Source organism: Rhinoderma darwinii, chromosome 4 (genome assembly GCF_050947455.1).
Source record: "Rhinoderma darwinii isolate aRhiDar2 chromosome 4, aRhiDar2.hap1, whole genome shotgun sequence".
Classification (NCBI taxonomy): domain Eukaryota; kingdom Metazoa; phylum Chordata; class Amphibia; order Anura; family Rhinodermatidae; genus Rhinoderma; species Rhinoderma darwinii.
The window spans coordinates 358,267,111-358,508,017 of NC_134690.1; the positions used below are offsets into that span (position 1 = coordinate 358,267,111).

At 42.4% G+C, this 240,907-nt stretch overlaps 3 protein-coding genes across 7 annotated transcripts; 2 read left to right on the top strand and 1 right to left on the bottom strand.

The window, feature by feature from the left end:
- The first annotated feature begins 20,136 nt into the window (after positions 1-20,136).
- On the top strand, positions 20,137-51,783 carry PAPOLG (poly(A) polymerase gamma). The gene is made up of 22 exons (XM_075862997.1): positions 20,137-20,352; positions 26,701-26,859; positions 28,125-28,191; positions 29,785-29,866; positions 29,961-30,070; positions 30,470-30,523; positions 35,179-35,290; positions 35,812-35,901; positions 36,954-37,092; positions 37,203-37,275; positions 38,257-38,377; positions 38,530-38,614; positions 39,042-39,095; positions 40,749-40,868; positions 41,159-41,268; positions 43,198-43,319; positions 43,403-43,563; positions 44,857-44,972; positions 47,197-47,411; positions 48,551-48,619; positions 48,933-48,992; positions 49,649-51,783. The coding sequence occupies exons 1-22, from the start codon at positions 20,336-20,338 to the stop codon at positions 49,745-49,747; spliced, it is 2,235 nt and encodes a 744-aa protein (XP_075719112.1). The 5' UTR covers positions 20,137-20,335; the 3' UTR covers positions 49,748-51,783.
- Positions 51,784-105,547: 53,764 nt separating this feature from the next.
- Positions 105,548-143,053, top strand: REL (REL proto-oncogene, NF-kB subunit). The gene is made up of 11 exons (XM_075864504.1): positions 105,548-105,800; positions 118,467-118,499; positions 119,627-119,763; positions 122,125-122,279; positions 123,914-124,005; positions 138,275-138,415; positions 138,854-138,958; positions 139,522-139,734; positions 140,013-140,066; positions 140,431-140,520; positions 141,820-143,053. The coding sequence occupies exons 1-11, from the start codon at positions 105,794-105,796 to the stop codon at positions 142,506-142,508; spliced, it is 1,716 nt and encodes a 571-aa protein (XP_075720619.1). The 5' UTR covers positions 105,548-105,793; the 3' UTR covers positions 142,509-143,053.
- Positions 143,054-153,291: 10,238 nt separating this feature from the next.
- On the bottom strand, positions 153,292-235,347 carry PUS10 (pseudouridine synthase 10). 5 transcript variants are annotated; one of them, XM_075864506.1, is made up of 18 exons: positions 235,233-235,347; positions 232,015-232,150; positions 230,393-230,605; positions 225,812-225,898; positions 195,476-195,510; positions 186,511-186,622; positions 181,558-181,619; positions 178,583-178,628; positions 168,725-168,789; positions 166,738-166,823; positions 165,193-165,318; positions 163,423-163,479; positions 163,259-163,335; positions 160,655-160,707; positions 159,766-159,883; positions 158,533-158,675; positions 155,239-155,338; positions 153,292-153,772 (listed from the first exon to the last, which is right to left on the bottom strand). In XM_075864506.1, exons 2-18 carry the CDS (start codon positions 232,138-232,140, stop codon positions 153,734-153,736), a joined length of 1,545 nt encoding a protein of 514 aa, XP_075720621.1. In that variant the 5' UTR covers positions 232,141-232,150; positions 235,233-235,347; the 3' UTR covers positions 153,292-153,733. The 5 variants fall into 5 exon arrangements, with proteins under 5 accessions (XP_075720621.1, XP_075720620.1, XP_075720623.1 ...); XM_075864505.1 differs by lacking the exon at positions 235,233-235,347 and adding an exon at positions 234,270-234,456; XM_075864508.1 differs by lacking the exon at positions 235,233-235,347 and adding an exon at positions 234,034-234,185.
- Between the last annotated feature and the right edge of the window lie 5,560 nt (positions 235,348-240,907).

Sequence of the window (240,907 nt, forward strand, 5' to 3'; positions counted from 1 at the left end):
CCGTCAGGTTCTACTGCGATTAAGTGAGAATCGTTTATATGCCAAGTTGGAGAAGTGGGTCTTTGAAAAGAATTCTCTGCCCTTCCTGGGCTACATCTCGGATCAAGGTCTTAAGATGGGAAACTAAAGTCTGTCCTGGAATGGCCACGTCCTCAAGGCCTAAGGGCCATACAGCGTTTCCTGGGATTCGCCAATTTCTACCGGCCGTATATCCCGAATTTCTCATCACTGACTGCTCTCATCTCTACCCTTACCAAGAAGTGTGTGAACGCCAAGGTGTGGACTCCAGAGGCAGTATCTGCATTTATTAGCCTCAAGAAAGCCTTCACTTCAGCCTCGATCCCCCATCATCCTAACGTGTCTCGGCAGTTCTCATTGGAGGTGGACACTTCTTCTGTTGGTGCAGGTGCACTTCTGTTCCAGAGGAACTACAAAGGAAAGGCAGTAGTATGTGGCTATTACTAGAGAGTTTTTTTCTTCTGCAGAGCGCAACTACTCTATTGGGGATTGGGTGCTACTGGACATAAAATTGGCTCTGGAGGAGTGGAGACATCTGCTAGAAGGCGTAGCTCAACCCACCCTGATCTACAACGACCACAGGAACCTTACCTATCTTCAGTCGGCCCAACGGCCAAACCCCCGTCAAGCCAGGTGGTCGCTGTTCTTCACCCGTTTCCAATTTGTGCTCCACTACCGTCCCGCTGACAAGAATGCGAGGGCCGATGCCCTGTCCAGGTCATTTGAGATGGTTGATATGGTGGAGTCCCTTCAAAGTATCATAGTCCCGTCCTGCATCCTCACTGCCAATCCTTTACAGGTTCGAGACATCCCTCCGGGGAAGACTTTTGTTCGGTTGGCAGACAGGAGAAGAATTCTTAGCTGGGGTCACAGCTCTAAACTGGCTGGGCACTCTGGTGTTCGTAAGAACCGAGACTTGATTACTCGTCACTTCTGGTGGCCCACGCTACCCAAAGATGTTGTGGACTTTGTCTCTTCCTGCACAGTGTGTGCTTCCAACAACGTTGCTCACTCCAAGCCTGCCGGCCTGCTCCAACCTATGCCTGTACCCAATGTCCCCTGGCAGCACATTGCGATGGACTTTGTTACTGACCTTCCTCCCTCAGCAGGATGCAATACTGTCTGGGTGGTGTTGGACCGGTTTTTGAAGATGGCACATTTTATCCCGCTGACCGGCCTACCATCTGCTCCCCGACTGGCGAGTCTCTTCATTCAGTACATCTTCTGTTTGCATGGCTTGCCCCTTCACATCGTGTCTGATCGGGGGGTTCAATTTACCTCAAAATTCTGGAGAGCCCGCTGTAAGCTCCTGGATGTGAGATTGGACTTTTCCTCAGCCTATCACCCCCAGTCCAATAGGCAAGTCGAGAGGATTAACCAGATCATGGAGAATTATATCCGCCACTTCATCTCCTTGCAGCATGATAACTGGAATACAGTTTCTTCCTTGGGCTTCTCGTATAACAACCAGACAAGTGACTCCACCACTTCCACACCATTCTACATTGTGTACAGTCAACATCCTAGAGTCCCTCTTCCTGTGTCGGCTACATCTCAGGTGCCCGCTGCTGACTCTGCATTTGGGGACTTTCTGAAAATCTTGCAACAGACCCGGACCTCTATTTTGCTGGCAGTCGATCGCATGAAGCGAAAAGCGGTTATAAAGAGAAGAGAGGGGGCGTGGCCTAGCAGCAGATGTAAGAGGACGTGTGTGGCTGGAGCTCCTGCTGTATTCATCCTGAAAGTACAGATTTTCCCTGAATTACCCGGTAATATTCACCGATCTGGAGGCTGGGAGGCTGGAGGAGTCGGTACCGCTTAATACAGCTACAATGACCCGTTCTAAGAAGCAAAAAACGCCGCCGGCGAGTCCGGGGCCGAGGAGGCAAGATGGCGCCGAGGAGACTGAATGCAGGAGCAGGCACATGCGGTCTGAGGCGGCAGACAGGCTGGAGAGATTTGCAAGAACCCCTCGTGCGAGCGGATCTGCAGCAGGCAAGACGCCGGTGGCTGGCAGTGGGAAGGCAGACAACTTGGCCTCCGGTTCCAGATACTCCGTGCTGGGAGAGGACACGGTGAGTGAGGAGGAGGAAGAGCTGGGGAGTCAGCGGCGGGACAGGCATGTGGAGGAAGATGGCGGCAGAACGCATAGCAGGAGAGACCAGGTGAAGGAGCCTTCCCTTGCGGATATATTCGCTGCGGTAAAGCAGAACTCCTCAATTTTATCTGTGCTGACCGGGCAGGTGGGAAGCCTGAAGGAAGATATACTGCTGTTACGTAATGACTTACAGAAAGTGGCAGAAAGAACCACAGTTATTGAGGGGAGAGTGTCTGAAGTGGAGGATGTTCTGCCGGAGCTCAGGCGGGATGTGCAGTCTTAGTCCTTGGCGGTGGTGGCCCTGCAGGCTAAGGCGGATGATTTAGAGAATCGGCTACGCAGAAACAACGTGCGTTTGGTTGGAGTGCCGGAAAAAACGGAGGGCAATAACTCGGATGAGTTCTTTGAAAAATGGCTGCTGGAGCAGTTTGGCCGGGATGAATTGTCTCCTTTATATGCTGTGGAAAGAGCGCACAGAGTGCCTACCAGACCGGGACCACCGGGGAGGCCCCCGAGGCCGGTCTTAGTGAAGCTGTTGCACTACAAGGACAGAGATAAGATCCTGAGGAAGGCAAGGGAACGGCAGGATATCTCCATCAATGGCGCCAAAATATCCTTTTATCCGGATTTCTCTGCGGAGGTACAGAAGAAGCGGCTGCAATATTGGGATGTAAAGAAACGTCTGAGGAACTTGTCCATACCATATTCCATGATGTATCCGGCCAAATTGCGGGTGGTTGCTTTTGGGACTGCTTCATTCTTTGAGAACCCCAGAGAGGCTGCAAGATGGCTGGATAGCAATGAGGCACGGTTGCGGAGACCAGCTGGAGAAGAAGATGCGTGAAAGCCCGCCTGGGCGGTGAAGTCTGGAGCCATGTTGGCGTTTATGGGACTGTAGCATATTATATGTTATTATGCAGTTCTCCGGTGTGTGAACACCCTTGTCTGAAACACCGCAGGGTGGTATCCTTTTAACAAAAATGGCCGCACCTGACGGCAATGTTATTGAGGGAATGTTACTGGGTACCTAATGTATCTGTAAACTCTGCTGATTGTGTGGGATTGTTTAATACATGCGAATAGCAGTGGGAGCCAGCGCTCACTGGAAGTGGTGAGAAAGTTAAACGGTTCAAAGAGAAGATGCCAGTAGGGCATGTTAAAAGTTCGCACTATGGTGCGTTTCTGCTGGATAGGAGAGACAGTACATGTCGCTCTGACCCTTTTCGGAGGGGAGGTTTTGTTGGGGGGGGAGGGGAGGGAACGCACGGCCTAATATCTTGACTGGAGCAGGCTGGAGGAGTAACAGATTTCTTAAAAATATGACGCCTGATGGGATCGGTTAAATGTCTATCCTGGAACGTCCGGGGAATACGGGAAGCTAGGAAACGGCAGGCAATCTTTAACTGGGTTAAACAACAAAATGCCCTGATAGTGGGGCTGCAAGAAACGCATCTGACTAGAGAGTCTGTATCCTTATTGCAGAGAGTGTGGATCGCACATGGGTTTCACTCTTTTCATACGACTTATTCCAGGGGGGTGAGTTTGCTGATACACAGGAGTCTCCCCTTTGTCTGTCATTCATCCTTTTCTGATGAGGAGGGGAGGTATGTGGGAGTGCATTGTACTATATATCACTGGGAGTGTATTCTGGTAGTGCTGTATATCCCTCCGCCATATTCTAGCACTGTACTGAAACGAGTTACGGAGAAACTCTCCAGGTGGCCTGAGGTACCGCTAATTGTGATGGAGGATTTTAATGCAGTGATGTCTGAAGGGCTGGATAGGTTTCATAGAGGAGGAGGAGGGCAAAGGGGAGATCTGACCGCCTTTGGAAGATTAATGGAGGAATTGGGTCTGCGGGATATTTGGAGAGATAAACATCCAGGGGTGAGGCAGTACTCGTGTGCATCATCCACATTTCAGTCACTTTCCCAAATAGACATGGTAGCATGCTCAGCATCAGCGGTGCCGTACATAGCGCAAATAGAGTACCTACAGAGGGCATTGTCAGACCACTCTCCGATGGCGGTGACGCTGGAAGTGGGTGTAAGGCATACCAGGAACCCCGGGAATTGGAAGCTGAATGCGTTTTGGTTAAGATTAATGGATGGTGAGGAAATACGGAACCTGATAAAAGAATATTTTAATTTTAATACTGAGTCGGTGCCGCGGGGAGTGTTGTGGGATGCCATGAAAGCCTGGCTGAGAGGAGTATTCATTCAAAATATTAAAAGAATTAAAACTAAATCCAGGCAGTTGGGAGAAAGTTTAGAGGAGCGGGTGACAGAAACAGAAGGGAGACATGTAGAAGAGGGATCCGAGGAGACACTTAGACATTGGGTAGAGGCACAGACGCTGTTAAAAAATCACCAACTAACAATGGCGGATAATAAACGACTATTCCTTAAACAGCAATATTATGAAGAAGGGGAAATGGCGGGGAGATTACTTGCTAGGATGGCAAAACCGCATGGGGGCAATAATTTCATTCATGGCCTTAGGGGGGAGGGGGGGAGGGTGGAGACAGACACGGGGCAAATCCTGCAAATATTCCAGCGGTTTTATACTGACCTATATACATCCAAAGTGCATTACAACACACAGCAATTGGACGAGTACTTGGGAAACATTAATTTGCCTACCTTGGGCCGGGAGGACCGTGACAGTTTGGAGACCCCTATTTCACTAGAGGAGTTGGAACAGGCGATAAGAGATATGGCAAATGAGAAAGCTCCGGGTCCAGATGGGTTACCGGGGGAAATCTATAAAGAATATGGGTCGGAACTAGCGCCAGAATATTTGAGTACTTTGCAGGATAGTTTTGACAGAGGTAAATTACCAGACTCCCTATGTGAGGCTACGATAGTGGTTCTCCCAAAAGAGGGGAAAGACAGCCAATTACCGGAGTCCTACAGACCAATATCCTTGTTGACATCGGATGTCAAGATCTTGGCAAAGATATTGGCACTGAGGCTGAACAGGGTGGTACAGCATGTTGTGCATGAAGACCAATCGGGGTTCATGCCCTCCAAATCGACAGCGGTCAACCTCAGGCGGCTGTTTTTAAATCTTCAGGTGGCACCGGATGAGCAAGGAGGAAGGGCGGTGCTAATGTTAGATGCTGCAAAAGCGTTCGACTGCGTAGAATGGGGGTATTTATGGCGGGTAATAGAAAAGATGGGATTCGGCCCTAACTTCTTAAAGTGGGTACAGTTGCTGTATGTGGCCCCTACAGCCCGCATATGGGTGAATGGTACAATGTCTGAGAAATTTTCACTGGCCCGGGGTACACGACAGGGGTGCCCACTGTCACCATTACTGTTCGCCTTGGCGGTGGAGCCACTGGCGTGCCTCATAAGACAGGAGGAACGTATAAGAGGCTTGCAATATGGGGAAATGGAGGAAAAAATTTCATTATATGCAGACGACATTTTAATATACATGACGGACACGGAGAATACACTGCAGGTAGTAATGGATACGATCACAAGGTTTGGGGAGTTCTCGGGATTAAATATTAACTGGACCAAGTCTGCTTTGATGCCACTTGATACAGTGAATATTGTAGATACTGGAGGGGGGATCCAGATTCCGATAGTTTCTGAATTTACGTATCTAGGGGTTAAGGTGACAGCTAGGGTCCAAGACTATATGTCTTTGAATGTCTCACCACTGCTACTTAAGGTGAAACAAAAGGTGGATGCCTGGAACAGGCTCCCGCTCTCTGCTCTGGGGAGGACTAACTTAATCAAGATGATCCTTATGCCTCAAGTTTTATACATTCTTCATAACTCCCCAGTATGGATACCTAAGCACTGGTTCAGACGCTTGCACAATCTCTTTCGGGATCTGGTATGGAAAAAAGGGGTTCCAAGGATTAAATTGGAGAAATTGCAATTGCCCAAAGATGAAGGGGGGGTCGCGCTGCCAAATGCCTGGATATATTACCTGGCTGCCCAGAGCCAACAATTTAAGGGATGGGAGGACACAGAGACTTGGGGTGCCAGTGCACGTTTATTGTCATACATGGGGGGAGGACATAACCCACTAGAGAGTCTGGAAGCGCATACCTTTAAGAGATTGGCGAGTGCTAAACCAACGCTACTCCTGATACATAAAGTATGGTGGCAATGCAAACAGATCCTGGGAGTGGGAATGTGCACCAAATATACTCCCCTATGGCATAATCCGGTCCTGTGGGAATTATACCAATTAGAGGGCATGCAAAAATGGGAGTTGGCAGGGGTTAGACGAATACAACACTTATATGATGATAACGGGCTGAGATCATTTCAGCAGTTGAAGGACCTATTTCAACTAGAGCACAATATGTTTTATCAATATTTGCAGATCCGTCATGCCCTACAGGCGCAGGCGCAGGTAGTGGACCTGACGGTCTGTGCTCTTGGGGTACTGGAGTATGCGGGAAGGGCTGACACGACCAAAGGCCTGATCTCAATGGCGTACAGGAGCTTACTGTCCAAACACCTGGGAAACCCAATGATGCTGGTAAAAGCGAAATGGGAACGGGATGTTGGTCCATTGGCTGAGGAGGAGTGGGAGGAGATACTAGCATCCACATGTCACTTATCGCTCAGTCTGGCGCAGAGGAGATCACAACTCTTCCTGATACACAGAGTGTACCGCACCCCGTGGGTATTAAAGCAGATGGGTATTAGAGCGGATGCTAAATGTCCTAGGTGCACGGAAGAGAAAGCGGATATACTACATATGTTTTGGTCATGTGAGGCTCTGAGGACCCTATGGGGGGAAATACTGGATCTGATAAAGCAGGTGTATGGTCGGGAATTGGCGGCAGACCCTAAAGTTATGTTGTTGGGAGTAGTGGGAGAATTGGAGAGTGACAGAATGGCAAACCTGGCAATTGCCAAGATATTATATCAAACAAGGAAATGCATTGCTAAACACTGGCTGGATGAGGAGCCACCAGGGATGAGGGAAATTGTAGGAATGGTGAACTATAATATCCTGATGGAGCATAAGATATTTTCTAAAAGGGGCACAGAAAAAAAATTTGAGAAACAATGGAGCAGATGGATGGCCTGTCCTGAGGTGCTGTCACCTGAACTAAACAGAATAAGGGCGAGAGTTGTCTGAGGAACTGGAGATGGTAGAGTCTGGAACAAAAAGGGGTGGTGGGGAAACTTGATAAGAGAAATGTGCTCTGGCCAGGAATGGTACTAGAAACAAAGGGCAGAGATATAGTGGGGGGCCGTGCGGGGAGGGGGGTAAGGGGGGAAGTTGGGGATTTTCTGATATGCTGTCATTATTGTATACGATGCTGGAAAATTGTAATGTGAATGTTACTATGTTATTTCTTTTATGTGTTCGTATCAATAAAATTGGTTTGATTTAAAAAATAAAGAGAAGAGAGCCGCCTCAATATCTTCCAGGTACCAAAGTCCGGCTGTCCTCACGGAACATTCATTTAAAGGTGCCTTCATACAGGTTTGCTCCCAGGTTCCTCTGACTTTTTGAGATATTGCAACAGATATACCCTGTCTCCTATAAGCTTCAGCTGCCTCGTACCCTCAGAATCCCCAACTCCTTTCATGTGTCCCTCCTGAAGCCTGTGGTCCTGAACCGCTACAGTAAGACTCCCAATCCCGCAATTGCTCCCAGAGGTTCATCTGATGTGTTTGAGGTGAGGGAGATCCTGGACTGCAAAAGGGTAGGAGGAAGGACTTTCTATTTGGTGGACTGGAGAGGGTTTGGTCCTGAGGAGAGGTCCTGGGAGCAGGAAGAGAACCTCAGTGCTCCTGCTCTCATTAAGAAGTTCCTCTCTCACTCTGGTCCCAAGAAGAGGGGCATAAGAGGGGGGATACTGTAGCGTCCATGGCCGCAGACCACCGGGTTTACTCACACCCGGGCGGCCGCCGTCATGGGTCTGTGAGCGCTGGCTTGCATCTCCTTCCTAGGAGACGCCAGCGCTCACTTCCACTCCGGTCCGCTGTGTCCCATAGGCTGCCCACGCAAGCTTGTGCCCGGTCTTAAAGGGCTAGCGCGCACACAAATGGAATTATCATTATCAACTGCCCATGATTTCCTGGCCTATAAAAAGGGCCATGCCCTTCTGATCCTTGCCTGAGCATTGTTAGTGTATCCCATGTCAGTCTTGCAAATGGTCCCTTAGTGTTTTCCCGTTCCAGTTGTTACCAGTGCCCTGCTACCTCTATCCTGTATCCCGTGCTGTGTTCTTGTTTCTGAGCCTATTAGTGTTGGAGTCGTGTCCTACTGTACCTGCTGTCGTTTGCCACGTCCAGTGTCGTCTGCCACGTCCAGTGTTGTCTGCCATGACCAGTGTCCTCTGGCACGTCTAGTGTTATCCGACTCATCTGGCGCAACCTGCTGCACCCTCCTCCATCCGTGCTGAAGCCTCGGCCACTGTCTGGACTATCTCAGGTACTCTTGTGTTACGAACTGCTAGAGACTCTTGTATAGACTGTGACTAGGCCAGCTGCCTCTCCGCTACGGCAGAGCGGCCTAGTGGGTCCACATACCCTGTTACCGTGACAGCCACAACTGACAATTTCCTTCTTCATGTCTTAAGCATATATATTACAGAGAAGTAGCATATTAAGCCCCTCAGAGGTAGTAACACACTTAGGGGGGAATTTATGAGGGACTTTCTGCCAGGCTTTCTGGCGTTAAAAAGCCGCAAATTATGGCGCACACCATATTTGCATAATAATTTGCGACTTTGTTTTCCGTCGTTAACGGCACTACAAAAAATGGGGTGGTGTTTAGTGGAAGTAGGCGGGGCCACTAACGGCCTGACAAATTTACTTTCATTTACATAATCGCATAAGTTTAAAAAGGATATAGGTCCATCAAGTTCAAACTTTCTTGCTCAATTATATATCATTTGTTGCTAGATTAGTTATAATCCTCTGTTATTCCTCATTCGATAAGCATCTAGCCCATTTTTAAATGCTGACATATTATCCGCCATTACTACCTCTTGTGGTAGGGCTTTTTATCGTTTACTACTAAGTTTTCTTTTGTACATTTAAAAGACGTTCTAATAGTTAGCTCATTAAATATTTCATGTTTTTTTTTTTTTGCTCCATACAGATTTTGTTGTATACCATGCATAGGTCTTAGGGTATGTGCACACGAGAACTGTCTTTTACGTCTGAAAAGACAGACTGTTTTCAGGAGAAAACAGCTGCGTCGTTTCAGACGTAAAAGCTCCTCCTCGCATTATGACTTCAATGAAGAACGGCTCAAATTACGTTGCAAAGAAGTGTCCTGCACTTCTTTGCCGAGGCAGTCGATTTACGCGTCGTCGTTTTACAGCTGTCAAACGACGACGCGTAAATGACAGGTCGTCGGCACAGTACGTCGGCAAACCCATTCAAATGAATGGGCAGATGTTTGCCGACGTATTGGAGCCCTATTTTCAGACGTAAAACGAGGCATAATACGCCTCGTTTACGCCTGAAAATAGGTCGTGTGAACCCAGCCTTACACTCAGTTCCACCCTTTTGATGAAGCAAGTTTAGTGGACTATACAGTGCTAACTGACAGGCTCTCCACCAATCAGCAACGCTCTTCATCAAAACGGAAGCGTTAAATGTCTATGTCTGTTATAAACCAACACAGAGCAGCCTCTGAGCAGTTGAATATGCACATCCTTGGTAATATCTTGCTTATCATTGCATGCAAGGTGCACCCTACCTCTTCTCCCATCAGTAAACAGATGTTTATGCATTTAAAAGTGCCATGGCAACACTAGATGGCGCAATCACACTCATTATTCTCCCTAAATCCACCACTGTTCCTTGCATTGTTACGCGACATTAAACACTCTCCTGACACCTGATAGGAAATGTTATCATTAAAATCTCTCAGTTGTGCAGATTTAGGCCCTGTCCACACGGAGTATTTTGCAGGCAGAAAAATGTTTGTAATTTCTTCGGTTTTTGCTGCATTTTTCGGCTTCAGCCATTGAGTGTCGCAGGCAAAAAACGCTGCGAAAAACGCTTTCTCTGCCTTCCATTGACTTCAATGGTAGGTCAGAGACGGAATCGTGGGAAGAAAGAGCATGTTGCTTTTTTTCCCGTGAGTTCCGCTATAAGTGTGCGAGCGGGAAAAAAGGAGGTGGTTTTTGGGCGTCTTTTGACGCTGTTGTCGTCAAAATCAGCGCCAAAAAACTCCATGTGAACATGGCCTAGGGCTTTGGGCCTGTAACTTCAAGCAGTCATATCTCAGATTGAAATAAGATATTATAGAACTTTTTTCACATTTTCAGTGCACACTAATTTAAGCTTTTGCTTTTAATAAGTCTCTGTTAAGGTCAGTGTACAAAATATTGGATAACTTTTGCACAAAAAGAACAATAATTTGCATCACTTTTATCATCCATTTTACAATATGAAAATGTCAACTAATCAATGCACTTTTACCCTATAGATAATAGGAAAAAATATGTTTTCTGGTTGTATTTTATTTTATAACCAATTAAAACATAAATTGAAAAACCAAAAAAACAAACAAACAATTATTATCTAAGGATAATAGACTTATAGAAATAAAATTTGTTTATAAGAATTTTTGCAAAGCCTGCAGATGACTTGAACACACAATGCATTCTAGCATCTATAGAGGACATTATCTGATCCTAAACAGATTACCATAAGGAATATTCCCGCATAGTGATTAAAAGAGAATGGGTGGCAACTTTAAACACTCCTTTTATTCATTAATCTCCAGCAGCTAAAGACAAACAAAAAGCTAAATTAATGTGAGTGCAAACGAAGCACTTGTGTCCTGTGGCGATCTACTTGGCCTGCTGAGAGAGAATGAGCCGATCAAAGGAGGGGGCCTGATTGAAGGCTGTGAAATTAGTCCAGCTTCACTAAATTCACAGCTACGTTCCATTACTGGACCCGCTTCAGAGGCAGGTGAGTCACTTAATTAATGTTGCCTACAATTTAAAATTTAATGGGGAACCGGACTAGAAATTTGTAGCAATCCGGCAACAGGTGCAAGGTGATATTTAGAAAAAAGATGTTATTCTTCCTTCCACTGCGAAATAGTCCCCTAATACTAACAAAGCTATCTCGTCATCATTGACTGCAGGAAAGATATCACACGTGTATATTTTTTATGCATCAAACAAATTATAAATATGAATGGGAATGTTCTAAGTAAATTTTTTAATTGATTTGTAATATTACTCATTGCTTTAGCTTATATTACATAGCATCCACCAATTCCTACTTTATTTAGGGATCCACAAATGACCTCAATAAACTACTGTGTTATATTTATGTAGACTAAAAATAATAACCCAGATTTGGCCTGAGATCTGACCTGCCAATATGTAAAAGTTCACTTTAAATTGCATGATTCATAATACAGTGGGGTACAAATTATTTCATATCACTGGAAGATAGATACCAAAAGGATAGACGGCAGGTGAGAATACATGTTCCCAGCAGGATACAGACAAGCCATAATGTTATATAGGGAAGAGCGCACAGTTTCAAAATACTGACTCACACAGGCACCATTCAGGAGGGGGACAACTGAGGCCTTATTAACAAGACAGTGAAAAAGAACGGTTGTTAAAAAACGGGTCAACCGTCCATTTTTCTTGGCCATTTACATCAGTGAGAGACTGCATTAAAATCAGTTCATTTAAATGTTGCTATTCATGTGGCTGTTTTATTGACGGCCCCATTGACTTCTATAGTAGCCGTAAAATTTGCCCGAAATTAGGACATCCTATTTTTTGACGGACTGGTAAAATGGGTCATCAAAAAACCGCCTGTGTGAAAACTGTAGCACTACATAAATTAACTAATTTTGATGTAGCCGTTTGATGGCCATTAAAAAAAAACGGCTGTCACACAACTGATTAAAACTCTTGTGTGAATAGCCACTTCGTTTTAAGATTGCATACAGCGTCTTTAGGGTCAGTTCACACCTTGTGTAAATACTGTGGATTTTCCGCAATGGAATTAATTGCGGAAAATCCGCAGCATAATACAGTAGCTGCAAAGTGGATGAAATAAAACAAATCTCATCCACACGCAGCGTAAATACTGAGCGGAAAAAAATACTCAGAAATTGACATGCGGCGGAACATTTTATTCTGCAGTATGTCAATTGAATTTGCGTAAACGCTGCTTATTTGTTGCAGGATTTCCCCATTGAAATCTCAGTGATTCCGCTGCAAAAAACGCAGCTCAGGAAAAAAATAAATCTTATACTTACCTAGAAGTCCGTGTTTCTTCCTCCAGGCCGGCCTCCTGGGATGACGCTTCATCCCATGTGACCACCGCTGCAGACAATCACAGGCTACAGTGGTCTCCTGGGATAAATCCTTGCTAGCAGGCCGGCTAAATGCTGCAGTATTCCGTAGCGGACATTCCGGGCAGAAAACTGCCCCACAGTTTGTTGCGGTTTTTCGCACGGAATTCCCTACGGCCACCGGGGCAGATACAAAGTGTAACTTTACGCAGGATATCCGCCCCATGTGAACTCAGCCTTAATGAGAGTTCTGTGCTCGGATGTATCCGGAGCGAGAAATCACACTACAGAAAAAGTCAGTAGTAAATCCAGCAACAGGAATCAACTCATGAAACTGAAATGAAAACTTGACTTTTATTCTTCAATCCATTTAAAACCACGGCAACAACACATAGCAGATCAAGGTGGTAGCTTACGAATTTCAGACAATGTCCATAAACATAGCAACCATAGTTAAGGACATTTTCTGAAATGCGTAAGCTAACCTTGATCTGCTATGTGTTGTTGCCGTGGTTTTAAATGGATTGAAGAATAAAAGTCAAGTTTTAATTTCAGTTTTATGTGTTGGTTACTGTTGCTGGATTTGTTACTGACTTCTTGCTTCTTTGCACATTCTCACTCTGGACCGAACGCAGTGCAGGATCTGCAGCTTATTTAAAGGGGTTTTCCAGAAGCAAAAAAATCACATTTAGTTAAACTAAACAATGGAAAACAAGTAACTTTGCAATATACTTACGTTTGATCAGATGAATGTAGCGGCATATCCCATCTTCAGTCACGTGACCGCTCGGTAATCCAAAATTGGCACTTCCTCTGCAGACCCGTCCATTCGCTCCGCTAGCTAACTTCCTGTTTCCGGTTTTCAGTGTGTACGGTTACATCACAAATGACCTAACTGTACAACGTGTTTCTCCATCTGCTTAGAGCATGTATGGTTGACACACACTCCACCACGCATGCTCTGTTAAATGATATGGCTGCATCTTCAATTTGAACTATTTGGTGTCGGTGTGTAGCGTGACGGCCGTGTCTTCCGTCGCTCGCTCTCTCCTTCTCCTCCTCGCAGTGCGAAGTACATGTGAGGAGGTGGAGGGTGTTTTTTTGCTCCCTGTAGGAGTGGAATCCCCGGCCACAGCTTCGGCAACGCTGTGGCCGGGGATTGGGGATTCCGCTCCAGGAGAAGTCCCTGACTTCATTGTGTCCATATATGGACACAGTGACATCAGGGGCTTCTGAAGCGGAATCTCTGGTGATGTGGCCGGGGATTCCGCTCTAGGAGAAGTCCCTGCCTTCACTGTCCATATATATACACAGTGACGTCAGGGACTTCTGAAGCGGAATCCCCACAGCTGTGGCCGGGGATTCCGATCCAGTGAAGTGAGGGACTTCTCCTGGAGCCGTCCCCTACACGAAAGTAGGGGGGTATCTATGGGGGGGTGACTATGTACAAGGGGGCTGTGTAGCACTACCTACAGGGGGGCTGTGTGACATTACCTACAGGGAGGCTGTGTGGCATTGCTTACACGGGGGCTGTGTGGCATTGCTTACAGGGGGGGGCTTTGTAGCAGTACCTACAGGGGGCTGTGTGGCACTACCTACAAGGGGATCTGTGTGCCACTACCTACAAGGGGGTCTGTGTGGCACTACCTACAAGGGGGGCTGTGTGGCATTGCTTACAGGGGGGCTGTGTGGCATTACCTACAGGGGGGCTGTGGCAGTATCTATAGAGGGTAGTGTGCGGCATTATGTACAGAGGGCAATGTGTGGCAGAAAATGTACTAATGAAATTCATCCGTTTTTAAAACGGACAAGGAAAAATATGAATGCAAAACGGGTCAAAATCCACCGTTAAAAACGGAAACATGGCCCGTGAAAAATGGACCAAAACCGCAATTTTTATCATTATTATAGAGCCTAAAGGTAGTTGATGCCGCACCGTGTCTCTACACAGTTGGAAGTGCTGTCTTAGCAAAGATACAGAGCGTGATTAATCATAGAACACGCCCCCCTCCTCCTATCTCGTCGTCCACATGTCCTCTTCCTTCACTCAAGGATTTTCTGCGCTGCCTGGCCGCCTTGTCTCTCCTCTAACACGCCCCCTCATATATATATATATATATATATATATATATATACACATATATAAACATACACACACACACAAAGAATATATATATATATATATATATATATATATACATATCAATAACAGGATGTGGTTGTAATGCTTGCTCTACATGTATATCAAAGAAATAAAAGTTTTACCATTGTTTGGAGTAGTGCTTGGTGTTTTCTTCACTGTAAGGCCCTGTGCACACTGAGTTTTTTGCAGGCAGAAAATTCTGCCTCAAAATTCCGCTTGAATTTTTTTCTTTTCTTTATCAAAGTTTAAAATTCCGCTTGAATTTTGCATCAGATTTTGATCTGCCTGCACGCTGTTTGCCATGTTTTTCGTGGCGTTTTTCGCCCGCGCCCATTGAGCACCGCGGGCAAAAACGCTGGGTGGGGGTTCCAGCAGTCGGACACCAACTGGTCTAACCGTGGGTAGGTAATAACTTGTTACAACTGGAATACTCCTTACGTGAATAAAATTTAAGTTATACTGAATCTTTTGTACCCTAAAACTATATATCAATCTGCCCAGTTTCTCCTGCTCTATAACATACTGTCCGCAGATCTGACAGCATGTTCAATATGACAGATTCCTTTAAAGGGTTATCTGGGTTTTTTAAATTAATGGCCTATCCTTAAGATAGGCCATCAATATTAGATCGGTAAAGGTCCGACTCTCAGCACCCAAGCCGATAAGCTGTTTGAATGTACCATGGCGCCTATAGGAGTGCCGCAGCCGCTTCATTGTTTACATGGATTTCCTCTTCGTTCGTACTTGCACGCGCCGTCATATTGCTGCAATACCTTGCACAACTGCTACAAATGTAACGCCACATGCAAGTACAAGTGAAAAATGAAAATCATGTAAATAATGTAGAGGCTGCTGCACTCGCATTATGGCCCCTTCAAAAAGCTGATCGGCGGGGGTGCCGAAAGTTGCCCCCCCCACCGATCTAATATTGATGGCCTATCCTAAGGATAGGCTATAAATTTTAAAAACTTGGAGAACCCCTTTAAAGTCATTTGCAAAATACATTTTAAATATGAAATTGTTATACTAGTACTCGTCATATAGGCACTGACTACACTAATAGCTTTATTAACCCCTTCTAGTCTCCATATTCTCATCCCAGCAATACATATTCCATGCTGCTTGACTATACATGTGTTCTGTGTGTAATGGCAGATCATGCTGTATAGTCACAGTGGCAGCCTGGTCTTACTAATGTGACAGGGAGCTGTATTAATCAGTTCATTGTCATTGAACCCACTAAATTCAGCGCTCAAATTGGCTGGTTGCTATGGAAATATTTGACGTTGTAATGATGTCACAGATTACTCAGTGTCATTGAGCGGGGGACTCTTTACATACAGATAAGTCATATTTGTTGCCTGTAATCATTAGAAGCTGTAATCTGCATAAAAGACAATACTGAGAAGACCTTGATCATGTTCTCTCTGATACGTTGAGACCGCTATACTCATAATCATTTTGATGATCACTCTTATATACCACTATTGATTGATGGATTGATTAAATAAATTACTACAGTAGTGTAGTAGTGTCCATCTTCTAGTATGTCAAGCACAATAGTTTTCCATAAGTAAAGTACATGAGCCAATGATTGGGCAAACGAGCGTTCGTGATCATTGAACTGTGTAAACAGAGCAACGATCAGCCGATGAACGAGCAAACGCAATAAGTATTATCGTTGTCGGCAGCACATCTCACTGTGTAAAGAGGGAGATGTGCTGCCGACACGGTGGAAATGTATGGGGACGAGCGATCGTAGTAACGATCACTCGTCCCCATACATGATCAAGAATTGCTCCTTGTGAAAGGAACAAACGAGCGCCGATCAACGAGGTGCATCGTTGGTCGGCGCTTGTTGTCACGGCCCATATCAGGCAATGTACAGTATAAGGACCTTAAAGAGGTTTTCCGAGCATCAAGAAATGTATAAAAATACCTGCAATGCATTTCTTATATGTTCTTTATTCTCCCCCTCCAGTTTGAGCAGTTCATTTTTTTTATTTCTACCTTCAAGTCAGTTACCGTCCCTGGACTGTAAACTATTGTTTGTTCTGGGCAGTGGGCGGTCCTTGAAGCGGGCGCGCGCCAGTGAAAATCCTCCTGAAATGACTCCTGTGTCAGATGCTCCCTCCCTCCTGGTATATGACTGAAGTCCCGGGTCTGAGGCATCCTATTGGTCCACTGCCTCCTCAATGCCCGCTCCGTTAATTCTTTGCTTATGCCTCAATGCCCACCCCATTTTCTTTGCATTCATGTTATCTACAGTGATGATGGGGATTACACATATTCAGGGATGATGGGGAACACATATATACAGGGACGATGAGGAACACATATATACAGGGATGATGGGGATTACACATATTCAGGGATGATGGGGAACACATATATACAGGGACGATGAGGAACACATATATACAGGGATGATGGGGATTACCATATCTAGCTGAGGTGCGGTCAAGTGATTCTATGACCACGCGCAGAGGAAGCTGGTGGGTGGGATAAGAAACTCAAGGGGAAGGGAGAACTAGTGGGGAGGGCGAATAGACAGATAGAGGGGGCGGAATAATTACTAGAGACCATCCCACTAGCATGACGTAAGTAAGGGAGGTATCGACACAGGACTGTGTGCGTACTATTGCTCGTGCCCGAGCCTGTGTCGAAAGAAAAAAAAGACTTTCATTAAAGGCAGAACCTACGGTCGGGCAGAGGTAGTGTCAATAGTAAGAAAAGTGTCCCGATTTTTATACAGGCTATATATTAGGACATTCAGTCAATATTTAGATATACATTTTCTTTTAATGGGAAGTCAATGTCAAACATAAGCATACAGTTACATACATCTATGGAAATAAATTCAGATTGAAAGGGCTCTTTGAAGTGCCTAGAGGCATTTACTTCTTTGGGAGGTACAGAAACAGTTGAGCACAGCGAGTCCAGCTTCCGCAATGCCCGGCCATCTCTTCATTAATTTTCCTCCTGGATGTGGCGGCCTAACCAGGGGGGCCCCATTCTGGAGTTAGGTGCGTCTCCCAGAGGTGGGACCCGTATTTATCAGACATTTATGGCCTATCCTGTAGTTATGCCATAAATGTCTAAGAGGGGAAAACACCTTCAAACCCCTTTGCCACTACTCGGTTACTGAAAATCTGACACGACAATCTAAGATCTATTCACATCAATGCCAGTTACTTAGAATCTTGTGTTAGCTTTACCATAACAGATCTCTGATCACCAAAGTGACATATTCACCTGAGGGCCAATTCTAGAAAATTTTGTTAAAGAGGCTCTGTCACCACATTATAAGTGCATTATTATAATGTAGATAACAGCAGTGTTTTTTATTTTGAAAAACGATCATTTTTGAGCAAGTTATGACCTATTTTAGATTTATACTAATGACATTCTAAATGCCCAACTGGGCATTTTTTTGCTTTTGACCAAGTAGGCGTTGTGGAGAGAAGTGTATGATGATGACCAATCAGCGTCATAAACTTCTCTCCATTCACTCAGCACCTAGTGATCTTGCGAGATCACGCTGTGCTGTCACTAACTCACACATTAACGTTACTGAAGTGTCTTGAGAGTGAATAGACATCGCTTCCAGCCAGGACGCGATGTCTATTCACACTCCCGACACTTCGGTAACGTTTGTGTGGGACTTAATGACAGCAAGCATGATCTCGCGAGATCACGCTGTAAGCTGTCATTTACAGCATTATCTCGCGAGATCACGCTTGCTGTCATTATCTCCCACACAAACGTTACCGAAGTGTCAGGAGTGTGAATAGACATCGCGTCCTGGCTGGAGGTGATGTCTATTCACTCTCAAGACACTTCAGTACAGTTCATGTTTCAATATGTGACTGCACATCATGATCTAGCAAGATCACTATGTGCTGAGTACATGAATGGAGAGGAGTGTACGTCAGCATCATACACTTCTCTTTACAATGCCCACTTGGTCAAAAGCTAAAAAACGCCCATTTGGGCATTAAGAAAGTCATTAGCATAAATCTAAAATAGGTCATAACTCCGTCAATATTGATCGTTTTTCTAAATTAAAAACACTGCTGTTATCTACATTACAGCGCCGATCACATTATGTAGGAGACAGGGCACTTATAATCTGGTGACAGAGCCTCTTTAACAGGGCATTAACAAAAAGATAAGGGCAGGAATACAGAGCACTGTGATAAAACAGTTCTCTATGATCAGGCAAAGTACTTCATATGCACTCTGCTCAATCCCTATTTACACAGACTAAATTTATTGCAGAAATCCGTTCCACACATCGGAGTTTGCTTGTTTATGCAGCATGTGAATGGATTTTTACAAACCCCATTCAAAGTTATTGAGTTAATTATAAATGCTCTCCATTCTGGTGGCAAAAGATGAGAACACTAAACAGCAGAGCCCCCTCTATTAACTCAAAATTTCCCAAAAAGGTACAAAACTGGGCTCCTTTGCTTGGCCTCGGGCTTTCAGTATAAACTGTGCTATTGCCGGGGCTGACAGGGACCTGACAAAGGAAGCTCCGATAGGAGTTACATGGCGGGGATTTGAAACGTACAGGAGGGCAGCTATCAATCACAGCTGCGCTAGGGCACATCTCATGTGCGCCTATAATAAATTGGGCCGTGCGCCTCTTAATAAATTAGGCACATCTTACTCCAAGCTTCATTCGATTAAGACTGGCATATGAAACGCCCGTCTTAATAAATCGCCCCACAGTGGTTAATTCATTGTACAGGTTTTTCCAGTTATATGATGACAATTTTTTTTCTAAAACGATTCATTTTATTTATTTTTTGTTACCTTTTTAAATCACATTGCATGTAGAAGTACACGTGCGGCTGTGCAGACAGCATGAACATGGACAAACGCCTGCCCTTGCTGCCAACAATGTCGCAATTGGTTTCCACTTTTATGGGTACCCTAGGCCCGGCACTGTTATGGGGCCCTGTGGGTAGCACTGTTATGGGGACACTACGACTGGAACTGTTATGATGGCACTGTGGCCGATATTGTTATGGGAACGCTATAGATGGCACTGTTATGTGTTTTCTGGGGATCAGCGCTATTGTCTGTGGGACCATTAGAACCAGGGAGGGCTTATCTGATATAATAAGGAGCATGTTCTCAGATTTTGATGAGGTTACATTATTAGGCTAGGTTCGGAGCTTCCAGCATATTTAACGGTAAAAATAGTGCTGCATGCATGGTTCTCCCATCAAAATCATGGACACCACACCGAAACCAACGGACCCCATAAGTCAATGTGGTTCATTGGGCACTGGTGTCATTCTTCACAACAGTGCAAACAAAGAGTGCAGTATTTGCCGATGCAACCAATCAGATCGCAGCCCCATTTCTACTGTCCAACAAAATTGTTGTCATTTTGAACCTCCGCGGACAAACTCGCCATTCCTTAGCCACTAAGCGTTCTTCTCCTACCTGAACGTTAATAAAGAAGCTTCCACCAACTTTACCGCTATTCGTGCAAGATCCTCCTGGCGCCGCTAGAGGGCGCTAGAAGTTCAGAAACCTTGTTTGGCAGAGCCTATAACTCTTATTTCTGTGAGCTGGGCATGCTGGGAAGTGTAGGGAGCTGCCGGAGAGATTGTAGGCGCTGGCCGCCATGTTGAGCGCTTTGTGTAGTTATAAATAAAGATCGGCGGACGTCCGGGCGGTGTATTGGATGGTATCCTGGACGGTTTGAATTTTTTTGGGAGGGTGGTGAACGGCTTGGCGGCTTGTTGCAGGTTTCACCCGAGACTCAACCGGGAGCCATGAGAGAAATGTTCACGTAAGTTTGTAAGAAGCCGGTCATTCCTGCGCGTGTCACCTGTGCAGGAGCCTCAGGAGTTCTGGGCATTCTTCGCTCATGTCCGTGATGTCTAGACTCAATCTCTGTGGGAAAACTTCGTGTTTTTTGCTGTTCGGGGGGCTTACATGTGCGGGGGAAATGGCCTGATCCCCCCCTCATCCGGGGTTTGTGTATGTAAATGACTGGAGCTTGTATGTATTGTGCATCATTACTATTACGTGATCGGTTCCGCTTTAAGGGCTAGTTCACACGGAGTTTTTTGCAGGAGGAAAATTCCTCCTACAAAATCTGCTCCAGGCGTTTTTTGCACAGTGGTTTGACAAAAATGTCAAAACACTCGTCGAGGCGTTTTTTTTTTCCCGTCTCCCACTGATTGAAATGGGGTTTTGGAGGCCGAAACCGCCTCAGTGTGAACAGGGCATTAAGCCACCCTGTGCTGGTCTTTCCATGTTTTAGTGGGCTTTTTATACCCCCCCCAGCCCTGAAGGATGTGGCCCCATATGTTGACTGAGCCCAGGCTTCATTTTGCCAGTATTGTTAAAACGTCACTGTGGCCCGTTACTTTTGGATGGTGTCACATCACCATGGACGTAGCATCACTTTTTTTTGTGGCAATGTCTACGTTATAAGTGTCAAAACTTATCTGTTTAGGCGACATTCAGAAGAGCGTCGGCAGCCTTGGATGCGAAAAACGAAAGTTTTTCACATCTGAGGTGCACCCGTGCGGGATGTGTTGTCACGGATCCCCCGTAGACTAGAGTCTCTGGAGGGATTTGTGACACGCAGTAAAATAGGTCATGTTCTATCTCTTTCACGAATGCTTAAATTGGCTCTGTCACCAGATTATAAGTGGCCTATCTTGTACATGATGTGATCGGCGCTGCAATGTAGATTACAGCAGTGCTTTTTTATTTAGAAAAATGATCATTTTTGACGGAGTTATGACCTATTTTAGCTTTATGCTAATGAGTTTCTTAATGGACAACTGGGCGTGTTTTACTATATGGCCAAGTGGGTGTTGTGGAGAGAAGTGTATGACGCTGACCAATCAGTGACCAATCAGCGTCATACACTTCTCTCCCTTCATTTACACTGCACTAGCGATATAGCTATATCGTTATGTGCAGCTACATAAAGACACTATAACATTACTGAAGTGTCCTGACAATGAATATACATTACCTCCAGCCAGGACGTGACGTGTATTCATTCTCCTGACCACTTCTGTAGCGTCTGAGTTACAGCATAGCAGGCGTAGTCTCGCGAGATTACGCTGTAAACTGTCATAGAAGTGGTCAGGATTCTGAATACACGTCACGTCCTGGCTGGAGGTAATGTATATTCATTGTCAGGACACTGCAGTAACGTTATAGTGTATTTATGTGGCTGTACATAGCGATATAGCTATATCGCTATCTGCAGTGTAAATGAATGGAGAGAAGTGTATGATGCTGATTGGTCACTGATTGGTCAGCGTCATAAACTTCTCTCCACAACGCCCACTTGGCCATATAGTAAAACACGCCCAGTTGTCAATGTAGAAACTCATTAGCATAAAGCTAATATAGGTCATAACTCCGTCAAAAATGATCGTTCGTTTTTCTAAATAAAAAACACTGCTGTAATCTACATTACAGCGCCGATCATATTATGTACAAGATAGGCCACTTATAATGTGGTGACAGAGCCTCTTTAACACGCTCCAGTGAAACGGTCGTGTGAACGGCCCCATTGAAATACACGAGGATGTGTGACTGCTGTTTTAATGGCCGTCACACGGACGTCATGCACGCTCCCTCAGGGCTCATTCAGACCAGCGTGAATCTCGTCCGTGTGCTGTGCGCTAAAACAATGCACAGCACACGGCCCCATTTGTTTTCAATGGGGCTATTCACACGTGAGTTTTCACACAGCGTGTCCCTGTTGTGTGAAACTCCCTGCGTGTCCTATAATGGGTGTGTGAAAACCACGGATGCACATATAGGGACCGAGCAAAATACAGATTTGCAGACCGCTTACATCACGCTGCCCCTATATACCCCTGTGTCCCTTTTGATAGACCTTGCCATACAACCACCTTGGTCTGTATCGATAGTCAGTAGAGCAAATTTATCAAAACTGGTGCAAAGGAAAAGTGTAGTAGCTCATGGCAACCAATCGGATTCCACCTAATTTTTCAGAGCCCCCTTGGAAAATGAAAGTGCCGACCTGATTGGTTGCTATGAGTAACTACGCCACTTTTCCTTTGCACCAGTTTTGATAAATCTCGACTGTTTTAATAATTTTTTTGCATGTGGCTGTAAGTACTTAATCACACTGATTTTTGTTAGAAAAATACAATCTATATCTATGGAATCTCTACCACACTCCCGTGGTACCCCATATGTGGTTTTTCTATATGAACATTTCTGTCTTGCATTAATACATCATTGCTATACATAGCAGGATTGTATATAGATATATAGCAGAGGTGCGAGGCGTTGACCCTGGAGCTATTTATAAAGTGTCCGGTTGCATACATGGCAGAGGAGCTATTTTAACACTTTGATTACTAGATTTGTTCACCCCTGTCTACCAGTCTGGGAGCTTTGTAGGGATGACGGCTTCTCCTATAGACGTTACACTGCCCCTGATTTTATAATTGTAGAAGCCGAGTGGCTGAGACAAGTGCCATCCGGCATCAAGTGTCCCTGTACATTCGATGCATTACAGTACAAGTGAATGAGGATCGAGACGTGTGACTTTCCCATTCACTTCTCTTGGAGAGGGGGAGTTTTCACAGCTGAAGACATGAACTGTTAGGCTGGATTCACAGAGTTTTTTTTTTTTGCCCGCGGCTGTTGAGCGTCGTGGGAATAAACGCCACGAAATACACTTTCTCTGCCTCCCACTGATGTCAGTGGGAGGTCAGAGACGTAAACGCCCGAAGATAGGGCATGTCCCTTTTTCCCGCCAGCTGTTTTTTCCCCTTGTGGGAAAAAGAACGCCTCCGCCTCCCATTGAAATCAATGGGAGGCATTTTCGTGAGTTTTTTTGCGCGTTTTCCGCGTCAAACATGTAAAAAAAACTCTGTGTGAACTGAGATGTATTGTATACATTTAGATCTGTGGAGGATCCTTCAAATGGGTCTGATCACAGAACTTCATGTACAGAAAATCCTGCGTTGTACTCCATTTTGTTCCTCCGTGAAGGAATATTTCTTCCCACTGAATCTTACATTGTGCTGTATTCACTTTTAGTAATCTATGACGCGAGGAGTCCCTGCCTCACTGCGGAAAACTGTCCCGTACTGAACACATGATTACAGTACGGGCCAGATTTGCCGCAGCGAGGCAGGGACTCCACACGTCATACATAACTATGACGATAGGAGCCGGGCTCCCAGCAGTGTGTTCGGTCCGGGGAAATACAGCTGGCATACGATCCGTATATCACAGACCAAACACGACCGTGTGAATCCAGCCTTACAGCGGGGGATGTGGTTTTGACGAGAAAAATCTCACAGCGTGCAGAGCTATTTTTACCAACAAATTTGATGGAATCTGCGATGGAGGCTCCTAACAAAGCCTCCGACGCAGATGAACATATAGCCTAACAGATGACGACTGTATAGACTATACTGCCTATAGTGACCTTGGAGACACAATGTTTTACCACAGGTTTCCGTTTGCATCACCAGTGATTTCAGTGCTGACTGACCCGGTGTCAATGGTTTCCGTCCGTCTGTTATGCAAGGGTTCCGTCGTTTTGACAGAAAGTATAGATTCCGTCAAAACCACGGAACCCTTGCACATCTGAGACAAGCGTTTGTTTTAGTCCGTCCCTTTCTGACGGGAATCTCAGACGGAACGTCAGAACAGGGCCCTGACGCAGATGTGAACAAAGTTGTCTATATAGCGGCTAGATGGGCTTTTCTCGACATACCCATGTGTGCCACCAATAGGTGCACAGCAAATTTTAGAAGAAGTTTTTAAAAAGTAAGTGTCCCGTGATCTTGGAGGCAACCCCTCAAATCCAGGCTTGACTGTCGGGGTCGCTGTCCCGATCACAGGAAACTTTGCTGCTGAAGAAATGCCCAGTGGACAACTGATGTGATTTGCTTATGGTGTGGGAGTCACTAAAATGTATTTTTCTAAAGTATGCTTTATTGTTGCTGGCACACATAGATATGGTGAATAAAGCCTATCTAGCTGCTATATAGAGGTGATCGAGGTTTAGGGGTGTCAAAATTAACAGGTTGTCTCTTAACCTACGTGGAGAAACTGCATCAAAATGTAAAGTCTGAACCTGGCCTTTCACTGCTGACAAAAGTGTTTACAGCAATCGGTTATACACATGGCAAACATCTGTAAAAATATTGTATGCGGCTAATTTAAAGGAAAATCAATCAAGACCCTCTGTTCCCTAATTATTCTAAATGATAGGAGTCACTCATACTGTCTTAGGGTAGGTTTACGCGGAAACCGTGCTGCAAAACCGTCCGAAAATGCCTCCCATTGATTTCAATGGGAGGTGGGGGCGGTTTTCTCCCGCGAGCGGTAAAACCGTCTCGCGGGAGAAAGAAGGGCCTATCTTTGCGCGATTACGCCTCTGACCTCCCATTGACATCAATGGCAGGCAGAGGAAGTGTATTTCGCTGAGTTTTATGCCCGCAGCGCTCAATGGCCTCAAGCGATAAACGCTGCGTAAATCGGCGTGCAGGCAGAGGAAAATCTGCCTCAAACTTCCAAACGGAATTTGCAGGCAGATTTTCCGCCTGCAAAAAACTGTGTGAACCCGGGCTTAGGGCTTGTCCACAAGTAACAGAATTGCTGCAGAAATTCTATTGAAAGTAGCAGACATTCCGCGGAAAAAACTCACAATTTCCTGCGGTTTTTTTACTACAGAAAATGGTGCGTATTTTGCGGCATTTTGCACAATGCTGGGAGATGGTGACGACATCTCTGGAAAACGCAGCAATTCAGTCCTCATTCCGCAGCAGGAATTTACATGCTGCACTACGAAAAATACGAACCGCAGGTCAATTTCTGGCCTGATTTTTTATGTAGCGTGTGGATGAGATTTGTTAAATCTCATCTACTTTGCTGCTGCATATATTCCGTCCGCAATTCTGGACGGAAAATGCGTATCAATTCCGCTATGTGAGGCAAAGCCCTCACGCGTGCTGTTTTAATGCAGTTTTTGAAGCCATTGCCAGGTGTGGCTAAAGGGTGGGGAGAGTGTGTGTGTTTTAATCCATTCCTGGTTGTTTTCAAAATCTGTACTGTCGTGGAAATCCATCGCTGAAAATATTAGACTGAAATTTATACGAATACAAACAGACTCTCAAGGCCAGACTCCATTAGTCAGTATCCTAATTGGGATATTTCACCGATATATATCGAGAGAGGAGAAGAAAACACACAGACACGCTGAAATGTTCAAAATGCTCCTCTGAAGGATTTATTACCAAACTCAAACTGTTAAACTGAAATTCAGAAGGGGTGTAGGCTTGAGGTAAACCAATCAGAGACAATGTAACAATATTTGTTATTCAGTAAAAAGCATACAATAAAATACATCCCAGATACATCATTATAATTCTTCACACATTACGTTTTTGCAGGTGTCTTATCTCTTTTGGACACGATATTCTCGTGGAGATGGGAGAGACCTTCCCTCACGCATACTTGCCACCCTCCCATCTCCCGCCCTGTCCATCTTCGCATGGGAACCAAGGTCAAAGATAAAACATACAAAATCAACATTACTTGTTCTAAAGGAACAATGACTTTCCTATTCACTACAATAAAACCAAGATGGGAACTCCAGACAAGATGGCTGCTGCACGAAACTAAATCATTTAAACATTATCATCACTTTCACATATACATGTCTTAGTAATTCGGCCTCCTGCTTGATAATTCACAATGTAATTTCATACAGAGAATATAAGCAAATAAATCATCCTTCACAGTACCACATAACTGTATGAAAACGTACCCTCATGGATCACTTTCACTAGGCATCAGGTCCTGAATAGGTTTAGGGAAGGTTTCCTAGCGAGAAGCTGCCACTTTCAAAATGGTGTACTGGAATGCACTCGCTTCAATTGTGCATGAGAATTTGGTGCACGTTTTTTATATATATATATATATATATATATATATATATATATATATATATATATAGCTCATGTTTACGGTTATGTAACTTGTACAATAGTTGTCCTGATGGGGGTGTATTCTATAACCACAAAATAATTTACTGCAGTGACCCTATGTTAGACCTCTGTAGCTTTATGTGCCTAAAGGCTGTTCATTTATTTTCCCACTCTTTGTCTGACAGGAATGGCCATCTGGAGGTCCAGTCTCAAAAAAACTATGGCATTACCTCCCCAATTAGTTGGGCTGGTCCCAAAGACATAGATCACCTCTACACCCAGAAGCTGACTGACGCCATGAGACCTTTTGGAGTTTTTGAAGATGATGCTGAGCTCCGCCACAGGTTGGTAATCTTGGAGTTTGACTTGATCTTTCTCTTTAAGGGAGCATGTCAAAACCGCTGACAGCGCTATATACAGGGTGAGGAGTGCAGCGTAACGATACGTGTTTTCAGTCATGCAAGTTGCCTGACCATGAAATCTCTCTATTTTGATGGCACAAAGTAAGTGTTACCTTGCTCTGAGTAACAGCTCTTGCGATCTCCTGATTGGACCTTGGAGCCATCACTCAGAGGGGAGGGGCTAGCAGCATTTATTGCAGAGACCGCATCCGTTGCACTTGCAATCTCAGCACAGGTGACATCCAAATGGCGACTCTTCAGACATGCAACTTACATGGCTGGTAGTATTGGTAGCGTTATACTGCGTTCCCCACCCTGTTAATCCAATCTGCTGATAGGTTGTCTATAAAGAGTACCCCTGAGCTTGAATGTTGGGGTATGACGTTATCCCCAATTACATTGCATACACTAAATTGCAGCTCAAGTGATCCAAACCTTGAGGGAAGCAGCAGGATTATGCGTTGGCAAATAATGCTACGCAGCAGACTTTATTGTAACACTATAAAGTGCCGGGAGTGTCTCTAACTTGCGGAAACTTCAGTGAGAACTTTCCAAATTATGCCTAATGCACATGGCAAAGACTTGCCTGTATGGCGGCACCCACAGCCGCGTGCCTCCGGGATTTTCCTAATTCTCCCCTAACCTAAATCTAGGGGAGAATACTTCCTTAATATCACATTTGATGGAGCCTGACACAATTTTGTTATAATTTTTATTTTATTTTTTAATGTGGTCCGTATGACTACATGAGATCTGAGGAACTGTATGGGCACCATATTATGGATCCGTACAACCGTCCCCTGCAATTTGTATGAGGGCTGCTTTTGAGTTGTGAAAGAAATGAAATAGTTAATGCTTACAGAAGCAAAATAATGTGAAATTAGGTAGCTATTGCTATATGAGAGCTCTGCCTCCTAGTGTCTGGAGTTACCTGGCACAACCTCCAAAAACATTAGATAACATTCTCTGGCAAGAACCGGAATATCCTGCAAGGACTATCAAAATTGTTTAATTTTTGGGACAACCTCTTTAATTAATGAAGCAGGAATATCTACTTGCATGTTATTTTCTTTGGGGAGGCCAATGGTTGCACTTACTAGCAGTCATACAAAGCCATTCTTTTAGTACTGCTGACGAACTACATATGAGAATTATTTTGCAAAGTTGTCATTACGCTTGAATACCTATTTCCTCCCCTTTCTTTTAAGGATGTTTGTCTTGGGGAAACTAAACAATTTTGTCAAAGAATGGATTATTGAAATTGGGGAATGTAAGGTAAGTGCGAGTGTTAGTTGATGTCACAGTCAGACGAATCTCTGGAGACTGGTTCTCAAGCCTGGCATCGAAGGTGGTGATCTCATCAAAGATATTGGTGACAAATCGCTAGGATTGGACACTGGTATTTTGCCACCAATGTCTTTGAAACTACTTTAACATTGATTTGAGTGCCATGTAATACTGTGTTTACATTACAGATGATGCAGGGGAGATATTTAACCGCCCACATTGTCTGTTTCTGCTGCCAGGCCTGTGATGTCCAGTTGATCGTTGCCAGTTCTACCGTTAGAGAAGGGGTTGTCCTGCTGGGACAAACCCTTTGAGATCAAATTGTACAGTTTAATAAAAAAAAATAGATGGCAGCGCTTGCTGTTTGCCATTAAATGTAGGGTTTTTAGTTTATTTATTGGGGATTTTTGTTAGGACTGTTAAAGAGGCTCTGTCACCACATTATAAGTGGCCTATATTGTACATAATGTGATCGGCGCTATAATGTAGATTACAGCAGTGTTTTTTATGTAGAAAAACTATCTATTTTCACCAAGTTATGACCTATTTTAGCTTTATGCTAATGACTTTCTTAATAGATAACTGGGTTTTTTCTTTTGACCAAGTGGGCGTTGTGGAGAGAAGTGTATGACACTGACCAATCAGTGTGTTACACTTCTCCCCATTCATTTACTCTGCACATAGTGATCCTGCGTTGTTCACTATGTGCAGTCACTTACTCAACATTACTGAAGTGTCTTGACCGTAAATAGACATCACTTCCAGCCAGGACGCGATGTCTATTCACAATCCCGACACTTCGGTAACGTTTGTGTGTGACTTACTCACACAGCACATTGAGATCACGCTGTGCTGTCATTTACAGCAAGATCTCGTGAGATTACGCTTTGCTCTGCTGTAAGTCCCACACAAACGTTACCGAAGTGTCGGGATTGTGAATAGACATCCCGTCCTGGTTGGACGTGATGTCTATTTACTGTCAAGACACTTCAGTAACATTGTGTGAGTATGTGACTGCACATAGTGAACAACGCATGATCACTATGTGCAGAGTAAATGAATGGAGAGAAGTGTATGACACGGATTGGTCAGCGTTATACACTCCTCTGTACAACGCCCACTTGGTCAAAAGTAAAAACACGCCCAGTTGTGTATTAAGAAAGTCATTAGCATAAATCTAATATGGGTCATAACTTGGTGAAAATAGATTGTTTATCTAAATAAAAACCACCGCTATAATCTACATTACAACGCCGATCACATGTACAATATAGGCCATTTATAATGTGATGGCAGAGCCTCTTTAAGGTGGAATGGCAGGATGCCCTTTATTCAGATTGAATTGCTTTAATTAGATTTGTGGCAATCTGTATTTTTATCTTTTTTTTTTCCTCATCCTTACTTTGTGTATTGGGAATCTGCATTCTCTGTACTGACTTCCTGATAGATATTACAACATCCTCTTTAACGTTCTACAGCAAGAACATGCATGTGTGTTTAGTGGCTTTGCGTGAAATAAAATTTTACACCTGTGCACCTTTCTATTGCTTTGCAAATTGTATTTCTGTAACTTTATTTTAGAGTCTTCCATCTACCACTATATCCGCAGCTGGGGGAAAGGTCTTTACTTTTGGTTCATATCGGCTCGGTGTCCATACTAAAGGTTTGTCACCTTTTCTGACTAACTGGTTATTCTGTGGCTGTTGTCCTAGGAAATTTATATGTGGTTTGTTTTTTTTTCCCCCCTCCTTTTCCAGGTGCTGATATCGATTCCCTTTGCGTTGCTCCCAGACATGTTGAGCGTTCAGATTTTTTTCAGTCATTTGTTGAAAAGCTAAAACTTCAGGATGGGATAAGAAATGTTCGGGTAAGTGGTTACTATTAGTCTATGCTTGTTGCATAGCAAGCGAGCACAGCTTTTCTCAGTCGGTCCCATGGACATTAAATGGAGCGGCAGAGCGTATGTATGCGTGTCCTCCGCAAAGATCTTCCTCATTGCAATTGTGTTTTGTTTTTTTTGATATATGTTAAAGTAGCTCTGAACTGGTGCTTCACGATAACCTATCTACAACTGTCTAACAACTGCGTTTGCTTATTCCTGTTCTCATAAGGGTATCCTGGGTAGCAAATGTATAGATTAGGCCACTTTACATATAAGCCGTTGTCCATTATCCCATGTAATGTATTTAAGCAACACTCTGGGCAAAACTGATGCACTAGTGATAAACGAGACTTGCTGAAGGTTTTCTTTTTAATTTTGTGTTAGGCTGTCGAGGATGCTTTTGTTCCTGTAATAAAGTTTGAATTCCTTAACATTGAGGTAAGCAGAAAAATTCTCACACTGGCTACCATTTGGCACTGTACGATTATGAAATGCTTAACGAGACCTTGCTTATATTGCTTGGTTACTAGCTGACCTTAAAGTGATTTTCTGCCCTCAACTCCATTGTGGTGTTTTTTTAGTTTTTTATGCTAAATAGGTTAAAAATTCTGTGCTGATTTCTTAACGCCCTGTGACGTACTATTACGTCACGGGCGTTGGCCTATAATCGCTCGCTGACGTAATAGTACGTCCTAGGCTACTGTGTCTGCAGACTGTTTTCAAAACTGTGATGGCTTAACGCGATCACTGCTTCAAGGCCAGGAGAGGAGCTAGCCTCCGATCCGGCTGATTAACCCCTTAGATGCAGCGCTCAAAAGCGAGCACTGCATATATGGTGTTTACAAGCAGATCAGTACCCCACAATGAAATCGTGGGGTTCCGATGACTGCTCCGGCAGACCGGATGCCTAGCAATGGCCTCCTGTCTGCCAAGTACGGAGGCCTGTTGGTTTCCGCCCGGAGGCAGGGCCTAAAAGCCTTCCAGCCTCATGCGGAAGATGGCTCAGGAGCTGAGCCTTCGACATTAGCGGCTGGTGTTATTACGCAAACGCTGCGAAACATAAGAACCAATATACGAATGGTATCGCCGTAATCTTATCGACCTGCAGAATAGTAAAAATTTTCATCTATAGTGCACGGTGAACACTGTAAAAAAAAATAATAATAATCAGCATTGCCGGTTCTTTGTTAACTTGCTTGCCAAAAAATTTAATAAAAAGTGATAAAAAGAAATCGCATGTACCCCAAAATGGTATCAATGAAAACTACAGGTTGTCGCGAAACAAATAAGCCCTCACACAGCTCCGGTAGAGAAAAAATAAAGTTCTGGCACTCAGAATATGGCGACACAAAATGTGCAGTGTGTCCCAAAGCGGATAAGATCGGGCACCAATTATCAGGGCGACACTGGCCATATATCTAATTAATTATTTATTTAATGCATTATTGTACCCCCTTATTATGCCCCTCATGTACTCTGCACAGATTGCATATGTCCCCATGTTATAAACTGAAATGCCAGCAAAACCCCAAACAGAACTGTTACCAAAAAGATAAATGGCGCTCCCTCCCTTCTGAATCCTACAGCGTGCCCAAACAGAAGTTTGTCCACATATATGGCATAGCCATACCCGGGAGTACCCACTTAGCAGTTTGAGGTATTTTTCTTCAGTGGCACAAACTGGGCATAACCTATTGTGCACTAAAATGGCAAATCGGCGTAAAATTGCAATTTTCACTTTTCACCATCCAATGTTAATTACTATTGAAAAAACACCTGTGGGGGCAAAATGCCTTAATGTGTGTAGTTTCCAAAATAGGGGTCACTATTTGGGGGTTTGTTTTACTATTCGACCTCAGCCCATATGGGCCAATGCTGCGAAAATCACCAAAATAGACCTCAAATGCGCATGGTGCTCTTTACTTCTGATCCCTGTCGTATGTCCAGGCAAATGATAAATGCATTGAGGGGTGTAATTTTCAAAATGGGGTCACTTCTTGGGGGCTTCCACTGTACTCTGGTACCTCCGGGTTTTGCAAATGCGACATGGCGCCCAAAAACCAATCCAACAAAATCTGCATGCCAAATAGCGCTCCTGCCCTTCTGAGCCCTGCCGTGTGTGCAAACAGCTGTTTGACTACATGTGGGGTATTGCCGTACTTGGGAGAAATTGCTTTACAAATGTTGGGGTGCTATTTCTTTATGCCTTGTGAAAATTTGAAAATTCAACTTTTCAGTGGAAAAAATGTTGATATTCATTTTTTACGCCTAAATCCAACACATTCTGTGAAAGACCAGTGGCGTCTAAATGCTTACTATACCGCTAGATAGATTCCTTAAGGGGTGTAGTTTCCTAATTGGGGTAACTTTTGTGGGTTCCTACTGTTTTGGCCCCGCATGCGCTTTGCAAATGTGACATGGCACCCGAAAACCATTCCAGCCAAATTTGAGCTCCAAATGGTGCTCCTTCCCTTTTAAGGCCTGCAGTCTGTCTAAACAGCAGTTTGACCACATTGGGGTGTTGACGTAATTGGGAGAAATTGATTCTGAAATGTTGGGGTGCTTTTTCTCCTTTTATTCCTTGTAAAAATGTAATGTCAATGTTTTATCAGAAAAAAAATTAGCTTTTCAATTTAATGGCTTAAATTCAGCAAAACTGTGCGGTAAAAATGCCTTCTATACCCCTCGATAAACTCCTTCATGGGGTGTAGTTTTCCAAATGGGGTCACTTTTGGGGGTTTCCACTGATTTGGTATCACAGGAGCTTTGCAGATGTGACATGGCGCTGCAAACCATTCCAGCAAAATTTGAGCTCCAAAAGCCAAATAGTGCTCCTTCCCTTCTAAGCCCTGCCGTGGGTACAATACCAGTGTATTACCACATATGGGGTATTGCTGTGCTCAGAAGAGATTGCTTTACAAATGTTGGTGCTTCAGTCCATTAGCACACTAGGGATATTTCTAAACTGTAGCATCTGGGCAATAAATATTGAGTTGTGTTTCTCTGGTAAAGCCTTCTGTGTTAGAGAAAAAAGGAATAAATATGAATTTCTGCAATACAAATGACATTCGTAAATTGCACCCCTACTTTGCTTTAATTCTTGTGAAACGCCTAAAGGGTTAATACAATTTCTAAATGCTGTTTTGAATACTTTGAGTGGTGCAGTTTTTTAAATGGGGTGAATGGCCCCTGTAAAAATAGCCTTTTGAAAATGTGAGAAATTGCTGCTAAAGTTCTAAACCTTGTAATGTCATAGAAAAATAAAGGGATGTTCAAAAAAACGATGCCAATCAAAAGTAGACGTATGGGAAGTGTTAATTAGCAACTATTTTGTGTGGTATAACTGCCTGTCTTACAAACAGAAACGTTTAAATTTAGAAAAATGCAAATTTAAGGAATTTTTCTCTAAATTTGGGGAATTTTTCACAATTAAATGCTGAATGTATCGACCAAGTTTTACCAGTAACATAAAGTCCAATGTGTCACGAGAAAACAATCTCCGAATCGCTTGGATCAATGAAAGCATTCCAAAGTTATTACCACATAAAGTGACACATGTCAGATTTGAAAAATGGGGCAGTGTCCTGAATGTGACAACTAGTCCTTCACAGCGTTTGGCACTCCAAATCCCCCGCATTAATGAAGATTTAAACATAACATGCTCTGTCTAGACTAAGCTGACTGCATACTTTTATCCATTGAATCCAATGATTACACTATATTCAATAACCTTTCATGCTGCCTCTAGTGGTGGCTACAGGAAGCCAACCAGGAGTACTGCATAAAAAAAATCACCTATGAAGATATAAAGCATTTTAATGGGCACAGATTTTTAGACTCAAAAATGACTTGATTTAACATGGAGATTGGCGTTAAATGAGATTCACCACAGAAAATATTTTAAACAATCTATTTCCCCAAATTAAGACAAACTTCTGACACGATCCCACACCAAAATATACTTCTTTCCGTTCCTTGCGTTCACGTCACGCACTGTTTATTGACATGGTTTACAAAACATCCTGTTACATAGAGAAAACCGCTAATCTGAGATCCTTTATCACATTGGGGGCTTATGAAGCGAGAGATGTTGCCCCATTGAGACATTTTATTCTATAGCCATGTTCAGTTTTCATACCCTTAGGATATATGGACCTTTTTGTCGGCTGTAATCCCTGGACCGACCACAGTTTAGGGAGCCTGGCTTCTCGCATTACCGTGATCTATGATGCTAGGAGTTGCCTGCCTCGCTGCGGGAAAACGGACCTGTACTGAAAACCTGATTACAGCGCGGGACAGTATTCCCGCACAGACGTAGGGACTTCTAGCATCATAGATCACATAGACACATGGCCCGTATATTACAGACCGAACACGGCTGTCTGAATAAAGCCTTAAAGGGGTTTTTCCACGAGGCATTTATTATATATCCACAGGATGTCCTAAATGTCAGATGCGGGGCCCACCTCTTGGACACTCGCCTATCTCCGGAGCAGGGCCCCCTAGACCCTGTTCAGCCGCTCTGCGAATGGAGCTTACGGAAAAGGCGTAGCTCGCTTACTACGCTGCTACCATAACTGCCATTCGCTACTATCGGAGCTACGGAAACAGTCACCTCATTCAGCCGCAACACATAGCGGCGGAACGGGGTTTAGGGTGCCCTGTTCTGGAGATAGGTGTGCGACCCGCATCTATCAGACATTTGATGTATCCTGTGGATATGTCAGAAGTCTCTTATGAGAAAATACCTTTAATCTTTGTTCTTTCATATGCAACCCCTCACCATCCCAGTGATGGCACATGATTCATACATTTCAACTGGTACAGAAGGTCTACAATGCAGAATGAGGTTTTTGTGCAGACAAGTTTACATATGCAGACCTCCTCCATCAATGGAGTCCATGCGAATCCGCTGTGCTCTAAAGTATCAGAATGTTCCGAGAAGAATATTCTGACTTCAGCACTACATTATTATTCAACCCACAAACAGGACCTAAATTAAGAGGACCTTTCATTGACTATGTTCATATTAAATGTCTATTAATGTAAGAAATATGGCATATAACCCTTTTGAGTTTTATTTTTCTCAATAGATTGATTTGGTTTTTGCAAGATTGCCCCTACAATGTATTCCTGATAATTTGGACTTGCGTGACGATTCACGGTTGAGAAGCTTAGACATAAGGTGCATAAGAAGCTTAAATGGTAAGTCTGGTCTTGTTTCAAAGTTACCGGTTAATGTTTTGCAGGGGCACGACTTGCTTTTAAGAATATAAAATTGTAACACTCGCCTCCCCAGTAATCCGTGCTCTATAATTGCCAATCAGTCCTGGCGTACCTCAGAACCTAGTCAGGGGTTACCCAGAAGACGGGAGCAGGAGGAGCTCTCTTTAATGGCATAGAGACTTGGGCATGGGTACAAGCAAAGCGGCTAACAAATTTTGGCCAAAATATAATCTGAAATTCATTATCCCTGTCCTCCTCACCATGAAGTTTACTGGTGGTAGTTATAGGATGAGGGAATTCCCAAGTGTGAGGAATCTTCTTTTTTTTTTTTTTTTTTTTCTTCCCCCCCCCCCCTAAGGTTCTGCTCTAGTAAGTTTGTATGCATTACTATACGTTCTATGTAATTGGGCATAACAAATTTGGTTTATTTGGCTGCCTGGAGACCACTAACCACCCGTACTGGTGTGGTGCTAAAAAAAATATTTGTGTTCTCTTTACAGGTTGCAGAGTTACAGATGAAATACTGCATTTAGTACCAAATACAGAAAATTTCAGGTTAACTTTGAGAGCCATCAAGCTGTGGGCAAAGAGTAAGTATCAGGGCTTTTATTGGTAATAAAACCACGCGGGTTATAGAGGCAGATACAAGGTGTTTTTTTTTGTTTTTTTTTATCCTTTTTAGTTCGTTTTACTGACTGCTGTTATTCTTTAATGGCCTGTCCATAGTTTTTGTTTTTTTTTGTTTTGTTTTTTTTTGCTCACAGTGGAGTTATACATCGGGAGAAATCCTGACGTGTACCTCCGACGGAAGGCACTGACGTGTCCCACAGTATAGGTATACAGCGGGATGTCGTCCGAACTCTCCAGGCACAGTGCTACTTTAAGCGCTGGGCCCGAAAAAAAAACAAACCCTGATGTCACTGTCCATACATCAGTGACGTTAGGGGCTTTGTAAAGTGAGAATACCCTGCCAGGGATTCCAGTCTCGGAGGAGCCCCAGACATTACTGTACATTTATGGGCAGTAACGTCAGGGGCTACTCCAGTCTGAGTCCTTGGCCAGAGCACTATCAATGCTTGGGCCGGGGACTCCGTAGTTGAAAGCCCTTGACATCACTGTCCATAAATGGACTGTGACGTCAGGGGCTATCCAGGGCCCGAATACCCGGGCCGAGCGCTGCCTATCGCTCTTCCTGAGGATTCCAGCCCTGGGAAAGTTCCCCAAAGTATTCTGCCACACACAGGCTCCCATGTAAAAAAAAAAAACCTTTACTTTGGTATATTTTTATTTTAGGTTTTTTGCGGAATCCCTCAGGATAGAATTGCGTAGTATATTACGTTATTCCATCCTCCAAACAAAAAGGTATACCTGCCCAACAGAGGCCAAAAGGAGACTGTTTTGGACTCCGGCCTAATGGAGCCCTATTGACACATTTCGCGTGTACGTAGGGAGCTTTCTAAACTTGCATGCTAAACGTAGGGCCAAAACGTGGTGTGAACAGGCCCTAGCTTGTAACTTTGGGCTTCAGTAGCCTGTAGGTGTCAATGTTACATCTGTAATTTCTAGCTTTGTTTCTGTATCTTTTGCCATCTTTTGATTTCTCTGATAAAATATTGTAATAAAATCATTTATTTTGTTTTAGGACGTGGCATTTATTCAAACATGTTGGGCTTTCTCGGTGGTGTTTCGTGGGCCATGTTGGTAGCAAGGACCTGTCAGTTGTACCCAAATGCAATTGCAGCTACTCTTGTGCATAAGTTCTTCCTTGTTTTTTCTAAGTGGTGAGTATTCGTTTTTATGATGAATGATTTGATAAGGGTTCTAAGCATCATGTTTTGAGTGCAGATAATGATTTTTACTATACCTAATGGTCCGCTTCTGCTCTCCACAGGGAATGGCCTAACCCAGTATTACTAAAACAGCCTGAAGAGAGCAACCTAAATCTACCAGTTTGGGACCCAAGAGTAAGTAAAATACAATGTTGTTTACTAGCTTTAGGGCTGGGTTATAATTTCTAGCTAGGCTTAAAGTTATAAATTCTTGGCGTTTAGAAGAAAACTAGGTATTTAATGTTGTAATACATTTCAACCTTGTTAGATGGATTTAATTTGAGTATTGTTCACAGTGCAGTTTTTGTGCAGAGGAGGAGTTTTAGATCTCGCCCCAGTGCTGGATTCTCTGCTACACTGCTTATTACTGCTATATAATAGACATGATAGCGGTCAGGCTCCACCTACTTGCTCAGGGGAAACTGAGAAATAGGACGAGACTCTGCAGAGGGAAAAACTGCTAGATAATTCAGAATAAAGTTATATAATGGCCAAAAATTGTGTACATGAGAAATAACATTAACACACGACAGCTTATTCTGAGAAGTCACCTGAATAGTTAGGTATGCTTTAAAAACTTGATACACCTAACAAATTGGGCCCATGAACAGTGTTAACGGCTATTTTAACGCCAAACCGCATTTCTTTGGGACCATTGTATGTAGAGTAGGACATCTTCTTGCAAACACCTGACAGGTTTAGGCCTGGATGTGTTTTGAGAGGTGCAGATTACATATGCAAGCCTAAAAATGTATGTGTGTACATCCTAAGGCCCCATGCACACGAACTTGCTTTTGCGGCTGCATTTCCCCCGAAAATCCACGGGAGAATTGCGGCCCCATTCATTCCTATGGGGCCATGCACACGACCATGGTTTCCATGGTCCGTGCATGGCCCCGGAGCCTCCGGGATCATTGAAAATAATGGGCGTGGCCATGTGCACAGCCTGCTATTTGCGGGCGGTTTGCGGCTGACACTCCGTGGTCGGCCGACCCGAAAATCACGGGCGTGCACAAGTAGTACTCGGACATAACCACTTTTCTTTGAACTTCTATATTCTATTCATGTGTTCAATGAGTTTATATACAAGTCCTCCTTGCCCTTCTATTTCTTCAGGTAAACCCAGCTGACCGATATCACCTCATGCCTATAATTACTCCAGCATATCCTCAGCAGAACTCTACATACAACGCCTCAACCTCAACTCGCACAATTATGATAGAAGAATTTAGACACGGTATGGGCATATGTTGTCTTCACGTTCAAGATTTTTTTTTATTTATTTTTAGGTTTTTCTACTTTTATAAAAAAAAACTGCCATTGGGTTTAAGAACAGTGGTGTTGACAGACGTGTTAGTTTAGTTATTTACATGCCTTGTTCTCCTCAAGGTCTTGCTATCACAGATGAAATCCTCCAAGGCAAAGTGGACTGGTCTAAATTGTTTGAACCACCAAGCTTTTTTCAGAAGTACAAGTAAGTTTGTGTGAAAGTTCCTGACATTAACTAGTTGTTTCAGAACTTAAAATGAATATATAAAAAAAAATAATAATTATTGATGTCCGTTTAGTTTGAAACATGAGCTCCAAAATGTCATCCTTACATAAGTTGCCAGGATAGATATTTTTAGAAAACGTATTCCCTTTTTGGTTGGAAAGAAACACAAAACGACCCTACTAGCTTTATTACTTTGGTCATTTATGGCTCTGTTCACATGTGCGTCATAGGTACTGTGTACCATGGTGCAGTGTCTGATGGATACATACCACCGTCTATTCTTATCGAATCGACTTTGTGACACAGGTTTGAGTAAGACTGTGAAAACCGCCTTACTCAGAACAAAACACACTGCAATATATACTTAGTTTGTTTTTTGGTTTTTTTTCCACCTTCTCAATTTTAGGCATTATATTGTGTTGACTGCTAGTGCATTCACAGAAGAACACCATCTGGAATGGTAAATACTTATACAGTACTTCTATTTATTTAGATGCAAAAACCTATTGTGAATGATTTGTATTTTCTACGCCAGGCATCGTATTCTCCTACACGATCACACAATCTCCTGTCTGCTGTCTTCTCTTATCGTTTGGTGTAATTGCTAAATACATACATTACAGGAGTAATTGTCTTCAATCTGTAGAATAAATGTTTTATAAGCTGTTAAACTGCTTTTGGATGTATATTCTTACCTCTGACATTAGTGCCGTTTAAAATGCGTCCTAGCAAATGTCCATAAAGAGCTAAAACCTGTAAAGGACATGTAGAGAGAACCCTTAGGGTATGTGCACACGACCACTGTTCAGACCTAATGGAGGCGTTTTACGCCTCGAATTACGCTTGAAAAGACTGCTCCAATACATCGGCAAACATCTGCCCATTGCTTACAATGGGTCTTACGATGTTCTGGTCAGACGAGCTGTCGTTTTACGCATCGCTGTCAAAATATGGCGCGTAAAATGACGGCTCGTCAAAAGAAGTGCAGGACACTTCTTGGGATGTTTCTGGAGCAGTTTTCTCAGACTATTGAAAACCGCTCCAAAAACAGCCATAGAAAAAGCTGTGAAAAACGCGAGTTGCTCAAAAAACGTCTGAAAATCAGGAGACGGTTTCCCTTGAAAACAGCTCCATAATTTCAAACGTTTATTGTTAAGCGTGTGAACATACCCTTAGATGCCCTTATTTAAAGCGCTACTCTGACAGTGACAGTTTAAAGAGGCTCGGTCATCACATAAGTGGCCAATATTGTACATGATGTGATCGGCGCTGTAATGCAGATTACAGCAGTGTTTTTTATTTAGAAAAACTATCATTTTGGACGGAGTTATGACATATTAGCTTTATACTAATGAGTTTCTCAACAACGGGGCGTGTTTTACTTTTTGGCCAAGTGGGCGTTGTGAAATGACAGTTTACAGCGTAATCTCGCGAGATTACGCTTGCTGTGCTGTAGTGTGGGGATTGTATTAGCCAAGTTTCAGGATTCTGAATACACATCACATCCTGGCTGGAGGTAATGTATATTCATTGTCATGACACTGCAGTAATGTTATAGTGTGTTTATGTGGATGCACATAGCGATATCGCTATTTGCTGTATAAATGAATGGGGAGAAGTGTGTGACGCTGATTGTTCACTGATTGGTCAGCGTCATAAACTTCTCTCCACAACGCCCACTTGGCCATATAGTAAATCACGCCCAGTTGTCCATTGAGAAACTCATTAGCATAAAGCTAATATAGGTCATAACTCTGTCAAAAATGATCGTTTTTCTAAATAAAAAAACACTGCTGTAATCTACATTACAGCGCCGATCACATCATGTACAAGATAGGGCACGTATAATCTGGTGACAGAGACTCTTTAAAGTGGAATGGCAGGATCCCCTTTATTTAGATTGAATTGCTTTGATTAGATTTGTGGCAATCTGTATTTTTATCTTTTCCTCATCCTTACTTTGTGTATTGGAAATCTGCTTTCTCTGTACTGACTTCCTGATAGCTATGCCTCTTACAACATCCGTATTCCTAGCAGTATCTTACAAATTAATCGTTATAAAATAATGGACATGTGAGATATATGAACCGTAAGGAATATTTTCTCTCTGTAGGGTCGGGTTAGTTGAATCAAAAATCCGTGTTCTTGTCGGAAACTTGGAGAGGAATGAGTTCATTACACTTGCACATGTAAATCCTCAGTCTTTTCCTGGAGGTCGGGACCACTGTAAAGAGTAAGAATTTCTATATTGAAGAACTTTATTTAGGTGTCGTGTGTACATTTACAGGTATTGGTACATAAGGATCAATATGTTCTGTACCTGTTCTATACAACTACTTACGATCGCTACATAGGCTGAAACATACAATGACGGGAGACTTCAATGGTTTTTTTCTTTTAAGGGCTAGCAAGTCAGCTGGGACAAAAGCTGCCCATACAGTTAAGATTGCTGACCGCCTTTCCTCCCTATTCCCGCATACCCATGAATGCTTGCCAATTGTACACTTGCAATTTCTTTTTCAGTAATGAGTATATATCGATGTGGTTTCTTGGGATCATTTTCAAGAAAGTAGAGAATGCTGAAAGTGTGAACATTGACTTGACACATGATATACAGTTATTCACAGACACAGGTGAGTTGTTCTTCATTTTCCTCTGTGTACAAAATAGTTGCGTGATTGATATGAGTTAGTTGGTAGAAAATCTTTCTTTTGGTACAGACCCGGGGGGGAAAAAAAATATTATCCCCTTCCCGCCGCAGCCATTTCTCAGATTTTCATCCCCCCCCTTTCCAAAAGCTATAACTTTTCTTTTATTTTACCATCGACATAGTCCCGTGAGGTCTGGATTTTTGCGGGACGAGTTGTAGGTTTTCGTAGCTCCATTTAATGTGCCATATAATGTACTAGGAAACTGGAAACCTTATTTGTGGGCTAGAAAATAAAAAAAAACAGCGATTCCTCCATTGTTATTTGCGCTTCGTTTTTACTGAATTCTCGGTGCAATTAAAACATGTTTGGTCTGCGGGTCGATACGATTACGGCAATACCAAATATATAGTGTTTTTTTTTCTATATTTGACTGCTTTTACAAGTAAATAACGAAATGCAAAAAATGTATTTTGTGTTACAAAATTCTGAGAGCCGTAACTTTTTTTATTTTTCCGTCGATTTAAGTGGTTTGAGGGCTTATTTTTTGCGTGTTAAGCTGTAGTTTTTTTAACGCCACCATTTTGGGGTACATGCAATGTTTTGATCATTTTTTTTGTTGGAGATGAGGTGACCAAAAAAATATTGATTCTGTCATTTACAATTTTTTAATAAAAAAAAATAATTACAGCGTACACCGCGTGGGTTAAATAATGATTTATTGTTTGTAATCGTTCAGACTCTTATGGATGCGGCGATACCAATTATGTGAACTTTTTTTTTTTTTCTTACTATGCTCTAGGGGGATAATGGGAAAACGTTGTTTTTTTGTTTTGTTTTTTTACTTTTAAAGATTTTTTTTTTTTTTATTAGTCCCCCCAAGGGGACTACAATCAGCGATCTTTGGATCTCTTGCACTATATAGTGCAATACTAATGTATTGAAGTATATCGTCTTTCTGACAGGCTTCTATGAGATGCAGGGCTTAGTAGGAGCACGAAGATGGCGGACCTGGGGGCCTTCATTAGGTCCCCAGGCAGCAATCGCCACCCTGCAATTGCATTGCACAGCAAGCATGATCTCGCTGTAATTTACAGCGAGATTACGCTTGCTGTGCTGTAAGTCCCACACAAACGTTACCGACGTGTCAGGATTGTGAATAGACATCCCATCCTGGCTGGAAGCGATGTCTATTTACTGTAAAGACACTTCAGTAACGTTAATGTGAGTATGTGACTGCACATCATGATCTAGCAAGACCACTATGTGCGGAGTAAATGAATGGAGAGGAGTATATGACGCTGATTGGTCAGCGTCATACACTTCTCTCCAACGCCAACTTGGTCAAAAGTAAAAACACGCCCAGTTGGGCATTAAAGTCATTAGCATAAAGCTAAAATAGGTCATAACTTGGTAAAAAATATGATCGTTTTTCTAAATAAAAACCACTGCTGTACCTCAATTATAGCGCCAATCACATTATGTAGGAGACAGGGCACTAATGTGGTGACAGAGCCTCTTTAATGTTGATGGACGAATCTTCTTTTCTTTTTTTCCAGACCACTAACTGTGTAATGATGTAGGATCTTTCCTAGACTGAGCACTCCTTATATACTGCTATAGCGACAACATATTCTTCAGTGCTGTACACAGATTGTAGTCAACGGTATCCATCTCTACCCCTAGTCGGCACACACTCTAAATACCTGATCTCTGAAACACACATTAAGTTAGTGCCAATTTCTTAGGAAGCCAGCTATCCGAATGTTTTTGGGGATGAGAGGAAACCAGAGTATTTAGAGGAGTTTAATTGTGCTTTAGATTTGGATCTATGCTTGTATTTCCTAGAAATATATATATATATATTTATTTTTTTGAGTACTCTGTAGAACTTTTGTGCTTCTGCTCTTTCAGTTTACAGACAAGCTAATAATATTAACATGCTGAAAAAGGGAATGAGGATTGAAGCTACTCATGTGAGGAGGAAACAACTTCATCAGTATCTTCCTCCGGAAGCTCTACAGAAGAGAAAAAAGGTAATGTAGCATTTTTATTCTGTGATTTGCATGTTTGTCAGTGCCCATTGAATTTTTACTAAATCTTCGCACAACCTTTTCAGCAAAGTTTCCCGGAAATCACCAGGTCATCTTCAGGTATTTTATCCAAGAGATCTTCCTTGGATGGTAACTGTCTGGACAGTTCTAGAGATACAGACACAGGGACACCGTGTCAGTCTCCAACATCTAGATCGAACAGTCCTACTCTGCCAGAGGCACACAGGTGAGATGAACCCCCCCTCCCCATATGACATCCTACATTGTAACGTCTGCTATTAATATGACCTAAGGGGGTAAAAATGGAAGGATCAGAGTTTTTTCTAATTCCTGGCGATACAGTGGGAACTCTAGTATTGTACCCGCATGATCACCAAGTATGTACCGTTACGTTGCATTTATGACGTGATAGTACAACTATTTGCGGAAAGTGGTTACTATCCCTATACAGAGGATGTAGTTGTAAAATACTTGATATGAGTAGATGTTGCTGATAGAATGTGCTTACCCTGAGAGAGCACTCCTTACTAGCGGTTTCCTGACTAACAAACACATTTAGGTCTCCGGTACATCCTGAGGGCTTATTCAGACGAACGGGATATACGTCCGTGCAACACGCGTGATTTTCACGCACGTCGCACGGACCTATATTAGTCTCTGGGGCAGTGCAGACAGGTGCGTGATTTTTACGCAGCGCGAGTCCGCTGCGAAAAACTCGCAACATGTCCGTTCTTTGTGCGTATTTCGCGCATCACGCACCCATTGAAGTCAATGGGTGCGTGAAAATCACGCGCACCACACAGAAGCACTTCCGTGGGACGCGCGTGATTCACGCAACCGCAGTGAAAAGGATGAATGAAAACAGAAAAGCACCACGTGCTTTTCTGTTTACAAACATCCAAACGGAGTCACAATGATGGCGGCTGCGCGAAAATCACGCAGCCACGCATCATACAGGGCTGACACACGGAGCTGCTAAGTGCCTTTTGCGCACGCAAAAAGCCGCTTTTTTTGCGCGCGCAAAACGCACACGCTCGTGTGAATCCGGCCTAAGTCTCAATAAGTTTAGTCATGGCTATGGCACCACGACACTTTGAATGACTATGGAAGTAGCCATGGCACAATAATGGCGTGAGCCGCCTGTGTTTGTTTTTTTTAATGCGATGTAGGTTTAGATAGCAGTGGGTAATTCAGTATACGGGTGCATGAATTGGGCCCAGCCCTCTATAGACTGTGGAAAGGATTACGCACACCAATGGGGGTAATTTTGCATGTAAAATCTTTATTCTCTCATACCAGGGTGCAATTTCTTTTTTTTTTTAATGTACACCTACATATTTCTAGAAAAAATAGTGGTAAGAATAGTCTTTCTACTTGCACGGTCACAGATTTGTGGTACTTCATCGTTTTAAACTGATAAAAATGATCATGGCACAATTATTCCCTCTGTCTTTTCTAGTTTTTCTTTTCACTGTAATCCTTTTTATATTCTAGTAACCTGAAACATTATGTCATTTAGGAAGCCTGTATCCGAGTACACTCCAGCAAACCTTTTCCCTTCTATCCAGAAACATGTGACTCCATTTGTGCCTTCAGAAACTACTTGGGGACAAGCCATTCCTGTTATTGGATCAAGTGAGGATTTTTATTGTTTTGTGGGCAGATTAATGTATGGGTGTGTATATATTTTTAGGATGTATATTCAAATACACATTTCGCGTCCTTACTTTGGCTTGTTCATTAACTCCGAGACCTCCCCTTTCCCACCAGTGAGTAATCTTCTCTTTAAAGCTGGGGTCCCACGTAGCGTAAACGCTATGGAATTTTCGTAACGTAATTGTGTGGAAATTCCGCAGCATTTACAGTAGTGGCAAAGTGGGTGAGATTCAGAGAATCTCATGCCCACTCTTCGGGGGAAAAATGCAGCGCAAACGTTCATTGACCTGCGATGCAGAATCTAATTCTGTGCTGCGTTCTTTGTTTTTATGTTGTGGGTTTTCCCCGTTTGAATAAATTCAATGGGGATGCAAAACCCACAACAAAGCCCAGTGTTACAACTTTTGCGGCATATTCGCAGTGATTACGTTGCAAAAAATGCAACAACGGAAAAAAAAAAAAACCTTGATTACCCATAACACCCTCATCCTTCCTGCAGTCCGGCCTCCTGGGATGACGTTACATCCAATGTGACCACCGCTGCAGCCAATCAACGACTTGCAGCAGTCACAGGGGCTGTAGCGTCATCAAGGGAGACCGGACTGCGATGGAGGGACGTGTCGCCGTAACGACCTATGTAAGTATGAGTGGTTTTTACAGCTGTGGTACGGTTTTTGGACGGAATGTACTTCGGGTTCCAGGTCTGATGCGTAGCTTGATTTTTACGCAGCATATCCGTCCCGTGGTAACCCGGCCTAAGGGTTCATGTCTTATTTGGAATCCTTAAAGGGGTTGTCCACATTTTTTTTTAAATTCCACTATTTATTTTTAGAATAGGAAATCACAGATTTCTAATATACGCGTATTCGAGTTTCTGCTCGCATACGTTTCTTATATCCCTGCAGTTGTTTGTCTAAAAATAAATATTAGCCCACAGATTTGTCCATAAAAAATCATCCATAGGATAACTGAATGGACAGTCATGTGACCACTGGCATTTAGGTAACACTGTCCAGGTATCTAACCGGTAAATGGTGTATTATTGAGGCGCAGGAGTTAGGCCCTGTTCACTCTGAGTTTTTGGGCGCTGATCCTGACGCAGAAGCCATGTCTGAATCGGCACCATAAAATTGCACTCCATTTATTTCAATGGGAGGCAGAGGCGTTTTTTTTTTTTCTTTCAGTTTTTGTTTTTCCCGCGTGGCTTTTGGCTGCCCGCTGGTGAAAAAAAGCTGCATGTCCTTTCTTGCCGCGGTTTGTGTCTGACCTTCCATTGAATCAATGGGAGGTAGAAAAAATCTGCAGCACTCGTTTCCGAGCATTTTTTGCCCGCAGTCTTTGCATTCGCTTTAATGGCCCCAGGTGAAAACCACGAGGGGGAAAAAAAATAAACAGGCATTTTCATATCTGCCTAAAAATTCCTGAAGGAATTCTGAGGATTGTTTTTTCTACCTGCAGAAAACTGAACAGGGCATTACAGTATTTCTACCAACAGCAACTTTAGTCCTATTTACATAGCCCATGTTGCCCCAACACATTGTGTATGTGTATATATGTGTGTCTAAGTAACATGACTGACGCCATGTCTAGTCATATTCAGTTAGCCTGTGGATGCATTACACAGGACTAATCTATGGGCTGTACCATTCCACTGTGATAGGGGCCTCATGCACTATAAGAAATGTATGTGAGCAGAATTTCTAATACATGTATATTAGTAAACAGTATGATTTCCTATTCTACATTTAAAGAGGCTTTGTCACCACATTATAAGTGCCCTATATTGTACATGATGTGATCGGCGCTGTAATGTAGATTACAGCAGTGTTTTTTATTTAGAAAAAAGATTATTTATGACTGAGTTCACCCAATACAAGTTCTTCCTGCAATTTGGTACTTCCCTGCATTCTGCATGAACAACCTAGAAAATTACCTTACTCCTAATAACTCCTGTTGCTGCTATTTACGTGGAGTGTGCAAATATTTATAGCTCTTGATAGTCTAGGTAGAAGAGTATACATTGCTTTTATTTTAAAACAAAGAACCAAAGTCCCAAACTCTGACACGTTTACTGGAAATAGAGCCACATTTTGGACCTGACTGAGGTGTTTTGTTTTTTTTGTTTGTTTTTTTTTAATGTCTGTGAAACAACTATTTTCTTGGTAGATGGTTTTTGTGACACTTTTATGTCCTTGTTTTTCAGAATCCGATCATGCCATAGCAGTGAAGACCCCAAGTGGCTGCATTATCCCCACCGTAATAGGACTTAATGTTCTTCCACCCCTTTCATCTCCACCTAACCTTCCCCAGGAACATCACAATGAATTGATAGATAAAAGCCCTAAAAATCCTGCAGCTAAGCGGACTCATCCTCCAACCCTGGAAATGTCTCCAAAGCGAATGAAGGATACAGAAAAGGTTTGAATGCACTTCTTTTATTATTGAAGATGTGAAAGGACCATCAAAGATAGAGATCCATATGATAAAATACTATTTGTAGGCTTCCATGTTGGGTATTCTCAACAAGCATGTGATCAAATTCCCAGTAGCCTAATTTATGAATGTTAAGCAAACTATTTTTATATAGAACAAGAAAATTATTTATATTTTGAATCATTAAGATCGGTAAGTTCATATTTTGATGATTTTCCATCTTAATGTACATTGCAAATTAGCGTTTTTCTTTTTTTTGTGTTAGCCAGAATTATGAAAATCTCAAACAGAATAGACTTTATTTAAGAAGGCTTTTATATTGACAATCTCCAAATGCTGAGACCCCCACCGTTGCTGATACGAAGATGCAGAATCACTCAGCTGAGTGCTTTGCACCTTCGATTGATCGGCACTCCTCGTCGGGCTGAAGCTGGCTTTCATAGGCTGGGGATGACTCTCACAGACCACCTAACAGGGAGCGCTGATCAAAGTCAAAGGTGCAAATCGCACAGCTGAGCGCTTCTGCACCTTCGTCCTAGTGACCGATCCGATCTTTTGATAAGTGCAGTCACTCTAAGGCCTTATTCAGACGAACGGGATATACGTCCGTGCAATGCGCGTGATTTTCACGCGCGTCGCACGGACCTAGATTAGTCTATGGGGCCGTGCAGACGTGCGTGGTTTTTACTCTGCGTGAGTCCGCTGGAAAAAAGTCACGACATGTCTGTTCTTTGGGCGTTTTTCACGCATCACGCACACTTTGAAGTCAATGGGTGCGTGAAAACCATGCATGCCACACGGAAGCACTTCCGTGCGACCAGCGTGATTCGCGCAACAGCTGTGAAAAGGATGAATGAAAACAAAAGCACCACGTACTTTTCTGTTTACAAACATCCAAACGGAGTGTCATAATGATGGCGGCTGCGCGAAAATCACACAGCCGCGCATCATATGCTGATGCCCCACGGAGCTGTTAAGTGCCTCCACCTCCAGCCCTTGGAGTTAGGTAGATAGAGAAAATAATGAGCAGAGAATGTTTCAACTTATTTTAGATTTAAAAAAAAAAAATAAAAGCTGTTCAATGCTGCACATTCATTTTAAAGAAACTAATAGTGTATTTTTAGCTTCCAGGGTTTCCTGACTCTGCATTTGTACAGCCTTCTATTCCTGAAAAAGAGGAGAGGACAACTGTGGTAAGCCAGGAATTATAATCCGTAAATATCTGGATTTATAAGGGTTATCTATTGTATGAAAAAAGGGATTATATACAATGGATCTACAAACATGTGTATTATACATTTTATATTCATCCATCCACATACATGGTGTGTGTAATTACAGTATATCTTGAGTGCTGAGATTTCAGTATTGGTAGAAATTTCAGGAGTACACTAGTTATAGGATAAGCTAAGAATGACAGGGTCTCTTTGTTGCCCCTTCCCCCCCCCCCCTCCCCCACCCCTCCTCCCCCACCCCTCCTCCTCCCTTCAACCTCTTGTTTTACAGGAAAGAATAATTGCTGGAGAAGTTATGCCCATTCCTACTATTGACCGCATTAGATCACAGGTACTATCCATGAAATCTATATATTCACTTTGGTGAAAGTTCCCGTGACTCTTCAGAAGGGGTGACCTAAAGGTGCTTCTATTTACTCGACTGCTATGTGCACTATTCTCTATATAGAACTCCTTAATGGCTTGATTTTAAACTTACCGCTTTTATCTTTGTGCATATTTTATTGGATAAAATACAGCTGAAGCTTGCACCATTATGGTAAAGGCGTTGTCCCACCACAACAACTTATCACCTATTAACAGAATAGGCGATAAGTGTATGTATGCTGGGGGTCCCAACGCTGGGACCACACTGATCAGGAGAACAGAGGTCCTGAGTCCGCTTATGAACGGAGCTGCAGGTCACTCATGCGCGCTGCTTCTATTTATTTTCTATGGGACTGCTGGAGAAGGCCAATGCTCCAGCAGTTATCTCCAGCAGTCCCATAGAGAATGAATGGAGCGGCAGCGCACATGTGTTACCTTCCGCTCCGTTCGTAAGGGGATTCGGGACCTCCGTTCTCGATCGCTGGGACCCCAGCATTTAAACACATCACCTATCCTGTGGATAGGTTACAAGTTGTTGTGGTGGGACAACCCCTTCAGTGTGTTGTTAAAATCCATGTTAAGAGTTTTCAATATCAACCTGATGTTTTAATCTGTTTATAGAGGCTACCCAGTAAAGAGCTACCAGATGCATCCTCTCCTGTGCCAACCGGTAATATTCGGGTCATTAAAAATTCTATCAGACTAACTCTTAACCGGTAACTACACTGTGTAATATGTAAAGCAATATCTGAGTGGTATTGTGCGGTCTGTGATCGTGTAGAAAGCTGAATCATGAATTCTGTATATTAGGCCTCATGAACATGGGCTATTTTTGGGGGGTGATCACTTTGAGCCGCTCATGGGTGGTGCTAAAGACTTGCTGGAAAAGCCCTATTCTTTCTTTGTTCTCTTTGGGAGTCTGTACATCAATCAAGATCAATAATCCCTGATGCTTTCTGTTTCGCTGTCAAACAATGCAATGTACTGAACATCCTAAAGAAAAATGTCGATTACGGGTTTCCCTCTTATGCCACATACTGCCATGATACTCTACATACAATTTTATATCCCTTTTTAGAGTGGTTACTTCTCCTCTCCTGTGTATTATTTTTATTTTTTTTTTAGTTTTTTTTTGTATGTAAAAAAAAAAAAATCTATAAAAAAAAAAATACTTATTGGGTTTTACAGCTGTAAGGCCCTGTAAATGTTTGTCTGTTTTTCGTATGTTATTTCAGTCTTTATACTTTTGAAAACTTTAAAATATTTAAAAATGGGAAAAAAAAATGTCTTTGTACTCTGATTTTGTAATGATACTTCATGTTCTGTTTTGTATCACCTTTTTTGTCTTTTGTCTCTAATTGTTTAATCACAGAAAAAAAAACTGCCACGTATTGCTTTACATTACCTCATTTATTGTCTGGGGAAGCAGATCTTCCTAGTATTGGTAGACAAAGCCTCACTTTTCGCAGGCTCTGAGATTCACAGTTCGGCTTTCAATACAGTTACAGTTTTAGTTTATCTGAAAAACGAGGTACTGAAATGTCTCCTGTGGAGACTGGTTACGTAAATGTAACATTTATTTCAAGGTTATATTTAGAAATGTCCCTAATCTCCCCTAATTTATCTGATTAATTTGAATATAACCTTTTATTGTACAGTTCATAAAACTCTATACCTTGATGCCTCCGTTCTGTAGAAATCCTTGGCTGATGATGGAAGCTGCATTAAAGAAGATTTCCACCCAAACCCTAAAAATGGCATTATATTAGAGAATCGGAAAAAAGAGCAGTAACTAAAGTTTGGGAATTTCATTTTTATTTTATTTTTTCTATTTGCGCTAAACGTTTTTCCAAAATGTGACACTGACCGCAAGTGCAGCCATTTCAAATTCACTTGCCGTACTTCCTGTCGTCACTTTTGGAAAAATGGCTGCAGCAACTGAATAGGGAAATGACCAGATCTCTTAACCATTATTACCAAAGTTTATTTACTGCTGTAATGTCTGATTTCCCAGTATATGGTCATTTATGCTTAAACTCTCTTTAAGGCATTGTTTTTTCGTTTGCTTTTTTATTTCTCCTAGTCTTCGTATACTGGGATCTTTTCCCGTTTTGTCTTTTAAAAGGAAATAAAAAAGCAAGGGAAAGCTGTCATGTAAAGGGTTTTTCCCACAATAAATTTTTCTTTACCTATCCATAGTTTGTATGAAAACATGACCACCGGTCCATATAATTTTCTCCTCACTATGGTCATTCTGATGAGGGGAAAACACAGGACCCCCCCCCCCCCCTGTATCAGTGATCAGCACTCCTATTATTTATTACCTGTACTGTGGATAAGTGATGAATGTTCATTGTAGGACATGGCATGTGGTGATTTCAGAGATATATATTATTCCCAATAAACACAAACTCTATGGCCGCAGTGCAACTGTGACCAACAAACTCTCAATAGTTTCGCTGCAGCAGCAGAGACTGACACGCAGTTCTTGGTCGTATGACACTTGCCAGCAGTTGAAGCCTCTTCTCAGGAACTCTGTATCATCAAGGTTTATACTACATTTTCCCCATCAGCATTTTATTTCCGTGTTTTTTTACAGAGCATGCATAGACTCGTACAGGCTTATTATCCACACCGCTATTGTACTGTTACTTGCACTGTTTTGTAATATTAAAAACCATTGTATGCAAACTATTTTTGTATGTAAAACAGCATCACCTTTTCAAATACAAATAAAAAAGCAATACTGTCCCCTAGCTCTTATTCTGTCTCTCTTGTGTTTCATTGAGTTAAATTTGGGAGGTTTTAAACCCCCTTCCCTTGTTGGAATCCAATCCTGGTTTGACCAAAAAAATAAATTGTGGGGTGTCATTCAAACAAGCAAGAAGTTCTGGTTTATTTGGGTCTTTGAGGTAAATGGGTGTATACACACTGGTAATTGATGGGCACCACCTAGTTATAACAAAATGCATATAAACAGAGGGCGCCAAGCGTATACCTCAAGGAGTATTCGAAAGCAAAGGAAGAGAAAAGCGGGTATATAAAAGATCTTCACACCTTCAGTATCAAAATATTCCTTTATTACACCACATGATACAGAAATAAAAAAAACAGTTGTAATCGTGTCCAGCCTACGATAAGGATGTCCCTATGCACAATTGACCGTGATGAGACTGGAATAGAGGGACTGGTTAATAATGGTTTGCACTAGATGGGAGTTTCAGCATGGCCTCTAACCAGGTGATTGTAAAAAGTGTATCAAAAGTATAAATGCAACATGAAAGATGATATAAAGAGCTCCAATCAAAAATGAGTATTAAAGAGTAACTGATATAAATAGGAATATGTGCAGACCTTGTATATTAGATTCTCAATAATGATCAAATTAAAGTTTTTTGTTTCTGAAAAGCTAAATAAAGTGACAAGCGCTAGGTCTGTACTTCCTGTTGTCACATTTTTCAAAAAATGCCCCCAACATTTCTAGGTAAAATAATTCACAAACTGTAGCTACTGCTTCAAGTAGAGATTTACTAATCGAATTTTTACATTTTGGATGGAAATACCCTTCAAAGAACTGATCTGATTGGTTGCTGTGGGCAACAGTGACTGTCAAAGATATTTTAATATTGCTCCATTATTGCTATCGACAGTTGTAACTAAAACCGCTTACAGAACAGAATGTGTGTTCTATTTCTAAGACTTCTGGTATATGACCCAATGACCTTTGTTTTCTGCTGCTACAAAGGCTGACATGACTAAAAACCTAATGACTTTAGTATATCTTTAGCCTAACAGAGATGGGCTTGGACGATTCTGTATTATACCATATGTGTAAGTTTGAGGGCAATGCCTACTCTCATATTACGTTAAATAAAGGAACGTCCTGCCATTCATGGCAGAGGCTTATTTGAACACCAACGCCGCGTGTCATGGTCTCTTCGGTCGGCCTCTCTCAACCCTCCAGTGAGAGATTTAATTTGGAACTCTTAAACCATTGCAGATAGTCCTGTTTAAAGGGAACCTGTCACCAGCATTTCACCTATTAAACCGACTATACCTGGTGGTAGAGGGTGAAAAACCATTTCTATATAACCTATAATTGTCTTCTTAGTCGGCTCTGTAGCTTTAGTATTCAGCTTTTTAGTGTTCCCACACCGTATGCTAATGAGCAGAAAAGAGTCAGATCTTCATTTGAAAAGAGTCAAATCTTCGTTTTGAAAAGAGTCAAATCTTCATTCCTCAAGTCTTTCCGAGTTTACCTCACCTTCTTACTTTTGATTGACAGCTCCTCGCCTTCCCCCAGCACACAACATCCCGCGCTTGTGCATTGATGTCCTATTCTGGTGTTTGCGCACAAAGGGACACCGGATTATTACGATAAAAGGCGCGAAACGTTTGCAGACCGTTATTTACAGTCGGAGGAGGAGTTTAGGAGAGGGGATAACGGCAATGAACTTTTTATAGCAGCAGCTAGTGAGGGAGAAGTAAAGTTCAATAGGTGAAATGCTGGTGACAGGTTCCCTTTAAGGGACAAAGTACATTTTGCAGTGACACTGTTAAAGAGGCTCTGTCACCATGTTTTCAAACCCCTATCTCCTATTGCAGCAGATCGGCGCTGCAATGTAGATAAGAGTAACGTTTTTATCTTTTTCAAAAACGAGCATTTTTATATTTATGCAAATGAGCCTTTAAGTACAACTGGGCGTGTTTAAAGTTATGTCCAAGTGGACGTGTATTGTGTGTGTACATCTGGGCGTGTTTACTTGTTTTACTAGCTGGGCGTTGTGAATAGAAGTGTATGATGCTGACGAATCAGCATCATCCACTTCTCTTCGTTACCACCCAGCTTCTGGCAGTGCACAGACACACAGCGTGTCCTCGCGAGATCACACTGTGACGTCCCTTCCTCCCACAGGAACGTCATCGCGTCGGATGAGCGAGGACACGCTGTGTGTCTGTGCACTGCCAGAAGCTGGGTGGTAACGAAGAGAAGTGGATGATGCTGATTCGTCAGCATCATACACTTCTATTCACAACGCCCAGCTAGTAAAACAAGTAAACACGCCTAGATGTACACACACAATACACGCCCAGTTGGACATAACTTTAAACACGCCCAGTTGTACTTAAGAGGCTCATTTGCATAAATATAAAAATGGTCATAACTTGGCCAAAAATGCTCATTTTTTAAAAAGAAAAGTTACTGTTATCTACATTGCAGCGCCTATCTGCTGCAATAGGAGATAGGGGTTTGAAAATCTGGTGACAGAGCCTCTTTGAAATAGTTTTTATCATGATGTCAGCTTGTCCCTTCCTGCACAATGACCTCTGCACAGGTAAGGGCACGCCTCAAGAACTACCATGTAAGTCGGCGGGTCCCCACCAGTTCCTGCTGGCCATGTAGCTGTTGTACAGCATATCTCTAAATGCTGTTAAGAGCAGCTCAGGCAAGGTGCTGCCCCTATAATCATGTACAGAAAATAGAATATAAAAATCTATCAAAAAATAGGTTTGAAAAAATTGTTTCACTGGTTTTAATAAGGAAAAAAAAAAATAGGTGATAAATTTATTTTATAAGGAGGCAAGTTATACTGAATCTATTCCCACAAATCTATCCATCTGCTCAGCTCCTCTTTAACATGCTGCCCACAGATCAGACTGCATGGTCCATGTGATAGACTCCCTATAAAAACCGTTTGTAATAAAGCTCTGGAGCTACTGAAGATCTTTATAAGGGGGGAGGTGAAGGGCAAGTGAATCTCTTGGTTCATAGTCAGAAAGCATCCTAATGCAGGCTTGTATGTGCAACAATAATTAATAAAGTGTGAAAATGAGGTTTATATTGCAACGAAGACCATAATGGTGGCAATGACTGTTTTCCTGAAATATCAGGAGTAAAAAAAAAAAAAATGTCCCTTTTATGGAGGACAGAGATGGGACATATGGTCATAAAGGAAGTATATTGGAAAATTGTATACATTTTAATTATACAAAAAATAACATCAATTTGAGAACTGGACAACCCATGTCACCAATTTTACCATCTGAAATAAGCGGCACTGGCACGTCACAATGGTATGCTGCTCGCTATATTGGCAGAAAATTCTATTTTACTTTGTTTTTGTAATGCAAGTGAACCTGAAGCAATGCTGTATTTCCCTTCTAATGTAACATTCCGAAATCCTGGTATTTGTCCACTAGGTGGCAGCATGCTCCTGCATTACATGTCAAAGAAATTGTAGTGTCAGCAATTTTAATCCACAGAAGTGCTTTTGTCAATTTTAGCGAATACTATAAGAAATGTGGCTAAGCATTATTTAAAGGGTACCCCCAGTAATGTTGCCGATTTCCATCTTCCGCTACGGAATAGCAGTTTTCTGCACCGCACCAATTTCATTCTGGCACTATCTTGCTGCATTTAGTTGAGTAGAATTACGGGGCTTCTGAGTGTTCTATCTGGAATACAGACTAATCATGGTAATAGTGTGCCACTCTGAATGAGACCTAAATGTAAAATGTGTTAGAAATTAATGTTTGTTAGAGATTTTTTCGATTGGGGAATTCTTTTGCAAAGCTTACTCTGTCATATGTTATAGCCATGATCACTGTATATAACCATATGGGTAAGGCGAATGGAGTGCATTGTTATAGATGACCCATGTTACCTTCATACTCCTTAGGCCTTATTCACACGGACGTGTCTGTTTTGTGTGCGAAAAAAACGCTGCGGTTTGCGCGTGAAAAAGGTCCGTGTGGTATCAGCATATGGTGCGTGGCTGCTTGATTTTCGCGCAGCCGGCATGATGACACTGGTTTTATGTTTACAAACAAAAGCACGAGGTGCTTTTCTGTTTGCATTCATTTATTTTACTACTGTATCGGGCAATTTGCACCCACCCATTGACTTCAATGGGTGCTTGCTGCGCGTAACACTGGCAAGTATAGAACATGTCGTGAGTTTCACGCAGCGCACATACGCTGAGTGAAATTCTCTGACAGTCTGAACGGCCACGTTCACTAACATAGGTCCGTGCAGCGCGCGTGAAAAATCACGCACGTAGCACAGACGTGTATAACGTTTGTGTGAATAAGGCCGTAGGCTGAGGAGTTTTTATCTATAACCTATGAATTCAAGTTGCCCTGTGACATGGAGATTGTTGGATTATCAAAACGGATAATATGGAATGAGTACAACAAATAGGTCACTGAATAAAAGGCAGAAACGATGGCAGTCACAAACCGTGGATCTGTACACACATGTTTGTATTCCCATAGTGGGAAGAAGGAATACCTTTCATGTAGAACTGGATTTATTTCTACCGCCTGCTGGGATCGCTTTTGGAAAGAAAAAAAATATGGAAGAAGATATGGACATTAGAGGCTCTGTCACCACATAAGTGCCCTATCTCCTACATAAGGAGATCGGCGCTGTAATGTAGCTGACGACAGTGCTTTTTATTTAGAAAAATGATCAATTTTCACCAAGTTATATTTATGCTAATTACTTTCTTAATGCACAACTGGGCGTGTTTTACGTTTGACCAAGTGGGCGTTGTGGAGAGAAGTGTATGACGCTGACCAATTGGTGACCAATCGGTGTCATACACTTCTCTCCATTCGTTTACTCTGCACATAGTGATCCTGCGTTGTTCACTATGTGCAGTCACATACTCACACATTAACGTTACTGAAGTGCCTTGAGAGTTCATAGACATCGCGTCCAACCAGGACGCGATGTCTATTCACAATCTCGACACTTCGCTAGTGTTTGTTTGGGAGATCACGATGTAAGATGTCATTTACAGCGAGATCACACCGTCTTGCACAGAAATGGCATGGTGGGAACTTCGCAAAGGAGAGCCCACTATTACATTGTGTTTGCATGTGACCTCTGAAGGGAGAAAAGGGTTAGCCAGCGAAGAGAACAAGATTGGAGGTAGGTTCCAGATATTGCAAAAAATATTACAAAAAAAAGCATTTTCCCTTAGGGTAATATTGAAAAACATAATTAGTATCACCGCGTCCATAAAAAGTCCAAAACATTACAATATATCATTATTAATGCTGCACATGAAGGCCATTGGAAGAAAACACAGCCAGAATTGCTGTTTTTCTTTTTCTTTGGCATTTTACCTCCCAAATAAAATGGAATAAAACAAAGTGATCAAAAAGTTGTATGTTCTCAAAAATGGTACTAATAAAAACTGCAGCTCGCCCCACAAAAAACCAAGCCTTCGTACTGCTTCATCGACAGAAAAAAAAAAAAAGTATGGCTCTCAGAATACAGTGACACACACCATTTTTTTGTTACAAATAGATTTTCCTTTGTAATAGTACATATTCATTTTTATTTTTTTATTTATATTTTATCTCCTCTTCCACGGAAGTACCAAGGGATTTTGATCCCGATCCAACCTAGGACAGAACATACTAAAAGCAGCAAGAGTTAATAGGAGATACCTCTTCCCCGTATAAAACCCCGCCTCAAACCACAATCCTGTATGAAAGTTTGTTTTGTACTACTCTACTGGGCATGCATAGTCAAATAGGGTGATCCCTATCTGACCAAGGTAAGCAGCAGGTTTTAGTTATTTTTTGATTTTAATATTTCTATGCCATTTTTCTTTTTTTTTTTTCTTTAAGGAGAGCTCCAACTCAGCTGGGGGTGTCCAGCCTGGTTTATGGCCAAGTCCATGATCCTGGTATGTGGATATACCAGTTTTCTGGCCATAGAGCATTGTTTCTAAGACCACTTTTACTCACCAAGGATGTACGGTGAGGGTTGCTGGGCTGGAGCTGCTTTCTACACTCCCTTTCCTGGTGAGTGCACAGCTTCAGTGAGGTTAAAGATGGCCGCTGCAACTACTTCCTGTTCAGGGGTGGATGCCTTACTGCTTGTGTACAGGTGGTGTTATAGGAGGGTGAGCATGTAATTCTCTCAGACAGATTAGCCCCTTTTTCTGGCCCCTTCTCCTGTGGGAATATATTGATGACTTTCTTGCAGATTTCCAGCCCACCATCTGAAGGATCTGAGAGAAGTGCTTCAAAGCGGAAAAGAAAGTCAAGATGCAATAACTGCAGCAATTGTCATCGGCCCATTCTGGATCCGTATCTGGATGATATTTGTGCTGAATGCATGCCTATGAAAGAATCTCCATTAGCAACAGAGGGAAAGCGTTTTTTTCTCCTGGTGTGTAAGGGCCAGTTATTGAGACTTTTAAGGAATGCTCTGCTTCTGCTGGCCAGACCTGTCCAAAATTGTACGACGGGTAGAGATCCGTCAATTTCTGAAGAGGGACTTGCTGGCCCTGCTATGGGTTTTCGTCAGGTGACTCTTCAGACTCTGAGCTAGACGAGGACAATTTTTTGTTTAAAAAGGAGCTTATCACTAAGCTTATCAAATCTGTCAAAGCGGCTGTTTGAGCGGGATGATGAGGAAAAAAAATACCTCTCATTTTCTTAGAATGAAGTATAGGGTGTTTCCCTCCCATTGAGTCCGTATTAGAGAAGGAATAGTCTGTGCCAGAAAATAAAACTGACCTGGCTGTCAAATTCAGATCCGTTTATAGAATTGATGACCAGGATACTGAGGTTGAGGCTTCCCGGGCGACAGTGGATTTGGCCGTGGCCAAATTAACCAAGTGTTCGGTTTGTTTAGCCGAGGACTCCTCTCACCTTCAGTACCCCTTAGATAGGAAGGCAGATCGTGCCTTGAAGAGGATTTACTCCCCCTTAATCCAGAGGTACGGTGTAATCGTATTGACCTGTAGAATAAAGTTAACATGTTGTTTTTTTTTAGCATGGTGAATGCCCAAAAAAACTGCAGGAATCGTAATTTATTTTCCAATTCCACCCACACAAGAATCATTTTTTTTATTTATATGGTACATTAAACGGTGCCATAAAAAGCTACAACGCCTCTAAAAAAAAAACCCTCATATCGCAATGTTGATGGAAAAAATAAAAAGTTATGGCTTTTGGAAGGTTGGGAGGAAGAACTGAAAATGAAATAAAGAAAATTGGCTCTAGCAGCAAGGGGTTAAAGTCAAACTCCAGACAAAGTCTCAAAATTAGGCTTTTAGGGTCATGCAACAGCTCACGGATGTGTAATGGTTTCACTCTGGAGCCCCAAATGTAAGCTTCCAAGGTGCTCTGTAGACTATAGATCCTTCCATTATGTCCTATCAGCAGCACAATAATGGGATATTTCTGCCCCTGTGTACTAGTAGGACAGACAGAATTTTAGATTTTATCAAATTAAACATGAACTAGAGCCCTCTCCCTGCAAAAGGACAGGTAGCACCTTCCACCTTGTGTTTTTCTGTCCTGTGTGGATAAATGGTTTGCTCTGCTTGTTGCGTTGCATTGTTTTTCTCTTCATTTATTATGCTGGGCTTCCTAGATTGAACTGGAAGGTCTACAAAGGATGTTTCTTAACCCTATTCATTCTGTGAAGCTGCTGCTTGCAGCCTGATATTGAATGTTTTAGCTTGTTACACTAATGCACCTTAACCATTTCCTCCTGCTAGGCAGTCAGAGTTGGCGTCCCTTGGGGCGTTCCATGTGTTGGGACAAAGGCGCCCTGACTTTTCTGCATTTCTCAGGTAAGTTTTCCTGAGAATTAGTATTTGTACAAAGCGGAAGCCTCGTCTTTTGTTTTATGACTACATCCTATTCTTTAAAATATTGTCTGGGAACTAGGTTCCTTTAGAGCAGTAGGTGAAGCTTCACCTCACTTTTGCTCCAGTTTTCGCTATTTAAACTGGACATAGTCTTGCACTGCCTCATTGTGCGCAGCTATCACTTGGTTTTATACTTCTTTTCTGTGAAACCAGATATGTATTTTTTCTCTCTTGGTATAAATTTCTAATCTATTTCTTAGATGTCTTCAGCAGGTTCTGGTGACAGAGGTTGGAAGGAAGCTTCTTAGCAGAAGCAGCCGCCTGCTGGGGAAGGAACAATATACTCAAGACATGTTGGAGCGTGTTCTGTTTAAGAATGATCTGTGTACAGCCACAGCTGTGGTTTTTAAAAGAAAAACAACCTCTAATTGAACGCTTAGCTGTAGGGATTGTGATATCCACGTGCCTGTTCGCTATGATCTTGGTGCCAAGATTGTCGTCCTTGTGGGTGAACCATCCCTACAAGATGAGCTAATGTCCAAAAATCCATGCTGAGATGACGGTCTTCCTTCTATCTGGAAAGTCTAAGCCAGGGGTCTCAAGCACGCGGCCCGGGGGCCGCATGCGGCCCCTGGGGCTGTCATCTGCGGGACACAGAGCCGCTAGTATCGGCTCTGCTCCGAGACTCTGGAATTCCCTGACATCGCTGCCCATATATGGACAGTGTGTCAGGGTCTTACCCAGAGCGGAGTCCCGGGCAGAGCGCTAGTATCGGCTCTGCTCCGGGACTCTGGAATTCCCTGACATCGCTGTCCACATATGAACAGCGATGTCTGGGGCTTCCCCAGAGCGGAGTCCCGGGCAGAGCGCTAGTATAGGCTCTGCTCTGGGGAAGCCTCTGACATCGCTATCCATACATCGACAATGATGTCAGGGGCTTCCCCAGAGCAGGAGTCCCAGTGATGTCAGGAGCACAGCTGGAGTCCCAGGAAGAGCCTACTAGCGCTCTGCCCGGGACTCCAGCTCTGGGGTTGCCCCTGACATCTCTGTCCATATATGGACAGTGATGTCAGGAGCAGAGCTGGAATCCCAGGCTGCACTCACAACTCTACTATATCATGTACTTTACTCCAGTCACATCCAGAGCTGCAGTCACCACTCTACTGTAACATGTTACACTCCAGTCACATCCAGAGCTGCACTCACAACTCTACTGTAACATCATGTACTATACTCCAGAGACATCCACAGCTACACTCACAACTCTACTGCAAGATCAGTAGATGCAGATGCAAACATCTTGTCTTATACTCCAAACAAATCTAGAGCTCCAGTCACAGCTCTACTATTATATAATGTGCTATACTCCAGTCACATCCAGAGCTGCAGTCACAACTCTACTGTAACATCATGTCTTATATTCCAGCCACATCCAGAGCTGCAGTCATAACTCTACTGTAACATCATGTCCTATACTCCAGTCACATACAGTGCTGCAGTCACAACTGTACTGTAACATCAGGTCCCATACTCCAAACAAATCCAGAGCTGCAGTCACAAATCTACTGTAGTTCGAGTGCTAGAAGCGGCTCTGCTCCGGGACTCCAGCTCTGGGCAAGACCCTGACATCACTGTGGTAGCATCTGCGGAGGGCACGGTGGCCTTATCTAGGGGTGTGTTGCATTATCTACAGAGGGCACTGTGGCAGCATCTACAGAGGGCACTGTGGCAGCATCTACAGAGGGCACTGTGGCAGCATCTACAGAGGGCACTGTGGCAGCATCCACCGAGGGCACTGCGGCACGATCTAAAAAGGGGCTGCCCAATCTTGACGTGTGTCTGCCAAACGCTGCTAACTGAGCCTCTGGACTGCATTTAGCGACACTTAAACTGGAAAACTGGATTGTTGAAATAAGCACGTGGAGAAATAGCTTACATTTTAAACCTAGCGCTATTATTATAGTAATGTAGTATTATTATTATAGTAATGTAGTGTTATAGTAGTTCAAATAACTAATTGATTAATAATCATTTTGTATTGTATCAAATTTGAAAGTAATGCGGCCCGTCAATTTCCCATTTTTTCTATATGTTCCCACTTACCCGGCCGAGTTTGAGACCCCTGGTCTAAGCCATGGCCAACGCCCCAGTCCATTTATAATTTTAATGGAAATTGTTGAAGTATATCCGGTCGAGGAACCAGGATATTGACTTTGGGAAGCTCAAGCTTCAACCTCTAGAGAGTCCAGGGCCTTCAAAGTGGCTGAAGCTTTGAAAAAAAAGCTATAATGGCAAAAGTGGAAACCACCTGAGTCCAGTCCATGTTTCCTATGGATGAGGCACACTTAAAGAGGCTCTGTCACCAGTTGATTGATTTCCTATCTAATATAATAGGTGCTTTGCTGCTGATCACTGCAGTGTGATTTGTTTTAAAAAAAAACTTTATTATTTGCAAAGTTATGAGCACTTTTCTAAATATGCTAATTTGGCTCTAAAACCCAAATAGGAGGTGACTTTGTTTTCACTCTGGGTGTGTAATGTTTTCTGTATGACGCTGTACAATCCGCATACAGCTTCTCCCCCTTCCCTGCCCATCAACACAGCTGATCTTATAGTATACAGCTTCCATTACCAACTGTGTATTCAACTGGCGATATCGCCGTTTGTGTCACAGCGATCCTGGTGTCATATGAAAGATTAATCTCCTCTTTCATATGCAACCAGAACCGCTGTTCTAGGTGTTCCACAGCCTGAGATATGGCTATTTGAAGTGATTCCCCCTTCCTTCCAGGCTCACTCTCGCCTACTGTGTGAAGCAGCTTCATGCTGATAGGACCGTGTCAGGAGAATCGCTGCTGTTGTCTCCCAGTTGTTTAATAAATGCTCATTTACATATTTAGAAAAAAAAGCTCAGAACTTTTAAAATAATAAACGTTTTGGAACATCATTTTCACTAGCATTATCAATGTGACAGTGCCTATTACAGAGTGACAGAGGCTCTTTAAGCAGTGGGGTCCACCTCCAAAGATTTATATAGCTATCCCCGAGATTGTCCTGGTGTGCTATTGTACCTGCTGAGGTCAGGTCAAATCCTTAAGTGTGTGCTTTGAAGGGCCTACTCTGCTGAGCAGGGCCAGTGGCGCAGTGGATTATGCGCCTGGCTACAAATAACATGATTGTGGGTTTGGCTCCTACCTGGCTTGATAACATTGCTTTATTCTGTGGCTAAACTGAGTGCAAACGTTGCACAGCTATGGATCTGGTGGGTGTCGGCATGAAAGACTGGCTAGGAATCAATGGTCCCATTGACTTCTGGAAATCTCCAAGGCTCAACAGAAATGGATCCTTCGGATCCAAGTAGATATAGAAGCCAGAGTTACACATGATATCATCAATTTGGTGCCCGACTAGCTGGGTGATGCTAGATCCCAACAGGTAAAGTTGTCAGATAAGACTATGGCCCGATCTGCCACTGCTAGACATTCTCTCTGGCTTAAACTCTGAGTTGCAGATAATGCTTCCAAGTACAACCTCTGAGTAAGTGTCTCAAGTAGACTCTTTGGCTCCGAGCTGATTAAAATCATGCAGAGCTTCTCTGACAAGAAGGGGTAATCGTTACCGCAGTTCTTTGAGGTCGACATAGACCTTTCAAACGTGGAAAAACTTCCATTGACGCCACAAAGTATAACCTTTCCTGGGGTTCAAGATCATGCAGTCCGGCCATTCAATAGATTTCTGCTTCCTCCAGAAAGATTTTTTTGTACTGCTCCTTTACATCAGGTCATCCTAGATGTCTCCTTTCTACAATTCCTAGAAAGGAAGATCCTAGAGGAGGCCCCTACTACAGGGAGAGGAACTCAAGTTTATTTACCTGTAGTTCTAGCTCCTTTAGCCTTTGGGAAAATGAAGGAAAGGTATCGACATCTGATTCTTCAGGAAGAAGAAATTCAGATAGGAGACCATCAGATCAATGAAAAGGAGATTTCATGGCCTCTCTGGTCTTGAGCCCAAAGGAAAGAAAGAAAAACACGGCGCCACATGGTGCAGGTTACCCAAGGTAACGGAGCAAAAGATAACAGTGAGATGAATAATATTCATATATTGAGGTTGTGCAAAAGCAGGCACAACACTGGTGTAGGTAAGTAAATGAATGTGATGAAGCTGCAGCTGGGTCCCAATCCGGTCAGCATAAAGGTAACCGCTAGGAATAAATTGTAAGATAAAGAAAAATATTGACCATAGAATAGCTCTGCTAACATCAAAGAGGCATCCAAGTAAAATTGACCGCTTTACTGGTAAAAGCAAGAGACTACGCGTTTCAACGATGGAAAAGAAAAATTCAGAGGGCCCCCCACCTACCATAACCTTAGATGTGACTTTTACCTTTGCAGCCCCTATATCTAGGTCTCTATGCATGATGCAAGAGGACTATATAAGTACATGCTGATGCAACCCAGTCCAGCGTATGCCAAGAGGACACATTTGTAGCATATATCACCGGTAAATGGGACCCTATAGGTACATTCAGCATATGCGTCAGGAGCTTTATCCCAGCACAATCGCTAAATGTAGACCACAAACATGATGTGAACACAGCCTTATACTTCTCCTACCTTTTGTATCCACTTTTGTGTTTGGCTGAAAAAATACATGTGTGAATCCTGCCTTGCACAGATAGATAGGAGTGTGTTTCTAGTGCTAATATGAACGCTCGTTTCCGATACTTGCCCTGTGTAAACAGGGAAAAGATCAGCCGATGAACGAGCATTGTCATTTATGCAGTCGATAAAATGGTCGCTAGTTGGTAGCACATCTCCCTGTGTAAAGAGGGAGATATGTTGCTGACATTAGAAATGTATGGGTACGACTGATCGTAGTAACGATCCTTTGTCCCCATACATTACTAATTACAGCTCCTTTAGAGCTGTTTCGTCAATCCGTGCTTGTTTTCACAGCCTCTATTGGGCTGTGTAAAAGGACTCCTAGGCTAAGGTTACACTTTTGGGATTTATCTATGGTCCTTAACCACCTTACAGGTCCACGCTTTGAACCTCTTCCCTAGGTCCATTTAAAATTCCTCTCCTGGAAGACCTTACTTTTAGTCGCCATCTTTTCAGTGAAGAGGGTGGCAGAAATTCAATCCCCATCATGTAGAGAACCGTATTTGAGAATTCTACCACATTGTCTCATTATCCGAACTGTGCCATACTTCTTACCAAAGGTCTCTTCTGATAGTAACATCAATCAGGAAATTCAGTTACCCACATTTTTTCCAGATACACAAAGTGAAGAGCAGGAAAGATTACACATTTTAGACGTAAAAAGAGCTGTTACTACTTACCTAGAAAGAACACAGGAAATTCATGGATTCCAATGTTATTCATTCAATTCCAAGGCAAAAATAGAGGTAAAAAGGGCAGTAAATCCTCGCTGACTAGATGGGTTAAGGACACTATTTCCCAATGCTATTCCTCTGATGGTCGCCCGCTTCCAGCAAACATCAGTGCTCACTCTACTCGTTCTACCGCTACCTCATGGGCAGAAAGGAATTATGTATGTTTTGACCAGATTTGCAGAACTGCAACATGGGCCTCTTCATCAATGTTTGCAAACCACTATAGACTGGACATCCCTGCCTCTAGAGATGCAGCCTTTGGCAGACATGTGCGTGAAGCAGTTGTTTCACCTCCCCCCCCCCCCCCTTGATATTGCTTCTCAAATTCCATTTGCATTGTGCTGCCGATTACCCTAATGAAGAATTTGCTTTCGTAGACTGAGAGGAACAAAAGCCTTTCTGGGAGGAATGTGGATAACTTCTACAGGTGCCACTGACAAAATACGACTAGGATCAATGATAAACTGAGGTTCAGGTTCTTGATCATCAGAATCAAAAGAACGAGATAAAGGATCTGCCTTCGCGTTTTTGTCAGCAGGACAATAGTGGAGGAAGAAGTTGAATCGTTAGAAGAACAAGTCCCAACGAACTTGACGAGGATTTAGACAATATTCCCTCTGTAAATACAAGTCCTTGTGGTCTGTATAAATTGTGATGGTATGATATGCTTCTTCCAATAAATGTCTCAATTCTTCCAGGGCCAACTAATAGCCAAACATTTGCGGTCTCTGATTCCATAGTTTTTCTTGGCTGGAGAGAAGGCCTTGAAGAAGGTTTTTCCATTATCTTTTTTTCTGATCTATAACTGTGCCTATTCCTACAGACGAAGCATCCACTTCTAAGCTGAATGGTTTACTTGGATCCAGCCTATGCAATACAGAGACTGAGGAGAAGGCCTGTTTGAGAAATGCTGATTCATCTTCAGATGTCCAAGTTTTTGCTTTGACCCTCTTTTTGGTGAGGGCTGAGAGAGGCGCCACTAAGGAAGAGAAATGTGGTATGAACTGTCGAGTAGTAACTGGCAAATCAAGAACTGCAGACAACTTGGCAGAATCCATTTGGAGTCGCTGATCTGAGAATATGTATCCAAGGAAAGGTAGTCTGGACCTCTCAAAGAGGCATTTTTCAAGCTTTCTCAAGCATAGAGCTGATTCTCTCTTAGGCGTTGCAGAACAGGATGTACTTGCTAACGATGGGTATAACAACCTGGAGAAAAAACTAAAATATAATCAAGATGTGCAATAAGAACAGCTCTTTGGAGTATTACTAAGGCCAGAGGGCATAATCAGATACTCTAAATGTCTATTTCATTATAAATGCGGTTTTCCACTCATCACTCTCACGTATGCGGAACAGGCTGTAAGCACCCCATAAGTTTAACTCTGTAAAAATTTTAGCCCCTTGTAAACAGTCAAAGAGCTCAGAAATCAATGGCAGTGGATATTTGTTTTTTACCGTGATTTAATTTAGGCCAGGATAATCTATACAAGGCTTTAGTGTTACGTCTTTCTTCTGCTCCAGCATGAAGATTATTTGCGGATGACTCCCTTCTCCAGATTTTCCTTAATGTAAGGAGACATAGCTTCTGTTTTCTGGAACAGACAAGGGCTATACCCTACCCCGAGGAGGAGTAGAATTGGGTAACAAGTCGATGGCACAATGGTACGCTCTATGAGGTGTCCTTGAGGTTAGCAAAGTACACCGCATAACTAGCATAAGGTTTAAGTAATCCCTCCAGGTGATGCTCCATAACTCGAGGCGTGGGAGGATGAATGACAGACATTGAGAGTGACAGGAGTCACCCCAATGGGTTATCTGAGCTGTAGTCCAGTTAATGACAGGAGAATGTTTCTGAAGCCAGGGCAGACCCAGGAGAAGAGGACTGATGGAACTTTTCATCACAAAGAACAAAATGGTTTCACGGTGGAGTGCTCCTACTTGCATGGAAACAGGTGCTTGGTGTTGATATGATATTCATTTCCCATCCACAGAAGAAATTGAAAGTGGCTTGTCCAATCGGAGTACTGTAGTCTTATATTGCGTAACCAGGGATTAACAGAGATCTTCCGCAGAGCCACAGTTCAGAAATGCTGGTACAGTGAAGCATCGTAGCAATTTGTCAGGGCAGGCAGCAGAGGTTTGTCACGGGTAACAGGGCAAAAGGTAAGGGAAGTCGGCAGGCTCGGGTGGTCAAAGGTACAGGCTGCAGTCAAAACACAAGAATTTAATAGACTGAATAGCTGGAAAGCTTGAAGAACCAAATTGCTCTGCAATGAATCCAGGAAGGGAAGTCCTTTTGTGCTCAGGGAAACGGGGAACAGAATTGTGGCTCGCGCTAGACCCAGGGCAGTATGCCGGCGGTTAGACAGGCCACCAGACGCAGGCCTTCGAGTAGAAGAGTGCTGCAGACAAAGGTGAATGTGAATCAAAGGTAAATGAATGGCGGGGAGCGGGAACCATTACAATGGGTACATTTAAAAAGTGATGCTATCTGATCTCATCTGCCACAAGCACTAACTTTATAACTGTTCATAACGATATTATTTACACTTTATTATATTATCCCGTACATACAATTATAATGTAGTAAAATAACTGAAGCAGCAAACATGTTTTATTTCTTATGTACCACAAAAGGTCAAGAGACAACGATGTCATTCGTTTAGGTAATGATAGGAAGCTCACTTACATCACAATGTGTATGTTTTACCACACATCCTCCTACATATCTTGTACACGCAGCCGAAAGGTGACAGGTTAGACCATTTGTAGCGATCACTATGTATGTATGTATGTGTGTGTGTGTGTGTGTGTGTATGTATGTATGTATGTATGTGTGTATATATATATATATATATATATATACATACACACACTAGTCCTTCTCAATGAATTAGAATATCATCAAAAAGTTAATTAATTTCAGTAATTCAATTCAAAAAGTGAAACTCATATATTATATAGATTCATTACACACAGTCATCTATTTCCAGCATTTTTTTCTTTTAATGCTGAAGATTATGGCTAACCATTAATGAAAACCCCAAATTTTGTCTCTCTTAGAATATTAAATAAACCCAATTTCAAAAATGATTTTTAATACAGAAATGTTGTCCTACTTAAAAGTATGTACAGTATATGACCTCAATACTTGGTCAGGGCTCCTTTTGTATGAATTACTGCATCAATGTGGCGTGGCATGGAGGTGATCAGCCTGTGGCACTGCTGAGGTGTTATGGAAGCCCAGGTTGCTTTGATAGCGGCCTTCAGCTCGTCTGCATTGTTGGGTCTGGTGTCTCTCATCTTCCTCTTGACAATAGATTCTTTATGGGGTTTAGGTCAGGCGAGTTTGCTGGCTTGAGTGATACTGTGTTATTAAACCAGGTGTTGGTACTTTTGGCAGTGTGGGCAGGTGCCAAGTCCTGCTTGAAAATTAAATCAGCATCTCCATAAAGCTTGTCACCAGAGGGAAGCATGAAGTGCTCTAAAATTTCCTGCTAGACGGCTGTGCTGACTCTGGACTTGATATAACACAGTGGGTGTGGACCAACACCAGCAGATGACATGGCTCACTGACTGTGGAAACTTCACACTGGACCGCAAGCAACTTGGATTGACGCCTCTCCACTCTTCCTCCAGACTGTGAGACCTCTATTTCCAAATGAAATGCAAAATTTACTTTCGTCTGAAAACAGGACTTCGGACCACTGAGCAACAGACCAGTCCTTTTTCTCCTTAGCCCAGGTAAAAAGCTTCTGACGTTGTCTTCAAGGAACGCGACAGTTGTAGCCCATGTCCTGGATACGTCTGTGTGTGTTGGCTCTTGAAGCACTGACTCCAGCCGCAGTCCACTTCTTGTGAATTTCCCCCAGATTCTTGAATTGCCTTTTCTTAACATTCCTTTCAAGGCTGGGGTTATCCCTGTTGCTTGTGCACCTTTTTGTACCACACTTTTTTTCCTTCCTCTCAACTTTCCATTAATATACTTGGATACGGCACTCTGTGAACAGCCAGCTTCATTAGCAATGTCCTTTTGTGGCTTCCCCTCCTTGTGGAGAGTGTTAATGACTGTCTTCTGGACAACTGTCAAGTCAGCAGTCTTCCCCATGAATGTGTAGCTTACTGAACCAGACTATTGGACCATTTAAAGGCTTAGGAAACCTTCACAGGTGTTTTGTGTTGATTAGCTGATTAGAGAGTGACACCATGAGTCAGGGGCGTAGCTAAAGGCTCATGGGCCCCGATGCAAAAATTCTTACTGGGTCCCCCCCCCCCCAAATCCCCCCCGGCAAACTTCTCATGGCCGACGGTCCGCAGCTTTCAGCTGCATCGCTGGGTCTCCTAAGTGACCCAACAATGCAGCACTAGCAGCCGGGGCGTCACTAAGGCTGGGTTCACACACCCTATTTACGGGCGTTTTAGCATTGAATTTTACGTCCGAAAATGCGGCTCAAAAGCGTTGGCAAACATCTGCCCATTCATTTGAATGGGTCTTACGATGTTCTGTGCCGACGGTCATTTTTTTTTACATGCCGCTGTCAAAAGGCGGCGCGTAAAAAAGACGCCCGCGTCAAAGAAGTGCCTGTCACTTCTTCAGACGTAAATGGAGCCGTTTTCCATGGACTCCATAGAAAAACAGCTCCAATTACGTCCGTAATGGGCGCAGCGAAAGACGCCTGCACATGCCATTATGGCTGAAATTACGGTGCTGTTTTCTCCTGAAAACAGCACCGTAATTTCAGCCGTAACAGACGCTGCCGTGTGAACATACCCTCAGGGCTTAAAATGTCAGGGAAATAGCCCCAATACATATGTGTCCGCCCGAAAAAAAGTGTGTATATGAGACAGCATAGCATATCTATAGCACTACGACCCTATAAACTATGGATAGGATTAGATACAGTGGCTCAGAAGGCAGTATCACACATGATAGGATTAGATACAGTGGCCCAGCAGACAGTATCACACATGATAGGATTAGATACAGTGGCTCAGCAGACAGTACCACACATGATAGGATTAGATACAGTGGCTCAGAAGGCAGTATCACACATGATAGGATTAGATACAGTGGCCCAGCAGACAGTATCACACATGATAGGATTAGATACAGTGACTCAGCAGACAGTACCACACATGATAGGATTAGATACAGTGGCTCAGCAGACAGTACCACACATGATAGGATTAGATACAGTGGCTCAGAAGGCAGTATCGCACATGATAGGATTAGATACAGTGGCTCAGCAGACAGTATCATACATGATCGGATTAGATATAGGGCCCAGCAGACAGTATCACACAAGATACGATTAGATACAGGGCCCAGCAGACAGTATCACACATGATTGGATTAGATACACAGCTCAGCAGACAGTATCACACATGATTGGATTAGATACACAGCTCAGCAGACAGTATCACACATGATTGGATTAGATACAGGGCCCAGCTCGCTGACATTGCGTCTCCAGCGCTGGACCCAGGATATGTAAGAATAATAATTTAGCTTCTTTATGTGTTACTGATTATTTTTGTGTGTTTGTGTTTTTTTTACAGGTTCGGTAGTTGGACTTCGGATATGAGGACTTCAATGACGGCGTTTTTTTTATTCTCAATAAAATGGTTAATAAGTGTTGTGTTTTTTTATTTCAATAAAATATTTTTTCTATGTGCTTGTATCTTTTTAAACTTTATAATCACCGCCTTAGTAATGGCTGCTGGCTGATTGACAACCTTCATTACTAAGGCAGGGCTTAATGTTAGCCGGTGCAGAGGCTACACTAACCCCCATTATTACCCCGGTACCCACCGCCACCAGGAGTACTGGGAAGAGCCGGGTACTAACCAGTACCCGACCATCTGTGGTGACGGGCAGGCACCGGGGTGGCCGCAGGCTGGTAGTATTAGGCTGGGGAAGGCCAAAAACAGTGGCCCTTCCCACCCTTGTAATGCTGCCTGCTGCTGATGTGTTGTATCTGGCTGGTTATGAAAATCGGGGGGGACCCCACATCGTTCCTTCCAATTATTTTTTATTTTTATTTTTTTTAAATGACGTGGGTTCCCCCCCATTTTTCATAACCAGCCAGATACAATAAAGCAGCAGCAGCCTAGCATCACCAGGGTAGGAAGGGCCACTGTTTTTGGCCTTTCCCCTCCTGATAATACCAGCCTGCGGCCACCCCAGTGGCTGACCATCACTACAGATGGTCAGGAACTGGATCGTACCCGGCTCTTCCCAGCACCCCTGGTGGCGGTGGGTACCGGGGTAATAAAGGGGGTTAGTGTTAGCCTCTGCATCGGCTAACACTAAGCCCCGCCTTAGCAATGGATGCTGTCAATCAGCCGGCGGCCATTACTAAGGCGGTAGTAATATAGTTTAAAAAAAACCACAAAGACATAGAAAAAATATTTTATTGAAATAAAAAATAAACCCACACAGCCCTCATTAACCATTTTATTGATAATAAAAAAAAAGCCGTCATCGAAGTAGTCCTGGAATCCGCCGTAGTCCAACGACCGAACCTGTAAGAAAACACAGAAAAAATTATTAGTAACACGTGTGTTAGGCTTAGATACAGGGCCCATGTGTGATACTGTCTGTGGGACCCTGTATCTAAGCCTACCACAACGTAGGCTTAGATACAGGGTCCAGCAGACAGTAATCTTATACAGTATAAGATTACTGTGTGCTGGGGCCCTGCATCTAAACCTACAGTGTGGTAGGCTTATATACAGGGCCCATCAGACAGGATCACACATGGGCCATGTATCTAAGCCTACCATGTGATTGGCTTAGATACAGGGCCCAGCAGACAGGATCACGCATGGGCCAAGTATCTAAGCCTACCATGTGATTGGCTTAGATACAGGGCCCAGCAGACAGGATCACGCATGGGCCATGTATCTAAGCCTACCATGTGATTGGCTTAGATACAAGGCCCAGCAGACAGGATCACACAATCTGTGATCCTGTCTCATGGGCCCCCTAAGCCTGCTACATCGTAGGCTTAGGGGTTGTACAGTCCCTAAACATTGATGGCCTATCCTCAGGATAGGCCATCAATAGCTGATGTGTCTCTCGGGACCCGCAAATCAGCTGTTTTGAAGGGGCCGCAGCACTCGTACGAGAGCTGCTTCCCCTTCATTTCACTACTCGCCCAATCGCCGACACGGATTCACAGTGTGACCGGAATGAAGTGACCGGAATGAAGGGGAGCAGCTCTCGTACGAGTGCTGCGGCCCCTTCAAAACAGCTGATTGGCGGGTCCCGGGAGTCGGACCCCGCCAGTCAGGGCTAACCTCACCTTCCTCTTCGGCCGCGGCGGGAGTTCTGTCGTCTCGATGCTGTGCGCGGCGCATAGCGCTGTGACATCATGCGCTGCGCACAGCGCTTGACGTCAGGACCTCCGCTGCGATCCGGATCCAGGAAGGTAAGTAAAGTATGTTACCATAGTAACAGGGGCCCGCGGCCCGAGTTACTATAGTAACTTTTTATTGATGTGGTGCGGGGGGCCGTGGGCCCCCCTGGCTTCGGGGCCCGGTCGCAATTGCGACCGCTGCGACCCCTATAGCTACACCAGTGCCATGAGTCTACAATCTTGAACTTTTACCCAATATTAAAATTTTCTGAGAGACAACATTTTGGGTTTTCATTAACTGTTAGCCATAATCTTCAACATTAAAAGAAAAAAATGCTGGAAATAGATCACTCTGTGTTTATGAATCCATATAATATGAGTTTCACTTTTTGAATTGAATTACTGAAATTAACTTTTTGATGATATTCTAATTAATTGAGAAGGACTAGTATGTATGTATGTATGTATGTATGTATGTATGTATGTATGTATACATATATATATATATATATATATATATATATAGTCCAAAAACAGATGAGCACAGCACTCCAACGTACCCATATATTAGGCCATGTGCTCGTTATCAGGGGATGAATCAGTTCCTCAGCTTGTATATAGACCATAGAACAAAATAACAGCACCAGGACGTCAGAGTAGATGCAACGGTGGATTTATTCACCTCAAGTGAGCCACGTTTCAGTTTGCCACAGAACCTTTCTCAAGCTTGAGAAAGGTTCTGTGGCAAACTGAAACGTCACTCACTTGAGGTGAATAAATCCACCCTGCTTCATCTACTCTGAAGTCCTGGTGCCGTTATTTTGTTCTATGGTCTATATGTGGAAAATTTACCTGAACTTTTCATTTCCTGGAGTCCGTAGGCAGCACACTTAAAGAGGCTCTGTCACCAGATTTTGCAACCCCTATCTGCTATTGCAGCAGATAGGCGCTGCAATGTAGATTACAGTAACGTTTTTATTTTTAAAAAACGAGCATTTTTAGCCAAGTTATGACCATTTTTGTAATTATGCAAATGAGGCTTGCAAAAGTCCAAGTGGGTGTGTTTAAAAGTAAAAGTCCAAGTGGGCGTGTATTATGTGCGTACATCGGGGCGTTTTTAATACTTTCACTAGCTGGGCGCTCTGAAGAGAAGTAACATCCTCTTCTCTTCAGAACGCCCAGCTTCTGACAGTGCAGATCTGTGACGTCACTCACAGGTCCTGCATCGTGACGGCCACATCGGCACCAGAGGCTACAGTTGATTCTGCAGCAGCATCAGCGTTTGCAGGTAAGATCGACTTACCTGCAAACGCTGATGCTGCTGCAGAATCAACTGTAGCCTCTGGTGCCGATGTGGCCGTCACGATGCAGGACCTGTGAGTGACGTCACAGATCTGCACTGTCAGAAGCTGGGCGTTCTGAAGAGAAGAGGATGTTACTTCTCTTCAGAGCGCCCAGCTAGTGAAAGTATTAAAAACGCCCCGATGTACGCACATAATACACGCCCACTTGGACTTTTACTTTTAAACACACCCACTTGGACTTTTGCAAGCCTCATTTGCATAATTACAAAAATGGTCATAACTTGGCCAAAAATGCTCGTTTTTTAAAAATAAAAACGTTACTGTAATCTACATTGCAGCGCCTATCTGCTGCAATAGCAGATAGGGGTTGCAAAATCTGGTGACAGAGCCTCTTTAAGGGTTAAGATACTTCATCTGACCGTATAGAAGAGACATATTACTCAGCAGTAATCAATTAAACAATTAGGAGTTCCCAGGTAACTTTAAATAGAGCCCAAATCCCTTCAGAAAGCGTATTTTTTCTCTTCTGTAAACATGGATAGTTGAAGACAGAAGACACCTATACCAAAATGCTTTATACAGAGGGGGTTCCTCTGTCCCTAAGCTGCGACCCATGAGAACAAGGTGGGCTGTATACTGGGGGTTTCCTCGGTCCCTCGGCCTGGCTTTTGAAACTCTTACCTGGAGGTAATGAGAAGCCACGCTGCCAGTCTGGAACGGCATACAGGTCTTACCTGTCCCTCGGCTCCAAGACGTGGATCCCATACACCTCCGGACGGGCGTCCCAAGATGGTAACCGCCAAGGTAAGGTGTACGCTGGATTCCTGAAGTCTCGCAGGATCCTGGCGGTTCAATAAAGGACCGCGAATCCTGGGCTACGGCGCTGGTGCAGCTGCTCGACCCTCGAGATTAATGTAGCAAAAACTTTAATTGTGTAATGTGAGAAGGGTTTTTGCTTCCTTAAAGAGGTTCTGTCATCAGATTATAAGTGCCCTATCTCCTACATAGTCCGATCAGATTATGTAGGAGATAGGGCATTTATAATCTGGTGACAGAGCCTCTTTAAGGCCACTTACAGATAAGATTGTAATTGCATGCCTTTTTTCCAAGATGGCAAGTCCTGCATCTCAAGGGAAACGTAAAAGGAAATCCAAGCACAATATGTGTAAAGGTTGTCAGCAACCGTTGCCAGGGGATTCGGACCAGAGTTTCTGCTCATCTTGCAGACCTCCTGAGCAATCCTTCCATACTGAAGCCGTGGGGTTTCTTTCCTGGTTTAAAGATCAGTTTACAGATACCTTTCAGGAGATTAAGTCTGCTGCTATGCCGAAAAAAACCTAAAGGTAGAAAACAAGTCGAGCCTATAGTGTTTAATGACAGTCTAGGAAGAAGACCAAGTGGCTGCTTTGCAGACCTGGTCTAAGGGGACATGGCATCATTCTGCCCATAATGTGGATGTAGATCTGGTTGAGTGGGCCCGAATATCTAAAGGGGACTCTAGGCCTTCCAGGGAGTAGCAGTCCCTGATAATTTCTTTGAGCCATCTAGCTAGTGAGGCTTTGCTAGCTTTTTTTCCCCTTGTTTGGCCCCTGAAATTGGAGAAACAGCGCTTCGGATTGTCTAAAGGGGGCCGTTATTTCTAGATAAGCACGTAGGGACCTCCTAACGTCTAAGCATTGTGAATCAATAGGGGTATTAGAGGCTGAGTCTACAGATAGGACCGGCAAAACTATCTCTTGATTTAAGTTGGAGCTGGATGGTACTTTTGGTAAGAACCCTGGCATTGTTCTAAGGATAACACACTCGGGTAAGATCCGAAGATAAGGCTCTTTACAGGACAGAGCTTGCAACTCGCCATCCCGCCTTGCGGAAGTAATAGCTATCAAGAATAGGGTTTTATATGAGAGAAGCTTAAAGAGGCTCTGTCACCAGATTTTGCAACCCCTATCTGCTATTGCAGCAGATAGGCGCTGCAATGTAGATTACAGTAACGTTTTTATTTTTAAAAAAACGAGCATTTTTGACCAAGTTATGACCATTTTTGTATTTATGCAAATGAGGCTTGCAAAAGTCCAAGTGGGTGTGTTTAAAAGTAAAAGTCCAAGTGGGCGTGTATTATGTGTGTACATCGGGGCGTTTTTAATACTTTTACTAGCTGGGCTTTCTGACGAGAAGTATCATCCACTTCTCTTCAGAACGCCCAGCTTCTGCCAGATCACGCCGTGACGTCACTCACAGGTCCTGCATCGTGTCAGACGAGCGAGGACACATCGGCACCAGAGGCTACAGTTGATTCTGCAGCAGCATCAGCGTTTGCAGGTAAGTAGCTACATCGACTTACCTGCTAACGCCGATGCTGCTGCAGAATCAACTGAAGCCTCTGGTGACAATGTGTCCTCGCTCGTCTGACACGATGCAGGACCTGTGAGTGATGTCACAGCGTGATCTGGCAGAAGCTGGGCGTTCTGAAGAGAAGTGGATGATACTTCTCGTCAGAAAGCCCAGCTAGTAAAAGTAGTAAAAACGCCCCGATGTACGCACATAATACACGCCCACTTGGACTTTTACTTTTAAACACACCCACTTGGACTTTTGCAAGCCTCATTTGCATAACTACAAAAATGGTCATAACTTGGCCAAAAATGCTCGTTTTTTAAAAATAAAAACGTTACTGTAATCTACATTGCAGCGCCTATCTGCTGCAATAGCAGATAGGGGTTGCAAAATCTGGTGACAGAGCCTCTTTAAGGCTTATACTGTGAAGCGGCTCAAACTGAGCACGGCTGAGGTGCTTCAAAAAAGTGGGCAATTCCCAAGAGGGCAGAAGATTGTGACAGTATGGTCTTAATTTTGAACTGCTTTCTGGAATCTGGTTATCAGTAGATGGTTGGAGAACCTCCCCTCTGAATTAGCATTAATGACTGTTAAATGCACTTTTAATGTATTGGGCTTGAGGCCTTTCTCGTATCCCTCTTGCAGAAACTGTAATACTGTGGACACTGTATCTGGTGACCTGTCATTATCCTGACACCATTTTGAAAATATAAGCCATATTCGAGAATATATTTTTGTCGTACTGGGTTTCCTGGAGGCTAATAGGGTATTAACTACTTCATCAGAGAAGCCCTTATTTTTTAGAGACTGTCGTTCAGTTTCCATGCTGTCAACTATAACCTGTCTAACGTGGGATGAAACCAATCCTCCTGTAGCAGGAGATCTGGACGTAATGGGAGTTTCCACAAGTTTCCGTTCGAGAGTTTCAACATGAGCGGAAACCATGCCCTTCTGGGCCAATGAGGAATGATCGCTATGGCCTTCACTTTCTCATCCCTTATTTTCCTCAACACTCGAGGAATTAAAGGGATGGGTTGAAAGACATATATGAAGGTCTTTTCCAAACTCCATGATAGACTGTCTATGGCATATGGGTGATCCGACCTGTTGAGGGAGCAAAACTTCCTTAATTTACCAATCCTTGCAGTCGCAATGACGTCTAAAGATGGTTTGGCCATCTTCCTGGTGATTTGGAGGAAGATTTCTGGATTTAAGCTCCACTTTCCTGGATGAATCTGTTTCCTGCTCAGCCAATCCGCTTTCAGATTTAACACTCCTCGAATGTGGACTGCGGAGACCGATCTCAGATTGCGTTCTGCCCAGCGCATTATCTGACTGCATTCCTTCCTGAGAGAATTGCTTCTGGTGCCTCCCTGCTTGTTTATGTAAAACACTGCGGGGAGGTTGTCCGACTGAATTTGTACATCGTGATGATGGAATACAGCCTGACAGTGTAACAGGGCTAGTTTGATCGCCCTGAGCTCTTTCATGTTGGATGAAAGGCAGCTGTCGTGTGTGGACCATTTATTTTGCACCGATGATGTTCCCACATGTGCACCCCAGCCTGAGCCTGAGGCATCCGTAGTGAGGAGTATCCGATGAACTGGTTTCAGAGATCTGCCTCAATCGAGATGGTAGGCTACCAGCCACCACTGGAGGTCCCGTTTCACATCCGGAGGTACTGATATTAAGGTGTCGAGTGACACTATTTTCTTGTCCCAGCTTTTTAGTATGTTGGATTGCAACATTCGGATGTGTGCCCTTGCCCAGTGTACCGCCTCGATAGCCGATGTTAGAAGGCCTAACACTCTCATGGCCTAACGGATGGAGCAGTGACTCAATGAAGTTAGTCGCTGAACACCCTGACGGATAGAACATATCCGGTCGCTGGACAAAGTAAGTGACATTTTCTGTGTGTCTACCATGAAGCCTAAGTATTTCAATTTGGTGCATGGTGTTAGATGAGACTTCTGGAGGTTTATGTGGAAACCGTGCTATCTGAGCACGTCTAGATTGACCTTCAGGTGTTATATGAGCATGTCTTCTGACGGGGCTCTCACCAGCCAATCGTCCAGGTATGGACATACGAAGATCCCTTTCATGCATAGTACTGCAGACAGTACCACAGCTACCTTCGTAAACACTCGGGGTATTGATGTTATCCTAAAGGGTAGGCAGGTGAACTGAAGATGTAGGACTTGATGATGAACAAGAACTACTACCCGAAGAAACTTCCTGTGTTTCCTCAGGACTGGGATATGAAGGTATGCATCTTGTAAATCGATAGTGGCTAGAAAATCTCCTTCCTGGATAATATTTGACTGATTGAATAGATTCCATTTTGAACTGTTTCTTTACAAAGAACTGGTTCAGATATGTCAAATCTATCACTAACCTCCACTAGTCTTCCTTTTTTGGAACGGCAAAGATAGGGGAGTACACTCCCCGCCCCCCCCCCTCCCAAATATTTTTGACCCTCAGGGGACCTTTTGGAATGGTTTTAAATGGTTCTAAATGGCGGCCTCATTGGAGGACGTGGGAAAGAAACCCATTTTTCATCATTAATTAAGGATGTCTTCCAGCTCAGGGCCGAAGAGAGAGGAGGGATGGAATGGTAGGGAAGAGAAATTATTTTTAGTTGGCACGTCCCCTGTCCATTGCTTGATTCAGAGGGTTCTACGTGCCATATTAGAGAGAGCCAGGGATCTGGAAGAAAACTTCAAGACATCCAGAGGCTTGTTACACAAAAATTCTGCAGCCGATTTCATGAGCGGGATATTGATATTTTGCAAAATCTTCTCTCTCAGTACGCCTTCCTCCAGATCTTGAGAGAGCTGACTAAACCATGTACGAAGGGCTCTGGCAACCGGAATGGAAGCTGATGCCACTTTGCACGCCGTAGCCGATGAAGAGTAGGCTTTCTTTAATATGGAATCAGCTCTATGATCCATTGGATCCTTTAAGAGTGAAACACAGATTTGTTTGACAATCTGGCAACCGCAAGATCAACTTTGGGCGGAACATCCCAGTTAGAACTGAACTTGGGATCTGTTTTATAGGTGTCTTTAAATCTCGCCCCTTGATAGATGCGTCTCTCCGGCTTATCCCAATCTTTCTGGACCCAGTCTGTAATAACAGGATGGGAGGTAAGGACTCTGTCTTTATTGACTGGAAAATAATAAAGTTGTTCCTTTTTAGGTTTATGAGACACATCCTTATCAGTCTCCACAGTCAGTTTGGCTGCTTTTAGCAAGTGCGGGACCTTGTCTTCATCTAACAGATAAATATTATCTAAGGGTTCCCCATCAGAGTCCTCTGAATCCAGATCCTCCTCCGATAGATCATATTCAGAAGGGGATTGCGGAGAGGGCGACCGCTTTCTACCTTTAGATTTTTTTCGGCATAGCCGACCAATCAGCCTCATACACTTCTCATTGTTCCAGCCCAGCATGATCCACAGCACAGTGTGATTGTGCAGTGAAAGAAGCTGGGCTGGAACAATGAGAAGTGTATGAAGCTGATTGGTCAGCCTCATACACTTCTTTACAACACCCACTTGGTCAAAAGTAAAAACACGCCCAGTTGGTCTTTAAGAAACTAATTAGCATAAATCTAAAATTGCTCATAACTTGCTCAAAAATGAAAGTTTTTCAAAATAAAAACCACTGCTGTTTATCTACATTACAGCGCCGATCAGACTATTTAGGAGATAGGAAATATGTGTATGTATGCATGTATGTATGTATGTATAGGTGTATAAATATATAGATAGATAGAGATATGTATGTATCTATATATATATATATATATATATATATATATATATATACACTACTGTTCAAAAGTTTGGGGTCACCCAGACAATTTTGTGTTTTCGATGTGTTGCAAAATGACTAGAAAATATAGTCGAGACATTGACAAGGTTAGAAATAATGATTTTTATTTGAAATAATAATTTTCTCCTTCAAACTTTGCTTTCGTCAAAGAATGCTCCATTTGCAGCAATTACAGCATTGCAGACTTTTGGCATTCTAGCTGTTAATTTGCTGAGGTAATCGGGAGAAATTTCACCCCATGCTTTCAGAAGCCCCTCCCACAAGTTGGATTGGCTTGATGGCCACTTCTTGCGTACCATACGGTCAAGCTGCTCCCACAACAGCTCTATGGGGTTGAGATCTGGTGACTGCGCTGGCCACTCCATTACAGATAGAATACCAGCTGCCTGCTTCTTCCCTAAATAGTTCTTGCATAATTTGGAGGTGTGCTTTAGGTCATTGTCCTGTTGTAGGATTTAATTGGCTCCAATAAAGCGCTGTCCACAGGGTATGGCATGGCGTTGCAAAATGGAGTGATAGCTTTCCTTATTCAAATCCCTTTTACCTTGTACTAATCTCCCACTTTACCAGCACCAAAGCAACCCCAGACCATCACATTACCTCCACCATGCTTGACAGATGGCGTCAGGCACTCTTCCAGCATCTTTTCAGTTGTTCTGCATCTCACAAATGTTCTTTTATGTGATCCAAACACCTCAAACTTCGATTCGTCTGTCCATAACACTTTTTTCCAATCCTCCTCTGTCCAATGTCTGTGTGCTTTTGCCCATATTAATCTTTTCCTTTTATTAGCCAGTCTCAGATATGGCTTTTTCTTTGCCACTCTGCCCTGAAGGCCAGGATCCCGGAGTCGCCTCTTCACTGTAGACGTTGACACTGGCGTTTTGCGGGTACTATTTAATGAAGCTGCCAGTTGAGGACCTGTGAGGCGTCTATTTCTCAAACTAGAGACTCTAATGTACTTGTCTTGTTGTTCAGTTGTGCAGCGGGGCCTCCCACTTCTCTTTCTACTCTGGTTAGAGCCTGTTTGTGCTGTCCTCTGAAGGGAGTAGTACACACCATTGTAGGAAATCTTTAGTTTCTTGGCAATTTCTCGCATGGCATAGCCTTCATTTCTAAGAACAAGAATAGACTGTCGAGTTTCACATGAAAGCTCTCTTTTTCTAGCCATTTTGAGAGTTTAATCGAACCCACAAATTTAATGCCCCAGATTCTCAACTAGCTCAAAGGAAGGTCAGTTTTATAGCTCCTCTAAACAGCAAAACTCTTTACAGCGGTGCTAACATAATTGCACAAGGGTTCTCAAGTGTTTTCTAATTATCCATTAGCCTTCTTAGGCTGGGTTCACACGAGCACATTAACGTCCGTAATGGACGGACGTATTTCGGCCGGAAGTCCCGGACCGAACTCAGTGCAGGGAGCCGGGCTCCTAGCATCATAGTTATGTACGATGCTAGGAGTCCCTGCCTCTCTGCAGGACAACTGTCCCGTACTGTAATCATGTTTTCAGTACGGGACAGTAGTTCCACGGAGAGGCAGGGACTCCTAGCGTTGTACATAACTACGAATCTAGGAGCCCGGCTCCCTGCACTGAGTTCGGTCCGAGACTTCCGGCCGAAATATGTCCGTCCATTACGGACGTTAATGTGCTCGTGTGAACCCAGCCTAACACAGTTAGCAAGCACAATGTACCATTAGAACACTGGAGTGATGGTTGCTGGAAATGGGCCTCTATACACCTATGTAGATATTGCATTAAAAGCCAGACGTTTGCTGCTAGAATAGTCATTTAGCACATTAACAATGTATAGAGTGTATTTCTGATTAATTTAATGTTTTCTTCATTGAAAAAAACTGTGCTTTTCTTTCAAAAATAAGAACATTTCTAAGTGACCCTAAACTCTTGAACGGTAGTGTGTGTGTGTATATATATATGTGTGTATCAATACACACACTCACACTCACACACACTCTATAACCAAGAGTGGATGGATCAGCAGGGTAGAAAGAAAACCAACAAGGCTGGAGCAAGGCTTCAAAGGAGTGACCCCCTCCTGATAGATACCACCAGTATAGATAAATGTGCTGTAATCACATATCCTCTGCAGAACTCCTGTGTATAACTGGTATCTACCACCATATGGTCACTACATGGTGGTGATATTGGTCTGTGTATAGTGGTTTTTATTCAATAACAGTATGGGGGTATTTCATGTTGTTATGGTGTGGCTGTATTATGCAGTTCAGTCGACTGTGCTATTGTTTCCACCCAAAAAACGGAAACCTTACTGAACGGAGACTAAGGGTAACCATTTGCAACGGAAACATTACCATTCAAATCAGTGGTAAGGGGCGTGGCCAGCAGTCAATGGCGCCGGTCGCATAAGCACAGAGCTCCGTGCCCTGCCACACATCATCCGCAGCCTACAGCATTAATAGGTGCCCACACATGGGGAAAAGAAGACCCCAAGGGTCTGGACTTACCCCTGCAGCGTTGCATCAGGTTGCTCCTGCTCCACCAACGTTGGACGGCTATTTTCTTCGGCGGCAGACCACACCGCTCCCTCAGCTCCAGCGGCGGCCATCTTTACCAGCCTCGTGCCGGCAGACAGGAGAGATGTCCTTGCAGGGGGAAGGCGCAGCTCCCCACCCGCAGGGTAAGTAAGAATAGCCAGACGGCTAGTTTACACCCTCCTAGCTCCCCCATACTGCCCTCTGCCTCGTCCTGCGAACAGCAGAGAGCTGGGCCCTCATGGAATGAGACGACGGCGGCCATGCCACCTGGTGCACACTCGCAGCCAAGGGACCCAGTACTTCAGCCGCTTGACCCACCAATGTCGCAGCCCTCCACACAAACAGCCCCTCAGGTTTGGCCTGCACCCAAGCCCCAAAGGCCCATAATCCAGCAGCCGGGGAGGGGAGATGACCTGGGAGACACACCATCCTTGACGCCATATGCTCAGGCCCCGGTGTATGCCTCAGATTCAGACCTGGAGGACTCTGCCTCACTACCCTCAGATGTGCCTCCTATGTGGAGGGAATGTTTCTCACAATTGCCCACTAAAGAGGACTTTAAGAGTATGATGCAAGAGGTGAAGGCAACTTTTCGTTCAGAATTGGCGGTGGTTTCTCAACATATACAGCAAATGGCTACAAGGGTAGAGACCCTGGAAGATGACCACGATGCTACTAGGCGCCATGTTTCTGTGATACAATCCTCGGTGTCTTCTCAGCTGGCGTCCATTAGAGATATGCAACTGCACCTGGAGGATTTGGATAACCGGGGACGCCGCCACAACATAAGGATAAGGGGTATACCGGAGCCCTCAGGGTCAGAAGATCTTCCCATTGTGTTAGAGACTATCTTTAACGACCTATTGGGTGCACCCCCGTCTAATCGGATACCGCTTGATAGAGCACACCGGGCGCTGAAACCGAAATCTATCACATCTCAACCTAGGGATATCATCTGCTGCGTCCAAGATTTCCGTACTAAAGAGGACATTATGCTTAAGGCCAGACAGCGCAAAAGTTTGGAGTATGATGGTGCTCCGATTCAGATATTTCCGGATCTCTCCTGGATTACGCTGCAGAAACGGCGCCTGCTTCGTCCGCTTCTGGCCACCTTGCGGGATCACAATATTATATATCGATGGGGGTTCCCGTTCTCCCTCACAGCCCGAAGAGATGGCGTCTCTGCCACCCTGAGATACCCAGGGGATTTGCCTCATTTTTGTGACTCCCTTGGTATACCAACGCCCAAGATGCAGAGTTGGGAGACTCCTTTGCCGCCTTCGTCTCTTTCCCCAGTTTGGCAATCCATCAGAAACAAGCGTAGGCTCTCCCCAAGACGACCGCCAAGCCAAAGTTCCTCAAGACCTGACCAGAATTGATGGACGCTGCGCTGTTACACGGCACTTCTGTGATATATGTGAAGGAGCCTGGTCACCTATACCAGATACTCTCCTCACCAGTTAGACTATTTTAGGCTAAAATACATTTAGGAATATATTTCCTGTTTTATATTGCTTTCTTTTGTTTCGCTAAAGTAAATTGTGGCAGGGTGCGACTGACCTGGGTTCACTTAGCTCATTCACCCCTTTATTGTGTTTTTGGCCTTTAAGTATTTATATGTACTTTTGTACAAGGTTCTTTGACTGCTGAGACCCGACCTCCTCTTTTGATATGGGTAATATTTTTGCAGTTCTCCCTCTGTTTTTAGAGAGAGTTGCAAAGGGTAATATTGTATTACCAGCTTTAGTTTGCTTTAATATCACCCGCCCCAGGGTATAGTATTCTCCCTGGTAGTACTTTCTGTTTTTGTTTTGAAGTACACTGATCTCATGCATTTCTCTTTGTTCTCACTGCAGATATGTATTTTGTTCCCCCGGTACGTCTCTATCCCAATGTCTCTCCCTTCCCTCCTACTTTCACCCGAGATAACAACTGAGACGACATTACGTTCTCCACAACCCTCCACGGTAGATGGACACCACGGAACACTGCTTGCTCTGAGACCGGACTGGGACCGGCCCCGACGTAACTGTGAGCTGTATAAATCCGCACTCTTCACATCCTTCTTTGCTCTTTCATACATCTTTGATCATGGTTACATTTGTAACACTTAATGTCAAGGGCCTCAACTCCAATGTGAAGAGACGCTTGCTTCTCAGGGAGCTGAAATCGCTTGGAGCAGAGGTCGCTTTTCTGCAAGAAACGCACTTAGATTCCTCCGGATCTTTCCAATTTGCTCGAGGGGCGTATCCTGCTGTGTACTCCGCCTCGTCAGGTCGTAAGAGGGAGGGGGTGGCCATTTTGATAGCAGCAGCCTGTCCCATCCAGGTTCACACCTCACATTTAGATCCGAGGGGCAGGTATGTTATCTTGGAGGGGACTCTGTTGGGCCAGCCCATTGTTTTATGTAACATTTACTCCCCTAATACTGCACAGATTCCATTCCTACGCAGACTCCTCTCCAAGCTCCAAAAGCTTCCTAAGGGGGCATGGCTGGTGGGGGGAGATTTTAATATCCCGTTCTACACGACTATGGACAGGGTCTCTCTTACACACGAGACTCCGTCCCCCACCCTAGCAGGACTTTCTACTCGCTTCAGGCAACTGATTAGGGAACACCACCTCTATGACCTATGGCGGGTGGATCATCCGGGTGATAGGTCCTATACTTTCTTCTCCCATACGCATAGCACTCACACGCACTTAGATTACTTCTTTGGTAATGTTCCTGCCCTCCGTCTGCTTCAAATGGCGGTTATAGATCCCATCTCCTGGTCAGATCATGCGCCAGTCTCTGTGACTTTGCAGATAGGGAAACCATCCACGAGAGTATGTCATTGGCGCCTAAACTAAACTATGATTAAGTCTCCTGCTCTTAGGGACGGCCTGGCCGGGCACATGCGTGAATTTTATGCACTTAACGAGGGTTCGGTTCCTTCTATATCCACTCTCTGGGAGGCGCATAAGGCGGTGATGAGGGGGCAATGCATCGTTATGGGTTCTAGACTGAAAAGAGACGCTAGGGCCAAGCGGGTGGCTCTCCTTCAGACAATTGCTAAGCGGGAAAGGGAAATGGGGACTAAACTGGCGGTGTCGACATTACGGAAATTAATAGAGGCTAGGGCACAACTTAAGGATTTAGCCATGAAGGGGATAGAAAAATCACTCCTATATACGAAAAGGAAATATTATGACAAAGGCAATAAGGCACACTCGCTCCTGGCCAGGCTATTGCGCGACCAGGCGGCTGCTCGTTCCCCACAGGCGATTAGAGATAACGCGGGCATCCTCCAGCATCATCCAGACACGATAGCCACACTCTTCCACGATTATTATAAATCCCTATATCATTTACCGACCACCTTACCTCCCGACCCAGCCCGCCGGCGGGAAACCCTCCAAGCCTATCTTTCCTCCTGTGCCCTCCCTAGATTGAAAGTCGAGGAGCTTTCCTCTTTGAATGCCCCGATCTCTGCAGATGAATTGTCTGATATATTGAAGGACCTCCCTGGTGGTAAAGCCCCGGGGCCAGACGGCTTCACGTATGAGTATTATAAAACATTTGCGGAGATCCTGGCTCCAAAGATGGCTTCGTTGTTTAACGACTTCCTGCAGGGTTCTCCCATCCCTCAAACGTTTCTACACTCCCACATTACGTTGATCCCTAAACCGGGTAAGGACCACGCAGATTGCTCCAATTACAGGCCCATAGCTCTTTTGAACTCTGATCTCAAAATTTTCACTCGTCTTCTCGCAAATAGACTCAATGTTTGGCTCCCATCTTTGATCCATAAAGATCAAGTAGGCTTTGTGCCTCTTAGACAAGGGGGAGATAATACACGAAGGACCCTTGATCTCATTGATGCCCTACATAAGCAAAAGGAGTCAGCGATCCTTCTTAGCCTGGATGCAGAGAAGGTGTTTGATCGCTTGGGATGGCCATTTATGTTTGAAACTCTAAAATCATTTGGGATATCGGGTCCTTTCTTGACGGCTCTGCGTGGTCTCTACTCCACCCCAACAGCGGCAATTAAACTCCCACACTCCACCTCTCCCCCGTTTCAAATCTGGAATGGTACGCGTCAGTGGTGCCCCCTGTCCCCTCTCCTGTTTGTGCTCTGCATCGAACCCCTAGCAGCTCAAATACGGAAATCCGTCGATATAGCGGGGGTTAAGATACAAGATAAAGAGTTTAAGGTCTCCCTGTTTGCGGATGACGTCCTTCTGACTATTACTAAACCCCATATCTCCCTCCCTACCCTTACTACGGCTCTCCGTAAATATGGGCGGCTCTCAGGGTATAAAACGAATACATCTAAAACAGAAGCGCTCCCTCTTAACGTCCCACAAAGGGAACTCATGCTCCTCAAACAAAACTACACCTACAACTGGAAGGAAACCTCCTTGACTTACCTGGGTGTTCAACTCACTCCCTCTTATGCATCGGCCTACAAGGCTAATTTCCCCTCTCTATTTGTGGATCTACGTCGACTGATGGCCAAGTGGGATCCTCTTCCCATGTCATTTTTTGGGCGCATAGCGGCGGTCAAAATGACCTTGCTACCTAAATTATTATATTTCTTTGAGACCCTGCCAGTGGCAGTACCTATGAGGGAATTGCGGGCTTTGCAGTCTTCCATCCTCAGGTTCATATGGCACTCCGGCAGACATCGAATCCCGAAATCAGTTTTATTGTCTGGACGATCTGCGGGAGGGCTATCAGTTCCTGATGTGGTGAAATACTACTGGGCGACCCATCTCCGCCGCATACCTTGTTGGGTGTCCTTAAGGGCATACAACAAGTGGACCGAAATAGAGAAGCTATGGATGGCTCCGGGTCACCCAAACTCCTTGTTATGGGGCGACCCGCTGGCAATGCCGTCTTCACTTCTGCTGGTTCCCATGAGATTTCAGAGGGAGGTGTGGGAAACCTGTAAAAAACGCTTTCATTTGGCGTCGGGTTGTCCACCCTTGACCTCGGTTCTCTACACTCCCACTATTCCGGGCGGTACTGTCTCCCGAATAGTACGACTGTGGACGGGAATTGAAGTATTCCATTTGGCCGACATGGTTGACCCCCACACACTAGAACTTCACCCGTTCTCATATTTTCAACGACATCATAACGTCCCCTCTTCTGAATTTTTCCATTACCTTCAGATCAGACATCACATGCAACAAACATTTAAAACCACGCGAGTCACTACGCCTACAAGCTTCGAAAGGTTGTGTCGGTATGCTACCACCACTAAGGGGCTTATATCCGCTATCTACAAAATATTGCTGTCCCCGGATGACTCCCCTCCGCCTGGGCATAGATACATGTTGAAATGGGAGACCCTGCTGAATAAAACTATCCCACTCTCATTGTGGCAGATTATCTGGTCACAAGCAGCTAAAACTTCCATCTGCACTGCATATAAAGAAAATCAATACAAAATTCTTATGTTTTGGTACCACACCCCTGCCTTTCTGCATAGCTTCAATCCGGGTATTTTTTCGGAGTGTTGGCGGTGTAGAGATCAGAGAGGAGACCTGTTCCATATTTTTTGGGGTTGCTCACTGGTCCAACAGTATTGGTTGGAGGTGAAGAATTTGGCGATGGCGGTATTACAGCAGGATATTCCTCTAGACCCTCTTCATTATCTCCTGAATGTCCCCCCTAGGTCCTTGGAGAAGCCACTAGCCCGACTTTTTCGACACTTTCTCACCGCCGCTAAGACGTTGATAGCTTGGAAATGGAGACAGACCGCCCCTCCCTCACACATCGAATTAATGACTAGAATTAGGGAAATTCGCACTATGGAGTATATGACGGCCTCTATTGATAACACACTAGACAGGTTTAAAGTGGTGTTGGATCCGTGGGATAAGTATTGGCTTCCGATATCTCAGGACTAGGCCGTAGCTTGATCTCTGATTATCCCCCCCCCCCCTTTTTTGTTCTTTCCCTGGTGTCTTGTTTTGTCTGTTTGAATTTACTGCTATGTCAAGTGGATTGTATGGCTTGCCCATGCATCCTAATGTTATGTGTATATTTTGAAAAATTTTCAATAAAAATACAGTTGAAACCAAATCAGTGGTAATGCAATCGGAAAGCTATGGTTTCAGTTTGGTTTGCGTTCATGGGTATGACGGAAGCCATCAACGGAACCCCGATGCAGATGTGAACATGCCCTAATTCAGTATTTGGGGCCCCGCTTTTAACTTTACCCAGGGCCACTCTTTGTCTAAAACTGGCCCTGCTGACAAAGGAGTACAGTTCACTTCAAAATTTTGGAGGGCACTTTGCAACTCAGTTGAATTTAAGTTGGACTTTTCTTCTGCCTACCATCCTAAATCTAACAGACAAGTGGAAGGATCCAACCAGGTTTTAGCTTTCTCATGAATTTGGTCCAGTCCTCTTGCAGAGGAGAAACAAAATTCCTTCAATGGGCAGAATTTGCATATAATAATCATACTTGGGATTCTATGCAATCTTCCCCTTTTTTTCCTGGGCAATGGGCAACATCCTAGAGTTTCTCTACCAGTTACAACAAAGTCTGAGTTTTCAGCAGCTAATCTTTCTTATGCCCACTTTATATGCAACTGGCAGGAGACTAAAAAGTCGCTTTAATAAAAACGCAGATAGGAAGTGCAGAATTTCACGTAAATTTCTTTCTGGAGACAAAGTCGGACTATCCTCCAAACACATTAATCTGAGGACTCCCATGTTTTAAGATTGTCCCCAGCTTTCTAGGTCCTTATGTCATTTTAAGACAAATCAATCCTGTCTCCTATTGACTCAGTCTTCCTCATTTGTTTGAAAATCCCCAAAAATCTGTCCTGGTCATGTGATAGGCACACATGTACTTAGTTAATTACAGTACAGTTATCAGAGTTCTCACTTGTAACAAGCAGAGCATGTGTGTGCTATGCTCACATGACCAGAGTAGATATTTATCCCCTGGAACTAAACTATGAAGGTTGCTATTTAATGACTATAAATTGGGATCTTAAAAACCAGGCAGAATTGATACCCAAAGTATATTGATTTTTTTTTCCTTTTTCAATGAATAAGCTTTATTTGCTGAAATCATAGCACCCCTTTAACGTGCAAATTCACAACTCTAAAAATACTGAAAAATTATGTTCTTTTCCAGTTACCCAATAGGTAATATACGTATCTACAATGCAAACAAACTTTTTCTTAAAGGGGTTTTCCAGGGACACCAAATTTTTTTAACTAATATTCTATGTAAATATGTAATAAAGTTCCTAATATACATTCTGTATTAAATATGAACACTTTCCTTCCTATTCACCCTACCGGAAGTTCCGCTTTTCATCTGTGTCTTTTTTTCCTCTCGTGCACGAGAGTTAGTATGCACAGTCCTGTGTCGATACCTCACTGACCTACGTAACGACACAGGGCTGTTCTATACTGATTATTCCACCCACTCTGTGTCTATTGGCCCTCCCCACTAGTTCTCCCTTCCCCTTTAGTTTATCCCGCCCACCTACTTTAGCTGGGGTGCGGTCACAGAATCACATGACCGCACCTCAGATATCTAATGTAATCCTGATCATCCCTAAATATATGTACCCTATAATAACTGTAGAAACCATCGGGGCAGGCAGCTTTCGGGCACTGATGAAAATGGTGCCGCAGCCGGGATGCGAGCCAGGTCCCTTTAGCCAACGATGCTCTGCATGCGAGACTCAAGCCCGCCACTACATCATAAACGACCGTTGGAAGACGCTAACTCAACTTACTAACAGTTCAGACCCGGGACACCTTCCGTTCTGGCACGCCTCCCAACTCCGTCACTTTCTATTATCCCCCCCCTACTTGGCCAAATGGGCGACAGACCTAAACTCAACTTTCACAGCAGACCGCCGTAACCGGCTGTATACCATGACTCATCAATCTTCAATATCAAGTAGAATACAGCGAGCAAGCTTTAAGACTCTGATGAGATGGTACAGGGTGCCCTCCAAACTTCACAAATTTTATCCTGAGGACTCCCCCATGTGATGGAGATGTGGTACAGGGGTGGGTGACCTTTTACATACCTTTTGGAGTTGCCCCCGACTGACTAACTTTTTGGGACAATGTCTGGTATGTTGCTTCTAAATTTACTGACTTCACATTGCCCAAGTCACCTGGCTTCTTCTTGCTTCATCTGTGTGACATCCCTATCTCTACATACAAGAAGTCGGTGGTGCGTCACCTAGTCAACATGGCTCGCGCTTGTATTCTGGCCATGTGGAGGCAGGTCGAACCACCCACGATGCGCCTTTGGTTTCAGAAGATCGAAGAAGTGAAACGTATGGAAGCGCTCACAGCCTCCATACAGGACTCTCACGATAAATTCATGCGATCTTGGTCTCCCTGGGTAAGCTTTGAGAACTCATCAGAGTACATCTCCTTGCTGTCTTAACATCATTATCGATATTGGAAGGATGTTTATTAGTTAGATGCTGAGGATCATTTCCTCCCCCTCCCCCCCTTCTTCACCCCCTTTCTTTCCACTTTTCTTCACCCCCTTCTCTTCTCCCCCATATTCCTTCCCATTCTCCCCACCCCCCCTATCTCCTCCTTCTGGAGAACTCTAACTGCTTAGCTGGACTTCTAAGATGATTGGTGTTGACTATTATCCTTGTTACATTTGTGTATCACTAAATCGTGAATCTGTATATGCTTCTTATAACTACTTGTGATAAATAAAAAACTGAATTTAAAAAAGAAAAGAAAATGGTGCCGCTATTGAAGTAGACACAAAGAAGGAACGGAGCAGACATTGAGGCTATGGACCAATAGGAAGCTTCAAACCCGGGACTTCTGACGTACACCTGGGTTTGACGCATCCTATTTGTTCACAGTCTCCTCAATGCCCGCCCCGTTGAATTCTTTGGTTACGCCACAATGCCCACCCCATTTTCCGCTCATTAAAAACTCCTCAATGCTCGTGCACTGCCCGGCATGAAAAAAATTGTGTCCCTAGAAAACTCCTTTAGGAATTCATAAGTGTCACGTAGGGTCTGAGGACCCACTTGGCCGTACCGCCTTGGCGGTAAGGCAGCTGGCCAACAGGTGCAGGACAATGTCTATAGTTCGTATAGGTACCTGTGGCAGCTCAGACAGCAGCAGGGCAGGCCCGGCTTTGACTAGGCAGCAGGTAGACGTCAGGCGAGGTGAAGCAGGTTAGACGTGGAACAGCACGACATGACTTTGGCACAACACAATGCTAGACCAGGGTGGTATGGAAATGCAAGGAACAGGAACTGGAACAGGTACAGGAACAGGAACACACTAGGAGGCCATCACATAGACAAACCACAGGGAACAACAACAATGCTGAGGCATAGAATCAGGGGGCTGGACCCCTCTTATAGTCCAGGGTACTCACGGGTCAAGGGTCATCGGAATGTCCGGTGCGCACTGCCCCTTTAAGAGCGGGAACCGGCTGAGGTGAGTGGACGCGAGCACTGGCGTCTCCTGAGGAGGAGGCTGGGGCCAGCGCTTGCCGACTCGTGGCTGCAGCTGTCATGGGGAGGTTGGAGCTGACGGCCCACAGCCACTGACAGTACAATAAGACAGTAGATTTTAGACAGCACCTTCCCTAAGATAGTGCAGAGTTCTCTGTCTTGGCTTGGAGATATGTGCAAAATGTGTTAGAAGTAGTGAACCATTGTTTCCATTGTGCTCTTTCCACGTTTGGTCGCAATTTTAAATTTTTGAGTTCTCCTCTTCAGTCAAAAAATCTATTCCGCAATTTAACTTGGATAACAACCAATGGTCGCCACTACTGTTTCCCCCAGGAGATGTCACCCAGTTTTCCTAGAATCTAGATTGGTAAACCCGACTATTTATGCAGCAATATAGATAATAGATTATTCTCTGAATAACCAGGCAGATTTGTCATTCAGAAATCTAGGAAAGCCGGGTCACCCACAGTGGCGGATTTATCAGACAATAGGGCCTGGACTGTTCCCCAAACTTGGGCTTCCCTTCACTGCCGCACTGCTGTGCCTTGTCTATAGTTAAAGGGGTTGTCCACGATCGGACAGGTCATCAGTATATTATAAGTGCAAGTCCGACACCGGGACCCCGCACCAATCAGCTGCTCCGGCAGCCTCCAGGAGACGGATGGTTTGAACGGAATGCAGTAGTTGAAGCCGGAAGCGGATGGCACTGACCACTGCATAGCGGCTGTTCTGCAGAACTGCGGCTCAGCTCCTATTCTACTTGAATAGGAGCAGAGCTGCAGCTTGGCTGCTGTTCCGTGACCAGAGCATCCATTTCCATAAATATCGTCCGTAGCCAGCCAGAGCAGCTGATCGGTGACGGGTTCAATGTCAGCGGGTCCTGCGTATTTTTGACCGTTATGAACGCATTTATGAACTTAGATGTGGATTTACCCACCGCCACGGAACCCGTTATGTCTGCGGGACTGACGGATTCAGTGTAAAACTAAAGATACAACTGTTCTGTATAGAGAATACAGAACAGCTGTATCTACAATAGTAAAAGGAATTTTAAAATAATAACTATTTACAAAGTTACATTAATCACACTGACTTAGGCGAAGTTCACACTTGTGTTGTACAATCCGTTGGGCTAAGTTCACACTAGCGTTAATATACGTTTACCCCCCTTTCGTCAGAGGAAGAGAGGATCGAAACATTGAATGGAAAGCAACGGTTCCGTTAGAATTACCATTGATTTCAATGGTAGTTCTTTTGTTTCAGTTGCTTTCCGTTTTGGTTTGTCTCCGTTCGCTAGGTTTCCATTTTTTTAAAGGGAAACAAAAGTGCAGTCCGTCTTCAAAAAATGGAAACTTAGCGAACAAACTAAAGGATTTACATAACAAATGGGCTAGCTGGATGGCCTGGGAACAAATGTATAATGTAAAGTAATAACACGACTATTTCTAAAAAAAATATATATATATAGATTCTTTTTTTCGATTTTCTAAACTCTTTGGAATATACGTATAAGTTATATTAAGTGATTTAAATATGGGTTATGGACATTTTTATGTCGTGTAATAACCTTTAGTTGGGAACTACAGTATATAAGTGGGGAGTACATGTGCTCAGCTGCCCTGAAGGGTACAGTCTGTGTTATCATATACTATCTACAATATTTTATTATGAGTGTTATTGGGGGTTGCCAAAAATGTTGCGGCCAGGCGCTTTTATTGTTTTGGCCATTTTTCTAATTTTTCGTCTAATTTTTAGGTTCATGGCAATTTTTCTTTTTTCTTTTTTTCAAAACACAGTACAGTATCTAATCCTATCCATAGTTTATAGGGTCATAGTGCTATAGATATGCTGTCTCACACACACACACACACACACAGTTTGCAGGGGGGGCCCAATAAGAACTTTTGCATCGGGGCCCATGAGCCTTTAGCTACGCCCCTGGGGCGACGCATGTGCCGAGTACACGGCCACCCAGCCAATAGGATTCATAGATGGTCTGGACAATCAGCTGCCCGATAGGTCAGGAGACCATCGCCCCACTCAGTGAGCTTTAAGCTCTGTTTAATTCCTGCTGGGTCTGCTGGGTCTGTTATTATGGTTAATCCTGGTTGGTGTATTTGTATTGCTATGTTGTATTTGACCCGACTTCCTTTGACTACTCTCTAATTGTCCCTCTACTGCTTGCACTGTAATTAACCCTGTACTACCTCACCCACTGTTTTCCTGCTGATTTGTCACTTGTTGTACTTCTTGGATTTACCCTGACTGTTTCTGAGTTTGGATATCGTTTTGGCTTTGACGTTCTCTCTGGATTTCCCGAATTGACCTTTTGGCATTGTCTGTTTTCCCCTTGCCTGTTAGCTGCACCAGTCAGTGGCTACTCTATGGACGCAACCTAGGGATTCGCAGTAGTGAAGACCAGATTCTTATATTGGGATTAATGGGTTCCTTAGACCCTGCTAACCAGAGCAGACAGCGCAAAGAAACTGTGGATGCACTATTGCTAGACAGGTTGTACCATCACTAGGTGAACTGTACATGAGGGGGTTAAAAGGCACCATGTAGATCATAGAAATCATGTAATACAAAATAAATACATGCAACTTTTATGTGTCCATAACAATGTGAGGTCACTAGACAGCAGCTTAATTTCAGTGTTTCACAGCTGGGGCAGAGAATGCAGTAGGAAGGATTGTGCTTGTTAGGATATGCAGTAGTTTTCAGCACATGGAATGCCCATTGATCTGTATTATGTATGCTGCTGTGTGCATTCTTTCACTTATAAGCCATTGTTTGCTGTAAACTTCTCCTGCCTTTATTTCTGAAGTGTCTGTGTGTAATGGTGTCTTTAAAAGAATTAGCCCTTATTCACACGACAGGGTCACCCGGCTGCATTAGGCACAATAGACCCCTAATGGGGCTATTCACACGACCGTTTTTTTGACGGCCCGGGAAACCTGGCCGTCAAAAAATGGGACATGCCCTATTTTCGGCCATTTACCCGGCCGCCCAGCTCCCATAGAAGTCTATGGGGCCGGGTAATACACGGCCATCACCGGAATGTGTCAAGTGAATGCCATGTATTCCGTCGCTCGCTCCCTCCTCACAGCGCAGAGTGCATGTGAGGAGGAGGAGTTGATGCCATTCGGACGAATGGCTACGCTGGAGATACTGTGTGGCAGGGCCGGGGTGTACAGCAGGTGGAAGGGAGCACGGCACTGGCTCCCTTCCCCTGCTTGTTTTAAAAGTGCCCTGGCCCGGCGTCACCTTCGATGGTGCCGCTAGCAGCTGCTGCTGCTGCGGCTGCTACTACTGTGGCGACGCCACTATAGCAGAGCAAGGAGGTATCTCCCCGCTCTGCTATGTGCTAGCCCCACTTTAGCTCCCTGAAGGAGCGGAATCCCCGTGTGATGTCTCTGTCCATATCTGGGCAGTGACATCAGGGGAAACTCCTGAAGCGGAATCCCCGAACACATGGGGATTCTCCTTCAGGAGTTGCCCCTGATGTCACTATCCAGATTTGCCCGGCCCGGAACGGATACAAAACGAATGCACACCGGCCGGGAAAAATGGCCGATTTTATCGGCCGACACTCGGGCGGGACCCTGTCGTGTGAATAAGGCCTTAATAACGATCATTTGCAAAGATTAGCATTTTGTTAGTGTGCACAAAAACATCAGCAGAGAAAAATCAGAGCGCATATTGTCCGGAAAATTTATTCAAGTATATAACAAATGACTATTCAACGCCACGGGGCGCTGGACTGCAAAGCGGCAGAGAGAGGAGGCATGTAGTTACGAATAAAAAGGTGCAGTTATGAAAGAACAGGCGTGTTAATGAATTATTTTACATAAATTAAACATGACGTGTGTATCTGCGGTTTCAATAGTTTGCAACAGACTACTTATCGCTCCCCGTGCCTTTATGTCCTTACGTGTGAATGTGATTGTTTCAATACTTTAATACCCGTATCTAGCATTAGGCTTCTTCTCCTGACTCCATATGTCAAATCTGCTACATCAGAATACAGGTGCCAAAGTTTTCACATTCCCTTTTTCCAGATGCTGCGGTGTTCCCCATAACATAGCCATCCATACTGCCCCCATAACATTCTCTGCTATTCGACCGCTTTGGCACTTTCATGCACTCCCTTTTAACACACTCAGGCACTGTCATTAGTCCAGTCCTTAAAGGAACAGTGTCATCGCAAATAATTTTTTGATATGTTAAAGATGTTAGTGCTGTAATAAAAACGTTTATATTCATTTGTGTGTTTGTGTTTTACTGTTTCTTATTTTTACACTTTTTCTTCCCTATGGGGGCTGCCATTTTTTGTTCCATTTCTGTGTGTGTCGATTAACGACACACACAGACATGGAGTACGGCAGCCACAGTCCCATAGGGACTGTGAACGGCTCCCGTCCCATTCACGTCCGTGTACGGCGTCTGTGTGGGAACTGCGCATGCGCCGCTCCCACACAGTCCTATTCGAAATTGGCGCCGTCCGGCGCCATTTTCCTGTGGACCGGAAGTCGCGGCCGGACAGTAATATTACTACTTCCGGTCGCGGCTTCCGGACTTGTGCACATGGAACAGCGGCAGCAAAGGGAGCGGACGGGCCGGAGGGAGCCGCGGCGGCAGGAGCAGGTAAGAGATTTCAATGTATGTTAGTGTTTGTGTGTGTTTACTACTGTATGTAAACCTACTACACTGTGGGTTACCTCAAAAAATGGCGACACACAGTGTAGGAGGTTAAACATTTCAAACCCCTCGTTTATCCCGGCACTAGCCAGGATAAAGGAGGGGTGGATGCTGAGAGCTCACTAGAGCGAGGGCTTTTAACCCAATGTTGCAATGCTGCAAATTGGGAACAGCCCCATCTAGTGGCCAAAAATGGGTAGTATTATAAATTAGAAATAATTTATAATATTTCCTGGCTCGGGCCAAAAAAAAAAAAAAAAAATTTGAACAATGTTTAATCAACCACACACTAAATGTTTAAATTTTAAAAAAAAAACATGTTTTTCGGGCAACACCATGCCTTTAACATCTCCCGCTGAATCTTAACCGCCCATGCATGTCCCTGCTCAGTTGTTCTTACTCATCCACCCACTCACTCCCCCACTCACACTCCCACACCTACAAACCCATTCAGAGGAACTCCCACACAAATCCTCTCACTGACTCCCCAACACAGGACCTCACTCTACCTCAGCTAGAGTCTGATCGCCTATAGTAAGCCAAGTTGATAGAGGAGGTGCAAGGAAGATGAGGAGGCAAGGATGGAAATGAGAGAAAGGAAGTTGAACTGCATATGGGGTCATGACCATGCTAGTAGGGGAGGTAACTATTTGTAGGTCACTTATATGTCCTACGTAGGATGTCCTAATAGGATGCTATTAAAATCCAGGTCGGGCTCTACCTACCTCTTCTATTGTTCTGGACCTTGCCGCTGGTGGTTGACTGAGCTGGCTTGCGTGTATTATTTGCCACAGAATAAAAAATACACCTGTGACCTATGGCTTTTACTGTTACTATATCATTTTAATATGGCTTGTACCATTAATGTATCTATTCACTATGGCTGTTTTAGAGGTGTAACCTATGAACTTAGAGGACATGTCTATGGAAAGTTCATAGCTGGGAAAAATGCACTGGCCGATGCAGTTATGTAAAAACATAGGTTCAGCCCTGATACCATTAGGATGAAATGTGTACCTTGTAACAAAGCACACTGGGGGAAATATATTAAGACTGGCGTGTCAAACGCCAGTCTTAGGCCTCATTTACACGAGCGTATGCGTTTTGCGCGCGCAAAAAACGCTGCGTTTTGCGCGCGTATGCATGGCGTATGCACTGCGTATACGCAGCCTTGTTGCGTTTTAAACGCGCAAAAGGCATTTGACAGCTCCGTGTGTCATGATGCGCGGCTGCGTGATTTTCACGCAGCCGCCATCATAGAGATGAGGTAGTCGAGGCCCGTCACTGTCCAAGGTGCTGAAAGAGCTAACTGATCGGCAGTAACTCTTTCAGCACCCTCGACAGTGAATGCCGATCACAATCTACACCAACCTGTGAATAAAAAAAGACTTTCATACTTACCAAGAACTTCCTGCTTCCCCCAGTCCGGGCTCCCGGCCGTTGCCTTGGTGACGCGTCCCTCTCTTGCCATCCGGCCCCACCTCCCAGGATGACGCCGCAGTCCATGAGACCGCTGCAGCCTGTGATTGGCTGCAGCCTGTGCTTGGCCTGTGATTGGCTGCAGCTGTCATTTGGACTGAACTGTCATCCCGGGAGGTCGGACCGGAGTTATCGGTAAGTCAGAACGTCTTTTTTTTTTTACAGGTTCATGGATTTTCGGAGCGGAAGTCACTGTCCATGGTGCTTAACCAGTTTAACGCTTTCAGCACCGTGGACAGTGACTGTCTCCTGACGTCGCGTACCCGAACATTTTTTACCGGTTTCGGTCAAAACGAGTTTGGCCGAACCCGGTGAAGTTCGGGGCGCTCATCTCGAATTTGACACTCCGTTTGGATGTTTGTAAACAGAAAAGCACGTGGTGCTTTTCTGTTTACATTCAGGAGTTTGACAGCTCTTGCGCGAATCACGCAGTTCGCACGGAAGTGCTTCCGTGCGGCATGCGTGGTTTTCACGCACCCATTGACTTCAATGGGTGCGTGAGTGCGCGAAAAACGCACGATTATAGAACATGTCGTGAGTTTTTTTCTGCGCACACGCAATGAGCGCAATTCACGCATCGTCTAAACAGCCCCATTGACTAATATAGGTGCGTACGACATGCGTGCAAAGCACGCGCGTCGCACGCGCGTATAATACGTTCGTGTAAACGAGGCCTTAAACTAATGTACGTCGTCAGAGAGTGTGCCAAATATTAAGAGGTACGACAGAAATGCAAATCTACACCAGCTATGAGCAGGTGTAGATTTGCACCATAACTTACACCAGTTTGTGGCAATAAGTTATGATAAATCTGTCTTTCCAGTGGAGGCACCCGCCCCTTCACCTAAGGCCTGTCCCTTTTTCTTGCCACTTTTGGAAAGTGGCACGAAATGTAAAAAGTCGAAAATTTTAGCGCAACTATGGTGTGTGCCAAAATGAGCAACTGTCATAAACCTGTTGATCTATTTTCCCCACTGTCTCTTAGGAGGCACCATTTGAGTCAGAGAATACAGTTGTCAAGTAAAGGTACTGATGCCCGGTAATAACGTCCAAATGCAGAGTCCTCTTCAAAAACAGTGGGTCAAATGGCCAAGGCTGCCATCAGAAGTATGTGGGCCCTTAAGCTTCTTTCTATGTTTCCCTTTGGGCCCCATTGTGTAATTTGAGTAGATATATTATTTAGAGGGTCACTGGAGATGGGGGAAACAGATAACTAATTGGGGCATGTGCAGTTTCAGTTGCATTAAGAAATTGGCTCAATTTTTGTCTATTAAAAATTATGTGGTATCTCCTCCTTGTACCTGACTGCTTGTTCCACTATTCACCCCTCTGTCATGCACTCTCACACTAAGCACTACACACTCACCATGTAGCGCACAACATCACCTCCTTAAATAGACTTACTTGACCTACCAACACAACCTGTCCAGTGCCAAACATATCCACTGTGTATTTAGAGTAAACATGTATTTACAATTAAAGATATACCATCAACATTACAAACATATCAAAATACACATACAGCACCACCGTAAGGGACGGTTCAAGCACACTTTTCCAAAGCACCTCCTTAGAGGAACTTGACTCTAATGCTCTGATGGAGGCCACGTGAATGGCACCAGCAGACCTAGAGTGTGCCTTTAAAAGCATGACCCACATCATGTCACTAACACTTCATGTGTTATGGGCATCACCCATACTGTGTCCACTGCCTTGTGTGGCTTGTACCAAAGCCTGATCTTGCCATTTGCTATTCGCATCAGAAAACTTGTGCGCCAGTGTCAGGGACTTCAGTTTCATCCGTAGTGACCAGGGCTTTTTGACCACAAGCATGTTGCCCACTCAATGTTTTTGTTTCTTGCACCACTTGTATCCTGTAGCGAAAAAAAAACACACACACACAAAAAAAGGAAATTTGTTGCTTGTGAAATAATGAAACCAGCAAACCTACTTTGAGTTTCATGAAAATGTTGCCATGTTTATACCTATTCTGATGACTTATTAATTGAACCAGCTTCACCCATTCTAAGCACTGTATATACCTACATCTCACCTCTGAGGAGTGTCCTTTATCTGTGCACATGGCAACGATCCTAAAAAAGTAGTACGTGAGTATAACACAGGGTGAATAAACGTCATACGATAATATGTTAATATCTGTACTTAATACACTACACTAAGAAGGTTTCCGACATTTAATATTGATGGTATTTCCAAAGAATCCGGCCGCTGGGAATCCCAAGAACAATAATAGGGGAACCATTTTACTTGGTATTGTGCCCTGGCACCTTTTGTACTTTTTTCAGACACAGCTCCGCTTTCATCCTTTGCAGTTCAGCCTCAATACCAGACATAGCTCCTGGACGATTGTTTTACTATTTTTGATTATTTCTGCTCCTACGTTTTGGCATTATTATTATTAAAGCTCATTACATCTTTATTTCAGACATGCCCATTCCTTAGTTTGTAATGGTTCATGGCAAATTCGGCCATAGAGTAACACAAGCAATTATGCCTCTTTGTAACAATAATTGTTGCCCCTTTGGTAACTAAAACAATTGGATACAAACTGAAATCCTCTAGAACCTTTTCTAGACATTTTTTATATATTTGTGTAAGGGTAAATACATGTGACAGATTCTGATCAAATGTTTACGCAATTGTTGGCACACCTAAGATCAAATGTTTCATATATTGGGCACAGGTTAATTTAAAACAATGGTGCTCTAGATCAGAGGTCTCAAACACGCGGCCCAATTTGTTTTAAAACGTCCATAGTATCACGTACATATGATGTGAGACCTAGTACAAATGGACGCAGCACCTGGTCTATATATGTACTCACATTCTGGGTTAGATTGTTAATACCTGATACAATGGGTCTACCACGTAGGGGAGGATACCCTTTGTGGATTTTTGGCAGGCTATAAAAGCATGCCATGATAGGAAATTGTGGAAATAAAAAATTGAATTCACTAGCACTGATCAAAGACCTGCTCTTTGCATCCCGTAGGATACCTAAAAGCTCCTTCTTGAACACTGCTGTGGGATTATCTTTTAGAATGGTATAACAGTCAGGATTGAGCAAAATGTCCTCACACATTTTCTTATAGTCTTCTCGACTCATAACCACAATGTTCCCACCCTTGTCGGATGCTTTTAAAATGATATTACGTCTTTTTTCCAAAGTGGTAAGAGCTACACGTTCAGACCAGGACAGATTATTATCAATGCCCCTCATATCCTGACTCAAAGCTTTAATCTCTTCACCCACCAATTCTACGAACAGATCTACATTGGTAAAATCTCCCAATGGCGGCAACTTCCTACTTCTAGTTTTCAAATTAGTAAAAGGACCCAGTCCTGGAGCTCTACTCGATTCCTCAAGTAACCCTTCCAGGGCTTCTAGGCCCTCTAAGTCAGATTCCTCTAGACTCATTTCCAAACATTTTTTCCTGTTATGATGTTTAAAAAACTTTTTATCCATTTTAATTTACGAGCAAACAAATTCAAATCCTTAATCCAGGTAAATGAATCAAATTTCACTGTGGGGACAAATGAAAGTCCCTTCTCTAAAAGCATGATCTCAGATGGACTCAGATTGTATTCCGATAAATTCATTATCTGTAACTTATCTGTTCCTATTCCCTTTATAAATCCTTTTGTCCCCTCAGCATGTAGCGGGAAATGGGGGGATTGTTGGATAAAAAATTACTGCCACTGTTGGAAGAAGCTCTAGCCCGGCCTCTATTTCTACTTCTGGCACCTCCCCTATATTTCTGTCTACCACCACCAGTCCCAAAGAATGGGCCTACTCTTTCAGAGTCTGTTGTTTCACTCTCAGATGTAGAGGGGTCAGATTCTCTTTGACCCCTATTTAACTGCTGATGCTGTTGTTGTTGCTGATTAACAAAATCATAAGCTTTTTTCTCCCTAAATTCCTGCAGATCTCTCTGGAACTGGAAGTGCTTACGCTCTTTTAGATGACTAGTAAACCTCTCTAAGGATTGTTGCAAGGTTTTGTCTTTTTTGTCAAAACCTGGGGTATCAACCACAGTCTTGACTGTTTCAATCTCTTTTTTCAATTCAACACTGATATGATCAAACTGGATTATCTCTTCCTCAACCAAAATTTGCATTAATCTCAGTGAACTCCCTGTGATCTCCTGCTCCCACCTTTCTTTTATATTAGATGTCTTTAATCTGGGGGCTGGGGCAATAGGGACTCTCAGGCCTCTAGGCACTATTTTATTCTTGAGATAATTCTCTAGACTCTGAATTTCCCACCAACTTCTTGTATAATCCTTATGTAATCTAGTGAGGTTTTTAAAAGTGGATTTAAGGGACGCACCCTGCGTTGTATACGCAAGTTCACACTCAGAGAAGACGCTTTTTGCCTCACTCATCCATCCTTCTGTATTTAGGTCAGAGAGTGCAAAGGCTGCCATACCCAGATGTATTATGATATGTAATGAACTGTACTAATTCGTAATATTTCACTGTATTTAACGATATATATTGTGCTCCCACAAATATGAAAAATTGTAAATTCACTGAAGTGATAAATGAGTAAAATGTATAACTTTTATTTCATAGCTATCTAAAAACAGGGGTACAATCACCACTGTGAAAAGCCAAACCGTGTATTTAAAAACGTATTAAACAGAATACTCGAAGTCCTAGTTCGTTTGCGAACCCTCTATGACTGGGTATATAAACAGAGATATCAAAATATGGAATCAGCGTTTGAACATTGGTGTAACAGTGGTTTAGACCCTAGTGCACAACGGAGCCTGCGTAGCCCGCACCTAAATCTCCTCATGTACAGATACACAACAATGCCACTGCCCCCTACGCAAAAATCCCTCACTTCACCCGACCCTACGCGTTTCTATACTTATCATCAGGGGTCTGTAGCTTGGTCAGTCTGGCCAGGATGCCAGCGATATTTCTTCAGCAGCAGATATTCTACTGCACAACACGGAAGCATGCACGCATAGATGTCAGCGGCATGCTTCACTACGGGACTCTGAGTTACTATGAACTGAATACTCCTCCCCCTGGCCTCGGCGGCATACTACGAACCAGCCAATCACACCAGCCCAACACATCCGTGACGCTCGACAATGTGACTCCCGGAGGTCAGCTGACATACCCGGGAGCAACACTGTAAACACCACAGAACGTGCAGACTAAATGGAAGGCTGTAGACGTATCTACTTGCCGCACAGAGCCTCCTACTATTCAAGGATGGAGTATAACAATGTTAGGTTGGATACATATTGCGGATCAGCTCAAGACCGCGATTGGACTACCACGATAGGAGCACCTACCCTGGAAATACATATTGTATGAATGGAGAACCGATATTAGTGTCAACCACACTTAGGACATTTGAAACCCTCCTGGACTGAATTACCATGCCTGTCACTATTAAATGGTATACTGCAAGTAACTGTACTTGAACTAGGATAAAGTTGCCATACCCCTACCCAGAGGACCAACAAAACCCTGTAACTTAGTCTGGATTGTATATTAAATAAAACAGGTATAATTTGTTTGCTCGTTTAAACCTTCAGGCTGTACGCAAGCTAGTCTGTAAATCCATTGGGCCTCTTTGCGCAAAATGAGGTTGTCCCAATCCCCTCCCCGTTTAGGAGGACGTACCAATTCAATTGCCTGAAATTTCAAACATTCTGCCCTGCCTTGATGTTTTGCATGTACATGTTTTGATATGGAAGTATCTCTTGAATTTGTAATATCTCCAACATGTTCCCTAATCCGGCGCCGAAACTGCCGTATCGTTTTGCCCACATAATGGACAATTTGGGAGAGAGTTTATTTAGTCCTCTTCCATTTAGGGTTGCCTCTCCAATCAGTCCTAGGCTCTGGGGTTTTTTAGGCTTTTGGGGACACAGGCGCACAAAATGGCCTCCAAGGCCGCAATACAGACAGAGTCCCGAAGTGCGTCTGCACTGTTTCTCCTGGACAGAAAACTTGAGATGGTCTATTTGTGTAGGCTCCTCTGGTTGAACAGCTGATGAGGGCAGCAAGGGTTGCTGGAATGTAGGAGTCAGCCAGGGAAATCTCCTGACCCGGTGAATCTCTTGACACCGTTCCTGGATCCTCATGTCAATCCAGGTAGCTTGCAGGATGAGGTCATCTAGGGTAGATCTCGAGCGGAAAGCAATGGCTGCGGCCGTCGAAGAGGTGAGTAATCCCGACGGTCCGCGGCCCTGTATGTTACAAGAGGGAATGGGGTAGTAGACACAATTGACATCTGATGATGTCAGCACATGGGAAAAGGAAGGCCAGGGCTGGGGTGAAGTTGCATCTTTTTGATGTAGTAGTGAGAGTGGCCTTTCAGAGGCCAAGCAGGGCCCAACCTGCTCTCCGCTGAACAGGGTGGAATGTATGGAGATTGCCTGTGTGTGCCAACAAACTAGGAGTGGCAGAAGAAGAGGCCCCAGGGTAAAAGAGATTGTCCCCTGGGGCAAGGGTTTGTAGAAGCAATAGAACAACTTCTGAATACCGTTCCTCCAAAGTGGAGGACACATTGAGGCATAATATTCCTAGCCACATGGATGAGGTGATGCACATGGGTGCTACAGATGAACACAGTAGGTAACAGGTGTATGATTTTAAAAAAAAAATCCCCATCCATAGCTCTATCTTTCCAGCTAAAGGATTTGCAGGACACTGGCAAGGAATTTTCTTTCTATGCAAAAACAGTTTATGGGCCCTTGCTCTCCAATAGCTTATCATAGAGCAACCTCCTCATGTCTCTCTCACATCCCATCAGTAATTGTGAGCTATGAAATTTATTATCTCATTCCCTGCAATCTGATAGACAGTGGGAAGCTGCTTTTAAGGTGGCAGTGAGCCCCCTTACCTATTGGGCACCTGTGTGCAGGTTGCACCTAAGGTCTGTCCTCCCCTGCCACTCCTGTTCGGTAGCATTATATTGAAGTGCTATTTATGTATTCTCTAGTAGGTTCAGTTTCATATTTTATTCTTTTTCAGAATCTGAACTATACATTAATATTGACATTTTATTGTATATTAAGACACATATTTTGTAAATTGGACTGAAATAACGTGGTTAGGACATGGTGACGGTGATATTTGTTGGGTTACCATAAAATCCATCAATCTAGAGTGAAACTTGAAAGCTGACTTATTATGGTGTAGACCTCCCTAAGTGGAGGTGGCATGGGGGTGTATAGTACACCAGTAACCACTGTACCTCACAGACGTCATTACCTGTGTCACTACAGCCCTCTAACTAGGTATCAGCACACGAGAGCGCTAGTATGTAGAATGGCTATACAACACAAGATATAATGTGGCGCAGGCAGGGTGTAGGGACTTTCCACTGCTCATGTAGATGTCATCACAATGAACACACACCCAGCACTGAGCTCCTCCTCACTAACACACTTCTAATAGACTGCTTCATCTGCACATTGCTCAATACACAACACTGCCCTGAGCAAAAGAACTTGCTTGCTGGAAAACATTCTGTGTCGGCACTGGTTTCTGCACGGCCAAGCTAAAAGGGTGCTCCGTGGGATCACCTATGGGCCTGAAGGACTGGTGACCCTTCTCTGCTGTTGATAGGACTATAGCCTGTATTTAACCCGTACAATATTTAATATAGGAGAACTTTATACAGAGCTGTCACAGGAGCAGCTACAATATATTACTTTCTGATACACATCATAGGACAACTACTTAAACAGATCCACCATGGCAGGTAAGTGTCAAGTTTGTCTTTTTAGTATTTTAAGATGCCTTTAAAAGACCAATAAACTAAAAGTCGTCAGTTTATAAAAGTGCAGATTATGCACACTTATTATTATTTCTGTTACTTATATAGCGCCAACATATTCCGCAGCATTGTACAGAGGCTGTCCTCACTCACTGTCCCTATTGGGGCTCACAATCTGAATTCCCTATCTGTATGTTTTTGGGGTGTGGGAGGAAACCAAAGCACCTCGAGGAAACTCAAGCAAACACAGGGGGAACGTACAAACTCCATGCAGTTGTTGTCGTTGGTGGGATTTGAACCCAGGACCCCAGTGTTACAAGGCACCAGTGCTAAAAGGTTGTCAGAATCGAACGTATATGTGAAATAAAGAAGTGATGAATGGGGAGGGGGAAACATTTTCGGGACTTCCTGTTATTAGTCTCATTGAATAAAGGTGGCCATACACATTAAATAACTGTCGGACAGAAATCTGCGTGTTTAGTTCTGTGTAATGTGTATGGGGTCTTAACACTTTAAGTGTGTGGCAAATATAGATGAGATAGACTTCATATCTATAGCGCCAGTTTAAATCCGTGAGTAAGGCATTACCAATACGTCTAATACTTCCTCTTTTTGGATCCAAATCTGTGTTTTGTGTTGCAACTCACTTGGCATATATGTTTATTGTTATTCTAGGCGTGTGAAGAAAATATAATGTATAAATATTCAAAGGAATTAAAACTTGCGAAAAGAGTAGTGTAGTACAGTGTAGTACTAGCTAATGTGTTTTATTATTGTAATTGTGTCATGACAAATGGGATTTTGTAACTCTTATTATTACTGTAGCATGTTAAATGATTTTTTTTAAATTTAGTTTGAGAGTATCAACAAAATAAATTCAGCAAAACTAAAAAAGGAGAAGTTCAGTCTTCTCGGTATGTGTCACGAGAAAGGAATCGGTCACTTCTCCAAATTCTAGTCACTTTGAATCAAGCTGGATATTCCTCTGATCGAGCAGTCACTGGGATGTACATTTTTATAAAGTCACTTTACTATGGCAATGATAACTGATAAGACAGATGAGGAAATCCTGAATGACATCATAAATTGTAGCTTAAAAATTCAAAATATCGCAAATAACTACCTTCTGATCAATCTTTTGCATTGTGTTGTTTGACAGACATAGCAGAGTTGAGTTTTTCATTTGACACAGCTCATTATGATCTTTTTCATGTGTTTTCTGTGGTTTTATGTGCTTAGCATTGCAGGTAAACCTAGAACCTTATCTTAACTGAAAGTGTTATCATGATGCACCAACAAGGTGACAAACTCAGTTCTGCTACACGTGTTATTGATCACCTACAAACATCTGTCGGTTATTTCTTCCTTAGTCTTTATAAAACTTTATCAGCGGAATGTCTAATCATACTGTGTAATTAGTTTAAAACACCAGAGGGCAGAAAACTATAATTTGAACAGATGTAGCAGAGCTGTATTTTTAGCCCACGTAACACATTTTCAGCATACAGTTTATTAGGTATATGTCACCATTACTATTGGTGACACACACATTCTGTATATACGGTATCACTATATCCGTAATAACTTGTACAATAAATTCAACAATTTAATTAAGGGGTTGATCTAGCTTAATAAAATATTTTTGGGTTTACTTAGTTTTACTCCTTATGGTTGGAGCTGATTTTGGCCTTCAAGATTAAAAATATGTCTCCTTCATTTGCCTCCAGTTTTCTCTGATTTGTTTGTTGCTTTATAGATGATGTTGAAAATAAGAAGCCATTTTTTGAACTCTTGCCTAAAAAAAAATCTAAATTAAAATGGGTTGTCTCATCAAGATAATTACTTTTTAAAATTAAAGCCAGCCCGACCACAAGTCCGACTTCAAATATCCAAGGCGAGCAGTTGTTATAACTGGGTAAAGTTTCATCCATCCATACATGTAATGTAGTATTACATGCAGGCTATTCAAATGAATGGCCGAACATGTAATACATAGACGGGCCGGGTACATCAGAGCGAGAGCTGGGGAAGGGGGTTTCCTCTCTATGACGTCCATATGCCCTAATAGGGCATTGACAGGGGTTGTCTTCATTATATTCAAAAACATAGATGTCACAATGAAAAGCATTTTGTCACATGTATCTTGCACATAAAACTTTCAGATAAAAACAATATAAAAGTCAACAATAGTAAAGTTTACTACAATATTTAATACCCAACGTATTTCAATGTATTGGATTATAACAGATACTTTGGTGTCTAGTTTTATGTGATGTACTAAGCAGAGATTAGAAAGGGGAATTTTACCCAGTAAATAAACTACTTCCTTTTTCCCAAATATATTTAAATCACTTTACATCATATTATCACGAGAACTTTGTGAAGCTGCCGCTGTATTATATGGTTGTATGGGTCCTGCTGCCATCAGCTGATAACAGGGGGTCTCACTGCTGGGACCTACCATAATAAACTGGACATGAAATCATTGGAAGTCAATGATGTTCTATGTACCACTGAAATCCTCCTTAGGCCCCATGTACACGAGGGTGCTTTTGCGACCGCAATTCTCCCGAAAATCCATGGGAGAATTGCATTCATTCCTATGGGCCCATGCACACGACCGTGGTTTCCACGGTCCATGCATGGTCCAGGCTCATAGGAAGTATGAGCGGGCGGCTCGCGGGTGACACTCCGCAGCCGGCAGACCTGAAAATCACAGACGTGCACATGGCTATGGTCGAGTGCATGAGGCCTTACTATTATTACGTCAGGCCCTAATAGGCTGTTCAGGTAGGGGTAACTAAATCCCTCCGTTATTTACTAGGGAAGACCTATATTAGGGCGTGAAGGTACGGAGGAGAACATTAGGTGCGTGCAATAGGCTAACCTGAGAACTAAAATATTTTTTGATTTTTAGTAAATGGGACAGACAAGGCATTATATGAAGAATAAATAGTTAATAGATGCAATAACACCTTTTGTGTCTGTATGTGAACCAGGAACTCCTTGTTCTTCATAAAAGGGATGTGTTTAGTGAATGGGCTGCGGTCAGGGCTACAGTTAGGAAGTTTTGCAGTATTGTCAGCTTATGATGTTACTAGAGCGCCAAGGCAATCTCTTATTCATTACTTACATACACCAACATGTTCTGAAGAGACATACTGAACGTGTAGTAACCCCTTGGAAGAAGCTTGCTGCTGCTGCAGTGGAAGGTTCAGCACCTGTAAGCATATCTGGGATATTCTAGGACAGAGAAGATAAGATGATCCTACGGCCTCCATACGGTTTCCTCAATTTTGTATGAAGGCACACACAGTTTTCTTCTGCATGAATCAGTGAGAGAAAAAAATTGTGGCATGCTCCAATGCGAGTATTCCCCCCTCAAAGTCCGAACACGTTGCCTTAGTACTATATGGCAGTGCCTATGGGTACATAATACAGTGTGAATCCTATTCTTTTGGCAGTGTAGCGTTACCATAATGGATATGACTTGGTTAAAAGCTGCCAAAAACCATACTAATGTCCAGTGGTGTGCAGAAGGGGCATGTTACAGGGTCAAAACCCCTATTAGCCATTGAAACTTCTATGCACTTGGGGTTTGTGTCCTATAACACAGCCTGACTGTCCCAAACCATGACAGCAGGGCACGCACCACTCCCATAACTATTGTCATTACAACATCAAAAGCAGGCAGAATAGTGCAGACCTCCCTGCTACCTGTGACAACTCACTTGCAGGATAGGAAGGGGGCACGCCGCCCGAGGTGGCATCACAGCTTTCAAGTTATAATATGGAGAGGGAGAGCGAGAGAGAATGTTCTTTAACACTTTCTTGAAATACTTGTAACTACAATTCTCATACTAGAGATGTGGTTCTATGCACAAGTTCTTAGACAATGTACCTTTACTACAAGATGGTTTTGCAGGTGAATTGTTGTATGTGTGTCGATATTTTAAGCTATCATTCCCCATAGTGTCAATTTTACTTCACTTAAAAACTTTCACTTGAACATTTGCTGTTGTGGGTTTACCAGTCATAGCAAACACTTAATATAGCGAAACCATCATTTGTTCTTCTCAGTATATACTAAACAGATGACTTATATAAAGTAGCTAATAATGATATTCCTAAATATATGTTTAAATATATATTGCTTGAAAGAATTTGAAAGAAGTTTTACATTTTTTAAAAACCCATAAAACTGCCCTAGTGGCAGAATACATGGATAGCATTGAAAAATAAGGAGTTTAGGACAACAACAGGGCTTCAGAGTCGCACTCCAACTTATTTATCAAGTTTTCCAGCCACTTTTAATTAGAAAAGTAGCAGAACACAATGCTAGATCCGACCTGCCATAGTCTTACTCACAAGCTGCATTGGGAGACACCTCCCCCATTGTTTTAAAGGGGTTTTCTTCACTTTAAAAAAACAAAAACACAGAAAATACCTAATATGTTTTAAGTGGTCACCAGGTGATGCCACCATAGCTCAGGAGTAGTTATTTTTTATTTTCATTAAGTTGCCCAGTTCTGTGCAGCCCTGTAGTTTTCATTTTGCTAGGGCATGCTGTATGTGGGATTACCATGGGATTACCATGTAAAGGACTACAATTCCCAGGATTCCTTTTCCCTCTCATATACATTGCCTATGGTTACAGCTGCCTGTATGCCCCTCTTTTATAAGGTAAGAGCTCTTCTGTTCTGCTGCTAGACTCTGCATGATCTGCTGCCCAGCATTCCTCCAGAGACAGGGAGTGAGGGGGGAGAGCAGGGAGCAAAGCAGACAAGTGGCATGTAATGTGTTACATCCGATACTACAGGGAGGGTATTGTTCATTCACAGTTTGCCCATGGATGAAATATACATGCATAAATCCAAATAGTGCTCCTAACTCAATCAGCTGACAGCTACTTGTTCCGACTCTATCATAACCATTCACACTTGTCTTGGCCAATCATGCATGTTTACTTCAATGGGGAGAGAGTAAAAAAAATTACTGCCAGACCCCTCTGGCAGTGGCCTATCACCTGCAGGAACAAAGGAATGAGAATATTGATATCTAACATGCCCGATCTGTCCTTCACTCTAAGGCTAAGTTCACACGGAGTATTTTGGGGGAGGAATATCTGCCTCAAAGCTCCAAACGGAATTTTGAGGCAGATATTCCTCCCCCAAAATACTCCGTGTGAATAGCAATTATCGCGCCGTTTTTCGCCCGCGGCCATTGAGCGCCGCGGGCATAAAACACGCTTTCTCCTGCCTCCCATTGAAGTCAATGGGAGGTCGGACGCGGAAGCGCCCGAAGATAGGGCATGTTGCTTCTTTTTCCCGCGAGGCAGTTTTACTGCTCGCGGGAAAAAGACGCCGACGCCTCCCATTGAAATCAATGGGAGGCGTTCTCGGGCCGTTTCTGCCGAGTTTTGCGACGCGGTTTCCGCGTCAAAAAACTCGGCAAAAGACCCCGTGTGAACATAGCCTAAGTCCGCCATCAAGAGAGAGTCAAAAGGCCCCATACACATTCGATTGTTGGCAAATTCTGCCGAAATTGGCTCATTTAGCAAACTTTTATCTGATGTATGGTCTGCTTTAGATCATGCAAGTTTTATTTGTGTTGTCTTGGAAAAACCCTTCAGTGAGAGAAGTGTTGACAGTAATAAAAGGGGGAGTTGTATTACACCAAAGTTTAAAAACATTTCCCTTTGAAAATTTCTCAGCTTTGTAGGAAGTATTCACTGTAATTTGTATTATGTCATTAGAATTTTTTTCATTATTCTCATCTATTTCTGTTAAATGTCTGGTCAAAAAATATCCTTGATGATTATGACTAAGAATATGGCTCTTTTTTTTTAGCTGCCGTAGATTTCAGTAGTATGAATATGTGTCAATGACCGACAGATGTTTGTAGGTGATCAAAACATTGTCACGTTACCAAAATGAAAATTGTAATTTACAATACCGAAATTTTTGATTATCTCATCTCTATCAGGGAAAAGTTCTATAACGTCATAGGTATTTATAATCTAGTCTACATATATAATATGCACTCTCAACTATATCCACTTATAGATTCCACTTGTGGCTTTATAGAGGGACAGTCCCGTTTTTTCAACCTCAATTCCCAGACATCTAGTGATATTGATCTTTGTTGTTTTACTTGCTTCCGTTATTTGTCCATAGAAATATTCTGGAAGAATTTGTTAGTGGATATTCTTAATATAGGATGTTTTCATGTCCAACTATAATTCAGAGAAGTATGCTTTAGGCTTCGTTCACATCTGCGTGAGAGTTCAGTTCTGATGTTCCGTTGGAGTTTCCCGTCAGAACGGGACCCTGACTGAAACAAACGGAAACCATAGGTTTCTGTTTGCATCACCATTGATTTCAATGGTGACGGATCCGGTGCCAATGGTTTCTGTTTGTGAGTTGTGCAAGGGTTCCGTCGTTTTGATGGAATCAATACCGTAGTCGACTACGCTATTCAATCCGCCAAAACTACGGAACCCTTGCACAACGGAGACAAACGGAAACCATTGGCACCATTGAAATCAACGGTGATGCAAACAGAAACCTATAGTTTTTGTTTGTTTCAGTCAGGGTCCCGTTTTGACAGGAAGCTCCAACGGAACATCAGAACGGGACTCTCACGCAGATGTGAATGAAGCCTAATATGTTCATGACCAAACAAAGTCCATCATATGTCATGTCATCTTCAGCCACTCCAGAGGTTACTTGTACTCTGGTAAATCCATGGCAGAATGTTGTAAGATATCTTTCACTTGAATGTCTGTTACTATGTATGTAAATGTGAGTTACTGAAGCCTAGATAAGAGGTACCGTGAACACAATAGTTATCTAACAGAGTCATTGTGTTATATTGTTAATAGCCTAGAGAAATGTCTTTCATGGAACAGGGAATATCAGCATAAGATTTAGATAGATCAATTGCAGAATTTGCAGATGTGGGTAGATGTTGGTACACTGGTTGCCAACCTACACCTTGTGGCAGAGTAGCGTGGTCTACATTAACTATTTTCTTTGTGGTTTATATCTGATTATTTCTGAATTGTGTTATAAAGAAGAAGAGTGTCAGCCCTTTTTTATGCATTTTCTAAATGCCATGAACAATTTTGCTCCTTTCACAGTGTCTGACGTCAATATATGGACAAACCAAACCATATTTTTAATAACAGTCTGCAAGAGATTTCTACATGGTAGTTAGGAAAGCTAAAGGGAAACCCAGCCTCCATCATTCAGTAAGTCATATGGGACTTTGACTTCTATGTCAATCCTTTGGAGTAAGGTGTCATTGAATTCGAAATCTCCATCTTCCTTCTCCTCCCCCTATTCCTTCCATGTTTCAGGCAAGGAATTGTAATCTAGAAGTTGGCTTTTCATAGCACAGAGTTGTGGAGGACAGCCAATGTCTTAGAAAGAAGATGTCACCTAGTACAGTGTACCTCAATGTTTCTGAGCCAAGTATCCCCTACGCAAACAAATCACATCAAAGTACCCCAAAGCTATGTGATACACTCCGCTACCTATCAATGCATGAGCACAATGCAAGTACTCCTTAGAGATATGTATCCCCTGGGGTACGCATACTTACCTTGTACATGCAATAACCTGGAAAAATAAATACAATAACACAGGCATGTTGCATATATCGAAGAGCTTTGTAATTTTCAGATAAAGTAGATGTTAAAAAAAAAAGTGTTGGAATTCTACATATTACAAGAGGGCCAATCCAATCATAATGAATCTGCCTTGGGTCCCAATTCTACATGTTTGAGGACTTGTTTGACAGACTACCAAGTTCTCTAATATTGTTTCTACATTACAATCCGATCCAGGTCATCACCATAAACATAGCTCCCTCTACTTCTGAAATGTCCCCTCATCAAACCGAGTGATAGATTTGTATTAATATATTTACTGAATTGCTTCAGAAAGGGATTCTGTTTATTAGGTCCAATCCTGCCCTGGGTAAATAAAAGACTGCTGAAGAGCATGGACCTGTATGAAGAAGTAGTATTTTGATCAATAAACCACGTGTCCTCCGTTAATCATTAAAAATGTTGTGAAGTAGTAGCTCTAAACCCAACTCCTAACACAATAGAGCAACTGTAAAGCAGGTGAAAACCTATTTTAGACGTAGGAAATATTCACAAACAAAATGATTAATTTCCACATGCTGGAAAACCCCCTTCTATTCTGGGAATTCCCCAACATACTTCTTGGAAGTCTATACATTCCAGGTTCTGTGCACTGAAGTCAGGACATGGATCTTGTGTTATTGTCCGCTTCTTATCATGTGATTGGCCGTCACTTGACATGATGATTTCTATCTTATTGCAGGAAATACTAATCTCTTATCGTGCCAGCAAATAGTCAAATATTAAATCCAAACAGATTAGTAGATTTACATACAATGGGTATCAATTATTAGTGGATACATGTAGTAATCGGTATTTGAAGCAGTTCTAGGTGTGATACATGGGGAAGTTCTTACACTTTGCTGTCACTGTCTCAGATAGGGAAAAGTTTGGTTTTTGACCACAATGTGGAAGCTCTTAGAGGGGTTCTCTATTTTAGGCCTCATGCACACGCTCGTGCCCGTAATCACTGCCCGTGATTGCGGGCACGGACGTCTGCGGACAGCCACCCGCATTTTCAGCCCGTGCTCCCATACAAATTATGGGACATGTCCTATCTTATGCGGCGGCTTTCTACGGCCCAGACACCTTCCCGTAAATAAATGGTAATTTTTAACAGTAGTGTTCATGGGCCCTTAGAAAATCCCTTATTGCTGGGTGGATCCTTTAACAATAAGCTGATCAGAAAGGGTCCCCCTGCTGGGACCCCCAGCGATCAGCTGTAATCTGTTAGGGAAACTTTACAGTAAGTGTTTAATTTCCCTTCAGTGCCACCACACGGGAAACCAAGCGTTACAAAAAGCCCTTTCACATCAATGAATTGTCTGTTTAATGCAGGACAGGAGCGAGAGACACACTTTGTGACTGCTGTCCAAACTGGCCAAAAGATGAAGATCTTGAAAAGCTGAAAACATGATTACAGTACGGGACAGTAGTTCCACGGCGAGGCAGGGACTCCTAGCGTCGTACATAACTATGATGCTAGGAGCTCGGCTCCCTGCAGTGTGTTCAGTCCGGGACTTGCGGCCGAAATACGTTCCGTCCTTTACGAACCAAACATGCTCATGTGAATCCAGCCTAACTATTCTATCAATGGTGTAACTAGGCTATCAATAAGCCAAAAGTTTATATAATAGCATAAGACTATGACCATTACTATAGTTATTACATGGTGGCTCAGTTGTCAATACATGGGTGAATATTGCGCAGGTCAATTACAAATTTTGGGGTGTAGTGCTGGAGAATATGTGAAGTTTACATGTTCTCCCTAGGTTTCCTTGTTTCATGCTCAGGATAATCAGCCCCCTATGACCTAAAGTGGGTCCTGAGATAGGGAACGAGCTGCAGAAAGTGTTGGTGCCATATAAATGTAATATGTCCTGTGAAATATTTATAGAGAAAGGGAGGAAACCTCCAGCTCACCGGTTCTACGTCTCCAGAAGTATCGCTCGGATCCCCGCAACGGCCCGCGGTGTATATTGCAAGAAAAAGGAAAGGATGATCCAGCGCTGATGATAGTTTAAAAGGGAAAGACGATTCCCATGTTTATTGGAAAAATCATTAAAATTGGAGAGGAGACGCAGTCTCAAGGCAGGAGTAATCAGGGTATGTACCTAAGCCTACGCGTTTCGAACGCAGACTGCGTTCTTAATCATGGCAAAAGAAGTGATTGCCATGCTTAAGAACGCAGTCTGCGTTCGAAACGCGTAGGCTTGGGTACATACCCTGATTACTCCTGCCTTGAGACTGCGTCTCCTCTCCAATTTTAATGATTTTTCCAATAAACATGGGAATCGTCTTTCCCTTTTAAACTATCATCAGCGCTGGATCATCCTTTCCTTTTTCCTGTGAAATATTTGTCTGATACAAGTCATGGAGGTGGTAAATTAGGAGAATATTTGATCGATAGAAACCATAATCGAACAGTCACTTTCTTATAATGCTCACTTCATGCTAATTCTCTGAGAAGGCTCATGAGAAGATATGCGCAGCTTCGGCTGCAGTCTCTAGTTTTGGTGCCTTTGAAGAACACTTTGTAGCTTGCTTTGTATATACTGACTCGGCGTCTTACGTTTCCTGAAGTTTAATTGATGCACAATTTATGTAAATTATGACACTTGCTTTTTCCTACTTCACACTTCCTACTGTTGCCTTTCTCTTCCTCTCTTTGTCTTTTTTAGTTGTTCACCTACTGAAACCTTGACAATGGAAAAAGTGATATTTCAGAACAGGCAAATCCATATATATAGGTAGTGCAGCAGTGCAAAAGCACAGTATACATGTACTTATATCTGGTCCCATATACAGTCAAATGATCATGGCCCTCTTGACCCCATTTCTACATCACTCAACCACCATCTTCTACTTCATTGTGTACATTTGGTGGGTAAATGACCGTTGTGCGAAATATAGATGATGTTATCCTCATTCTCAGAACCTATGGACTCCTATAGGGCGATAGAAAGGGCTTAATACGATCTTTATGAACTTTTTGGCTCATAATATATATCTGATAAGTCTCTGTGGGCAGGGACAATAGCACTTAATTGAAATGAACAGGCACCATGTTTGCATTTTATTGCCTATTGAATAGGCCCTGTTTATTTGCAGTGACTGGTAGGTGTCACCTGACAAGTGAGTGGGCCCCTCTTTTGGACTTGACTGGGCCGCTGACAGCAGTACTGCCTGTACTACCCTGATGGCATCCCTAAATTACGCGGTAGAGTGTCCGTTTATGCTTAGATTTACATGACATTGCTAGCCTAGTGGCCCCAGTTACTGGCACTGACCAATTTAAGACTTAAGGCATGTCTGATACCCTTCTAAATGGTAAATACTAATACATATATATTATTGGAATTGTTCTAATCTTTGGTACGTCTGAAGTGTAATGATCAGACTCACAGGGAGATTGATGTTTTCTTTTTAATCATTTGCCCAAAACCTTTTCATTGCTAATAAATTTGTTATTTTGCGCTAATTGTGTGGAATACAGGTGACCTGAAACTTGATTTTGACTTATAGTCATCACTGTAAAGTATAGCGCAATGGGCAGAGGTGGGCATAAATTAGTATTGGCAAAAAATAATATGTTTGCCACCAAACGATACAATTTTGGCGACTGATAGAGATCAAATATGTTACTAATACACTATGATCACTGATAAAAATATAAGTACTTTATACAGTTTGATAGTATTGGTGAGCACTGTGTTATAACAGTACATAATCCAATATGCTAGTCACTAATGGGCAGAATGCTTGGCAATGCAAATATACAGTTTATTGAGCATTGGTTTTATTTTATTATTGATAGTTGCTATATGACTGTTTAGAAGATTTAGCACATGACCAACATAGTAAATGAGCTTAGCGTAGAATCCATCACACATATTAACTAGCACTTCAAACCAAATGGTGCCTGTACTTAAATGAAATACACCATGCTTCTGACCTGGTAAAATGTGCCATTGCCAGTCAGACTGCATTCTTTCTTCTCAATTCCCGCAAATACACTAGAGAATAGGTTGGCATGTCTCCAAGTTCACCTCTGTCACAGAACACCTTAACCCATGCAGCTCAAAGTAAAACAGACATAATATAAACTTATGTCATCTTTGATTTCGCTTTATGAAATTATTTTTTTTACCAATCAGATTACTGGGCAGTCTCCTAATATGGCACATAGACTCTGGATTTTTTGCATAGCTACATTTCGAGTAAAAGGACTTTGCATATTGACAAATTACTATAAAAATGTAAACAAATAAAAAAATATATATAAAAATATAGGTCATATTACCAATAGAGACTAAAAGGTTATTTGTGAATCGATCCAGAGTCAGTAAATGTAAAGTAAAACGTTAGCTCACCCTCACAAATCACATACTGGGATATTATGCAGTATCTCCCTCAGTTCAAAACTTCAAACCAGCAGCCATAAATGAATAGAGGAACGCAATGCTATAAATTAGAACTTTTTGCAGGTTCAAAATGCATAAGTGATATGTTTATGCTTCGGCATTCTTAAAAAAGAAGTGGGGCAGAGAGTACTGGTTACAGGTTCCTTTAATTCAGAGTCACCTTCCAATGGGGTTGTCTTCCGCTGAACCGGTTGGCCCTGTTGTATTTTGGAATGTTCAAAAAGTTTTTTGCAAAAATTTTTGCAACGGAAAAATCCTTTTCATACATGCGAATGGGGTTGTTTCTACATTATGTGCATGGATTTCGTCAAATCCCATTCAGATGAATGGGACCGTCACAAAATTGTACATAGGTACTCTGGTGGGTCAGTCTGACCCGGTCTGTAGTTTTGACACAATTGGATGATAAACTTAGTTCAGGCCTTGTTCAAGTTCATCAGGCAGGATACCTTGTAGAAATTATGCTGGAATGTATTTTTTCATAGCAGAAATGTATCTCCTCCTTCAACACCTTGACTAATATTATACTGTAAATCTACAAACCTTTCTAATTCTATTTTCTCTCTGCTCTGATAGGTCATCATATGATGATGCACAACACACTTATGGGTAAGTGAAGTACGATGGCAGTAATATAATGAGGTGATCACCTGCATGGACTAGAAATTTATTTTAAATCTAGGTCCCTTTAAGGAACACTGAATAAATATATTAATCCATGTCAAAACTCACAAGGGCAGAGACAGTGGTTGGATAGAGCTAAACATAGTAATATGCCCCGACAATATACAAAAATTTATAATCTAAGTGGACTCTTACATGTAACCATATTTCCCTAATACAAAAGAAAAAAATGTCACCATGTTATTAGAACCTTAATCAACTTTAATTGTCGCTATGTGAGTTATAATTATGTCAGTAGGTGTCCATGGTTATTTACAGATATTTTTACTCAATATATAATCATTACTATTTATTATATTGTTCAGACAATAGTTCATACCTGTATCGATCATAGATGAGTCGTAAAAAATATACTAATAAAATATTAAGGTGGCAAAACTCCTTTTTGTGTAGGAATTTTGGATAAAAGGGGTTGTCCAGAACTTTACATTGATAACCAACGCTTAGGATAGGCCATCAATATAAGATCGTTGGGATCCGACCCCTGGGACTCTCATTGATCAACAGAATGCATTCAAGTAAGTGGGGCTGAGCTGCAGAATTAAGAACAGCCATCCCCATGTGTATGGGGCTGTGCCTGGATAAACAAAGAAGGAGCCATAGCGCTTCAGCAAGTGCCATGGCCCCTTTGTTCTGCTGATCAGTAGAGGTCCTGTTGGTCAGACCCCCACAATCATGCAATGATGGCCTCTCGAATTTAAGGTCCTGGACAATCCATTTAATATATTGCATGATGCAATGTAATCTTACTGTAAACAGTATTAATAGCTCCAAGGAGTTCAGTGACCTTAAAAACATATGAAGGTTTTGTTGGCACAATTTCTTACAGTTCTCATTGATCCTGGAAACCATGTAAAGATGGCCTCCATACATTCAAATACAATGACATAAAGGAATGAAACACTCAAATTTTCACTTGTTTTACTAGCTACAAGAAGAAAAAAAATATTCGAAATATTAAAAATATATTTCACACAGTTTTGAGAACATGATCTTTTTCATACAGTATGTTCTTCTGCACAGTTTGCTTCATGGTTACTCGTCTGTTTCAGGTGAACCCTACATAGAAATATTTGAGCAGCCCCGTCAGAGAGGAATGAGATTCCGATACAAATGTGAAGGGCGATCAGCTGGCAGTATCCTCGGAGAACGCAGTTCAGAAAATAACCGTACATACCCATCGATCCAGGTACAGGCAAACAGTACATAGTTCTTAACTAAAGCTCTAGTGAATATCTTCTGCTTTGGTATCAATAAGGTGGGCAGCATTTCTGGTCCATAGATTTCAGTAGTTGTGTAATTTGAAGTGTATCAAGTAATAACTTCCTCCATGTCACCAAGTGCTCAACATGCAATATCTGCTCTACATGTATTCATAGCATTGTGTTGACCATTTCTGGACTATCTCTGTATGAAATAAAGCGTAACCACCAGGCATCTCATCATTATGGTCTGAAGTTTGTTTCTGCAGCTGGTTGAACATCTGGTATAGCTTTCCACCTGTGAAGTGTAGGTGTTAGGGTATGTGCACACGATGAGAGGCTTTTACGGCTGAAATGACAGACTGTTTTCAGGAGAAAACAGCTGCCTCGTTTCAGCCGTAATTCCTCCTCCTCGCATTTTGCGAGGCTTCTCTGACAGCCGTAAATTTTGAGCTGTGCTTCATTGAGTTCAATGAAGTACGGCTCAAATTACGTCTGAAAGAAGTGTCCTGCACTTCTTTTGACGAGGCTGTATTTTTACGCGTCGTCGTTTGACAGCTGTCAAACGACGACGCGTAAATGACAGGTCGTCTGCACAGTACGTCGGCAAACCCATTCAAATGAATGGGCAGATGTTTGCCGACGTATTGTAGCCTTATTTTCAGACGTAAAACGAGGCATAATACGCCTCGTTTACGTCTGAAAATGGGTCGTGTGAACCCAGCCTTAGCCATAATAACATATCAGATGATGGCTTCCATTTTTTTACCAGATTTCCGACAAGCAAAATCACTTTTTACTTAACATTTCCTTGAATTAAATTTATACATTAGCTCCTGTATGTCCAACTATAGCCATGGCCTCATTCTGAAGAAGTATCAATGGAGGCATCCAAGGCACAGGACCCATAAAATATCTGCTTTAATAATAAATTGGGGCAAGCCAGGTTTGGGCGCTAGTTAATCTCTCATATCTGGCCAGAAGTTTTACCCAACTTGGATAGCTCGCCAAATGGGTTGCATCATTTGGACAACCACTTCTGGAGATTTGGAGAGGTCAGTAAGTACTAAAGGAGTTGTCTGCTTTTCAACGTCTCTCTCGTCATCCTACTGCTTAATAAACATGCCCTAAGAGGATATTTAGGATAGATTTTGGAAAGCAGACAACTCCTTTAGTACTCACTTACTGACTTCAATATGGTATATTGCTAGATATGCAGGTTTTATCACCGCTTGGGGCTTTGACCGATTGGATTTTAGCCACATTTTGATATTCTGAATGGTCTGTCGGAAAATGTGTTGCCCCTTGATGATTTGCTTACAAACTGTGCCACCGACAGGTTACTTTAGCAACCCACTAGTCAGTTTCTATTTTTACAAGTGAGGGAGGTGTTAATGTTGAACCCAAACCACAGCACACACACGCACTCATGGTTATAAAGGGTTTCGGAAATAAACACACTCTTAAATAGCATTCAAACAAGGTGAACAATACAAACGTTCCACCCCACAGGAAGTCCCCTGTTGGAAGCCAGCCATGCAGAGGAGGGATATTCAGCAGCATCACAGGCCCATTTATTATATATATATATATATATATATATATATATATATATATATATATATATATATATAATCAAGGTTAATATCTTACAATGTGCTGTAACCTGTAGGATCCTATGGGTTTATACATTTCAACATGTCATCTTAATAGCGGATCTATCAGATTGTCAGTTAAGAAGTCATGAATCGCCTAAATATCATCAAGAAGTGAAATGTTGCATTGGTCTCATCATAGCTATTATGTATGAAACCAAACAATGCACTTATGTTGTATGTGAACCCATCTCCCTGGCCCCTTGGAAACCACCATGTTGAATACTGTAGATCTCACTTTCCTCAAATTGTACAGATTTTTTTGATGGTTCCTAAGTTTTTACTCACCTTCTTTCAGCATAAAGTAAACGTCCACCCTTGAACACAATTTTTTTTACCTAGATAGGTCCAAAATTCTATTCTAATATTTTAATATCTTTTTAGTGATTAAAGCTCTATTTTTCTGATAGAGTGCTCCAAATTCCCTGTAGTGAAATGAGTTAAATGATAAAATTTGACCTGCTTGCAGCTACCACTAGGGGGAGCTTAGAACCATACTGTTTATACATTGAACTAATAATAAGAGTATGCAGTAAGCACCTAAGCTCCCCCTAGAGGAGGCTGCAGGCAGGCAGAATTTTAAAAATGAACGCTATGTCTATGCAGGGGATTTGAAGCTCTTTATGAGAAAAACTGAGCTCCTACCACTAATAAGATAAAATATCATGTGTTTCTATTTTATCGTACATGCAGCTGCAGAACATGAATTACAATGGTAAAGGCAAAGTGCGAGTTACCTTAGTCACAAAAAATGAACCATACAGACCGCATCCACATGATCTGGTTGGCAAAGACTGCAGAGATGGGTATTATGAAACTGAATTTGGTGCTGACCGCAGAGTCCTATGGTAAGTACAGTTCCTTGATGCAATAACCCTTTCTATCTCTAAAACTGCAGAGTCATAGGAAGAATTACCCAATATTACTGATTCCCATTTTATACGTAATGACGTGAAATAACGACATGTCATCTTGCACTGCACAGGCTAGTTCCATAGATATTTACTATTATTTTCTCTCCTAATAATATTCTCTTAAATGGAGCTTAGCCCAGGTAAACCATACACAGCCCATGTACAAGAGACTTTTTCTCATCTCAAACAACACCTTGACATATTCCAGTTTTTACACTGTCCACTAGAGCAGACACAATAGGCTGACATCTCCCTTTGCTTACTTGACAACTTTGCTGTGTAGACTGGGACAGAATCAGTAACAACTGTATTGTACTGCTGGAGGTCGAGATAATAAAGAGAGGATAGCAACACTATACACCATATAAACAGATACGGCTCTGTATACATCTCCCCTGTCATTCCCTGGTCTTTGAGAAAAGGGGGCTGTACTCCATCACTTCCTGTAGACTGTAATAATCTATGACATCTCTCTGTCAATTGACTCCCATTCATTTCAGAGACACAGAGACAGAGACACAGAGACAGAGACACAGAGACAGAGACACAGAGACAGAGACACAGAGACAGAGACACAGAGACAGACACAGAGACAGAGACACAGAGACAGAGACACAGAGACAGAGACACAGAGACAGAGACACAGAGACAGAGACACAGAGACAGAGACACAGACAGACAGACAGACAGACAGACAGAGACACAGACAGACAGACAGACAGACAGACAGACAGACAGACACACACACTACAAGAAGTCTGTGTCTCCAATATGACTGCCCCCAGGGAAGTTTTTAAAAATAATGATTTTTGGGGCACTCTCTTTAAATTGGGGAATTTATTAGATGCCTTAGACTACATGTGTAATAAGCTAGTGAGCTGGCTACCTCCAATTGAACAGCCCACCGAGGCCCACAAGGGAAAGAATGGGCTATTTTACATATAGGCCATGCTTCCATCTCGTTGGCCAAGACCTTACCGGCTACATAAATATTTTAGAAGAAAGGTAACCTTGTAGATCCTCTAATTTCGAATTGTCTCTGTGAAAGGTTCTCTTTGAGGGCTATGGAGATCTTTTTAAATACTATTTTCTTCTAAAACAATCTACTTTAGTGTTTGGTACAGCTTTGTAATTTGTTTTTATTGAAAAAATGTTTTACTTTTTGAGATACAGCTTCTATCTATCCTGGAGACAAAGAAGCTGTATCTTGCATGGATACCCAAATCCGTCAGGTCAGCGGGACTGACGGCTTAGGTGACAGCAGGACATGTGTATCTCTAACACACAAGATCTAGCTGTTATCGATCACATCTAAGTTCATAACGCAAGACCCGCTGTCCCCGAAAGATACAGAACTATGTATCGAGGATATAGAGAAGCTGTATCTCAAAAAGTAAAACATTTTTTAAATAAAAACAAATTACAAAGTTGCATTAAAGACTATAATACATTGTTTTAGTAAAAAAAAAAAAAAAAAAAGTCTTCAAAGGTTTCCATATCCTTTAAAACATTTAAAATGGCCCTGACCAGGAATTGCAGGAATGATTTTAATGTTTTTTCTTTTTTAGCTTCCAGAACTTGGGCATTCAGTGTGTTCGAAGAAGAGAAGTAAAAGATGCTATTCATTCCCGGATAATTCGGAAAATCAATCCCTTTGGCGGTAGGTGTCCTATTTATTTTGAAATTTTGCTGATATTTGTTATGTGGTTCATCCAATAGTCAGGATGCAATAGGTTGAAAGTACTTTCTGTGGTCATACCTTGTGCGTTTATATTGCAGTATGTGACGCTACATTGACTACCCACTACATTATATGTGTGCAGATTTATAGCTCTTAAGGGCTATACCACTTTTATAACTAATTCCTTTGTATTGTTTAAATGCATCTAAAATAAAAATTTAAGCAACTTTACAAATAGGTTCAAAACAAGAATCCTATCATTTTGTGTAGTCTTCTCCTGAAGTCATATTGCCATCCATCTGTCCTCTACTACTTGATGATCTACCAAATATATGTTAGGAAGATGGAAGAGAGTACGACTACGATTAGACTACACAGAATTTGTTTGTAGTCTGTAACCCTGGAGACACACGGGTCTGCATAGGAGCTGCAGACACAAAACGATAGATTTTTTTTTCATAAAGATCATTTACAAAATTGCTTATTTTGCATTGGAACAATAAAAATAAATTATTTTGGAAAGTGAACATACACTTTAACCTTTTTTTATAATTTGTATGCTTTTTGGATTACTGACTGTCAGTAACAAAAATTATTGGAAAACAAATTGGAATACAATGCCAATTCGATAGCTATAATGGTACACAAAGGTAACTCTTATTATATACAGCACATATATCCCAATGAAAGGGAAACTAAGGGCAAGAAACCTACGTTGCTTAAGCGATGAGACCCCAGGGAGGGGGCCTTCACATTCTGGTCTGTTACTACAGTTCAGTAGGCAAGGGAGACGGTGTAGCCAATATCATCACAATTATTTATTGAGATAAGATTTTTGTTTTGTAGCAACTCAACAGCACACTTTAGTTGCTGAGGAAATCTGGAATTTGGGTGTGCCTCAGTAATTCACAGAATTGTGAGCGCTATGTAATACATGTAGATTTGTTACTCAATATTCAAGTTTCCCAGCCATTATAATGATTTATATATGATGGCTGCAACCCTAAAGTAGTAATAAAATTAATTTAAGCAATTTCGTTTTATTTATTTTATTTTCTGTTGCTTATGTAGCGCCAACAAATTTCAGAGCGCTGCACAGTGATGGTCACCATCCACAAAAAGACCAAGGCTAAACCACTGGAAATATATTAAAGTAGAGAGAAAATAATATGCACATACATAGGTATGGTACAAAATACAAGGGGGCCACCCTGCCCGCCTAAATGCAAATCACCAGCTCCCTCCATGTCTAGACAACAGCACCCATAGAACACGGCAACATGAGTGCAAATTGCCCCAACAGAGCAAGCCCCCCCCTCCACACTGGCACCTACACCCAGACACAAACTGAAGGGACCAGATAGCCCACGCCAGCCTTCCCGATTTATTAGAATAGACAGGTTAGAGCAATGTGGTGTAACCACAATAAAGCACCTGTTATGCCAAAATTATATTTCCTGCTGCAAAATAAGATCTTCTAATTACCGTCATGTGGCAGAGGACGGGCGCAATATTACGCATTGTTCACATACAACAGATGTTAACAGCTTCATGTAAAGTCAGCTTAGAAAGACACCACATAAAACATCTGGTTAGTATATGCAAAAGAATTAAAAGAGTTTCTGCCATTGATGTTAGCCCTTACCTAGATTCTGATGGCTTACCCTATCGATCTTTATTTTAATATAGATTACTGGCAAATATTCATACAATGTGAAATATTGAAAGATAATCCGTCACCAGTTTATCACTTCCCTAATCTAATAGGCGCTTTGATGCTGATAACTCCAATGTTTTTTGTTGTTTTTTGAAAGAAACAAACCGTTTATTATGTCCAAAGTTATATTCTTTTCTAGACTTATGATAATTTTGTCTTAATGGCCAACTGGGTGGTTACTTTCTATTTACCATGTGGGCGTTGTATAGAAAACTGTCTGACGCTGACCAATCAGCGTCATACAGTTCTTTTCAGTCCAGCCCAGCGTGACTCACAGCCCAGCGTGATCTCGGGTAGAATCTCGAGATCGCGCTGTGACGTGACTTCCTGCCGCAGGTCCGTAGGGGACACGTAAAAAATAAAGTGTATGACGCGGATTGGTCAGCGTCATACAGTTTTCTATACAATGCCTACATGGTAAAAAGAAAATAACCGCCAAGATGGCCATTAAGACAAAATTAGCATAAGTCTAAAAAAGAACATAACTTTGGAAATAATAAAGGTGTTTTTTTTTTGTTTGTTTTTTTAAAAACACAGGAGTTATCAGCATCAAGATACTAGATTAGGGAAGTGATGAACTGGTGACAGAGCCTCATTAATATCTCTTGTAGTTGCCATATCCTAGGTCAGAAGCATCCAAATGGAGAGTGGGGCTCAGTTTGGCCCCATGCCTATTCCCTATGGGCAAGGCTCTCACAGGCACCAAAACATTAATTAACAAGAGTGGAGGCAATAACCCAAATGTCACATCCTTACCTCATGCAAGGTATGGGAAAGACGTAGGGGCAATATCGGATTTAAATCTCAGGAGTCTGTAGGCACAGATTGTCTGGCATCCTAGATCATCAAGAAGGCCACACATTTATTATCAGCAGTGCAGTCACTGCATAATGTGAGTACACTCGCTAATATACATTCTGGTCCCCCATCGCACCGATTCTGACATTTTCATAGATTTTTATAGCACTGCAGAGGGACCAGAAGTCTAGTTCCACAGTCTTCTTTGATGACGATATGACTCTTGACCGGCCCCGCTGTACTCTATGTACAAGCAGTCTATGTACAAGCAGTAGTTCCGCGATTACATAGAGTACAGCGGGACCGGTCACATGACGAAGAGTTGTATTGTCATCAGAGAAGACTGTGCAACTAGACTTCCGGTCCCCCGGCAGCGCTATAAAAATCTCAGAATCGGCGCTACTGGGGACCGGAATGTAGATTAGTGAGTGTACTTACATACTGCAGTGACTACACTGCTAATAATTTTTAGTCCCCACATAACCCCTTTAAAGGCTATGTACACCTTTGAAAATGTGTTGTTGTTTTTTTTTGATAAAAATGTGTATCAGAGTGTTTGGTGCAACTTTGTAATTACTGTTTATTAAAAATAATTTTACTTTTTGAGATACAGCTGCCTTGTATCCTGTATACAGAGCAGTTGTATCTTGCGCTGAATCCGTCAAGTCAGCGGGTCCGAGCTGCTATCAATCACAACATGTAGGCCCATTTGCAGCCCTTCTCTCTTCTTCAGTCTCACAGCATTGTAAGTGCTTATTTCACATATAAATATTCCTCATCTACATCTACTTTTTGTCCATCAGGAAACCTTCCCCCAAGACCACATATTGGCAGAGGCCTACTGGGTAGGGGGCAAATAACCTCCTCTCCTGAGATGGTTGAGTGTAGTGGCATGAACCAAGACCTGGAGGAGAAGACGTTTTGATTTTTGCCTTTTCCTTTCTTTTCTATGTATATTAAAGGCAAAGTCAACCTTTATGTGGCACTTACAAACATTTACCTCTTTCAAAGATTTAAGAGATCCAAAATTTAGTTAAAATGATAAAATACTGGTTCATTATCAATAATATTATAAAATAAAACAAAAAATGAATCTATTGGACATTTTAGCATTTTTGACTACTGCTAGGAATATGGTTGATACTTTATTCAAAGGAACCTTTTTTTTTTTATCAAGTAATATACTATCCTCTCAAAGTAACTGTTGAATTGTCCTTTTGTAAACCACTATTCCTGTCTAAAAGGAAGTGAAAGTGAACATTTGTTAGCGACTAAGAATGGGTGGTCTGTCATAAACCGCTATCGCAGCAGACATGAAGCCATAATAGACCCTTTCTCTGCTGCAGGCAAACAGAGTGTTTCCTTATGCACCTCAGCTAATAATATTATTTACCATTAAGGATCAATTCATACTGCGTGTACGGTGGAGGTATACGTCAGGAAATACTCTCAACATATGGCATTATATAGGCATACAGTGGCATACATCAACCATAGGCTCCCATACTTAAAAAAAAAAGCAGACTATGCTTTACTATACTATTAAAACTAAAAGGTAAACAGACATATACCTGCCTGGCGGATGCCAAAAGCCCACCCGTAGACTGGTCATACACTATCCATCAGAGAATGTAAAAATACTCTACAGTACACAATAGTTTTTGACTTTTCAATGCCATCTCGAAAGTCATATTGAGAATTGTATGTTATGGGTAGTGCACTGTGCTGGCATTTCATTGTTGAATGTGTTGTCAGGATGAGAAAAGGTTTTTTTTCCTCAACTGGGTTCACACAGAGATTTTTGCAGGCAGAAAATCTGCCTCAAAATTCAATTTGGAATTTTGAGGCAGATTTTGCTCTGCCTGCACGTCGATTTTGGCAGCGTTTTTCGCCCACAGGCCATTGAGCGCCGCGGGCAAAAAACGAGGTGACATACGCTTTCTCTGCCTCCCATTGATGTCAATGGGAGGTCAGAGACGTAAACGCCCGAAGATAGGGTAGGTCACTTATTTCTCCCACGAGCCGTTTTTTCCGCTCGCGGGAAAAAACGCCTCGGCCTCCCATTGAAATCAATGGGAGGCATTTTCAGCAGTTTATTGGCACGTTTTCCGACGCTGGTTCCGCGTCAAAAACGTGTAGCAAAAAAACCTGACAGTGTCAAGCTTCTCCGTGGGCTGTGTCTGGTATTGCAGCTCAGACCCATTCAAGTGTGGGAGCTGCTATACCAGACGGAGCCCATGACCAGGAAGAAATGCAGAACGATTTTATAATCCTGAACAAACCCCTTTAATAATTAAAATGGAACAAAATGTATTTCTTTTCATAGGTAACTCATTTTTCGTACTAATTTTTCATTTACATGATATGTTGCAGAGTGCAGTGAGGCCAAAATGTCAGCCACCATTTATGACCCAGGAAATGTATTTTCTGCAGAACTACAAAACAAACAATGAAATTGGTGCAAGTTCTTTTCCCTTTTAAACATCAAACTTCCTGATTTACTGCAGTGAATGTTCTGCCTTTATTCTATTCAATGGCTGACAATTTACTTGATGTTTAACCCTTTCAGGACCAGACTAATTTTCGTTTTTATGCTTTTGTTTTTTCCTCCCTCAGAACGTTTTTTTTATTTTTTTGTTGACAGCCATATGAGGGCTTAATTTTTATGGGACAACTTTTACTTTCTAATGGTACTATTTAGTATTACGTGCGATGTACTGGGAAGCCGGAAAAAAAATTCAGAATGGGGTTCAATTGGAAAAAAACAGCAGTTCCTCTATTTTCTTATGGGTTTTGTTTTTACGGTGTTCACTATACGGTGAAAATGACACGTTACATTTATTCTGTGGGTCAGTACGATCACGGTGATACCAAATTTATATAGTTTTTGTTATGTTTTAGTACCTAGAAACACTTTTTGCATCGCCATGTTGTGACCACCGTAACTTCTTTATATTTCTGTATATAGAGCAGTGTAAGGTGTATTTTTGTATGTGGAAAAACGTAGTTTTTATTAATACTATTTTGGGCAATGTCGAGCATTTCCATCACTTTTTATAAACATTTATTGGGGGTTGAAGTGGCAAAAAAAACTGTGATTCGGCCATTTTGAAATTTTTCCCGCTACGACATTCACCGTATTAGATAAATATTATTATAGTTCAGGCATTTTCGGACGTGGGGATACCTAATATGTATGTGATCTAGGGAAAGAGGGGTGATTTTAATTTTTAAAACTTTTATTTAGCCCCCCTGGGGGGCTTGAACCTGCGATCATTAGATCGCTTATGCCATAGACTGCAATATCACAGTATTGCAGTCTATGGCAAAATCAGTGCATTGCTATTGAGACCTGCCACAGCTGCTAGAGGAGTACACCGGCTCCCGCGATCTCGCCTTGCGGGAGCCGGTGACTGGCCCCTAAGTGGAAGGGGCAGTAAAAACCCCTCAGATGCCGGTAGTCACATCTGACACCGGTATCTGAGGGGTTAAATGCTTGCGATCAGAAATTTTTCTGATTGCAAGCATTGCCGCTGGGTCCCTGCTGTGAAACACAGCAGAGACCCAGCGGCCATTGCGCCCGCTCTAACCGGCGGGCACCATATTTAAATACTCGCCGGTGGAGCGATGGGAAAGGGTTAACAGCTATGTATCAGTGTGTTTTGTATGACTTTGGAAATACTTTTTATTAAAAATGATCTTTACTTTTTTAGCTACAGCTGCTCTGTATAGAGAATACAGAGCAGCTGTATCTAAAAAAAAAAGTAAAACAAATTTTAAAGCAAAAGTATTTATAAAGTTAGACAAAACACACTGATAAACCTTTTTATTTTAAAAAAATAAATAAATTGCCTTTCAAAGGTTTACATAGCCTTTAACACTTACTTACCGGGTTGCCTTTAATTATATTCATTGCTTCTGTTTCTACAGCGGTGTCCCTTAGGATATGTTCACATACACTGTTTTCAGATGTAATTCGGGCGTTTTACGCCTCGAATTACGCCTTTTAAAAACGCCCCTAATACGCCTACAAACATCTGCCCATTGCTTTCAATGGGATTTACGATGTTCTGTTCCCACGAGCCTTTATTTTACGTGTCGCTGTCAAAATAAGGCACATAAAATGACGGCTTGTCAAAAGAAGTGCATGTCCCTTCTTGGTACATTTTTGGAACCGTTTTTCATTGACTCCATTGAAAAACAGCTCCAATAACGGCCGTAAAATATGCAGCAAAAAACACGAGTGGCTACCAAAAACTCCGAAAATCAGGAGCTGTTTTCGCCTGAAAACAGCTCCGTATTTTCAGATGTATTTTGCTAAGCCGTGTGAACATACCCTTATAGCTAAAATGTGATGACAGCAGAAAGTTCATTAGAAGTCACCTGATTCACGTACTGTTTGGAGCTTCAGTACACGTGCAGGTTTTTTTATGCAGTTTTTGAAGCCAAAACCAGGAGTGGATTCAAAATCGAGAAGTAGTATCTGTCCTTTATACTTTTAATATGCACACTTGGCTTTGGTTTCAAAACCTGCACGTGGACTATGAGGCTGCATTCCCATGCCGCGGGTAAAAGTTGCCATTTTGCTGAGATTTTACAAAAATTGCGGAAAAATTGCAGTTTTTACACGGTTAACGGCAAAAACAAAAAGCATTTTGAATGCAACTTGTAAACCAAGCCTAAGGGGGATGGTATGGCAAAGAGCGACAGAACTTTATGTAAATACATCCGTTTTTCCCTACGATTTTGCCGCAACTGTGGTTACTACCCCACTCATGAGTGCTATACTTGCTGATGGAAGTTATGTTGGTGTAAACGCACGCCACAGTGCAAATGTTTTAGCACCTTTACCGACTCTTTTTTTCACCTCTAAATACACCTCTGATGACACTCCGGTGTTTTTCAGTGCAGAAACAGGTCAGGTGGCATGCGGTGTCACATAAGTGAGGCAATTTAATATTGAGATTAGTAAGGGAGGTTTACCTATATCTAATGGTAGGGTATTTACCAGCGCTCTACCTGTCAACCTCTCAGCTACCTTCTATCCCTCCTACCTAGAGCCTGATTCAGGAAAAGCTTAGTGGCTAGTACAGTCCAAGTTTTAAATGTGATACTATTAAAGTTAGTTATTTATTCACGCAGATATTTACTAAAACCTCTTTAATACTATCAAAGACTGTATTACAGCCCTGAGCTCAAATATTTAAGTGTTCCCTGCTGGCTCAATATCTCCATATGGGAAGTGTAGTGCTTGGGGCAGATTTACGAAGAATGGCTGAAGAGTCCTGAGATAAGTCCAACGGCATCCTGCGTATGGGTAATGCTCCGTTGGAGCCAAGATCGGTACACATTACTTCGCATGCGCAGGATGCTGCTGGACTCATCTCAGGACTCTTCCCCGGCAATTTATAACTTATTTTTAGACAAAATGCTAAAACTGACAGCTTTGAGAGGGGCATGTATAGGATGCTAAACCCCAGGAGTGTTTGGCTTCGTTCACATATGCACTAGGGCTCTGTTCCGACGGAGCTTTCCGTCGGAACAGAGCCCTGACAGACACAAACGGAAACTATAGGTTTCCGTTTCCAATATTTCTATGATGACGGATCCGGTGCCAATGGTTTCCGTATTGACAGAATCAATAGCGCAGTCGACTACAGCATTGATTCCATCAAAATGACGGAACCCTTGCACAACGGAGACAAACGGAAACCATTGCCACCGGATCCATCACCATTGAAATCAATGGTGATGGAAACGGAAACCTATTGTTTCCGTTTGTGTCTGTCAGGGCTCCGTTCCTAAGGAAAGCTCCGGTGGAATGTCGGAACGGAGCCCTAGAGCAGATGTGAACGAATCCTAACATGCTGGTGGTTTAGTGCCCTAAAATCTAGTGACCGGTTCCCTTAAAAGGGTGGTATCAAGATGGTAACTCCTTTTTGTCCTGTTAGGGCATATGGACGTCATCGTGAAGGGTTTACGATGTCCCAATGAATGAACGAACGCACAGTCTCTGCACTATTACTAATTGTCATTTCTGATTTAGATGTAACCAATATTGTATGCAGATTTTTCTTATTTGTTAGAAAATCTCTGTGTGATAAAGTCATCAGTGTTATTGATATCATAGCTATTGGTTCATGTGTTATTTGCACCATGCCATTTCATGGTTTCCAAGGTCCCTTGATAAGTAATCGTTCAGAAAAAAAGAACCAGGCTATAGGAAGTGAGTACTGTAGGAACAATGCCGTATGGAAAATAATTTATACAGATATATCAAAAGAGGAAGTGTAATGTGCAGTGATGCATGAGTTCATAGGTTACATGACTACAGTTAGAAAAGATTTTAACTGCGGAGCAGACTCCGTCTCTATGTAAACTCTGCAGAGTCAATTATTAATTAATTTGGGGTTCATTGAAACATACGTGTCCGTGATGCGATCAAAGAGGACAGTTCCCTTTGATCATACCGCGGCGATCAAAGGGTTAAACAGCGGGGGTCCGAATGTTTTCCGACCCCAGCTGTATTTAGCAGTCTGCTCTAAGATCAGGAGCGCTCATCAGCCTCTTCTACAGCGACACCAAAAGACGTCGCTGTAGAGTAAGGACCTGCACTGCCTGCCGTCAAAAGATGGTGGACGGTCGTTAAGGAGTTAAAAGAACACTCCAGGCAAACATCTACACTGTGATATGACTAGTGCAGGGCCTGAGAGGGTGGTGCATGACACAGGGATTAAGTGAATTGGAGCAGAGCTGCAGTAACCCAGTAATGGGCGCTATACGGTGGTTGGAGCCTTCTGCTTCCGGCACCGACTCTGCATAGCTTCTGGCTCCCGAAGGCAACCCCAACAGCTGTTCTGTGTGGAAACCAGGTGTCGAACCCCCACAATCCTATACGGATATCCTATCCCGTGGGTAGGTCATCAGAATAAAATCAGCCCCCAACCTGGCAACACCTTTAAAGGCTATGGAAACCTTTGAATCTGCTTCTGTGTACAGGATAATAGAAGGCGAAGTTCACACTACCGGTAATATACATTTACCTTTCTCCCGTCATAGGAACAGAGGATCGAAAGATTAAACGGAAAGCAATGGTTCCGTTACAATTACCATTAATTTCGCTAGGTTTACGTTTTGTTTTTTTACGGAAGCAAAAGTGCAGTCTGCAGAACTTTTGTTTCCGTGAAAAAAAAACGGAAACCTATTGAACGGAGACAAACGAATAGCAGCTGAAACAAAGAATTACTATTGAAATCAATGGTAGTATATAACGGAACCGTTGCTTTCCGTTTAATCTGATGGAAGAGAGGTAAAAGTATACTAACGCTAGTGTGAACTTAGCCAAAGCTGTATCCTAAAAAGTGAAAAGTAATGAGAGTTAAAAAAGTGCTTAAAATCACAAAACACATTAATTTATTAATAATAATAATAATAAAAACATTCAAAAATGTACATAGCCTTTAAGGCATATGGGAAATGAAGACTGGAATGTGATTGGTATTCACATGCACGAGTTTTATATTTTATACATCTCTTTATGTTGCATTTGTTGAACTTTTACGTTCAAAATGACATCTGCAAATGATTTCCTTCCCTTTACTCAAAGACCAAAATTCACATCTTGAGTAGGATTACTACAGTATCTTGTTATATATGTGGGTATCATCTTCCTCCACCTACTTTTATCTATGGGTGTGAAGGAAGTATTAACTATATGCTTTTACCACCACATGAATTTTAAATACTATCAATAACCTTAGAAGGACTGACAAATGTGATAGAGGAATATTTCGTGGGCTGAATCATCCTGCAAAGCCCACACATTTCATACTTTGGTGACATTACCTTTTTTTCAAGCCACATTAGATACATTTTTAATGTTTTTGTAACAAGTGGTTTAAAGGTAAATAACCTATTGTTGAAATCTCGCATGTAAATGTATCTAAACATAAAAAAAAAAAGTAATATAGAAATTAAAATTGTGGCAGAGCAACACAACAAACTAGTCGTAAAGGGGTTGTCTCATGCAAACAACCCCTGTCCATAAGCTCTATGAAGGCATTTGGACGTCATAGAGGGGGGTCTGAAAACAGGTATGCGCCCTCCGTGTTTTGTATTACGGCGGCAATGGTTGCTGCAGATAAAATGTCTGACTGGCCGAGGTTTCCCGACTTGGTCATGAGGTCCCACTCACATAGCGGGTAGGAATATTACAACGTATCATGTGTAGATATCAGACTGGAGTTCAAGACCGAAGAGAAATAGGTCATTCTAATGTGTTTAGCTCACAGAGAATTGCCTGTATGGATACACTGTAACAAACCCTCAGTCATGGGCAGGACTAGGTCAAGACAAATTTTCAGCTTTTGAATGTAAACAAACAAGAATGGTTCAATTTACTGATAGTAATCAGAGGTCTTGAAAACAGTGAGAATTGAAACAAGCATATTAGAAAGTTGCATAACGTTTCATTATACAGTGATTAAGCTTTAGTTACATGGGATTGGATAACCTTTCAAATGGATTCTAAATGTTTTCTTTTTAACTACAGCCTCATGCACACGACCGTATTTTTTCCCACCCGTAAATACTGGCGTAAATACGGGTCCGGTGTCACACGTATTCAACCCGTTTTGCACCAGTATTTACGGACCCGTGCCCGTAAATATGGGTCCGGTGTCACCCGTATTCCACCCGTATTTACGGGCACGTTTTTGGCGGCAAAATAGCACTGCACTAATCGGCAGCCCCTTCTCTCTATCAGTGCAGGATAGAGAGAAGGGACAGCCCTTTCTGTAATAAAAGTTAAAGAAATTCATACTTACACGGCCGTTGCCTTGGTGACACGTCCCTCTCTTCACATCCAGCCCGACATCCCTGGATGACGCGGCAGTCCATGTGACCGCTGCAGCCTGTGATTGACCTGTGATTGGCTGCAGCGGTCACATGGGCTGAAACGTCATCCAGGGACGGCCAGGACGTCGGGCCGGATGTCGAGAGGGACGCGTCACCAAGGCAACGGCCGGGAGACCGGACTGGAGGAAGCAGGAAGTTCTCGGTAAGTATGAACGTCTTTTGTTTGTATTTTTTACAGGTTGCTCTTTATTCTGATCGGTAGTCACTGTCCAGGGTGCTGAAAGAGTTACTGCCGATCAGTTAACTCTTTCAGCTCCCTGGACAGTGAGCTTAGCAACGCTGCCGTAATGACGGGTGCACACATGTAGCCACCCATCATTACGGGAGCTCCATAGACTTCTATGGACTGTCCGTGCCGTTATTACGGCCTGAAATAGGACATGTTCTATCTTTTTTAATGGCACGGGCACCTTCCCGTAAGAAAACTGTGATTCCAGCAAGGCAAGCGTTATCTCGCGAGATTACGATGTAACCTGTCATTTCAAACAAGATTACGCTTGCCTTGCTGGAATCTCACAGAAAAGATTCAGAAGTGTCAGGATTCTGAATAAACATCACGTCCTGGCTGGTAGTGATGTATATTCATTATCAGGACACTACAGTGATGTTAGTGTTTGTGGCTGCACATAGCGATATAACTATATCGCTAGTCCAGTGTAAATGAATGGAGAGAAGTGCATGACGCTGATTGGCCACTGATTGGTCAGCGTCATACACTCCTCTGTACAACGCCCACTTGGTCGAACGTAAAAACACGCCCACTTGGGCATTTAGAAACGTATTGGCATAAAGCTAAAAATCTGGTTTAAAATAGATCGTTTTTCGAAATAAAAAGCATTACTGTCACCTACATTACAGCGCCCATCTCCTTATGTAGGAGATAGGGCACTTATAATGTGGTGACAGAGTCTCTTTAAGAGAGCATACAGTATATTGTCCTCTCACTTTGCAATATACATTGTGGTAGGGCCTGTTCACGTCACCATTTGGGCTTTCTGTTCATCTGTTCTATAAGAGGAACAGATAAACGGAAAGTATTGTTTCCGTTTGCAATATCATTGATTACAAGCTCAAGTGGAACCCGACGCTGATGTGAACAGGCCCTTACTTCTATGACGTATCTGATAAACACAGAGGAGCCACATGGATAAGTGGAGACAATGGAACTTGTCAACAGTTATTGTGAAATTGATAAATACCTTCAGATTCTGACGAAACACTTCAACATTCTGAGTGTCACAACCCATCCCAGGGTAGCAGCAACATCTCCAAAATCTGATACCATGTGGGAGGAACAATCATTTTATAAAACCTCAATGGAAAGCTGTTTTTCTTCATTTTACCTTTGAGAAATGCCACCTAGTGCTATTCACACAAATTTCAGAAAGTCCTGTTATTGCCATGAATGACTCAGTATTGATTTCCAGCTGCATATTTTCCATTGACTTTTTTGCGCACTTCTAAATCTATTAAACAGTTTTTAAAAGTGAATATTGAATGAAATGGGAGCAGACAGGGAAAGAGAGACTGGACTTGGCTGGTGAGCGACAAGGCCGGTTTATACTGTCCTAAAGAGAGACCGGATAAAACCAGACCAGACAGTTTGAAACTGCACTAAAATTATCACAATGGCGCGCGCTGTATGATAAATTTTATGCAACTTGCTAGACACTCTTCTCATCCTTACGCCACCTCTAGTCTTACGTACTTTACACCAATATTTTGCCATTAATAAATCTGCCACATTTTACGACCCCTCTTAGCCATCCCATTTTCACGACACTTTTCAAAACTGTCAAGGGAGTCTTATAAAGGGTCTGTAACCTTTAAAAAAAATGTGGCCCATGTCCCTTTTTTGCTCCAGAATTCTGATGCAAATTTGCTTTGGAAATATATTCCATTGTGTCCCCTCCCTAACACAAAACATGTCTTATATGTCATAATAATAATGTGGAATATAGCACCAACATATTCCACATCTCTATATAAACCACTGACAAAGAATGTTATTCACTTCTATTCCATTACAACGCTGCCTGTCAAGGGGTGGAATATATTAGGAAGCAAGTGTACCGTTAGTTAAGAATATGAGCGACTTTGACAAGGGCAAATTGTGATGGCTAGAGCATCTCCAAAATGGCAGGCCTTGTGAGGTGTTCCTGGTATGGAGTACCTACCAAAAAACGTTCAAGAAGGGACAACTGGTGAAGCGGCGACAGCGTCATGGCTGCTGAGGGCTCACTGATGCTCTTGGGGAAGCAAAGGCATGCCTGATCCAAGATGTTGAATTAAAAAACGCATGTATGATGATCAATGACAGTCAAATCACTCTGGCGAAAACACTCGGTTTTTTTGTGATTTTATTAACTTTTATAAAATAAATTGAATGCTACATACATCTTCCCTGAAAGTGGTTCTTATACAATCTACAACTTTCTTCTAAGGTACTCATATGGCTACATCAATGAAAAAAATAATAAAAAGTAACGTCCAACCAAATGCAGAGGGTCAAACAATTTTACTGGTCTTTAAGGGACAAAATTACCAACATCATTAAGGGGTTGATATGCACCAAAGGGACCAAAATTATGTGCAAACTATGTTTACAGGAGACATTAAATGTCTACAATAAAAAAGTGAAACTTTTAGGACGAATTTTAATATGAGGTACAGTAAAGGGTGAATTACACGGTATATTTCTTATTAGTCTCCATTAATGATTTGATAATGTATCACCAAGTTGTAAAATATCTGATGAAACCGCAGAAAGCATTGAGACAAAGAGTAATATTACACATTATTTCTCCTTCTCCACAGTGCGAGATGACCAGCTGCTGACTATCGAGGATTATGACCTAAATGTTGTACGATTGTGCTTTCAAGTTTTTCTAGCAGACGAGCATGGGAATTACATCATAGCTTTACCCCCAGTTGTTTCCAACCCAATTTATGACAACCGTAAGTTCACCAGTAAACCAGGCCCATATTCGCTAAGTCGCCCCCATTTAAAAAGTGTCTAGTGAAGTGAAAACATCAAAATTGTACCTAATTTACAAAATTGAGCACATTTTCCGACACATTCTAGACCCAGACTCTGTAGTAAATCTGCCCTATATTGTACATTATGTGTCAGCACTAAAATGATCATAAGCACAAGTTTTCTTCAATACGCCTGACTGAAAGAAAACATAAAAAGTTAGGAGAAATATCTGATCGGTTGATTTAGTGCTGCGACTCATTGTACATTGACGGCTATACCACTTCAGCATTTTGTTTTGAATAACACAATATAATCCAAACGATGAAAAACCACCAATAATCCGGAATACATATTATCAGGATTACTTTGTTAGCATTTTCTTGATATTTATGGATTAAACTAATTTCTCATTCCAGGTGCTCCTAACACTGCTGAACTTCGGATTTGCCGAGTAAATAAGAACTGTGGTAGCGCAGCTGGAGGAGATGAAATATTCTTGTTATGTGATAAAGTTCAAAAAGGTGCAGATTTAAGTTTTAAGATCTCTATCTCATACGTATCTATCTCATATCTATCTCTCATATGTATCTGCCTCATACGTATCTATCCTTCAACTTTGGATATATATATATCTATATAGCTATATATATCTATATATACAGTCCAGAAATAGATGAACACAGCACTCCACGATAGCAGGAAGTCAGGCCAACAGGACAACGATCAGCGGATGAACGCGCAAACGCTCGTGCATCGGCTGATTGTATTGTTTATGCAGCAATACATTTTATTGTTGTTGGCAGCACATCTTCTTGTGTAAACAGCGTAATGATCAGCGGATCGGCACCGATCAGCACCTCTCCGTGTAAACAGGGAGATGTGCTGCTGACATGATGCATGGAGATGAGCGATTGTAGTAACGATTGCTGGTCCCCATATATTATTGATCGTAGCTCCTTGCGGAAGGAGCAAACGAGCTCCGAGCTGTCTCATTGATCGGCGCTTGTTTTTATGGCCAATATTGGCCGGTGTAAAAGGACCTTAACTCTGTTTTTCATGGCTTCTTTTTAACCCCTATACATAGATGACATCGAGGTACGATTTTTTACTAAAGCATGGGAAGATAAAGGACAATTTGGACAAGCAGATGTGCATCGCCAAGTTGCTATAGTATTTAAGACCCCTGCATTTCCCTTTGATATCAATGAAGTCACAACAGTAAAAATGCAGCTTAGAAGGCCATCAGACCGAGAAGTCAGTGAACCTATGGACTTCCGATACATCCCTAGTGAAAAAGGTAAAATGCTGAAAAATAACGATAAAGAAAGCCATAAGTGTGTTATTTCAAGCCTCTCTGTAAACTGCAGTCTAGTAGAATACATTTCAAACCTAGTTGGTCTCCCAAAGGGGACCATGTAGTATACAGTATGTTGTGGTTATTATTTAGAATTATTTTTATAATTATTCCAATATTATATAGCACCATCATTTTCTATTGTGCTGTAAATTGTCAAACATGTCAAAAATGTGTATGTATGATTGATCTAATAATGTTTTCGTTTGTTCTCTGTTTAGACCATTATGCAAAGAAGATGAAAAAAAATGAGGACATGTTGCACAAACTTTATGGTAAATAACACAAATCTCAAAATCCCCCCAAAAAATATTAGTCAAATCGCTCTTATTGTGGGAAAGGAAATACTGTATCTTTACAATGCTCCACGTTTGAACGACTGTATTATTTACCATTAATAACCCCCAAAATTCAGGTACAATAGGTGTTCCAACCAATGGAGCAGATGGATTCTGCTACCAATCATTTTAGTAACAGACATAACAATCTCGGTTAACGGCAATCGAATAGTTTGTAAAGCATATTTGTTGAAGTCTATGGCACATTAATATGGTTGTTTACAATGGTTAACTAGTTCAATGTCTTAGCTTTTGCTTATTACACCTATAGCATTAACAACAAGTCCTATGTCTCTTGTAGGTTCTCTTCGAACTCAACAAGTGGAAAAAGCAACAAAGCCATTGCCAACAATACAACCATTACATGCCATCGATCGGCCCATAAAGCAAGGTATTCAAATGGGAACTTCATATTTTCACGAGTTTTTTTTTAATGTTTTCTTTCGTTTTGATTAATTTTAGTGAGATTTATTAGGAATCAGATAACCATACATGGCACAACCAGTGGTGCACATGGGTCCATTCCAGAAGCTCATGTAAAAAAGGTCTCCTTTAATTTCAGTACTATAATTTGAATGTGGATTTATGTTACAATTCTGCAATTTGCTAAGAATCCGATTATCGGAATTGGTGCAGGAACCCTAAATATAGAAATAAATGAGAAGAAAGCAAAAAGCAAACTGTTGACTATTTGTCAGTCTTCAATAACTTCCACATCCTGAAATAGTCCTGTAGAAATCTCCTAGCCCTCTGCATCTTGCTATGATGTGGGGAAGAAGTGGCCCTTAGTCTTGCCTTCTTCTTCTGAATCTTTTCACTAACTACAGTATGTACTGTATACAGAGATCAATTTGTATGTACTTATTTGTGAGCAATACTCCAGAAGTACACGCACTATGCGGCCTAATAGAGTATATATTCACACTACTGAAGTATATAGTGGACAATTGTCCAGCCAGATATCATAGCATGTACAGGGCGAAAATAACCCACTTGGTCAACAATGATATGTAAACTTTATAGAGAAAAAGATTATTGCTTACATGGACACTCAATTGAAGGACCCATTATCCAGATCTCAACAAAGTTGAGTTCAATGGTTCTAATCAAATTCTTAGGCCTGATTCACACGAGCGTACTTTCCGTCACACAAACGCATGTATTTCAATGGGGCCGTGCACACAGCCGTTGTTTCAATGGACCGTGTGAAGGGTCCGTTGAAAAAGAGAACATGTCCTATTTACCCATGTACCCATAGACTCAACGTCACGTCTTTCACGTCCGAGTTTCCCCACACTCGTGTGAATCTAGCCTTACACTGCAGACCAGTTCGTTAAAAAATATAGACAATTAAGTAAAGGGGACACAACCATGTTAAAGTGTACCTCTAAAAAGAATGAAGGCCCCATCTCTTGCCAGAAAATTACCTGATGCAGGAGAAGATGAAAGACTGGGAGGTTCAGATGTCTAGGGATAATGGAAGCTTCTCTTACAAAGCTCCTTTGAAGGAGCGGCTTCTGGAGTTTTATGGTTGCCTAGGCTTCACCGTGGTGGTAGACGAGGCTGGCAACATTACTGGTGGTACCTTTTAATCATGGTTTCTTAGCCTTTATAAAGTGAATATTCACAGCCAGCGCTATTATGATAAACAAATTAATTAAAACATCACTTTTTCTTCCCCTCCTCACAGAACCAGTTATGAGTAAGACTTGCGTGCCACCTGAAAATGGAATAGAATCAATGTCAAGGCCTAGTCCTGCCTTCTTCCCTTTTAACATCCATACATTGCCAGAAACTGGAAATCTACCCATAGCACCAAGTACTCAGAAGATTGTTTGGCAAGATACAAACACATTGTCCAACCCGAATAATCCCCAGAATTACATTTATATAAACCCGCCACCAACAATAAACACATCTGCACAGAAAGGCTATCAGATGAGGAAGGTTCCAGAGGCTTCTGCTAACTCATTGGATTATAATACTATATTCCACTCAAACACTGATTCCACTTTGCAAAAGGCCACATATGTTTCAGAGAAAAGCCTGATGAATACATTGCATATGCCTAGTGTCTCACAGTCCAGTTATTCAACCATATCTACTGACAATAGCATCTATGGATCACCATATCACCGAGACGCATATGAAACGGATTCCAGTCAGATGATATTGAACCCAATGAATGAATCGTCTTGCTCTAGTATTTCTCAAGCCGGGTTTTTCAGTTCTCAGTTTCATCCTATGCAACCTGATGGCAACATGTCAAACCAGTTATGCGGTGATCTCTTAGAAACATCGGGCGACTTTATTATGAGTGTTGATTCTGAATTCGAAACGATCCTTGAGAATTTATCAAAGAGTATGTCCAACCAGTAGCGCACTTACAAATTGGTCTTGGCATTTGTGATATCACCTCTTCCAGAACATCGACTAAGAAATCCTTTAAAACTAAAATATTAATGCTTTCTTCTATTTTGTGCTCCAATAAATGAGACTGTATGATTTAAGATTGATAATAACATAGTCTTCCGGCCCGTATGGTATTAGTTTCGGTCTATATTCCAAATATCCTTTTTTTTGTCAGAAAAAATAAACAATATGTGGCCTTCACAATTATTCTACAGAACCAGCTCTCTAAGGTCTAGTTCACACAGTGTTTGACAGGCAGATTTTGAATTGCCAGCGTTTGTTTTTTTTGTGGCGTTTATTGCCTGCATTTTTTAAGACGTTGAAGCGAATTCAAACCCGTGGGCAAAAACCACCGCAAAAGAACGCTTCGAACAAGCTCCGCAGGTTAGATCTGCCTCCCATTGATTTTAATAGGGATCAAAGTCGGAAACCGCTCATAGAAAGAGCATGCCGCTAGTAATGCTATAACCATATGCTTGGCCAGTAAAAACATACATATAGGTATGACGTTAAATTTTGGTTTACTTTACTATATAAATGTTTCTTGTGGCAAGATTATGTCTTTATACTTTTTTATTTTAAAGACTATCACAATATTTGCTACTATGCGAATATGTATGAATGGATGAAATGACTATGTCATTGTAACTAGGTCTCGGCTAAATTAGATCATTTTAATATCACTTGTAAACAACTTTGTATTTATTTTTTTTCACGATAAATTTAAGAACAGAACAGCGCTGTTATATCAACCTGAGGGAATGAGGCCTCATACCTGCTCATCGTCTGGCTGGCCGTACTTTCAGCGATGGGGGTCACAGTGTTCAAGATCATTTTTCTATGATGAAAGGAAAGACTGGGTCTTTAAGACATTTTCAACACGGTAGAAAATCTCCTTTCAGATTATCTCCCCGTAGATCAAGTTTGTTACTTAAATGTTTTCTTTGAATTTGCAAAAAAACAAATGCCTTGTGAAAACCGATTTCCCTAAAACATTCCAAAAAGCGCTGAAACACTAATGTAAATTTACAGCGATTGCAGACAAAAAGTAAAAACAAAAAAATGGTGTAAGTGAAATTAGGGTATGTTCACACGGCAAACTAAAAACGTCCGTAAAATACGGAGCTGTTTTCAAGGGAAACCAGCCCCTAATTTTCAGATGTTTTTTATGCGCCAAGCTTTTTTTTACGGCCGTTTTTGGAGCTGTTTTTCTATCGAGACAATGAAAGACGGCTCCAAAAACAACTCAAAAAGTGACATGCACTTCTTTTTTACGGGGCTTTTTTTTCCGCACCATTTTTACAAACGCCCCGTGGGAACGAAGTGCCGTTTTTCCCATTGAAATCAATGGGCAGATGTTTGGAGGCGTTCAGCTTCCGTTTTTTTTCAAGTGTTTTTCGGGGCTTTCTCGGCCCGAAAAACATCTGAAAACACACCGTATGAACATACCCCGAGACAAAAAGGGTTTGCTTTTATTTTTTCCCCAGAAACAGCACCACTATTGTCCATGGGCTGTGTCTGTTATTGCAGATCAACCATGTTTTTTAAAAATGTGTGAAGAAACCGGAGAAACACACGGAGAACATACAAACTCCATGCAGATGTTGCCCTTGGTTGGTTACCAACCCAGGACTCCACCACTGCAAAGGTACACCATAGAGGAGAGGGGCCGCAATAGACAGTACAGCACATGGCAACATACAACCTTGGGCCTGCGTTTATTGGGTCAGGGTATAATACAGCGCTGCGGTGCACTGGTCTTCATCTTTTGTTAATGTTTCCTATGGCACAAGATCAGATGTTGATGAGTGGTTTATAGCTGCCCATTCAATTCAACAAATTATTTTTAGCATGTAAAACAAAACTTTGTTGTTTCAAGTGACTTCTCGTGTTTTGCCACTGAGTGGAGTACTTTATTTTTTTTGCTAAGCAATACATGTGTTACCTTTTATCCCTCATCAATGGGGTGTGATTATAATGATTTCCAAAATGGAAAGTATCTACAATAAGAATAGGAGGATGAGGTGCATCTTAAACTTTGTAATTAGTCGTTCCGTCAGGAATACTGCAGGAAAACTAGTTTCTACCATTTCTAAAGTTTAAAGGGGTAATCGCTTATAAAATGAATAGGTAATGAATGTTTGACTGGTGGGGGTCTGACTGCTGGAGCACCCCTCTGTTCCCCCCAGCAGCAAGACTTCTTGCCAAACGTTGAATGAAGCGAGGATCAAACATGCGCCCTGCCGCTCCATTCAAAGTCTATAGCAGTGACTGAAAATGTTTAGCACAGCGCGCGGCCGTTTCTATCACTGCCATAGACTTTGAATGGAGCAGCAGGATTCATGCTTGACTCCTACTCCATTCAGCTCCTGGCAAGCGGTCTTGCTGCTAGAGGGCTCAGGGGACACCCGTCCTGACGAATGGTGGGGATGCCAACTGTTGGACACCCACCGATAAAACAATTATTACCAATCCAGTGGAATACCCCTTTAAGAAGAAACTGGGCCTATATGCACTGAATCTGCAGTACTCCATATTTAATATACACATAGATGTAGCAGAGTTGAGTTTGTAATTTCATTTTAAGGTCAAGATATGTTGCCTGTAAGTTAATGAATGCACAAAAGAAAGTTAAAATCAGTAAAAAATAATTTCATCTCTGCAACGTCTGTATAACAAAATCATAGCTTTATCTCAGTTTTGGGAGAAAACGCTCATATTGTTTTATAATTATGTGCCAAGTTGGTATTTAGTCATATTTCTGTAAAAAAATGATTCTCTTAAGTCTTTACTGCTTTCTTCGACTTCAAGATTCCATGCTGCGCCTACTTAAAGGGACACTTAGGTCAGAAAGGGGTATTTTTTTTAAACTTAATATTCATGGAAATTTTTTTATTTATTTCGGCAGCACTTTGCAATTAAAGGTGAAATACAAAATATTGTACTTCTATAGCAAACCTCTTGAATAGTAGGGCAGACTAAGGGTCCTTTTACACCAGACAATTTCTGCCGTAAAAACGAGCGGAGATCAACGAGACAGCACGTTGATCAGCGCTCATTTGCTCCTTTCACAAGGAGCCATCATCAGTAATGTATGGGGACAAGGGATCGGTACTATGATCGCTCGTCCCCATGCACTTCCATCATGCCGGCAGCACATCTCACTGTTTACCCAGGGAGATGTGTTGCCGACAACCATAATATTTTCTGCTGCATAAAGAAGCAGATCAGCCGATGAACGGGGATTATGTAGCAGCATGGGTTTGCTCGTACACGGGCTGATGGTTGCGCTGTCTACATATGGTAATTATTGGGAACAAGTGCTCATATGAACGCTCGTTTTCCCGATCACTGGCCCGTGTAAAAGGCCTTTAATCTCACTTTACTGCTGTTGTAAAAAGAAGAGCTCATCTGCTAGATGCTCCTCATTAGAATAGTAAATGGAGAATTGGAATGACAGCTGTATTATTTTTTTTGTTATAAAGGTGGGATAGAGTCAGACAGGGGCAATAACGTGGTAAACAAAGGATAAAAATCTATTGTGGAAAAGTTGTAAAACATATATAGATATACACAAATTCAGTCATCTGAGTGGTTGGCAATAGGTAGTACAGGGAGGGCCACTTGCCCCTATAATGCCCTTCACTTACAGTATGTATGTATGTAGAGTATGCTATCACATACAGAACCTTAAACCGGAATAGAAACATAATGGGCACAATACATTCATCTACCACGTGCTCAGGTAGTGTCTGAAGATCTATTATGCAGAATTTTATGAAATTCTTACAGGAAACAAGTTATTTGTGCAAGGATAAAACCACAAAATAATTCTGTTGTGTATAGTGAGGGGATTCCTCTACATTTGAGGTAGCAGATATGTACTATAGAGCCATAGGTAACACTGTACAGCACTGTATTAAGGAGATATTCTTCCCAAGAAGCAATGCTGATGGAAAATGACACAATTTTTCCTTTACTGTGCAGCATTACAGCTCTGTACAACTTACAGCTTGTGGGGGGGGCATAAAAAAAATTAGCACCAATGTGCAGTCCAGGAGACACCGAATACAATATTTGTAAAAAGTAAGATAGTAAGAGGTACTGTATTTTTTCTTCCAAAAAGTCCACCATTCATTGAGTTATATTACCTAAAAATTAACTCCGCCAGGTTCAAGATTACCACCGTAGATGACTCTTGATTTGTGTATTTTCCTGATAAAGTTCTCATATGCCTGTATATAGCAATGCTGTTCAGTAAAACCTTATTTTTAACTTGTTAAATTTTCTGTAAACCCTATAAATCATCTGTTATGAAGGATTATGCCAATCTCTGAATATACTGTAGTTAAATTTTTTTTTTTTTTACTGTATCACTAAATAAATCAATGACAAAATATCTGCTGCGGTTTGTTTTTTATGTTAAACGAAGTACATTTCCATGAGCCATGCATTATGAACCAACCCGAAGCTCCAACTCATCTGTATGTCATTTAATGGTTCTGTATTTTCAGTGACTCACCTTTATTATTTAACGTCCCCATTGAAAGCTCTCCTATGTGTCATATGGTTAAGTGATTTTAGGGACCCTTCACATCACATTTGTGCTCTACGTTTATCATGTACGTCGCGAAAACTCCCGATGCACACGATAAACATGTCCATAGGGCTACATTAGCCCAAAGGAGATCAAATGGATGTCCTTTTAGTCTCAGTCAGGCTAGTGTATGTCAGCATACCTTTTTTTTTTATTTTTCAAACGGATGGAATATTGTAGTAGACTATTCGGGGGACTCCGGTATTGTAGTTACTGACATCACTGTCCATATATGGATAGTGAGGTCAGGGAGTTCTCCAAGGCTGGAGTCCCCGGCTACAGTGATTGCAATGTACTGACATCACTGTCCGTATATATGCCTATACAGTAGAATACGTTGCAGCTTTCTGTCGGAGGTATACGTCCGGAGTCCTCTCGGCTTATACATACAACAGAAGGCAAAAACGTGATGTGAAGGGGGCCTTCGCAGTGAAAATAGAAAACCCTGTTAAAATTCGCTATAGCCCTTAGCTCCTTGAGCCCATGTGAGTAACATGGAGTGTGAAACTGGTGTTCACTTAAGTCACACCTTAAAGGGGGTTTCCAGGTTTAGATAATGGGACTGTATAGGCATAAAATAAAAAAATGTTAGTAAAGGCTTAAAGGGTAATTAAACATTCAACAAACTTCTGACATGTCATAAGTTTTGATTGGTGGGGGTCTGAACACTAAGACCCCCACCAATCACTAAAACGAAGCAGCAGAAGTTTGAGTAGAAAGTTTGAGTCCGTACTGATACATCAGCTTTCCAGAAAAAGCTGAACAGAAATGAAGCGGCTGAGCCCTCACACGAGCGCTTCTGCTGCTTCGTTTTAGCGATAGGTGGGTTCTCAGCGCTTGGACCCCCACCAATCCAAACTTCTGACATGTCACTAGGACATAACTAAACGTTCAACAAACTTCTGATATCCTTTAACAAAACAGCCGCATTACAGCTTTTTCCAGATCCGTAATATGGCTGACAGTCCGACTCGATATACAGTGGTATTTTATAGTGAATGCACAAAATATCTCTGTACATGCGGCACTGACAGAGCCTGTACAGCAGCACACGGTGGTCATACAGATCCATACTAGGGAGCAGTGCACAGGGCTCTTATGAGTGCATGAGACCTTATAGTGATATAATAGTAACATTAGTAATTTTGTTCTGTTCCTACTGTGCTGCTCCCCTCCAGATGCGATTCTCTCCTGTTTATGAAGCATAGGCAGGAACATCACGTTACATGACTATGGCCGCCAATTGCCAATATCTAAATCTAAAAAAAGGCCATTCATTTTTGTTAGGCTATGCCATAACATTCTGATTGGTGGGCGTCCTTCCTCTGGCTTTAAGCTGCCTTTAAACCTGTTCTATATTAATATTAACCCCTACCCAACATCCGCCGTATATATACGGTGCACGCCGGGTGGGGAAATATATGGAGCGGGCTTACTGGCTGAGATCGCTCCATAGTGCGAGTGTGTCCGCTGTGTTACAGCCGACACTTCCGGGTAACGAGTGGGATCCCGCTTGTTTAACCCGTTAAATGCCACTTAAAATTGCGTTTGCGGCATTTAAATTTCTAAAGACAGGGGGGCGACCCCCTGTAACGTTCCGACGCCCCCCCCGCGGCGAGATCGGGGGGAGTCGTTGGTTGGCACGGGTGCCTGGGGGTCTGACGAAGTCCCCCAGGTCCGCCACCTTTGTACTCCAATGAAGAGCTTCATAGGAGACTGTCAGAATCGCGATATACTGCAATACATTAGTATTGCAGTACATCGTGCAAGCGATCGAACGATCGCTGGTTAAACTCCAATAGGGGGACAAGTAAAAAAAAAAAATTTAAAAAACAGTAAACTAAAGAAAATAAAGAAAAAAATGAAAAGATCAAAAAAAAAAACAACCCTTTTCCCATTTTCCCTCAAGCACAATGTAAAAAAAATAAAAAGCTAACATAACTGGTATCACAGTGAACACCGTAAAAAATTAAAAAACATCAGTATTGCTGTTTTTTGGTCCCTTCTCCCACAAAAAATGAAATAAAAAGTGATCAAAAAGTCTCATGTAACCCAAAATGGTACCAATATAAACTGCCGCTCGCCCCGCAAAAAATAAGCCCTCACGCTGCTAAATCGAGAGAAAAATAATAACGTTATGGCTCTCAGAATGTGGCGACAAAACTCACATTTTATTTTTAACAATCAGTTTTTTTCCTTGTAAAAGTAGTAAAACAAAGAAAACTATATAAATTTGGTAGCGCTGTAATCTTATTGACCTGCAGAATAAAGTTAACATGCCGTTTTTACCGTACGGTGAACGCCGTAAAAACAAAACCACCCAAAAGTTTGAGGAATCGCTGTTTTTTTCCTATTCCACCCCACACATTTTTTTTTCTTGTTTCCCACTAGATTATATGGTACAAAAAATGGTGCTGTGAAAATCTACAACTCGTCCTGCAAAAAACAAGCCCTCATACAGCAATATTGATGGAAAAATAAGAGTTATGGCTTTTGGAAGGTGGGGAGGAAAAAACAAACCTGAAAAGTGAAAAATGGCTGCGGCGGGAAAGGGTTAATGCCCTATCATAATAGAACAGCCATGCATTGGCATGGGCAAATGGCAGTAAAAAAAACATTCATCTAGTTTCCCACATATCAGGTGTTAACCACATGTCCACTCCCTAGCCAGTTCTAAGTAATACTAAATCGTTCCCCACATGTAAAGCAATACAAGTGTAGATTGAAGTCACACTGCAGGCAGTTCTGGTTTGGTTTGATGCACGTGAGTAGTTTCTTATGACGCGTGCCGCCCATGCTGCTGCACACACAAATGGAAAGTCTTGATGAAAGACATCACAGCACGGGGCCTAGGAATCAGGCACTTTTAATAACCATCTAATTATTTTTTAAACTGAAATATTTTACAAATACAAAAATTGTTTGATATTTCCTAGTCATTTATAACATGTAACAGACGATTAAGACCTAGAACTCATGAGGCTTTGCGTGTGAATTCACATAAGTTTATATGTGACACCCTCCTACCCTTTTTTTTTTTACCCAAACCGATAATGTTCAGCAGTGAACTTTCCAAAGTTTGTCAATGACTGATCATTATAAGCAACTAGGCATGAGATTCTTCTACTTTTCACAATAATCCCTCCAGCGTGAATTATTGTTTTCACACACAACCTATAGGGACATGACAGGAAGCCGCTGTCACTGCTTGTGCAATGGAAATACACTATCTCTATGATGGTGTTGCAACCGACATTTTTGTGGTCATGATATGGAAATGTAATCCCTAGATTTAAAGTGGAACTACATTAAAACTATTGGGTTTTTAAACCAGGTATAAAGTATAAACTTGTCAGAGATATCAATGTCTAAGGCCTCATGCACACGACCGTATTTTTTCCCACCCGTAAATACTGGCGTAAATACGGGTCCGGTGTCACACGTATTCCACCCGTTTTGCACCAGTATTTACGAACCCGTGCTCGTAAATATGGGTCCGGTGTCACACGTATTCCACCCATATTTACGAGCACGTTTTTGGCGGCAAAATAGCACTGCACTAATCGGCAGCCCCTTCTCTCTATCAGTGCAGGATAGAGAGAAGGGACAGCCTTTTCTGTAATAAAAGTTAAAGAAATTCATACTTACCCGGCCGTTGTCTTGGTGACGCGTCCCTCTCTTCACATCCAGCCCGACATCCCTGGATGACGCGGCAGTCCATGTGACCGCTGCAGCCTGTGATTGGCTGCAGCGGTCACATGGCCTGAAACGTCATCCAGGACGTCGGGCCGGATGTCGAGAGGGACGTGTCACCAAGGCAACGGGCGGGAGACCGGACTGGAGGAAGCAGGAAGTTGTCGGTAAGTATGAACGTCTTTTATTTTTTACAGGTTTATACTGATCGGTAGTCACTGTCCAGGGTGCTGAAAGAGTTACTGCCGATCAGTTAACTCTTTCAGCTCCCTGGACAGTGACTATTTACTGACGTCGCTTAGCAACACTGCCGTAATGACGGGTGCACACATGTAGCCACCCGTCATTACGAGAGCTCCATAGACTTCTATGGACTGTCCGTGCTTTTTCAACGGCACGGGCACCTTCCCGTGAGAAACCGGGAAGGCACCCGTCGCCAATAGAAGTCTATGAGCCCGTTATTAGGGGTCGTAATTACGACACGTAATAACGGGAGTTTTTACGGTCGTGTGCATGAGGCCTTAGCAGGTCTCTATTTACACTTTCAGTCGGCATTCATTGTATTGTCTGGATAGTATTTAATAGTAAAGTGGGGCTGTAATGTCCACATGGATTGGGTGCAGAAACAAAATGTGGCAACTCAACGCCAATATGTGGGGAGAATAGCACTTGTTCTTTGGTTAGTGCAGGACTCCAGTTTTGTTCTCAGTTTAGAATTAAAGAAGGTGCTGGAAGTGGGACACCAAAGACGCATAAACGTGTGTGAATGTACAGCCAGTAGGGCCATTAGCGAAGCAGAAGGATTCAAAGAAAATGTTTTCTCTTTAAAGAACTTCAATAGCCTTGGCAGGGATGGCGGTGGAAGGATCTCCGGAAGGTTAAGGACTTATAAATAGCGGTTATTGCATCAATGGTAGGCCAAAAGTCAGATCAAATGAAGTGACATGCTCTAGACATGCAGGAATCCTGTAGACAAGATTGGTGGTGTTGGGTTTTTAGCCAATACAGCATAAGTAAAAGCTCAGTAAAGCTCTGTTCAACAAACATTAGGTTAGAAGCCTCATATCAGCCCCAGTCTTCTATGCTACTCGTCAAATGGGCTTCCCCAGTGCTATGTCTTGTAGATAGTGCCACACACAGCCCCCTCTTGTAGATAGTGCCACACACAGCCCCCTCTTGTAGATAGTGACACACACAGCCCCCTCGTAGTGTCACACAGCCCCCCTAGTAGATAGTGCCACACAGCCCCCTGCCCTGTATAGCACCACACAGCCCCCCTAGTAGATCGTGCCACACAGCCCCCCTGTATAGTGCCACACAGCCCCCCCCCCCCCAGTAGATAGCGCCATGCAGCCCCCCCCAGTAGATAGCGCCACAAAGCCCGTCCCCTGTATAATGCCACACAGCCCCCCCTAGTAGATAGCACTACACAGCCCTCCCTCCTGTATTGTGCCGCACAGCCCCCCCAGTAGGTAGCGCCACACAGACCCCCAAGTAGGTAGCGCCACACAGCACTCCCCCTGTATAGTGCCACACAGCACTCCCCCTGTATAGTGCCACACAGCACTCCCCCTGTATAGTGCCACACAGCACTCCCCCTGTATAGTGCCACACAGCCCCCCCCCCCTAGTAGATCATGCCACACACCCCTGTAGTAGATAGCGCCACACAGCCCCCTCAGTAGATCGCGTCAAACCCCCCCCCAAAAAATATAAAATTGTATTTACCTAGCCCCATTCCCACAATGAACGAAGCGCTTCACTGTCTTAGATGTCGTAGGCCAGCGTGATGCAATGACGTCATTATGCCGGTCTGTGCAGGGACTCCGTCCGAGCGGTTTATAGGCTGCAGGCCTAACGTTGCCTGCAGCCTTTACTATTCAATTGCATCTGCAGACACAGATACAAGTGAATGTGGCAGTCGCTAGCACCAGGGCCCTCTCCGATGCTAGCGACGTCACCGGGCATGAGGGGGCCCATGCCGCCCGGCACATAACATTAATGTGCCGGGCGGCGTGGGTCTCCTCATGCCACAAAGCCCCGTAGCAGCCGCTATGGCTGCTATAAATCGGCAGGGGGCCCTAACTCCAGCCCTGCCTACAAGAGTAAGCAGTGGGGCAGGGAGACAATGTTAAAGGGGTATTCCCAACTTGAACATTTATGGTATATCTGTGGGACATGTACACGGCTCTCTCCATTCTGTTCAACGTAAGTTGCAGAAACAGGCAAACAAGCATGCTCTCCATTCCTTCTCCGCCTGGATGCAGCGGCCGCATCACCACTCAGGACAGTGACCCCCGCATCTATCAGACATTTAAGGCATATCCTATGTTTAAGTTGGGAATAACCCTTTAACTCAATCACTGTAATCTGAATTTTTGTCTACAAAATAAAAAACAAACAGGTCTCTGCATATAAATCCCAGAAATGATTCAGCAATATAAAATATAAACAGCACACATGGCACAAACTGAGGCATTTTATTCTCAACAAATAAATTGTAAAACCAAACGTTATAAGCATATACAAGGAATACAGCACACACAGCACACTTCCTGCAAACAGTTAATGTACATGTCTGCACTATTCAGCCATGCGGAATCTCCATGGAACGTCTGTAAATTCCCTATAGCCTTTCCCAAAGTAGTACACCGCTATAAAAAACAATATACTATACCAACAGGTCTTATCAGATGTTTAAGTCGTGTGACTGCAGCACGCTATTTCTATGCTAAAAAGAGCGCATTTCTTTACCGCATAAAAATAATTTCTATAATATGCCTTGACCGTAATCCACATATGACAGATCAATATGATCCACTTAATATAGTTTTGTCCACTGTTGTGCCAATGTACACAATTAGCTTCATCCTTCCAACGCCAATATACGCCATCGCAAAATGTCAATCTTCCAAAGCAGGCGGCCAGTCCACATCTACAGACTAACAAAAGGGAAAAGAGAATGTGTTTATATATTTACATTCAATCACCAAATTGTGTTGTCAGTAGCAGACGCATGAAAAACCTTGTTCCTCCAACTATGAACATCATTTTATTTTTTGGTCCAAAATCCTCTGTTTATTTAATGTAATAATCTTTATATGGACCAGAGCTCAGCTTTTTGTGAAGGCTCCCCAGTTCCCCTGCTGCCCTACACACAACTGAGATAAACAATAAAACTTTGCCAGCAGCAACCAGTAGGGGGAGCTTTCTGCAGACTGATTTATACAGTCTTCCTAATGGCGGTTGAAAGCCACTCTATGGCTGTTTGAAGAGAAGCAGGGGATTTGGACCCGTGTATCAGAAAGAAGCTCTAATCCATATAAAAGATATATTATGAAATCTTTTTATATTTAAGTCCAAAATTCTGGGCAGATCTTCATTGTTATATGTACATTTTAAATTAAAGCGCTAAAGCATTTATAGGTTTAGGGGAAAACTCAAAACCTATTACGCCTAGAGCTTCAAAGGAAATTCCCAGTGTTTAAAAATAGAATAGTTCATTTGGAGCCATCTTTGGGGCATAATGGGATTCTATCTTGGGCCCCCCAACATTTTGCAGTCCAGCACAAGGACAGACAAATTACTACATTCCAAGACTGTGCTCGTGCAGCACTACTTCTACTACATCTGTATCGTGATGGACGGGATATATTTTATATAATTAAACCACCTTCCTATTTAGGAACCTCGGTTTCAATTTTGTTTGAGATTAAAAAGACATGACTGCTTTATTAAGCTCTGCTGTTTTCCAGTATTCCTGTCCCCCTGTGCACTGATTCTGCGCCTGGATGCGGCAACCACGGCTACCAGGGGGGACGGGTCGGGGAATCACCATTCGGGAGATGGGTGCGGGTACCAGAGGTGAAACCTGCATCTAGCAGACATTTATGACATATCCTGTGGATATAGTATCTCACATAATGCTGTGTGCTCTAAGCTACTGAAGCAGTGAGCATGCACATTTACATTAAAGGGGTCCTCTGAGTAAATAGAGGAGGATACCCTGTTCAAGACCCCCTTTTATTACCCAGAGTGGAAAACGGCTACAAATAGGGACTCTCTTTCTCTCTGGAGGACCTGACATGTCTATGCACTACAGAGACAACCCATTGATTTGAATAGATACTGTGTAATGCTTCATTCCCCCTGTGGTGGCACTGTAGGAAAATTGCTAACAAGTTCACTAAAAGATTACAGCTTAACGCTGGGGCCAGTGGGCTATTTTTTTATAGATATGCTGTCAGTAGTTTGTTCATAATTCACAATAGTAAAGATACCATTGGGTCCTACTTAATACTTTTAATGGAATCTACTCTGTGCCTTGTCAGGTGTGGATTGAAAGGTGTACTTTACCCTTTGTAATTTTATAAAGCACCAACAAAATCTACAGAATTTTACTACTAACCTCAACATCCAGCTCTTGGATATCAGCTGTAGTTTTCATCATGGAGCCAATATTTGGAACGGTTCTCCCGAAGTCACCATGTGCAAACTCCTTTATATAACTGCATAACTGTTAGGGAAGTGAAGCTTTTCAAAATGGACCAGATTTACATCTCCAAGACTTTGTCATTACATACATTGGGGAGATTTATCCATAGGGTGCATACATTTACAAGTTGCTGGAAATGGCGAACATGGGTTAATATATTTGAGGTAACTCACTAGGCATGGTGGACCTTTTCATTTACCTTTCACTACTAGATCTCAAACTTTGGAGACTTCTCTGTTTATATGTATGTGCAAATCAGTATTGCTTCTAGTTCATCTACTTTACATTGCAGCATGCAAGTATTTACCAGAATCCACAGTGTTAAATCAAGTCCAGAGTCAACACAGCCGTCTAGCAGGAAATTTTCGAGCATTTCATGCTTCCCTCTGCTGATAAGCTTTATGGAGATGCTGATTTCATTTTCCAGCAGGACTTGGCACCTGCCCGCACTGCCACAAGTACCACTACCTGGTTTAATAACCACAGTATCACTGTACATGATTGGCCAGCAAACTCGTCAGACACGCCGCATTGATGCAGTAATTCATGCAAAAGGAGCCCCGACCAAGTATTGAGTGCATGTACTGAACATTTCGGTACTAAAAATAATTTCTGAATTTGGGCTTATATAATATTCTAATTTTCTGAGACACTAAATTTTGGGTTTTCATTAACTGTTAAACCATAAACCTCAACATTAAAAGAAAAAAAATGCTGGAAATAGATCACTCTGTGTGTAATGAATCTATATGATATAGGAGTTTCACTTTTTGAATTGAATTACTGAAATAAATTTACTTTTTGTTGATATTCTAACGGATTCAAAGGTGTTTATTCACCCAGTGTATAAGTGGCAACGTTTCACCTTCTCGATGAAAGAATTTCCAAGGCTTCAAAATGCCTTCATCGAGAAGGTGAAACGTTGCCAATTATACACTGGGTGAATAAACACCTTTGAATCCATGCTGGTGTGCTGCCTCCTTTCCTTTGGGTGACTCCTGGGGACTTTGTTTGGCTCTGTCTGATGAGATTCATATTTTAAAAATAATAAAAAATGGGACCACCGGCACTGCAATGATGGACAGGAAATTGAAGGACTTTAGACAAACATCACGGCAAAGATTTAATGTCAGAGCCTACTCGTTTCAACACCGGACTGGTGTCTTCATCAATTTGGCCTGATGAAGACACCAGTCCGGTGTTGAAACGCGTAGCCTCTGACATTAAATCTTTGCCGTGATGTTTGTCTAAAGTCCTTCAATTTCCTGTCCATCATTGCAGCGCCGGTGGTCCCATTTTTTATTATTTTTAAAGTATCCAATTTGGACAACAAACTTCGTTTGCTGTGTTTTAGACCTGGCAGCAGCAGCCCCAATGCTCGCTTGACACCCATTGGTGTCCATTGGGCTAGGTGAGCTTATTTCTAACAAAGTTTGCTCCCTTGCCTAATCTAGCTTTTACTTTGCACTATGTGGCGCCGTGTCTCTTTTTCTCCTGTTTTAGTCTGATGAGATTCATGGTCCAGATCTCACACACAGTTTTTTTTTTTTTAACCCTCCACAGCTCCCCAACCGCTCTCCCCCAGAGGCTTCAACATTCTACTTTATAGATCCCCTTATCCTTTTGAGTTTCTTTTTGAAGAATCAACAGGGAAATGTTTCAAAAGTAAAGTTAAGAATTAACTATAGATACAGAAAAGCAGGGAAATTAAATGGAAACTCAACCTAAATTTGTCTTCAAACATGTCACACAGAATATCTGTGAGATGGGACAGCCTTCAATGCCCAAAAATGAAGGGACCATAAAAGGTCTATAGAGCACCCAACATTTTAAAGTGGAGCAAAGCCTCTAATAGATGACCCCACCAATATCTTAGATTTAGTAAGATCTGTAAATTTTGGGCTGAATTTTCACATTGGCTTAGCTCATTATAGGCATAAAACGTATACTAACACAACAAAAAAATGTGCCCTCGCTGTAAGGTGGTGACAGATTCTACAGTGTCACAGTCACAAGACAGTGACAATTTGAACATGGGACGCCCATAGAGGGTTAATAAATATGTTGAAATAATTATAACAAATGTTTATTATAATAATTATAGTAACACCATTCAGGCTCGCCATCTTTTCCCTTATAACCAGTAGATCGCAATCATGTTTAACAGTGGTGCACATCTGAGTGCCTCTGTCATGGCCTTGTCCATGGCTGCCTCCACTCGCCATATACTTACCTCTCCTCTGTGTATACTCCTTCATGCCGCGTAGCTCATTTTCTTCCCGCCAGCACTCTCCTCCAGGTCCTCAATTGTCACTAGTATTTGCACACGCTGACTCCTCCTCAATTAAAGGGCCAACGCATGCCAACCCACCAAGGTTTCCCAGGGTACATAAGGTACTCTCCCACCTCTTGGCCGGAATAATTGGGTTCCTCACTAGTCTGTTAGTTTGAACGCTGTACTGCCTTTGGATTATCCATTACCAATTCTGCTTGACTTCGACCACTTTTCTGTCTTACGCCTGTCCTTACCTTTTGCCAGTCTTCTGTTACGACCGTGTGCCGCCTGCCCTGACCTGCTCTCCGTCTAACCGTGAGTGACCATTTGCCGCCTGCCAGAATTGACCGTGTATCTAGCCTGCTGCATTTGTATCTTGTCCGGTAGCAACATTGGGATTCTTAGCAGCCAATTACACATCTCCATACGAAGGTTAAAGGGTGAACACCTAAGAATCCCTTAGACTCTGCTCCCCAGATTAGCTCCACACCAAATCTATTGGTAACACAGAGGGTTCTCACCATCACCTGTTGGCCCCATGGCAGCCTCTGTGTGTGCGTTTTTCCCTTACTAAATAAAAAAAAAACCAATCAATCAATGTTATATTCTATATTGTAATACTTCTGGAGGTGGTATATTGTTGTGGCTGCCTCATTGGTCTGCTCCATGATCCCCACAAGGAGTCTAATTCCACAGCATATATAAACCAAATAGAAGACAAAAAAAAATTCAGTTTGCTTTAGATTTCACTTGTGCTCAGATCTCTAGTATTCTCTGGAAATTGCAAATGAAGGATATTGGGCCTCATTTATTCTCACAGTAAGGTCACAGAAGTCACATAAGGTTCTCTGTCACTTTACTCCTGACTACCGTATCGAACTTGATAGATTTTAATTTATATGAACGCTGCTGCAATGGTGAAGAAAGGATACGTCCCAGCTTGTGTCTTTAAATACAGGCGAAAATGGTGTTCATCCATATATTCTGTTTTCATAGTGTGAATTGTTCTGGATCGTGAAGCCAGGGGCCGTCTGTGGAGGACTCGGAGAGGAGTTTTTTGTATAATCTTTAACTCCTGTAAGAATGATTGTATTACTTAATATATATATAACATAGTACCGATAGCTGTATAGAATACGGATATTTGAGGTTCAGTATACAAGTCATTTTTAAAATGCTCATTCCAATCTGACTTCACGCTGGAATTGTCCAAGTTGCTTCTCAAGTGACTTTGTCTCCTCATTTTTACCTTCATCCCTCCTGCTCTCCGTAATCCTCCTCACCGTACCCTTGTGTTTTGCTTGCTAGCCCACATACCCTGGGCATACCCGACATGCCTCTCAACCATGCACAGCTTATATACTCTGCTTTTTTTATGTTTATTGACCAGGTGTCCCTCAGTATTACAATTGGATTTCTGACCAAGATGTTTAACTTCCTTATTTTATTGTTTCTAGAACTGTAAAAAAAATTTATAGCCGAAACTTGTTCAAAACACTATTAGAACATAAAACGTAATCATGTTCATGTAAATGCCATGAGATAATGTACAGTAATATATACGGGTAAGCACCATCCCTTTGAATAGATTAATGCCCTGAAGGTAGTGATATGACCCACATTCCACTGCCAGAAGCATCAACGCCATTGTATAAAGGAATCCACCATCAATTACAATATTTTAATGCTGAGCAGGTTCCTCTGATATATTAAATTACAAATAACATGCCAGACCCATTTTAAATAGAAACGACAGATATTCGGATTTCTCAATGTCAATAATAATATCAATAAAAGGACTAATCTCCATACCAGATAAGCCACGGTAATATCTAATTTAACTGGAAGGCAGATATGGGTCCCATGACATCATAAACTCGGAAAACATAACGGAGTTGTCAAAACGGGTGTGTCTCTAGGTTACCCAGAACAAACGCATGCCGACTAGCTATAGTAGGTTCAATGCCAACCAGCTGAATGAATGTCGCATATGATGGGCTCATCCCAAATTTGGCAATGCCCTCAAATTTAGGCATTCAAAGAGCTGCTTACTAGAATGTCTAGATGTGCCCAGACTCTCCAAAAGGACAAATCATTTTTTTTCAAGATCCTCCATTCCAAGCCAGGAAACTACAGGCGATCACAATATTAATAGTATGGCTAACCTTCATGTCATTGAGAAGTTCTAGGTCTTCTTTCTCGATTGACTTTTCTGTCCAGATTAGCGCACTGTAGCACTTCGTCTTAACTTCTTCACCTTCTTTCATGTGTGCCACTGCCTCCCTTGAATGGAAATAAACATGTTTTTTCCCACTTATTATACACTTTTTTCTTTAATATCAACAATCACATTTACATACACCGTTCAGCTATAACCATAAAACCACCAGCCTAAAGGCCCAGTTCACACGGAAGGCCCTAAATCTCCCTTCATTGATTTCAATGGGAGGCAGAGGCTTTGGTGTTTTTTGGCTGCTCGCAGAAGAAAAAAAACGGCATGCCCCATCATGGAGCGGTCTCCGCCTCTGAACCTCCGTTGAAAACAATAGAAGGCAGAAAAAAATAAAAATGATGTGTTGCTTGTTTTTAGCGTCTTTTTGACCAAAAAAAAAAAAAAAAAAGAAGACTGACTAAAAATACCTGCCATTTTTAAGATCTGCCTAAAAAATCCTGATGGAACTTTGAGGCAATATTTTTCTGCCTGACAAAAACCTCCGTGTGATCCTAACCTCCCAATTATATTACTATATGATAATATATGGCCAACCAGTGCGACAATGAATGGACTTATTATATACTTTACAAATATATTACAAAATCAATTTAGACTAATGGTTAAATAGTGATATGACATTGTATAACCCCTCTCCATGGTACAGATTTGGCATGGACATCACTGGGAGTGATTGGCATTATGGCGGTTAGGTTTTGTTACTATCCTGGGTTATTTTGCATTATCTTCCTGTAATTTCACAGGATTCCTATTCAATGATAAATATGACACAATACGTCTGTACTATATAGGCAGCAAAAATGTCTGGTACAAATTCTTACCTAGAAACAATCTGAAAATCCCGGACTTTGATTTTGTCACAGTGGTTTATTTTCTGCAACATAAAAAAAATAAAAATAATAATACTGGCAAAACCTGTTAATATTAACCCCTTCCCGCCGCAGCCCTTTTTCAGATTTTCATTTTCGTTCTTTCCTCCCCACCGTCCAAATGCCATAACGTCTTTATTTTTCCGTCGATATAGTCCTATGTGGGCTTGATTTTTTGCAGGACGAGTTGTCGTTTTTCGCAGCACCATTTATTTTGCCATATAATGTACTAGGAAACGGGGAAAAAATTATTTGTGGGGAAGAAAATGAAAAAAACAGAGATTCCTCCATGATTTTTTGCGCACCGTTTTTACGGAATTCACTGTGCAATTAAAACAACATGGTAACTTTATTCTGTGGGTCAATACGATTACGGCGATACCAAATATATATAGTTTTTTCTATATTTTACTACTTTTACAAGTAAAAATCTAAGTGTAAAAAAGAAAATTTATTTTGTGTCGCCAAATTCCGAGAGCCATAAAATTTTTATTTCTCCGTCGATTAAGTGGTATGAGGGCTTATTTTTTGCAGGATAAGCTGTCGTTTTTAATAATACCATTTTGGTGTACATGCGACGGTTTGATAACTTTTTATAAAATTTTTTGTGGTAGATGAGGTGACCCAAAAATACAGATTCTGGCTTTTACAATTTTTATTTTTTTTACGGCGTTCACCTTGCGGGTTAAATAATGATATATTGTGATAGTTCAGACTTTTACGGACGCGGCGATACCAATTATGTTTATTTATTTACTATGCTCTAGGGGGAAAATGGGAAAAGGGGGGTTTTTTGAACTTTAAAATTTTTTATTTACACAAAAAAACAACAACTTTATTTAACTCATTTTTACTTTTTTTTTTAGTCCCCCTAGGGGACTTCAACCAGCGATCGTTAAATCGCTTGCACGATATACTGCAATACTAATGTATTCACAGCTTCTGGCTCTCAGCATCAAATGGTTTTTATAGTCCGTTATCAATCATGGCTCTTGCAACTTGATGACATTTTTAGGGGAGACTCTAGTTTGATTTTAGACGGCAGTGCTAGAGATTGTAGAGAAAAAAAGCTGAAAATGTTATTCTTTTGGAGTTTACATATAGATTAATACTAATGTATTGCAGTATATCGTGATTATGACAGGCAACTATTAACTTAATAGGTGCACAAAGATGGCGTACCTGGGGGCCTTCATTAGGCCCCCCCAGGCAGCCATAGCAACCATCACGCCCCCACAATTGCGCTGCGAGGGGGTCGCCCTCCTCTTTGTAACGATTTAAATGCTGCGGTCGCTATTGACAGCAGCATTTAATGAGAAACTAGCGGGATCGCGCTCGAGCGGGATGTTGCTCGTTACTCTGAAGTGTCGGCTCCATACTTCCCCTACCCGACTTTGGCATATGGATACGTCAAATGTCGGGAAGGGGTTAAGTATGTTCACCAATCAACTTGATTTTTTTCAAAAGAAATATCAGTTTTTTTACAAGGTTACTCAAAAGAATTCACACAGCACATGTCAGAGCTATCCTCTTCTTTCTCCAAGAATGGACAGACATCTGACCAACAGTTGGCCTGAGTGAGTTATCTAGCCATGTATAGCCAGCTTGAGTAGATCCAGGAGGGACGTTGGAATATAAGAGAGTCTGAAGGTCCCTCTACACTTTAGAAAGCTGTCAGACAACAGTTATTCCTCCTGAAACCATAGGTTTCCGTTTGCATCACCATTGATTTCAATGGTCACGGATATGGTGCAAACGGTTTCCGTTTGCCACCGTTGTGCAGGGGTTCTGTCTTTTTGACGGAATCAATACCGTAGCAGACTGCGCTATTCATTCCATCAAAACGATGACAAACGGAAACCATTTGCACCGGATCCGTCACCAATGAAATCAATGGTGATTGTTTCAGTTTGGATTCCGTTCTTGGGTTCCCCTGACGGAAATTCAGACGGAACCCGCGAACGGAGTCCCGACGCAGATGTGAACGAAGCTTTAGTTGGCTGAAATCGGCCAACTTTCCTCTGTCATGTAGGGAAGGGAAATGAAAATGCGGCACTCACCTGGGTTAGTGCCGAATTTTCATTTCCCTTACCTACATGATATTGCAAGACTGTCTCTTTCTATGCAGAGCACCGCCCGAAATTTGTTTGACCAGGAAACCCTGCCCTCATTTGCATCTACATATCTGTTCCGTACTGTGGAAACAACAAGTGGTGCCAACTTCTTTCTATCGTGCCTGCTTTCCTCTAATGTGTATAGGCTTCTTAAATCACTTTGTCAAACATTTTTTTTTTTTTTTTCAGAAAAAGTGTTGAAGTCCTGGGAACACTAACCTCCCGAATCATCAGAGAAGGTATCGATATTATTTGTTTAAACAGAATTAACCTTTAATGTGATGGTCTCCTAGTTCAAATGAATATACTTCATAATCCGAGCTTCAATCCCATTGACACATCCCATCACCAATGTTCAGCTGTTGGCGGAAATATCAACACACTGTCCTCATGTGCCAGCAGGATTATATGTAAAATAGCAAAATGGTTGTTGCACAATCACCTGCTGAAGATCTTTCATGTCTTGTTCTGTGACCTGGATTCTGTGAGGATTAACAAGTTCAATTGCAAACGGTCTCCCTAAATGAATACAAGAGTAGAGTAGATTCAGGTATACAGCAGGTGTGATAGGTGTTCTCTTGTATGAATACATATACAATGACAAACCTCTCCCAAGGGTCCTGACGTCCACATCCTCTCTTCCTGAAGATGAGAAGTTAAAACCTTCCAAATACAAAGACAGAAGATGAGGTTACAACAAACATCCTAGTTCCTATGAAAGACATCTTCATTACACAAAATACTCCAATAGCATTTTCCTATCCTTGACAATTTATTTCTAGAACGTTTTTTTTTCCCAGAAAATAATCTGAATATATATATTTATTTATGTACAGTGTCTGGAGAGGGAATTGATGTTTTAAACACTGGCAATAGAAGTGCACATGAATCCTGACACTCAATAGACAGAAATAAATAAGTTAATAGATTAAAGTGCTTTCTTTTTTTAAGCATTAAGAGCACCCCCCAAAAAAAAAAATCAGTATTCAATTGTCATATTTTGTTTAAATATTAAAGACTGTATTTATTAGCTGTAACTAGGTTTCACAATTATTGTACTTCCACACAATTTTTAACAAACTCTTGAATGGCAGTGATGATTTGCGCTTCGTAGCAGCTCTCATAACAACTGCCAGAAGAAAGAATACAACTGCTCTAGACTTAAACCTTCACCTGGATTAATGCTCAAGTATACCTCAAAACAAGCAAGTGAAATAAAATAAAAAAATATATATAAATATATATATAAATATATATATAAATATATATATATATATATATATATATATATGGACAGGCAAATATTCGGGCTAGAATCGGCTGTGGCAACCTCACATCTTCTCCACCAATCCCCTCCACCCACAACTCCATACTCCTCAAACTTTATTTGTCTCTTTTTATTTATTGCTGCCTTCTTTTGTTTACCCACCAGAACCTTTCACCTCCCCATACATGTGCAGCTGAGTGCAGCATGTAATGGACAGGGCTACACAAACCGAGGTACTTTACATCTTTTTTTTCTACCCTCCTCCGTCATTTAGATATCGGTGCCGTTATATTTGGCGCCTGATATTTAAATAACCCCCTGAACTGTCAATGGGGCATGTAATGGCAAGGGGGCGTGTAACATGGCTGTGACACTGTCCAATCGGCTACGGACAGTATCACAGCAAGAGCTGGGGAGAGGAGAGCGTGTGCGCGCCCTCACTCTTCAACTCTCGGCAGACAAGGACAAGACTGATCTCTCGCGAGAGATCACACAGTCTTGTACTTGTCTGCCGAACTGGCAAGGGGGCGTGTAATGGCAAGGGGGCATATAATGGCATGTGCGCTTTCCTCTCCCCAGCTCTTACATTGTCCGATAAGCTATTTTGATGGGTCCGTACTGCTCATACGAGCGCTGCTTCCACTTCATTATCTTTCCGGCACACACCGTGAGCCGCTGACACACTTGTAGCAGCGGTTCACAGTATTACCAACTTCTATTGAGGTGAAGGCTGAGGATAGGCCATCAATTTTTTGGGACTGGACAACCACTTTAATGTATAGTCCTTATTCATTAGAATAGGAACTGTGAAACATGGCTAAAGGTATATTATATTTTATAGAGTCCGGACTCCTGACTGATATAGTTAGTAAACATTGTACATTGATTGATACATAGTAGCAAACTATCAGATTTTATTGATTTCCTAAGCTCACAGAGCATTGCTGAGACTGGATACAATTGTATTCACGTCTCAGTTGTGAGCAGGACTAGGTCTGCCTGGGTTTTCAGCATCTAATGTAAACAGGAATGGTTTTATTCACTGACAGATATCTTGAAAAGGGAGAAGAATTGAAACAATTCTTGCTGTAGAGGCATTGCATACTTACTGTCAGCTTTAAACACTGCTATAAGCTGTTCTGTTATCAACTCCTCCACTGAAGACTCCATCTTCCTCTCCCCATCAATAACCCAGGGGGTCTGGGGCAAAGTTCTTGAATATTTGTTATATCTTCCTGCGAAGTAATAAACTATAAATTGCGACAAACAATGCTTTACAGTACATACAGAAATTCTGTTACAGCCTTATTCCAAAATGATGAGGAAAAAAAATATTATCCAATCTACACAAAAGGCCCAGTAATGACAAAGCAAAATCAGGTTTGTAAAAAAATGTGCGCAAATTCAGTCAAGATACAGTTCTGGGGAAGGGCACAAAAGAATTGCTGCGGCATTAAAATTGTGCTAAACAACACAGTGGCCCCCATCTTTCTTAAATGGAATTAATTCAGGGCCACCAAAATCCGTCCTAGAGCTAAACACCCAGCCAAACTGAGCAATCGGGGAGAAGGTCAGGGAGATGACCAAGACCATGACGGATGGTCACACAGAGGCTTCAGAGTTCCGCTGTGGAGATGGGAGAACATTCCAGGAGGACAACCATCTCTGCAGACCTCCACCAAACAAGGCTTTATGGTAAAGTAGCCAGACGGAAGCCCCTCCTCAGTAAAAGGCACATGACGCTTGGAATTTACCACAAGGCAAAAGTGCTCTCAGACCATGAGAAATAAGATTCTCTGTTCTGATGAAACCAAGATTGAACTTCTTAGCCTGAATGCCAAGCATCATGCTGGAGGAAATAAGGCAACGTTTATCACCTAGCCAATAACGTCCGAACAGTAAAACATGGTGGTGGCAGCTTCATGTTGTGGAGATATTTTTCAACCGCAGGAGCTGGAAAACTAGTAAGGATCGAGTGACAGATGAACAGAAGAAAAGGACAAAGAGATCCTTGATGAAAACCTGTTCCAGAGTGCTCTGGACCAATGACAGGGGTCCAAAATGTTAACCTTCCAGCAGGACAACAACCTAAAACACAAAAGCAAAGCAGGAGTGACTTTGGGACAATACTTTAAATGCCCTTGAGCGGCCCAGGCGAGACAGGACTTGAATCCGATCGAATTCTGTGAATTGAATGTCCCCATTTAACCTGACAGAGTTTGAGAGGTTTTGCAAAGAAGATTGGGAGAAAAATTCTCAAGAAGAGGTCTGCTAAGCTTGTACCCTCATACCCAAGAAGATTGTAATTGCAGCAAAATATTGCTAAACCAAGTACTGAGTAAAGACCAATTTAATGGTTTTGGTTAACGAGCGTTCTAAAGACGCTTGATAGGACGATTGTTGACCCGTGTAAACAGGGCAGCGATCAGCGGATCACATCGTTTATGCAGGCTATAAAATCAAACTAAGCACAACAGATATTAATACAGCTAAAAGGAAAACTCAATGATGGAGAACACCACCACACAGAGCCTGGCTGGTATACTAGGAGCTTGAAAAGTATCTGTTTTTCATCGATTGATAAACTCCTACCTCTGAACAAATCAAAAACAAAATGTAAAATATAAAGGTTAAAAGGAAAAAAAATGAATTACCTGCCACAAATACTGAAGCATGGTTGCACTGGATATCAACCACTTGACAAGTTGTCTTTGGAGATGATGGAGGCCATGGAAAGTGGCTGTAAAATACAAGCAAGTCAGGCTAGGTTTATCTTGCCAATATTCAGATAAAATCATATTTTTTTATTTATTTTTTTAAGTCTAATGCTATCTAAACAAGTGACAAATCGATAATGGTCTCACTTAACTAGATCTATACAAATCATTCCTTTTTATTTCTGCGGCTAACAATGCATCCAGAATCACTGGTGTATATGACATATACCTGCCTTTAAATAGAAAAGTTGGTGAGTTTTTTATTGTACAGATTCATTAAGAAGTGCCTGCAAATGGCAACTTGCTAGTCATTGAATTCGGAGGGATGCCCAGCAACTGGCATAGCCACCAGCGGTGACTTTGCTGGGTCTCCATACTCTTGTATCTTAGTGTGGTACTACTAGTGTGTATTGCTGACATGCTAACAACACTTGCACCCCTTGCATTTTACAGGAAAAGATGGCAGCTGGTCATCGGCACTGTTGTGGTGTGTATATTTGTAAGTACAATGTGTACTGATAATGTGCTGCTCAAATAGGAGCTTTGGTTGCTTTTATCTCATATCATTACCTTATATTAGACCGACTAAATTATCTTGGGAGTATTCAATTAAATAGAAACTTTTTTTTTTTTTTTTACAGCCCTGTTGGTCAATATTTAGGAAATTCTAATTAGGTGAAAAAGAGACTAGTGTTTTACCCAACTATGGAGTGGAGACTGTAGATTTAATAGTAAAAGACTTTGGCCAATCATGTTGACTGTTACTCAGCAGTGTATGGAAGGTAGCAGGCCAATCAGCTGTAAGCTTCTAAATGATGTATTCTAAGAGTACTGAGCAGGGGTGGAACCCTTATGAATATTTATGAACTGCCATAGTCATAAAGAACTACATATAAAATAAGAGTTGATCATAGTGAAACTAGAAAAAAAATAGAGCTAAATATTTATAATGTCATTTTGATCGTTGCAGGGAAAATGTAGTATTACAACGCAGCCACACAGTTGAATAGCCTTCTATCGAACATATGGACGGGCCAGGTCCATGAGCCATAGTAGAGAGATGCTAAGAAAGAGCAACCCTCGCTTTGGCTCATAGAGTAGGGTCCTGAGCAAGGTAGCCCACTCTATGATATCCATGTGCCCTAATAAGTCATATGGATGGGGGTTGTTTTTCTTAGTGATACAAACCCTTTCAAATAGCTAAGAAAAAAGTATTACATATAGCAATTCTGGAGGTCTACTTCAGCAAAGATTTAAAGAAAAATGGAATTGTGACATTTAGATTTAATTTCAAGAAAGTTTAGGTCTCAATTCACACGAGCGTGAATCTTGTCCGTGTGCTGTGCGTTGAAACAACGCACAGCACACGGCCCCATTGATTTCAATGGGGCTATTCACGCAGCGAGTGTGCGTTCCTAGATTGGTGCATTTTCACACATCTAGCCGCCCATTGAAGTCAGTGGGTGCGTGAAAACCATGGACAGCACACTGATGCACATCTGTGTGCGGTCCGTGTTTTACGCATCAATTACATTGAAAAAAAAAAAGTGCTTGCGAGTGCGTGAAAAACACATGCCACTCACAAAGCACACTGATACATAACGCAACGCACACAGACAAATTTAATCTGAGTTTTCTACGCCCGTAAATCACGCTCGTGTGAATTTAGCCCAACTCTGCTCTGTTGGAAAAGGACTATTCCCCCTTTACGTTGACCAAGGGGAGACATTCTGCGAGCTACGCAAAAACGAATTCCGTGAACTCTGAATGGCTTCCAATAACAGAAGACAGGAGAAAATCTAAAACAATTTATCAGCAGATTATTAACTAGTAGGTGTTTCGTGCTTCCTCTTATCAGCCCCTCCCCCACACTGTTCTGTTAACAATATAGTTGGTACTGAGAAGTAGCGTTAAAGGAACTCACATGCAGAAATCGTTGTCTGTTATCTTGTCTAGAGCCTTTACAACAGCCATTCTAGTGAAGACAGACTGCAGGGAGAAGAACGAGTATTAAACTATTATCTATAGGGGAAAGAAACAAAGCTGAATAATACAAAGGATGTCGCTACAACTCATAAAACAGTAATTGTTTTTTACTTTCATATTTTTCTTGCATAATACATGAATGGAATAATATCTCAGTATATCCATGGAAAATGAGTCATTTTCTTTTAAACAGGTCATCTCATTACAGATAACCCCTTTAACATAGGAGCCATTGTAGCAATCCGCTTTGAGACCGTCGACAAAATAGGGGAAAATGTAGTATTACATGGCAGCCATTCAGATGCAACATACAGTCGAGCGTGAGCTCAAAGAGGTGCATGCTAATTGGGGTACCCACTTCCATGATGTCCATATGCCCTCAAAGAACATGTGGACAGGGTTTTTCCTGTTGGGACATCTCATTTAATGAAACTTCTGTAAATGAATGAATAGAGTGATGGTCCATGGGCTGCATACAGCCCCTCATGTGCGGCTTCTAGCAACTAGAAAAAAACAAATGGATAACACAGATGCCTTCCCCAGAATAATGATAAACAATGAGCACCCCTGTACGCTGAATGTTCTGCCCAACCATAAAGAGCTAGTTTGTTTTCTCTTGTGTCATGGAGGCCCTTGGTGACTAAGGAGAAGTCAAGGGTCCGCCGGTAAGGGTAATGTTCTGGCTTCTCAGCTGTAAATCCTTCACAACCCCTTCCCTCGAGTGACGACTCCACCGCAAGTGTCCGCTAGAGCCGTCACTCGAGGGAGGGGAGGAGGGCGGTTTACAGCCGAGAAGTAAGGACACTTCCCTGACCGGAGGACCCTTGGTACCCCATTAGTATACGACACGTGAGCGATTAAAAATTAATTTCACTAGTTATGCTTGAAGTATGATCGCCAAAATAGGTGTTTAAACTTCATCTATCTAGCGATATTATCGGATTGGGGGGGGGGGGCAAAAGTGGTGAATGACTCTCCTCATGTCAAATGACACGTCATTACGCAGGAGTGTGAACAGATGTGGCGGTGGAAAATTTTTCAAGATAAGCATATTAGATTATTGGCTGGAGCGGTGTAAAGAACGCCATCACTGGAGTAATGAATCACATTTCACTATCTGGAAGTCTGATGAACAAATCTGTATTTGGTGAATGCCAGGAGAATGCTACCTACCAGGATGCATAGTGCCTATTGTAAAATTTGGTGGAGGAGGTATAATGGTCTGGTGCGGTTCTTCAGGGTTTAGGCTAGGCCCTTTATTTCTAGTGAAGGGTAATGCTAATGCTATAGAATTCAAAGACGTTTTAGACAATTTTATGCTTCCAACTTTCCGGCAATAGTCTGGGGAAAGCACTTTCCTGTTCCAGGATGACTGTGCCTCTGTGCACAAGGCGAGGTCCAGAAAGGCATCACATGATGAGGTTGGTGTGGGGAGACTCAAGTGGCCTGCACAGAGCCCTGACCTAAACCCATCATAAACCTCTGGGATGAAATGGAAAGTCAGACCTTCTTGTCAAACATCACTGCGAGACCACACAAATGCTCTTTTGGCTGAATCTGCAGAAATTCAAAAGGCACCCTCTTATTTCTTGTGAAAAGCCTTTCCAGAAGAGTGGAGGCGGTTATAGATGCAAAAAAGTGCCCAACTCAATATTAAAGCCCATGGTTTTGGAATAGGATGTCCAACAAGCTCATCGAGGTGTTAATGGTCAGGTGCCCATATACTTTTGACCATACAGTAACTCACCATTTAGACACCTGTGTCCATAGAAATACTGCAATGAGATTCAGCTAAACAGCTAAAACAAGAACAAACAATTGTAGCAGCAAAAATGTGCACTGGAAGTAAAGTTTTACAAGTGCTACCTTAACTGTCACCTGCTGCAAGAAAACTGAATAAACTCTGTGGCTATTGTTAGTTACAGTAGTTTTTCACAAGATAAACTAAGTAAGACCCCTGCCCATACAGGTTTACAATCTAGCAACCAATACAGTACAGGAGCTCCGGAACAGGAGTAGGCAGCTCTAGACATGTCGGGTTGGGGTAACGTTAAAATACCAGTTGCGGGACTCCTTAGGCCAGGTTATAAGCTTGCCATAACAGCTGAGCTTTCAGTGAACATCTGAAGGTTTGGAGAAAGTCGGATGGAATAAGGGACAGGGTCCTAGATAAGAATGGAGGCAGGAGAGAAGTCTTGTATCCAAAAAGAGTGAGAATGTGATTAGAGTGGTAGAGAGGAGGGTCACATTGGCAGAGCAGAATAGCAAGTGGAGGAAAAAACAGATTTTCCCTGGCGCTGCTTCGTGGTAGAAAGTACCTGGTTCGAGGCCGGACCAGCCGCTTCATCAAGCCAAATACAAATGCTATAATTTGCATTTTGCCTGATGAAGAGGCCAGTCTGTCCTCAAAACGCGTCCTAAAAAACTGATTTTACATTTTTGCTTGTTGAATCCCTCACTTTCATTACCAAAGAGAGTACTTTCTACCACGAAGCAGCGAGAGGGAAAAATCTGTTTTTAACTCTACTTCCTATTCTACCGTTTATCATTGGACCCGGACCGGACCCCAGGCTGCATCACCTATCTGTGATTTTTTGCTTTTATCATTTGCTGTGCGCTTTGTGTTGTTTTCTCTCCTCTACTGTATATTGGCATAGCAGAGGTTGCCTGTGGGGTGGTATAAGTGCAATAGAGAAAAAAATGTAGGACGGAGCAGAATTCGTCCTTTATAGGGTAAAGAAAGTATTATTTGTGCTATGGGCAGGCAGTAGAGGAAATGATAGCAGCGGTGGTTTTAGAGGAATGGGGGGAGAGGTAGATGATATAAGCAGCGGTGTGAAGGATAGATTGCATTAAAGCGACCCTCCCGTCCCGGGACAACATTTTAAATATGGTGTATATAGAGTAATAATATCTGATGCCCTCCAGTTCTGTCCCTCTGCAGTGGATCTACTATTTTATGGGGCACATCTGTGCTATCCCAAAACGGCGGCAGCACTTCTTAGACTATAAGTTTGAGGCACTCCTACTGTTCCCAGATTGGTCAGAGCTGCTCACGTGGGAAGTTCTATTCAATCCGTGAACAGGGGGAGTGTTTTAGACTTAGTCTGTGAAGGGCTGTGGCCATTTTAGAACACTAAGGGGACCATAAAATGGCAGATCCATGGCATAGGGGGGCAACTGGAGGGCACCAGGTAATATTACTCCATATACACCATCATATTTATAATTTTGTCCTCAGACTGGAGGGTCGCTTTCATAGGTTTGCCGGTAAGCCACACAGGAGGGTGTTTAAGTAGGACAGATACAGGAATGTTTTTGAAATGGAGACGGTAGTGAGAGTGAGGATTTAAGTGTGAGGGCGAAGTAAAATGTTTGCGGGCTAGGTAAAATGTTACATTTAGGAAATGTGCTTGTGGAGAAGGGTGGTATTAACAAATAAGAATATTTTGGGTGTGGGAGCCAATTGTGACAACTTAGTTCACGTCTAAGGTAGGAGGAGGACAAAAATGAGAAAATGGCTGACAGACAGTCTGGGACATAAGGTACTAGGGTGTCTAGGGAGCAGAGACATAGATTTAAAGAGGCTCTGTCACCAGATTCTCAAATCCCTATCGCCTATTGCATGTGATCTGCGCTGCAATGTAGAGAACAGTAACGTTTTTTTTTTTTTTAAACGTTCATTTTTGGCCAAGTTATGAGCTATTTTATATATATATGCAAACGAGCTTTGAAATGGACAACTGAGCGTGTTTTTATTCGTATGTCCAACTGGGTAACAGCATCATGCACTCCTCTCCATTCATTTACACAGCAGCATCACGTTCTTACTAGAACGATGTGCAGCCACATACACAAGTGTCCTGATAATGAATACACATGACATCCAGCCTGGACGTCATGTGTATTCAGAATCCTGACACTTCTGAATCCTTTCTGTGAGATTTCAGCAAGCCGCGTGTAATCTCGCGAGATTATGAGGTAAACGAGATTTTGTTTCCCTTGCTGGAAATCTCAGAAAGGATTCAGAAGTGTCAGAATTCTGAATACACATGACGTCCAGGCTGGATGTCATGTGTATTCATTATCAGGACACTTGTGTATGTGGCTGCACATCGTTCTAGTAAGAACGTGATGCTGCTGTGTAAATGAATGGAGAGGAGTGCATGATGCTGATTGGTCACTGATTCGTCAGCATCATACACTCCTCTCCACAACGCCCAGTTAGTAAAACAAGTAAACACGCCCAGTTAAAAACACAATACACGCCCAGTTGGACATACGAATAAAAACATGCCCAGTTGTCCATTTCAAAGCTCATTTGCATATATATATAAAATAGCTCATAACTTGGCCAAAAATTAACGTTTTTCAAAAAACAACAACGTTACGGTTATCTACATTGCAGCGCCGATCACATGCAATAGGAGATAGGGATTGGAGAATCTGGTGACAGAGCCTCTTTAAGTGTCCTCTGCATACAGAGGATATTGAAAACCCCCCAAAAAAGTTGATGAGCTGGCCAAAGTCAACACCGTACGTGTAAAGGTAGAAGAGAAGGGGACTGAGTACTTAGCCTTGTGGTACACCGTCAGAAAGAAGGTGTAAGTACCGATAGTTTTATAATCTCATATAACCTACTTTAAGGTACTTACAAAGAACCGATCAACTTTTTGTATCTGCACACATTGCAAGATATTTTGTTTTGGAAATTTTCATAAACCCTTATATTTTTGCATGGAAGACTATCTCAGACACGGGCAGAGGCCCTTCTCACTTTTTCCTAAACATTCCCATAAAACAGAAGAAATTTTTCGATATTCCCTCATCTCAACTGGGACAGGCAAAGTGATGCTTCTAAAGAGCCTACTCAACGCTAATGTATTACAAAATGGTGGCAACTTTTGCAATATTTACAGTGCGGAATGTAATTACATCTTTGGATGATATAAGAAAACAAGAAATAATTAAAATGAATATTAGGCCACCTAAAGGTTCTCCAAGAAATGTCTCATAATGCTCTTTCATTTTAGCCAGTTGCTTAAATGGATTAAGGGAAAAAACTTGGTTGTCACAGCAGCACCCAAATAATCTTGATCTTTGAAACTATTTGTCATAAAATGACAGCAACCACCAAAAAACTACCTGAAGTTACTTCTAACTCAAGTCCTAACACTTGATAAGAGATCTACCAGAATAAATGACTGGGGACGCATACCTGTATTTTTATCATAATTCATCCAAACTGGTGATTTTAATCTCATTCATCACAATAATATTCACCCTCAGGAGCTATATCATTGGATGAATCATGTAAATTTGCACAATTTAATGGTCTAAAGGGGGTTTTACACTGGGCAATTATCGGGCAAACGAACGTTCATAGACCGCTCATTGACGATAATTGTCGTGTGTAAACAGGGCAGCGATCAGCAGATGAACGAGCAAATGCTCGTTCTGCTGATCGTATCGTTTTAAAAAAGTAAAACATTATCGTTGTCGGCAGCACATCTCCCTGTGTAAACAGGGAGACGCGCTGCAAACATGATAATGTATGGGGACGAGCGATTGGAGTAACGAGCGCTCGTCCCCATACATAGCTCCGTGTGACAGGAGCAAATGAGAGCCGATCAACGACATGTCTCGTTGATCGGCGCTCACTGCACCAGCCAATGTAATAGGGCCTTAAGCCTGCTGAAGTTTATTAAGGCCTTCTTTTTCAAACAAAAAAATGATTTCTTCTTTCTCACCATCTCAAATCTTATCCCTCATTCTCCTTTTTATGTCGCTCTATGGTTATCAGGACATTGCATCTCTCACCACATAGACTATCAGTCTTATAGCTGATTCATATCCATTTCCAGAGTCTTCAGCCTTCTTTTCTACTTTTTTTAAATGCTACACGAATTGATGATGAAACATATCTGGTACTTCTACACAACGGTCAATGCTAAAATAAGCTGAATAAGCGGAAAACGCGTCGGAAAACACGCCAAAAAACTGTCCGAAAAAGTCTCCCCTTGATTTCAATGGGAGGCGGAGGCGTTTAATCCCGCGAGCAGCAAAACCATCTAGTGAGAAAAAGAAGCGACATGCCCTATCTTCGGGCGTTTAAGTCTCTGACCCTTTTATTGACATCAATTGGAGGAAGAGAAAACGCTTTTCACAGCTTTTTTTTTTTGCCAGTGGCACTCAATAGCTGCGGGCGAAAAACGCCACCAAAAATGCAGCAAACGGAGTGCAGGCAGATCAAAATCTGCCTGCAAAAAAACTCTGTGTGAACATGGCCTAAGTTTCCAATTTGTTACAAGGTAAAAGGCATATTGCTAGTTTAGATTCATGGCTGCTTCGTATAAAAAGTACCTATAACAAAAATAGTGGGAGATTGTAAAAACAGGGTTTGATTTCTTTTCATAAATAGGGCCACTCTTGTCCATGCAGAAATAAAGGTCTGGGTGCTTGGTAACACAAAAAGACCAGAGAGAGCACTCCCTCCAGTATTGACCCTTCTCAGCAGCCCCCACCACAAATGCCTGGTCACTCATTGTGAGTTGTCCTGTCTGTGCACAATCTTTGGCTGAAAGATACTGATAACTGGACTGCACAGCCGAGGGATTGCCTGAGCGCACAGCCAGTGTGAGCTGCTGGTCCAGGCGCAGCAGGCAGGGGCAGAGCTTTACTTCTACCGCCCAGCAGTGACAGCAGCGGTCATCCACTGCGCAGCTGAAACTGGTCCACGGAAAGAGTTCAGCGGCCTCACTCCTGGCCTCCAGCTCAGTGAATGATGGCGTAGGATATCAGACTTCTTAAACCGCAAATGAAAAAGCTATACAAAGAAACCTGTTTGGTTGACACAACCATAGTAAACTAGCCAAAGAACATTGATACAGTTAGGTTCAGAATTATTTGGACAGTGACACAAGTTTTGGCATTTTAGCAGTTTACCAAAACATATTGAATATCCAGTTATATAATCAATATGGGCTGAAAGTGCAGAGTCCCGGCTTTAATTTGACGATATTCACATCCTAATTTGAGGAAGGGTTTAGGAATTACATCTTACAGCAACAGGAAACCACGGTCGTGTGCATGGGCCCATAGAAATGAATGGAGCCGCAATTCTCCCGTGGATTTTCGGGGGAATTGCGGCGGCAAAAGCACGTTCGTGTGCATGGGGCCTTAGCCGCAGGTCTTGCTCTTCTTTCTTTAACTTTTAAGATATATTGACAATACTGGATTGTCAGGACCTGCTGCAATTGTGATCGTTTCCTCTGTTCCTCTGGATTATTGTCGGAAGTTGGCTGTGCACTCACTGGTCGAGATGAACACGACCGATTTGAAAATATTTGCTATGTCATGACGGTCATGTTACTGTATATAATCCCATTTATGCATGTTCTCACTTCCGTCATCCGTATCTTATGTGAAATTAGTTTCCCCATTCGGTATTATATATTATGACTATATTTGAACACCCATTGGTCGTAAGAACCCGTAGGGTCCAGTTCTGAGAACCTTATTGGAGCGTTTCTTTCATAAATGTTAATACATAGTTTTGTCTCTTATTATAATGTCTAAACTAGAGTTGCCAATTCTATTTTAGCCACTTGAGTTGCGGTTGCAACATATGTTTTAGAATCCATTCTATTACAGTATAAAGGAGAGTCAGGGTGATACTTACCTTCTCCAAGATAGCGATGGAGGTCTCAGTCTAACTAGTGCGCATGCGTGAGTGACGCACTGTACCAGATGACCTTTGGTCCACAAGTTACCCAACCTATTATCTGATTGGTTAACAGTGGAATCTGGAAATGAGGATGTGAGCGTGCGTGGTGGATTCTAATGAATGCAGAGATAGTCATGATGATAATATTGTATTACCTTTAATATTTTTAAACCGAAACAGGAGTGTTGTTCGTAGCGACTTGGGGTGAGTGCCAACTGTGACTCATAATATGATGATTGACACTTTACTGCACATGAATGTATTTTTTTATGATTATTGCGATATATGCTCAATTGTTGTTCTACTGTTTCACATGATTGTTATATCAATTACAGTATTTGTATGTTGTATTATTGTATTGCACTTTAAACGTAATCATGCTTGATTATCATACATTGCCAATTTGTACTTTTGCACGCTATTTAAATGTTTGAAGCCCACACATTCACAGCTTGAAAATGCCTTCAATGGGAAAGTGAAACATTGCCTATATGTTGGGTGAATAAAAATTTTGGATTTTTATTACATTGGAGTGCTGCCTCTCTTTCTGGATTGTGACTGTATCTTGTTCCTAGTAGCAAAAATTTACCCAACCGAATGACTATTCTTCATGTAAGAAAGATGAGGTTTATGGGATGTGTATCATTGTGGAGATTCATTTGTATAGATTTAACAGGTTAATTGCCTTTAATGGCTCTAAACCCACCTAGGTTCAACCCTTCCAGACACCCACATTCTAGAGATAGATACATGCCAAACCCAGGAGTCTTTCCACAAGACAATCAGTTTTTTTTTTATGTGCCGCACACTTAGAATAAAACATGTACTGCTCGATCCGTAGAATTCCTATACATAATGCGGAGCAAAAGGGGAATAACCCTTTCCGACACCAACAGCTTCTCTATAGCAGCCATCCTATCCACCTTGTTCATGTAACGGAGATCTGTAGCGTTCCTGGAATAACAATTAAACCCGATGTATCTGCTGCTTATGGACTATATATATTTCCATTTTTATAATTAAAAGTATGATATTGGTAACTACAAAGACTATTCAGTGATCTGACTTTTTCTTAAATCTGCCACGGTCTACCCTGTAAAAAAAGATTAGAAAGATCCAGACAAGGTGCCACTTGCTATGTGCAAAACACACCTAGAAACATCGAGTAAACAAACAAAATGAATTTCCAACACGACTTCCTCCTCCTCCTATTACTTCCTCTTTAGTCACATTTTATTTAAAGAACATATTATACTGTATCATATTACTAACATCCTAATATGGGATTATACAGGTGTTACGTGAGATTAAACCGAGCAATAGAAGATGCAGATGGATAGAAGATGGATGTAAAAAAACAACTTTTATGTGGCGCTAAAACAGCTAAATAATAAATATTCAGATATATTCACCTTGCAGTTCTTCTACCGTTTTTACGTGGCATGCAGAGTTCCCCTATTACTCTGTGTACGTTCCTACATGATAATGAGTCATCGTCAGGAACACCACATCATGTTACTGCGGCTGCCAATCCTTATTATGACGTCACTGTCAGGAGGGAGGGGGGAGCGATGGCTCGAGGATGGTACAAAATCAATAAGGTGAGTATATTGAAAACTATTGTTTCGCGGTTTTAAAAAACTTAAATTTAGTTCCTGGAAAACCCCATTGAATTCAAACTTTGTCTCATCCCGTGGCTTGTAGGTTTTCCTTCATGCCTTAGAATGCAGCTCTACTTTTTCAGATTGGCTGCTGCGTACAAGCAAAATTCCAATTGTTACCTGCCATCACAATGCACAACACGTCACCGTCCATCTACCTTCAATTTACCTATCTTGAATCTACCTACCTACCTACCTATGTTCAATCTGTCATCCTATTTTTCTTTCTACCTACCTTCCATCTATCTAGAGCGTTATCTGGCAATTTATCTAGCGATCTGTCTAGCGATTTCCCATACCATCTATCATTATCTATCTTCGGTCTCTGTTCTATTTATTAGGAAAAAGCATTGGTTAATGAAATACTGTACACGAAAACCCGTACCCTTGTGTGTGGGCAAACACTTACGTGTTTATTTTTGGCAGGTTTAAAACAGTCCTTGCACACCGTGGCCCTAAAAAAAAAAAAAAAAAGAAATAAAATAGTACATTTGAAGTAGGACTAAGAATAAGACAACCGAGTCAAGTCAAGATTACTGAATGAATCTGAAAATATTCTGCTAACTATTTATATTCCTTATTTCAAATTTGTTTCATAAAACGGAGAATACCACATAAATATGGTGCAGTCTCATCCTTTTTAGCTGAAGAGAAATTTGTTGAGCGGAACATTTTATTCTGAAGGAAATACAACACCATGTATATTATTGCTGCACAAGAGGCTTGCCTGGTGAAGTTCATTCCCTATGGAAAGCAGGTCAGTCTCTTAGGTGTAGTATGGACCTGGACAAACGGGGTGACAAGGACAGGAGTAATATTGCGATATTTGTCCTGGCATCCATGCTGCAAATCTCACCTAGTCTGGGGACGTCCAAGTAATGCCCAATATGGCTCTACCATGCTGATTTATCACAAGAATGTCTGAAATGATCAGAAAAAGTCTAGTAGAGAATCAAATTGAGTACCACCATGATCCATTAGGACCTGGACGGTTCTTTTTGGTAAAATGTGATTGTACAGTATAGAGAGATGAATCGAAATGTAATGCTGGTGAGGGAAGTAGGGGAAATATGTTTAGCGCAGTTCACGCCATAGGTCCTATCTCAAAAACATGTATTTCATGAATCCTGCATTGCTATAGGCAACGGTATCACCCTTTTACGTCTGTACCTCCGCACACTCTATATAACAGGGAAAGAAAGATACCGACCTTCGATTTTGTAGCATCACAAATACTCTACGTAGTTTCACCTCAAAGTATTGATTATACTCAAAAACATTCAGGTAAATAAAGCACATCAAAGTTTAATGCGAGTTCAAACTAACACCAACAGTCTAGAACACGTGGCCCAACTCGGACGGTTTCTTCTGGGGCATGCGCTGTGAACATCTCACTTGCTCTTTTGTACATATAAGATAGACCCATATTTTAGCCATCTGGAGATGTGTTAAGATTTCTGTGAATACGAATTGCTATTTGGCGTTATAAAAAAAAATATATAAAAAAAATACTATCTGCTGTATATATTTACGCCAAGTAGCTATGATGTATGTGTGTTTTCCACTAGATAAAAAAAACTGACATCATCAAACTGTGTTTTAAAGTCTATTTTATTTGTGATGTTTCTATATGAAAATATAGACGTATCTTATACATACAAAAGAGAAAGTGGGGTATTCACAAGGCATGTTCCGAAAGAAGCCGTCAGGCGAGTTAGACCACGTGTTCGGTTGGCCTTTGTATGAACTCCTACTAGACGTGGTGTGCTTTATTTATCCCAATGTTTCTGAGTATAATAAATACTTTGGGGTAAAACTAAGTGGATTATTTGTGAAGCTTCACCATCGGAGGCCGGTATCTTTCTTTTCCATTATCGGGTGTGTGTAGGTACAGATGTGAAAGTGTGATGGTGTAATCTAGAACAACGCAGGATTCATGAAATACATGTTCATTTATGAGATGTTCATGGTTCCATTCTCAAGAACATTGACCCTGTGGTGAGAGGGTTTCTTATGTTGAGCCGTGATCTGCGATAACCATTTATCATCATACTTGAGGATAACAGAAGCGTTGGATCTATTACTGGTTTTAGCAGTGCTCAAGGCATTTAATGCAAACTATTGCCATTACAGAACTCTATTTTTTAGAGGGATTATGTTACTAGAGGAAGAAGGCGAGACATTTTTGCTTCAGAGTTAATAAGGATTGCGACTACAGGGATGAGGGTGGAAACGTTCAGAGGTGATGGTTAGATGGACTTCTACTCCAGAGAACATGGGAGGAATGGACTACTATACAGAAAAGATGGTGGAGGGATATGGTGGACATTAGGTAGGAGGGAGAAACATTATAAAAATAATAATTCACCATTACTGAAAACACTAGGAATAGGGTTGGTGGAAGGAATTGCTGGAGAGGTTTTGTCTTACATATACCAGTTATTTGGGTTACATAATCTATTTTTTATAACTCTGGTTATTCTAGAACTTAAACTTGCTATTTCTTGCAGCTGTATGAAGCATTTGAAAGTTAATTTTTTTTTCTGGCAGTAGCATTTTATTTATATTATAGAGAAATTAGTACAGATTTGTAAAAAATAAATAAATCTCTTTGCTTTCACCATTTGTAAGCCTTTGGCTGTGTTCACATCACCTTGCCCTTCCGTTGAGAGGTTCCGTCAGAGGCTTCTGTCACGTTAACACCTCAACGGAAAGGCAAACGGAAACCTACGTTTCAGTTTCCCTCACTATTGATATCAATGGTGACGGAAAAATTGCTAAAGGTTTCCGTTTTTGTCACCATTTACAGGGTTCCGTTATTTTTGACGGAATCAATAGTGCAGTCGACTGCGCTATTGATTCCGTCAAAAACAACGGAACCCTGTCACAATGGTGACAAACAGAAACCTTCTGCAATTTTTCCGTCACCATTGAAATCAATAGTGGGGGAAACGGAAGCTTAGGTTTCCATTTAGGGGTTAACCTGACAGAAACCTCCGACGGAACCCCTCAATGGTAATGTGAACAGGCCCTTTCGCTAAGCGCCTTTACTATGTTGATACATTTATTGAAGGAGTCATTACAGTTATATTAACGCCATAATATAATATTTTTGTCTTTTACATTATTATTTTAAGGAATATTTATGCATAACATATCCTTGGATATTACACATACTACCTGCATAAACAACAACCATGACTTGTGGTGAATCAGGCAAGGATTCCTTATATTGTAAATTTATTAGATGAGTAATGAGTCAATGACCTGTACAGTGCTTTCCCTCAGCTTTGCTATGACTAAGATACCTAATAAATGAGGAATGTGACTAACATTGTAGTAAAAGTAAAAAAGATTGAGATCTGCCGGGGCAGTATCACTTACAGGAAGTGGCAGTCCTCATCTGTATCTTGGTGACAAAACACCACCCCAACTTCAAACAAACTCTAAAAACAAAAACACGATTTCAATGATAGAAGTGCGGTAAACAAACAGGGGAAGGGAGAACACTTCTGCATGGTGATCAAGCGTATGACAAAAGAGGAAACCGATTCTCAGTGAGAGTACTACAAAAAAAACATTATGCTGCAAACCTACAAGCACATCTTCATTCAAACCTTAAAATTCAAGCTTCAATTGCGTCCAAGGTCAGGGGTGCTATTGTAAAGGGAAGTGTCCCCTAAATATATATATATATACACACACACACACACACACACACACACACACACACACACACACACACAAAATAAATCTTGCAGCACTCCAACAGAGAAGGTGAAAAAAGTGTGGTTTATTTAAGCCAACATAGCAAGGTGCTATACCTTTGGATATTTATCTAGTCTTTGGATCGGGACTACTTGCTTGGCACCCGTTTAAAAGAAGCCCTGGTCATGAGCAACGGCATCACAACAAAGCAGGACAATTTAGTTATTTTCCTGCTTTGTTTGGAAGCGATGGAGACAGGAGATCTTGCTTTGATCTCCTGTCTCTCCTGCACGGGCGTTCTCGTGCGCTCATCGGTCGGCCGGTGACGTCATATCACGAGCGTACCGGCAGGGTTTAAATAGCCCTGCGTCGGTGCACTCAGTGGAGTGGTGAGGGCAGGTCCCAGCTACTAACGCTGGCTCAATTCTCCTGCTCCTCAGCGCTCCACTAAAGGATGTCCCCTGCTCCCCGGCTCCTGCTCCACCAACATCTTAGTATCAAGAGCAGCAACAACTGCATTTAACCCTTTCTCTCCCCTTGGACAACGAGCATTCCTACCTCTTCCCCCTATACTTAACCCTTGCTTCTCCCCCTACACAACGAGCTGGTGCCCCTGAGTTAACCCTTTCCAACCTGCCTGCCATAGTTCAGTTCCCCCGAGTTAACCCTTACTCTCCTCTGGTTTAACCCTTCCAAGCCTCACATTACCTGTATATCCCTAGTTAACCCTTTTCCCCTTGACATACCTGGGTTAACCCTTACTGACCTACACATCCCCTGGTTATCCCTTGCTGACCTGCATTTCCCCAGAGTGTATCCCTAGTTAACCCTTTCCCACCTGCTTACACATTACCTGCATCTCCCCTGTTCCCATCGATATCCCCTAGTATACGTGGGACAGAAATGGTGAGCGTGAATGTATTGTAATGTAATTTATATGTATGTTTAGGTAAGTGGGTGGTGGTATAGATTAGGATTGTGATACCTTGTTTATACTGTACCACGTGTAGTGTTAGTGTATTCAATACATATTATGTGTATTCGGATACACTGTGATTATTTACTGTGTTTGGTGTATTTTATATCGAAGAGTGATTAGTTTGTATTAATAAATATTACCTTTATTTACTTACAAGCATATTCCCCTAATTAGTAGCAAAGCAAGTAGACGAACGTTAATACAGGAAAAAGGTAGGGGAACTAGGCATAACCCTAGTGACCCTGATATAAAGTAGGTAGTAGTAGTGGGAGACACTAGTAAGTGAACCCCATTATTGCATCGATCCCCTTTTACATTGGCGAGCCAGCCCAAACCGGTTTCAATTTATTTCTGTGTTTTGTACAATAAAATTGTGTTAAAACATGAACTGAGATAGGCGGGTAGGCGTGGACAGGTAACCTACGTACATGGTGTAGTGTTGTGTTCTACTGTGCGCCTAGACCTTTTGAAGTTCAGACGATTAACACAATTTTATTTAAGGCTTAATGCAGGATATAATTGGAAGCAGCTAACCAAATTTTTTTTCTACGTTATGAACGTCTTTTATTTTGCTTTGCGGCCTGCTGCTGTACAGCGACGAATCGTAAAGCGATCGAGCAACACATACAGAAGAGTTTGCAGAAGTATCAACGTCGGTGTCCTTCCGGTGGAGTCCAGCTGATCGGGAAAGGCAGTTCCAGAAGAAAAGGACCTTTTTCAAAGCAGCAGTGGACAAGGAGGACAACGCAGACTGAGAGAACTTCTGGAACAGTGAGTATGGACTTCTCCACACTTAAACACCTCGCCAAAAACAGTAAATTTAATCCAGTAACACCCACGACATATAAGTCAGTAGAACTGCTGGGGTTCACTTTATTGGAGCAGGCTTATGCACACGACAAGTTATGCATTAGCAAAAGGAGCGATTTTAACAAAACCGCCAAACGACACCAAATGTTGGCAAAGTTAGTGTACACTTTTGAGGACACCATTTGGAAGCCAGAACACGCTGAGACTATAGCTGGCACAAGAATGGCGGGTGAAGTGGCCACAGGCAACTTCCACTGCCATTGTCATGTCGAAAACATCAAACAAGTATACACACTGGAAACTCAGCTACAAGAAGAACCCAGTGTACAGCAGAGAGAGGCAAGAAGATATGCGTGTTGGAGGATAAGCTCTCGGAGAAAGAGACTTATTTTTCCGACATGGACACAGAGCTTCTCAGATTGTACACGGAGATAAATCATTACAAGCATAGGACTGCATCCATGGATGCAAAGAAAGAGACACTCAGGGGTGATCTAGCTGCAAAGTCGCAAACCACTGCGGGTTTGCAGCAGACCATCATTCAGCTGTCTTGGCCTAGTACTAACAGCATGGGACCCTTGCCCACGAAACAGGTTTGCAGTTCGGGAACGGCAGAGGGGGAGACAGCGGCAACAGCGCCATTGTCTTCTGAGGATCACAGATCCAATAATCCGGGTTTGGATACTGGGGTACAGGTCGAGCGTACATTGACGTTTTCTCCAACACCCTTGGAGAATAGATGTAGTAGTCACCTCTACGGAGAGGACTCCACTTGGGGATTGGGCAGCGGGACACCGCTTCCAATCCACCAACGTCTCCTTCAAACTCACAAGAATTTTATCACTGCCATAACAACATGGAAAGGATAAACTCCTTGTTGAGGATCTGTAAAGAGATCCCAAAGTATGATCCAAGTGTGAATCAGTTTACAGAATGTGATATTTTTGAGGGCCATTGCAGAAAATATTCGTTGGCCCCGGAATATCGCACGTAACTATTTTGGTTGCTTACCCACCTCAACCAGAGGTATGAAGCAACCTATCCAAAAAAATACGTACCAAAAAATGGCCAATTTCATGATGAGGAAGATCGCCTTTCAACACTCATCAGATTGCCAACAGGTCTCCTGGATGTCACTCCAGAGAGTCTTACAAAGTTCAAACCACCATACAGGATGAGCCTTTGACTCTCTGTGGTCAGTTTGATGTACAGGAAGGTTACCAAAGACCAAGTGTTATGTGTATTGGGATACACTGATACTATACTGTGATTATTTACTGTGTTTGGTGTATTTTATATCTAAGAGTGATTAGTTTGTATTAATAAATATTACCTTTATTTACTTAAAAGCATATTCTCTTAATTAGTAGCAAAGCAAGTAGACTAACGTAAATACAAGAAAAAGGTAGGGGAACTAGGAGGTAGTAGTAGTAGGCGACACTAGTAAGTGAACCCCGTTATTGCATCCACCCTATGTTACAGCTATATACAAAGTCCTCACATTGGAGAGCTTCTTAAATGAGTTTTCTGAGAGAAGGAAAACACAAGATCAGTTTTTTATTTCGCTACAAAAAAAGCAGCACTCGTGTCCATGGGCTGTGGGTGTAATTGCAGCTTAGCCATATAAGCGGGAATGGGGCTGAGCTGCAATTCCAAACACGGCCATAAAGAAAAGAGGTTCTGTTTCTTATGAAAAAGTAGACCTTTTTCATAATCCTATACAAACCGATTTGAGCTGTCCTTGTCACCAGTAAATATGTACCCGACAAATAAAGAGTGGCACTGCAGTGTCAAAAATAAATGTTTCCCTCATTGGTCCCATAGAAGTCATGGAGAGAAATTCAGTTGGGACTACATATTTTTTAACGTCGTGTCACATGCAGACACATGTACAGCTAAATCAGTCCTTTAGTGACTAATAGACTCTTGTGCATAAGTGGGATTTGCATAAGAACGGCCATGTCTTATTATGGCCGTGTTCTGTGGTCCAGGCTCATAGGAAATAATGGACACGGCCATGTGCACGGCCCGCGATTTGCGGACGGCTGGCGGGTGTCACTACGCGGCCGGGCGATCTGAAAATCACAGCCGTGCGCATGGAGCCGTGCGCATGGCTACTGTCGTGTGCATGAGGCCTAAACTGGCCATACACTTTAGATCCATATTGGCCAAACGATCGTTCGGCCGACAGCTCCCTCATACACATGCGCGCTTGGCCGAGAGTGCATGTGTTTTCAATAGGGAAAAGGGAGAAAGTCACTGCAAGACTCCTCTGGCAGCAGCTAATCTTACAAACAAAAGGATTGGGCATGTTGAAATTAAACAGCCCATTCCTTCTAACCCCCGACATCTGGCGTTGGGGGTAAGTTAGGACACCGCCATACAGATTAGATGGTCTTCCGGTCCCGCACATTAGATGATCGGCCAACATACATCTAATGTGTATGGCCAACTTTAGGGAAACAAAAGATCACATAGGTTTCAATGCCAACCAGTCTGATCCCCTTTTGAGATGTTGGAAGACAGTCAGGCTGTCCCCATTAACATGAAACTGGATGCTGTCAAATTTGCTGACAAAAATGTCACAAACTATGTTCTAGTGCAGTTTTTCTCAAAGCAAAGTAACCCTTACAAAAATAAGTGACCTCAAATTAGCCCCAAATTAGCACAGGTTGAGTGTGTGTATATATAGGTTAAAATGGGATGAAATTAGTTGCTTGCCAATTTTAGCACTGAATGATATATTAATTTATACATTATTTCATCCACAACCAAAATATACAAATTATATTGTATTCACTGTTAATTCAATTTAGACTTTCAAAAGGAGACAATCATACCTTGCTCACCGCTTTTACCCCCAATTCCTCAGAGATCATGGGGTGAATTATCCATTTGTAAGCTTCTTTTAGCTGGATAATATCTGCTTTTTCCAAGAGATGACCATTCTTTCTGTTTAGTTATAAACAAAAAGATTTTAGTGAGAATAACTTTCATTGTAAACCACCATAAATATATTTTGGATAGTTAAGACATGGCTACGGCCACATTAGAAACACTGAAAACATTGCTGTCTGAAGCTAAAAGCAAAGCCTCAAAAATATTTAAAGAGGACCTGTCACCTCTCCTGACATGTCTGCTATTGTAAATATGTGTATCCCTCATAAAATAACAATTCTCGAGCATATTTTCTTATAACGCTGCGTTGTGATGTTCCTCTATTATTCCTCCTGGAAATGTAAGAATATATCACCAATTGGGTGTTATCATTCCCCTTATCGGAGCATGTCTCTACACAGTCCGATACTGTCCAATAAGTGCTGACAGTTTTTCCCTAGCGAAAAATAACAGGAATATACCTCCTCTATTTTGTCTTACTAATTAAAACCAGATCGTGAAACATTCTAAAAAAATGTTAGGAGATGAGATGGGAGGTGTGGAATGGTTTGTGAAGATTAGTACGGCCAATTAAACGTTTTCATATTGGTAATTGAAAACCAGAAATACGTAACTAGCCTCAAATAAAAATGCATTACCAAATGAATTTTGAATAAAGACTCGCATTTTCTCACTTTCTTCCAAGGCGGCTACATAAGGTAACAAAAACGGTACTGTTTGATTACACGTGCATATATACACACACACAATAGCTCGTAGGTTGTTTCGATACTGCAAATGTTTTCTGATGGCAAACTGACAATTATGTTTCCATGTACATTAATAGGTTCAACAGTTTTTTCAGTTTTTTAAAAGTCAGTTCATATGGGGAGCCACAGCGCTGAATTTATTAAAGATTTCATAGAAGCAGTTCATTCACCTGTTTGTGGAAAGTAAAGAGCCCTGACTATTGCAACCTGCATAAAAAAAACAGAGGCCTATGAAAAGCTTATAAATCTGAGCCAGAAATTTTATTAGATTGCAGATTTCAAGTTTGTGAAGTGATCTCTACAGAACAGGAAGTGTCAGTGTATTGTGTGGCTCAGTGGCCAGAGTGAAAACTACAAGACTTCAACATTATATATATATATATTATAATATATATACACATACATACATACATACACACTAGTCCTTCTCAATGAATTACAATATCAAAAGGTTACTTTATTTCAATACTTCAATTCAAAAAGGGTAACTCATATTATATAGATTCATTACACACAGTGAATTATTTCCAGCATTTTTTTCTTTTAATGTTGATGATTATGGCTAACAGTTCATGAAAACCCCAAATTTAGTGTCTCTGAAAATTAGATTATTATAGAGGCCCAATTTCAAAAATTATTTTTAATACCGAAATGTTGGCCTACTGAAATGTACAGTATACACACTCAATACTTGGTTGGGGCTCCTTTTGCATGAAATACTGCATCAATGCGGCGTGGCATGGAGGCGATCAGCTTGTGGCACCGCTGATGTGTTATGGAAGCCCAGGTTGCTTTGATAGCGGCCTTCAGCTCGTCTGCATTGTTGGGTCTGGTGTCTCATCTTCCTCTTGACAATACCCCATAGATTGGTACTTTTGGCAGTGTGGGAAGGTGCCAAGTCCTGCTGGAAAATTAAATCAGCATCTCCATAAAGCTTGTTAGAAGAGGGAAGCATGAAGTGCTCTAAAATTTCCTGGTAGACGGCTGCGTTGACTCTGGACTTGATATAACACAGTGAACCAACACTGTTGAAAATCAAGGTCCCAGAGTCTGGAGGAAGAGTGGGGAGGCATCAATCCAAGTTGCTTGCGGTCCAGTGTGAAGTTTCCAGTCAGTGATGGTTTGGGAGCCATGTCATCTGCTGGTGCTGGTCCACTGTGTTATATCAAGTCCAGAGTCAACGTAGCCGTCTAATAGGAAATTTTAGAGCACTTCATGCTTCCGTCTGCTGACAAGCTTTATGGAGATGAGGATTTCATTTTCCAGCGGGACTTGGCACCTGCCCACACTGCCAAAAAGAGCAATACCTGGTTTAAAGAGGCTCTGTCACCAGATTATAAGTGCCCTATCTCCTACATAGTCTGATCGGCGCTGTAATGTAGAGAACAGCAGTGGTTTTTATTTTGAAAAACGATCATTTTTGAGCAAGTTATGAGCTAGTTTAGATTTATGCTAATGAGTTTCTCAATGGACAACTGGGCGTGTTTTTACTTCTTACCAACTGGGTGTTGTGGAGAGGAGTGTATTGCGCTGACCAATCAGTGACCAATCAATCAGTGACCAATCAGCGTCATACACTTCTCATTGTTCCAGCCTAGCTTCTTTCACTGCGCAATCACACTGTGTTGTGGATCATGCTGGGCTGGAACAATGATAAGTGTATGACACTGATTAGTAACCGATTGGTCAGCCTCATACATTCCTCTGTACATCACCCAGTTGATAAAAAGTAAAAACACGCCCAGTTATCCATTGAGAAACTCATTAGCATAAATCTAAACTAGCTCATAACTTGCTCAAAAATGATCGTTTTTCAAAATAAAAACCACTGCTGTAATCTACAGTAAAGCGCCGATCAGATTATGTAGGAGATAGTCAAGTTATAATCTGGTGACAGAGCCTCTTTAACCCCTTAAGGGCGCAGCCTAGTTTGGGCCTTAAGGCTCAGAGCCCATTTTTCAAATCTGACATATTTCACTTTATGTGGTAATAACGTCGGAATGCTTAAACCTATCCAAGCGATTCTGAGACTGTTTTCTCGTGACACTTTGGGCTTCATGTTTGTGGTAAAATTTGGTCGATATATTCAGTCTTTATTTGTGAAAAATTGCAAAATTTAGAGAAAATTTACAAAAAATAGCATTTTTCAGAATTTAAATGCATCTGCTTGAAAAACAGACGGTTATACCACCCAAAATAGTTACTAGTTCACATTTCCCATATGTCTACTTTAGATTGGCATCGTTTTTTGAACATTATTTTATTTTTCTTGGACGTTACAAGGCTTAGAACATAAACAGCAATTTCTCAAATTCTTAAGAAAATGTCAAAAGCCTTTTTTTGAAGGTGCCAGTTCAGTTCTGAAGTGGATTTGAGGGGCCTATGTATTAGAAACCCCCATAAAACACCCCATTTTAAAAACTAGACCCCTCAAAGTATTCAAAACAGCATATAGAAAGTTTTTTAACCCTTCAGGCATTTCACAGGAATTAAAGCAAAGTGGAAATGAAATTTGCAAATTTCATTTTTTCTGCTGAATTTCAATTTTATTCAATTTTTTTTTAGTAACAGAGAAGGTTTTACCAGAGAAATACTACTAAATATGTATTGTCCAGATTCTGCAGTTTTTAGAAATATACCACATGTGCCTCTAGTGCGCTCGTGGACTAAAACACAAGCCCTAGAAGCAAAGAAGCACCTAGTGCATTTTGAGGCCTCTTTTTTATTAGAATATATTTTAGGCAGCATGCCAGGTTTGAAGAGGTGTTGAGGTATCAAAACAATGGAAACCCACCAGAAGTGACCCCATTTTGGAAACTACACCCCTCAAGGAATTCATTTATGGTTTTTGTTATCATTTTGACCGCACAGTTTTTTCAGAGCACCTATTTGAATTGGGCTGTGAAATGAAAAAAATGATATTTTTTCCAATAAGATGTCATTTTTGATCAAAATTTCTTATTTTCACAAGGAACAACATACCCCATTTTGTTGCCCAATTTGTCCTTAGTGCGGCAATACCCCATTTGTGGTGATAAACTGCCGTTTGGGCCCATGGGAGGGCTCAGAAGAAAAGGACCACCATTTGGCCTACTGGAGCTTTTCTGGTGCTAAGTCATGTATGCAGAAGCCCCTGAGGTACCAGTACAGTTGAAACCCCCGAGAAGTGACCCCATTTTAAAAACTACACCCCTTAAGACATTCATCTAGAGGTGTAGTAAGCATTTTGACCCCACAGGTACTGTGTAAAAGATAATGCGCAGCAGATGGTGCAGAGTGAGATTTGCAATTTTATATATATATATATGGCATGTCAGTGTCCGATATAGTGTGCCCAGCATGCGCCACCGGAGATATACACCCCTTAAATTGTAATGTGGGTTCTCCTGGGTACGGCAATACCCTACATGTGGCTGTTATCAGCTGCCTGGGCACACGGCAGGGCTTAGAAGGGAAAGACCACCATTTGGCCTACTGGAGCTTTTCTGGTGCTAAGTCATGTATGCAGAAGCCCCTGAGGTACCAGTACAGTTGAAACCCCCGAGAAGTGACCCCATTTTAAAAACTACACCCCTTAAGACATTCATCTAGAGGTGTAGTGAGCATTTTGACCCCACAGGTACTGTGTAAAAGATAATGCGCAGCAGATGGTGCAGTGTGAGATTTGCAATTTTATATATATATATGCCATTTCAGTGTCCAATATATTGTGCCCAGCATGCGCCACCGGAGATATACACCCCTTAAATTGTAATGTGGGTTCTCCTGGGTACGGCAATACCCTACATGTGGCTGTTATCAGCTGCCTGGGCATACGGCAGGGCTCAGAAGGGAAAGATGAGGGGGGTAAGCTGTGCGGAGTGCATCAGGGTAAATTAAAAATCAAGGGATGTATGATACATTTTAAAACAATCTTTTATACAGAGCCCTGGTTTTTCGGGACACGTGTCACATTGGTATATTGTGTTCTTCCTTATCCCCCTCTTATAGCAGACTCTGCACCTCTTTTGACTCTTTCCCTTTCCACCGGTTTGGGGAACTTCTCCTGGAAAGTGTTGCCCTGGTACGATGCGTGTGGCCTCGCTTCCAGAAGTACTGGGTGCCCCCCCTTCCTGGTCCCTAAAGATTAGATCTTGAAATTCCAGGAAAGTTCCCCTCTGGCCTGCACATCGACGTAGCACGTACGCATTGTACAAAGCCATCTGTATGATGTGCCCGGCCAGCTTCTTATACCACACCGCATGGCGCTGTAGGGCTTCAGGACTTGATTTGACAAATCCATCCCTCCCATGTACCTATTGTAGTCCAGGATGCAGTCTGGTTTGCGGGTGGCCTTTCCTTCATATATCCTAAATCTGTAGGTATACCCTGATGCACTCTCGCACAGCTTATACATCTTCACGCCATACCTTGCCCTCTTACCTGGCAGGTACTGGCGGAATTGAACCCTCCCTTTAAAATGTACCAGGGACTCATCAATAGAAAAACACTTCTCGGGGGTGTATGCTTGGGAAAACCGGGCACTGAAACGGTCTAATAGGGGTCTCCGTTTATACAAACGGTCAAAACTGGGGTCATCTCGGGGTGGGCACGGCTCATTATCAGTATAATGTAAGAAGCGAAGTATTGCCTCATTTATTTATTTTTTTAGGTTCCAGTTCATTTCTGAAGTTGCTTTGAGGGGCCCATATATTAGAAACCCCAATCAAACACCCCATTTTAGAAACTAGACCCCTCAAAGTATTCACAATAGCATTTAGAAAGTTTATGAACCCTTTAGGTGTTTCACAGAAATTTAGAGCAAAGTTGAGGTGAAATTTACTCTTTTTATACCATTTTTTTAATAACACAAAATGATTTATCAGAGAAACGCAACTTAATACGTATTGCCCAGATTCTGCAGTTTAGAGAAATATCCCACATGTGGCCCTCGGGCGGTAATGGACTGAAGCACCGGCCTCCGAAGCAAAGGAGCACCTAGAGGATTTTGAGCCCTCTTTTTTATTAGGCACCATGTCCGGTTTGAAGAGGTCTTGTGGTGCCAAAACATTGGGAACCCCCCAAAAGTTACCCCAATTTTGAAACCAGACCCCTTGAGGAATCCATTGTAGTTTTCTTGGGGTGCATGCGGCTTTTTGATCAGTTTTTATTCCATTTTTAGGTGGCGTGGTGACTAAAAAACAGCAATTCTACTATTGTTTTTGTATACTTTTTTTTTTACAGCGTTCACCGTGCGCTATAAATGACATATTTCACTTTATTCTGCGGGGTGATACGATCACGTCGATACCAGATGTTTATAGTTTTTTTTTATGTCTTATGGCGTTTGCACAATAAAATACGTTTTGTAAACAATCATTCACTTTTTGTGTTACCTTATTCTAAGAGCCAGAACGTTTTTATTTTTCAATCAATAAAGCCGTGCGAGGACTTATTTTTTGCGTAACGAACTGTAGTTTCAATCATTACCATTTTTCGGTACATGCGACTTTTTGATCTCTTTTTATTCCATTTTTTGGGAGGTGAAGTGACCAAACAATTGTGATTGTGGTACGGTTTATTAATATATTTTTTTACGGCGTTCACCGTGCGGGATAAATAACAAAATAATTTTGTAGTTCAGGCCGATACGGACGCGGCGATACCAATTATGTATAGTTTATTTGTTTGTTTATATATTTAAATTAATTATAAATGACTGATAAGGGAAAAAGGGGGACTTTTACTTTTATTACTTTTAAAACTTTTATTTTCTTATTTTTACACATCTTTTTTTAACTTTTTTTTAACTTTATTACTTTTTCCCACTAGGGGACATGAGGGCAGGAGGCCCTGATCGCTATTCTAATACACTGCACTACATGCGTAGTGCAGTGTATTAGAGCTGTCAGCTACTCACTGACAGCAAGCATAGTGGGTCCTGACGTTGTCAGGACCCACTAGGCTTCCGTCTATGGCATAGCAGGACGCCATTGTTTGGTGTCCGGTTGCCATAGTCACCATCGCCGGCCGCTATCGTGTAGCAGGCCGGCGATGGCGGATTAACCCCTAAGAAGCCGCGATCGCTATTGAACGCGGCTTCTGAGGGGTTAATCGGCGGGGGAGCTCCGCGATCGGTCCCGGCACATTGAACAGTGATAGTCTGCTGTCGGAAACAGCAGCTATCACAGCTCATGAACGCTCCCCGCGCGAACGGCGCCGTGTTTACTCCATGACCTACTATTAGGTCACTGAGCGCGAACGCTACAGTTAGCATGACCTAATAGTAGGTCATGGAGCGTTAAGGGGTTAATAACCACAGTATCACTGTGCTTGATTGGCCAGCAAACTCGCCTGACCTTAACCCCATAGAGAATCTATGGGGTATTGTCAAGAGGAAGATGAGAGACACCAGACCCAACAATGCAGATGAGCTGAAGGCCGCTATCAAAGCAACCTGGGCTTCCATAACACCTCAGCAGTGCCACAGGCTGGTCGCCTCCATGCCACGCCACATTGATGCAGTAATTCATACAAAAGGAGCCCCGACCAAGTATTGAGTTCATATACTGGACATACTTTTCAGTAGGCCAACATTTCGGTATTAAAAAAACATTTTTGAAATTGGGTTTATATAATATTCTAATTTTCTGAGACACAAAATTTTGGGTTTTCATTAACGGTTACCATAATCCTCAACATTAAAAGAAAAAAAAAAATGCTGGAAATTCTCTGTGTGTAATGAATCCATATAATAGGAGTTTCACTTTTTGAATTGAATTACTGAAATAAATTAACTTTTTGATGATAATCTAATTCACTGAGAAGGACTAGTTAAAAAAAATAATAAATAAACACCAAAAACTCTTTAGAAATATGTTTAACATAAAAACTTGATTTAACCAATAGGTTATTTTCTGATAACACATTCCCTTTAACGGCTCATGCACACAAGTCCCGTCAGTGATCCGAGGAAAGATAGAACATGTCCTGTCTTTCCTTGGATCGGAGACTCGGATAATTTTTCATGGACCTGTGTCACCCGTGAAGACTATCGGGTGCCACTCGGATGCTGGCAAAAACGGCCGGAGTGGCACAACGGTCGCGTACATGAGGCGTTAGAGTGCACATAGAACAACTAACAGTCTCTCCTCCTATATTTGGCATGTCTAGCCTCATTTTCTGGAAAGCTTTATACCTTTTCAATAATGAGGAACTAATAAGCTGCTTCTAAAAAGTCAGATAAGCCCACACTACCTCCCTCAAACAATGCCAGCATGAAGTGCCAGCATGAAGTGCCTGAGTTTATAATATCGAAATGAAAACCTAGGAGGAAGCGGAGGTTTAATCAGTAGATGTTCAAAACTTCAGAAATGGTCATAAACTAATCTTGAGGTTAATCCAGAGTAGGAAGCCATTTCTATGAGGCACTTCTATTTAAAGTAAGAAATTTGTACCATGCATTGATTACAATAATGATGGACAAGGTTGGCCTCTGGTCTGGTACGTTATTTATTTTTTTCCTCAGAAACGGCACTACTCTTGTCCATGGGATTTGTTTGGTAATGCAGCACAGCCCCATTTACTTTAATGGGGATTATCTGCGATACCCGACAGTCCATGGACAATGAAGGCACGGTTTCTGCTATAAAAAAAAAAAGAAAAAGCAGACCTATTTTTCTAATCTAAGACAACCCCTTTAATTAGTGTTCACAAAAGCATTTTTTCTCTGTTACATTTTGGTGTTTTTGGCAGGATTTTGGACAGATTGGACAAACCCCCACACAATAAGCTTAGCGGAGTTTCTTGAAAATAAAAGAAAACATTTTGTAGAATCAATCCCTTAAAACTAGTATATTGAGTGGCCTTATGCAATTTCTGGGGCAGGAGAGCTTTGCTACTGTAAGGCCGTGGGAGTATACACCATAGTGCGGTAAACGTGGCTTGGTGGAACTGGGTCAATTCATTGTTGGACATCCACTTCTATCAGCTTTAAGGCATACCTAACTGATAGCCCATATAATAATATCAAGAGTGGAAACACACCAGTATTTCAATGATACTTTCTAAGACATGAGAAATAGTCGGCTTTGTAAATGTGTCTGGTTGTTTTCAGTTTCATTTTAGATGCATAAACAAAAGTGTGTAATACTTGATGAGTCCAGGGACTGTTACTCACCTCATTTCCTGCTGTGCTTGCAGCCATGCAGAATGCTATACTCAGGAATAGACGCACCCAAAAAAAGAAAAAAATATATCTTTAGTTTACACGGGTTTCTCATTTACAAGCGAATAATTTAAGGTTGGTTGGTTTTACATCCATGAATTTTGCAGTTAACCATTTGCTTGTCAAGACCTTAAAGAGGCTCTGTCATCACATTATAAGTGGCCTATATTGTACATGTGATCGGCGCTATAATGTAGACTACAGCAGTGTTTGTTATTTAGAAAAACGATAATTTTTGACGGAGTTATGACCTATATTAGCTTTATGCTAATGAGTTTCTTAATGGACAACTGGGCGTGTTTTACTATATGACCAAGTGGGCGTTGTGGAGAGAAGTGTATGACGCTGACCAATCAGTGACCAATCAGCGTCATACACTTCTCTCCATTCATTTACACTGCAGATAGCGATATAGCTATATCGCTATGTGCAGCCACATAAAGACACTATAACATTAATCAAGTGTCCTGACAATGAATATACATTACCTCCAGCCAGGACGTCATGTGTATTCAGAATTCTGACCACTTCTCTAATACAATCCCGACACTACAGCACAGGAAGCGTAATCTCGCGAGATTACGCTGTAAACTGTCATTTAAAACGAGATTACGCTTGCCTTGCTGTAAATCTCACAGAAACGTTAGCGAAATGTCAGGATTCTGAATAGACATCACGTCCTGGCTGGAGGTAATGTATATTCATTGTCAGGACACTGCAGTAACGTTAGTGTTTGTGTATGTGGCTGCACATAGCGATAAAGCTATATCGCTATGTGCTGTGTAAATGAATGTAGAGACGTGTATGACGCTGATTGGTCGCTGATTGGTCAGCGTCATACACTTCTCTCCACAATGCCAACTTGGCCAAAAAGTAAAACACGCCCAACTGTCCATTAAGAAACTCATTAGCATAAAGCTAATATAGGTCATAACCATCAAAAAGGATTGTTGGTCATATGGGACAGCACATCGTCTTAACAGGACGTCTGCAGGAATGTGTCGCGATAGGAGACCAAAGGAGGTGGTGAGTGGTTATTTTTTATCTCCGCCCCCCCCCCCCCTTTTTCCCCTAATCTGTGAAATGGCAGCTGGTGCTTGCTGGCATTTTGAGATATGTGCGCTGAGAACCCCAAAAGTTTGTGATTTCGCAAGATCTGAAACTATAGGGACACTTTGGCCAAGTTTGCTTCATGCTGAATCGGTTCGCTCATCTCTACTCCTGTGTTTAGATACTGCGGTTACATACTTGTTATGGTGCCCTCTTGTTTTTTTTTATTCCCCCCAGAACCTTCACCCAATGTCTCTAGTGAAAACACATGATCACACTACTGACAATAGGTGATGGACACACCTAACGTCTCCTCCCTTCTCCCTTTCGCAGGTCATAGAGAATGCCCCCAACACTCTCCCATAGAAGTCAATCAGTTGTTTTCTGACTAAAGAAGATGCTGTAAAGCACGTTTTTGAAACTGCTGTTCACAGCTTTTAGCAGCAGCTCAGGCAAGATGGCCGCCCACATAATGATGTAAAGAAAATAGAATAAAAACATAAGCAATCAGAGAGAGAAAAAACCCCCACATAAAAGAAGTGTTTTTAATTATTAAAAGGGGTTGTCTTATGAAGACAATCCCTGTCCATATGCCCCATTAGGGCATATAGACATCATCAAGAGGGTCTGCCACTCAGGACCCCCCTTTATGAGCCAGAACGGAGAGCTGCTCTAGTTGTAGGGGAAATGTCTGGCTAGCCGCAGCGCTCCCTGGCTCCCACTTAAGAAAAATTAGGGTTTTACATTCAATAAAAAACAACTTTACCGTAAATTGGAGTATTGAATAGTTCTCCATTGATATTTCTCTCACCAGTATAGAGCTCAATTCAGTGAACCTTGTGGGACCGTATATGCACTTCTTTTGTACGGCTGCCATCTTTTGGAAATATGTCTTAAAAAAGGATCTAGAGATTTATTCTTTGGAAAGCCTGAAGCGGATGGTCCCAAATGACAAAAAATCTGATCTATACCATTTATAACACTTATAATAGATAAATAGAATACAATTAGTGCAAACAAGTGTGAACAATGATCGTGCGATTGCTCGTTCCCGATCATTCTCCTGCGTAAACAGGGCAGTGATCAGCCGACAAATGAGCAAATGCTCGTTTGTTGGCTGATCGGATCTGTTATGTGGCCTGAAAAAAGGTCGCTTCTCGGCAGCACATCTCCCCATGTAAACAGAAGATATGCTGCCAACAACATGCACGGGGAGGAGCTATCGTATTAACAATCAGTTGTCTCCATACATTCTGATTATTGCTCATATTAAATGGAGCACACAAGCGGCAAAGCGACATAATGGACTGGTCACCTGCCAAAAGAACTGGAGCTGATATCTCGGACTGCCGGCTCAAAGATTCCAGAGCATTTTTTTTTCTTCGTTAGTTTTGGTGCCCGATATGTAAATGAGGCCTTTGACCGTTAAATGGGCGCTTACCCCTTGGCAAGTGAGCGGCGTTAACAGCCCACTTGACAGTCCAAGGCCTCACTTGCATATAGAGTCCAAAACGAGTGGCTACGATAAATCAGGATTGGTGAAGGATATAAAAAATAAAACCCAGAATCTCTGAGGCGCTGTCAGCCGCAGTTTTTTTTCGAAGGCGACAGGTCCATTTTAAGGTGGCTGGAAGTATGTATTGTTATAGTGTGGCAGCTCCGCAAATGCGTTTATCTTAGTCAACAAAAGAATGCACTTCAGGCTGGTGACAAACGGTGCATCCAAAACAACTTGAAGGAAATGGGGACAACATTGAACTTATCCTCTCAGCACCGGGGTGGGGTGAATACCACTCACAAACATATACCCAATTTGTTCACGTGAGCACATATCCCACCCTTCCTTTTATTGTTTTATTCTATTTCCTGGATCACAAGGATCCAGCAGTCTGCCTACTCTGATCTACATGCAAATACTGAAGGACAGTACACCGGAACGCCTCAACGTCAGTAAACAAGCAGCCTAAGGCCATATTCAGATGTGGCGGAAATGCCACAAATTTAGCAGAAAAAATCTATGGGGATATCAGAGCATGATGTGGATTTTCAAATTCCACAGCATGCTTCTTCTTGTGCAAAGCATACCAAGCGCAATATGTGGCAAAACAGTTTGCTTAGCATGGACTTACCCTAAGGCCTTATTCACACGGACCAGTCTGTATTGCGCGCGCAATAGCTCGGTGTCAGCCCCCCGTATGATGCGCGGCTGCGTGATGACACTCCGTTTGGATGTTTGTAAACAGAAAAGCACGTGGTGCTTTTCTGTTTTCATTCATAGTCTTACAGCTGTTGCGCGAATCACGCGCGTCCCACGGAAGTGCTTCCGTGTGGTGCGCGTGATTTTCACGCACCCATTGACTTCAATGGGTGCGTGATGCACGAAATCCGCACAAAGAACGGACAGGTCGTGAGTTTTTGGCAGCGGACTCACGCTACGTAAAAATCACGCAACTGTCTGCACGGCCCCATAGACTAATATAGGTCCGTGCGACGCGCGTGAAAATCACGCGCGTTGCACGGACGTATATCCCGTTTGTCTGAATAAGCCCTGTGTCTACATCTTAAGGATGCAGATACATTTGGACAGAGAGAAATGCCCCGCTGAATCGGAGATGATTGGGAGGTCTGTATTACTACCTCTTTTTTGCAAGTGAATGACACAGCGGTCACATACTCAGCCACATGATTTAGTTCCAAGAAATCATAGTGCCCATAGCAGAATTTAGAATGGGCCCCATATCTGTCCTGGGCAAGCTGGATTATTTTTCACCTTCTCAATTGTTCTATATCGGTTTCATTCAGTAGACGATAATAGAACTATTTTCCAATCATAGAACTATGGGAGCAGCATTATGATGGTAAGACAATACTGAACGTACGTAAGAAAAAATGTTTGGGCAGAGATTTCTATCAATCATTTTTGTTCAGTAAATTCTACTGGTACCATGATCCAGGCAACCAAAACCGGAAAAAGAAGGGCAAAAAAGACACAAGGAAAATGAAATAAAAAGAGATATGAGAAATATATCCTGTAATGTGTATTATATAATAGAGGACTTGTAAGAATCAAAGAATATTAGATGTAAATGGGTTTTCCAGTTTCAGGTCAGTAATGTATAATGAGAATTATGCAATATTTTATTATCTTCAAGACCTATGTTTGCCATCAGCGGATGGAAGCATTCCCATTGAAAGACCAAGTACTTCTCACAGCTGAGAGGTGGATACAACTGTGTCTAGTCAAGGCAATCCTGTGAACTAAACACATAAGCATCAGCACCTCTCTGATAGTTTGCTACAATGTGTTAGTGTAGGTAACACGTATCCGTGTGGCGTCCATGCTGCTTAGGGAAGCGTACAGTTTTTTCTGTAACTCCGATAGAGTTTGAATAAAGTGGTAGTGCACATGGGCGATCAATGTTCTATCAATCTCTTCCTCCCCGTGGTCGTGCAGACGAACAGGGAGACGTTTGATCTCAGCGATCAAACCTTTAGTGGCTTTCCAGTTGGTAGGTGATAAATGTATATAGTGGGTAAATCCTTTTAACCTCTTAAGGACGCAGCCTAGTTAAGGCCCTGTTTAACCAAGCTTTGTAAAGATTACATAGATTGATAGGGGGTTTGTCCGTCTTTTTTGCGACGTGTCACCATTCCAAGAACCGGGAGTTGTGCTGTTCCATTCGTTTTGAATTTGGAATTCATCACCCATAGGCTATTATGGGATCCATTTAACGTATACATCATGAAACGGTCAGGAGACTTCATGATGTATATATTAATTGCATCCCAATTCTGCCATGTTTTATAATTATTTTTTTTACAGCATTCACCGTGCGGGACAAATAGTTTGGTAGTTTTATAGTATGCGTCGTTACGGTTGGGGCAATGATAATTAGGTCTAGTTTTTAAAAAGAATAAATTAAACTTTTTTACGTCAAAACTTTTTTTATTCTTCAGTAAACTATTTTTTACAATTTCTTTAAACCCACTATAGCACTTGAGGACGTGATTATTCGATCACTTACATAATACACTGCAATACTTCTGTAGCACAGTGTTAGGGTATGTGCACACACACTAATTACGTCCGTAATTGACGGACGTATTTTCGGCCGCAAGTAGTGGACCGAACACAGTGCAGGGAGCCGGGCTCCTAGTATCATACTTATGTACGATGCTAGGAGTCCCTGCCTCTCCGTGGAACTACTGTCCCGTACTGAAAACATGATTACAGTACGGGACAGTTGTCCTGCAGCGAGGCAGGGACTCCTAGCATCGTACATAACTATGATGCTAGGAGTCCGGCTCCCTGCACTGTGTTCGGTCCGGGACTTGCGGCCGAAATACGTCCGTCAATTACGGCCGTAATTAGTGTGTGTGCACATACCCTTATACTTACAGGCAGCCTCCTAGGGCCTGCCTCAGGCAGGATTTAATAAAACAGTTAGGCCCCAGGCTGCCATTCCAACCCATCTGCACCCCACTGTTGGTTTATAGTTTTATCTCTGGTGCCAGCCGTTACAGCCAACACCTGCTGCTGACAGGCTGGACACGGCTCCTGAACCCACGCCATCCCGTATCGTACATTTACGGTCCGTTGGGGGAAGTACCTTATGGGCCAATACCATACCTCAATTTTTCTACCGATTTCACATACGCAAGTTCTTACAGGTTCTTGTGTTACTGCGAATTCTCCTCTAGAAGCACCACTAATTTTGAAGAGGCACCATAGGACGATACATGGGGTGCCTACGGGTCTGTAGTATGGACCCATAGTGCACTCCGTTCACCGTGGTACAGGTTTATGCACATGACATTGCTGTATGCATGAGATTTTTGGTTGAATTTACAGTATGGGGGTAGATTTATTTATGCGGTTTTACAGTTACAAAAGATAAAAATATACCAGACAGGCAAAAACTTGCAGCAAATTAATCACAATGATGCATTTTAGCTTTTTCTGTCGATTTGGAAATCCGTAAGATGCGCTCGTCTGCTGCAGAGACGTGGCGGATTTCACCCTTGCCTCCAACTTGCATCAAAATGCACACAAGTTTACAGATGCAGATTCCGTTGCACATTTCTCAGCAGCAAACCCATCTGAATGATATTTTTTAGAAGCTCCAGTCAATTACGATGACATCTGCCAGCAGTGTAATGTTTATGATCCACCATAGACATTAAATGACATGCAGATATCAACGTTCTACTTAGGACGGTCTCAGAAAGAGCCGACTTAAATATGGAGTAGACGAGACTTCTTGTCTGCATCACTCACAAATGGAAAGTATATACATCCTGATGTTCCGGATGAATGCCTCTTTTGGGTCTCCTGGAGCCGATTAACACATTTACTCATAGTTCGAATCTTAGATGAATACATATCTGGACTCTATAATTTTTGCAGAAATATGAACAGAAAAAAAAAAACTGAAAAAATATACACACTATACTGCTGTATGGTGAATGTAAATACAGTCAGAAAGAAAAGAATCCTCTTCGGTCTCTGTACAGGGAGGCATGAAGCAATGAACTGTTTAGACAGAGACAGAATGTAAGAACGGGACTTTTTTTTCCTCTCTGTTTAGTCCCACACATTGCCTTCACATAAGCATGACGCAATACATGTTACATTGAAGAGTGCCCTCATGCTTTTGTTTCTCTACCACGAAATAGGAGGGATTATTGTTTAGGGACTGGTAAGGGGAATCCCTTCAAACTTGTCTGACACGGTAAGTGAGTCACTAAGTCTCATGCAAGCGAGAGAAGACATATGTTATACAGAAAAAAAAGGAGAAGAAGATTAAGATCTGCAATCAACAAAGTAAATGATCAGCTATCTACTATGTGTGAAAGTCAAACATCTAAACATCACAAGGGGTATTGGAGTTCCTTTTGGATGACAGCAAGCAGGGATCTTGTGCGGATTCTGCATTGAAAATCCATAGCAATTTACATTACAATACATGTGAATGGGGTTTTCGAAAACCCATCCACATGTAGCTGAAAAAATCTGAGTAGACTTGTGGGCATGCTGTGGATATATCACAGATTTAACCCTTTGAAAAGCATAGGGTGAGAGTAGACAAGACTACTTGTGATAAATGCACAACAAAATTTGCATTCATGCCGATTTTGCTGCAGATTTGAAGTGAAATCTGCGGTGGTAAATATCTGCCACGTCTGAGCCGCCCTAAAGCGGAGTCCAAACGTGGGAGACTTTTTCCGCTGCAGAATACGCAGCAAAATCTGAATACATGCGGCTTGTGCTTCGGATTTACCATATACATTGATAAGTGTAAAATCCACAGTGAAAATCTGCAGCTTTTCCTCAACATAATAATGTGTAATCATGAAAATCCGCAACCTGCTCATATGTCCGAGCTGAATTTTTTCACTATGTGTAGACAGGGTTTTGAAAACCACATCCAAATGTGCTGTACTGTAAATTGCCACGGATATACGATGAGAACCTTGGCCAACGTTCAATTTTGAAGTATGAACAATAAGTGTTCCAGCCAATAAATAAGATTTCAATTGTAAAATATTTTAGTTTATTAACAATTATTGTTACATCTATGGTGAGCTCTAGGAGGATATATAGATGGCAAAGAGGATTTCTACCCAAAAGATAAAAAATGCTAAAATGTGTTCATTAGATTAGCAAGGAGGACAGGTAGAAAGGAGTATGACTGTAGGATCAGACTACACAGGGTTTGTTGTAGTCTGTTACCATGAAGACTCATAGGTTTGCATAGGAGCTGTAGAAAATAAAATGGTAGGAGATTTGTAATCCAGACTATGTGCAAAGAAGTTTCATTATTTTTCTCAATTATGGTTGCAAAAGTGGACATACCCTTTAAAAAAAAAAAAAAAAAAGAAGAAAAAAAATCCAGCCACTATTGATACAAATATCAGATACAAACCTTTTCCCTACAATTACAATTCAATTCTGTTTAGAAAAAAAAAAAAAAAACTCTAGTTAACGGTTATTCGGTGATAAAGCTTTGCTCCACAGCTCTCCGTTACGGGATTTGTTAACATGTTTTTCCTACTATTAACATTTATGACCTATACACGAGTGGGGTCTGACTTCTAGGATCCCTAAGATCGCTAGAAAAGGGGACCCTATTTCTGCTCCTATAGAATGTCGAGATGGGGGAAGAGTTGTATGGAGAAAAGACCAAGCATGCCCATGACGTGCTACATATAAGTCTATGAGAGCTATCCATATTTTCTATAAACTTGAGTGCAGCCTGCTACATACATGCTCAACCAACGCTCCACACAACTCCTCCCTACCACAGTCGTCTGTATGTTGTATCTAACTTCTACATGCTCCTTGAAGGACAAGGTTTTATCTTGGTTTCCATCTGCTCGCTCTCTGACAGATCCATCATTGTGTATTTCACTAGTTCTACATACCCTCCACTTCTGCTCTCGGTCAGGGTTTCTCTTTTCTTTTTCAGTTTCTTTTTATTAGCTTTCCAATAGAGGAACCAAATTTTTGTACAATATCACTTTGTCTAGGCTCCTCAAGATTTAGTATTGGGCCCCCTTCCCGTGACCGATAAAAACCACACTCCGCATATTAGGTTTTCAGTACCATGTTTATGCTATGTTAGGCTGCGTTCACATCTGCGTTGTGGCTTCCGTTTTAGCGTATCCATCAGAGGACCACAAGAACGGAAGTTAACGTTTCTGTAAAAAAAAAACAGCTCTGTTCCGTTAGGTTTCCGTTTCTTTGACAGAAGAAATACCATAGTCTGCTGTGCTATTGTTCTATGTCAAAAATGACGGAAACCTGATAGAAAGGAGCTTTCCGGGTTTTTTTTTTGTTTTTTTGTTTTTTTAACATTGCACCTATACTTTGGAACGATTGTCTTAGAACATCAGGCTGATTTCTAATATCCACAATTTTAAGCATGCATTAAAAAAATAGATTTTCAGAAACGTTTGTCACATAATTGTATCACTGCTTTGATCATATACCAATGACTCCCAACCTTTTTACCATGGGAGAACACCAGGAAAATGTTTTCCCACCCTGAGGAACTCCTCAGTCACCCCTATCACACTGAAAACATGTGAACTACAGCTCTATAAAATAACATTGGTCCAAATTTAGCACAATGTACATTGCAATTGATGTATCTGAGAATGACAGTCAGTGTGAGGGCATATGAACTTGAAATTATGGTTGGAAAACACTAGCATAGACCCTCATCGACACAAACAAATTTATTGCCTCATAATTCTTGACTCAACTGCTGTCCTTTTAACTTTACTAATTTTTGTACCACTATTTAGTTCATATCGTTGTTGGCACAGATGCTGCCTAGGTGACTGGCTTGAAAATATCCTCCATTGTATGTTTAATACATTTCCACTGGACAATGAACAGTTTTTGTGTTACTTTTTGCCCTCCTCATTCCCTTTAGATTGTGGTTCCTTTCTCCCTTTATTTCAGATGCTTATTTGTTTTCCAGTATGTCATGTTTATCACTTCGCTCCTAATTGTTAAGAACTGAAAAATATCTTGGCGCGATATAAATAAAAATATTTTTTATAATTAAGATAATTTAAAGGGTAACTAAACTTTTTACAAACTTTTGGACGTCATAGTGACATGTCAGTAGTTTTGATCGATGTGGTTCCGAGCACCGAGACCAACAGCGATTGCTAAAACGGAGCAGCAGAAGCGCTTGGGTGAGTGCTGTGCTGCTTCATTTCTGATTGGCTTTACTCAGAAAGCCAAGCGAGCGGTGTATGGACTACGACTGGGGTGGTATAAAAGAACGACTGGGGTGGTATAAAAGAACGACTGGGGTGGTATAAAAGAACGACTGGAGTGGAATAACCTTTTAAAATACCCGTAGTTACTAAACAGTTAGACAAACTTAAAAAGCAGCTAAGAAAAATTGGTGGAGCAAAGTCCTGCCCAGAGAGCCCCCAAAAACTCCCTGAGGCCCCATGCGCACGGCCATGCCCGTAATCACGGCCCGCGATTGCCGGCACGACCGGCCGCCGATTGCCACCCGCAAAATACAAAGTATGGGAGCACGGCCCGCAAAATGCAAAAGAACGGACATGTTCCATAATTTTCTGAACATTTCTACGGCGCGGACACCCATCCATAGCGATACGGAAAGGTGTCCGCGTTCAATGGAAGTGAAAGGGGCAGTTTTTGTGGACCACAATCGTGGTCCGCAAAAACTGAGTGTTTTTACGGTCGTGTGCATTGGGCCTAAGGAGATGCGTCACAAACTAAGGAAATAACAAAACACTCTTTTGGGCAGTAAAAAAACCAACATAGAAATGTGTCCACTGTTACTTTTTCTTAAATTGCGTTAATTTATACAATTTATGGGGGTACCAATTTATTACAATCTCGTGCCATGCAGTAAAAAAAAAAAAGTATACTTTTTTTTTTTACTTTGTCTATGGGCAACACATGGCCAACGGATGCCTCTGATGGATATATTTATTTGGATTTTTTATTTAGGTCAAAATTGACAACACACAAAGCTGCTCCTGCCATAATGTATATCAAACACTATAAAGCTATTGGGTTAAATATACATTTGGAGCATCCAGGAGTGTCACAGTATTGCTGCAATATATGCCATAAGTCTTAAAGCAATACTACAAAGAGTTCGCTGTGAAAAAATGTTAGCATTATTCTCTCACTTAAAACCCCTTTACGACTGCCATACGGTTATATAAGTTCTAACTGCGGATGCCCCATGCAGTTAGCACGTGTATAGACGTTGACAGCCTGGAACAGGTTTAATGAGTGCAGTGCTGCTTCAGTGTGAGCAGCACTGCACTCTGTCGGCCAGGGCTTTGAGAGCCCCGGAATACACCCTGCACTGTAGATAGTGCCACCCACAACCCCCTGTAGGAAGCGCAAAACCCTCCGTAGATAACGCCACCTAAGCTCCCTCCAGCATCGGAATCCCCGGCCAGTGCTCTGGCCGAGGATTCCCCTCCTAGAGGGAGCCCATGTCGTCTATCCATCTCCGCTGTAGATCGTGCCACCCCCACGCGCGCTGTAGATAGCTTCACACCCCCCCACTGTAGATAGCGCCACCTCAACTGACTCTAGGAGCGGAATCCCCAATGCCAGATCGCACTGGCCGGGGATTCCACTTCTAGAGAGAGCCCCTGACGTCACTGTCCATTTGGACAGTGACGTTAGTGGCTCTCTCTAGGAGCGGAATCGCCGGCCGACACTATGGAGAAGCCCCTGGTGTCACTATCCATATATGGACAAGGACGTCAGCGGCTCTCTCTAGGAGCGGAATTCCCGTTGTCAAATCGCTCTGTGGCGGGGATTCCGCTACTGGAGAAGCCCCTGGTGTCACTATCCATATATGGACAGTGACGTCAGGGGATTCCGCTTTTGGAGTTAACCCCGGACGTCACTGTCCATATATGGGCGAAGACATCAGGGGGTTCCTGTAGGCGCGGAATCTTCAGACAGAAGGATTCCGCTCCTACAGGGAGCTACAGTGGTGCTATTTACAGGAAGGGGGTGCCATTTACTGGGGCAGTGGTGCTATCTGCAGCGGGAATATTGCTAAATACAGGGAGGATGGCGCTATTTACAGGGGGTGTGGTGCTATCTACAGGGGTACTGTGGCATTATATTGGCACTATCTACAAGGGACACTGTGGCAATATCAACATGGGCACTGTGTGTGGCACTATGTGGGCATTATCTACAGGGAGAACTGTGGCACTATTTACAGTGGGCACTGGCACTATGTGGGCAACGTGGTACTATCTACATGGGCACGGTGGTGTTTTCAGGGGGTTGGGACAAAAAACCCTAACAAATTTAATTCATCCATTTTTTTAACATCCATGAAAAACGGATGGCAAATGCCGGTTATAAACGGTCAGATGGCCGGGAAATGGATTCAAATTATGAGACACATTGACCCATTTCAGTGATTGCAGATTGACTCAGTTTCCAAAGCTGCGACAGTATGAAAATGTACCCGTCTGTGTAGATTTGTTCTCCGGGTGGCCTGAGGCGTGGCCAGTAACGAGGGCCACAGCAAATGTAACGGTTAAAAGATTGCTCTCAAAAGTGGTATGTAGATATGGGGTCCCTGAGACAATAGAAAGTGATTGAGGAACTCAATTTACTGGAGAAGTACTCCAAGAAATCTTGCAGGCCCTGGGCATAGAGCAGCTTTTCACACCCCTCATCCCCAGAGCAATGGGAAGGTAGAAAGTTTGAATGGGACTTCGAAGTAAAATATCAAGAAGGTGAATCACATAAACCCTGTACTGAGTGCCTGCCCATTGCACTCTGACCTCACTAGTTATGTAGGAGCTCTGTAAAAACAGCTCATACAGATGTATAAAGAGGTTTATAATTCCATTCCAGATCCTAAGTGAAAGGAGGACATTGTTTACAGCCAGTGGACTGGGCGTGTTTAAAGAGACATCATAAAGCACTAAAGCCGCACCGTACCAAGTCCAACTCACAACCTCCACATCCATTAAGTTGGAAGGAAACACAACTTGGATACACGCCGGTCACTGCTGAAAGGTCCTCAATCACGATGTTGAACTATGGGTCTCGTCAAGCTCCAGCTAACCAACTTTTCTGTCATCTCTACTTTACCTATGGTCTAAATGATGAGCTAGAAGAAGAGTTTAATAACAATAAGTTTATCAAACATCAAGTGATATCACTATTGACTAAATGGCTGGACTGTTGTATATGTATCCATTCCCCTCTTCAAAAACGATGCCATATCTGAAGATAGAGGAGGTTATTGCCTTGGCCTTGCAGTTCCATCTCTTTTCCCTAGCATAAAACCCTGAGTGGTTTCTCTTGTAATAGCAGCGTGGGCATTGGTTCCCTGGATGTTTAACCGTGTAAGACATTTTAAAAGGTAAGCGCTGTGGAGAATAGATCTCAGGCCAAGAATACTGCAGCCCATGATTAGAGGATACCCCAATGCCACTGTGTGATGTGTAAACATAGGCCACGTTAATAAAAATGACATGTTGTTTGATGCTGTAAACCTCACCGACTGTGAGGGAAAAAAAGACACAAAATCTGTATCTTGTGTGGGAATAAAAGCAACTGGCAGCTCCCAGTGCTCTGAGACCGCTAGAAACGCTAGAAAATGGTTGACGCAGGGTCTAGAAGGTGCAATAAAAAAGGTAATTTAACCCTTTCAGGACCAAGGGTCATCGATGCCTCAATGACCAGCCCCATTTTTTCAAATCTGACATGTGTCATTTTATGTGGTAATAACTCTGGAATGCTTTTGCCTATCCAAGCGATTCAGAGACTGTTTTCTCGTGACATATAGTACTTTACGTTAGTGGAAAAATTTGGTCAATAAATTCATAGCTTATTTGAGAAAAACACCAAAAAATTTTCTAATTTTAAATGTAATCTACTTGTAAAACAGATAGTAATACCACACAAAACTGTTGCTAATTAACATCCCCCATATGTCTACTTTATATTGGCATTGCTTTTTGAACATTATTTTATATTTCTAGTACGTTACAAGGCTTAGAACTTTAGCAGCAATTTCTCACATTTTCAAGAAAATTTCAGGCTATTTTGTCAAGGACCAGTTCAGTTCTGAAGTGGCTTTGAGGGCCTTATGTACTAGATAGACCTCATAAATCACACTATTTTAGAAACTGCACCCCTCAAAGTATTGAAAACAGCATTCAGAACGTTTATTAACCCTTTAGGCGTTTCACAGGAATTAAAGCAAAGTAGAGGTGAAATGTACAAATTTCATTTTTTTTGCCTAAATGCATTTGTAATATTTTTTTCTGTAACACAGAAGGTTTTACCAGAGAAATGCAACTTAAAGGAACAGTGTCATCACAATTTTTTTTTTAATATGTTAAAGATGTTAGTGCTTTATTAAAAACGTTTGGATTAATTTGTGTGTTTGTGTGTTACTTTTTCTTATTTTTACACTTTTTCTTCCCTATGGGGGCTGCCATTTTTTTTTCCATTTCTGTATGTGTCGATTAACGACACATACAGACATGGAATACGGCAGCCACAGTCCCATAGGGACTGCGAACGGGTCCCGTCCCGTCCACTTCTGTGTACGCCGTCTGTGTGGGTACTGCGCATGCACCGCTCCCACACAGTCCAATTTGAAATGCGCGCCGTCCGGCGCCATTTTCCTGTGGACCGGAAGTCGCGGCCGGACAGTAAGATTACTACTTCCGGTCGCGGCTTCCGGACTTGTGCACTTGGACCAGCGGCAGCAGACGGAGCGGACGGGCCGGAGGGAGCCGCGGCGGCAGGAGCAGGTAAGAGATTTCAATGTATGTTCGGGTTTGTGTGTATTTACTACTGTATGTAAACCTACTACACTGTGTGTTAGCTCAAAAAATGGCGACACACAGTGTAGGAGGTTAGACCGTTCAATCCCCTCGTTTATCCCGGCACTAGCCAGGATAAAGGAGGGGGGGATTCTCAGAGCTCACTAGAGCGAGTGCTTTTTTCCCAATTTTGCAGCAAAAAGCAATGTGGTTGCTTTACCACATGCAATGCTGCAATTTTGGGAATAGCTCCATCTAGTGACCAGCAATGGGAAATATTATAAATTAGAATCTAATTTATAATATTTCCTGACTCGTGAAAAAAAATAAAAAAAATTTGAACAATGTTTAATCACCTACACACTAAATGTTTAATTAAAAAAAAAAAAAAACATGTTTTGCTGGCAACACATTCCCTTTAATATTTATTGCCCAGATTCTGTAGTTTTTACAAATATCCCACATGTGGCCCTAGTGTGATAATGGACTGAAGCACCGGCCTCAGAAGCAAAGGAGCACCTACAGGATTTTGGGGTTTCCTTTTTTTAGAATATATTTTAGGCACCATGTCAGGTTTGAAGAGGTGTTGTGGTGCCAAAACAGTGGAAACACCCCAAAAGTGGTTTTGGAAACTACACACCTCAAGGTGTAATATTTATTTATTTATTACAAAAAAGTTTTTATTTTTCATTTTTAGTGATTTGTCTGCTAATAATAAAAATGTAAAACACTGAATTAATTAATCTCTTGCCGCGCTGCTCCGCAATAGTACGTCCTGCAGAGGGGTTGCTTCCCGCATCAGGACGTACAGTTGCGGAGTAGTTCCCAGCGCACACTGTCCTGATGGACAGTATCCGTGAACCGGGAGGTCAGCTGTCCCTGACAGCTGACACTCCAGCCTTGCCAGTCAGCGGACCATCGCTGCTGATTTCGGCTATTAACCCCATAAACCCCGTTGCCGCATTTAAGTGGTTTGAAGCACATTGGCAGCCCCCACGAAGTGATCGTGGGGCTACTGATGCTTGTCGTGGCAATCGGAGGTCAAACAATGACCTCCGGGTTGCCATGTACGGAAGCCTCGGAGGAGCAGCCTCCGGCCGGTCCTCCAAGGCTTCCTGTCAGTGACGGTCACGTCACAATGACAGAGTACATTACACTACGTGTGTAGTGTAATGTACTCTAGCAGCGATCAAAGCTGCAAGTCTAAGTGTCCCCTAGTGGGACAAGTAAAAAAAAGTAATAAAAAGGTTTTAAAAAAAGTGTAAAAATAAAAGTTAAGTTATATAAGTCTTAAAATTATAGGAAAAAAATGAACACGTTAAAAAAAAAAAGTACACATCTGGTATCACCGCTCTCGTAACGACCCCAACTATAAAATTATAATGTTATTTTTCCCGCACAATGAACACCCCAAAAAAAAAAAAAAAAACAATAAAAAACGACACCAGAATCGCTATTTTTTGGTCACCGCCCCTCCCAAAATATAGAATAAAAAGTGATCAAAAAGTCGCATGTACCCAAAAATAGCGCCGATAAAAACTACAACCCGTCCCGCAAAAAACGCTGCAAAACACAAAAAAAACCTATATACATATGGTATCGCCGTAATCGTACCTACCCGCAGAATAAAGTAAAATTGTCATTTATAGCACACGGTGAACGCCGCGAAAAATAAACTAAAAAACATTGTCAGAATTGCTTGTTTTTGGTCACCCGGCTTGCAAAAAAAATGTAATAAAAAGTGATCAAAAAAAAAAAAAAAAAAAAAAAAAAAAAAAAAAATCGCATGTACCCCAAAATGGTACCAATGAAAACGACAGATTGGCCCGCAACAAATAAGCCTTCACGCAGCTCCGGTGGTGAAACAATAAAGAAGTTCTGGCTCCCAGGAATATGGCGATGCAAAACGTGCAGTGTTTTCTAAAAGTGGGTAACATCCGACACCATTTATCAGTGCGACACCGGCCACACATCTATGAATTATTATTTATTTACCGCATTATTATACGCTCTTATTATATCCCTGATGTTCTCCGCACAGATTACATTTGCCCCCACATTATAAACTGAAATACCAGCAAAACCCAAAACAGAAAAACTACCAAGCAAAATCCGTGCTCCAAAAGCAAAACGGCGTCCCTCCCTTCTGAGCCCTGCAGCGTCCCCAAACAGCAGTTTGCTTCCACATATATGGCATCGCCATACCCGGGAGAACCCGCTTAACACTTTATGAGGTATTTGTCTTCAGTGGCACAAACTGGGCACGACATATTATGCACTAAAATGGCATACCAGTGGAAAATTGCAATATTCACACCATCCGCTGTGCATTAACCCCTTTGCGCACTATGACTTAATAGCACGTCATGGTGCGGGGGTTGATGTATGGAGCGGGCTCACGTGCTGAGCCCGCTCCATACACTGCGGGTGTCAGCTGTGTATTACAGCTGACACCCGGGACTTACGGACAGGAACAGTGATCGCGCTGTTACAGAAGCCTGTAAAAATAACAATATACTGCAATACATTAGTATTGCAGCATATTGTACCCGCGATCCAATGATCGCTGGTACAAGTCCCCTAAGGGGACTAATAAAATGTGTAGAAGAATTAAAGTTGTTAGTAGTGAGAAAGAAAAAAGTTTAAAGTAAAAAAAAAAAAAAAACTTTTCCCATTTTTCTTCTAAAGTAATGTAAAAAAGTAAACAGAATTGGTATCGCTACGTCCGTAAAAGGCCGAACTATTACAATATACCATTATTTAACTCGCACGGTAAACACCGTAAATACTTAAATCATTTAAACCGCCAAAATCGCTGTCGTTTTCGCTTTTACCGCACGGCGAAAGCTGTAAAAACGAAAGCCCCAAAAAAATGGAATCAGATTTTTTTTTCCTATATTACTATATTTCCCTATTTTTTTTTCAGTTTCCGAGTACTTTTTATGGCACTTTAAATGGTGTCAATAGAAACTACAATTCCTCCCGCAAGAAATAAGCTCTCACATCACTCTACTGACGGAAAAAGAAAAAAGTTATGGCTCTTGGAAGGCGGGGAGTGAAAAACGAAAAGAAAGCAAAAAATGGATCAGTCCTGAAAGGGTTAATTCATTTCTAATTAAAAAATGGATGACCACGTGTGAGGTATTTCCGTACCCGGGAGAAATAGCTTTACAAAAATTGGTTGTTTATTTCTCCTTTATCCCTTGTGAAAATGAGAAAATTCAACATTTTAGTGGAAAAAAAATTGTGATATTAATTTTCTCCGCCTAATTCTAATAAATTCTGCAAAAGACCCGTGGAGTCTAAATGCTCACTGTACCCCTAGAAAAATTCCTTGAGGGGTTTCCAAAATGGGGTAACTTGGGGGGCTTCCACTGTTTTGGTCCCTCCAGGGCGTTGCAAAGGCGGCATGGCACCGAAAAACAATCCAGCAAAATCCGTGCTCCAAAATCCAAATGGCGCTACTTCCCTTCTGAGCGTTGCCATGGGTCCAATCAGCAGTTTATTACCACATATGGGGTATTGCCGTAATCAGGAGAAAATGCTTTACAAATGTTGTGGTTATTTTTTTCCTTTATTCCTTGTAAAAATTAAACATTTCTATGCTTTTTCAGAAAAAAAGTTGATTTTCATTTTTACAGACTAATTCTAATAAATTTAGCGAAAAACCTGTGTGGTCAAAATGCTAACTATACACCTAGATAAATTCCTTGAGGGGTGGTATCCAAAATGGGGTAACTTTTGGGGTGTTTCCACTGTTTAGGCACCACAAGACCTCTTCAAACCTGACATGGTGCCTAAAATATATTCTAAAAAAAAGGAGGCCCAAAATCCACTGGGTGCTCCTTTGCTTGAGGCCGCTGCTTCAGTCCATTACCACACTAGGGCCACATGTGGGATATTTCTAAAAACTTTTGAATCTGGGCAATAAATATTGAGTTGCATTTCTTTGGTAAAACCTTCTGTGTTACAAAAAAAAAAAAAAATGTATTAGAAATGAATTTCGGCAAAAAAATAAAAATTTGTCAATTTCACCTCTACTTTGCTTTAATTCCTGTGAAACGCCTAAAGGATTAAAACACTTTGTGAATGCTGATTCGAATACCTTGAGGGGTGCAGTTTTCAAAATGGGGTGACTTCTGGGGATTTTCTAATATATAAGGCCCTCAAAGCCACCTCAGAACTGAACTGGTCCCTGAAAAAATGGCCTTTTGAAATTTTCTTTCAAATATGAGAAATTGCTGCTAAAGTTCTATGTCTTGTAACGTCCTAGAAAAATAAAAGGACGTTCAAAAAACTATGCAAACATAAAGTAGACATATGGGAAATGTTAACTAGTAACTCTTTTGTGTGGTATTACTATTTGTTTTACAAGCAGATACGTTAAAATTTTGAAAAATGCTAATTTTTGCACATTTTTTCTAAATTGTGGTGTTTTTCAGAAATAAATACCAAAATTATCGACAACATTTAGTGCAACATGTCACGAGAAAACAATCTCAGAATCGATTGGATAGGTAAAAGCATTCTGGAGTTATTACCACATAAAGTGACACGTCAGATTTGAAAAAAATCGGCTGTGCCACAAGGCCAAAACAGGCTGCGTCCTAAAGGGGTTAAACTAATCTAGAAAATGAAAGCCTCATAAGTCTTGTAAAAATAGTTGTGATATTCAAAGCGGTTCCAAAGATATTATCGTTTAAAGAAGTGCCTATCAAAAATGGAAAATTTGACCTGGACACATTGCCTGGCAACAAACAAGGGTACATGTATCTGGTACTAGTTAACAATGCAGGACTACAGGGCTCTATGTGGTCGCACGCTGCTCACTGCACCTACACAGAACCTTATCTTAAACCACACATCTTTCTTAAAATTTGATGGAGTTTTTCATCTACACAATCGTACCCCCCCCCCCCCCCTGATGGGCCGCGTCATTGCTGTTTAGCGGCGAGTTGTTTGCTAAGCATTGTGAATATTGGTCCGGGCAGCATTTACAGATACCCCTGCAGACAACGATTATTGTTATGTATGCACAATTATGTAATTTGTCATCTTTTTGAGCATTTACACTCGGTAGTTATCATTCCAATTGTTCGGAAACAAACAGATCGTAATGATAATTTGCCTATGCAAATAGACACGATTGATTGTCACCACTACATCTGCCCAGGGGAGCGCAGATGAATCTGAAGAACGTGATCCGAACCTGTTAGTACAAAGTAGCAAACCTATTCCATGCAAAATCATTGGGAAATATTTCCCTGTTCGGTCTTCAGCTGAATGCATGTTTCGTAATTTGATGCGGAAAATATGCATCAAAAGTGCAGGTATCTGCACGTAATTCCGCAACTAAAACTGCACCTAATGGTGCGTCTTTTGATGGGTTTTTAGGTGCGGTTTTTACATTTTGATCCAGAAATAGTTGCATTTTTCTGTAAAACCAGTTAGATACAATTCGCAAGCGGAAACGCAGGATAAATTGACATGCTGCGGATATTAAAATACGCACCGCAGGTCAATTTGCGTGCAGAAAAAAACCGGCACCGTGTAGATGAGATTTCTTGAAATGTCATTTACTTTGCTGGTACTGTATTACACTGCGGATTCTCCGCACGAAAATACACGTGGCAAATCTGCACGTAATACGAAACGTGTGCATTCAGCCTTTGGGATCTGATCGCTTACGATCGCTTACGACCCGTAATTATAGGCATAGCCGGCCGCAGACGGTTGTCCGTTTTTACGGGCCGTGCTTCCATTATAAAGTATGGGTGCACGGTCCGTAAAATAAAAAAATAGGACATGTTCTATTTTTTTCCAGAAAGTTTCTACTAAGTTTTCAACTTCCCGTAAATATACCGGAAGGTGTCCGTCGGCCATAGAAATGAATGGGTCCGTAATTACGGGCGATTTTACAGTCGTGTTCATTGGGCCTTACTTGTAAGGAAATATGCAGCCATATTAATGCCGACTGTTAAAAGTTTCTGCCTGCTAGATGGCACGTCACTAGGCAACGAGCATGCGCGGTTCCTGCTGTTCTCTCGCTTGTCCGCATGCGTGTTCCTGGCTGTATAATAGAACAGCGCATTGTGACGTGCCGTCTACCTGGAAGAAAGCTTTAATAGTTTGACCACGTGATAGGTATTCGGCTGATAAACAAAGCGGGTAAAGAGAGTGACGTCACCAGTCATGTGCCCCACGGCAGCATCAGGAAACTGGGCCAATTTTGATACAGTAAGTGCATTACGAATGTAATCACACTCCGAGGTTAAAAGCACTGACACATAAAAGTTTTAACTGTGAAACAGAGTTTTTTGGCACTGATTTTGACCCGGAAACCGCATCTGAACCAGTGCCAAAAAACGCCCGAAACCGCCTCCCATTGATTTCATTGGGAGGCGGAGGCGTTTTTTTCAGCTTGCTCTTTCTTCCTGCGGTTCCGTCTCTGACCTCCCATTGATAAGAGTAAAAGGCAGAGAAAGCATTTTTCGCTGCGTTTTTTGCCCCCGACGCTCAAGGGCTTATTCACACCAAAGAGTGTAAACTTGGATTTGAAAATGGCCGTTGTTCATGTCCGAGTCGCACCTGTGCGGGACCTATTTTACCTCATGAACTTGAGTCTATTGAGGGATCCGTGGAAAGGGACAAAATTAGGACATTTTTCACAGGCTCTTCACACGGTTAGTTAAAGCAACGGCCATGTGAATAGCCCCATTCAAATACATTCAGCCATCTGACGGCCGTAAAAAAAACAGCCATATACGATATTTACATTCATCTGAATAAGCCCTAACACTCATTTCTACTAACAGTTTAGTGTTTCTAGAAGGTTTAAGAAGAAATAGGAAGCAAATTGCTAGAATTTATCTTCTACTCACCTTATACAACTCAGCAGGGTTTGTTAGGCTGGGTTTACACCAGTGTTCGCCATTCCGTCGTTCTGCTTAGTCAGAGAAGGAAAAGGGAAAAACCGGAATCGCCGTTCTTATTGCACCACAGATACCACCGGCGGCCCGTCAGGGTGTCTGTGGTTTTACCGGAAACAATAGCGCAGCATGTTGAACTATGGTTTCCGGTATTCTTCGCCGGATCTGCTACTGTAGTCCCTAACAAAGCCTCCAATGCAGAGGTAAACGAGACCTTACTGGAGTTCTCCGAGACACAAATGGGTTTTTAGCTTTGGACAATTTCTACCAGCTAGAAGGGTTACTTGAAAATATGCTGATCACAAAGTGACCTCTGCTTGGTACCCCCAGCAATCAGCAGTGATCTGTGGGGAAACCTGGAAGTCTTTAATTTCCCTGCAGCGCCACCACAGGGGAAACTAAGGATTACGCAGTGCCCAATTATATTATTGGGTTGTCTATGTAATGCAGGATAGGACGGGTCCTCCAGAACAAAAGACCTTCTTTGTACTGTTCTACACTATGGCCAAGAGATGAGGATCCTGAACAGGAAACCCCCCCCCCCCCATTAACTCAGAATTCCTCCTGAATGAGACAGAGTAGCAGTACCAGGCACAGCCACCAGTACGGATGAGCCACTATGGCTGTGTAAACAATGAAGGGGACACAGTGCTTACAGGAGAACTGCACCCCTTTATTGCGCTGATTGGTTGGACCCCCACTGATCAAACATTGATGACATAGCCCAAATATAGGCTGTCAATGATTAAAGGCTTTGGAAAAATCGGATGCCATTTAATGAATGCAATGTAGGTATTACGTGCTATTAAGTACTTTTCTTATATACTTTTATTTTTTTTTAAATAATAATTTGGCAAGTTCAATGTATCCACTGTACACAGAAGCTGCAAAACAATAGATTTGGCTGATAACGTCATTACTGTCACAAAATAAATGACATAAAAAAATGGCCCCAAGAGCCTTTATGTCCAAGAGAGCCCATTTAATGGACAAGTGGCCTCAAACTGGAGAAAACTGCGCTTCTTAGGATGGACTGGAGTGCCAACTTTTATATTAAAATACATTGGCGGCACTACGTATGCATTAGTTTACTATCAAAACAACCAGCAATCACAGGGTTACTGCTAGTCTGCCGTTTCTTTTACGGCATTCTAGTACATTCACACAGATTTGCAAGTATAAATGTTATCCTAATCTTCTCCTGTCAAAGACCGAGCTTATAATACAGGAACATTACATTTACACTTTCGGGAAGCTCACAACGGCCTTTATTCTTTTTCAACAATTAGCAAGGACTCAAAATTGGGGGAGATTTATTAATCAAATTGCATTAGAATTCTATTCCACATTGTGCCAAAACAAGTGGTGTCCCCGGCATGTGCCAAATGTATAGTCTTTTGAGATTTATAAAGTGTCTAGAAAAAAAATTGTGACTGAGGAGTCATAAAATGCTTTGTAAGCTCGTGTACATGTATGCCGGTCATGAGTCAGAGGACACGTCACTAGGTCATAAAAGTTGAACTGCTTTTCTGACCTGAATATTATGGTCTTCCTGATTCCAGCAATCTTTTCTTCTCATAGACGACCCCCCCCCCCGTTCCAGAAATGGGCTTCACTGCTGTGTTGGCTCCATCTAGAGCAATTTGCGTGAACTAGCCTCAAGCTGCCTCGCGCTGATTGGTCAGCATCACAGGCAGGGAAGACAGCGCCACCCCATCGGCTAACTACAGCAAAAATAGCATATAGAGAGCCAACACAACAGTGGGCCATATCTCTGGAATGGGGGGGGGGGGGGGGTCGTCTAGGAGAGAAAACAAAATAAAAAAAAAAAAAAAAAAAAGAGACCAGCACCGGAATCAGGGAGACAGCGCTATTCAGGTCAGTAAACCTGTTCAACTTCTATGACCTTGTGACAGGTCCTCTTCGAACGTAAGGAAAAAAAGTGTCAAAAGTTTCTAGGGAGTAGCATCAAATATACTTTGTTGACTTGTAAAATTACACACCCTCAAATTTTATTGATCGATCTCATCCATTGTCCTTTAAATATTTTACTGGCCAATATATTAGCAGTTGTTATGAGTGGGAGGGGGGGGGGGGGGCACTGCTAATATATTGGCCAGTAAAACATTTAAAAAGGACAATGGATGAGATCGATCAATAAATATCTTTTTAAATTAACCCCTAATACATTTCAATCAGTCATAAAACATGTAGCAGCTGTACCAAGTTAAAGGGGGTCTCAGCAGGTGATGGCATATTGCCAGACTAGTGGTTGTCCCCCACCGTACAATCAGACTCTGTAGAACACATTCTATCCCAGCACTGTGTCCTATTGCTACACCGTCCCTTTCACTTGAATGGGGTTGAGTTGCAGTTCTCTGCACAGGCCCTGGCCAGGTGGTTGGAAAACCCCCTGAAACCAGAGCCTGATACTGCATAGCAGAGAATACAAAATCAAAGTAATTCGATTTTCACTTTCTGAAGTTTTACCTTTGGCAAACCTGCTTAAATATATTAGTGAGCTACATTATCAGCAATTTTATAATATAACTACATATCAAAACAGAACCGATCCGAAATCATAGAAGGAAATAACAGGGAAATAAAAATTCCCTGCAGCTTTTCAGCAGCCCGTTATCGGACATTGTTTTATGATCGCTCGTGTCTGCTTACCCCACACGCAGAATGCAGGCTGTCATCAATGGTAGCCTGTGTTCTGCTGAAGGTCTTGCAGTGCAAAGATAGCGATTTCAGACTTCCTGTCCTATTATAAGGTTACTCCATCTCATTGCTAAAAATGCCTTTCACGAAAATACGAGTATAAGATAAAGAAACTAACGACAACCACAATCAGGCTCAAGTGGATGGGATCTGTGGGGGTCCCTTTGGTCAGACCGAAATTACCACTAGAATGAAAGCAGCACAAGGTTAGTAAAGCACAGTGGCCCTTTCAGATTTTTTTTTACTGCGTTGTACCACTCTGACCTGGCACGGTGCTTGTGTAACAACTGAGCCCTACTCACTTTGTTGTAGGAATCAGTAAGTTTTGGAATATCTTACGGTGGTGGGAAAACCCCTTTAATGTGTACAGCCTGGAAATAAAAAGTACATAAATATTTGACTTGTGTAAGGGCTCCCTCTGCTGGGAAATTGGTAATTTTCTCCCAAAAAATAAAATTAAAAAATATATATATATATATATATATATATATATATATATATGCTTAGTAAGGGTAAAATAAATAAATATGCTTAGTAAAGCAGATGTACACCACTGCTCAGAAATTTCAATACACCACCCAAATCATTGTTTTTTTTTGTTTTTTTTTAAATTAACAAAAGAAGTTAGTTTGTAATAAATATGGATTTACTGTATTAACCCGTTCGTGACCGCCCATTAGTGCTTTTACAGAGGCCACTAACGGGCTTTATTCCGATGCAGTAGCCTTTTTTTTACGGCGCTGCATCTGAATAAATAAACAAAGAGGGGAGCAGTTAAATCTTCCTGCTATCAGCTACGGGAGGTAGGGTGCCGGTGTCTTCTATGGCAGCCGGAGGCCTAATGAAGGCCCCCAGGTCTGCCTCTAGTTAATGCCTGCTAGGCCGGGCCAGAGGCATGGCCTAGCAGATGCCTCTCCATTTTACACAGGCAGGCAGTAATACACTGCAATACAGAAGTATTGCAGCGTATTATAAAAAGCGATCAAATGATCGCATAGTGAAGTCCCCTAGTGGGACTAATAAAAAAAGTTGAATAAAATTATATAATAAATAAAAATAATAAATAAAAATTCTAATGTAAAAAAAAGTTACACATATTTGGTATCGCCGCGTCCGTAACGACACCAACTATAAAGCTATTATATTATTTAACCCGCTCAGCGAACGCCATGAAAAATAAAATTAAAAACAATGCAAGAATTGCTGTTTTCTGTGCATCCAGCCTTTGCATCGGCAGAAAAAAAGTTATAGCTCTTCAAACGTGAAGACAAAAAAACAAATAATTAAAATGTAAAAAAAATGTTTGTACTGTGTAAAAGTAGTAAAACATAAGAAAACTGTATAAATTTGGTATCATTACAATCATAACAACCCGCTGAATAAAGTAATTCTGTTATTTATACCACACGGTAAACAGCGTAAATTTATGACGCAAAAAAAAGAGTGGCGAAATTGCTGGGTTTTTTTTCTATCCCCCCCCAAAAAAAGTTAATCAATAAAATTATATGTACCCCAAAATGGTGCTATTAAAAAAATACAACTTGTCCCGCAAAAAACAAGACCTAATACAGCTACGTCGATGCAAAAATAAAAAGTTATAGCTCATTTAATGAGACTATGGAAAAACATAAAAAAAAAATTGATCATTAAAGTGTAACTAAACGCTCGACAAACTTCTGACATGTCATAGTAACATGTCAGAAGTTTTGATTGGTGGGGGTCCGAGCACTGAGACCCCCACTAATCGCTAAAACGAAGATACAGAAGCGCTGAGCCGCTTCATGTCTGTTCGGCTTTTTCCGGAAATAAATGTATCGGAGTACGGGTTCAATAGAAAGTTTATGAGCCCGTACTCCAATATAATCGGTTTTCGGGAAAAAGCCAAACAGAATTCAATCAAAACTTCTGACATGTCACTAGGACATGTCAGAAGTTTGTTGAATGTTTAGTTACCCTTTAAGGCCTAAAATAGGCTGGTCACTAAGGGGTTAAGGTAAATAAACATGTTTTGTACTCCTGAACGTTGTTTACAAATAAATTCAGCCTTGATTTTCATACATTTTTCTCTCAAAGCATCCGTGCCTAGGCCGGGTTCACACTGAGTTTTTTGCAGGAGGAAAATCGGCCTCAAAATTCCGTTTGGAATTTAGAGGCAGATTTTCCTCTGCCTGCACGCTGATTTTTGTGGCGTTTTTCATCCGCGGCCATTGAGCACCGCGGGCATAAAACGCCGCTTTCTCTGCCTCCCGTTGATGTCAATGGGAGGTCAGAGGCGTAAACGCCCGAAGATAGGGAAAAAAACGCCTCCGCCTCCCATTGAAATCAATGGGAGGCATTTTCGGCCATTTTGCAGCGCGTTTTGAAGTGCGGCTTCCACGTCAAAAACCTCCATGTGAATTCCCCCTTAGAGCGATCACATCAGTGCAAACGCGGGGCATTCTGTCTGTCAACTTGTCTAAAGCGTCAGCCCCGATTGCAGCCACTTCTCTTAGGGTGTGTTCACACGGCCTATTTTCGGCCGTTTTTCGGGCTGTTCCGACGGAGTGTTTTTCAGTGCGTTTTTTTACGCGTAAAAAAAACATCGCAAAAAAGAAGTGCAGGACACTTCTTGGGACGTTTTTGGAGCAGTTTTCCATAGACTCTATTGAAAGCTCCAAAAACGGCCGTAAAAAACGCTGCGAAAATTGCGAGTGGCATCAAAAACGTCTGGAAATCAGGAGCGGTTTTCGCTTGAAAACAGCTCCGTATTTTGAGACGTTTTTGACTCTGCGCGTGAACATACCCTGACAGCTACTCCTACAGTTGATTTTGGCTTGTAACGTACACATCTCGAACACACCTGTCCAAATGATCCCAAAGGAGTTCAATGGGATTGAATCAGGACTCTGGGGTGGCCGAATCACGTACTACAGCACCGGTTGTCGTTCTTTTAACTGAACAGATTTTTTGCAAAGTCAGGAGCAATGCCTTGGGTCGTTATATTGCTGTAGAGTAAAATCACAACCATTAAGATGGGTGCCGGAAGGGTTGGCATGGCGCACCAGGATACTGTGGTAGCAGTCCTTCGATTTTTAGTAAGTCACCAACCGCACCACCACCGAAACTTCCCCAGACCATAATGGAACCTCATCCATGCTTCACTTTGGTGTGAATGTAAGCAGGAAGAATGCGCTCACCTGTCACACGACAAACAAACTTTCGCCTCTTTGACCCAAACACCTCAAACTTCGATTAGTCTGTGAATAGAACCTTCCCTCTTCCACTGACTAGTGGCCCAGCTACTCTCCTTTTTAGCCCACGATACCCTGTATTTATTAATAGTCCTAAGCAGCGGTTTTCGGGCTGCAATACATCCCTTCAAGCCACTGGATACAAGGCAGCGCGATAGAAACAAGGAAGAAAAACGTGTCAATCATCGTACATTCTTGCTTTTAGCGTATTTCTTGAGGGTACACTGCACGCTACCAAGAGAAACACATTCTCCAAGCGAGCGATTTCCCACAGTCTATGCCGCGAATCTCATAAAGCGACTATAGCAGATCGCTTTTCGATTGATAACTTGTTCCTGGGAGCCATTGACATGACCACTTTACACGTTTTCACAAGTTTACACAGTATCACAATACAAAGCGAACACCAGAGTTCTTTACCTGTGAACAGTGGGGATTTAGAAACCTATGTAAAATAGAAACGGTCTTTGTTGCCCATAGCAACCAATCACAGCTTTCATTTCACATTCTGCTATTTGAAAAATGAAAGCTGTGCTGTGATTGGTTGCTATGCGCAACAAAGACCGTTTCTCTTTTACACAAGTTTCACAGCCCTGTTTAGTCAACAGTTTTCAAGGCTATTTATATATATAATCTATAAATATGATTCATGTGAGTGCTGAAAGTAGATAGACTAATGTCTGTGCAAAACACATGCATCACGTTGATGCTTTACAGAGAAATTGATGAGTCCGGGGGTGTATGTGATTGGCCAGTGCATCAGCTTTACACTAAACTGAGCCACTATAAAATGGTAAGGGGCTTGCAACAGTTGCATGTCGGGTGCCTGTCCCGTTTCAAATTTACATTGAGCGCAGGCAAAGGGGAGTGGTAATAGAAATGCACAGGAATAATGTCAAATACTAAATTAGTCAGCACCTCCTAATATAATAAAACAAATACTCAGATATATAAGCATGTACTAAAAAAATTATATAACATTACACTGCATTTTCATTTTTAGTAAGACAGGACATGTGGATGCAGAATCATGGTTAACAGATGCAGCAGCCCACACTGGCTTGTCTTAGGCCCCATGCACACGACCGTAAAAAACCTCAGTTTGCGGTCCGCAAAAACGGAGCCATTCACTTTCATTGAACACTGACACCTTTCCGTAGCACTACGGAAGGGTGTCCGTGCCGTGGAAATGTTCCGGGAATTATGGAACTTGTCCGTTCTTTCGCATTACTTTGTATGGGAGCACGGCCCGAAAATGCGGCTGTCAGTCAGCGGCCGGCCGTGCCCGCAATCGCGGGCCGTGATTGCGGGCACGGTCGTGTGCATGGGGCCTAAACTAGGGCATCTAAAATATGAAGCTTTTTTTGTTGCTTTTTTTTTATTGAAGTAGTTTTTGCATAAAACAAACGTTCCCCTGAAGTACAAGGCACAGCTACCCATATGGATGAGCCACAGTACCGGTGTAAACAACGAAGAGGACACAACGCTGCGGCTCCTTCATTGAGCGGAGAACAGACCCCTCGATTCAAACATTCATTGAATATCCTAAGGATAGGTCATCATTCTTAAAGAGGCTCTGTCACCAGATTATAAGTGCCCTATCTCCTACATAATCTGATTGGCGCTGGAATGTAGATAACAACAGTGTTTTTATTTAGAAAAATGATTATTTTTGACCAAGTTATGAGCAATTTTAAATTTATGCTAATTATTTTCTTAATGCCCAACGGGCGTTTTTTTAACTTTTGACCAAGTGGGCGTTGTACAGAGGAGTGTATGATGCTGACCAATCAGCGTCACACACTTCTCTCCATTCATGTCCATTTGTACTCAGCACAGCGTGATCTTGCTGTGCTGTCATATACACCCACATTAATTTTACTGAAGTGTCTTGGGAGTGAATAGACATCACCTCCACTTAATCGCTGCACAGCGTGATCTAACTCTGCGGTCATTTATAGCGTGATCTCGCGAGATCACGCTTTGCAGCGATTAAGTCCCACACAAACTTTACCGAAATGTCAGGAGTGTGAATAGACATCGCGTCCTGGCTGGAGGTGATATCTATTCACTCTCAAGACACTTCAGTAAAGTTAATGTGGGTGCATGTGACAGCACAGCGTGATCTTGCAAGATCATGCTGTGCGGAGTACAAATGGACATGAATGGAGAGTACATGACGCTGATTGGTCAGTGTCATACACTTCTCTTTACAACGCCCACTTGGTCAAAAGTTAAAAAACGCCCAGTTGGGCATTAAGAAAGTAATTAGCATAAATCTGAAATTGCTCATAACTTGGTCAAAAGTGATCGTTTTTCAAAATAAAAACCACTGCTCTTATCTACATTACAGCACTGATCACATTATGTAGGAGATCGGGAACTTATAATCTGGTGATAGAGCCTCTTAAAAGTCCCAGAGAACTGCCAGTCGCTGCTCTGGTTACCCATTCCGTTCAGAATAAAATTTTAACTTCTTCCTCACACCCACAAAGCTCTCCCCAGTGCTGCACCTCCTTACATCTCCTCCCTCATCTCTGTCTACCACCCTACTCACGCTCTCCCAATGAATATAGATGAACATCCTCCATAATTCAAACCTCCCACTCCCATCTTCAAGCTTTTTCTTGTGCTGCACCAGTTCTCTAGAATGCGCTGCCCCAGACAATTAATTCCCAACATCCACAGTTGTAAGCGTGCTCTGAAAACACATCTTTTTAGACAGGCCTATCACATACCCTAATCTGCAGCCTAATGCACTTGATATTTGTCATACACAGATACCGGTTGGCTCATGTGTAGATGGCTGGAACAATGTACTGACCAAGCACTTTTTACATTTTGTGTCTTCCTTATTTCCTCCATAGATTGTAAGCTCTTGTGAGCAGGGTCCTCACTCCTCATGTTTGAATTATTTAGTCACTATGTAATGTCTGATATTGTCTGTACATATTCCCTCTGAAATGTAAAGTGATGCGGAATATGTTGGTGCTATATAAAGATTATTATTAACACAAATCTTCCCTTACCTCTCTCACCAACAGCTGTGCTGGCAGCGACACTGGGAAAACAAAGTCTTGAAATTCATACCCAGCGGACTGGACTTTATGGAAAATCTAGAGATAAATGAAGGCACATATTTACACACACTGTCAATACACCGAAAAATGACATATAATACGGTATAAAGTAACCGTGGGCAACAGTGAAGAAAACTGCCCTTTCTGTGAGCAAGTTCATAACCATAGCTGCTTTAAAGCAAAGATGGATGACATAAAAATACCAGTCATCCGCGAATGCCTGTTCAGACACCAGAAGAAATATATAAAAGGAAAACAGTTTTTAATACCGAACATCTATTGTGAGATAAGATTGCTTGACAATACAATACTGATCCTGATGACAAGATTTCTACTTCTCAGGGGCAGTGGTGTCAAGGAGATCTTATGTGGATTCAAATCACCATCTTCATCAATGTTCACACATACTTGTCACCAGGGGCGTAGCTAAAGGCTCATGGGCCCAGATGCAAAAATTCTTACTGGCCCCCCCCCCCCCCCCCGCAAACTTCTCATGGCGGACGGTCCGCAGCTTTCAGCTGCATCGCTGGGTCTCCTAAGTGACCCAACAATGCAGCACTAGCAGCCGGGGCGTCACTAAGGCTGGGCTCACACACCCTATTTACGGACGTAATTCGGGTGTTTTAGCATTGAATTAGGTCCGAAAATGCGGCTCAAAAGCATTGGCAAACATCTGCCCATTCATTTGAATGGGTCTTACGATGTTCTGTGCCGACGGTGATTTTTTTTTACGCGCCGCTGTCAAAAGGCGGCGCGTAAAAAAGACGCCCGCGTCAAAGAAGTGCCTGTCACTTCTTCAGACGTAAATGGAGCCATTTTCCATGGACTCCATAGAAAAACAGCTCCAATTACGTCCGTAATGGACGCAGCGAAAGACGCCTGCACATGCCATTACGGCTGAAATTACGGTGCTGTTTTCTCCTGAATACAGCACCGTAATTTCAGCCGTAACAGACGCTGCCGTGTGAACATACCCTCAGGGCTTAAAATGTCAGGGAAATAGCCCCAATACATATGTGTCCGCCCCAAAAAATTTGTGTATAGGAGACAGCATAGCATATCTATAGCACTACGACCCTATAAACTATGGATAGGATTAGATACATTGGCTCAGCAGACAGTATCACACATGATAGGATTAGATACAGTGGCTCAGAAGGCAGTATCACACATGATAGGATTAGATACAGTGGCCCAGCAGACAGTATCACACATGATAGGATTAGATACAGTGGCTCAGCAGACAGTACCACACATGATAGGATTAGATACAGTGGCTCAGCAGACAGTACCACACATGATCAGATTAGATATAGGGCCCAGCAGACAGTATCACACAAGATACGATTAGATACAGGGCCCAGCAGACAGTATCACACATGATTAGATTAGATACACAGCTCAGCAGACAGTATCACACATGATTGGATTAGATACAGGGCCCAGCACGCTGACATTGCGGCTCCAGCGCTGGACCCAGGATAGGTAAGAATAATAATTTTGCTTCTTTATGTGTTACCGATTATTTTTGTGTTTTTTTTACAGGTTCGGTTGTTGGACTTCGGATTCGAGGACTTCAATGACGGCATTTTTTTTATTCTCAATAAAATGGTTAATGAGGGTTGTTTTTTTATTTCAATAAAATATTTTTTCTATGTGCTTGTACTTTTTAGACTTTATTATTACCGCTTTAGTAATGGCCGATGGCTGATTGACAACCTCCATTACTAAGGCGGGGCTTAATGCTAGCCGGTGCAGAGGCCAACACTAACCCCCATTATTACCCCGGTACCCACCGCCACCAGGGGTACTGGGAAGAGCCAGGTACGAACCAGTACCCGACCATCTGTAGTGACGGGCAGGCACCGGGGTGGCCGCAGGCTGGTAGTATTAGCCTGGGGAAGGCCAAAACCAGTGGCCCTTCCCACCCTTGTAATGCTGCCTGCTGCTGCTGTGTTGTATCTGGCTGGTTATGAAAATTGGGGGGACCCCACATCGTTCTTTCCAATTATTATTATTTTTTTTTTTTAAATGACGTGGGGTCCCCCCCATTTTTCATAACCAGCCAGATACAATAAAGCAGCAGCAGCCTAGCATCACCAGGGTAGGAAGGGCCACTGTTTTTGGCCTTTCCCCTCCTGATAATACCAGCCTGCGGCCACCCCAGTGGCCGACCATCACTACAGATGGTCAGGTACTGGATCATACCCGGCTCTTCCCAGCACCCCTGGTGGCGGTGGGTACCGGAGTAATAATGGGGGTTAGTGTTAGCCTCTGCATCGGCTAACACTAAGCCCCGCCTTAGTAATGGATACTGTCAATCAGCTGACGGCCATTACTAAGGCGGTAGTAATATAGTTTAAAAAAAAACACAAAGACATAGAAAAAATATTTTATTGAAATTAAAAAAAAAAAAAAAAAAACAGCCCTCATTAACCATTTTATTGATAATAAAAAAAAAAGCTGTCATCGAAGTAGTCCTGGAATCCGCCGTAGTCCAACGACCGAACCTGTAAGAAAACACACAAAAAATTATTCGTAACACGTGTGTTAGGCTTAGATACAGGGCCCATGTGTGATACTGTCTGTGGGACCCTGTATCTAAGCCTACCACAACGTAGGCTTAGATACAGGGTCCAGCAGACAGTAATCTTATACAGTATAAGATTACTGTGTGCTGGGGCCCTGTATCTAAACCTACAGTGTGGAAGGCTTATATACAGGGCCCATCAGACAGGCTCACACATGGGCCATGTATCTAAGCCTACCATGTAATTGGCTTAGATACAGGGCCCAGCAGACAGGATCACGCATGGGCCATGTATCTAAGCCTACCATGTGATTGGCTTAGATACAGGGCCCATCAGACAGGATCACACAATCTGTGATCCTGTCTCATGGGCCCCCTAAGCCTGCTACATCGTAGGCTTAGGGGTTGTACAGTCCCTAAACATTGATGGCCTATCCTCAGGATAGGCCATCAATAGCTGATGTGTATCTCGGGACCCGCAAATCAGCTGTTTTGAAGGGGCCGCAGCACTCGTACGAGAGCTGCTTCCCCTTCATTTCACTACTCGCCCACACTGTGAATCGCCGACACGGATTCACAGTGTGACCGGAATGAAGTGACAGGAATGAAGGGGAGCAGCTCTCGTACGAGTGCTGCGGCCCCTTCAAAACAGCTGATTGGCGGGTCCCGGGAGTCGGACCCCGCCAGTCTGGGCTAACCTTACCTTCCTCTTCGGCCGCGGCGGGAGTTCTGTCGTCTCGATGCTGTGCGCGGCGCATAGCGCTGTGACGTCATGCGCTGCGCACAGCGCTTGACGTCAGGACCTCCGCTGCCATCCGGAACCAGGAAGGTAAGTAAAGTATGTTACTATAGTAACAGGGGCCCGCGGCCCGAGTTACTATAGTAACTTTTTATTGATGTGGTGCGGGGGACCGTGGGCCCCCTTGGCTTCGGGGCCCGGTCGCAATTGCGACCGCTGCGACCCCTATAGCTACGCCAGTGCTTGTCACTATTCAATGATGTGGATGGTGCATTGAATCCACACAAGGTCTCCATGACAACACTGCACCTGACAGACATCAGAGGTTAAACGTAGTTACATTGTCACATAGATAGTGTTTTAAAAAAAAAGACATGTGTCCACCAACAATGCCCAGTCGACAAAGAGGAAGGCGAAACCCACCAGTGCAGCACGCAGCGTTATTCTTCCCAGTTAAATCAAACAGACTTTACTATAGAGCCTCTGAATTGAACCTCCCACGTATATGTGAACATCCCCAGTGTTCTTTAGGTCTTTTAAAACTTTTTTTTCAGGGTTTTAAAACGCATGCAAAAAAAACGCCATGCGTTTCAAGCATTTTATAATGGCATTTCTTACGTGCGCTTTTGGTGTAATTTTTTTTATATGGTGTCATTTGTACAGCTGTTTTATTTCTGAATTTTATTAAGTTTCTTTTCCTGAATTTTTTTTTTAAGTCCTATAGAAAGGCCTATGGAAAAAAACGTCTGAAAAAATGCCATACCTGGAGCATGCTGCTTTAAAAAAAAACAAAAAAAAACAACACTGACCCCAAAATTACTACAAAATTGGCACAGACCAAAACGCTGTGTATGTAGGCTCTCTCATAGATTACTTTAAAATTACATCTGGCTGCAGCATTTTGTGTAAAAAGAAAAAACTGCCACGGTACACGCTGTGTGTAGGGACAGACCCTATTGACAAGAGGAAAGGTAACTTAATACACTTCCAGGAGGAATAACAGAGGAATGACAATGCCACGTTCAAAACAAAGATGCTCCAGAATTCTCACAAAGTCACCCCTTTTTCATATGCCCTATTAAAGCATATTTCATCAAAGAAGGGTACCTGATAAAGAGAAAATCCCAACTGTGTGTTCGCAGAGAATCTGCATCGATGCAAGCTCTGTCTGATGCAGATTTGCTGAGAGAGAGCTCACAGGTTGGGATTCCCCCAAAATCACTGGGCCACTTATAACTCTCACCAAATACTGCACAATTACCTTTCTAACAAACGCAGTACTGCAGTGGTGCTGCAGAATGCCCAGGCACAGATTGCAGGTCTGAGGTGCTTCAGAAACATCAATGTCTTCTACATTTTTGGAGATCTGTGATTCGGTCCTACAACCATCCGAATCTTCCAACCGGACCTTCTTACTCGGAGGGGAAATATCTCCATCACTTGCCAGGAACTTCCACAGCTCGTCAGCCAGTTCCTACCATTAAAATAATCGGTTTATTATTTGTATTTAAAGAGTAAACGGTTTCAGAAAACTTTTGACTTGTCTTAGTGACACGTGAGAAGTTTTGATCAGTGCGGGTCCAGGTGCCAAGACCCCACCCGCTTGCTGAAACGAACAGGCAGAAGCATTCACCCTAAGGGCTCATTCACACGAGCGTGAATCTCGTCCATGTGCTGTGCGTTGAAACAACGCAAAGCACACGGCCCCATTGATTTGAATGGGGCTATTCACACGTGTGAGTTTTCACGCAGCGAGTGTCTGTTACATGAAACTCACTGCATGTCTTATATTGGTGCGTTTTCCCCCACCTAGCCGCCCAGTGAAAACCACGGACAGCACGCGGATGCACATCTGTGTGCTGTCCATGTTTTACGCATCAATTACATTGAAAAAAAATAAGCGCTTTCGAGTGCGTGAAAAACTCATGCCACTTGCAAAGCACACTGATGCATAAGGCAACGCACGCGGACAGATTACCATGCGTTTTTTAAGCGCCTAAATCTGTCACGCTCATGTAAATGTAGCGTAACTCTTCAACTGCAATTGGCAATCCTAGTAAGTCTGAAGACAGACTCACATAGAAAGATACTAGGATTGCCAATAGCAGCCAAAGAGTTTGAGTGAGCACTTCAGCCTGTACGTTTCAGTGATCAGTGGGGGTCTCGTCACCCGGCCCCCATCGATCAAAACTTTTGATATTTCACTATGACAGGTAAAAAGTTTGCTGAAACAACAGTTACTCTTTAAGAGTCTCTTTGGATTTCACTTTTATATCATAATTAAAACAATAGAGCTTTTTCACTTCTGAGGGTACCACGGCTTATTTTCAGCCAATTTTCAGGCCGTAAACGCGCCAAAAAACGGAGGCTGGACGGCTCCAAACATCTGCCCATTGGAAAAATGGCGTTTTGTTTCCACTGGGAGTTTTTACGCAGCCGTTTGTAAAAATGGCGTGTAAAAAACGCCCCGTAAAAAAGAAGTACAGGTCAATTCTTGAGCCGTTTTTCATTGTCTCAATAGAAAAAATAGCTACAAAAATGGCCATAAAAAACGCCGCAAAAAAGCTTGATGCCTAAAAAACGGATGAAAAACAGAGGCTGTTTTCCTTTGAAAAAAAACTCCATATTTTACGGCCGTTTTTCGCTTGCCGTGTGAACATACCCTAACCTATAATTTTTATATTTATGTTCTCGAAGGCCATACCCTGTGGAGGAAGAACATAAATATATGCCCAGCAGGTTTATGTAGTTGTACTGTATAGAATAGTCAGTGTGAATCAGGTCATACACATTAGAATAACGTCGGCAACTCCACTGTCTTGCCAGGGCCCAGACAACCAACATTATGTTTTTAGATATTTTGCATTGTGTAATATAGGAGACCTTGTATGGAAGTCGATAAGGTGCAGAGGACCCAACGCAGCAGAGACGAAGAACACATCTTGGGCATGATCCGGAGGACAATAAAAGCTCAGCAACTGGTTTGTACTTTTCTTCTATCAGTAGCATGTTACTTGGGCTACGAGACAAAAAAAAACTTGTTACTTAGCACAGTGTCACACAGGAAAGAATTATAGCCATATTATATCAATATTTCTGTGTTTTATTTTTAATAATATTCCAATGTACTAGTCCTTCTCAATGAATAAGAATATCATCAACAAGTTCATTTATTTCAGTAATTCAATTCAAAAAGTGAAACTCCTATTCTATAGATTCATTACACACAGAGTCATCTATTTCCAGAATTTTATTCTTTTAATGTTGAGGTTTATGGTTTAACAGTTAATGAAAACCCCAAATTTAGTGTCTCAAAAAATTAGCATATTATAGAAGCCAGATTTCAAAAATGATTTTTAATACCGAAATGTTGGCCTACTGAAAAGTCTGTACAGTATATGCCCTCAATACTTGGTCGGGGCTCCATTTGCATGAATTACTGCATCAGTGCAGCGTGGCATGGAGGCGATCAGCCTGTGGCACTGCTAATGTGTTATGGAAGCCCAGGTTGCTTTGATAGCGGCCTTCAGCTCGTCTGCATTGCTGGGTCTGGTGTCTCATCTTCCTCTTGACAATTCCCCATAGATTCTCTATGGGGTTAAGGTCAGGCGAGTTTGCTGGCCAATCAAGCGCAGTGATACTGTGGTTATTACACCAGGTGTTGGTACATTTGCCAGTGTGGGCAGGTGCCAAGTCCTGCTGGAAGATGAAATCAGCATCTCCATAAAGCTTGTCAGCAGAGGGAAGCATGAAGTGCTCGAAAATTTCCAGGTAAACGGCTGCGCTGACTCTGGACTTGATATATTTGACGATATTTAAGTTCATTGAGAAGAACTAGTACAAAATAAGATCTATAAATTCACACCAGAATAAATATATGCATAATAGAATATGCCTTGCTGCAATGCATTATGTAAGATGTAGTGTTTACAACAGAGGTCGAATACACTACATATACCAGAAAGCAGGACATAAGACAATTGCATTATGGGATCTCTGCTTCTCAGTACTTTTTGCTTCAGCTCCAAAACTCTCCAAAACTCTGCTTGATGTAAGTGAATGGAAAAAGATAAATGAAAGATAATTTTTAAAACCGTTGGCATGGACTACAACCAAAAGGTGAGGCCCCTGCATTACCACATCCTGGCTGATGAGGCCCCAGTTAAAAAAAAAAAAAAAAAAAAAAAAAGAAGGATTGGGACGCCAGGCATTCAGATACTCACCACTCCCCGTTATTGTACGTCTGGGCACCCCCGGGTGCCGCCACAGACAACGTCCATTGTTTGCGGCAGCGGCATCTTGGATTGCAGGAACGAGGAGAGGTATTTGCGGCACCAGGGACATTTGCCCACTCTCCGGGAGACCTCCCCTTTTTCCTAGAGTCCCCCAGACATTTTGGCAGAGTAGGCAAGCCCCACATAAGTGTAACCCCAAAATACCTTTCCCCTACACAGATCTTGTGCCTATAGTAAGGTATAAAGCGCCAAACATAATAATAACCAATGTGCCCGATACATGCCACAAGAATGCCTTTTATGTATATGTTCGAGTCTTACGTCTCAGTATACCTTTTTCTCGTATTGAAAAGCGTAGAATACCCCTCGGGCTGCAATGGGATAACTTCGCTTTTCTCGGAAAGACAGTTAGCGGAAGACGGGCCTGTAGACTTCTTTGAGCCCATCCTCAGCTAACCCCCGTCTCTCCGAGAAGAGCCGAAGTTATCCCATTACAGCTGAATGGGCACTGCGCTCGCTTGAGCGCTTCTGCAGCTTCGTTTTAGCGATTAGTGGGGGTCTCAGCACCCGGACCACCGATCAAAACTTCTGACACGTCGCTATGCGATGTCAAAGGTTTTTTGAAATGACAGCTACTTTTTAAACATAATTTTTGGTCACAACTTACAATGGCTATTCCGGAACAAATATTGAGGAACCGCTGTACAGATAACACCACTTTGTAGCTCAAGATGGATTCCATTGTTCAAACAAAAAGTTACTGTAACAGGCACTTTACTGTGGCACCAAACCGCTAAGCAAATGATGCTATTCAGTGCCATATACGTGCGTATTACTTGTATATGTTGTCTGTATGGTCCCTGCCCTCTAGCCATGCTGGCAGCATCCTCATGCGTCTCTTACCTATGAACTGGATGCTGAGGAGGAGATACAGGGTGCAGCAATGTGCCGTACAGGAGTGGAATACCTTGTGAATGAGTGAGGAGGCGATACTGTAAACCTGGCTACGAGCTCAGATCCGACACGTGTATGTTCCGCAAAGCTCAATAACCACAGTACTGCAAAAGGAGCAAACACACCCGGAACGAACTCTCGTATGACATGTGCTGGGGAAGAATTAGAGCGACGGACAGGCAGCTTCAAAGTGTGGAAGCTGAATAGAAACGAATGCGGCTGCTGGAACGTAAGCGCGCCCCCTGCTGATAGCGCTACACTGTTACACATGCAGTATAGAGCTCTTTTTCTACCTTCTTTGATACATGGCAGTCATGAAGGCGATTTATTCACTTGTTTTATTTAAGGTGTCAGCGAGAAGGTATTTTTTTTTTTTTTACAGTGCTAGTGCCAGAGTCCCCCCTAAAAACAGTAAACGCAGTAGTTCTTCCTATAGATAGTACCAGCCTCCCTCACCTGGGCACCCTGTGAAATATAGTTTTCACACAGTTGCCGGGGAGGGGGAAAAGCATCCACACAAAAAAAATAAAAAATATTTTGGATTAATCCAGTAAATAGGGCCTGTATTATTTCTTCCAGAAACAGTGCCACACCTGTCCACGGGTTGTCTTAGGTATTGCAGTTGAGCCCCTTTCATGTCAATAGAGCTGAGCTGCAATACCAAACACAAACCATGGACAGGTGTGGCGCTGTTTCTGGCAGAAGGTAGCCATGTTTTTCTAATCCTGTACAACCCTTTCAACTTCCTCTCTTCCGGCTCTTGTTCAGCTTGGGGAGCCTCTGTCCAGCCAGGGTTGCCAACCGCCACTTCAGAAATTTCTGGACAACTGAGCTAAAATTCACGGACAGACCAAAATTTTTACGGACACATTACAAAATCGTTGCCTGCGCAGGGTGCTAGGAGTGACTCACCAATCACAGCTCTGCTTGTAGATTTCCCCGCTCACTTGGGTGATGTTTTCTCTGATCAGAGTCGTTCACTTTCCATTTTTTCCTCCATCCGGTCCAGACCACTGTGACGACTTATTCCAGCCACGACTCGTCTCTGCAGTATTTGACACACAGAGATGTTGGTTTCTTGCTTTTCCAGCACCCTCCCCACCTATACTCCATCCTCTAAACAAACTCGTAATCCACAGTGCCCCAGATGTTAATAATGATCCCTCAGTGCTCAACACAATAAAAGTGCCCCCTGCAGATAACACCACACACAGCTCCCCCCCTTGTAGATAGCCACACACAGCTCCCCCCCCCCTTGTAGATAGCCACACACAGCTCCCCCCCCCCTTGTAGATAGCCACACACAGCTCCCCCCCCCCCTTGTAGATAGCCACACACAGCTCCCCCCCCCTTGTAGATAGCCACACACAGCTCCCCCCCTTGTAGATAGCCACACACAGCTCCCCCCCTTGTAGATAGCCACACACATAGCTCCCCCTTGTAGATAGCCACACACAGCTCCCCCCCCCCTTGTAGATAGCCACACACAGCTCCCCCCCCCCCTTGTAGATAGCCACACACAGCTCCCCCCCCCTTGTAGATAGCCACACACAGCTCCCCCCCTTGTAGATAGCCACACACAGCTCCCCCCCTTGTAGATAGCCACACACATAGCTCCCCCTTGTAGATAGCCACACACAGCTCCCTCCCTTGTAGATAGCCACACACAGCTCCCCCCTTGTAGATAGCCACACACATAGCTCCCCCTTGTAGATAGCCACACACATAGCTCCCCCTTGTAGATAGCCACACACAGCTCCACCCCTTGTAGAAAGCCACACACAGCTCCCCCCTTGTAGATAGCCACACACAGCTCCCCCCTTGTAGATAGCCGCACACATAGCTCCCCCTTGTAGATAGCCGCACACATAGCTCCCCCTTGTAGATAGCCGCACACATAGCTCCCCCTTGTAGATAGCCGCACACATAGCTCCCCCTTGTAGATAGCCGCACACATAGCTCCCCCTTGTAGATAGCCGCACACATAGCTCCCCCTTGTAGATAGCCGCACACATAGCTCCCCCTTGTAGATAGCCGCACACATAGCTCCCCCCTTGTAGATAGCCATACACATAGCTCCCCCCCTTGTAGATAGCCACACACAGCTCCCCCCCTTGTAGATAGCCACACACAGCTCCCCCTTGTAGATAGCCACACACAGCTCCCCCTTGTAGATAGCCACACACAGCTCCCCCTTGTAGATAGCCACACACAGTTCCCCCCTTGTAGATAGCCACACACAGTTCCCCCCTTGTAGATCGCCACACACAGCTCCCCCTTGTAGATAGCCACACACAGCTGCCCCCCTTGTAGATAGCCACACACAGCTCCCCCCTTGTAGATAGCCACACACAGCTCCCCCCTTGTAGATAGCCATACACAGCTTCCCCCTTGTAGATAGCGGCACACACAGCTCCCCCTTGTAGATAGCGGCACACATAGCTCCCCCCTTGTAGATAGCCGCACACAGCTCCCCTTGTAGATAGCCGCACACATAGCTCCCCCCTTGTAGATAGCCGCACACAGCTCCCCTTGTAGATAGCCACACACAGCTCCCCCTTGTAGATAGCCACACACATAGCTCCCCCTTGTAGATAGCCACACACAGTTCCCCCCTTGTAGATAGCCACACACAGCTACCCCCCTTGTAGATAGCCACACACAGCTACCCCCCTGTAGATAGCCACACACAGCTCCCCCCTTGTAGATAGCCACACACAGCTTCCCCCTTGTAGATAGCGCCACACACAGCTCCCCCTTGTAGATAGCGCCACACACAGCTCCCCCTTGTAGATAGCGCCACATACAGCTCCCCCCTTGTAGATAGCCACACACAGCGCTGCCCCCCCCCCCCATTCCCTTGTACAAAGCGGAGAGCGGTAGCCTAATTAGGGCCAGTTTACACAAAGTTTTTTTACTCGGAGAATCCTGGACAACTCTTTAAAGGAAAAGTGTCATGAATTTTTTTTTTTTATTAATTTATGTGTTATTATTGAATACAATTTTATGTACTTTATTTATTTTTTTATTCACTGGGGGCTGCCATGTTTTATTTCATCTGTGTATATGTCTCTTAACGACACATACACAGATGAAATATGGCAGCTACAGGGCATGGGGTATAACGAACGTTCCTTACATCCTCTGCTTCTGCCGTCTCGCTCCGTACAGCGCATGCGCAATTCAGAGCAACCCAGCATAGAAGCTGGTTTGTAGGGGGAAAGCTGGCATCATTTTGGAGTACACCGGCTGCAGGTACGGTGTGTGCATGGGGGGGGGGTTTGTGTGTGTGGAGGTCTGTGTGTAGCATGGTTGCATGTTTGAGGGTGTGGTTGGGGGGCGCTCGCCGGAGCACACGAGCGCCGCTGATCCTTCACAGCCGCTTATCAGCTGTTTTAAAGGATCAGCGGCAAGCACCGCTGCTCCGTCGAACGCCCCCCACCCCAACACACAAACCCCCATGCTGGGTTGTGGCTGTTTTATTGTATCTGGCTGGTTATGAAAATGGGGGGGACCCCACATATTTTTTTTAAAATGAATAAATTTATGAAAACGACATGGGGTCCCCCCCCCCCCCATTTTCATATCCAGCCAGATACAATAAAACAGCAGCAGCCTAGCATTACCAGGGTGAGGAAGGCCAATTTTTGGACCTTCCCAGCTTAATAATACCAGCCTGCGGCCGCCCCAGTGAGCTACCATCACTACAGATGGTCAGGTACTGGATTGTACCCGTCTCTTCCCGATACCCCTGGTGGCGGTGGGTACCGGGGTAATAATGGGGGGTTAGTGCTAGCCTTTTTACTGGCTAACACTAAGCCCCACCTTAGTAATGGACGACGTCAAACAGACAACTGCCAATACTAAGGTGGTAATAAAGTATTAAAAAACAGATATAACTCCCTGTTCACACAGAGTTTGCTGATTTTGATGCAGAAATTGCGTCGGAATTAGCGCCATAAAACCCCCGAAATTTCCTTGCATTCATTTCAATGGGAGGCAGAGTTTTTTTTTTCCCGGGTGGCTTTTGACCGCTCACGGGGAAAAAAAAGCGGCATTTCCTTTCTTGCGGCTTCCGGCTCTGACCTATTGAAATCTTTTTGGAGGAGTTTTTCTTGGCGTTTTTGTCCAGGGTTCTCGCATTAGCTTCAATGGCCGCAGACGAAAACTGCTGCGAAAACAGCGGAAAAAAAGTGCAGGCAGTTTAAAATTGGCTTCAAAATTCCTGATGGAATTTTTTTTCTGCCAGCATAAAACTCTGTGTGAACAGGGCCTAAGGGTGTATTCACACAGTGCAGTTTTTTTGCGTTTTTCCTGCGCTGCCGAAAACCACATAGGATGTCGAATGCGTTTTTACCACAATTTTTTCAATGTGGTTTTCGGCTGCTTGGCAAAACCGCACTGTTTGAATACACCCTAAGGGTATGTGCACACACACTAATTACGTCCGTAATTGACGGACGTATTTTGGCCGCAAGTACCGGACCGAACACACTGCAGGGAGCCGGGCTCCTAGCATCAGAGTTATGTACGATGCTAGGAGTCCCTGCCTCTCCGTGGAACTGCTGTCCCGTACTGAAAACATGATTACAGTACGGGACAGTTGTCCTGCAGAGAGGCAGGGACTCCTAGCATCGTATATAACTATGATGCTAGGAGCCCGGCTCCCTGCACTGAGTTCGGTCCGGTACTTGCGGCCGAAATACGTCCGTCAATTACGGACGTAATTAGTGTGTGTGCACATACCCTTACGCCTCATGCACACGACCGTTGTGCCATTTGGGCCGTTTTTGACGGCATCCGAGTGGCACCCGATAGTCTTCACGAACCCATTCACTTTAGTGGGTGAATCAGGTCCGTGAAAAATGATCCGAGTCTCCGATCTGAGGAAAGATACGACATGTTCTATCTTTCCTCGAGTCACTGACAGGACTCGGCCAGCGCACACGGTTATGTGCATGAGGCGTTAGAAATATTTTTTTATTCAAATAAAAACTCCCTCACACAACCCTCGTTAACCATTTTTATTTTTGTTAAAAAACGTAGATCATCGAAGTAGTCCAACGTAATCTACGACGTAGTCCAAACGGTCTAACAGAACCTGCAAAATTAAAAAATAAAGTTAGTAATATGAAAAATAAAAATGTTCTCACCTACAGCGACTTCTGTCTTCTCCCTGCACCGCAATATAAACTAGAGGCCAATAAAAAACGATTCCCTTAGGACATGTTCATACACCGCTCAAAAACAAAACCTGACGTGTAGAGTAAAATTCACTAGCGTTTCTTGTGAAGTGCCTTGTAAAATACAGGCGTTTTTTACGTGTTTGTCACGTGTTTTTTTACGCATTTTGTGCGTGCTTTTTGCACGTTTTTGGCACGTAATTAGGAGTCCTATTGACTATGGGAACATTTGGCGTGCTTTACGTGCCAAAGAATTGACAAGACACTACTTTTTTTTCTGCAATGTGTTTTCTAAAAACGCTTGCGTAAAAAATCGTGTTGTATGTACAAACGGTGCGCTCTCCTATTGATGTAAATGGGAAGCTTAATCAAGCGTTTGGCGTGTTTTTTGTTGCGTAAAATGCGTCAAAAACCGAGTCAAATACACGCCGTGTGAACCTGTCAACTGAAAAGTCATTCACTACAGAGTCTTCCCTCTTGACTTTCAGCATTCTTAGGCCTGATTTACATGAGCGTAATATACGCGCGTGTCGTACGCACCTATATTAGTCTATGGGGCAGTGCAGACAGTCCGTGAGTTTTGCGCAGCTTGAGTCCGCTGCGTAAAACTCACGACATGTCCTATATTTCTGGGTTTTTCGCGCATCACGAACCTATTGAAGTCAATGGGTGCGTGAAAAGCACGCAGCCGCGCATCATACACTGATGACACACGCAGCTGTTAAGTGCATTTTGCGCACGCAAAACGCCGCGTTTTTTGCGTGCGCAAAACGCACACGCTCGTGTAAATCAGGCCTTAGGGTATGTTCACACGCTTAATAAAAATTGGCTGAAAATTCAGTGCTGTTTTTAAGGGAAAACAACTCCTGATTTTCAGCCGTTTTTTTAGCAACTCGCGTTTTTCGCTGTGTTTTTTATGGCCGTTTTTGGAGCTGTTTTTCTATGGAGTCAATGAAACGGCTCAAGAAGTGACTTGCACTTCTATTTCACGGGCGTTTTTTTACGCAGCCGTTTTTGAAAACTTCCGCGTAAAAAAACGCCCCCTCGTAACAGAACGCGTTTTTCCCATTGAAATCAATGGGCAGATGTTTGGAGGCGTTCTGCTTCTGATTTTTCGGCTGTTTTTTAGCCTCCGGCCTGAAAAACGGTCGAAAATAAGCCGTGTGAACATACCCTTAGGCTGGATTCACACGAGCACGTTACGTCCGTAAAGGACGGACGTATTTCGGCCGCAAGTCCCGGACTAAACACACTGCAGGGAGCCGGGCTCCTAGCATCATAGTTATGTACGATGCTAGGAGTCCCTGCCTCTCCGTGGAACTACTGTCCCGTACTGAAAACATGATTACAGTACGGGACAGTTGTCCGGCAGAGAGGCAGGGACTCCTAGCATCGTACATAACT

Excerpts from the sequence above, each read along its gene's own strand:
- PAPOLG (XM_075862997.1), top strand. Across the intron at positions 37,276-38,256 it reads TACCAGTTTGGGACCCAAGA|GTAAACCCAGCTGACCGATA; the intron begins GTAAGTAAAATA and ends CTATTTCTTCAG. Across the intron at positions 38,378-38,529 it reads GATAGAAGAATTTAGACACG|GTCTTGCTATCACAGATGAA; the intron begins GTATGGGCATAT and ends GTTCTCCTCAAG.
- REL (XM_075864504.1), top strand. Across the intron at positions 124,006-138,274 it reads GAAAATCAATCCCTTTGGCG|TGCGAGATGACCAGCTGCTG; the intron begins GTAGGTGTCCTA and ends CCTTCTCCACAG. Across the intron at positions 138,959-139,521 it reads ATGTGATAAAGTTCAAAAAG|ATGACATCGAGGTACGATTT; the intron begins GTGCAGATTTAA and ends CCCTATACATAG.
- PUS10 (XM_075864506.1), bottom strand. The coding sequence starts at position 232,140 with ATGCTACTGATAGAAGAAAAGTACAAACCAGTTGCTGAGCTTTTATTG. Across the intron at positions 225,899-230,392 it reads GTACTGCGTTTGTTAGAAAG|ATTTTCCATAAAGTCCAGTC; the intron begins GTAATTGTGCAG and ends ATTTATCTCTAG. Across the intron at positions 186,623-195,475 it reads CAAGCACAGCAGGAAATGAG|AAAGAATGGTCATCTCTTGG; the intron begins GTGAGTAACAGT and ends ATAACTAAACAG.